Here is a 278352-nt window from a genome sequence, read left to right as displayed (position 1 = left end):
TTCTCTATGAGGCCAGGGGTACAGACTGCACTGTAGGTTTCCACCTTCTCTTTCCATATGCATATGGAAATGTGCTCCCAAATGTGTACTCCCAAATGTCCTCTGATATCTATCTGATGTAAATGCATGCTTCAAAAGGCACATTTGGATTGTAAAAGTGCACTCAAACAAAATCAAAGCTCCCCTTGTCTGTTGCATTTTCTATTTAATAGCGGAGAAAAGCTGAAAATAAATTGATCTTCTGAACAATGCTTTGTGGATGACATTGATTGATATTTAAATGTTTATAAGACCATGAAATGAACACCCATGACAGTTCCTGATGCACCTCCTTCATCCTCCAGGAACAATAGATATCCTTTTTTTTTGGTTGTTGGGTTGGGGGTTTTGTGTGTGTGTGAGTTGTTGAATTATTTATTAGCGGGTAAAGGGGGGTGGGTGTCATATACAATGTCCTTTTACTCCTTCAGGATATACCAGAGCATTTTAGTATCTGAGTATGAAATACTGAACATCATTAAGCTTGTTAATTCCTATGTATTCCTAAGAGAGAAACAGATTGATCTGCTTATCAGGTTATGTTTACCTAGTCAATATTTACTTATCCTTACATATAAACATTGATCTTATTAGGTCAATAAATTATCTCAGTTCTAATCCAGTTTCTTGCACGAAGTCCTTTTCTTCCCTGGGGCCCCTTTTTGAGAAATGTCACAGGATATGTAATGCCCATGATGATATTTTTTTTCTCTTTCTCAAGCTGTGGACTTGCATCCATTAAGTTCATTGCAAAGGAGAAACTAAATGTTTTCCAGGTACGGTATGCATTCTCCCACTGTAGTAGCATAAAATGGGTGATGAATTTTTATATTTCTTGCCCCAGGAGAATGAATATGAAACTGTTAATCCAGGAATCAGTACTTCTGCTATTGGAATTTGTCTCATTAGGCACAGCTATATTTGGAACTGTCAAAGTAAAGCATGTCAGGGAAAGATTTTTGTCAAAGAGCAAAAGTGATCAAATAAAAAAGTGGAAGGTACTCTGCCACACAGAGAAGTGAAATGCCAGAAGCAGACTTCAAGGGAAGAGCAGATTTGTGAGTCTCTGAAGTAGTTTGTGTTTTAGTATATGGAGAATTATAGAATTCGGGGGGGACATCTTCAACTAGATCAGGTTGCTCAGAGCCCCGTCCAACCTGACCTGGAACGTTTCCAGGGATGGGGCATCTACCACCTCTCTGTGTAAAAAATTTCTTCCTTCTATCTAGTTAAAATCTTCCCTCTTTTAGTTTAAAGCCATACCCCTTGTCCTATCGCAACAGGCCCTGCTAAAAATTTTGTCCCCATCTTTCCTGTAGGCCCCCTTTAAGTACTGAAAGGCAACAATAAGGAACAGGAGTAAATCTTTGGTGGATAGCAAAATGATGATGATGATGATGATGATGATGATGATGATGATGGACATTTCTGACCAGTTCCAGTCTTACAAAAAAAGCTGTTTATGTCTGTAAAGAGCAATTCCAGATTTTCTTATGGCTGCCCAATTTCTAGCGCATCAAGGGTGTGAGAATGTGGAGAGCCATATACCATATCTGCCTGTGGTCACTAACAAAACGTGTAGGTGGGGAGGAAGATGAGTTATTGTGGTGGGAAAAGGATATTTGCCTTCCTAGTGTGAAAAGTGACTTGAGAAGATGGCAATGTCTGGATGGATGGAAGTAGACACCCAGCACTGCTGCATCACCCATGCTCTGAACTGAGCAAACAAGAGGGTCAGCCTGAAAGACGTCTTGGTATATGAATATTTTCCTATGCATAAGGTCATTTGCTCAAGAGATCATGTGGCTTAAGTGCTATTCTCAATCAACACATGAGAGTCCTTTTTTTTTTTCTTAATTCAGAATTTAGGAACTAAACCCAAAGGATCTGGGGTGTGGTTCTGAGCTACTTTGAGAGCTTTGTTCTCTAATTTCTTGGCAGAAATTGGGTTAAGAATTCACCCCACTCCTGTGCTTGGAAACACTGACACCGCATTTCAGGCTGCTGTGATTTCACACATCTGGGAACTGAGGCACAGAAAGAGGAAAAGTGTAATTTTCATGAAGACATCAAGAAGGCTTGAAGCCAAGGCACAGTAATTACCTACACCTCAACCAAAAAGAACATTAAGCAAAAGATAGACAACTATTACTTTCTTGCATATAAAATCAATTGACAGCTCTTTGACTGAAAACCTGAATGTAAGCGCACTGCCAACTTAGTAGCAAGATCTATTAAAACCCCACATCACACCTTTTCTTCTTTCCCACACGTTAGTCAATCACGCTCGCCTCTCAGTTCCCTCATACCAGCCCTGCTTGTCTGCCTGCAAATAGAAAGAAGCTTCAAAACTCAGACTGCTGTTGTGAATATCCATCTACACTGTTAAAAGGCAGTCCTCTCTCTTCTTTTTCAGGTCAGAGGCAAATTGATGTTGACTTTCTTTGATTTTCTTAGTCTAGACTGTGCTTGAACCAACCTGAAATTAATTGATTTTCCTGTTCAAAGGTTTACTTACGTCCCATAAAAAAGCCCAACATTGTGCCCAATCCTGACAGTAGCTACTGCTCTGCCTATCCATTTCCATCCTTGCCTGCATGCACAGATCTCACTGGGGCAGATGGAGTATGTTCTCTGTTGGGAGAAGAGACGTCTCTGTAGCAATCACAGAATACCATCTGGGCACCCTTATGAATAGCTTGGATCTCAATATAATTTTCTAAACATTATTCAAACACCAATCCGGAAAATGTCATGCCCCTCCAATGCCTTGGTCAGTTCGCCTAGCACTTAGGGAAAGCCCTCACTGATTCCTGTGAGCCCCACTGGATCAGTAAGAAAAGATGTGGAGATGGAGGTTCTCCCCAGCCAGAGTGATCTCAAACAGTTCCCTCAGGAAATTACTGATTATGTCCATGGCTATGGTTTTATATGACTTGTGACAACAAAGTCGGTGTCATGCTAATGTACATATTAAGTAACACAAAACAATTTTATAAGTTTTAGTATGGTCTAAAACAAGTTCATGAGAAGACCATTGATACCGCTCAATGTTTACTTAACTCCAAAGTAAGAGGCAAATAGTCCTATTTCTTGCCCTGCAAGCACTAACAGGATTCATGAGTTAAGGAAAAAAATAACGACAAGAATGACTCAGGTTTTTGGACCTGCATACCTCTCCCGGGGGTCCTGGGCTCACCAGACTGCCTCCACACTGCCAGCAGCTCATAGCTGACACACGGACCATCAGCCAGCATCAGCGTCATCCCAGATTCTGTACATTAGATGACTGCCTGGTATATTTTGTACAACTTAATCTTATTCCTCATCTTCCCTTTCATTCCTGAAGTGTCCCAAGCTGTCCGTCCACTCCAGGCCAGTTGCTCAGTGAGCACCGGGTGAGGCACAGGGATATGTGGGTCTCCTGTGTTCCCCGTACAGCCAGAGTATGCATACTGATCAAATGCTGTGATCAAGGCAGGGTTGGATTTTTTTTTGAGATATAAGTTAGATGCACTTATGCTAACTTTCCCAATTCGTGGAGATGAAGTAACAAAATCCCTAATTAAAAAAACAATTACAAAGACTTTTTTTTTTTTTCTAAAGGCAGGGTTTAGGATCATGAAACACATAAGCACTTTCCGTTCTAGATGCCTCCTTTGATTTCCTTGGATCACATTTATAATAATGCACTTGAAGAGATGAAAAGAAGACTGAATACAGCCTGCTCCCCTGCTGCTGTTGTGGGAGGATGGAGGAAAAGGGTGAGGAATAGTCATCTGGGCATCTGGTTCCCACACTCCTCTGTCCCCCAAAAGTGCCAGCCACAAAAGCCAGACTTAAGGACTACCAGGGCATTGCTGTCCCCCGGAATATTCCCAGCTTCCAAACCTCCCCAAAACTGGGCATCAGCCCTGACGTTTGACAGTGGAGCTAATTAGAAGTAGCTAGTTTGCTTGTCCCTCTGAATAGAGTCTCTCTTCAAACTTGGTTCCTTCTCAGCCTGAAGACTTCTCATGGCAGTAAGTGCCACAGCTCACTCAAACTCTGCAAAAATCTTTCACCTGTTGTTTTTAAATTGCCTCTTATCCTGATGCTAAAAGCTGTAAAAAAGTTCTGTCTTCCCTAGACCAGTGAGGATCTCATAGATCCTTACATTTCTCCCTTTCTAATCTCCTTTCCAAGAGAAACAATTGCAATCATCCGTTTCTCGTTATGGCTCCTCTAAACTTGGCTACTAGCCAGCGAGTCCACAGCCTAATTACCTCTAGCATATCATTACCTATAGCGTAGTGCAAAGAGGAGCAGGTGTATTCTGCACTCACTAGGTCTTTTTCAGTCTTCACTTACTGGTGTCCCAGAAAATTTCTGGGGATACCTGAAATACCTGTTTTTCTTTTTAGCAATGACCATAAGCAGATCTCTCAGGAGTCACTATTCTTCAAGATGTATTTATTCCCTCATATTAAAGACATCGTGGAGAGGATAGGGAAGATGTCTGGAAGTCTTAGACACGCTTCAGCAGTAAGTCTGTAGTAGAGAGTGGTCTCAGCCTGTGTAGGCAATCTGACTCAGGCTGGAGGAGGTAAGGAAAAGAACTCCCACTCTGCCTTCACTGGTCTCAGTTGGCACCTTGGTCCCCTTCCTCCACCCATTCACCCTGGTTTGGGTCAGGCTATTTGCACAGCCCAAGTAGAGCTGTGGGCAGCCTTTGCAGTGCAGATGGCTCTTACCTCAGATGTTCTGTTGATAAGGCAGTTTTTGAACACCAAATTGCACATTAATGCCAGTTAATGAGTGTTCTTTTTACAGGCAAAGCAAACCTTTTCCTTCTATACTAAGCAGAGAACAGGAGGAGGTAGCCTTTCGGGTATTAAATTGCCTGAGAGCATCAGCACAGAGCAGCTTGAGGAACAGCCACAGAATCTTAAATTACTGTTACCAGGCTTTTCCTCACCCCACAGGAGCTCAGGTTTCTTTCCTCACCAATGCTTTTTCTTCCCAGGAGAGCAGGGGCTGCAGTGCCTGTCCTTGGGGAGCAGCAATTACCTTCTGCAGAGCAAGGGGCAGCAGCACGAGGCACCTTCAAATGCAGCAGAGCCTGCCCCATCTACATGGTCTGCAGACAAAATGGTCCAGACAGGCTCCTCTGCATTGCACGATGAGCCCAAAGGAGAGCTGGGGGATCCCGAGGGAGCTCTCTGCCCCCCTGGTTTGCTCTCTGTGGAGGGACAGACTTGGGTTTCTACCAGTGACCTTGAGGAAATCTCTCTGTTTGTGCTCAGCTGAGTTCAGACTAACTGCTTCTAACTTCTTGTGGAAATGTTTCAGGACAAACCATGCTTTCAACTTTGTTGAGGATTAAAAAAAAAAAAAAAAGAAAAAACAGGAAGAAAATCCTGACCATGCTTTTCTCTCTTTTTTTCAGGTTTTTTACTGAAACAATGTCTGCTGGCTCTCAACAGCTTTTTGTTTTATGGAGGCAGCTAGACAACCGCAAACATAGCGAAATCCATGTTTGGTGCCAGGTAAGAGGCAGTTGCTGTCATGTGTAAGTGCAGGGGAGCAGAAATAGAAGGGTTTCCCCCAGGCAGAAAAGATAAATGGGTACTACGTTCACTTTGCAGTGAGTATGTGACGGTCTGTACTGGCGAACATTGCAGCTGTTTTGCTTGGTATAGATTCGTGTAGTGAGAACACTGGAAGTGTAAGGAGCAAATTTGTTATTTGCATTTCTAAATAAATTTTTCATTAAGAGCCTGAATGCAAACATGCTCAGGCCAATAGAAAGACTGTCACCCTTTTCAGAGAGTTTTGGTTTGAGTTCTTGACCTGGCTTCCTTCCCTGAGTTTGGGATGCATTTCCCAGAGGGAATGATATAGTTTAAGTGTATTCAGGCAAGGAGTAAAGGTAATAATGAGGATGTCAGCTACAAGGGGGAATAACTGCTGTTCAGAGGAAGTCTTAACAAAAATTAAAAAAAAAAAATAAAAATCAGTCAATGTTATTCATCACCAAAAATAAAGATGGGAAGGTGGTTTGGGCAGTGTTAGGTTAATGGCTGGACTTGATCTTAAATGTCCCTTGCAACCTAGACAATTCTGTGATTCTATGTCTAAGAGCAGACTCAACACTTTATTCCGTCTGAATATCAATTTAGATCCACCAAAGACTGATCAGATTTGCTTTGCTCAGCTGGAGATTTTTGTAGACCTAAGCCTGCGATAATTTAAAAAACTTCAAGAGTAAAAGGTGCTGGAAAGAATCCTGATCGCCCAGACAAATCCTGAGCAGAAGCAGGCTCCTAATTACTGAAGCTGCATCTCGTGGTGGCTGAGAAGGGTCAGTTCTCCTGGGTCACTTGGAGGGGAAATGCTGGCCACTGCTTATGTAGCGATAGGACAAGGGGCAATGGCTTTAAACTAGAGCAGGGCAGGTTTACATTAGACATTAGGAAGTTCTTTACAATGAGGGTGGTGAAACACTGGAACAGGTTGCCCAGAGAGGTGGTGGAGGCCCCATCCCTGGAGACATTCAAGGCCAGGCTGGATGAGGCTCTGAGCAACCTGATCTAGTTGAAGATGCCCCTGCTCATTGCAGGGGGGTTGGACTAGATGGCCTTTAAAGGTCCCTTCCAACCCAACACACTCCATGATTCTAGGTTGGCCAGTTTCTCTTTCCTCTGCTACCAAACATGGGGATGGTGCTCTTTGTCCATTTCAATAGATTCATCCCAACAAAACCATATGCCTCTCTGTCTTTGAAACTATGAAATATCCAACAGGTGATGCTACAGACTAACACCTGATATTTTAGGTGTCAGAGCAATAAGAATAACAATATAGGTAGATGCAGATCTGACTTGCTTTGAATCTCTTGTGAAACGTGGAGAAACAGCTGTAAACCTAACAATGATAGATCCCCCAAATCTTTGTGTAGAAAGTTCCTGCAGGACCAGTGCCTCAGAGAGCAACTCAGCTCCCTCCTTGAAAATTCACTGGACAAAATGTCAATATCTATTTTTATTATATTTTTAACAATAAAAGCAGAAGTTAAATAGGATATTTTGTCAAGCGTTTTTAAGATATAAGAAAACATATTTCATACACTTTGAACTGAAAACAACTTTAGTTCATTGAAATATTTTGCAGAAACACTTTTCCATATTTTGATCAGCTCTATTTATAACTGTGCTGAAGACCATCTCTACCACCATCAACTGGTGTGTTTATAGCCATCTGGATCACAGGCTACTCATGTTTTTCAGATGCTTATTGCATCTATTGATGATTTGTTAACCCTTTATAAACAGCAGGTACACATTGTACAACAGCCACAAAGGGGAATCAGGTGTTCAGCCCTGACCTCCCCACCTCTGTCCACACGCTCCTGGGTATCACAAGCACTTCAGCTTTATTTAATTTAATTTAATTTTAAAATCTTACATCTGAGGGGTTAAAATCATCAGCCTTCTGGGGTTTACTCCTTGACTCAAGCAAATAAATGAATTTTTCATATTCAGAGAGCAGCTTCATTAATTGGAAGAGGTGGGTAAGCAGAGGGGCCCATTGGTAATTCACGCTGTAATAGGGGAACCAAACGCAGAACTCTCTCCTGCTCTGCTCCCAAGGCACTGGCAGAAAAAGCGGTGGCCATGGTTGCCCTTGCAGTGGGCCTCCTGCACAGTGCAATTAGAGCAGCTGATTGTATCCTGTGGTTAAAGAAAGCTCCTGGGGGATGACATATTGCTGTTTGATTGGAAGAGCACTCAATTGTCTAATGAAGCTGTTACCCTCTATTTAGCCAGAGATGAGAAAAGGAAATCTTTATGTATCACTCCTATGTAACAAAAAAAAAAGCTAATTAGAGAAGTCAAGACCCTCAGGGGTAAAATAAAACCACCACAAAACAAGGCAACGGTGGCAGTGAGTAAAAGTGAGCAGAAGTCTTGGCTCAGCTCTGCCAGCTGCTCTGCTTACCCAGCTCAGAGGCTCACACGCAGCCTGTGCCTCACTTTACCCTATCCACCAAGAGAAGGTGCTTCCCCATTTTTGAGGGGTATTGATACTTTCATTTTCATCTTCCATATCAGAAGCATCCCCTTACCACCAGAAAGGGCCTTGGCATATGTTTACTGGTATTGTGACAAGATCATCAGGTGAATTAACAAGCTTGATGCCTCATTTAACCTAATTTTTCGTCAAACTGTAACCCTCACCTCCACTCCTGAATTCACTAGTATTCACATGGACTTTGGACTGACCCAGAAACAGGCCCTTGGCTTTGTCAGGAGCAATGGCCTTTGCTTTGAAACCCTTGGACACATATCAGGTGCTCCAAGAAAATACAGGGCTCCTCCATATTACCGGGATGACCTTGCATGGTGTTTCTCTTCCTATTAACATCCCAGGATGACACTGTCATTTTTCTTGTATGGATTAGTTTGAAACTTTTCTTTGGATCATTAGAGCTGAGTGATGAGTTTGTACTCATGGGAAAGTTCATTTCGCAGTCACTGAATGCTTGCAGCCAATGGTCCCTGCTACAGTGATAAATGGATGCTTAAAATAAAGAACTTCCCAAGACAGGCATTCATCCAACAGCGAAGCCTCCATTTTACCCACGGAGACTAAGTTTTATGAAATATTTTTAACCTCCCCCTGAGGATCAACCACACTGCAGTTATATTAATTTCATACCTGCAACATACAATAATATTTTACTTTTGAACAGGAAATGAGAGGGAACAGGGTTTTATAGGGGATGACTATCGAAGTGGGCAACAGGAAAGACTGGCTGATGGTTATGCTCAGCGCTGTGGGAGGTTGTGTGATACCCAGGGGTTGTGCTTGCCAAGGACCAGCCAACTTGCCCTGAGACGCTGGGCAAGACCATCCAAACCTCTCTATTCCTTTCAAAAATGTCCATTATCTATGCTTTCCTTTCTCCTCTCCAGAATATCCCACCTGACATTTTATTTGCCTTCTCCCTGCTATCCGTCCAACTTTTCTTTAAAACCACTGACCCAGTTCTTTGATTTTAATTCCAAAGAGTTTAATTGCATCCTGTATTTACTCTGAACGCTATGTCCCCACACCATCCTCACCAACACCTGAGAAGTTTAATCTGCTTTAATGTGTAACTTGGGATGTTCAAGCTTTACACACTTGCCTGCGTGTGTCCTCTCTAACCTACAGAAGGGTGGGTGCAAATACCCAGTATGGCTCATCCAAACCTTTGTAGGTTGTCTGCAGTGTAAACAGAGACGTGAACCGTGATTTCTTGAGCTCCAGATTCATCACCCTCTCCAAGAGGCTCCCCTGGACTCTCCCCTGGACTCCACTGCCAGTCTGTCATCCCTTCTGCTGAATATCCATGTGCTTTTCTCTTGCGTTTTGGCTCAAAAGGGGATATCTCAATAGCAGTCTTAGCACAGATCTTTGTTTTCTGCTTAGGATTTCATGCCCCTGTGTCTTCCTGCTAGGCTGCACCAAGGCCAGATTTCTTACTGTGAAAGCAGGGCACAGCTTACTATGCCAGCCCTTATCTTCATAAGGATTTCACATTGGAAATTTTGCTCACTAGATCCCAGATGTTCCCCATCTCCAGCACGGTTCATGAGACCTAACTCATTTTATGGAATTAGGTCTGCATTTGCCTCTGGTTACATCGCTTGAGCTCCAGATGGCAAAGATACCTACAAGTCAGCCTTCTAACCTAATTCCCTCTATGGCCTTTGAAATAGCTGCTAGCAACACCAGAGCTGTGCAGTCCCTCAAGATAAATATTCTCTCTTCCTAGTAATAGTCCAGGGAAAGACCTACTTAACCCATCTCCCCGTTGTCAGAAAATTGCTTTCTATTTTCTGGTGAATCATGCGGCTCGTTTTTCCTTTCCAGTAGTCACACAGACTTTGCTGCTGTTCACCTGCCAGCCAGCAGCTCCCACGATTACTGCCAGCGGCCAGACCAGGCAGCAGTGGCAGCAGGCAGAAAATCGGTGTGAAGGAGTCAGGAGCCTGATTGCATAGTTTGGATCAAACCAGCACTAACTAAGCTGGCAATGAGTCAGGTAACGGACATGCTTAAATTGAGGAAATAGCTCAGCTTGCGATAAAAGCTTGGGGACCTGGTGCCTATGCTCAGCTTTGCTATTTCCTTCCCACATGACCACTGCAACACATTTAACAGCTCTGTGCCTCAGTTTACTCCTTAGACAAAATCCCAGTGATGCTTCACATCTTTGGAGAGGGCACTGGGACCTAGGAATGAAAAACCTGAGAAAGCATTGATTATTCATTTTCTGTAATTTTCTTATTTGGTTTCCTCATCCTGTCTTTTGGTCAAGAGATCAGGCAAACACATAAACAGTTTCAGTGGCAATTTTGGTACAACGGATGTTTCAGGGAGAGGTCACTTCAGTCCTGCCAACACCTTTTTGAACTAAGAGGGTCAGCAGGACCCAGCTTCCCTGGAGGAGAAAGGAGAGGAACGCCTGAACTTCTAACTAGCTGGACTTATCTCTTGCTGTTTCTCGTGCGGACTAATTAATCTAACTGCGGGCTCTGCATTCCAGCAAGCGGCTCTATCGCGTTTCCACAGGAGTGGTGGAGCAGAAACCCTGCACAGCTCTGGGAGGGCTGCAGTGAGACAGCACAGCACCCCTGGGGTGGAGGGAGCTTTGCCAGAGAACTGCCGGTGAGGATCCACCCCTCTGGATTTGGAGGCTTGAGGACAGAGTTGGCTGGGAGGGGAGCGCAGAGCACTTTGATACATATCATCTTTGCCATCGCAGTCAGCCATCTGTTCTGAGTTTATTAAAAGTGATGTACTCTGCTGGGAGGATCAGGAAGCATCTGCTAGTGCATTTACATTCAAATCCTCACAGCAATCCCATCCGTCCTCCTTTTTTAATTAATCAAACCCACTTTTTGGTGAAACCACATAGATAAACGCTTCCTCTGTAAATGGGAGCACATATTATGCTAATGCCATTAAATAGCTAATACACAGAAAAACAATTTAGTGCAAGTAGCAGCATCTATCTCAGGATTTAAGAAAGCCGTTCTGACGGAGATCATTCCTGTTTACAGGGATCACGATCTAAACCTGGCTTATGCGGCAGCGCAGTTTTGCTGCTGCAGAATTGCTAATCAGCTGCCTCGGGCAAGAGTGAGCCCTGAAGGGATGAACCGAAGCACAGGCACTTTGGGAGCCCGTCTGCAAGGGCTGGAGGATGCTGAGGGGCCCAAGCGTCCCCCAGCAGGGCAGTGGCCCAGGGATTTTGGAGGCAGATGCCACAGAGCAAGTGTAAATCCTGTTTGGCTGGGGAGAGAGCAAGGGGGATGCTCTACCCGCATGGCATCGCTGCTTCGCGTTAGCACGGTTGCTTTGAAAAGGCGAAGAGCTGGAGATGCTTCTCAGCACAGCCAGATTCTCTGAAGGGTGGGAAGGAAAAAGGCGGTGCCATGGTTGCTGGTCTGTCTGCTTGGCATGGGGTGCCTGCAGATGGTGACCACCCCTGCTGGAGCTGCTGCCTGCACCAGTTATCTCCGTGGTACCATTTAGGCGTGCAGTGCTGCATGCAGTCACCTCTCTGGGTTTCCCCAGCAAGTTCTAAGCTGGGCTGCAGTGGCAGCCAAGGCACCACCAGCCAGGGTACAGTGTGCTCTGCTCAACGGATGGGAATCCCTGTTGCAGATCACTCTTAGCTCTTGGTACAATAAAACTCTCCTAGGAGCTCAGGATCTCAGCATCCTCCTGTCCAGAGGGGCATGTCCTGTCGATGGGGAAAGGTGCCTGAATAAAATGCAGTGGGAGCTGTTGGCAGAGGCCGCCACAAGACAAGACTGCAGTAGTGGTTGGTGGGTCTCCAGGGACTGTCAGCATCCCCTTTCATCCAGACAGCAGGAAGAAGAAAGTCTCTTGTAGGTGCCAGTCTGTGCCCAGGGATCATGCCTGGTTCACTTGTGGCATGGTGGATCTTCCAAATTAACTCTGAGACACTGGTGGCCAGCCTGTGCTTTTCTTGGGCGCCTCAAACAGCTCCAGCTTTTCCTAGAGAAGACATCAAATGCCCAGCACTTCACCAGTGGCTCCAGCCCCCTCTTCCCATGATGTGGGGGGACATGGCCAACCTCCAGCCTGGGGTTTGAGGAACCATCCAGAGCTGCTCTGCCCATCACATCTTTCTCTCCAGGCTGTGGGTCATGGTGCCAAGAATTTGTCCGCAGCCAGTCTCCGTAATGCCTTTGTAGCCAGGCCCTCCAAGCCGGTGGGGGGGCTTTGCTGTGCAGAGGGAGGGATTGACCTTCTCCACTGCCCTACAGAAGGGATCAATAATGTCGATGGCAGCAGGGAAGGCGCTGAAAAAGCGGCGGTGCTTGATGGTGAGAAGAGCAGTCCTTGGGGCTGTGGGATTGAATTGACGCTCATGATATAATCATCTCATTTCTCACTCACGTGGAGCATAAGGGGCAGAGGGGATGTCTGTGTGCTGGGGAGCTATGGCCATGTCCCTCCACACAGCTATCATTAATAGACAGCTAATACACAAATTAAATATAAACCTTTTACTCTTCAGCGTGCTGCTCCTTGTCTTCTTAGTTTTGACATGTTCTCCAGGCCTTTTTTAGACACAACTAGTTATTTTCCAAATCCTCTCTTAGTGTTACAGACACTAACATTGGCTGAAACATCTAGAAAATACAAAGTGCAGTTGATCCTACCCTTCCCCAAATGCTCCGCTTCTGGCAGGCCTGGATTTCACCATGAAACACTTGCTTCTGTGGCAAAGCCCTTCTCCCGTGTCAGAGGCTGTATGTTTGCAATTCTGGCCCTTGCCTTCCATTAGCAAACAAGGGAGTCGCAGCCACCTAAGCCAGAGCACTTTGCGAGCCCTCGGGGAGCCATAACTCAGCTTTTTCTTTCTATTATTGAGGCTGAGTATTTTTTAACTTACACTCTTTAATTGCAAATGGTGGTTGTGAATTTGTAAGGCTGCAGTCCAGAGACTGGGCAAATGGCTTTGAGTAACTACTGGTTGATTGCCTGGTAGTAACTATGGAGCAAATAAATATGTGCATGAAGTGATATTTAGCAATTACAAGGCTGGAAATGGAATTAGTGACAAACAGCATGATTTAAAGAGTGATGGGTCTTGTCAGGCTCAGACCGGCCAGCAGAGATGTGCTGATAAGGACAACCGTCAGGCACCTTCCTCGGTGCATCTCCAGAAGGGACTCGCTCCCCGCAGCACATTTTGAGTGAATAAAGACACAAAGATGATCAGAGGCTGGAGCACCTCTCCTATGAGGACAGGCTGAGAGAGCTGGGGCTGTTCAGCCTGGAGAAGAGAAGGCTCTGGGGAGATCTTATTGTGGCCTTTCAGTACCTAAAGGGGGCTACAGGAAAGATGGGGGCAGACTTTCAGCAGGGTCTGTTGCGATAGGACAAGGGGTAATGGTTTTAAACTAAAAGTTGGAAGATTTAGACTAGATATAAGGAAGAATTTTTTTACACTGAGGGTGGTGAGACACTGGCCCGGGTTGCCCAGAGAGGTGGGAGATGCCCCATCCCTGGAAACATTCCAGGTCAGGTTGGACGGGGCTCTGAGCAACCTGATCTAGTTGAAGATGTCCCTGCTCATGGCAGGGGGTTGGACTAGATGGGCTTTAAAGGTCCCTTCCAACCCAAACCATTCTATAGTTCTATGATAAATTGTTCTGTGAGCAGCAGAGTTAACAAAACCTGCTTTTTCTAGTCCCCTCTAACAGCCCCACCATGGGGTCTTGACTCCAGAGTCTTTGTCACTGAGGATGTCAGTGGTCCAAATGCTTCTACCAAACGGCTAATGCTGCCACCGCATTAGCCCATGCAGCACCAAGGAGCTGTGAGAGCCAGCCCTTCAGAGGCACCGATGTCTGTCTTACCCCTGGGCTTCTGCAGCTGAAGGAGACTCAGAAATGTGCTGGGTGACACCCCGGTGCTAGGAATCTTCCCAAATGAGTTTTCTAATGTTGCGATTTGTGGGAACCGTGTTTTTAGTCTTGAACTGAAACCTCCGCTGAAGTAAAACTTGCTGGGTTTCACCCAAGCCTTGTCCAGTAGGTAAAGCCAGGAATGCAGATTTTCTCAGTATAACCTCACTGCAAACTGAATTCCAGTCAGTGTTTTCAACCAGAGCCGCCAGAGTCAGCCTGGGGACAAACAGTCACAGTTTCAGGCAGGCAGTTCACAGCCTGCTCTGCAGAGAACTACCTCACTGGCTTTAATGCCGTCTCCCACTCTTTAACTAGAGATCTTCAACTTCTAGTGCTACAGGATTTGGGGAATATCAGCTCTGCATTCACCCTATCCTCCATCTTCATGATTTTGTGAATCCCACTCATATCCTCCCTAGCCTTCTTTTCTCTAAACCAAAGGGTCCCAACCTTTATGCTTCTCTTCCTGCCTCTTTCAGATGCTCCATCCCACACATTGATTCAGGTGCTTGTGATGGTTTAGGATATTTTTCCCCCAGCTGCATTACCCGCTTTATCTCCACTGAAGATCACCTGCCAGCACCTTGTCCATTCACCAGCTCTGTGAGGTTCCTCTGAAGCTAGAATTGGCATGACATTTGACTACCCAAAACAGCGTAGTTATCACCTGCAAACCTGTTTTGCAACCCATGGCTGTTTCACCTTCTGTCATACCTGCGTGCACCTTCTTTGGGGACTTGTTTCAGCCTTTCTTCATCAGCTCTTTAACAATATTTTTGCAGCTGTTTGCCAGGCAGCTCTGTAGACCTGGGCAAAACAAAACCATTGAGGGAAGCAGAGCGGCTCCAGAAGAGCTGTGCACTGCAGGGATTTGCCCCTTCTCCATGAAGTGCTGAGCTCTGAGTGAGAGCACAAGCAGAGGGGCATGTTCAGAGTCCACGATCCCTTTAAAGCCCTCTACCCGACCCGTAGGTGACTTTTAACATGTATCTATTTCTATAGACCTCTGAAGTTATTAGGGAAGAAATAAAATCCAAGTTTTTCAGGCAAAACCTGCCTGTATTTGAGGGGGTAGTTGCAGTGTCCGTCTGTGGATGCCACTGATGTCCATCTGTGACTGCCTGGGCAGCTGCTGGGCACCCGCTTTTGCTTTTTCCCCCCAGTCATGACACAACCTGTCATGGGAAAAGGCAGGAGAAGTGTCTTTAGCTTGCTGTGCTTACTGAAAGCTAAACTTCCATTTCTTACAAACAAAGCACATCTGCTGGAGCTGAAACCTTCCTTCAAAGGCTGCGAGAAGATTAAGTGCCGCAGAAGAAAAAAAAACAACAGCTTTTTCTGTAACAGGAACATTCTTGTAGAACAGGAGAGCTCAAAGCCGAGAGCTGGTGCCTGCTTCACCTTCCAATTAATGACCTCTGAATAATTAGCAGAATAATCTTTTTAGAAATGCTCCAGTAGCAGTGCCCCTGATTGTCAGATAAACAACCTCCTGGAGGGGGGAAAAAGCTGGCAGTGATGAACAACTGGTTGAGGGAGCAGCAAGGTTACGGGCAGTCATTAAGCTGAGAGAACATTCATCAGCCCATTCAAAGGGTCCAACAAGTCAGAGCCATTTCACAGGGCAGGCTAATTGAAGAAAATTATTTATTAGGAGAGTGAACAGAGATCATCACACTCTGAAGTCTGGTGTTAACACCCACTGTGGTTTCAGTCTTGCAAATAGTAAAACAATTGGTTTCCCTTGACAGTCATTTACTATTAAATCCTGGGTACGTCGTCCTCCCCCCAAGATTTAGCATCTGTGTGGGAATTTATCAGGGGCACACCTTCTGTGCCCTCTTCCTCGCACCCATCACCTCTTTCCCTCTCATTTTGGTGCCAATTATTACCCTTCCAGAAGAATTTGTTTCAGGATTGTAAACTAAAAAGATGCCCTGTGGTACTGGGCAGGACTAAGGTTGTGTGGCTTTGAAAATGATTTCTAATACAATAATTCTTCAAACGATGTCTGAAAGAAAAAGGTGAAAGAAGTACCATGTTATTGCAGCTGAGGACTGAGAGAGTATTGAATTTTTACTGCCTGTGCACCTGTGGTGTGTGAACAAATTTTGAGAAAATACTATGTGATGCAGTTGTGAGGATCAGAGAAAGGTGAAAGATTCACTCCAATATTCTTCTCGTTTCCAGCTCAATTGTTTTCATAGGTAGTTTAAACCCATTTCTTTTTTTTTTTTTTTTTTGCAATACCTGGGCAGTATCCATTCATTCCTAGTTTGTTGCTGCTGTTTCCCTTGAACCTTCTTTGTGGATCCCTATGTAGTTGTGCATTTATTTCCCTTTTGGCTTCCAGTACTTTGCTCTTCTCCTTGCTCAATTTTGCCTTGAGGATTTCATAACACTTTTCTTAGTCATCAAGACAATTTTGAATTATAAGTCTGTCTTCCAAATGTCTTGCAAGGTCTAACAACTTGGCTTTATTCAGGCATCTTATAGCTGCCCTCCCTTCCCCATCATCCACTGTTCTTTCACACACTGGTCAGACATGGGCTGAGCACACAACCCCCGGCTCTTACAGTGCTTTGGCCCACCTTTTACTCTTGCAGTTTATCAGGTAGCTGGGCCCTTTTCTCACAGTGAAGTCTAGACCATGTTTCTCTAGTGCACACCTGAGCATGTTCTCTAGGAAAGTGTCCAAACTCGTCTTAGAATTAAGTCCGTTTCCCTTGACCACTAGACCAAAGAGGAAAAAATGAAACGCATTGACACAGTTTACTCTTGACAAATCCCTGCAGTGTGTTTCATATCAACTGACTAACCTGTGGATGATTACAAATTTAGGGTTTCATAATTTGTTCCGGCAATCTTTCCAAGAATTAAAGTTAGGCAGATGATTGATTTAAATTCCTTGGCTTTCCCTTCCAGGCAGATACTTAGCGCTCCCTTGCTATTCCTCTTCTGTCCCTCTTATTCCCCAGCTACTCAAAAGCAATTGCTAATAGCTCGGAAATGGCTTTGGATGGTTTCTTAAGCCCTTGCAGATGAATTTTGTCCGGTTCTGCAGGCTGGAACCCATCTCGCTAATCTAAATATTCTTTAAGCTCTTCTTTCCTTATTCCGCTCCGTGGCTCCAATCCTCTTGTTATATGTTTCAATTGTGTTCAACACCTGGTTATAATCAACCTTTCTAGGAAGTCTGAAGCAGAAAATGACAGTGGATGTTTCAGCCGCTGCTGGATCATTATCTCTCCAGAACACAACCTCCTCCTCCTTTTTCTTTGTAGGAGCTTCTCTGAATTTATACATCCATTCATCAGGAAACCTGCATATTTTTTGCAAGATGCCTCTTATATCCAGACCCTGCGCCTCTGATCACAAAGCTGGATGCACCTCTTGGGAGGAAAGCAGAGAGCTGGGCAGGCGCGTTAGCAACCTTTCTGAAGCATATGTCTGAAATCTGTACCAAAAGCCTTTGTTCATAAAAAATCACCCAAACAACCATAGAAACAGCTTCTGAAACTTGCATCCCAATCACTCTTTTTGCTGTAAAGTTTAAGCATTAAGAGCTTTGAGGCTCAGTGGCTCAAGTGCAGCGTTGTTACAACCTCATGGAATTAAATACAGCTATACCAGTAATAAATTCAGCCTAGTAGCTTTGCTTTTGTTTTTCTCTAATAAGATACTCGGAGCAGGGTCTTTTCATCGTACTTCCACTTTCATTATTTTTTCATTGCATATACGGTAAATATCAACTAACAGAAAGGACCATGTAACTAAATCTTTTCCTTTATGAGTATTTGTGAAATTAACTGGGGGAGTGCAAAGAACACATAGCTACTTTATTGGTTTTCAAACACAAAGTCACTTGATTTGAGCCATGTTTTGCAGTTTGTACAGACTCTAGCTGGGCATGTTTGCCCAACAAGCCTTTCAAATTTAATAGGTACCCTACACTTATGGTCAAGCAAACACACAAAATGATTTTGAGAAACTAGGGCAAAAATCACCTTGAAGAGTAACTAGTTTGACGCACGTATCCTAACCTATGTTTGATCAAACATTATCTACCACAACCAAAGCCTATTACAACAATTTATTGCTGCGAAGCTCCTTCCCAGTTGACAAGCAAGCAGAGAAGAAGGTCTCCTGATGTTTTAAACAAGCCGGTGCCTGGGAACGCTTGTGCCTCCTGGCTCACAGGTGGGTGGTAGGTGGCATGGTTGGAGGTGTGCCAGCACCAAAACTATGCTCTGGGAGACAAACTGTGTTCCTCCACGTGCCTTCCCGAGGAATGGTTAAAACAGGGCTACCCACCATTAAATTTATTTCACCCTGAGAAGTTTAGATGATGAGAGCTGCCCTCAGATCCTGGGATACACTGCATTGACCTCCACACTCTTATGCAAGACTTGCTGCATGCAAGGCTATAACTAAGGCTACTGCTATTGCATCAAATCTCCCTTCAGTGTGGTGCGGCTGCTCTGCAGAGGACACTCACGCTTTGTTCTTCAGCAGATGTTCTGTAACTATATCTGGCTACAGCCTTCCCTGAACCATGCTGGGCATTGCAGGTGATACACCAGCAACAATAAGGAATAATGCGTTTCAAAAAGCATATCTTAATTAACTTTTTAATGTGCATTTTCCCTAGCACCAGCCTCATTAGATCTGTGTGTGTGAAATATTTATTCAGCCAGGTATTATATTGCTAATCATGAAGACCGGCTTGTTGCCTGGATACCTCACCCAAGCCACAATGTCACGACTAACAAATGCAGAACTAAAAAACAAGTCACCCCTTAATCTTCAAGATTATCTCACTGTGCTGATCCCTGCACTGCAGGAAACTGTATTTCTTGAGCAACACAGAATAAGCTCTTCCTTATGTATTCAGGTCATATTTTAAATTTATTATTCTGAAATTGTCCTTTTTAATTTCTTTAAAGTTTGAAAAGTCTATTTGTCTCCTGTACTTTCTGAAATGGAACAAGTTCTCACACATAAGTGGTGTCACGCAGTATTACTTAGGCCTTTGCACTCACACACAGCTGAGCAGTTCGCACAAGCTCTCCACAAAACCAAGAGCTTATATGCCAGTCTCCTTGTCTCATGGCTGGGGAAACTGAGAGAGATCCAACCAAACTGGGCCTCCATTGACCCTATTTCTACACTCAGATTCACCAATTTTTAGCCACTCTATTGGCTAAATGTGAGTGGCATTAAAAAAAAAAAAGTCGGCTAAACAAGGGGACACAGACTACTGGGCTGCAACTATGCCATCCTTTCTTAGAGGTGCCTTTGGAGGACAAACCCCATATCATCCCGTCTGTGCTGCCCCAGGGACAGGCTATTAAATTGCCAAATTCAACATGGCACTGGAGGGTCCTTTATGCACCTCCCCTTTTCTTACTAGCTTCAATGAATTTGGACATACATTTTTCAGCAAGGTGTTTTCCCTGAAAAAAGTTTTCCAACTTCAGCAGGGGGAATGACAGGAATACCACAAGGGACAAGGAGATGTTGTCAATGCACCACTTAAATACCCTTTAGATTTATGCAGTACTTATAGAATCATAGAATTATAGAATGGTTCGGGTTAGAAGGGACCTTAAAGATCATCTAGTTCTGTTGACCAGGCCTGATCTCAACTGAGAGAAAACTACACTGCCAGTCCAACTCATGTTTTCCTGTTTCTCCCTGCCATTCCCCTTCACAGATGTGTGAAATTTTGTGGAAGCCATCAGGCCGTAATGGACCTATTGTTTACAGCTGTTACCGTCATTTCTCCATAATTATGTACTGCGGACAGTGATGACCTTCCTCTACCCTCTGGGTATTTTCCACGAATATGCACTTGAGTGTCCAGGTGAGATCAGATCACTGCCAGGGTTGCTCTTTTGGAAGACTTAGCTAAGGGATAATATAGCCACTAATGGCCAGTAATCTTCAAATTAGAGCATGTTGCTCTAGAAAGCAGCTATTTCGGGCAAAGGGCTGAGGACAAATTTCCTAGTGTGACTTTTGATGGAGCCAGAGATGAAGGAGTTTTTCTGGCACAAATAAAAACTCACACTCTGGATGGGGAAGGCCAGTGTTCAGTCTTCAGGATGTAGGAAGCGAAATTTTTGTGTAGCATTGTCTGCCTGACTCCTTGATGCTTTGGAGGAGCAAAAGCTTTATTCACCCAGCCCAAGTGTACGGGTTGGATGTGCACAAAACACACCCGGGGTTTGTGTGGGCAGCCCAGCGCTTCTGAGCTCTTGCAGGGCTCAAGAGGGAAGGTGTCCCCAGCTGCACCTCATGCCGGGGGAGCGGGTCTGTAAGAGCACGACTTGGCTCCTGCTCCTTGCAGGTGAGAGATGAATCATAGAATCACAGATTCATAGAATCATTTTGGTTGGAAAAGACCTTTAAGATCATCAAGCCCAACTGTTAACCTAGCACTGCCAAGTCCACCATGAAACCATGTCCCTCAGAACCATGTCTACATGTCTTTTAAATACCTCCAGGGGTGGCTGGGGGACCAGACCCTGCAGCCTTTACCCCTGCCTGTCTTTCCAGCCATGCTCTTCATGCTGACAGGAGCCAGGCGCCCATTCAAGCAGGACCAAGCTCAGCTTAGGAATGGTCATTCAAGCTGACATGCTAAGAAGAGCAGGACAAGTCATTTGTTGACTTCAAAGAAGAACTGTGTGGAAGAATAGAAAAGAGGCCATAACAACTTTTTCTCAGCAGCTGACGAGGGAATTCTCAAAGTGTTAGACAAACCCCACCTCAGGAAAGCCAGTTATAATTTGCAAACGTAAACCGACCCTTGGGTGGAGGCTCTAAGCTTCCCTGTGTAACCAACAGTGAATAATAACATCTCCTCAGTGCTTCCCCTGACTCAGCTACCAATTTACTGTATGAGGCTGGGTGAGTAACTTAATTTCCCTTTATTTGTACCTATAGCTAGGACCCTACAGGGCCTATGAATAAATGGATATGTCAATACACAGACATATATCCCCTACATGTCCATATAATACAGTTTAATATCTGAATTTTTAAAGTAATAGGATTCAATCCTTCATAATGAATAAAACACGGGGCTGTGTCAGTGCTCAGTGTCCTTGCAAGAACAGAGGTGCCCTAATGCTTAATTCATATTTGCGCAATAAACTGAAGGCAGAGGCTGAAAGACATGAAATGCTGAAGACTTTGTTGAAGGTTGTATGCAGAGGGGCTTTGTGGTGGCTATGTCCCCACAGCTCAGCTGCTGGAGGATTCCAGGCACCCCTTTGCATGGCTCCCCCTGGCCTGGAGCAGGGGCGGGGGCTCTGCCTTGAGCCCCCACGGGAGCCAGGAGCCCCAGGAGCAGCACCACCAGCAGATGAGAGTTTGGGGGAATGTGGGTGACCCCCTCCCACTGCTGTCCCCCACCGCAATGCAAAGGGTCTTCTCGCTGCAGGCACAGAAATGCAGAGCGAACCCCACCAGTGGCTGATCAAACCCTGATTTCGACAAGGCAAAACCCGCTCCTGACGAAACTTGGCTGCATGCTGAATTAGCTGCGGCCCTGGAGCGATGTTTAGAAGGACACAGCAAATGGGAGTGCGCTTAATTAAAGTTGACAGTCATAATGGCACTGCCTGTAATAGTATCAGGAGATTATCGGTTGCAGGCCAGTGCTACAGGCTGGGTGATGTCCCTGCCAAGGTGTGACCCTTATGCCAGCTCTGTGAGGCCAGATCTTCATTTCTGCTCTTTAATGCTGAACACCTCATGTTGATAGGGAAGTGAAAACAGCTTTTTCCCTCCTGGTCTCCATCTCCAGCTGCAATCTCTACCACGCAAACAGAGATTATTGAGAAATCCGTGTTAGGGTTTATCTAACTGATCTTTAATACAATAACAAGTAAACGAATGAAGGTTAGAGGAAAGAGCTTAGGAGGGAAGAGAAGGGATGTATCTTCCCCTTTTATGATTAACTGGTTGAGCATTTTTATATTTACTTGTTTAACCTATATCCAGGTATAAAGCAATGGGGCACGTGTTGTCAAGTTAGCGTATTACCTTTGTGATAGGAGATCACCAGGGAAAGCAGCACCATGACGTGTGCTGGGAGGCTGCATGGGCACAGCACCTGGCCTGGCCCAGGGCGTCCTACCGGCACAGCGTCCCCTCTTTGAGACAACGCTTCAAGACCTCAGCTGTCACACACCGTATTTTCCCCCTGAAGCCAGTACTTACTCACACCACCACTCTCGGTCTGGCTCTGTAATTTGCTTCCAAGCAATCAATGACTTGTGTCGAACACTGCTCTTCTGGCTTGGCAGAGAAGTCAAGTGTAACTACTGCTTTTTACAGAAGTTGAGGGCAGCTCCCCTTCAATTTATTTTGTTTCTACTCCTTTTTCTCAAAAAGCTCCAGGATCTTAATTAGAGCAACATTTCCCAGTGGAACGAGAACTCTCTGATTGAGTAGCATAATGAGGTGCACAAATTAACAGTGACATCGACTCGTGCCTCTAGTCAATACCTTGATATCTTATCCATTGAAGTAAGTACATTTTAACATTGCTCCCAGCGGAATTTGGTACATGTGTGTGCTGCAGCCAGAGGACCCAGCCAGATGGGTTCAAACCCTGCCCAAGGAAGGTGGGAATTCAAGTGAGAAAGGAGAGATTCAAGAGATTTCAAAAAAGATGTTCATAGCTTTCAAGCTGGGCTTAGCACTTCCTTGGAAATGCAACATGGTTCCTGCAAACACAGGAGGTCTGGGTTTTTTTCGTGGTGTTTGGGATTCCCAAATCAAATGACTTATGATGTGGTAGGAAAAAAATCTAGAGTTACAAGAGCTAGCAGAAGAGTCTGGGTAGCAAACAGTATCAGCTGAAGGCTAAAACCAAATCGCAGCCTAAGCAAAGGGCTGGAAATAGGCTGCTCAAAGACCTGGGGAGGAAAACACGGATCTTTCCCACCTCAGACTCTGCATATTTTCCATGTCTGTGCATCCTGACAATACAGGTGAAGCTGCAGGCACAAACTCTGGAGAAGCCAAAAGCCTGCTAGGGAAAAGGTCCAAATATTGGAACACTGCTTTATTGGAAACAACAGGTAAAGGTGAATACGCCTGACTTCAGACTTGGTCAAAGCATCAGAATAAGCTTCTTCCTGGCACAGCAGGCAATTGTTGTATTTGGAGATTAAATCATACATACAAGAAAAATCAGTCCATTCTGGTACAGATATTAGCTAGTTGAATGAATATATTGTTGATAATATTCTAAGATTATCTGAAGAGTTTTAGGAGGTCTATGGGATTCAAAAGACCCTTAAAACTCTCATCCCCCTTTTACATCCTCATCCAGATACGACCAATGCAAGTGCCTCTGAGTTTGTTAAAGGGCTCTGAAAGAGAAGTTGTGCATACTGCACGCTGCTGGGTACTTTCAATAGTGCAGTATACATCTAAAATGCTGTAACTGAGAGCATTTCTCAACTCTCATCCGTGGGGACATGCCCTAACCCATTCCACCTTCCTGTTTGGAAACCCCAAAGCCAGAGCCAGAAGGGAGCCCTGGTCCTTGTGGCAGAAAAGAAAAACAAGATCAGGCAGGAGACCTTTCCAGGATCAGGCAGGAAAGAGAGCCCCTGGGCAGAGGGCTTGTTAGGAAGGGACCAGGAACTGTCAGTGAGAAACCTCTGTCCTGTGGTTTGGACTCACTGGTGGCGTGGGTAGCAGAGCACTGGGTATACTGGCAAAGCAGGGGGGATGGCAGAGAAATGATCAGTTCCATCCTCAGTTCCTCCCCTAAAAGGAACAACATGAAATTAAAAAAGCCATTTTTCCAAACTTTCTGAATATTACATTATTCAAATGTCACAGCAGCAGGAATTCACCACATCATTAGCATGCAGGTACCACACTCCTCTTTGACAGCTGGGGAACCTGGTGCAGACAGGTTAATGCAGCTTAAAACACATTAATTTTTAAAAATCAGTCTTGATTCTGGGTGCCACCATTTCTGGACTCTGTGGCCAGGGCTTGTTATGCCTGATGCTAAGCAGAGCCAAACAGTCACCAACCTGGGGGAGATGAGCAGGAACCTCCACTGCTCGGTAATGCTGATACTCAAGCCGTGCACTTTGGTTGGACGCTACAAATTAGCAAATTATCGTCATCTGTTTTCCCCAACAGCTTGGGCAATGAGCCGCGCAGCTCTTATCTTGGACACGTTGCTGCAGAAGTGTAATTTCTTTGGGGTGTTTTTCCTATGAGAGTTCCAGCAGCTAAGACGTGAACAGTTGTTTAAAATAGTTTAAAATACTCAGGGAAGGGCTAAGTCACAGTCACAGCTGCTCACATCCAGATCTCTGATGTTTTAGGGGATGCTGGCACATTAGCCAGAGCACGATTTTCAAGGCCTGCCTGAAGTCTTATACAACACAGGCACATGGAGGGCCACATTTTCATTCGTCTCTGTAGCAGTGTCAATTTGGTGAGGTGACATTGCAGGGCGGGCATGGGACCTGACGCATGGCAGACCTAGAGTGCTCGTTAATGTGGGGAGTTTGAGTGTTTCAGACAAGCTGCCAATCACTCAGGTCCCTTCGAAACCATGCTAGGGTCACTGCCCTCTGCCCCAGATGTGGCCGAGCTATTATCAGTAAGTTACTAATGAGCTCATGCTTATGGCGGTGAGTTTTCTTCTTTGCTTTAGCATTCCAGGTCTTACTTCTTAAGGTCAAAAGTGGATCCCTAGCCATACAAAGCAATGCATTAGTTTTAGGGTCCCCTGGGAGCACAGACGGCTGGCTGTACCCTTTACCCACACCCTCCTACTTCCTCTACTCCCCCACTGTGCGACAGCTTCCAAAGGTCTGCCAGAAGCAAGTACTTAATGAGATACGTGCGATGGGGGACAGGTAGCACCTGACACTGGGGCATGGCAGACAGGGAAGGGAGTGGAGCACGTATCACTTCTGCTAGTGGTGATGTGCTGCAGCCTTTCGTGCTAGGAGGCCCCAAGGCAGCTAGTTCAACCAGCCCTGCTGAACGTGGGCAGCTCGCTACCGCTGGCTGAGGAATGATGCAGCCACGTGGGACCCTGCCAAACGGCTCCATGGCTGCATCTGCCTTGTAGGCAGTGTGGGAGGCAGGATCCTGGCAGGGAGCAGCGAGCAGCAGGCAGCCCGGGGCTCTTCAGCTTTGCGCATCTACAAGACCTTTTCCACCTCTGGCTGGGCAGACTGTCATAGAATCATAGAATCATAGAATTGCCTAAGTTGGAAGGGACTTTTCAGATCACCCAGTTCAACCATCAACCTAACTCTGACAAAAACCATCACTAAGTTGTATCTCTAAGCACTACATCTACCCGTCTTTTAAATACCTCCAGGGATGGTGCCTCAACCACTTCCCTGTCCTCTTGCTCTGATTTGCAAAAAGATGATGGTGCAAGCACAGAAATGCAGAGAGGGGACAGACCCCTGCTCTGGGTTTGGGGGTTGTTTCTTTGGTCTTTCTGTCTGTTGGCTTTGGGGTACAGGGAAAAGAGCACTTCCAGCCTGATCAGATGCCTTGGCCTGGGGAGTCCAAGACTTCTCCAGGGCTGGTCCAGTGGCAAAGTGGCAAACTGCTGGACCCAGGCCACAGCTGTGAGCTGCCATGTGGACAGGTGACCATGTGACTTAAGCCTTTACACCCACAGCTCACCACCAACTGCTCCACCTTGTTGTCAAGCTATTACGTTAGATGTCACAGCAGTGAAGGCAGAAATCACTCTAGGTTGGGCTTAAACTCAAGGACTTGGGCTTTTCCCAACTTTAGGCCAGACATAAAAGAGAGAGGACTAGCGCACAGAAGGAAGCTGCCCCCACCATTGGTTCCAAAACATACTCAGACTGGCATGCATCCATGTTATGTGGACTTTCAATCCAAGCGCTGGCGGATTTGTGAAAGAGAGTGTCCCTTTGACTTTCCCATGTACCCACATCAGCTCTACAGTGCTCCTTCATGCCCCTGCAAAACCAGAAGGTCGCTGAGAAACATGGACCTCTTCCTGCAAGACCTGGGTGCCGGACACCCTGCTGCAGCTCCGTCTCAAGGCAGGTCTGCTTCGCTGCCTGCTCCAGGGGCTTGCATGGACACCTCCAGATACACCCTGCCAGTGGTTCCAGCACGGTGAACTGTATCCAACAGCAGTTTGCTGCCACCAGCTTCTTCATCCACCAACTTGTGGAAGCGGAGTGTGATCACCACACAGCCAGGAAAGGCTGCAGTGCCTCTCAGTCACAGCTCTTGCTCTCGCAGATTTGGAAGGTGTAAGATGCTTTCTCCACATGCATGGCTTGACTCATATATTATTCACATTCAGACTTGCAGTTCCCTGCTAATCTGCACCCTTCACACTGCTCTGTGACAGTGTGCCACCGGAAACACCCCTTCCCCTCACACTATTTGCTTCCCAAGTAACCCAAGGCCTACCCTCTCTATTTTTAATTCATTACAAGGATCTGAACTCAGATCACTGTACACTGAGATGCCGAAACCGGTGGCCACAGGCAGCTGTGGGTGCTCAGAGAGCCACAGAAGGCAGGGGCACCCTCCTGCCACTGGGCAGGGTGGGAGTTCCGCTCCCTGCTTTCCCGTGTTTTCAGGGCTGCCTGGTGAGCCAGGAGCAGGGAGGCCATGAGTCACCCAGCTGGTACGAGCACGTGGGCGGCAAATTTTGCAGCACATCATGGCTAGAGGATTAAGGCATGTGGCAACATGTACGTGACTGCTGTTCAGTCAGAGCCACTGCTGGAGCTCAGCACCAAGGGGAAGCCCGTGCAAACCTCCTCCAGCAGACCTGCCGCTCTCTTTACCTGTCACTGTGATCCATGGCCCGTAAGATTGGCTTTCAAAGAGGGCAAGTGGTTAGTACTGACTGAATAACTCCTTCCCATTTCAGTTATTTAGATGAAAATATGATCATCTAGCATAAGGCTGCTTTTGCCACCACTGGTGTCTCTGCAGTAGTGGTGGAGATCACTTCGGCAGAGCTGTCACAGATATACATGGGGCAGATGGCCGCTCGAGACCTCGGGGGTCTGCACCCTCTGCTCAGCCATGCAACCGGGCAGATGTCTGTTTGGCAGGACTTCGCACAGTGCCAGGGCCCATGTTAGCATCCATTTGGTATAAGAGGAGCTTTATTAAGTCAGCCCAGAGGTCTGTGTAGCTCATTGTGCTGTCCCCAATACCATCCGGGCAGGAGACACCACAGCCAGGCAGGAGGATGTCCTCTGCGTGCACTGGCCATGGGACACTGGTCTGCAGAGCCTGAGGCAGTGCCAGCTCTCCCTGAACAAAAGCAAAGCCCCAGCCAGCAGCCCAAACCAGGTGCTCAGGGAAATACCTAAGGCTGGATGGTCACTGCATGCCTCCAGTGATCAGCAGCACAGAGGCTTCCTGTGCCAGAGATGACATCTTTTGGTTTAAGAGCCTTTGGTGGGTTTTTCTTCCAAGAATGAGTTTAATCAAATTTTGAAGCCATTTAAGCTTTCAGCATCCCTAACATCCTGAGGAAAGGAGTTCCACAATTAGCTCTGAGCCTCCCGTGGCCAGGATCGTTATGTTTCTGGGTGAGAACAAAAAGGGGAGGCAGGGACCTGGGACTGGGTTGCTGGTTTGGAGAGGCAGGGTTCAGGCTAAGCAGTACGATGGTTGGGGCTAAAGGATTCAAGGTTCAGGATTAGATGGGACAGTTAAAGGAATCTTGGAGCAGTAGCTTTTAAAAAAGAAATTTTGTAGGTCCCCCAAACTAGCTTGGGCAAGCCATGCCTATTCAGGACAACCCATCTGTCAGCATTAAATGGAGCACTTTAGAATTAATTTGAAAACAGAATAGATAGTAGCAATCAGCAATAACATGTGCTTGACAGTCCTTCAGAAGGATATTAGATCTCAGCTTCTCAGGAAAGCAGTGCTCTGGAATACCAGCTGCCACCGTCTCACCCTTCAGAGAGAGCACAAGAGAAATCTGATCTCTTTGGAAACGTATATTAGTCTCATGCTAATAAAGTATTCAGGGAAAAATATCTTTTACTGGGAAATTCTGCATCAAGGTGCCTATTAAAAGCATAGAAAGACATGTCCGTTCTCTGCCTCATTTGTACTGTTCTCAGGTTCTGCAGTACAGAAGACAGTTAATTTTCCAGGTAAGGAACATGATTAAAATAATGACAGGTAGGAGACGTTCGCTGATTTCTTTCGGCATCATGAGGGAATAAAGTTGAAATAGTCTGTTGAACAGATTTAGGAGATGGTCCATGTCCTTAAATGTCTACAGTGTGCTGAGGCAAAAGTGAGAGACAGGTGATGCTATTAGCCAGGGATGAACTCAACCTTCCTGGGTCCAGAGCATGCAGCTCAACTTTGGCCTTGAGATCACTGTCCCTCTTCAAAACCTGTTACTCAGACCTAGTTGCTTCCTCAGAACTGCTGACCTGCTGCTTCTTCAGGCGAAGGAGCATGCAGTACCGGTTTTGCAACCAGGCACACCCCACTTTCTTGTGTGCAGTCAACTGGACAGACACACACCACTGAATCTTCTAAACTTCCTTCTTGACCACTGATCCAGACTGAAAAATACAGGATCTGAAGAATCTTCAGCACACGTTACCATCTTCTCCTACGCCCTAAGTAATTCCTTCAGTTATTTAAATTACAATTGCTCTTGTTTTTTTGAAGAAGATCAGATTTTTCTTCCGAGTTTGTCTGTCCTACTTGACCCCATGCGGACAATGACCAGAGGCTGGATGAATGTAGGAATTAATTTCTGACAGAGTCAGTCCCACTTCCTCCTGCAATGTGATATTTTACCATACCGGGGTTTCCAGCCCGTCAGGGGAATAATTTTAATGAAAAGGCATTGACATTTCAGAAAGAAGTTGTTTCTTTGCATTTGACGTGTAGACATAATTTCCTTTTAAGAGACCGTACAGCCAGGGGCTGGAGTTGAAGGAGAAGTGAAGGGGAAGCGTTCTTCCCGGGTCTGGTGCCACACTTCTGTAACAGGGCTGAGGACACCCAGCTGTCCTCTCACCTACACAGCCAGCGGATGGTGCTCAAAGAGAGCCAGGATGGGGTCCAAGCAGCCCTGGAGCCATCCCTCCTTTAAACCCCATGGTTTATAATCACAGGCACCCAGTGAGATCAACTGCTGTAGCGGACACCAGGACACCGTCCCTTTGCCATGACTGGGGTGGGGGGTGGCTGCAGGACTGTCCCACCGCTCACTTCCCAGCCCGCGTCCTGCAGGGCTCTGAGCTCACCTCCCATCCACCCGACGCTGGGAACTGCTGGCCCACCTATCTCCCCTTTACACCCACGCTCGGCCATGAGCGCAGCAGGGCACTGATCGTCGAGATGTCCCCTTGCACAGCGTGCTAATTAGCTTACACGTTCTTTACATGCAGGAGAGCAGAGGCTGGGGGGACATGGCTCATATTGGGAAAGTAGCCATTGTGGTGTCAGAAGATTAGAAAGAACTATTTTGCCCAAACTCTTCTTTCCAATAAAAACATGCTAGGACACACCAGACATTCACGCAGGATATCTGTGCTAGGCAGAGTAAGAATCAAATCTGAGCAGCTACGTTATCCTGGCTTCTTTAAATGCAGCACTGGTAAATAAAAGCACTCTGGATTTATGAGCTTTGTAAAACCATCTTCAGGACGGTGCAAGAGATCGACACTGTCTCTGTTGGGGTTGTTCTTGTTAATCGGCATAAGTCTGGAAAACTAAGATGTTCATTTGTGAAAGAGGGGATCATAAGGGGGCTCTGTAAAGGCTACGGTCTCGGGGATTATTTTATTATTTTATTTTATTATTATTTTTACAAGCTGCAGCCCTTATGAAACCAGAGACGACCGCTCAGCTCTCCAGCCCATGCTGGGCCAGGTCACTTTGCTCACCCTGGGCAAGGAGCCAGCTCTAATACCTTTATATTCTTTCTCTCCTTCTGACATTAAAATATGGAATTAATTTACTTGACTGTGAATATTTAAATCTTTGTGCAGCCAGAATGGTCATTTCCAAAAGATCTCAGGTTCCGCACTAAACAGTAATTTCAATTGCTATTTAAACCTATGTGGAAAATAAAAAAAAATGTGCTGAGCAAGCTGTAAAACCTTTGAAACTTGGAAGAAAACACTTTTTCCAGTCTCCTAGCTGGCAGACCATTGCTGTTTTGCAGTGCTTGCTGTGGTGGCACAGACAGCTCAGGACAGCGAGGCACCTGGAGTCTATGCCTGGGCTTCAGCCTTTGGAAAACACACACTGAAACCCATAAATTTTCAAGGAGACAGCTGCTAGAAAAAAAACCAAAACATGAGGATGTAGCTTACACGAGTGGCCAGGGCCTATGGTACTGCAGTTGTACCCGAGGTCAGGCAGTTTGACCTCGGTCAAACAGGACCTTGACAGGACCAAACAGTGACCCATTTGAGCTTACACCTTGGCTTCTGCTCCAACTGAAGAGGACATGGAAAGATTTTTGTTGCATGGTCACTGGAGACATGGGGTACAGGAAAAATGGGTAGCTGTGGATGGATACCTGTGGATAGGCACCTATGGATGGGTACCTATGGGTGACTTTCCCTAGAGCTACAGGTGAGACACTCTCCTACCTCTTTCCTCTTAGCCTGCAATAGCATTTTCTTCACCTTTCTTCACTCAGTGCCATCCCAAAGAAGCTTTAATGCCGAGCCAACTTTGACTATCTTATTAGTCACTATATTTGAAGAAACAGCCTGTGCTAAGGCACTAAACCGTCAAGATCTAAGGAGAAAAAAATGTTACAAGCAGTAGCAGTTGGTAATGCAAGCACCTAAATTTCCTGTCTGTGTCTTGACAAAGCTGCAGATTGAGTCATGTTTCCTGACATGCTAATAAAAAGGTTCGGAGTGTGGGAAAGGGGGAACGGGTGGTGTTTGTTCCTGCAGAGGAAAAACAGAGAAGCACCTTGGAGTCCACAGAATTTTCCAAGCCCGTTCCTCTTTGCTTATTTAAGAGCTTTATTTTTTTTTTAATAAAAGCGAGTTTACAGAGATAGGAAGACAATAAAAGGCAGTGCCATTTCCTGCCGTATTAGTGCTGGATAAAGGTGACAGGCTGAACAAAATCATCCCGTCCTTATGATTTTCCTTGTTTGATTGCTTACAAATAAACCAGTTTAATAAAGGCTCTGAGATACAAATGCCACATGGCCATATTGACAGGAGCGAGGGCAAGGAGAACACAATAATCATGTTAGCTCTATCCCTCAGATTAATTAGCTAGATAAAATACGCATTTACCTCATTCTCCACAGAAAAACATCATTTAGTGACCGGCCGTTTAGGCAAGCATGCTACTGTTCAAAGCCAGATCTGGCTGATAACTAGGTGGAAAAGATGAGAGTCGCAGCTCCATGAAGAACGGGCTCCTCCTCCCCTCCGCAGCAGCCCACCATGGCGAGGCCTGCTCCCGCTCCCCCTAAGTCTGTTTCCCGAGGACTCAGCACACCCGTATTTAAGGAAGTCCTGCACTGGGGATGTTTTATGGCTGTGGTTTCACTGTAACCCACCAAACTTTAGCTTCAGTGGAGGTCACAGCTGGAGGAGGCAGCCTAGACCCCATTCTGCCCGCTGCTGCCTCGGCTGCCCCTCAGAACACCACGTCTTAAACACAAACTTGGGTCTTACTTAGTGAGAATTGTGACACAGTTCAAACCAAACAAGGTCTGTCTTTATTCTGTGACAAACTGTGGTTTTCAGGCCGTAAGAAATCATTGAACTGATGCTACACCAGCTCGGTGGGAAGAAAAGGACATATCAAACCCCAACCTCAGCTCAGATGTCATTATATGACACCAGGTTTCTTTTTTAATACCATGGCATTAATTGCTGAAATCATGGCAACACTGCCATAACTTTTTCACGGTCAAGCATTGAGAATTAATTTTTCATAAACGTAAATCCTTGCAGCAGGGAATGGTTCAACTTGGACTTAACATGATAATGCCAAAATCTCAAAAAAATTCCTTCACTCAGAAGATGCCTTGAAATATCTGAAGCGCTAAGAAAAGTGCAGCCTTCCTGAGGGATCACCAGATGACGTGTGAGGAAGAGTGCTGCTCAGAAGCACCTTAGGTTTCAACACCTCCATATGTCTTGAGGTTGGCACCAGGTCCCTGGGGTTACTTTGGCAGCTGTGATTGCTGATGGGTTTCCTCTTCCTGGTGCAGGCATCTGGTGCTCCTCTCACCTCTGGAGTTACAGGTAAAATACGTGCCTTAAATTGCCCCTACCTCAAAGTTGTGCAGGATCCTAAACTCTACATTCCCAGTAGCTAGTTCAAGAGGCACCTGCCCGTCACGGAGCTGCTGAGGTGTGCGCCCACCACCCACTGCTCCGGCAGCACTGACAGTGGGTGGGTGCACCCTCTCATCCCACCAAACCCACGGTGCTGGAGGTGGGCAAAGCCAGGGCAAGGCCATGTTTGCCCAGACGCAGCCGCGACGGGCCTTGTGGCTGGCTCTGCTCACAGCCCAACCAGGCTGGGAGGGCACAGCCCCTGCCGAGGCAGCAGCTGCACCACTTGCTTTTATTAAATGCTCTCGTTGCATAATTGATCTCTGCGTGAACCCTTGGGAAGCAGCAGATGCTGGAAGTTCAAACCGATGCTTTCAATAACCTTGGATTTGTGATAAATAGTCATGTATAACTAACTGATACAGGTGATCACACAGCTCCACTTTATGCCTATGGAAATGTCTGTCCAGGCTGCAAAGCCGGGGACGCAGTCCTTGCACAACCCTTATTTCCCTCCCTGACCTCCGCAGGCAGAGGCAGGATTTTTATCCTGTAAACAGTTCCCAGCTGTGCCCAGCCCTGGTGTGTCTTCAGCCCCCAGGTCCAGCAGCAGAGGCAACATCAACCCCATGGCCTCCACAGGCAGCTCTGCTTCCGTTTCCAACTTGTAAGCAGAAGCTTGGACAACTTCCCCTACTGCTATCCTGCAAAAATGCCATGTGCAATCAGACCCCCTCCGGTGGCCACGCACACCACAGATGAACCAGCGTGTCTTAGAATCACAGAATGGTTTGGGTTGGAAGGGACCTTAAAGACCATCTAGTTCCAACCCCCCTCTGTTGGCAGGCACACCTCCCACTAGACCAGGTTGCTCCAAGCCCAACCCATCTTTGTCCTTGATCTCCTACCACAGCCGTTCCCACTCCCGTGACCACCAGGATATTGCATTTCCAATGCCGGACTGTCTGCCCGGGGTCTGGCAGCAGCCTGGGGAAACCAGCCTCCACAGGGCCACGGCCACACACTTGCAAAACGAGGCACCTTCCACCATCAGCATGACTCTCCGAAGAAGCAGAAGCGCAGATGTGGTGCTGCAAAAGCAAAGCCTTCCTTGCTTTCCTGAAGTAAAGGCTGCAGAAGTTCATATCCGAACATCTTGTGGCCAGCTGACTGTCCCATAAAGGTCAAAGTCATGGCCCAGTAAGTTAGCACAGTGCTAAAGAATCAAGGCTTTCCAAACCAAAAACACAGACTCCTTCCTTCAGGGGCATAAATATGTATTTAGGAGATCCCGCTTGGGAAGGTGTCAATCCCCGTATTCAGTTGGCAGAAACTGGTAGGAAATGGAAGCTGAGCCGGCTTTATTGTATGGGGAGGCTGAACATCAGCATGAACAGCTGGGGAAATACGAATTTCTGTTCTTTGTTTCATCTGCTGCGTCTGTGCAGCCTCCCAAGCTCTCACAGCGGAGGGGAGCTGGAAGGCTCCCTCCCAGCTTGCCAGGGATGCTGCAATGGAGACAGCACGCTGGCGGGCAGGGATCTCCTCCAGCACCTACCTGTTTGGGCAAAAACCTGGCATTTCCCATCTCTCAGCCAGCAGAATACGTTTTCTAATTACAAATTAATTGTGAATCATTATGTTTTCTTGCCACTAAAGATATCAATGCAAACTCTTTCAACAAGCTTCTTAATTTTTTAAAATGAGCAATTTAGGACTTAATTATTGCTTGAGTTTACATAGAAATAATTATTCTCTATTCCAGGTTGCTGTGAAACACTAGCGTTAAGGTGATATTTTCTTTATAAACTTTTGGGAAAACATGCCAAGTACATGAGCACAAGACTGGAGAAAGTCTTGCCTTTGACAATGATCCTCTTCACTATGAATGCTATATTCCTATCAAAGATGATTATCAAACACATCTGCTTGATTTTGCAGAACATCTGGAGCCCATCCACTTGCTGCCACAGAGGTCAGGTTCCGGATTATTTGTGTCGTCCTCCAGTTTCTCTTCAACAAATGTGGACTCAAAATACACTTTGCCTGATTTGAACTGAACAAGCAAACATGAGAAGCTGTACATGAACAAGCAAACATGAGAAGCTGTACATGCAACATCTGTCTGAAAAGAGTTAAATTCCAGCACAGGAAAGGTCAATTTTAGCCAAGACACCCATCCATGCTTCCAATTCCTTCACTAGAGAAGCCTTAGTCATGGCACAAAAAGGTCATTCCTCCCTTCTATTATCTTTTCTTTTCTCACAAGAACTCTCATACGTGAGATTTAACCTGTCAGACTTTTAACTATGTCATTAGAAAGTTTATTAATCATAAATCAGCAGCTTTTTGGTTTTTCCTCCCAAACTTGAACAAGAGTTTTTGTGCTCCCTGCCCAAGGTTTTTCCTCACCTTCCTTCACTTATGCCCCGGATCTCTTCAACACTCCACGATTCCCGCAGCTCCTCGAGCTGCCTGCGGCACTGGGTACTTTCTCTGAAGAGCTTGCCCGGGCTCCTTGGTGCACAAGCATTTAATTCAAGCCATATTGGCAGGAAGAAACATCAGGCAGGGAGAGCTCGGAAGATTATTCCACTCTTGTGGAATTCAGCGGTGGGGTCGGGTTCTGCCAGGAGCCCAACACGCACTGTAAAATAGAGATTAAATTCATGAGCACATATCTGAAAGGAAACTGTATGTCTAAGAGGATTATTTATATGAGAACATGTACACAGATGCCTGCTAGAATAATGCAGGTAATTTTGGGAGCTACTATTAATTTCTCGTAATTTCTGGTTGGCTGACATTTGCCCGCCTGTTTCCAAGTCAAGGCTTTCTAAACTCAAGCCATAGGGCAAGACGGTAACATACAGAGGAAAGCAATTGAAATTGTAATGAATTCTCTGCATTATTCATAAAAATTGCCTTACAATTTCATGGCTAAATACCTAGCAACACATTCACAGGCAAATCTTACAACCAGGCTGCAATCGGTCAGCAAAGAAGGGAAGCAAAGAAATCCATTCTCTGTGATAAAGCAACATCTGTCTCATCTAAAACGAGGAGAAATTAGTAAGTTAATTACTGTGCAAGTCTGATTTCCCCCTTGTTCATGTTATCTGCCATCAAGGAATAAAGTCACTACCCTCGTACAGGGTCTTGGTGTACACGCGGCTGACCTAGCACAGTCAATAAGGCAGATGGCAGATATCAGCAAACCAAGGTGGCGAAGAAGAGTTTGTTGCCACGCAGGGGCTGGTGAGTATTCACACACAGCCCCCTTTCGTAGAAACCCAAATCTGGCACCGAGGACATCTGCCTAACTGATCGTGTACCAAGGTGACCAGCATCTGAAAGAAATAGGCCTTTTCTAGGCTGCAAAAAGTCAGCGAAAGGGTAGCTTTGCTCTTGCTACACATCCCACCTCCCTCCACCCGGGCAGCTCCCACCCTCGCCTGCGGTCGGCCCGCTGCCGGCCATCCCGGGGGACATCTCCTCTCACCGCCTTCCATGAAAGGCGGCATAGTGCACTCGGTCCTGCTGTGGACCACAGCACGTAAATGGAGTGTAAATGGGGAGGGGGGAAATGAATATTAAATATAAATAAATAATCTCATGCTCCCCATCAACCCTCTCTTCCTCGTTTTTCATATTTTTTTATTCTTTCAAGGTGCACGCTTGGTACCTGCAGCAGTTTCACTCCTAGCAGGAAAGAAATGAAAAAGGACTTTTCTTCAGCCACACAATAGCCTATTGTGCTCTCAAGACAGCGGGATACTGCAGCTGGGAGACAGATATTCCTATTTTCCGCGAGCTGTTACTATGGGCATTTATTCCCGGTGCTAGGCTACAGAGCATGGAAAAATAGGCTCAGCATTTGTAAAATATTTTTTAAAAACCCTAAATTGCTACGCTGGTGTCCCGAAGTCGGGGTAGTTTAACTGCCCTGTAGCACGATAGTCGCTCAAGAATAGACTTGGCGCTTGGAATATTCTCCCGCCACTGAGGATAGAGGCTAGCACAAGCTTCTTCGTGGCTCCGCAGCTATCTGTTCAGTATGGCAACCTCCTGACACCATCAGGAGCTGCTTGTCGAAATGGTGTGTCCCCATGTCACCTTTGACCCGTAGCTGTGGCACACTCTGCAGATCCCTACAGATGACACCAGAGCCCAACGTTGCTGATCTGAGACGGGAAGCGTATCTTACCCTTCAACTCAAAAACTGACATTTATATTCAGATAGACGCCATCACACGGTCCTGCGTGCCCTTGCACTGCGTCACGTGCAGCTTATTAAAATGAGTTATGGGGACAAAACTCCAGTGTGTTTAAACACAAGCTTTAAGGAGCAGTTCTTTGTATTTGTTGTATAGCTCTGAAACAGTTTAACACCCTAATAAAGGCTTTTCATACTCCTCTGTGTTTTAAAGAGAGTTTAAAGGTGTTTACATACGGTAGTACAGCCTTTAGTGGTACCGTGGCATTTGTTTCCTCTCCTCACTGAACAGCCCTTTGTCTGGCAAGGAATTGCGACTATCAGCTGCCTGCTTCCAGGTTTTTTTTACTAGGGGAAAACACAGCGATTCACAGTTTGGTTGTTAACATTGCACCTTTTAAAAATCAGAATATAATCAGGTACTCAAACAGCCGTGCCTTTCTTTTACAAGCATTAAAAAAAAAAAGGAAAATAGATGGTAGAGATGGGAACTGAAGTTGCAACAAGAAAAGTATGTTATACATCATTGCACGGACAAGGAATAAAACCAGAAACGTCTTAGCAACACACATGAGGCTGATGCTATTCAGTGCCCTGCGCTAAGGATGTTATTCTCAACTCTAAGACATCCCAGGGGTCACCATCAGCTAAGCCCAAACTGATACTGGAACGCAAGAGCCTAGTTCAAAGGCAAAAGTCAGCTGGAATCTCCCAGTGCTCACCCCTGAAAAATTTCTAGCATAAAATCTGGAAGAACTGAAGAGTACGAATCTATGATAAAGGGTTCCAGAAGCACTGTAGTGGCTTTAGTAAGTTATCAGGAAAAAAAAGTGTCTGTGGATTCCAAGAGGTGATCTCTACAAAAGGAAATACCCAAAAGGAAGGACAAGAGAAAAACACGGGCAGAAAGGAATCAAGAATAGATGTGCAGTTGGTGCGACGTCAGCAAAGCTGTAAGAGGTATATACCACCAGGGATGTTCCCCAAAATTGTCACAGTATACTGGAGTACAAAAAGATCCAGTGGTTGGAAGGTTTTACGTGAAAAAAAACGCATACGTATAGAAAAAGATTGTACAGAGGACCTTACCTGATCTCCTCCTATAGCAATCAGCTCTCCCCAGGGTTCAGAAGTGGCTTTAATATCAGAATTGAAAACAAAAGAGGTAACAGGAATTAGTCAAAGCACAGCAAATGTGACAGAGGGCAGGGACACAGCTTACAGTAAATGCTCTCTTTTATTAGTTAGTTCATCAAAGCATTTCAGTTTTCTCTGGGAGATCTGACTCAGAGCAGCAATACAGTCATTTGCCTACTGTAACATTTCCATAGGAGTTGGCGTGACAGACTTGGGTCACGGGACTAATGCTTGGGGTCTTCAAGCCGCGTGGAAACCGGACTGTGTTCTGAAGAGCAGGAGTGACAAAATTGCTTGTAGCCACCTTCTCCTTACTCTGCTTTGAGCACCACACAAGAAAACACAAAATTTCGTAGGGAAATAAAGTGACCTTGTAGTATTATGTACTGAGAATTCATAATCGCTGAATGCCGCGGTCTAACAATAGAACCATTACAGTACATTTGGTATTATGGGGTTCACGATAATTATTTGATGAGGTTTGTTAATAGTACATTTGGTACGCGTTTAGACATGAGAATTTTTTGATGTTTTGATTGATTTTGTATAGAAATAGTTTTAATGAAGTACCCAAAGCTTTAGAAAATAAATATTTCGATGAATATCAGATCTGATTAAGACACGTATAATGAGAGAGGTATAAGAAAATGCAGTTAAAATATATAAATTTTAAGTGCAAAAAGAAACACCATTATTTCTAAAGAATTCAAACCTTTTTTTCCTCAAAACCAGCTCTCTCTTCCTCTAATAAAGCTAAAATACCAGCCTTTAAATAGGCAGTGCCACTATTCAGCTGGTAGGCAAGATACATCTATTGCACTAGAGGTACATAAGCGAAGAATGCATAATATTTTATTTTTAAACTTATTTACAGAAAGATATTGCACCAATCCATTGTCCTTTTTCAGTTTAACATGTTAAGGAAAAACCTATTATTTACAAAGTTAAAAACAGAAGTGCAAAAGTAGACTGAAAGAAACCAGAAAGAATAAAGTTTATTTAAATTGCTAAGTACAGTTTATTACCTGACTATAGCCCACATCCAGTATGATCCAAAATAGTTTGTATCATATATATCTATAATTTCAGAAATCCTTGCATGTCTCTGTAGGTACAACCCTTTCCTTTTACACTAATCACCAGAAGGTTTACATAAAATGTAAAGGCTAATCATAGCTTAACTTAATAGCTTTATTTCTCCAGGAAAGTGATGCTCCTTTAGGTAAACTGAGAAAGCTACAGAGTATTATACACGTATTTGAAAAGTAGTGATAAATCAAGAATGATGGTTTTCATTCTTCCTAAAAACCACGAGGGAAAGTTTGTTGATATTTCAGAACTGATGATTCTAAAGACACCGCCGGTCCAAATTGCATTAGCGCAGCGCATGGTCCCGTCTCGGTCTATCTGCCACTGGGACTCTCATGATGCATTTCTGGGGTGTAGGTGAGTAGAACAATCATGACCCAGAGATGAAGCAATGCCTGGGAAAAGAAAAGAAAGAATTAACTTCTCAGCACTGACAACCGCCTTTCAGAGCAGCTGTGAAAATGAGAGCTCTCAATGAGAGCTAATAACACCTAGTATTGTAAAAATATTTTGATTAAATATATTTTATATTATTCAGATACTCCTAAAAAAAAGAATTCCTATTTGCAGAATGAACTGCTGAGTCAGATTCCACAGAAGCCATTTGCAGAAAACTGAAGATTTTACACAAACAGCAGAACTAAATCTGTAGGAAACCAGGCTGCTTTATACCCTCTGGCTTTGCTTTCCCTCCGTGCCCCAGTAACTCCAGCTGTTCTCTCTGATATCCATCTCCCAGCCAGAACTGTGTGATCTGCCTCGAGTGACTGGTAAGTCACTATTCCTGTGCCGAGGGGCTGATACCAGACTGTAAAACATCTGAGTTCCATTTTCCTTACCACAGGCACTGGTTTGAGGCACTTTTATGAACTTTTTAGGAATGCTAATTCTCATTTGAATTTGGCTGAAGCTATCCAATTAGAATAGAAGCTGCTGAGGGTGCAACAAGGGCGATAACTGACAGAACACACAAACCACATTTCCTTAAAAAAAATAATATTCAAGTTATAATAGTTATAGTGAAGGTTCAGGTTGAAAAAGGGTAACTGCCACTGACTGCCCGATGTACAGCTCCTATGCAACCATCATTGAGCTTCACTTCAGATAGCAGCTTAGGTGGCAGAAGTCTTCAGTGTTTGGGTACAAAGCATTTTATTCATATATTGAAAAATCTAAGTCACGAACAGGAAGAGAGAGAGAGGTTAGGAATTAAATATCCCTGTTCCTTCTGGTACTGAATAGGCTGGAAGAAGCAATTGCAGGGGGGAACCACCATTTCCTTTATTCACCTGTGTCTGTGTGCTTTATATCCTGAAAGAGTAACAGCTGTTCCTGGAAACTCTGTTCAGAAGAATCATTTTGCCTTCTCAAGGAACATTTTTGTCTTTCATTTCAAAGACTCAAAGGCTCAACCAGTGGAATATTTTCAAGCGAGGAGACTGCAAACCTGCCTTACCACAGGTCACTTAAACTGACAGACATCTGCCCTCCAGTGGAAAACGGAGGAAATTAATTTTTATCAATTGCAAGCCTCGATAGATAATCTCATCTGGTAAGGATGGGCAACTTTCTGCTATTTGTTTAAAGTCTAGCAAGAAAAACTTTTCTTGCTACTTTTTCAGCTACTAGAGAAGTGTGATTATTAGTCACTGAATGAAAAGTGAAGTGCCAAATATTAAAAAAAGCTATAACATGTCATTTCCTAAATGCAGTTGCACGCAGGTGTGGTGGGTTAACCTTGGCAACAGGTCGCTATCATTCTGTATTTTAGTACTTTTACAGTCTTTTAAACGGTAGTTACATAAACACCTTTAGGACTGCTATACTAAGAATGCCTGGGGAAAACTGAAAACTGCCAAGCAACGCAACTCCAAAATGCTGCTATGTAAGTACTCTTTAGTCTGCTATACAAAAAAATACATCGAGTTTTTGAAGTTAATTATATAGCCTTTTGAACATCAAACATCTTGCAATTTAAATAGTATTCTATCATCGGCTATAGAAATGTTGCATTAAACTTCCTACTTTAAAGAAAGCTTACTCACCATGTAAATGATTACAAAGACCCTTGCTATGGGATAGCGCCTTAGAAAGATTCCCAGCCGAATGCTACACAAGAGAAAACCAAAGTGCACGAGTTAGCACCGAGCAATAAATTCCTGTCATTCCAATCACCACAAACTCATGAACATCAGCTGACTAGTTATACACACGGCTGCGTTTCTGATTGAATTTTACTTCACGTTCTCAAGACAGTAAATGAAGTGAGAAAATTCAGAATTCAGACCATAAAACATATTCTCCTAAGTTTTTCCGTTACATCCTAGACGCAGAGTGAAAAAGAGCTAAGACTCAAGAGTTGTACGGGTTTTTTAAAACTCACAAATACGCTATCCAGTTGTCAAATTTCATTACTTTGAGGAGCTGTCATGAATCTTTCAAAAAGATTTCAGCAACTAAAACTTTGGATTCCCCTTGAAAAAACTGATAGATCACTACCATTCTTATATTTCATTAGTTTACTAGGTTTTCCAAGTTTCCTGCTACAGTGCTACAAAGCATACTGCATTCAATGTGCACTCAGTAACATCTGTTAAAAAACCCCACATGCGCACTGAAGTGAGTATGATACTGCCAAATGAAGTTTAGTATTAAAACATCACATGTAATAGGTCCCACTCGTGGAAATCCTGATTATTCTTTCACAATGAACCTGACGTACCATGGAATCATAAAGGACTTTCTACGAAGGTATCTTGCTTTCGAAGCACTAATATGTATTACCAAATTTTGTTTTCTATTGGTATTTCATTCAAGTTTTGGAACACATCTTTGTTGTCAATATTGACAATTAACTTAACTGCTCAGAAAAGGGATCAAAGCAAGTCTTTTGCTGCACCCAGAATGATTTTTGTTTACTAATTCCTTGAACAGATTATCTTTCAACCTATCTATCAGAACCCAGAAGCTTGTCTTCATGACGATGCCTAAACAGGACTAAAAGAATACATACGATATTCCCCCGCTAATACACTCTTACAGAGTTTATCACAGACATAGTCAAAACCTCTGAAAGCAAAAAAGGTAGAAGGTGGTAATGATAAAGGTTAGGGGGTTTTGTACACAGTTTAGTCATTCTCTTGTATCCAAATCTACAAAAACGTTGTGTAAATAATTGACTATAATTTGCAAAAGCCCAAAGGATATTAATAGCATAGGAAAGCACAAGTCAACTAGGTGAATATTTAGTAATTTGTACTGTACTTTAGCTTTATTATTTTTTACTTTTACCTTCATAGAAGCAATTCAAAACAGAAGGTGTGCCACCTGAAACTGCAAAAGGATTCCAGCAATTACAAAACACGTTCCCTTACGACACTCTTACCTAAACTGATCTATACTACTGGCAGCTTTGCGAACTCTCCCATACATTCCTGCCATGTTAGTATCCATGTCACTGAACAGGACAGGAACATTACGCATACGAGCACCTATTTGAAGGGAAAAAAGCAATAAACCTCATTAGTCTAAAATCAGCTAAGTAGTTGTTTAAATAAAACAATTCGTAGTGTATAACAAAGATAAAAACAACATAAAAATAGTGATTAACCTGATTTAGTGCCGTTTTGCTGGGGGCAGAGGAGTGTGTTTTGAGGGTAAGATTCTTGATAACCTTACAATCAAGTCAAACGTTTCTTCAATTTAGTATATTTTTTAAATTTATTTTGCTTTACTAGATGGACATCTTGATAGTCAGTTCTATCATATAATAATAATTCTATTATTAGGTGTATAAAATGATGGGTTTGATACTGCCACAGTTAAAACTTCGATAGCATTTCTGATACTAATTCATATATTCCCAAAATTTCTACTTTAAATTTTTACTATGTATCAACTAAAAAAAAAAAGATTCTCAGATAACGTTACCTTTGTACTACTAAACTTAAGCTTACTGAAGTTACTTAAAAACAAGCCAAAAGGAAATCTATTTCAAATTTGCTAGTTCTCCTGACTTATTTCTTTAAAAGTCTTTCATTAGCAGAGAAACAAGAGTCTGGACCGTCATTTTTCAACTCTTAGTAATTTTAAAGTTACTTTCCATATATACACAATTACAAACTTTGACTTTGAAAAGTAGTATCTCAAACCCACGGATTGACTGCTGAGGTTCTCCTAGGGATACAGGATGATCGCTACACAGTACAGACAAACCAACCTCAGCAGAACCACCATATTTTAAGCTGCTTTTCAAGAAAAACAGAAAGCAATGAGGAAATTGATTTCATCGGATCATTGATTCTGATCAACTCTCAAAAGGATGTATCCCATTCTTGCTCACTTCCCAAACCCTTCTTACAAGGGAATACTTCTATCCTGCTTCTGACATTCAATTTAAACCTCAAAAGACAGATTTACTTGCACCTGTGACAGGATTTGTAAATATGATCCAATAGTGCCATAGTATTGAAAATTAAAGATGAAATTGGCTTTATTAAGTTCACTATAAGTAATTTGCACACAAGAAGGAGCTTCTACTTAACTATTTTTTATGATACTGGCTGCTGTTGACAAGGTCTCTGGCATAAGTTGCATATTTTCAGGATTTTGTTTTTTCCTTATAAACTCAGACTATCAGGTAAAGGCATTAGGAAATACAAAAGCCTGAACTGCAGGAGGACAGAGTTTTAAGTATCATACGTCCTTATTTACCTTCAGCACTGTCAATGCCTGCCATATTAATGGAAGGTCCATTAGTACTAGTGCCTTGGATAGCCTTCAGCTGTTGCTCAAGTCGTTCCAGTTGATAGACAAGTGAGTTTTTCTCTGTGCTCAGGTTCTCTAACATGGTTTGCTTCTGTATTAGTGTTTCTGTCAGCTGATGAAGCCGATTTTCTAATTCTGTCTGACTACTACTACTTAGAGCCTTGTTTGTGAGCTAAAAAACAAAGCAAAGAAAAAAATCAGAATAAGTTCAAAGCCTGACCAACTAACATATTACAAAACTCTAAAAATCTAAGCCCTCCAAGAACCAAGTTACTCCATCACAGCATTTTTCAGGATAATACTATCAAAACAATGACCAATGAGGGCAATACAGAAGAAACTTGATTTGGACAGTTGCTAAAACAAGATTTTTCCTGACACAAGAAACCCTGTGTAAAAATGTATTCCTACGTTTTCCACCTTTAATCAGATGAACCTTTCTCTATAATCATAAGTTTGATCACAAAAATCAATGCTACGCCTCAGAGCTGAGTTTAAACAGTAGAAATGACAGTAGCAAGATAATCCAGTCTGGCTATCATACTTGCAACTTCACAAAACAAGTATGCAAAACGTTTTCAAGCGAGGGAGGAAAAACTCAGTAAAAACGAGGAAAATCTGACGCCATTCTACAGGAAAGCTTGAATGAAAGTGGTGAAAATGCAGGATACATTGCAGATGAATTGAGGAGCACTGAGGCAGAAAACATGATTATACTAGCAAACAGAAACTGCACGGACAGCAAATGAAGACATGGGTCATGTCACCCGATTTGCAGAAAATATTTAAAGCAAATGGGAATCTCCAGATTGCTGTACGTGCAATAGCTCATCTGTTCACTGGTCTCGGATTTCAGCCACTTGTAGCATCATATACCACAAAGATGTAGCTTCAAATGATGAAAAAATAGGATCAGCAGAAACCAGGGCAGTGAGATATTAAAAATACAAATTATATGCAATGCACCAGGGCAGGTAATCCTGAAGCCAGTATTACCACAAGAATCATCAGCTGACAGGCTCAAGAAATTTGTACTGCAACAAAACAACTTACAAATCCTCTGATGCTGTAACTGTACAGCCGACCATAGTCGACTGTAGACTATCAATTTCTCTACATATAGAGTACTTTTCTTTATGCTAAAATAATTTACAGAAAACGAGGCCTGTGCCTTTATGCTGCCCAAAGAGACTGCGGGGCCTGACAAGTATCAGAAGGTTCCAAAACGGATTAGATTGACTCAAGGAAAACAGGTCGATAAATACACTGGTGGGATTTAGCAGGGACTTAAACACTAATGTCCCTAATTCAATTGCTGATGCTGAGCGAGGACAAGGGACTGAAGAAAGCAGCCAGACTCATATACTGGCCCCATTGCCACTGTCCAAAACAGAACAGTGGGCTAGATGGATCACTGAGTCTGTAGGACGTTACTTATGTTCTTATGCCCAGTTAAAGGGATCTTTGTAGAAATCTTGATGACCTCATCAAGCGCCAATGACTTTTTTCAGTTTTCAAAAAGAAGAGTGTTGATCCGGCACCACTCCATCATATCTAGTTGGGACACAGGTTGATTTCAACCCCCCCCCCCCGCCAAAGACAAAAGCACATACAATTATGAATTAGGCCACTTACTACTTCATGGTTCCCTTGTACTCCCTCCACTCAAAACTCTACTCTGTACCGAAAACAAGTACATAGTACTTAGTAGAGCCTTTATGTTGCTTTTGTACAGTTAATTCAAATTAATAGTTCTCATCACTGTTTTCATTACTGAAGGTGATAAAGTTATTTTTTATACACACAGAGTACCTGATTTCTGAGCTTCTGAATTTCTTCCTCTCTGTCTTTTATTCTGCTTTGCAAAGTATTCTTTGTTCGATACAATTCTTCTTCGGTATAATGGAGTTCCTATGAAATGTATTACAATCACAAAAGATTTTATACATATATGTATTTTGAGAGACATCCTCTTATCTAGAGTTTCACAGTAGAACACAGAAAGGCAATATGCTGCAATCAAATAAAAACTGAAATTTAATTTTAGTTAAGTGCCTGGCTAGGATGGGGAAAAAAAAATAAGAGAGCCTATCACAAAGACACAACTCAAAAGACTTATCAAATTCTTTTGTGGAGACCGACCTAATATAAATATTAATTCAGACTTGTTTACTAAGAGTCACACAATTTCACTGGGACCATGATTTATCTTCCTTATACTCTCACCGTTTATTATATCGCTACCTTGAAACGATGGCAATAATGTAACTCAAACAACTAGGAAATACTTTGGAGGGGAATCTGTATCCCTAAAGTAAACTGTCAATCTGAGATACCTTTTTTAAAGTGTTTAAAACCCCCCGGTATATCTATCTGTAATTCTGTATGACATAGATCTTCCTTTAAAGTTTAGGATAAATTAACATAACAAAAAGGGGAAGGAATATTAGTAAGGGACAATTCACTGAATAGCAAATCTAACCATAAATTTTGTTATTCCCATGATTTAGTGGCTATTTTAACTCCAACTTAAAGACCTGTTGTGCTTCTCCTTGAAATTAAGACAGTCTTCAAATCACTGTATCACTTCAGCTGTCAGTTGCTACAGAAAACAGATAATCCTATTCTCCCTTCAAACCATCAGATTTAAAAGAAATAACACCCCTACTAATTTTCCATCTTCAGTCTCAGAAACCTCATGGCAACAGTTAAAGGAACTCCCAGACTGGACAGACTATAATTGTATTAAGTATCAATACACACAATTACTTTAAAAGCACATGTAAACGTGTGTCATCCAAAGGAATACTTCAGTTTCCGTAATAACTGATAATGCCTTTTTTTTCTTAGTTCACCTCATTTTTTCTATATGTAGTGTTGACTTAAAATATACCCCTCAGAAGGGCAGGAGTAACAAAATACAATCCACCATCTGCTTTAATGTAATAAACATCAGCTATCCATCACGAGCAGACCTCGACTTCTGCCTTTTAATTAGTTCAAGCTGCTAGCATCTCATTAAAATGTAAATTCTGGAAGGACAGATAATCCTATAAGATAAATTGTTCCTAGCAGATACAGTGTACTCTCCTGCTCTCCTCATTATTCATTCTCTTTACATGAGTTTTTTCTTACAGAGAAGTTTTTTAATAGGGTGCAAAGCATTTGTCTGATTCTACTGAATAGTAGGTTTGTTCACGTGGAATATGAGCTTGCCTTTTTCCCTCCCTCTTTTTAGCATAAAACTGCTTAAATCAAGAGGGAGTTTGCTTAAAAGGATGAAATAATCTGACAAAATTCATTAATATAATTTTTTTCAGCAATTTGTCTTAAGGAGCAGTTGGGAAGTAACAACATTTGGATTCAGAACTGAGTAACAAGTGGATCAAAAGAAAATAATCTATGAATTGGTACTACAATAGCATTGTTTTACAAGCTAAATCTTATGTAGTAATTGAGCACAGGAAGTTCCACAGTAACCATTTTTAGCATTTGAGTTTTTTGATATAAGTAACAATTACAAATGTTACTATATCCCCATTGTTCGATTGTTGCCCCGCTGAATAAAATTTAAGATGATGATCAATTTTGTGCACTCCCTAGGGTCATGTTTATTCTTTAATAAAATAGTGAGATCTCTGTTTACCAGGAGCATCCAGAAGGCCCTGAAAATTGCTTAATACTGGTTGCGCTTTCTTTGTCCCAGTGACATTCATTAAGCTTTTGGGTATTTCTTTGGAATACTAGACACAAAAAAAAACCCCAAATACTGTATAAGCTACTCTCTTATTAAGCCAAATGCTTCACTGATGACACAACACGAGGCTTAAAATAAGGCCTTTCAGCTTTCAAGAATTCCTTACCTGTTTTTGCCGTTCTAGTTCAGCTTCTGCCTCTTGTTTGGCCATTTTATGTGCTGCTATTTGTTCTTGTAGGTCTTGAAGCTGCTCTCTCACTGACTCAGCTTCACTTACCTGCTGAGTCTCCATATCCTGAAACGAACAGAAACGTTACCATCTCACTAACATTCACACAGTACTGCAATCTGTCACAGGTGACAGCAAAACAAAGTTATATCTGCAATATTGCTTCAAAAGAAAATGAATTGTAAAATCAATTGTATAGAATAAGTGGCATTTGGTCATCTTAGAAAAAAATATTTTTTACTAATGTAGTAACAGAAGAAATGCATTTTGTGAACATGAAAGGCCTCCAATTTTTCCCTTCTACTGTCTACAGGCTAAAACTGTGTAAAGTAGACTTGCGTGCAACTGCTGGGTTGAGCCAATTATGCCAGCAGACGACTTGGATTACAGTTGCTTCAAGGATTAGTAGCCCTTGCAGAAAGAGATATAGGTGATCTCTGGAGAAATCATCACGCTTGTTTGGAAAGAAATGCTTCCCTCAAAAGGAGCACACAGTAGTGAGGGAAGAGAGAAGTGCTATCTATAGTATTCCTCCCACATGACCTGAAGTGGTGAGAGAGGGTATGGAAAGAAATCGGGTATCAATAAGCACTTGCCTCACCTTGAGCAAAAGTTGGCTTATTTTAAAACTAGGTCAAATAAACACTAGAAGCAACAGCCCTAAAGTATACCAGAAAACAGTCCTTTGTGCATGGTTAACTACAAATACATGTGTACATAATCATAGCTACCTGCAGCTCTGTTCTCATCTGTTGTATTTGTCCCATTAGTTTCTGTATTTCTTCTCTCTGAGTGTCTCGCTCATGTCTCAGTTCTTCTAGTTCCATTGTGCTCGCAGTATTGCTATCCAGGCCTTCAATACCAGAGCCTTCTTTTAAGCTGTTTATTAACTTTTCTTTAGACTGAAATAATTAAATCAACATGTTATTTATTGCAGCATTTAACAAGTGCTCAACTACAATACACCAAAATGACTTTGCTTTAAAATTCAAATGTAGACATACAGTAAAAGAACTGCTGTATTTGTTCTTTTAGCCAAGTTACTAATTAATGAAATGAAATTTGAAGTGAAAATACTTCCCTACTGATAATTTTTCTGACTTCCTGTATGCCATGAGACCACATTTACTGAAAATCCATGTTATCTGAGGAAAAGTACAGCTTTTCTCTTTAGAAGTGCCTGGAATGTCAAACATGTCCTAGATAACAATTTTGACTTTCTAGATACCATAAGAGAGAAGACAGACACTAACAGAGACTAAACCCAAAACTGACTCCCTTTCATTCCATCCTTTCTCCTGCCAACAAACCCAAATAAGAGCCAAATACAGCAACAACTCTCCTGGGAAAGAGGATGAACCATTTTATTCAGAGTCAACCAAATGTCAGCTCGGCATTGACTTCTGATCTCATGTTTCTCACATTTATCAAGACGATTTAAAACCTGTCCTTAGATATCAGACTAAATTAATAACTCTAAACAGACACCTTTATCTTCAACGTTTTGCTAACTTTTATAAACAAGACTGACCACTTTTGGAGTTGGTATAGTTGACAACTTAAGTAGCACAGAATTCTGCACAAAATACCTAATTTTGCCATTGTTTATATAATGCTGATCACATGCAACCTTTCAGGATATATAAAAATATTTCCTTTGGTTTACACATAAGAAGCCATTATATGCGACGCTTCGGCCCCAAGTAGAATAGAGCAATATTCTTGACTCAAGAATACTGGGTGTGGAACAAATAATAGGTAACATCTATTTACCTGTCTGCCTAAGATTGGACTCTTAGATACAGAACACACTGATGGATGTTGCACAGTTAAGTGCAACGGTTCACCTGGATTTTTCTTTAAGTTCAGGACCTGAACTTCCATTTCAGTCACTTAAGTCAATCTGTAAACTTAAATTTACACAATGCAGACTGGTAGCTCTTCTGTACAGGTATCATTATACATATGCCCCAAAATATATTACAGGTCACATGAAAAAAAAAAACACAAATTAGATTATTTGAAGGACAACACTGTAGAAAAAGGTAAGTGTCCAAATCAAGGTGAATTTCTTTACAAAACTGCTTACTTGGAGTATGCGAGTAGCTTTCTGTTTATAGTCTGCCAGTTCCTGTTTTGCAGATTCTAGGTGGTTTTTAGTTACTTTGACTTGCTGCTGAAGCTCATCAGCTCTCCTCTTTTCATCTAAATACTTTCTTTCTGCCACAGTTATCCCTTCTGCCAAGTTCTGACGTTCTGCTTCCATTTTACTTAGACGAGCTGCAAACTCATTCTATTAGCAATAAAGAAACAACACTTTGTGTTTAAACACAATCTCAACTTTAACCTAGAAAGGAAAAAAGAAAGTTTAAAAGCAACCACACATGACACAACACCTCTTATCTACCACCTCCAACTTAAAGTTGCATTAGCGCCATGTGCAAAGAAATCTTGCTTGCTTAAGCAAGTGCTAGTGTCAGTAAAAATAGGCATTTCTTTCCCTCACCAGAAATAGTGAGGGAATAACAATCTTCCTATTTTTACATTTGGTAAACAAAAAGCAAGCTTTCCCCTCCAAAATTTTTATCAAATGTAGTCTGCCATATTTTGATGTAAAAAAACCCAAACCAGACTCTGATAAAGATTTTCAAAGACGCTACTATACATAACAAAGGCTAAGCCAAGTGTGGAAAGCAGTCTCTAGCAATGATGTACTCACATATTTACCACACAAGTTATGTCCAGCTTAATGTTCTTAAGTTTATATATTCAAATTGTGTAACAATCTGTTGTGTAAGAACATAGTATGGAAAATTAAATTGATTACTAATTTAGTTTGAAAACATGTTTACATGCTAAAGTTAGCATGAAAAAAACCAGTAAAAATTATCAGCATTGATCCTCAAAAACTTTTAATCACAAAGCTTTCAAAATAACATATAAAAAGTAAATTAGCATCATGAGGATGCAGCAGACAGCACATCCTCCCAAGCACTCAGTACCCTGCACGGCAACTGAAGTCAACGAGAAGAGAGCAGTTGGAACCTCACAGATTTGATCTCAAAGGCAGTCTGAAACTCTTCCTTACTCTTCATGTCTAACCTGCATTTGTTTGTAACTTTCTTGCTCTCGCTTGAGTGCGGAGTCTGCATCACGCAGCCTTTCTTGAAGAGTTTGAAGGGCTTGATTTTGCAAACTGCTCCCTTCACTGTGGTCCTGTATTATCCTGAAAGAGCGACATATATATTAATTTAAAAGAAGAAATCTAGTGTGAATTTCATGTAGTAATAGGACTACCTGGTTTTCAGACCAGCTTTGAAAATTTACCCAGTAAACTACTAAACATGGTGTGAGGGCTGGAGTTAGTGACTCGCATCTCCTCCCTGACCTATATTCTGGAGTATCCAATTGCCAATTCATATCCCAGCACTGAGGTAAGTCAGAGAAGTCTTCATATTTGTGGATAAGCAAATGTATTTTTCAAGACAAAAACATTTTTCTTGAGATCTTCAGCTTCAGGTGTCTGACACAAACACAAATACTTTATACAAAATGGATTTCAATAATGAGGTGACAACTGCTCCTATTTTTGCCCTCTTCCCACTGCCAGCTATGATATAACGGGCTGAGAGCAAACTTTAATCCTCGTATTTCAAATCTTGATACAATCCCTTTCCCCATTAATTTATTCATTTTTATTCTTAAAGAGACTAAATTATCTACCTTAAATTTTCCGACTTATTACTATTTGCAGAATTATGAAGTATGGAATTATGAAGTACCGTGATTTTTCACTCTGCAATGCTTCCAAAGCTTCTTTCCGAGCACTTAAGAGCTGATCAGCTTCTTGCAACCGTACTTTCAGCACAGCTAGCTGTGAATCCTTGGCACCAACAGCTTCTGTCAGATCATCAACTCGAGCTCGAAGTTCTCTAACCATCCTGTCGCTCTTTGAATGGTCGACGTTCCACTTCTCAACCCTTTCCCGGGATTTGTTCAATTCTACAAAATGAGAAGTTTCTTTGAAGTTTATAAATGCAGATATTGCAAGGCCTTGTAAATGGTCAGGATACACACATCACATTTCTTAAAGAAAGGAATTAAATACAACCAAGTTGAAGTAACGCTTACAAGTTTACAAGCTACCAAGAAGTAACAAATGCCAGACTGGCTGCAGAGCACAACCCATAAAAATGTGCAGGTGATTTCAAAACAGGCATTTCATTCTGTGTCACACTGCACTTGACAAATTTTACCTGCCCCACCCCTTGCAATGATCTACTGTCAAATACCCCTGTGCAAACAAGCCTCTGGAAACCTCTGCATAAAGCACCTAGTTCAAGACAATGTGACAATAAGCTCAACCTAACAGTAGAAAAACACACCAGTGTTGAAATAATGCCTGAATATTTACAGAGGCTTCTGTTTTTAATCAAACATCACATATTAAACTCCAATGGAAATTACAATTCTCTAGCTCATCTGATTACTTTGAAAAAAACGTGGTCCCTCAGTTGTATGCCTAACAGCAGGAGTTTGCTCAAGGTTTTATCACTTAAGTGTTTAATTTATACTCATATTTTTTATATTTGTTACTTCATTTGGCTTTGAAAAAGCTAGTCATACAAAAACACTAAAAATTTTTACTGTTAGTTTCTAGACATCAGAGATTACAGCCTAGAGCCAGAAAGTAGTCAGACTTTGAAGTATTATTATTTTATTTGTATAAATGTAATGTATTATATTTGAAGTATTATTAATTTAAAAATAGGTATTTTGCAATAGCCATTAAAATACAGGAACAGTATTTTAATACTGATAAGATTTTCCAGCGCTGTTTTAATATGATGTAAGTTTTGGAACTAACTTGATTGCACCATTTTAATCAACATTTGTGTTATCTTTGTAGTTGAACAAGCCTTTTAGGTTTTTTTCCAGCTCATTATTCTGAAACCAAGAATCATTTTGCTTGACAAATCATACATGGAAATTTAACTAGAAAGATTTTATTATGAATAGAAACACTAACATAGAAATAGCATTGTTTTCTAGTTCACTAGCATTTTAATAATACGTTACAGTTGAGCTTCCAAACCACAGTACCTTCTTGTGTTTCTTTGGACCTCTGAATTAATGAAGCCATTTCTTGATTTAAAGATTGAACTTCATTCCGCAGCAGCTGATTCTCCAGACGAAGATTGGATAGCTCATGTGATTTGCAATCATCATTAGCTGAAAGGCTGGGATTAGTTACTGGACTTAGTGATGTATCCTTCACACCATCACCTTGTGTTCCCAGTCCAGAATCTGAACTGTCTGGAGTTTCTGTACAGAGAGATGCAAGTTAAAACTAACACATGCATTTGTAAGTTGCCTTGATGTAAACAGCAATTCCGTGTTCTGCATCAGCGGTTAAATGAATAAATAAATAACAACAGCTTATTGAAATGGAATATGGAGCTGCTTCTCCCAAGGGACTTCCACAAAATAGGACTATTATATAGCATACATGCATCATTTTTGTTAATCCTGCAAGACAAGATGTGGAAGTTATAAAATTTCTTATTACATTAATGTCAAACTCACAATTTTCAAAACCTGAATACTTTTTTATGACTATGTTGCCCAGAGATGTCTTCAGAAGATGAGACAGCAACAGAAGAGATTAAATATACATAGTAACTAACTAAGGGAATTTTCAGTACAAGTTCATTCTAGTTTTCCATTACGATTTTGATTTCGAGGATGTAAATTTTATTTAAAAAAAAAATCTCTTCAGGTGGCTATACTTATTTTGATATCAAACCTAGACATGTAACTCAGCCACGTAGCTACATATTTTAGTTATCTTTATGTAAAAAAGCCTTTTAAGAATTATTTCAAAGATCAAAACATGATCTTACTGATAATTCTGTATTAACAATTCTCTCAAAATATTTTTTCAAAAGCACTTGAGAAATCAAGCTGCAGTGATTTGAAGCAGGAGCATGATCTTTCCTTTCTCTAATGAAAAAATATAAAGTAGATATACTCTGTCAAACTGTTAAAAGCTTTCTGCCAATACAAACTCAAATTCTGTAGATTATAGAAACCAAAATAGAGGGGTTTATTTTTCTTTTCTAAAATCTTAGAACCTCGGTGAGAACAGTAAGGGAACTCCTGGCAGTATTCTGAACCTGCAAGGAAGGAGGAACCAACAGCCTTTCCCCATCATGCACAAACACACACTGGGTGTCCTGGATTGATGCTGTGAAATTGACACATCCACTGTAACAGATTTCAGCGGGCAGATAGTTGGAAGCTTTGAAGCAGTATTAACATAGAACAACATAGCACGCAATAAGCAAACAAGCAGGCAATCCACAAACATTACTTCTGAATTTACTGTCCCAGATGAGTAACTGCTGAAAATCCAGGGGGACAGACTGCAACTAATTGCAAACAAGACTGCAGTTTAGCTGTTACAACGTTCTTTACTCCACCTTGTGATCACCAACCAACCTGGCTCCACCTTCCTTGTTACCACTGCAACAGCCCCTATCACCCTGAGCCCAGGGAGCAGACTATTAATTCTGAACACCACCATACCGACAAGTAGTGGCAGCAACAAGATTTCTTCCACATTTTCTCAAACCCCCTTCCTATTTAAGCAGTTCTAACGAGTGCCGTTTCCTTCCTTTTGATTCACTTACACAATTTCCAAATCAACAGACAATTTATCCTCAATCTGTCGTCCAGAAAAATCAATATATAAATGAAGCTAACAAAGCAATAAATTAGCCATTTATAACACATATTACATTATACCCATGGCAATGTACAAAGAATAATGTTAATTTTTTTGTCTATAGCTAATGTATCATAAGCTACTTCAACAGATGCTATACAGAACATTTAAATCACACAGACGTATCTATACAATCAACTTTGAAACCAGTGTGCTCAAACTCTATGTTGTAATTGCATGTTTCCTCATCTGGCAGTTCCACAATGCAAACTCCTCTCAAAAATCTTCAGAAGAAAATTCAACAGACCACATTGAGCAAAACAACTATGTTTCTCAAGCACCAATCAGCAAGGTGATATAGCCAGGTCTAACATATTTGAATTATTATTAGGAGTAGTAATAAATCTTACTGAAAAGTTACAGACACAGAAATACAAAAATATTCACATCTTTGGAAATGATCCTTTTTATGTCTTAAACTTTTCAGCATACTTAATGTACTAAGTAAAAAACTGGCATTTACGATGCTTTACACACTCAAAGTTCTGAACAAACAATGAAGTACTCTAACAACATTATTTGGAAATAATATAACCATTTGCTTCAACTTCAGAGAATAAAAAGCAGCAGTCTGTAGCACAGCAACAGCAAGGAGTGAGTATAGATCGGACAGCCTGACAGAGAACACAAGTTCCTGACACTTCCCAGACACACTGTCCTTTGCATTGACTTGAGAATAGCCCCAACTTTTGACCATGTGGCCTGGAGGTTCTTTCAGGCGTCCCCATTTAGACTGCAGTAATGACCTACTTCTGCCAAATCCAAACGCTTTATCTATCCAGCTCTCTCACGCCTGTAGCTCTACAACAGCCTGTCTTCACATACAAACTCCCACTTCACAGGACCAGCGGGTTTGACAGCATACCCCTCTTCCATGGTGGAACAGAGAAAACCTCACATCACCTCAGCCAGTACACTGGACAACAGCCAACACCAGCTACCAGCCAGTGAAAGTCACTCACTCTCCTACGTGGCAACAACAGGTAAGGGCCCCTGAGTGATCAAACAAATGCAGCAGTGCCTGTGCTTCCAAGCGGGGATGTATGGGGACTGAGGCAAGGTTAGGTCATAGCTCAGGGAGGTCAAGATGAGCAGCAGCAATGAGGTAGATCAAGAACATAAAAGATTTAGGTATTAATTACACAGTTTGTCAAATTAGCATGGTATCTAAGTGATGAAAAAACGTTAAAGACCCTGCTGTACTCCACACATTTGACATACTACTACCACTAAATGTTTCGTGAAGTGACAGTAAATCCATTACCTAGCCTTACCCTAAACACACTTGAGTTTTAAATATCTCTAGGTTCAATACTAGTTAACTACCATTGCCTTGGCTCCTGATGGAATTATCTTCAGTAGTTTTTGCACTCTGTGTACTTGTAGACACAGAACTAATGCTTGAAGTCCGAGAGTGATTTTGAAGAACAGGTGCCTTGCTCTTCTCTTTTTTAGAGTCCATCCTTCCATTAGGCTCTTTCTCCGAACTGTTGAGAAAATCAAAGAGCAGCTCATCATCAGGTTCCGACTTTTTTCTTCTGACAAAATGTGAGGCAGCTCTGGGTGTGGAAACACTTTCTACGGGAGAAGAGACGTCTGAAGATGTCCTACGTGCTGGTTTAACATTTGCTGTTCCTGCCAGGATTGTGGCCTTCTGATGTTTAATATTTTCAGCTGCTGAGGAGATGTAGGCTGCTTTGGATGATGTCTGATACTTGAGTTCTCCAGTATGCTGACGCAATTCAGAATATTCATTAGCAGAGTCCAAATTCTTATGATCATAAGCTGCACTGCTTGTTGTGTCTTTTTTGCTCAGAGCCGATGCAGCTCCTTGATCAACTCTGTTGAGTAGATCCTCTGCCTTTCCAGCGAGATCAGCAAGCCAAGACATGATGGATGCCTGTTGACAAACTCTAAAAAATTAAAATTTCAGGACCATATGCTGCAAAAGACATAGAATGATTACAAATCAGACTGGTGTTGGTAAGGGAAGATGTATGGGTTACCTAAACAACTGTTGTGGTAATCTATTAGTGCTGTAATTATTTTAACATTTTTCTGCTGCTCACTTGGTATTTCACTGTTTTGGTAACTGATGGAAACAAACCAAATCAGTTTCTGCAGAAAGCAGACAAAACCAAGGCTTAGCTATCAGACCAGCACATCTGTTTCTGGCATCTGCACCTGCTGCAGAGCATCCAGCCTGATAGCCAATCTGGAACAATAACAGAAAATAAAATTTACTTGCACCTGACAAAACCAAACTCTGTTGGAGGAGGAGAAGTGGCCAGATGATTATTACAGCAATTGGTAACGACACAGCCTTAGATGTTTGGCCTACAGATTCATAATCTGGGTCAGACGAACTTCTCGCAGCAAACTTTGCAGCCTTCCATGACACCAACACGGGGGACAGGAGCAGGCCTTCACTTCCACCCAGGGCCTGCGAGACCACACAGGCGACGCGTCACACCCCAGCTCCTAGGAAGGGCCCCTTCAACCCAGGGCAAGCTTGTGGAGGGTCCCTTGGCCCAGCACACCTCCAGGCAAGGCCTGGCGACGCTCCGGGTGGCCTCAGCCCCCCCACCCCCTCCCTCCCTCTGCACGGCTGCCTGTCCCTCAGCCCTACCCGGCAGCCCTCAGGAGCGGCGGAGGCCTCGGTACAGCCCGACCCTCACCTCCTCCCAGCGGGGGAGACCCCCTTACCGAGGACGGGGAGTCGTGAGGGGGCGAAAGTCACTGGCGAGGCCCCGGACCGGGCTCGGCGGCGCTACCCCATCTTCCGGCAGACGTGGCCGCGCTTCCGGGACGTGACGCGCAGGCGCGGGGGGAGACGTGTGACGTAGCACGTCGCATCAAGCCCCGCGTCCCGGTGGGAGGGGTGGGGCGGGGCAGAGCGGGGCGGTAATGGCGGCCTCTGAGGAGACCGGCCCTTCGTGATTCCTGCACTTCTGCCTTGGGATGGCAGGAGGAGCTGCAGCCCTGTAGGGAGAGAGGGGGCGAGAAAGGTCTTCGGCGTGGCTGTTAGAAACAGGCAAGCGCGACGGTCTCCGTCTTTGCTAGCGTCGAAGGCTGGTAGTGTGTAAAATGGCGGCTTGGCCTGACAGAAGCTTTCTGGGCAGAGGCAGGTTTGGGCCCCTCGCAACAAAAAAAGGCATTGAGGTGTCAGAGTGTGTCCAGAGAAGGGCAGTGAAGCTGGTGAGGGGTCTGGAGCACAAGTCTTACGAGGAGCGGCTGAGGGAGATGGGGTTGTTCAGCCTGGAGAAGAGAAGGCTGAAGAGAGACCTTATTGCTCTCTACAGCTCCCTGAAAGGAGGGTGTAGCCGGAGGGGGTCAGTCTCTTCTCCCAAGTAACAGGCGACAGGACAAGAGGAAACGGCCTCAAGTTGCGCCAGGGGAGGTTTAGGTTGGCTATTAGGAAAAATTTCTTCACCAAAAGGGTTATCAAACATTGGAACAGGCTGCCCAGGGAAAGTGGAATCACCATCCCTAGAGGTATTTAAAAGACAGGTAGATCTGGTGCTTAGGGATATAGTTTAGTGGTGTTTTTGTCAGTGTTGTGTTGATGGTTGTACTCAATGATCTTAAAGGTCCCTTACAACCTAGGCAGTTCAATGATTTTATGATTTTAAATGGCGGATGAGCCGTTTGGGGTACCCCTGTCTCGCTCCAGACTCGGGAAGTCCTTCTTGTCTCTGTTGCCTGGGTTGGGATGTTAGACCATCATACAGGCCCACTGGAAAAAAACACCTCAGCCTTGATACTGCCAATAAATGACAGGAATTTCAACAAGAAGAAACTACATGGGGCACTTAAGTTCTGTTCCCCACAACTTGGGGAAGATGTGAAGGGAATGACCTGCTGATCCTCAAGGGTAACTGTAAGATACCAAGGAACATGGGTATAAACATCTATGATATAAACACCACACACACACACCCCCCAAGCAAATGCAAATAACTAAAGGCATCCTTTTAACTTGGATTCACAAAACTTCTATCAGAACCTTTAATGTCCAGGCTCACACTCATCCTGTTGCAACAGTCCTTCCCCTACGTTTGTCCTGTATGGTAACATTAATACCACCTTGTTTCTGCTGAAAATACTTGAGTGGTGCTGTGCAAGCAAAGGTGACTCTTACTTAGGTAACAGGTAAATATGCTGAGGTTGTCTTTCCTTCTTTTTCAGATTAAGATCATGACTAGTCTTAGAAGAGACATTAGTTGAGGTTAACATAAGGGCTTAGGGACTCCTTTATAACAGAATATCCTGGGACTGGTAAAGAAAAAAATTAAAGCCCCGATTTTTTCAGTCTTAGGTTTCCCTTCCACAAAAGCACTCACGATTTTCTGAGGCCATTTCCTTTTTCAAAGCCCCATGATTTAGAGGTTTGTATGACAAAAGAAGGGCACTTGGCCCCGCTGAAACCAAGGGGCTTAGCATAAAGAACGTGCTCAGCAGTCTTTTTGGATAGATTTGCACTATTAGGCAAGTTCTGCCTCCACCCAAAGAAGAAAAAAAAGACTTTAAAAATTACTTTTGTTAAGTGAAAACTACTAACATCCTGCAAGGAATAAAATTCTGCTTCAACAGTGAGTGATACTTTTGAATATTTATTAGCATTAATTAGATAAAATGAATATTCAGGAGGAAGGAAGGATTCTAGCTTTTCTGACAGATGAACAGGAGACTTTTACTGTGGCTTTGTGTGTATGGGGGTTGAAGTAAACAGCAAGTAACTTTTAGCTAATTCCAGAACAGCTTTTATAGTAGGGTGAGAAGAAAAGAATAATTTTGTTGTGACGTTGTTTCATCTGTCTTGAAGTTACTGTCCTCATTAGCTGAAAGGGGAAGTGGAGCCCAGACATCTGTTTTGCATATTAAGCACATGATGGTGAGTGAAAAAGAAAAACAACTTTTTGTGGAAGGCTATCTTGCAACTTGTTATCTGAGAGGTCATCTAAGGCAAAGGTTGGAAGGGGTGGTTTCAGGAATATGGCTCATGTCACATGCAAAAGAATAAGAATGGATTTTCTTTCACAATTGTTCCCGTCCTAAAAGCAAATATATAATACGGCAAATTCCCTTGACAAAACGAAATTCACATTTACTTACTCTTAACAAGTAAGTCTACTCTGACTTAGAGATAGTATTTTCAGTAATTTTCAGTCACTGTTTCAAGTCAAAACCTTTTGGTTGATGTCAGATTTATATGTGAGATCTCAAGATGCCTCTCATATTCTTGTCCGTATCCATTTTACTATTTAGACTCTCTCTCAGATGGGGTGTTTGAATGAAGACTTGACAAGCATTGTTTAGAGGGACTCCCACACTGTGGATGTCCCCATACTTGTCACTGCAACTCCTTTCTCATCATCTGTGACTCAGTGTCCCAAACCCTTTCAAGCTTTATGGCTGTTTTCTCTCTTCTATAAATGCTTATTCTTAGGAAGGATAGTTGTTAAAGTGTATATAATATTAGGTTAGGGGGCTTTGTTGTTCTTTCTCCCATCATCTCTCTGTTTGTTTCCTCAAACAATCTTCTATACCAACACATTGCAACTAACCAGTATTCAGATACTTTCTCCACACAGAACTTCTACTCGTGCCTGAGGCACCAGCAAGAATGTGAATGAAGACAATGCTTACAGCTTCTGCCACTTCACATCCTCCTCTGTCGAGGACCTCTTCTCCTCCTGAGTTTCTGATTATAATGCTGAATGCATGGTTGGTGTCTTACATCCACATTTCCCTAGAGCTCTAGATGTCATCTTGTCAGATCACACCTTACAAGTATTCTCTGGATAAATTCACAAGTATGCTGAATGTTGTTATCAGGTAGGCTCCTTTGGTTCACTGAAGTTTCCTTACATCTTATTATGGTAATCCTTTCCCTATGGGGAACCCACAAGGCTTGGGAAGAGCTCTTATGTAGGACAAAGACTCCAAAATGTTTGTCTACAGATATGAATTATTATTGGGCCTCATTAGGACCTAAACCCAGGGAGGAGACATCAGCCCTGCTGCCTACTCAGAATGTACTCACAGCACTAGTACTAGGATGAGTTAATAGAAAATCCATCTTGCCTCATGACAGATTAAGCAACACATTGGAAATAATAAACCAAATGAATTCACAACCTTCAACTTCTACATCATGTGACTCAGCTGTGCATAATCATAATTTCAATTAATGTGAATATATCACCTTTTCAGATACTAAGGAAAAAAGAGTTCAGGACCCTACAGAAGTCCAGAAATAGGTAGGGTAACTCCTTTTCACATAATATTTAAAACCCTAACAACCAATGCCACCGGTGTGGGATGGGAAGCTCATCTAGACCACTCAAGTTAATCATAACATCCTAGAGCTAAAGATATTTGCAGTATGTGGCGGGATTGTTTTTAAGTGTTATAGTATCGTCTGTTCAGATTTCAACAGGCAATGGCACAACTAATTTTCATGTAAACCAATAAGAAAGAGGAGGGGTTTTTTAAGAGACTGTATTAATTACAAGTTAATTCTAGTTTTATTCCACTTTGGTCTTCAAAACACATTACAAATCCCCTCAGTGGAAAATTCACATGCTATTGTGAATGTTTGAAGTATTAGATCATTGAAGACCAAAGTGACGTGAACAGATCTATCACCAAAGAAACAAGAAGGGCCAAAGCCAATGCCCTAGGTTATTTCTGTTTTTTACACAGAGAATACAGACAAAGCATATTTCAATAAAATACCTAATTGCATCACTGTATCTAATAAGCTTTTATCTGCATTAGTTAGAGTCTGAAAACTTTTTTAGGAAATATACCCACAGTAGAGATACATAAGCAGCAAGTGGAATTCAACACACATTTTAACACGTCCTATTCCACTCTGCAGCTATTGCATGGTGCTTGTTTGACTGGATCATCTTAGAGATGCAGTCTAGTTTAGATTAATAAATGTTTGAAAATAATTGTCTTTTGTTCAATATTACATAGGCAGCCTCCTAGGACCATGTACGAACTGCCCACAGCCTGAGAATTACTGGTTCTTGCAGATGACATAGTTATTTACCTTGAAGTAAATTCCATGGCAGCCCTCTTCCCCTGTTAATGCAAAATCTTAAAAACTGGGATCCCATATTGATAAAGGGACTGGGTGGGAGTGGAGGTAACCTAATCCTGTAAGTCCTGTATAGATTTTATATTGAACTCTTGGTTGATAGAATTGTTCCGTAAAAGCAGTCATGCTTTATGTGTAACCTGGAAAACACATTTATTCCCTCTGAGTGCTCTGATAAAATGTAGTAACTCTATTACAATTTTTACCCATATTTAGTATCTCCCAGTATGGTGAATAATCTTTGCAATAGCCTGATTTTCAAGAAGACATAAAGTTTACATCAACACTATTCAAGTTTGTTCCATTTACATTTTCACTATTCCTGATAGTCTCAAAAAATAATGTTTTCATTTACAAAATTAGAAAAAAAAATTAAGCAGAAAGTTTAATGTTTTTGAGCCTGAATAATATAGAGAAATCTAGAGTAGTGGTATCTCTTTCCTTGGTGCTTCTTTGACGTCTGTATTTTTTTTAGTCCAATAATTGATATTCTCAGGGTGCAAGGATTTACAGGTTGGCAGGAAAGAAAGGGGAAGGAAAGAGAACTTGTTGTGTGTTTTGCTGACCTATTTATAACATCCCTTATGTCTGCTGTATTGACAGCTGCTTCCAAGCATCCTGTAACTGCTAGGCTGTGGTGAGAATATTGAATTCTGTCACAAGGGGAATACAGCTTCATTAACTACCACTGAAGACTTTACAGGTGCCTTTCCAGTTTACAGGTGCCCTCCCCAGAGTCCAGGCTCTGATCTGGTATGCTACAGGGGCTGCTACATAATTCGAAAGGTTCTGGGTGCAACCATGAAAAGTAAAAGATTCCTATCTAGCTGTAGATGAAAAATTAGACTCTTTGTACAAAGCCTTTAAATCCCTATTCATAGTCAAAGTAGAAATGATTTTTACCAAGAATTTCCACACATTATTTTTTTCCTATTATAGCTCTCATTGTAAGATTTAAATAACAAAGCTAGAAAATATCTGCCATACTATATCACAGCAAGATCAAATAACTTCCTCAAAATTCATAGCAAGAAAACAAATGGGGCTTTAGTTTTTATTTTTTTAATGAAAAAAGAGGCACTTTTGCAGTTGTCAAAATTATTTCTTTTTAAAAATTACCATTTTCTACCTTGAGCAGGTTCCCAGGTTTTTCATTGTTCAGGAAGGGAAATTGTTAGCTAGCAGAGGCAAAACAGATTGTTTTCCTCATCACACAACTTGTACTTAGAAAGTTAATGATTCTCTTTTCTGAGTATATTGAAACAGGGCTTTAGCAGTTGTTTTCTATACTAAAATGTGCTGAAGAACATAAAAATTGCAAAACATAGCAAACAAAAAAAAAAAAAAGGGTTGGTTTGTCATCTTAAATCAGCCTTTTTTTGCTTATGTGTCATGATATATCATTACACAATTACATGTCTGGACTAAAGTCTTTGTTTTATGCAGTATATTGAAAATATACCAAATATCAAGGATTGGAAAATTACGTCATTTTCACTGGATGAGCTGCCATTTAAACTATTATTTCATTCTCAACATTCAGTATGTGGCCTCCTGCCATTCATCACTTAAATGCATCACTGAATAAAATGGCATGAACTTGCCCCGTAAGTTTGTATGACTGTTGTGTGTGACTTTGCAGAGAAACTGGTTACTTTAGGACAAGCTAAGGTGAAAAGCTGCAGCTCTGTGTTATCTGCCTGTGTCCCCACATGTACTCCCTGGTAAATGATGGTACCTAACCTCTGCCCTTAGCTACCTTGCATGGCCTCACCTACACTCCCAAGTAAGCCTACGTTCACTCAAGCTGTCACATTACCCGTGATACTTGGTTCACACCTACAGCCTCTGAGGCAAGTGGTTTTACTATCTTCACGTTCCAGATGGGGAACTGAGGTATAGCAAGGAGGAACTAACAAGAAAGTCCTTTCCCACACCTGAACAGAGCAAAGCAGGTTTGGTCTGGTCAAAATGTACAAATGTTGGGGATGGATCATGCTCAGTACTAACGAACTTTTTAGAGAATTTTAATCGCCAGCCTTCAACTGGGTTTTCTGCTGGGTTTTCAAGGCATGTACCTTGTCCAGATGTGACTGCCCTCTCACAAATACAGAAAAAAGTCATGGTCATGATTTGAACATAATTCCTCTCAGTTATGTTGGTGCAGCTGTGCCAGTCAAAGCATAAATCCCTCTCTGAAAGTCGCCAGCTGCAGGTGATGAGCTAAGGTGTAAGAACAGGACAGGAGACACTTCTCAGCTATATTCTCCCTGGGATTTTGACTTCGGGATTTCCAGAGGAGGTGTCTTTGCATGAAAAGTAAGAGATTCCTATCTAGCTGTAGATGAAAAATTAGACTCTCTGTACAAAGCCTTTTTGCCTTCAAGTATTTTTTCTTTCAATTTCTTTAATAGCATTTTTCAAGGCATACAGCAGCTCAGCTAGAGAATTTGTAAACAGAGGCACAATTCTGGTTCTTTTTGCCCAAACACCAACCTTTGGTTTTCCTCAATATCCCTGAATGATTTATAAACTGAAAATGATTAGAAAGCAAATCTTCCATAAACACCTAGCATGGAAACCATTAGGGTAAAATGATAGGGAGACTTTTAAAAGAGCTCCATTTTAACATGAAATGATGGAAATTCTTAATTCTAGCTAGTGGCTGTAGCTGTGGGTACATGAGTACATGCAAGGTGCAGGGGTACAATGCAATGGACCCAGGCTGGAACACACAGCTGACTCACGGCTCAGGTATTTGAAGTTATAGCACTGCTCATTTACCCCCGGAAAGGTTGCTCTGTCTCCACTGTTACATCCTCACTTTTACATCAAAATGAGATACACAAAGTTAGGCTGTGATTGTATTCCTTCTCCCACAGCATAAATCAGCTGTATTATGCACACACACACATTCTTCCAATCTTCCTGTTGTTACTGCTTTCCTTTTCTTTCATTACTCCTATTTCTTTCTTTTCCTGTAATAAATCACAATGAAACTTTCCCTGCGGTGTCCACACTATGTTATTTCCTTTCTCCTTACTGTCTTATTTTCTTTCTCTCTGACAGAGCTGGCATATTATTCTTCTAATGAGAAACAAAGCCAGCCCTCCAGACGCTGACAAAATTATCAGAGTTAGGAGATCAGAAGTGCCTAGTGACATTTAAAAAATAGCAAGTTCGAGAATACAAAGTCTGGAGAGTAAAATGACATTTGAGCATTTGGGGGTTTAATTGCATTCAGCCATATGCCTTTTTTCATGCATTTTCATGTATTTGTTGAAAAGGACTCAAGATACTAAAGAGTAGTTTTCTAAAAGGGTAGAGGTCTACAGCTACCAAGAGGATGCAATTTGATGTAAAGAATGAAAGACCAATGGCATTTCTCTTGTTTCTTTTTTGATACTTACAGAAGCTTGATAAGGCAAAATATTTGAGGGAAACTGTTTGCAAACAGGCATTTTTCAATAAAAAGATTTAAAGTAATTGAGCCATTTTGCTGTTCACCTCTATTATACCTGGCTCCTCTTGCTAATACTAATTTCATATTGAAGATGTTTCTCTTTCTTCTTTCTTTCAGTAAGGATAGATGTTTTCCCTTTTTGGCAGCAGAACTACAGAAGACAAGTTTAAAAGGTCTTATTTGTCCTGAAGGCACATAAGTTTGCATGCAGCATGTCTCCAGGAGGAGTTTTTAATAAGAAACTTTTATCTTCTGCGTACATGCTCTCCCTTCTGCAGGTGAAAACTCAGCAGGTCTCATGCAATATAACTGCCCAAGATCTTCCTAACTGCTCTTGGCTGAAGTGGCCCATATGGGCTACGAGAAGTTTTGAAAAGGAGGGTAACAGATACGAGCCTGACATAAAATTCAACAGGCTGCCAGCACAAAAGGCAAGCACAGCTGGCGATGTGAGTGCTGGGTGGAAGGTCTTCACTGAACCTGTTTCCTGGTTTAACTGTGAATTACTTGGATTAATCCTGGAGCTGTAAATGTGTAGATTGACTGGGCTAGCCTGGATCTAATATGGAAGAAAGTGTATTTTAATGAACAGAGAGAGGAAAGAGCATTCTTTACCTGACAGTGGCAATGGGTAATTCAACTGTTTGGAATCCGAGTGCAGATATCCACAATGATACTGCAAACATATCACAGACGTTAATTGTGTGCAGGAAAAAAGTCATTATCAGGGGGATGCATGCAGTGAGGTTTAGGAAGTATGTCAGTCAGATATGAGGATTCCCACGATTGCCTGAGATGAAGAAAAAAGACAACACAAGTCAAGTTCAGAGAATCCTATTCTGGGTGTATGCACTTCATAATTGGCATTTGTTTTCACAGTTTTCAGTGGATATTTTATAGGTATGAAAAACTGGTGAACTAGATTTGCAATAAATAACATCATTAAGCTGGCCATTACCTCTTCCACAATTTTTTAAATACGTTCCCCATTGCGTAGTCACACAGGTTGTTTGGAAGCGACTGAATGCAAGCACGTGTTTGTAGTCTTTTAACCTTTAAACTTCTTCCCCTTTTCCCTCCTCCCTGCTTGTTTTCTCTGGTACACATTGTGCTTCCCTTGAATTTCCTGATCATACGGATATTTCAGGCTATCACCTCACACGTACTTTATTCTACTTCAAACCCTTGTTTTTTCCATACAATTCAACGTTTGGCTACAAAGGTAGAAAGGTGTCATCTGCAGAAAAGATGCACAAGGGGATAGGAGTCATTTTCATGTAGGATAAAAAGTTAACCCTGAACTGAGTGCATTTAGCTTTTCTGATGAGCTTTTTCTCAGCTCTCTGTGCAAGCGAACGTTCAAGGAAGCATTTCCCGGTTTGAAGCTGATCCTGTTCTCCATGTGTATGTAGTGACCAGACTGTCTTGCACTTAAACTTTCTGGCAGACTTATTCAGACTTTCCCAGATGCAAATGTAAAACCATTATATGCAGACAGATGCTAGATCAGGATATCTCTAAACTCTGTCTTCTTCAACATATGTGCGTCTATGTGTGGTCCTGTTCCCCTGCGTTTGACACAGGGTAGAAGTATATGCCCCAGATTCTTTGCACCAAATTTATACTCCACCATAAAAGAAAATTACCAGGGGCATTTTAGTCATATCTTTACTCTGACGTTGAATGTCTGTGCTGTGCGTGCTCCTTTTGTAATTATGCAGAAATCAGTGCCTTACTTCTCCTGGCATGCTTTCATACCCTTGCTGCTTTATTTATTTTTTAGAACAGAAATGGACACAAAGCCTCATAGACTAAACCTCAGCTCCTCCTTCCCAGGCAGAGCTCTGTCTGGAGAATCGACCTCATAGAAATATTACATTTCCTGGGAGATTGTCGTCTTTCCCCAAAAAGTCAATAGGAGAAACAAACAACAGAAAAGATCTAACTTCTTTTAGTCTTGGAAGAAACTTCCAAGTTTTTGTATGGCCAGTGGTTTAGAACCTTCTCATTAAAAAATGGTTTCCTCTCTGTAATCTACAAGTACTTGTTGCATTTTAACACTGTTATTTCTTGTTCTGTTTTCTGGAAACATGAGAATATTTTTACCTTCCTCTTGCAGCAATCTGTTACGTGTCATGTTAGAGGTCTCTCCTGGATCTTTGCTTGTCTATACTAAATTGCCCCAGGTCTTTCAGTCTTTTCTCATAAGTGATCTTTCTGCAATCTCTAATTGCACTTTTTGACACTACAGTTCATTCAGTTATTTATTGGCATGATATAGACAAAACTTAACTAGGAACAACTAAGTGCTGAGGAGTTCTGCGTGTACTGAGGCTCTGATCTGCAAACCTTTCCCCAAAATTGGAGCATTTATGCTAATGAATAAAATGAATGTATATAAAAATATATGTATAGTATATAGATATTCTATCTCAAGATATGGATATCTAGATTTTTCTCTCTAAAAATATATATAACAGGAACAAGTTGATCATGTGCTCTCACTCTTCTCACCTTTCTCTCCCTTTCTCTAAAAAGGGTCATCGTGTTCACTGTTTTTCTCTTTCAAGACTTTCCCCTCTACTTGGCCACCTATTTCCAAGAAAAATATAGGAACCCACTGTCTTGAACACTGTCAAATGTAGTTAAATCTGTCAGAATGGTTGAAGAAAGCATGTGTGAAGCTGTAGGGATAAGGTGTTTCCTCACTCCCTCTCAAAATGTATGTGTATATATTCCCCTAGTGATGTAAATGAAGTAAACCTCTGAATCCCTCTTGCTCCCAGACTCACTTAATCTCAGTTTATCCCCATGATGATATGCCTGCCATTAACTCTCTTTCTTTCAGAATTAAGGTGACTTCATGTAAGTTTCTTCTGTTTTTCCTCCCAAAATAAAGATGAACATTGTTTTTTCCTTTAATCACTTGATAGCTAAGATGACCCCCCTTGTTAATCTAGTAGTTTTGCTAAAATGAGAACTAAATCTTCCCTCTTTTCAAACGTATGGGATAACCGTGTCTGATGTTTGCCTTTACAAGGCAGCTAGTCATGCATCATTGCTAGTCTGACAAATCTAATCTCATTGCTGGTGAAGATGTTGAAAGACCAGGCTCAGCACATTGTTTCATTTGCCATAAATCTCTCCCACTCTTTACCTTACATAATTGCTCTTTTTTTTTACCCAGAATTTCTTATTTTGTTTTGCTAATAGTTATCAAGTTAGTGCAACTACAAGGAATTAGCATTTGTTAAAATGTTTAAACTAGGTCAAGGAAGCTTAAAATTACACGAATATCTGCAGTCTAGGACTGATGTTAAGCAATCATTTAAATTTGGATTAAGAATCCAGCATTTAATAGCACTTGTTGATATTGTAGAAGCAGTTCATTGGGTCTGGGGGCAGCTGGCCGTGCTGCCTGGGTACAGAGTTGCTCAGGAAAATCTTTTTAAGCCCTAAAGAGGAGATGGAAGAGAAGAAATTGCCTTTTATCTCACCTACTCAAGCATTGTGTTGGTATTATGCAAACATACTAAGGGATTTATATGGCAAAGCACTTTAAAGCCTAAAATGTCCTGAAACAAGTGACTGCATGAACAAACCTGTAGTTGCGTGGCTGAATAAGCATCGGGGTATCCCAGTAACAGTACATTAATCAGCTCTGGATCCAACACAACTCATGTGGTCTTTGCCCCCTGCATTCTTAAACATTGTTACTGAATCAAATAATTAAAAAATTCACCTTTAATGAATAAAATAATTTTCTCTTTTTTTATTTTCCGGATTCATCCACATGGGAAATATTTATGGATTTGTTCTATCTTTCCCTTTGAAAATGTTCAATAACATTTGGTGACAATTTTTCAAAGAAGTAGGAAACATTTTTAAAAAAAATTCCCTACAGAACTGTTAAAGTCTTACGGGAGTGATGTGGTTCATTAGCTGGTTTTTGATCTAATAGTCACCTGATTTGCATTCAGTTACTATACCAGTGTATAACCTCTGCATCTTGCTCCCTGGTACATGCCCTAAGTGAGCTCAATTCATGATTCCAGTCCATTTTTTCTCAGCTAAAAAAGTCCTGGATTCATTTAAAAAAAAAGTCTTGGTCCATTCAGATGCTGTTAAAGGAGAAATGCACGTGCAGCCCAGAATGACTTCATGTACATTTTTATAAATATCTTTCCTGGCAAGCAAAACCAATGACTTTTCAGTCCAAATTTCGTCAGCTGTAAGGTTAGTGGCATGGTACCATAAATACCTGTGTTAAAACATCTCCAGAGTTCAGCCAGAAATCTGGAAAACCTCTTCTGGGGAAACCTGTGCTTTTTGCAGAAACCAGAACCATTGCTGCCATGCCAGCAATGTTGGAGGTGAGAGAGGATTCTCTCAGAGCACTCTTAGCAAAACAGAATCGGAACTAAACTACCCATGCTTACTGTACGGCAGCCTTGCGGTTTGTAGGACTTGCCATCCTTGGTTGGTAAAATCTCACTGGTAAGAAAGAACCCACCTTATCTGCAGCTTTTAAGTTTCACATTTGGGTTTGGGGTTTTTTTGTTCGCATTTGGTCAACACTTTCAGAGTTTGCTCTGAGCGTCTTAGTCCTCATTTGTCGCGTGTGGCTTTGGTGGGTTGGTGGAACTGCATTCAAGAGCGTCGGAGTTTTGTTATGAGACCTGTGGGCGACGGCTACTTCTCCTTTTTATTGCTGTCAGAGCAAGGAGCAAAAGGTTTCATAAATGCATCATGTTTTAACCTACTTATGTGCTTTTCTCTTTTTAAAAAGGTTGTATATGTGTTTGCTTACATAGCCTTAAAATGTGTGTTTGTGTGATTGACGGAGCATTATTTCTTTCATTTCTTTTCTTCCATGCTAGCAGTGGCCGCAAGGATCCTGCTGGATTCCTGCTGCAGGAGATCTAGCCGCTTCTGTTTGAGACTCCTCACCGCTGTTACCTTAGCGATCTCTCTGCTGACTTCAGCCCACGTCCCCAGCAACGCCATTCATCTTTCCTTTACACAAACTTCCCTCCCGGTTGAGGAAGGCTTGCTCCCTTTCTAACACCAGCAGAGAAGTAATCGCATTCAGTAGTAAAAGTCTGAATATTACTTGAGTGCTTTTAGTACCTGTCTGATACACTTAACCGAGACACGGGATTCCTGTAGGGCTCTTCCCATCCATTATTTTTCACAATGAGGAACATCCTGCTGCTGTTTACTGAATGTAGAATTTCGGGACAGGTTATTTGGAAATGGTATTATTAGGCTTTTTAGCAGTGACAGCTGACAATAAGCGTGCTTACCTCATGTAGCCCAGCTATGACAAATAATAGGAAAAGCACCTTTGGACTTGGATGACAGGTAAGTGATACTCTTAACTGATACCAGGTAACTTTTAGGGCAGGAGGATAATACTCAAAACATAAGCATAACCCACGTGGTCGCTAAGCTCAGATTAAATTGAGGGGAAAGGATGGTTTAGGGCTTGTTTTTTTCCTGTTGGATAATCAACACGACGGTCTCTGTCAGTTCAAAAAGGTCATCCCTGAATCAGCCGGAATTCTAACAGCTTGCCAGTGTCAGGACACACGCTGGGTTACCAAGGCCGCCGGCCTCGAGGGAAGTACTGATGATGAACACGTAATGACCTTTTACATTTATGATCATGAGCGAAGCCGAGATGGTGCAAATAACGCAAATGCCAAACTCAGAGCAACACTATGACTTTCTGCAGATGATCAAAACCATGGTTGGTAACAAAATGCAAATTTTGGGGTTTTTTTAACTTATAGGGGTTTTTTAACTTATAGCCAGCATGCAAGGGGGAACCCGGTGTGCTCCTTTCTGTCAGGTTCATCAGGGAAAGAGCACGTACCTCTGCTTTTCCAACAAGATCTCTTCTTTTCTTTCTCTCATTAAAAATGGGGAGGAGTTTCTCAGCCTGTTTCCCGGCCGGGCTCCCGGCCCACGCGAGGCGTGCTCCACGCCGGCACTCGTGACGGAGCCGCCTACGGGGCACCGGGGGACTACGACTCCCGGCGTGCTTTGCGCGCGACCCCCCGCCGCCCTTTGAACGCGGGGGAGCGCCGGGATTGCTGGGACACGTAGTGCCGGTCGGGTGGGTGTCTGGCCCCGCCTCTGCCCGGCCGCCATTGGCCGAGGCCGGTCTCCGCCCACCGCGGCCGGCGGTCGCCTGCCTCTGCACGGCGCCTGCCGCAATCACAGCGGCCGCGGCGGCGACACCTCCGCCGGCAGCGCGGTAAGGGCCCGCCGGGGTCGCGCTGTCCTGGGAGGGTTCTGTCAGAGCTGGCTGGCGGCAGCCGGGAGGACGAGGCGGAGGCAGGGGGAGCCGTGAGGAGCGGGGGGGGAGTGTGGTGAGGGAAGCCGTGAGGGGGGCGGGTATGGTGAGAGAAGCCGTCGGTGGGGAGAGTGTCGTGAGGGAAATCGCGAGGGCGGGGGTGCTTTGAGGAAAGCCGTGAGGGGGATCCGTTATGGGGATGTGCTGTCAGGGGGTGCCGGCCCGCTCCGCTCCCCGGCGGCTGAGCTGCCCGGGGGTAGGGGCGAGGGGCTCCGCCGGCTGCAGGGGAGAGGTCGAGGGGCGCTGGTTTCCCTCACCAGCTCCGGGCGCTGCTGAGCCCCCAGCGCTCTGCCGGCCCCCTCCCCGTTTCGGGGCCCGACGTTAGTCAGCGCTGGGGCCGACAGGGGCCCACGGTTGGGTCGGTTTGCAGACCCCCCACCCTCGGCCTTGTGCCGCCGGGAGAGGGGTCGGTCTGCCCGCCGTTCTCCTGTGCGTTCTCGCCGCGGAGCGCCCGGCCGCATCGTCGGTGCTGCCCTTAATAATAAGGGGTTTGGCACAATTGTCCCCCCGCCCCTGTCACGGGGCCCTTCTGGCTCGGGAGCTGTATTTGAGCTCGCCCTTGTGGAAGGGCTTCAGCGGGGAGAGGAGCTCAAGCGGCTCGTTCAGAGGGGCATTGCTGGCCCAGGAGAAGAGGGAGAGTGGAGGGGAGGCGGTGGCAGCAGCGCAGGTTTAGTCCCCGGATAGCACGTTTTTAACGGGGGAAGAGGATGGAGTCAGAATTTATGGGTTTTCTGCAAAGAGCTGACGATGCCTGAAAGGTACTGCACTGTGTCTGGTTATTTATAGCTGGTGGACAACCTTGCCATAACAAGAAAGTATGCTTGGGGTTAGTAGCACCACTAGTTCCAATTTAGGATGGGACAACACTGCGTTGGGGTCTAAATTTGGGGGTTAAAACAAAGGTTGCAATGAAGATCTGAAATGCTCAGATAAACCATGGTAAAAGACGTGGAATGTGGGACTCAGAGGCTTTCTGCATAATCACTTCTCCAGAATTTCATTCTGTCCATGCTCTAAAAATTTCTGTTTGTTGAGCAGAAATGCTAACCCTCATCTGACCTAATCCTCGATCCTGTCCTGAATCGTGCGAGGTAATAAAGTTATTTATGCAGTGTTGCAGTAGCTGCTTTTTCTACCATCAGAAGGTGATTGTGGAGACTTTGTGTATTTGTAGACAGATCTGAAAGTAAATATCAGAAGCAGTTTTACTGAAGCCTTAAGATCTACCAAATTTGAATCTGGGCTTTTTGAAGTGCATGTAAAAAAAAAAAAAAATAAGCCCCCCTAAAACAGGTCTATTAGATTGCCTCCATCCTAGGATGCATAAGGAGTGATTTTTATTTTTATTATTTTTTCCCTGGTAAATGGTGCCATCTCTCTGCTGCTGAGAAAGAGGAATCTGCAAACAATAGAATGAACCTGATTTTAAATGACTTCTAAATACCTTTTTTTAACACTTAAAAAGGTGTAAAAACCATTCTGAGTTAACATAATTACAAGTTTTGTTTTTACAGTAAAAGTGACTTATACTTCTTCAGTAGCTATACTAAACTATTTTACTACAAGTTCTAGTCAAATTAAGCTGATTCATAAAATGGTTACTAGTAGACTTTGTAAAGAACTGCTTTGCAACAGAGACCATAATCTCCCTGAAAATGTACCTTATCAGAGTTTACAGTGATATCTCTCTACCACTCTACAAGTGGACAAGAAAATCAGACTAATTCCACAGGGGCTTAATCATGGGTTTAGGTGCTTCAGTTTGCGTGGCAGCCAGCACAACATGTAGGCAGAACATTGCTGACAGAGAACTGCAGACATTAGTTTCCTGTGAGGAGCACTATCGTGAGTCACATATTTTGTGGAAATCAGCCTCTAAATATTACAGCGACAGGCAATATGCAAGCACTGTATGGGAAAAGAAATTGTGACTTGATTCTGAAAACTAGAAGACTAGTGGTCATAAAAAGGGAAGCTGAAAAGAGAGATTTCCCAGAAAAAAATGGAGTGATCAGCTGATTATCTTAAGGCTGTTATTTTCACCGAAGACTACTGTTAACTTATTTCACATGAAGGGAAAATGGATATATGGTTTCTGTTTATATAGGTCTGGGAGGCTTTGCTTGAGCTATATTCGGAGTTTAAGCTACCAAAGTGTCAACATCACTCTAAACACTAGTGGAAAATGCTTTGATCAACTCAAACCCCTTTCTTTAGGGTGGTATCCTGCTGTTCTAAGGCTTTTGATCTTAGTGGACGGTTTTCCCAAAGAAAAGTTGTGAACTCAGGGCGCTGTTGACCAGAAGAATTGTTCTAGCAGCAACCGTCCGCTTCCAGATGTGGTCTTTCTTCAGCATCCCTCTCTTATCAAGTCAGAGATGTGTGCTAGCCCATGGGAAGCAGTCAAGGTACCTCTGTCAGGCAAAACAGGATTTAAGGGCTGAGTGAATTGTTCTGGCAAGAGCCACCCAGTTTTGGCCATGCTTCTTCCAGGGCTGTGCAAACTGCGCAGCACCTTACCTTTGTGTGTACGTGCTGTGGTTCTGCGCTTGTAGATCTGATGCTGTACCCACTATGTCTGTGAAATGTGCCTTTTTCCTTATGTGCTTTCCAAAGCAAAGTTAACTAACTCTTTTACCAGCAAGACCAGGCAGAGCTGATAAAATCATCTCCTATTTTTTGCCGTCAAGCAAAGATCTAAAATGATCTTGTAGTGAATTTTCGGTTCTTCTTTGTAGTCTCACTGAGCATGCATTTATGATCTCATGTGACAGATCTTTGATTCCTTGCTTTCAGAAAAAGGCTTTTTATGGCTCTCTGGTAAGGTGGTCAGCTGAGCCGGTTTCTCTTCTAATATGACCTGAAGATGCAGTATGTGACGGGAACTTTCTCTTCTCAACCGCAGGTCAAGAACTCATTCAAGACAACCCAGAACACAATCTTTTAAATTGCCTGCCTGAGCAGTGAAAGGCTTTCTTTAAAACAAGGAGAAATACGGGAGGCTTTTTTGTTTGTTTGTTTTTGTTTGGGTTTGTGGGTTTTTTTCAGTAGTTGGAAACAAGCAATGAAAGACCTATTCCCAATGCACCTATGTTTCACAGTTAAACCTGTTTTAAATGTTGCTCAGAGAACCTTGGAGAGCTCAGCATTAATTAATCATGGCTTATTAGTGCATTGTGGTATGTCTGGGTTTTTCCCCCCTTCTTTCTGGTGTTAATTTGATTTAATTATAATATAGGAAAAAACAGATAAGTGGGATTATATGTCATTAATTAGTATAAAAGATGAGTTTTTTTCTATTTGGAAGAACCCATGACAAAACATATGTGTTTTTATAATACAATGCAAATGTTTCTTGGTGTTTGTTTGGTTTGTTTTTTTTTCCTTGGGCCTTCTGCATCATTCACAACTCTGTCACCGCAGAGGGGAGAAATCTGATGATCTGAATACCCACGTACCACATGGGAGGCTTCTGAATTCCTCATGAAGGGCCTGCCTGAGAGGCTTGATAACTTAAGTCTTTGTTCCTGATCTGGCCCTGAGCTTTCCTGTTGTGGGCCTGTTTGCAGGCAGAATGCAGGGCTGGCATCTGGCATACCTGCGTCCCACACAGCACAGCCCCGAGCAGAGGTACCGGCTGGGGTCCAGAGAGCTATAGATCTGTGTTCCGATACTCTGGTGCATAAATTCGTCAGGAAAGACAGTCCCATCAAACTGTTTTCAATTCAGGACTTAGCACTCCATAGCGTACTTTTTTCTGAAGCTGCTTTAGTCTCCATTGTGCGGTATATCAGTAACTGACAGACGGTGGGCAGTGACTGTTTCCATGTGATGGATGTCTGTCTACTAGGATCTGCCTTGAAATTAGCCATCATGTTATGTGACCCAGTGAACTGCTGGCAGCAACACGGCTTCTATTGGTATGTCCTGAATTCGAATTAATTATTTACATCTCAAAAGAGCTAAGCATCATGTGAAAGGATCTCCAGACCTTCAGCAATCATTTGAACCATTTATTTTCTCTGTGTATTTTTCATGTAAACGTAAGTAATGTTTTTTGTTGGAGAAAGGGAAAGTTGTGCTTTAATGAACATGGAAAAAAGCTTCTTCTCATGAAACAGATTCTGAGCTCTGAGGGATCTGTTTGCATGAAATTCATCTTTATAAAGTCAAACTCAGTTAAGATTTCTAAGCAGATCTTCTAAAACATACTGATTTTTCTTTTCTTGTCTAATATTTCAGGAGTTAGATATACCTGCAACTGAATATTGGGAATGAATAGGCTTGTTGGCCCATGGCGTATTGTCATACTTTACGAAAGTTTTAAATAACTTGGTCTGAATCTTAGTAGTGCTGTAGGCAACAAAATAGGCAGTTTCTGTGGATACTGTAAACACAGTGTATCTTCAGTGCAGTTGTTAGTGTGTTACTTGTCTTAATCATCTGAAGAAGTGACGAGATAGACATGGTAGAGTTGCCGTACAAAGCCACGTGTCACTGTTTGGTGACAACAATGACAAGAATTTACAATTCCAGCTCAACATGAGAGATTACAACTGTCTATCAAACTGCAGAAAATTCTGCTTATTCCTTCATATCGGCTTAACTGCTGAAGTAGCTATTAATTCAACAAACCCCAAATTGTTAAATTAACATGTACTGTTCTTGCTCCCAAATCTCATAGTTGCAGGCAGTTACAGGAGTGGCTTATGCCTGAAAGATAAGTTTCCTAGATTCAAAGTGTCATAGCACTTAACGTTTGGTTCTGCCTTTTCCTTTCTGTTCTGGAGTTTTTTTGTGTGGTAACAGCTCTTCCTGTGGGAACTGATATGCTAACGTGACTTTCTTTACTTTGTGCTACCTCCATTAGAATGAAAAAAAAAAAAAAACCATCCAAAAATATATGCAGTATATTTTTCACACTGCTGCCAGCAAGACTTAAATCTCAGTGACCAGTAGATCCCGTCTTGGAAAGACCCATACCACACGTTAGGTTAGCAGTCTTCACTATGCGCAGCTGGTTCGGGGCGGAGCTGGCCGCTTCTCTGTTTCAGCCTCATTTGAGTGGCTGCAGATGGATGGTTTTGGCTGGTGGGAATTGAAGCTGACTTGGATACTGTTTGTTTATTTGGTTTAGTGGTAGCTTTGATATTGTGTTTTGTGACCAAGTTGTATGGCTTGGGAGTTTCCAGCTTTTATTCCAGAGAAAACCATGCTAAAGTAGGCTATCTCTTACTGCAACACATCTTGCCTCCAGAATCTCTTTTTTTCTAAGTAGGCCAGTGTAAAATCCTATCTCTCAGTGCATGAAGAAGTATGTAATTTTTGTGCATGTGCCAAAAGCATGCAGTTCTTCAAGGGTTTGCTTTATGAGGACACATTGGATGCAGCAGACATGAGATGGTGACCAGTATACATACACGCCCCACCCCCATAAAAAAAAAAAACACAAAAGTAAACCTTCAATTTGATATGGACAGATTGTTTGCTTTTATAGCAAACACTTTATCAGACAGTCAGGGTGCCCAGGAAGTTCACTAGTGGGGACACTACTTCTAGTGCTCTCAAGAAAGTAGAAAGAGCCATTTCTGCATGGGCTCAAACTGCCTCTCTGGCTCTGCTCTGAATTTGCCGTCCACAGGCTCAGACCCAATTCTTTTGCTGTGCACCTGGTGCAAACACTTAACCATTGTGCAAAACAGACGAAAATGCTACTCTTTCATGTGGTACTGGTTCACACTAGCATAACAGGTTGCACAAATAGCATGAGGCTCTCGCAGTCTGCACTTCCCCCCAGCCCCAGCAGTTAGGGCTGTATCTGGTGCAGAACAGCGACACGGCCTCTCTCCACCGTCTCTGGCTTTGTGGGCACAGAGAGCTTTTGTGACACTCTGACCTTCCAAGTCCCAAGCAATTCTCCACGTCCATGCATCCTTGTGCCTACATCACCCGGGATTTGACTCAGTAATAATGGGCTAATTGCCAGTGAGTGGAAACCAGTGAATTACATAAGCAGAGACCAAGAGAACAGTATTAATCTGAAAATTTTTTATCTGTGAAATACTTGATAGTGAGGCTTGCTCTGTATTTGAGGCATATTCATTACCAGCTATTATAAAGCAAAACAACCAGAGGGAGCTGAAAGACTTGGTTGTCCTATTCAGAATTGCTTTCAGTCAGATTTGAAAGCTGACAGAAAACTCTTATAACTATAAGCAGCTTGGTGCTAAAGGAAGATATGACCAGAAATTGTACTGTGGGTTGAATGGTCTGTAAAAACACAAAAAATCCCCACAAGCAAGAAAAGGTTATGGTTGTGGTACTACTGATGTTTGTGTTTGTTTTATTTTGACTGATGTCCTCTGATCTGCTTCTCTCAAACTTCTTCACTAGGTTTTTTTCTTTTTTTTCTTTTCATCCCATTTGTGGAGTAAATAAAGAAGAGAGATGATATGGAAAGTAGTTGTGCTGCTGGGCTGTGCTCTGGGCATCAGCACATTCCCCATGGAAGAACCTGAAGATGGAGGCAAGCACTGGGTGGTGATTGTCGCAGGTTCAAACGGCTGGTACAACTATCGACACCAGGTAAGGACCACTGGTCTCACATGCTGATGCTGGCCAAACTCCAGAAAATGCCTGCTCTGGGACTCGCGGGGAGATGATAGCTGCCTAGACTAGTTCAGCCCTTCTGTCATTTGGGCAAGTGGTACTACTTCTAGGCTTCCAGGAGTGTGTGAAGTTTTCAAAACAAATAGCAAGAAGATTCACTCACAGCCTGGTCTTAGTTCTTGTCATTCTCACCCTGAGAATTCCCCTCCACTGCTCCTTTTACTATTTGAATTTTTTTTTTTTTTTGCTTACAACTTTGTCCATCCAGTTTTTCATCTTTTGAAAACCTGTTGTTAGCAGGAGGAGCAGTATTCTTCCTCTAATCACCTTTCTGCATCCTGGGAGACGTATCATTTTGTTTAAGTATCCTATTACTAGGCTAGAGGGTCTAACCCCAACTTGCACTTGAACAAATGATACCTTGAATTAAACCTCGTTTTGAGACATATTTCACTACATTTGTTTTCCTCTTTTCCTTATGGTATGAAAAACCTCTCTTTCTTTTCTCCAGTTAAATCTGTGAAGGCTCCAAATGCACAGTATCTTGTTGTGGGGTGGGGGACATGCAGAAGGGGGGTCTTTTTAACCTGAATCAGCTTGCTCACTGTGTTCGACAGCATGGCCTCGGAGTTGTGTTGGCACAACAAGCATACAGTGCACCGAGGTGCAGAGATCAGAGTGAAGGGAAAGAAGAGGAGAAAAGGGAACAGGAACTCCCGAGTTTGACACTGCTGTCAAAGCCAGTGTGTTGTGGAATTGTGGTCTGAGCGTGAGTGTCAGGATGCACAGGACTAAATTTAAGTGATTTAACTCTGATTAAGTTCAAGACTTATAATCAGCAGTCAGGAGACCACGACAGTTTTTCCTTTTGGGGAATTCTTGGGCAGTCCCTTAAACAGCTTAATCTGCACTTAAACACAGTCTTTCCTCTGTACTTGTAACTACCTCTTGCTTTCCTGCAGAACACGGTCCACTTAATTCTAATTTCTGTATATTTATAAATGTTAGAAAATTAGTTTACTAGACTATTGTTGCTTAATGTGAACTTGAACAGAGATTGAAACACTAGTGTACAAAACCAACATTTTAAAAGTTAAACTGTATTAAATGGACTGGGTACTTACATCAAGCTGATTTGCTAGGCACTGAAATTTTTAAAGCATTTATTATTTTTAATGTAATTGCCTGTAAAATCTAGAGAGGCTTAATCCTCTCTGTTTGTGTTAATTGAGGAAGAAATGAGCGTTCTATGTGTTGGGCACACTGGGTTTTATGTATGTTTCCCCTCCCTCTCAGTTCACAATCAGTTTGTAACTTTCAGCACAGTGATGAGCTTAAAAATAAATGAACCAGACTGACAAGCTTGTTGCATCTGAAGAACCACCTGTTACTGGCAAATACTAGCTCAACACTGACAAACTGGTTTTAGGGATTTTGCCATCGCCTGATAATCATAGTTGGAATATTACAGTCTTAATATAAACTATTCCTATTTAAAATTAAGTCTTAAAAAAAAAAAGATACTTTTAAAGTTGAAATTGGAAAACAATTATAAAAATACTAGGGGTGTACTTGATCATGGCCCGCCCTGGGGTGTCTAAATGTAATTACTGAGTTGTGCTCTGGTTGTTGCTATTGCTGTCTAACCAGTCTCGCTGGCTCCCTTCCACTCTAGGAGGAGTTAATACCGCAACATTCATTGTCTAAATAAAACTATATTTTTGAAGCTGTGGCTCATGAGAATTCCTTTTCTACAGTTGCCCAAGCATAGAAGTTTTTAACCTTTCTGTCAGTGAGACGGCAATGGCAAGTATATCTGCCAGGTGTAATGGAGTTATGAAGAACGCGAGATGCATATTTGCCTATTTGTTTCCAACAATAATTCTTTTGAACATGCCCGTTTCACAGGAGCAAATTAACTTTTGAGTGTGGTCATGGTTTGCACACAGTTACTAAGTAATTGCTTTTCAAGCTCAGAAAAATGAAAATGGGATTTCTTTAAGCACCTTCATTTTGAAGGTAACATGAACTAATAATGCAAAATACCTGCAGTGCCAAAGTGTTCTGAATTTCAGTGCCAGAAATTTCTGTATTTTGACTTCTACCACTTGCTTCAGGCACAGTATTAACATTTGGAATAATAACAAAAAAAGAAAATTAGAACAGCACTAATAAGCCTATCAAAGTTATGAAATCAGCATCGTAAGATAAGAGTCTGTGTGAAGGATCCTTCAGAATGGGGCTGAGCTCCTACTTACCTGTCCTGGGCAAGATACCGTGCCTCTAACTCGTTACAAAAAGAAATCAGTTCCCACAAGATACAGTGCGTCAGCAGCCTGTGCTGTCTTGCCTCACAGCCTTCTGTGGCCAGCCCTAAGGGCCTGGCAGGGGTGAGCACCCGTGGTGGGAGGGCATACTGGGAGACAGACCCAGCAGGTAGTCCTAGAAAATCCACTCTCTGTGCCATGAAGTGTAATCCAGAGAAGGGCGCCTTGGGTACCAGAAAACGGGGGAAACTCGTTCCCAGCAAAACTGGCTGAACCACAGGCTTTTAGGAGAGTTATACGGAAGAGGAGAGTTACTACAGAAATCTCAGGAGTTTATAACAGATTTTTGGAAACATTATGCAGACTGATCACCGTGTCTTTGTGTGTGTTAGTATGCCATACTTTCCAGAGGTGGAAGCAAAAGCACTGTAAGTAATTAGATTATTTGCTCAAGTCACTTGCAGTGGAGCCAGGAATAGGACTTGGACTTCCAGTTCTGTGCTTCATCCATCATGAAAGTCATTCCGTAGTGAACATGCGCAGAGGCACATGTTATTTTTCAGTAGAATAATACCTATACTGTCAGAAAGTGAAGCATTGTGCCAGGATTGTGGAGTTGTGTAATTTTTTGCTTTCCAAGGGAGAAACTGTAGAAGAAAATATATTGTACCCAATTAATTAGTTTTCCTTCTGCCATCACCTTTCTTCCTCAGAACTTCTCTGTTCTGGCCTGTCTACAAGTGAATTAGTACATATGAACGTTCCTGTAAGCAGTTACTCAATGTGACACTATTTTATTACCGGACTGGTTGCTATTCCCTACATGCAACTAAGCACTCATAATATCCCTCTGTAATTTGAGACCTCAGCTGACACATCTCTGAGTTTCAGTTGCTAAGTTCAGCTGCTCAGGGTACAGTTAATACACGATATTGTATGTTTGTATTACATTTATATTTTATGAGCTCCAGTTGTTTTGCATGCTGCCTACACACAACAGTCAAAACTCTGTTGCCTTCCGCAATAGTTACCTGATAGCAGGGTGTGTTCAGCTGACTAAACAACCATAAACAGAGGAGAATATTGCACCTTCAAAAATATCTCTTAATTCCATACATGAAAATTTGTGGGGAAAATAGTCCATCATTGTATGCTGTACAGACCCCCTGAACAGTAAGTTTGTAAAGACTGTGCCCTCCTTGTAAATGCTGATTTTGCACCTGTAACCTCAAGGAATCTGAAACTTCTTCTGAAACTTGTGATTCAGCTGTCACTGGTCAGGATCCACTGTCAGTGGTGCAAGCCTCATGTGTAGACAAGATAAGGAAAAAACCACTGTTTGCACTTATCTGTGAGTGAGATTTACACCTTGTAGGCACTTGTTGCGTCTGTGGTGGCTGAACTGAGACTTCCCTAATCAGGGTGATCTAAACTTGTCTTAAACATTTATCTTATCAAGTTCCTAAAATGAATTTTAAGTGTTTTGAATAGCATACATCCCAATGTCATAGGTTTACCATCATTGCAAAGCTAGCTTGTACATCACCTTATGCTTGTGGCTTCTCAGTTCTTTGGTGGTTTTATGCATAACTCAGTGTTTTTGATTAGAGTTGCTTGGGCTGTGTGGAAGGACAATCGATGTGCTCCTCTCTGCTCCTCAACAGTTATTCTGACTTCTCTATGGCGGCTTTCTTATTACCAGAGTGGCTGCTATTCCCTAAATGCAACTAAGCATTTATAATACATACCAGAAAGGGTACTCCCCCATTCCTTGGGAAAGCGGCTCAGCTCTCTACTATGCAAAGAGCTGGATGATACATCTCTGGAAAGCTGAGTGACATACCTGAGCAAATACAGCACTAAATGCTACTGGGCAATTTAGAGAATGAGCCGACAAACTAGTTTTCCTTAAAAGAAACAGAATCTTGTATATACTTCTACCTCTCCTGAGGCAGAAGTGTGTATGTATATACATATATATACACACACACACGGACCAATATGTTCTGGATACTCCAATAGACATAGTCAATGGAAAAGCCTGATGTGAAACACAGTCTTAATTGAGGAGAAGATCAGCTGAAAGAATCTGGCAAAATTAAAATGCTGAAAATAAAAAAAATTTGAATTTGCATGCATGGGTCCGTTTTCAGTTGTTGTTTTTAGTCTTATACTTACTGAGCTTTATGGGCCAGGGACTGTATTTATCCTGGGTTTTGCACACCACTAACCAGAGCAGTATCTTATTCCAGGACAGTCCTAAATTCTCCAGTCTTGCAAGTAACAGACATTAAGGATGCCTTGGCTGTTTGTCTTCAATTAACATTTCCTTACTGTGCGTACAAAATTATAACTGAAGCTATGGGAAAACTGTATTAAGAACTTAGGAAAGGTTAAGAGTTTTTGGCTGACTCACTGATATATGTTTAAGCAGGGGAGTGAAACATTCAGGCATTTCAGATGTATTCTTCTACCATGCTTATATATTAGAGTTCACTCTTTTTTAGGCTGTGGCGTTTCACTGTACCTGTAGTGGGAACAGTGCCGCTTTGCAATGAAGCTGACAGTTCATTACACATGCTTATTAGCCATGAACCTAGCAGTCATAAGATTGGAAGTAACCAATTTCACAGAAGTCCAGGCTTTTCCCTTTAGGCAGTATTTATGCATGTGTCATAAAATAACTTGATTTTTCCAAACACACCCCCCCCCAAGTAGACTACTTAAAGACTGTGTCACTCAAATGCTTGAACAGCTGTATGGCAGAGGAAAGTTTGGGTGTTTTGGGTTTTTTTCCTTTTAGAATTTTCCCCAAATGCACATTTTGTGAAACAAAATGCCCATTCCAGGAAAATGGGGGAATTGCACCTCTGATCTCCATGCTTTCAAAATCTAGGTGTTAAATATTTAAGCAGATTTAAGCATAGATATTCCACAGAAATTTGCTGATGTAGCAACAGGTTTAGACTAACCTAGGGATGAAAGGTCTGAACTATGCCATTAACAGTGTCCGTTTTGGAGCTGGCATGTGAGGTCCGTTGTGCAGTAGCAGCTGTGCAGCTGTACCTTCTCTTCTATTCTTCTGTTCAGGACAGCTGCTACACACCCCAAATTGTGGCCACAAAAGTGTGATTTGCATGTAGTGACAATTTATCCAGTAAACGTTTATAGCATTCATTTCACATACTAAACCAACAAGAATAATACCGCCAAGAGATCTAGAACAATATTAGCTGTCTCCTTTAGGGTGATTTACAGGTAACGGCTATGCCAGAAATATTTCTGGAAGAAACAAGGCTCAAACAGCAGTATTTGAGAGGCAGTTACACATCAACAGGAAATACTCTACATTTACATACGCCTCCCTACTCTAGCAGCAGACTATTTCTCTTCTGGTTTTAGAAAAACATAAATCTCTATATGTGTAGGGGAGGGAACATATGACCAACATCAAAGGTGGCCAGTCAGGTCAGCTAATTCTATGCAAAAAAACCCCAACCGTTTACTCAGAACTGTCCTGCTGTAGCCAATGGAGTTTTAGCGGCAAAACATATTTTTGCTGCTCTACCCTATGTTGGTGTTACCATTATGCTACCAGCTGGTACAGTTCCTTTAGCAAAAGCATCAAAAGGCTGGGACAATCCCCAAGCAGTTAAGGTTGAGGGGAATTGATTACATTGATCTGTTTCCCTCCACACTAGGGAATTAATCCCATTTAAATTTACCACCAGTGTCTGCTTTATTAAGTAAGTCGGGACATAGCGAGCAGTCAGTCAATGAATCAGAAGGAAGGAGAGTGGAGTCAGAAAAAGCTGACAATATGCATTTGCAAAGCTTAACTAATTTTGGGTACTTTGAATTAAAAACACCTCTGAAGTCCCTACGGGCCAGTTGCATGTCTGTGGGAGCACAGACACTTGCTGGTTGAGTATGTTGATAGTACATTACTATAGCATGCCAAAGCATTTCTGTGTGTTGCCAGCCTGTAGCTGTTTCTGGCAGCGTAACAGAAGTGTATTATGTCTGGAAAGTGAGAGGAGATCTGTGATCTACTCATCAATCAGTGTGGAGATGCCCTGATTACTGATTTCTTCTACTTTTGCTTGCGTTGCTTCTGAAAATCAAAGACATGTTTAGTCAAACCTGCACTCTGCTGTTTCATATTATACGTGATGCCTTTATAACTCTGTTTAACCTCTACCTTTTGCCTTGTTGAGGCAGCAGATGGTATAATGACATACAAGGAAATGGAAAACTATAAGCAGTGAAGACTGTCTGGCATAGGCGGAAGAGAATGTCGGCTGACCTGTGGAGTAGGAAATGGAGCTGCTTTAGTTAGTAAGGACAAGTTCAGGGTTAGCCACGGGAAGAGATTTTGCTGTGGGAGAGTTCATTAGCATTGAATGTGCCTCACCCTGGCCAGAATCATGCACAGCTACCCTCACTTTTCAGCTTCAGCCACACTTAGAAGACCAAGGATTATAAAGTGACAGGATTTTACAGTGTCCTTTCACTTAAACTAGTCAAAATCACTAGTACTCCTAAATCATGGGAACTTACGTATGTCTGTTTAAACCACTTCAGTTTGGTTTACAAACCAGAAAATTAGATTAGCTCAATAGAAGTAAGCTTTAAAGCTTGCTTTTTGCCTGCATTTGGAGTGTGCATTTGCTAGGTGAGACTTCTTCCATTAAATCTGCACAGCTTTTCTAGCATGTTGTAGGTTGTAGTTGTAGAGTTTAGGAATGATTGTTGATATCCCATTAGGTCATTCACAGACTGCAGCTCTAAAAGAAGAGAGTTATTTGGGATGGGGTTACTATGAATTTGGTGTTCTGATAGAGGTTTGCATTTACTGTAATATCACTTTGATGAGTGTTGTTATTTCTGTGTCACGGGAAGATGATTCTGTAAAGAAAATCTGCTTATTCATATCCTGTACAAGTCAGGAAAAGAGCCTGAATAGAAATTCTGCAATTCTGTTTTCCAGTGAAATCTGTTTTCTTGCTCTGAAGTTGCTTCAGTGTTACTCTACAAGAAATACATAATTGAAAAGGAAATTTTCCTTAACCAAAATTTTCATCTAGTAAAACAAAATTTAATAAAATCTTTGCAGACATGAGATTGGTAAACCATACTTGCTTAAGCCAAGGACAGTCTGATGCTTAGTCATGCAGGCTTGGTACAGAACTAGTTGAAATTGGTGGGAATCCAACTCTTCTCTTTTACTTGGCACACTTCGGATTTGTCTGTCAGTGCACAAGGGTTTCATTTAGATTTTCTCACAGAACATTGCTGAGAACCTTTTGTTAAATTTTGTTACCTGTACCAAGTCTGAAGCAACTTCTGGTTTCTGTTTAAATAAGAAATCAAAATAGGTAAATGAGAGAGAGATTTTAATCATAGTCTCCATTATTAACGCAACTCTGCCTAGTTAGAGAAAGACATTGAGTTTTGGTTTAACCTGTGCATTTCAGCCCTCAGTCTTTTATATTTGAATGCAGTTTCTTTTGAATAATAGCCTGCTCTTAGGCCTGCGAAGCTATTTTTCTTCTGGTCTCAAAGATTCTGGTCTTTGTTAAAGCCAGTAATGAAAATTTGCTTAATTTCAGGCAGACGTGTGCCATGCGTACCAGATTGTACACCGAAATGGAATTCCAGATGAACAGATCATTGTCATGATGTATGATGACATTGCTGATAATGACGAGTAAGTGATGAACATGCGCTAATCACAAACTATATGGTTACTACAAACATGCCATAGTCACCCATGTGTTTTGAATTTGTAGTAGTTTTATAAGAAAAGCTTTTAAAACCACCTGTGATATGCATAGAGATGTTTTATCCATCAGCTCAATAATTCTCCTTTGAAATGTGCTCACGAGCTTTCTAAGCCTTACTGCGCAACTCAGCATCAGTTGTGGGACTGAGGACTGCAGAGCTTCACTGTTACGAGAGTAAGTGATCTTAACTCCCAGGCGTAACAGTTTGCAGCAGATAAATAGCCTAAAACCACAAAAATAGGGAAGCTTTGTGTATGACTTGCAGGGCTTTTTTGAAAGGACATCCTCAGATTAATTCCCCGAATGTACATTCAACAAAGAAGCGCACATGTCCCATTCTTGGAGACTGTCTAGAGCGTATCATTGCTTTCTGTATGCTATTTTCTATATTGCTTTCTAATTCTGAGACAGCTTCAGCAAAAATCAGTGGACTTCAGCTGCACGGCAGCACTGGAAGCAAAAAGGGAAAGGGGACTTAGGGCAAGACTGAAAGTAGAGAGATGATAGTGTAAGAGACCACCCGCCTACATCTTCAGATTAATTGACATGATCTGAGATGGGATATTTGAAGGACACCTGAGGCAAACATGTAACTGTCTGAAGTGAAAAGGCCTTTTTATTCTGAGATCACTTGACACATGGTGCAATACCCATTACTCTCTCTCTCAGGCAAGCTGGCCAGGGAGGACAGTTTAAATGGTTTCCTAGTTGTTCTGTGGTCATTGTGTGGTACGTGGCTAATTACTCATATTTATTTTCCGTTTAACTTTCAGAAATCCAACAAAAGGCATTGTCATCAATAGACCTAATGGCACAGATGTGTATGCTGGAGTGCCCAAGGACTATACAAAGGAGGTAGGAATGAAACACCATTCCCCAGGGAAGGTTCAGTATTAGCCACTGTTCTGCACAAATCCTTTCAGCCTGTAGCTTACACTCCAAAATGCACATAGGATAAAGCCTCCAGCTTATTCACTTGCAATCTTTGGCATGAAGTTTGGTGTTCATAAGATGAATATAAACAACAGATGCTTTGAAGTGAAGCAGCGGTCATAAAAGTAAACCTTTACATTGTTTCTGTGCTGGCACACGACATAAAAGGAGGAAAAGTCTTGCATTCATAAATGTAACTCAATCTGAAGAACAGCTGTGTAAGACTAATTGTTTCATTAAATCAGAACAGTAATCCAATCACTTGGTGATTTCGTGATTCAGTGTCCGAGGGAGTCACCAGTGGCTAATACATTATATAATGACAGACTGAAAAGGATGGCCAGCTAAACTTGCCATCCATGCATGGATTCTGACTTTCAGAAGCCTTTCGAAATGAAGATTTTGTTGTTGTTTTTATGATCAGATTTAACTTTAATCCTCTTAAATCCTTAGGATGTTACTCCAAAGAACTTCCTTGCTGTTCTCAGAGGAGATGCGGAAGCAGTGAAGGGTGTGGGATCAGGAAAAGTATTGAAAAGGTAAAAGAAGAGGGTAAATTAGAGCAACTTGAGAATCCAGCAAGGCTATTGATGGTAATGCCAGGTAATTCACATTAGAAATACAAAGATTCTGGCTTCTCAAACTATCCAGCACCAAGAAGCAACTGCTGATATTTGGCTGGTATGGAGCCCAGTACAGATGAAGGTATAAGAACTTTAGAGGACAGTATCAACTGTATTAAGGTATTTGTTATTTAGACTATTGTCTTTTCAAGAGTTGCTATCCAAAGAGAGTTTTATTAAGGTTTGGAGACGCCTAGGAAGGGTTTGCTAAGGCTTGGCTTAAGGCACACAAACAGTTGTATTGGTCACCTGAGGTGGCGAGACTTAGCAGTCAGTGGCAGAGGGACAGAGATACCTTAAACAGCTCATCAGCTGAAAGAATGGCATGTCTAATCCCAGCCATGGTCTGTGGCAGATGTAAGGTTATTGAGGCCTTGAATGTAATGAAATGGAATTATAGTTTAATGCAAAAAAAAAAAAAAATCTTTGCAATTGAAAAAGTAGCATAAGCAATTAGCCTTGTAATTGATGTATTATGCTAAGGTATTTGTAAACTACATTACACAGATGATTGTAAGTTTGGCAGTATTCTAATATATGAACAATAATAAATTGTAGACTGGCTAAGTAGAATGCAAGATCTCTAAGTAATGGGTGTAGTTTATAAAGGCTTATATAATTTAGGTGATTCAAGAATAAAAGCAATATATTTGAGGGCCTAATTAGAAGACCTCTTGGAAAGATACCTGGTGTCAGTCATTCATCTTGCTTTCACAGAGTTTGAGATATGAAAGCATGATGGTGTGCTGTATTTCTGACTCAGTACCGCTAGTAAAGAGTTATATTGTGCTATATTTGTCTATGTACAGTATATCCTGTAAAACCTTTAAGAATTTAAATTTGATCATTTGGAAGAACTAATGTAGTTAAGGAAAAATTGTGTAAGTGCCTATCTTCATCTGACAGTATAATTTTAGAGACAAAGCAATGAAACAGAGGACAAGAATCCTGCCCGGGCATTGGGGAGAATTAAAAAAATGAAGGAACAGTAGTTGAATAAACTGTTGCTCTCAATTGTTTAAACTTCATCCCGAAAAGCTGAGAAAGAACATGATATACCCAAGGCATACAGGCAAGACGTTACTAAATTGCTGCACAGTTACGAGAGTGTTCTCTTCTAGTAGCTGGAATGAGTCAAGAGGTGACTATAAAGCATTTTTCATTTTAAGAAAAGTACTTCAGAGCACACCTCACCTGTGAAAGCTTGATGTTGTAAGTCAAATAAGGGAGTGGCTCTGCAGAGGGCCAAAGATTGTTAGCTGTTCAGGAAGACAATTTGAACCCACATATAAAAGTCTTATTTGCATTTCACCTTGGTTGAATTTTTTGCACTTAGGCTCAAGAGTGGGAGCCAGAAAAGTGACGGCCAGCCCTTCTTTGTTGGGCGCTGTTGTGTGAATTTCCAAGTGGCCTGACTTCTGCTACTGGGTGGGACAAGAACTCAGTTATCCTCTGCCCAAAAGGCATCCAGATTGTCTTCCAGGTTGTTCCCTAACCAGCAGGCAGACAACGTCCCCTTGAGCTATTGCTGTCATACTTCTTTGCAGTCAGGAAAGAGCAAGAGCAAATACATATTTCTGTACCACTGATAGAGAGGAGGGTTTGGGGGTCTCCTTCCAATCTGTTCACGTTATTTTAATTGTCCCTGAACACAGTGTAAAAACAAAAGCTCTTTGCAGATCTGTCTGTTAGGGCAAGACTTTAATATCACCCAAACATGATCTGCCTGATTTAGAGCGCAATAGAAATGTACAGGAAACAGCGTACTGCACAGACGTGAGGGAATCAAAGCCTGTGAGCACGCAGTGCTCAACCAACTGCAGAGCCGCTTAGTCCAAACGCCAGTCTAGCCTAACAGGTGAGTTTGTACGCACATCAGTTCTTCATGGAGATGTAGGCTGACACTGGTTTGGCTAAGTATAGCCATACAGATCACAACAAAGTAGTACATGTTTTTATGGTTTATCCCCGTGTTCCTGGGGCCTCAGTATAACTTAGTTATAAAAGCATTCCTTTTTTACCAGATGGCTACAAATGACCACAATATAACAGATTCTTCAGATAGGCATTAAAAACCAATTGTGCTCCCGCCTGTACCCAACGTACCAGCCCCCACCTGACCAGCAATTAGTTTACAGTTTGAAACGTGAAGTGTAATTGCCGTATTCCCCATGCTTGAGGGACTAGCCGGTATCCCTGTTTTTATGCCTTTTGCAGACACTCATCTCCTTTCATAAGCACCCAAAGCAGTATGCTTTGGGAGGAAAAAAATATTACCAAGAAAAGGAGATGTGTCAGCTGTATTATTTTCAAATATTGACATGTCTTGGCATTGAGAAGCAGATGATTGTTGTTGTAATGAAGATTAGGTTGGAGAGGCTAGAAAGAATTTGTTTGCAATTTTTTCCATTTCAGTGGTCCCAAGGATCATGTGTTTGTTTATTTCACTGACCATGGAGCTCCAGGACTTCTGGCTTTTCCTGATGATGATGTAAGCATTTTGGGGGATTACTTTGTCATAAAAACCATACTTTTAGTGACATACTAAAATAATAAATAAAAAATATAAAAGATGAAAATATTCAATGCACTGCCATATTGAAGGGGGAGGCAGAAAAGGAGCAATAATCTCCTCATCCCCCCAGTTTGGATTTTTTTCCAGTTTGAATCTGAAGCATTCAAGTCGAGATTAAGTTCTGTCATTTAGTATTTCATTGGGCTTTGGTGGTCCCGACTGTTTCACACAGGTATGACTTGCCTTTCTGGTGTACTGTACATATCATCTGGGACAATTACTCAGCTTTTCCAGAGCAGTAAATACTAGAACATTGTATTTCAGAAGGGCAAAGCACTGGCTAGATTTAATGGGAAACAGTAAACGTATTCACAGTAGTTAGTATTTATTCCTATTAAGCGAATTGTATGTCTACTGAACATAAGTGGGTTTAATATAAACCTTCTTATTTTGCAGCTTCACGTGAAGGACTTGAATAAGACTATTTGGTACATGTATCATCACAAAAAATACCGGCAGGTAAACAAACATATCAGAAGTTTTGAGATTAAAAGAGCAGCTGTCATGGGAGAGAGAGATTCATTTTGGGAGTCTGAAGCAGGAGGGAGCTGTTGCTACGCAATGAAATTTGGATTAGGATTTTGCACTTAAAAGGATTGATCCTCTGCAGATTTTATCTGCATTTTTAGTTCACTGTATATTTGCAGTCAATGTTGGGATGTAGTACTGCCTTTTGATAACGGTATATGTTTTGACCAACCACGGAGAAACAACATCCGTAACTACCACACCCTCAAAATACGGACCTGACTTGTTCTTCCTGTGCTTTTTTCACTTCAGACTGCACTGTTACTGCAGGAAGTTTGTATAGACCTCGTGTTTCTCTTATAGTCACTAATGTAGTTTAAGAGACTGTACCTCTTGTCAGAAAATTCTGTGCGTTTATTTCATCGCAAGTGGTTTTAAGCAGAAAAATTACTATTTAGAACATTTGAGTAGCTTGCCTTATCTAAAGCAACTTTCTGTGGTAGTCTGTCTAATGTTGTTGGCTGTACTTAGGAGCACCTGTGTGGCCCTTGGTTCTAGAAGTACTACATTCAATGGCAGCACATTGCTGTGCGTGAAGAGTGATTGTGTATTTCATTTGTGCTTTGTACATGAGGCAGTAGGTCCCCGTGGGTTCTGTAGAGATTACTAGCATCTTTTCGTTGTATGTTTTCCTTTTCCATGTAGTTTAGTACCCAAAAATGAAAGTTGATCTCTTTGCTTTTGTGTTTTAATTTCTAGCTTTATGGATAGCTTCAGTTTCAGGGATAGCAGGACAGGCCAACTAGCTACAGCTGAAAAGCACTGACGGACTTTTCTCCATTTCCTCATGGAATTTCTTAAGGTCTCTGATTTATTTCATAGATGGTGTTTTACATTGAAGCATGCGAGTCTGGATCTATGATGAATCATTTGGCTGATAATATCAACGGTGAGCAATCAGTTAACTTACTGGACTTAAGTGTCACAGCTTGTCACAGACAGGACCTAAACAGATACTGTGTCAAGAACAGGTTCAAGGCACTTTTATGTCTGGTTTTAGCAGGGAAGCACAAGAATCAGAGAAAGTAGTATTTTCCATTTATGGAAAGTTCCTTTTAAAGAATTAATGGAGTGTTATGAAGACTTAACAAGGCTTTCAGTTTCTTGCAAATGAGAAGTTGAAAGAGGATTTCTTTTCAGGAACTATGTGGCTGCCGTTAACTGGTAGCAGTTAAGTTACACTGCCATTTCTTAGCCTGCTAAGAGCAGGTGTGAAGTTCCTGCCCTCAGTTTCATTGAGTAGCAAAGGCACTGGAGACATCATTGCCAGGCAGTTTTGCTACACTCATTTGCACAATAGGCCAGGAAGCGGAACTCAGATTTTTCAGGGTTTCTAAGCTCTCTGCTGCAGAGCTGTGAGCTCAGCCTCAATTAGGAGGAGGAATCACAATCTTTTGAAGTTCCTGTTCCATGGCAGGGAGACCGACTGCTCTGGCTTTGTTGTAGTTTTGAAGCTGTGATTCCAGGGAAGACCACCAACCTGCTTATCCGTGGCTCCCTGGGTCTTTGGCCCTGGAGTATGCTGCCTGGCACCCACCTAGATTGCTTACGGCCCTATCAAGGCTTTACACAAAGTGCACACAGAATGTTTCATATTGAAGATTGTTCAAAATAAATGCTCAGTGAATCAGCATTTTCCCAAGCTTGTTCTATTAGAAATTTCCAGTCCAGGGACTCTCTGGTTTTACCACCAGCTCTGCCACAGACTTACAAAGGCGGAACATTGACGATTTATGTATTGCACTACAAATCTGTCTTTGTCAGCCTTCAATGGCAAACTTACAAAACTTAACTGGTTACTCAGTAAGCATTTTAAGGGGTGCCAAGAGCAGCACTTTACTACACAGACAAGATTTAAGACTTTTTTTGGGGCTTTTGCACTTCAGGTACATTGTGAGTAGAAACAACACTATAGCTATATAAAAGCATGCCTAACGCTTTTTCATTTTGAAACCTGGACTTTCTTTCGGTTACACAAGTATGCTATGAGTTGACTTTGTCAAAAAGTCAAAATAGCTTTTGTCTTAATAATACCTGTAAAGACGCGTTTACAGTTCTACTGTGTTAGAGATGACTTACTGGGAATGCTGTGCTTGGGGCAGATGTTGTAGAGGTTTGGTTTGCTTTTCTCTCAGTGCAGAGCAGTATTCAAGCAAGGATATTACTTAGAAGGTGGCATTTTCTGGAAGAAAAGATGATTTATCTGATTTACTCCAAGTTTGGAAAGAGGTCCTCATTATTGTAATAAAGAAAATGAACATTAATGGTTGTTGGTGCATAGTCTTGTCAGGCAGTTCTTTGAATAGTAGATTTTCCCCAAGAAATTTATATTCTTCTTTAAGCACCCGAGACCACACGTTTGGCAGCAAGGAAGGAGGTTTTAGCACTGAGTCTGACCAAACAGAGTGGTTAACTGGCTTCTTTCCTTCCTGCTATTTAGAAGTAAATGACTGAAAGCCAGAATACTTGGGCAAATATATCATGTGCAGCGAAGTACTAAATCATGTGGGGGTTTAAATATAAGAAAAAAAATTACTTTCCGTTTGTCTACAGTTTATGCAACAACAGCCGCCAATCCCAGAGAGTCATCCTATGCATGTTACTATGATGATGAAAGGCAGACCTATCTTGGGGACTGGTACAGTGTGAATTGGATGGAAGATTCCGATATGGTAAGTTACTTAGCTCATCTAAGTTTCAGCATGAAAGAAATCACTAGGCTTTTTAAAAATAGCTCTTTTACAGGGTTTATGAAAATCTTTATTATATCAGACTAAAATCAACAAATTGAGTTGGTAAAAGTATTTATCTACTGTTCAGAACCATATATAATCTTTATTTGTTTGGGCAACTAAATTTATTTATTAAAGTTTCAGAAACATACTCTTTTGCTATTTATAAGATTAGAAGCTGTCTAGCTTCTAGTGTCAAATTCACATAATCTTGATTTACTAATCTGAGACCTCATCTGCAAATTCGTTAAACAAATTGGGCGGTTCAGTAAGTTCTTCCTCTGGTTCAGGGATCCTTAAATACTGAACTGTGGCTAACCCATTTGTTAGCATAATGGAAAACAGTATTAATGAAACACATCTGGGATTTGTGTGCTCGCCCACTCCCTTCTTGCCCATTTGCTGGGAGATAAGGAGATCAGTAAAAGCAATTTGAGAACAAGCTGTCAAACCTTCATTTAATTTTTTACTTTTATGTCTTTTAAAGGTTGTATAGCTCTTGCACTATGTTTCTGCTACATATTGTCAGCTAAGACCTTTTCCAGGTTTCTTTGCGTTTTTAGAATAGCTGAATGTAAATATCTGTGACCACATGGAAGTTTCTTCATGCAGGAGGATCTAAGAAAAGAAACACTCCACAAGCAGTTTCAGCTTGTGAAGAAACGCACCAACACCAGCCACGTGATGCAGTATGGGAACAGAGTATGTATTTGAGTGGGCTTCCTAGTCAGGTATATCTTTAAAGCCTTTTATGCCTTATACTTTTCATCCCTAAAAAATAAAACAACACAACACTAAACTGGAAAGTTTGATTTAGAAAATGAAACTCTTCATATTTCAGAAGACCACTTAGGATTTAAAAGACAATGATCCTGATGCTAAAGGATTTACAGCCTTGTATTATGCTTTAATAAAAGGAGTCAGGGTACGAGTTGTCCTCAAAGCTGTGCCAGTTATTAACACTTCAATCAAGTATAAGAAGGGTATTTATCACTTCCGGGCATATTACAAATATTAATGAATTGTTAAGTACATTGATCCCTTGAAAGGGAAGAGCTGAGAGGTGATGTATCATTTGTAGTAGTCCCATTATTCAACGTGTTAATAGAAATGCAAATTAAATATTTGTTAAAAAAAAGCAGTCAGGTTACTTAACCTGATGGTCTTTTTTCCCCTCACAGTGAGTTTTGGAAATAAAAGGTCCCTGATTTTTGGCAGCCTTGACCTTGTATTAAAAAGCTCAACATGTGCATGCACACACACTTACAACCCTATGATCTCCTTTATTTTCTCTAATAAAGCAAGTTTAGAGAGTTAGGTTTGCGTGGCAAACCAAAGACAGACTACCTGCTGGAGTGATTGACAGTTTCCATTTGTTTCCTTTGTAACCTTCAGAGCATCTCCTCCATGAAAGTGATGCAGTTTCAGGGCATGGGGAAGAAATCTGTCCCCATTTCTCTGCCACCTGTAGAACACTATGACCTGACTCCTAGTCCTGATGTACCTCTTGCAATCATGAAACGAAAGCTGATGGCTACCAATGACATTCGCGAGGCTAAGAAGATTGCTGCAGAGATGAAAACACACCTGGAGGTAAGCAAAAAAAAAAAGTTCAAACTATACATTGGGTCAAATTGAGAGATTGCTTCCAGTTTTTGAAAATTGCAACGAAATTCTGACTGATGGTTTACTCCTCCTTTATAATTCAGCCACCTGTTCCACGAGGCACATTCAGTAGTGATTATCTAGGCAAGTGTAAGCACATGTAAAAGTTAGTCTCACAGCTTCTACTGTCAGGAAATTCCTCATCTGCGTCCAAAGGAATTCTTGCTGGGAAGTCTCCCAGTCAAATAGCTCCTGCAGAATGGTAGCCAGTATTGCTGCTGTCAGTCTTCTGGCAGAACACCAGGACAGTGAGTGATTTTGGGTGCCAGGAGTCTGTCTCTCTAGTTTTCATTGGTGTGTTGAGACAGGTCCAAAAGACTGGGCTAAAAATAAATGGCAAATTGGGTTCTTTAAAGAGCCCAAGAGTTGAGGGAGGTTTAGAGAAAGAAATTTAATTCAAAGTCTTCAAATTAGCTTTAGAAAAAGCATGTTTTAAGTTCTTGTTGTTCTGTGTGCAGGTGAAAGAATTTATCCAAGAATCCATGCGAAAGATCATCACTTTAGTAACAGGATCAAAAGACCAGACCAACCAAATTCTGTCAGACAGAATGACCATCAGCAATTATGATTGCTACCAGTCAGCGGTGAACCACTTCAAAGCTCATTGCTTCAACTGGCACTTGCCCTTGGTAAGTCAAGCATTAGATATAACCTCATACACGTACCAGTAAGACAAGTCTAGTAGTCCTAAGCAGGTCTGCAAAATCAGCTTTTATTGAAAAGCTAGCTTGGGGGCAGTCTTACAGCTTAGTTTTGGAGAGCGTGAGTAACGTTTTTGGAAGCAGGAAACCACTTCCACTACGCCTGTAGATAAGCAAGGAGATTACTAAAAACGAAACTACAAATAATCCTTACCTTTTACTAGTTAGTGCTGTCCCTTCATCAGCTCCCTCCCCAGAAATCCTAATATTACAGAAGTCATGCTGTATTTCTGCTTGAAGCATCTCTACTAGCAAAACAGAGAAGCAGCACCACCGCTGTGAATTCGTAACCCTCGTACGTTCACATTTCTACATTACGACTGTCTGTTGCATAGCTCCTTGCAGTGGCCTAGCTGCTACACCCATGGTCTTGTTCAATTCTTGAGAGTGACTTTTTAGTTTAGGGGTTTTATTACTGTCTAGTCTTCCTAGGATCCCAGTTGAGGATCAAATCCTGTTTTTCTAACCATTGTTTAGACAAGAATAAGAGAGGTCAGTTTCTGTTCCTGAAAACCCAGTCCTGATGTCAGGCAAGGTTACCTAAGCAGACAGTGGTGTGTGGTAGGATGAGTCAACAGCAAATAAATTTATTTTAGCAGAAAGCAGTGGGCTTATGTGGCAGTTAGTCAAGCTTTAAGCACTGCATACAAATCAAAAGCAGATGCACTCCTTCAGTTGGAGCTTCTAATCAACCAGGCTGTTAGGAGGCCACATTGCTCTGTTAAACTTTTAGTTCCTCGTTAGTGTTTTTTTGTTTGTTTTTTTGTGGGTGTTTTTGAATGAAGTTGGTTAGATAGGTGAGCCTTGGCTAAGGCGGCATTGTGCAGCAACAGCTGAATTTACCTAATGAAGTTCAGAGAGCAAAGTACACAGAAGATCCATTAAACCTAGTACTACGTTGTCAAGACCAGCAAATAAACACACCTCTGAATTACTTCCATAATTTAGTTTGGATAAACCATGCCTGCTCTCCATCGTTGATGTTATTAACAATGCTTGTTTATTTCAGTATGAGTATGCACTGAGACAGCTGTACGCCCTGGTCAACGTTTGTGAAGGAGGATACCCCATAGACAGGTAATGAGTTCCCAGGCCCACTGTGGCTAGAAAAGTGGAAGCTAATAGGCAGATGAAGCATGACAAAGCTGCTCACTTCTTCTGCTCCGTTGACTATTTTGTCAGTAAAGTTATGACTCTAAAGTTACGAATGCTAATTTTGGAAAACACATCATTATTAGTTCCCTCCCACTCATAATGATCCAGTTCCCCAGTAACCCTTTAATTTCCTTGTTGGAAGACCCTCAGGGGAAATTATAGCCAGTTGGAGGATCCCACTGCACTGCATGGCTGGTGTGTTTTACAGGACATGGGTGTTGTCCTGTAGTTCCTGTATGATCGTACACTGAAGCCGGGTTGGGAACTGGCATATTTTCTCCTCTGCCCCCTCAGCTGCTGGCTCAGGGAGAGAGGAAAGCAGAGGGTAGGGAATGGGAGGATGGACTGGTAGTTTAGGCAGCGTGCACACACGACCCAGAAGGTGAAGAACTGCTGCCCCCACTCCTGGTGGCATCCCGCTGCAGTCAGTTTGGGAAACAGTTTGAGAGCAGACACCTGAAGCACTTCTCATCATGATTGTTCTCTGTTGCAGAATATGCCTGGCCATGGATCAAGTGTGCCTTGGGTATTGATGGAAACAACAGTCCTTAATATAACCCTTACTACCAGTGATAACTTTTTGTAACTGTAATAATCCAGACTTTACATGCATGCCAACATGAAGAGAGTCATCCGCTGTACTGGGACTGTGCTGGGAGCTGAGGCTCCTGACCATGAGCAGCAAAGCACTTGCCAGTGCTGTCCCCTGCACCCCCACCTGCTGACAGCCTGCTGGTTTCACAGAGGCATTTTGGCAACCACCTGGAGCTTTCAAGATGGATGATTTGTTTCAAAGCACGGGGCTTTTAAGAATCTCTGGGTGAACACTACAAGCCACCTATATCTATCAGTGATTGCTAAGTCTATGTTAAATTTAAACATTAAGTCATTAATCCTGGAAAAAAAGTTATACTATTGCTAACTATTAGCTTTTTAAAAGAGGTTAATGAATTCCACTACAGTGACTAATTTGCAGATTGATTGAAGAGTGAAGAAACCAAAGCTTGTTCTTTAAGTTTTAAGTCCTTAACAGTTTAAAGAAGTGAGTTGCATTCAAGAACTATCAGATGTGAACAGCACAGTTAAACTGTGAACAGTAGCAGTCTTTGTGGGTAGAAAACACTGTTTCCCAAAGAAAAACACAAATATCTAATGCTGTAAATTTAGCAGTAGTATGCTACAATGAAGTGTATATACACACAAACCTGTGGTAAGTCACAGAGTACAAGAACTGCCTGTGAATAAAAATAAAGTTGACGGTTTCATCAGCCCACAGGGCAATACAGTGTTATACATCTTGTGTCTTTGAATGAGAGCTAATTAATTTTATGACATTGCATTAAAAGGTTATCTATCCCTATAAGCCTTTTATAAAGTAGGTCATCTCAAAAAATAAAACCGCCAAATCCAAAACAAACCAAACAAGAACCAAAAAGTACAAAACCAAAAACCAAAAGCCCAAAATCACATCCAAAGGCACCACTCCTTAGAGGTGACTCAGTAAATTACAAGCAGGGGAACAAATTAGAGGTTATGAGGTGATTTAAAATAGCTTCCGGTTGTTCATACCTTTTTACGTGTAGAGACAGGGTACAGCAGCGCTTCAGGGTTCTTTCCAGAGTAGGAATATGCAAAATGACCTCATCTCCATGGGAAAAGGCAAAACTTTGGAGAAAGCCAAGCCTGCGTCTGCAGGATGGAGAGAGTTCTGAGTAGCTCCACTCGGGGGTTGTAGGGTACCCAGCTGAAATTACATTTATAGAAGGAAGAGCCAGATAAAGGTGGGAGCATTAGTGCTTTCAGCTGTCTGCTGAGTGAGTGAAGGAGAGAAATCCCCAGGGAACATCTAGTGTCGTGATGGAAGGGATAAGGTAAAAACTATGTGGAACTTGGCTTTACTGAATTAAGAAATGAAAGTTTACACCATGGGAGTTCTTGCAACTTCAGATATTTGATGCTTTTCGGTTGCTTCTTGTTTCTTTTCAGCTGTAAAGCTGGGGTTTTTTTAGCAGAAATCTAAAAATAAGAGAGTAGGAAATTCTTGTGTGCCCAAGTGTGTTGCAGGTGTTCCCCAGACGGCAGGAGGAAGGGTTGCCCACACACTTTCAGGCAGCCTGGCTGCTGTCGTTGGAAGAGTGTACCAGGAACCCCGAGTCACTTTGCAAGAACGGGGAAAATAACTCTTTCAAAGCCCTGTTTGAATATATACATTATATCTGCTAAGTTTTACACAGCTCTGCTTTTAGAATTGTTCTCTGCCCTAGAAATCCAGGCTGCTTCTCAGGCACTTAGCATCATCAATTCATAGTTTTAGCACTTTTCTTCACCCCTTAAAAGTACTCATTTTCTTCTGAAATAATCAGAAGAGGCTTTGGGTCTTTTGGATTTTCATATCTAGAATGCAGAGGGGAAAAAAGCTTTCCGGATTCTTCACAGATGGCATCACTTCACAGCCAAAAGTCTCCAGCCATACTAAGTAGGCCTCAAAAAGTAATTACCAGATGAAAGATCAGCTGCTAGCACATGTTTTTATTTTCCACATTACTGACACCCAGGTGGCTCTTGTACCCCATTAACGTCAAGTGCCCTGGGCCTCTTGCAGACCCTTGTAGCTCTGAGGATGCAAAGCTGAAATGTGGGAGTGGGGTTTTGTTCTGTCCGTTTTCCTCCTGCAAGAGTGATTTCTGGAGCTTCACCATCCTGAATGCTACCTGTGGCCATGTTACCCCTTCCCCGATGAGCTGAAATGAAGGAGAGGGGCCATCTGAAGGTGTCACTGCAGCCACAGCCCCATCTGAGATACAGCAGGTTCTTATCTGTGCTCCTCAAAATGCATTAATTTGCTATTGAATTTCCAGTTAGTATCCAGAGACCCGTTTCCTTTGCAGTCACTCGGGGAACAGCCCCGCAGAAGAAAAGAAACCACCAACCTTCACCTGCACTGATCGACGAATTTGTTTTAAGGCCTCCGAATAGCAGCGCACAGGCTTAGTGCCTGCATGGCAGGCTGTTTATTTTGGGATGGTAAGAGAAGTATTTCAGGATTGTGCAAGGTCAGTCTTATGCCAGAGTGTCTTGTGGTGCATTGGGCAAGTGGAGACGCCCTCACTCTTCCTGCAGGCACGCGGCTGCCCAGGCTGCCATTCCTAGAATGCCGGGGAGCGGGAATAACTTCTGCAAAATACATAAAACTGTCAGGTTCCCAGTCAATCGTCATCAGTGGGCAGAACAGGGCAAAGTTGAGGCCGTGTTACTTACAAAAACCTTCCCTGAGCAGAATAGTGGTGTTTATCTGTGAGCGCTGGGAAGAGTGCCATCCGCACCAGACATCTCTTCCTGTCCTCCTCCTCCTCGCTATTGTTAGAAACAGGAGTTCAAGGCCCTGTTCCCAGCCGTTCTGTGCCAAATCCGCTGTGTGTTTCCACCCGACATCCTGCTCCTCACGGCAGCTCGCCGCCCTTCCCTTGAGAGGGCCCGGCGGGCAGCAGGCACGATCCGCCTCCATAGGGCACTGTATGCTGACTATTTCTAATGCAAATAATCTAAATAATGCAAATTTACATGGACACAGTTTTATTGGGAGCGCGTGTACCTGTCCTCCCATCCCTACTAGCCATAAAGCAGAAGGCAGTTCACCTAGAGTTGGAGATAATGTGCTTTTTTAGAGATTTCAGTAAGTAGTAGTATTTCAGCTCTGTCTAAAGCAAGTTGTGTCCTCTCTCACGAGGACGGCGTACGGTCGGTGCTGAGGCGCTGTGCCCAGCTCGGGGCAGGAGGCTGGAGGCCTGTTGTGCCTGTGCTCAGCCTCTGCCCCCAGGGAGCAGGGATGGAGGAGCAACAGAAGGACAGGAAGCTGAAGCCCTGACAGAGCAGCATTTCATGCCAAGAGCTCAGGCAGTTCTGAATCGGAGGCTGCTTCCTTCCCAGGGACACGATACCTGGAAAGAGACGGGAGACCAACAGAAATAGTCCAATTCTGTAATCCCATGCACAGCGGGCAGAGCTGGCCAGTGTCCCCCAGTAGCAACATCTATCCAAGGGGGGCTCTGGTGGGACAGGCAGGGCCTTTGCACCAGCTGGGCAGGAGGAAAACAAATTGAAAGGCTGGAACAGGGCCCCAGTGAGGCTGTGGGGTCTCCAAGACTGAAAGGAGGAGGCCCTGAGCAACCCCAGGAGACAGCCCTGCTTTGAGAGGGCTTAGACCAGCCACCTCCAGGGTTCCCTGCCAGCCTCAGTCACTCCACAAGCCTGTGGAAAAAAGCCAGTCTTGTGCCGGGTTTCAAAGTACAGGTGGTGACTGATACATGATGATGCCCAAAAGCTCTTGAATTCTTCCAGGAAAACTGCCTTTGATTTCAATGGCTTTTATTTCAGGTTATGTGTGACCTGCCAGTGTAATTATGTCAGTGAATTATTGACAGATCCCATCACTGGGTGCAAAGCGGCATTAAACCAGCTCTGTGCACAAAGCACCCGCTCGGGCTTTTGTTTTTTCTTTGCAGAAGTTGCCAGGTTCAGCAGGTCTCCCTCTTCCTCTCTCTCACTCTGGGATCCTTTCCTTGTGAGTACATGAGTGACTGTTGCACAACATTTCTCTGCAAAGGAGTGTTTGAGGAGGCCTGGACGGGATTGCACAACCCTACTTGGTCAAAGTCTCCTGAAACACTCTTGTCTGGTGATGGGTCATGTGAGGGCCAGAGCATGAGTCACAGCGTGACCATCTTGACTAACCAGGAGAGGCCACAGATCACCAGACTGGACGGCTTCTTCCTCGCCTGGGCTGCAGCATGAGGAAACCCCATGGCAAAATGGATAAAATCCCACAGAGCATTTAAAACCACCCGTTTCATTCCCACATTTGATTTTTTTTTTTCTCACCACATGAAATGTCAGGTACTAGCCCAAAGTGTCACAGGACCCCGGGCTCCAGATGAAGGGACAGGCTGCACCTCTGCAGCAGCCTCCACGCTGGGGACTCAGAGCTGTGCCAGGGTCACCAAAACAGCAGCACGTTTGTTCCAGACGGGCTGTTCCTGCATCACCCTGGGCTGCATGACCCATAGGGCTGGAGCCCCTCTGCTGTGAGGACAGGCTGAGAGGGTTGGGGGTGTTCAGCCTGGAGAAGAGAAGGCTCCGGGAAGATCTTAGAGCCCCTTCCAGTCCCTAAAGGGGGCTTATAAGAAAGTTGGGGAGGGACTCTCTACCAGGGAGTGTAGTGATTCTGTGAGGGGTAACAGTTTTAAACCGAAAGAGGGGAGATTTGGATTAGATATTAGGACATGGGGGTGGTGAGCCCCTGGCCCAGGTTGCCCAGAGAAGCTGTGGCTGCCCCATCCCTGGAGGTGTTCAAGGCCAGGCTGGACGGGGCTTTGAGCAACCTGGTCTGGTGGGAGGTGTCCCTGCCCAGGGCAGGGGGTGGCACTGGATGATCTTTAAGGTCCCTTCCAACCCAAACCATTCTATGGTTCTATGACCCCAGCGTAGGCAGAGCCTGGGTCCCACCACAGAGCTGTGAGTCCAGAGAGGCGGCAGCCATCTCCATCCTGGGTCCTCCAGGACCCCCTCATTTTTGTCATCTCCCACCTCGTGTTCCCTGACAAGGGACAGCTGTGTTCAGGTCCTGGAGGAGCCCCTGTGCCCCAGAGATGTATGCTAAGCAACGTGACCAAAAAGGCCGGGTGCCCCAGGGCCTTTGAGCAAGCCCTGCTCTGCACCGAGCCCCAGCAGAGGGATTTCCTTCTGGGCGGTTGCCACCAGGCACGGGAACTCGCATTACTCTCAATAATCTCTGAGTTTGGGAGAGCTATGGCAACCTTTGCAAATCAAATCAGAGCTTTGCAGTTTTTATGCCAGAGGAAAATGTCGCACGTGCAATTTGAGAGCCTTTGTAAAAGCTGACAGAAGTTCAGCTGGCACTCAACGCATTTTGGAAACTGGGACCTGCAGGTCTGATTTTGTGACTAGGCTTTGGCAAATTTTAGTCTGAGGCCATTTGGACTGCAGTGATTTAGCGCTGTCACGGTTTCCATGTGCTCCACTGACCAACCGTACAAGCCGCAGTTCCCCTTGCCCCCAGGTCCAGCTGCTGACTCAGATGAACCAGGACACTGCGAGGGGCCGGAGCGCTCCACTTCCATCTGTTGCTTGTCCCTGGCCGGTGCAAAGTCCGGTTGCTCTCCGGATGTATCCAGAAGATCAGTACTAGCTTCCTTCCTTGCGTGTTTCTACTTTAGTCTTATCCTCATCAGATTACTGTAGGCTCATTAACTGTAAGTGTTACAGTATAAAGATAACCTGATCAGCCCAAGGACTTTGGCAGACATATACATCTTTGCTCCTAGGGCTTAAAATAACTTGCAGGAGCCACGGCAGAACTAAGCTGCTGGTGAGACCTCCCCCACCACAACTCTGGGTCTGGTGCTGGGGACCCACCGTCCCACCGTACATGGACCCCGTGCAGTGTGATACCTGTGCGCAGGGCAGGTTGTGGGAGGTGAGGTGGGTACATGGCTCAGAGTCCTACCAAGAAGGGTGAGGAGGCCAGTGGGAGGTGGGGCAGAGATCTAGTCTGGGCCCTGGTTTGGGTGGAGAAGGGAGGCAAGAAGCAGGTGAGGGACTTCTTTGGGACGAGTGGGTGCAAAATGGAGGATTTGGAGAGCGTGTGTCTTGGGGGTGGGTTTGAGAAGAAAGGAAGGTTCGTAATTGATGCTGCCCAGAGGTTGGATCCTCCTGCTGCCACAGCCCCAGGAGTGACAGCCGAGATTGTCCCCGGTATGGCCAACATGGAGCAGATCGGCCCTCAGGACATAAGGATATCAGTGGTGAGACCTACAGTGGAAACAGGACAACCTGCCCCTGTGCTGTGTGTCAGGGATTTGCTGGCAGTGCTTCCACCAGACAGGGATGGTGGTGGGCTGAGGAGCCGGGCAGGGTGAGGACATGCTGCCTCACAGCCGGAGTGCCCAGGGGACCCTGTACCCAGCTCCCCGGTGAGGGCCTGTGCTGAGCCATCAATGCTTGACATCCAGGGCAGGGCAGCAGAAGAGTGAGAGCTGATGTCCCTGTGGCAGCCTGCAGGATGGACGCGAGGAAGCTGCTGTTGGGGAAGCGAGGCCAGCAGCTCCCAGGGGGCCATGGGGGCTCCCTGGGTGCCTGTCCCACTGCTACAGCGGAGATCACCGGGGGCAGCCCCAGTCCCAGGCATCAGGCACCTCCCTGGGGATGGGGACAGGCAGATCGGTGCTGGAAACCTGTACCTCAGGTTTGGTCGTGGCATCCTGAGTGCCACCCTGAGAGCAGCCCCTGCTCCCAGCAGGAGCGCGCTGCTCTGCAGGAGGCTAACGGCAGTGCGAGGGAGGGTCCTGCTCTGGCATCCCGCGGGTGAGCTGCCCGGGGGCAAGGCGGAGGTGCTGACAGCTGCATGTGAGCAGAAATAACCCTGAGTTTTGGACTCAGCTCGGTGCCGGTGTCACACACTGCAAGCTCTGCACATGATGTCCTCGAAACCAAGAGTGCTGTTATTCACTGTTCCTCATTCTTGGTTGTTTTCCCTTCCTGAGGAGCCGTGCGTGCAGCCCAGGCTGGCGGAGGCACAGCACTGGTTTGCTTTCCATATGCAGGTTTGGCCAGTGCACGCTACAGCCGGGACACGTAGATGTGGACATTTCCAGCCCCAGCGACTGAGAGAGTGACCGGCTACACGCAATACCATTTTGCCTCTGGAGGTTCAGAAGTAAGGCAGGGACTTTGGGCAACTCGGCCCAACGTGTCGCAATTCTTTTTTGAATGTTAGTGGGAGGAAACAACAGCATCTTTGAGCAAAACCCATAGTAAACCACCCTTTCTTTCTAATCAGAGCTTTGCGAGGCCTGATCCCAAGTTTGTGCGGCTGCAGAGGAGGTTGCTTGCTTCCTGCACACGGACAATCCGGTCTCTCGTGTTCGTAGCGGGAATCTTGCCTGAATGAAGGCGCTCAGAAGACATGGATCTGTCTTGCAATTAAGGCTCACGGTACCGTTCTGAAAAATTGTTTTCAAATTTAATGAAAAAGCATTTTTGCGTTGGTTCAATCTGTTCCGTGGGAATTTAGGTTTGCAGGGAAATTTAAGTCTGCGATGGCTGAATGACTGAAAGCACAGGTAGAAAGGAGAATTAGCAAGTTCTGTCTGCAGCAGCCTGAATTTATTAAAGTAATAACTTGTGGGACTTGTAGGTACAAAAACACTGGGGAAAATGGCATCCAGGTAAAAAGGGACAGGTATTTAATTCCAGCTCTTTTTGACTTTCAAATTTTAATCTGGTTTGCTACACTGGGCAAATCATTAAATTCTTTACAAACGCTTATTTTAAAATAATTGCACCATATCACACATGGAAATAAATATACAATTAACCAGACACTATCATACAACCACTGTGATTAAAACTGCTGTACATGTAAAACTGATGGTGAAGGCTTTCAATCTTCAAGAAAAATACATTGATGAAAATGCTACCTGATTTCAGTGTCAAGTAGACGGCAGGAAAGGTATTCTTAGTGAATGCACAGGATCATCTGGCATGGTCTGGAATTACGTGGATTTCAAAGGCAGTGACACGTTGTAGACAGTGAGACAGAGATGGAGTTCTGCGACGGGTGGCAGCCCTACGCCACTGAGTCCATCAGACGAGACGCGGTTTACTCAAACCGGGTGAACAGATGCTGTAAGGCATAAACGCACTCTTACCTTCAAACAGACTGAGGTGTGTGCAGACCTTTCACAGGCCTCGTGCACAGAGGTGATCCGCACCTGCCATCATTTACTACGGAGTAAATGTCCGCTTTTCCGCAAGATCTCTGGATTTTTCTCCACTGTCTGTTCACATTCTGCGATGTTGGCTGGTTGCCAGCGGGAGGTTCTGACGTTCGATACTTCAAGTTTTCCAGAGGATGAATGTTCTCCTGAATGCTCCTTTTATTCCTGCAAATGAACTCTGCTGAGAAATGCCCTGAATTCAGACAGCATCTACAACTAGCACATCTGCCTTATGTCAAAGGCCACGCTCCAGAGACCTTCTGAGGTCTGCAGATACCAGAATATCTCACGAGATAAACTATCCAGCCCTTCCAGGATGACAGCAAACACAACAGAAGAGCATCAAGTCCCTTAGAGAAAGTCTGACTCTTTGACAATTGGGACTGGTGGTGTTCTATGGTCTATTGGTTTATAAATAAAATGAAAATCTTTCTTGGTTTCACTCTTCAGCAGGGAGGCCTTGATGTGGTGAGGAAGGGCAGCTTTGTCCAGCTGCAGCCACTGGTCATCAACATAAACAAAGAGTCCATAGTCCTTGGGATGGGAGACTTCAAACTTTTCAGCACACTGCTGGCTCAGCTGCTCAGCCGTGGTGTCGTTCCGGGAAGCAAGTGTCCTTGACTGAGCACCGATTTCCAGAAAAGAGACAGAGATGAAATCCTGAAGAGAAACATGGGGATAGATCTTGCAGTTAACACAGTGACTTAGGACCGAAGGAGGTAGAATTCAGCCCCAAACCTCTAGCTGCCTAGAGCTCCTAAACGCTACCAAATGTCCTCCAATCATTCTCCAATGCCCAAGTTATTCCCTCCTTTCTCCCCACTGATGAACAAGCTCTGAATCAGCACATACTTAAACACTTAACCAAATAATTAGCCCTGTAAAGACATGTAAGTGAAAGCTTATTTCTGATTTGGTGAATATCCTAAGTGAGCAGTTCTGCAACAGTTCCTGCGCCCACCTTTCTACAGCTCCTGAAGAAACAGGAAGCAAAGAAGTAACAGACCAGAATAACAAGCCAAAAACCCCAGAGACCTGGCCTGAAAAAACCCTGCTTCACAGAAATGGGAAAGGGCTGGCAGTGCAGTGACCCTTGTAACTCCACCATCACCCAAACAGCACCCTGAGAGCGTGTCCTCCAAACTTCTTTCCATCAGTAAGGAAATATAAGAACTTGTTACGCTAAGGAGGCTGATTTACTTGTACCCTGTTCCAGGCAGTAACGGCTGTTGGGACAACTTTCCTCTTGCCAAACTCATGAGGAACAGAATCTAGAGAGCTCTTGGTCACGGTGGAACCTGCATGTTTAATTTTTAATCTGTGAAGCTCAAAAAAATTCCCCACTATTTTGGTCAGAAAATACTCAGGTTCTCCAGCAGAAGTGAGATTTGCTGAATATGTGGACTGTCAAACTGCGTTTATGGAGGGTCCCTGCAGATGATTAAGGCAGCCAGAGGGATGTGCAGGGGCACGCTGAACACATCAGCAGGCTGTTTACCTCTGCCAGGATGGGCTCGCATGTCCCTGATACTACCCCTCATTCAAAGGAATGGAAAGCAGCTCTTACGCTGCTGGAGGTGGTGGGAATCTTCTAGGGAAATGTGGCATTTGCTCGCTCAGCTATTATGCTGCATGGTAGGTACTTGCTATGAGCTACTGCCAGGGCAGCACGTGGGGCTGGATGGGTATTTGATGTATCCCATCCACCATTCGCAAGTTCTGAGATCATCAGGCACTGTTTTGACTGCAATATGAGAAATATATTCAACTCCATGCTTTCAAGGGGCTATATGGACTCTGTCCCCTCCCTGGCTTTCCCCTCGGCATTCACAATTTTCAGTTTTGCAATGCGAAGGCTTTACAGAACGTGAGACGTGGCCTTTGCTGCCTCCCTGTGGGTGACAATTTGATCACAGGACATGGAGCTGGCAGGGCATTCTGCCTGCCTGGTGCTGCATCCAGCCTCACCATGGCTGGAGGCCAGAGCACCCATCCCTCCTGGCACCCTCTCCCACTGGTGCATGGGGAGTTCTTTGCCGGGCCATACACAGCATGGGCTTCAAAGCTAACCAGATGTTGTTGGGTCTTCCCTGCTGCCGGACAGGAGAAGCCAGGCTCTGGAAGATGCTTGTCTGACTGGCCGTTGGGATGTCTCAGGTCTTCCTACAGCTTTATGCACCTAGGAACCGCCCCTGCATCGCCTGCTCACATCTCCTCAGCTTAGCCCAGGACTTCCCCAGGCCCAAAGGACATGTTGAAGAGGGACTCCCTGCCTCCCCGCTGCAGCGCTCCACATGTGAAGGCTCCTAGCACACCACCTTTGAGAATGAACAACAAAATCACTCTGCAGTCATATTTAAAATTATATCATTATGAGGGTACTTCAAGACTTCAAAATACATTTTGTAAGTAATACATACTTCAAATGAGGTGGGTTTTGTTAAGATTTGGAAATCTTGTGCTCTTGTTTTTAACGGTGATTCGGTTTAATTTTGTTTTAAAATAATTATCATATTAAAAATTAGTAAGTATGGAGAGAGCACGTTCATCTTCCAGGCTTTTTCCCCAGAAAGCAATGACAGCTACCTGCACTGATGAGCGGGAAGCCCGGGCCTTGTTCAGTGTCCTCCGTCGCTCCCAGCGGTGAATGGAGTCTTGCACCTCCACACTCAGCTGCCGTGTGACGGTGATTTTGTCGTAGTTCTTGATATGCTCCAGGGCCCCATAGGTGGTGGTTAAATAATAGGAACCTGTGAAAGGAGAAGGCCTTGTATCAACATCACGCCAGCATGGGCCATTCATTTCTACGTCTGTGCAGTGGCAGCCGTCTAACACTCACACTGTCTGAGCCCCGCTACTGGTGTTAACCCAAGAGAAATGAGACCTAATGACCACACTGTCCTCCTCCTGCTTCACAACGTGGTCACTGCCCAGACTGCTGAGGCTGTAGATGCCCTCAGAGGAAACACAGACTGAAGGGAAACTACTACAAAAGCTGCTTTCACAAACAAACCCAAACCAATGCCTTTGAGCACACATGGCTTATTCTTTGGGGCATGGCCACCTTTTTGTTGTGTTTAACAGGGCCAATGCAACAGGTCTGTAATTTGGGCTCCTGCGCAGTTCCCATAATGCCAGGAAATAGTAACGATCCTAGTGTACTCTGTAGGAAAGGTACATGGCCTGGATTCAGCCCCTCCAACTCTGGCTACATTGCTGAAACATTTAGAGGCCGAGTCCCCATTGAAGGATGTCTCAGACCTGCATGGACAGGTTATCCTCCACTGCCTCCATCTCTTGAGTAGACAGGGAGCCCAGTTGTTTGGCCGAGAGTAATTCCTGGACTTGGATAAATCTTGGTAAAGCAGAGAAACAGGGGATAAAGCAGTAAAAGCCCACAGCCAGTACTTTTCCCTCAGAAACTCCCTGGCTGCTGCGGTGGCTGCGTCAGGTAATAAATAACCAACTGCAGCAGCCAGGGAAGCAGCTGGACTGTGATAAGAACAGGCTTCACCAACAGAGATGAAGATAAGCCCTGATAAGAGGACAGAGTTGAGTATGAGGAAGCTGCTGCTTGGGTTGTGGGGCAGCCCCGTGCCAGGGCATGGCCCCAGTGCCAGGCTGATTAAAAGTGCTCATTTTCCCATCTGCCTCCTGGGGTCAGCTCTGCTGAGGAGTGAGAGGCTGGGACCACGGTCTCCTCTGAAGAGAGGGAAGGAGTCAGCCCCCAGAGCTGCCCCAGCAGCAGCGGGGATGGGGATGGGTCCCCTGGGCCTCCGGGCAGGAGCATGCCTGGCCTGAAGTGGGGCGAGGGACCAGACCTCGTCCCCATGGGTCCACCACCCCGGCCCTTGCGTGATCCCCTCACCCGGGGTGCTGGGAAGACAGGCAGAAATAAAAATTGCCCATCAGCTGGGTGGAGCTCCCTGTTTTTAATAAGTTTTATAATAACTGCAGTTGCCTCTAGATGGCACTTCCACATCACCCAAACCTCGCACCGGCCCATAGCCCTTCCTGAGGCTCTGATGAGCTCCACAGTCATTGTGGCTGGTTGCGTGCATGGTGGCTAAGACAGCATTTTATTTAAGAGCAGTATTTTTAGAGCACTATTAAAGTTTGGTGTAGTAGAGGACAGACCAAGACAAGACATTGCCGTTTGACTTTCCGTACTTGGGTGGATCTGATGAGGAATGTCCCATAACTATGGAGGTCTGCATACACCAAAACCGCTCTCTCTTTCTTTACTGCTTCCCACAAAATGCTGCTAAGAACAGGCTAACAAGCCTGCAAGTGCCACTTTTCCCCTGTTAAATATAGTTACTACCTCCCTCATCTGTCATTCATTATTTCTCCTGCTCTGGCAGACTCAGGGGTGCCCATGATGGGACCCACAACCTGGTGTATCCCTTTCCTCAGAATCGAGGGAGGAAGATCTCCCAGTCCCCCATGACAGGAATTGATTCAATCTTTTTTAAGAATTAATTTTTCTTCCACTTTCTAGTATCTTCATTTCCACACAGTCATTCCCCATCATCTGTCCTTGCCTTTGCCCCAGTAATCAACATCAATGTTATAAAATTCAAAGTAAATTTTCAATTTGGAGGCCAGATTTAAATGATTTTTTATATTGACCTGACTGAATTTTACAGTTTTCTCACTTCTGCTTTCCTTTTTTTCCCTTTTATTTCTGTGCGTGAATCACCTTTTGCCATTTAACTTTGAAAGGCCTAACTCAAATTGACTTTTGCCAGCTCCCATGTTAGCCCTGTGCTTCGTGATCTCAGAGCTATCTTCACTGAGATGTTCTTTTTCCCCATCCCCTCTATCTGCAGTTATTCCCAGTCTCCTTTCTGAAGTGGTTATTCAGCCAGTTTCATCTGGAACTCCCTCACAGAATTTTGACTGGAGTACACCTTTCACACAGTCTTGGCATCGTTGACTCAAGAGAACTTCCAGCCAGCTTTGCCTTCAATAGCCTGAACTCCCCAACCCCACTGACTTCAGTAACCAGCCTGGTAGTGTGCCCTGTTGAAATGACAAGCCTGTGGGCAGTTTAGTCACCAAAACCAGCTTAGTTATGTCATCAAAACGTTCTGCTTAGGATAACATTTTTTTCTGCTAACAGATCTTTTCAGCAGGAAAATTAGCTTGTGCAGAAACTAATACGATCATGTTGCTACCGCTCATTCTGTTAGTACTTACTTTTGCCCACCTCTGCACTGCGCTGAGATGACATGCTCTTAGTTACAGACTTACACCACCATTTAATATAAGTAAAATTAGTCTGCTGTTGTTCATCCAGGACTCCTTTCTAGAACCTCAGTACTTACCAAAAAAAAGTCTAAACTAAACCCTATTTTATTGGTTTAGTAACTACTCGGTGAAAAATGATCTGTGTTCCTAATTCAGGAGTGCGCAACCCCTTTGCTGTTCCCAAGCTATATTTAAGAAACTAAAGGCCCACAGTTCCCTGAGGTATTTATTTTTCTAATAGCAGAAGTCTTTATTCACTTCCAAACCCAATATTCCTCTCTAACCCAACTTTCTTTTTTCTGCTTTGCTATGATACTCAGCCAGAGAACATTCTCAAAGGGGCCACTCAAATTTAAGAGTAGAGTGACCATCAGAATGATGTATGGCCCCAGGCATACAATGAAGTTTCAGAAATGTGGTCTTTTCTCATTGGAATAAATAAAAGTCTCTTCACAATGGATTGCAGCAGCAGTTTAATTTTAGGCAAAGACCTTTTAACTTTTCAGCCTTTGGGCCAAGGAGCACTAGATGTCTCTGTTTAGGTTACTAATCCAGCAACTCAGTTCTCGTTGATGCTGGGCCCTTTCCTTTCTACCTGGTGTCTAAGGGCACTGCACTGCTAAAAACAGTTAAAGTGTTTTAGAGCCTCAGGTTTGAAAAGCTTGGCCAAAGCTTATCCACAAAGCCTACACAGAGCCTTGCTGCCCCACTGTCACAAACACTGAAGTGAGGTAAATAGTGATTTCTAAAGTGAATATCCCACGAGCAAACACTGTACTCTACCTTCACCTAGCTGCAGAGCAGGGTCCATGAGCTCCATCATATACTCCACATTCAGAAGGACTTCAGTCAAGTTGCTGCGGGCCAACACATACATGAGCACGGGGAGGAAGTCATCTGCACCGTACGGCTTCCCTGAGCAAAGAGAAACACAGAGTGGTCCAAATAAACTTGCCATAAAGACACATTCCCCCATAACAGTCACAGCTTCTCACCCAGCACGTCCTTTGCAGACTTTAGCTTACCTTACCTGAAGAGTTAAAGCTCAAAAGCACCAGCAAAGAAAAAATGCTGAAAAAGGGAAAGGTAGTTCACTTAAAAAGTAAATAAACTTGCTTCAAGCCCAAAATATGAGATGAAGATTTTTTAGTGAGCACCATTTCTGCCATTCTTTATTAACTGGCGAAAGAGAAGCTCAAAATTCATGGATCACAGATAAGTGACAATCCCTGAAGAGTGCAGAGGCTGCCAGCTTGGCCCTCTGATTTGACACTGCCATCAAGACTGCAGTTCAGGTCTGTGGTATTAGCAGCAAAATTGTCTACATGTGTTAGGGGTATTTGTTCTCTTAGGTTTGCTCTATGTGGGACTAAAAAGCAGAAAACGGAATTTGAGACAGTGGTTTTTAGGACTAAGGACTTCCGTGTTTATGTTCCTTCAGAAGGCAAAACATTGCACTACATGTTCCTAATTAAAACAGTCTCCCAAGAGCTAGGATCTAAGAGGAAGCATCTTTCCAGCCATGGTGTCTAGCTAAGAAAACAAAAACTCTTTCACATTGGGCTTAGACCCAATGGTGTGCAGCAGGTGTTACAGAACAGATCCTCATGGGCTCAAGATTTCCTGTGTTTAAAACATTCATATCAACAAAGCCAACAAAGTAATCTTATATGTAAGAGTTCTTTGGGATCGCTGAGGACAAAAAAGCATACATGTTAGCAGTTATCATTATAAATAATTACTACTTAAAATAGAATCCAAACTCAAGCTTTGCTGCATAAACCTCAAAGAACACAAGCATAACTTTTCTTATTTGAAAGATGGTTTCGCTTTCCACCAATGTGTCATAAATTCATCACGGACAACCCATAATAACAAGTTGCTTAATAGGCCTATCTTCCCAACACTCAGAGTTGACCACACCTCTGAATGAAAGCCCACATTGCCTTCATTATGAAGGTCCTCCCTCAGACCACGGGCAGTTTTCTTCACCTGAGCACTTGGATGTGTTGGCTTCGTGGGCCATGTGTGTCTCACTTGAGAACCATTTGCCTGACCTCAAAGAATACAAGCTAACCTTGATGTAGCTTCAGTGAAATTATGCCCTAGCCATTTTTGGCCCATAGTCCACATACCCTTCCATGGTAGGGAATAAATTCCTGTTTCTCAAATGTTCCCACTGACTTATTTCAAATCTTTGCCATGAGTCACCTTTCCTTTTTTGTCATTCATAGCTGACACAGATTCTCCACTGGCAAAGAAAGATATTCTCCTCAAGCCTCAAGTAAACATGAGATTAGCCACTGATTAAAATAAAAATTGTGGCTTTAAAATAAACCCAGTAATACAGCAAGTGAACAGAGAGCTGATCCAGTTAAAAAAGTTTTGGGGCACGAGAGATTGTCGGGGCTGTAATTCAGTCCATTTCTAACAGAATCTGCACATGCCACAACATAGACGATGTATTTAATGAAAGCTGGGTTAACGCTTTCAATTCTGTTTGCTTTATTATGGCTGCCTTTAGTTAAATGACACAGCCTTAGGTCTTCAACCAAACTATAAAAGGACTGTATTGTTTCATTAACATCTGGATGGACATTTTGTTTGTCTGTTGTTGCCTTGGCTTATGTCTCTGTGAAAGCTTCAGCTCTGTGAAGCATCCAATTCATTACTGTTGTATATATTACCTTAATGCAAGCAGCTTAGTATTACAGCTATTTAATATTATCTAGCAAAAAAAGATGACACAATTGAGACATGAAAATGTACTAGAAAAACTGCCCAGAAAAAAGCCCTATTCTCCTTTTGACCTGAGTAAATCAGACGACAACAGAGTTAGTTCTGTATAAAACTAGTGTAAAGGAAGATGAAGTACCAAACAGTTTGCTAGGCTCATTTTTTCCCCTTCTTTAAAAACTTTTTTTTATGATGTAGTAGTCACTGCCCGTAGCATGAATTGAGTACTTCTGATTTCCTGAAGGCCAAGGGATTTACAGTGCAACACCATTAGCAGATTTTTTTCTTCCCTGCCACTTCTTTTTCATGACCAATCCATGTCGTGTCTGTCCAAGAAAAGTTGCTACTTCAGAACATGAATTCCTATTCACTGGAAAAAAAAATGCTGTTTCTTCTTTTTTATAAAACGTTACTGGAAGAGATCACCAGCCAGCCAACAGACTGACTAACCAATGCAGAGTGGAAACACAACTTGGAACTAAACAATTCCATGTGCCCAGCCATCAACTTCTAGCGTCAACCGAAATGAAAGTTAGAGGACACTTTTCAAGAACTCCTACAGAATCTATTTCTTTTTTATTGTCTGAGAAGCAGGCACCGAGTCAATTATTTTTCATTGCTCTCTATCTCATTTCTATAAGCTGATTTAGCTACTCTGCCCACCAGCCCTTGTTATAAACCTTTCTCAACTTTAAGATTTTATAGAAATGTTGTTGGACTCCCAGCTGTTTATACGGCTTAAATACAAAAATCTGATATGCAGTTTCTTTTTGATTAATAAACTCAGAGTAGGGATGTCTGACTGCAATAATGAAAAGAGTTCTCATTCTCCATATGCTGTATGCTTGTAACCTGCATAAATGACTAGACATCATTTTAATCTACTTGTGGCAGTATGAAGCCTGATTCTTAAATACCCACGTCTGTACATAAAACTGAAGTCAGCAGGAGCTGTAGGTGTCAACAGGAGAAAAGCAAAGCTAATCATCAAGGATCTAGCTCTGACTCCATGTGTTGCCACAAACTTCCAGTGCTGCCTAGGGCACCTCAGGCATGGTATATTGTGCCTACTCCTTGAAGGCATCGCAACACCTTCTCTCCACTGACTGCCCATGGAGCCAAGGATAGGTGCCTGAGGGGACAGGACTCTGAACCTCCCCTTGTTCTCCTGGCCTTGGATGTCACAGCAGGCACAGGGACTAGCTTAGGCATGTACAGCCGGCAGACCAAGCATGGCCCTGAGATGCCTTGTACCTCAGTCCACCCATGGGGATAACAGGTGCTGTCAGCAACTCTGGACTGTATGTCCAGAAGCAGGAGGCACAAAGATACATGAAACAATGCCTGTAAACCAAGACACATGAGAGGTTGGTGCTGCTCAGCATCCTGCAACCCACCTGCTCCCTGCGCCATGAAAGGCACCAGGGCACTAACCAGCGTCCATGTTCTCCCCAGGCTGCTGCCTCCTCAGCTCCACTTTCAGTCTGGGCCAGAGCCAAGCTCCCAGACCTGCATGTCTAGCTCCATCTGTGGTCTCTCACAGAGGGGTATGTTTGCAGCTGACAGAGTTAACTCTAGCTTTGGTCCTGACAGTGGTCTCAGTGACACTGGGACTAAGCTTGCTTGTTCAAGGTGGTGTTGCCCTACTCCGGATACGACTTGCTTGCTTTATTTCCTCCTCTTCCCTGCAGGATCAGGAAACATTTATTTCATAAATATCTATAAGAAGCTTAAAATAAGCCTTCTCTTCTGCCACATACTCATCCTATTATGTTTATAGCAAAGCAAGTACAACATCAGCTCCTGGCTGGCATGCAGTGCCTGAATAGAATGGGTATTAATTAAATACATGATTTAAAACAACTGGAATTCTGCCCAAGCCTCCATAAAGAAATTACAGGCTATTTTAACACATTCATGCATTTCTTTTCCCTCCATGTACATTCTGACAATCAGCAGACAGTGATGACGCTCTGCACCTTGCTCTTATATTTTACAAACACTGGCATGATGTCTAGCAGCAGGTCTCCAGGTAATATGAATTTTAGCCTTAGTTTATAGCTGGGAAACCTGAGATACAGAAAGTTTAACTGAGATTATTTCAAGATCATAAGAAAAGATTGTGACCATCCTTCCAGTCACTAGCATTTGGCTCTATCTTGTCTATCCCATAATACTTCAGCAAGGTTCAATTTATGGTAGAGCTGAATTAAGAGACCTAATACATACAGGCAGCATGATTCCATTTCAAAAACATGTTTTACAGATCAGAGGAATTCGTTCCCCTTGAAAAATTTGAATGGCTCTTTAATTCATATGTAGAAATTGGGCTAGCCAGGAAAAAGATATAATCTCTAGTCCATCAGCCTTCATTAATAGTAACTTAAGTACAGATATCCTCTTCCTAAAGATAACAAAGCAAAACTGTTATGTATAGCTTTATTTTCCTTCTCAGAAGTGAGATGTGATAATGAACAGTGTGGTGGGATTTCTCTGATTTAGTTTCAGGAGCTTCTAGCATCTGTTCTACACTGGTGGCCGAGGTATTTGAGACCAGTTTCCTTTTCACAAGCTCAGCTATCCCGCTGAAGGCACACTGCTCCTTGTCCATGCCTTTGTCAACTGCAGAGCCATACAGGAATGCATCAGGGCAACTAATGTCCAGCTGCTCAATTCTATAGGGGATCACAAACTTCATCCTAAAAGCTAGGGAAGAGAAAGATTCCAATGGCGTATAGATCCAATCTCTCCTCTTTTTCATCCTATCTTTTACTCTTTTTCCAAAAGCAGACTATGATTAGCCATGCAAAACTATACAATAGAAATTATTAAATCAGATGTTTTAGGGCTAGTTACCTAGCCAGCTCAATATGCAATTCAAATATACTCCAAAAATTAAGCTTCATAACCTTAGGCAGTCCACAAGTTAAAAATGTTGCAGTAAGAAAATTGTTCCTCTGTTCATTCTTCTTGAATCTCCTTAGAAATCGGTCTTCCCATCTTTCAAACTCCCAACTTAAGCTTTAAAGCCTTTCTGTGCCTGATCTTCCCTGCTTATGGACTGACCAAGCTTGGCCTGTTTGCCTCACACAGTATTTCTTCATAAACCAATGCCTACTGCTCCTCTATTTTTGCTTTTCCATCAGTTCTCTTCCACAGAGCAGCAGCTTCCAGGTAGCACAAGGCCAGGAACTCAAGGCTCACCGTTGCCAGTATGCACCACACATATTGCAAATCCGTGTCTCGTTTATCACTCCACAAGTGTCACCTGTGTTTTTGACAGAGCGAAAAGCAGAGATTCTCATTCTACTCCTACCACACAATATGCCTTTGACATTTTGTTTGAGTAAAGGTATTTCTGAAAGATGAATAATAAGCAGATTCTCCTACATAAGATTACAGCGCTTCTATATAAATCAGCTATGCGCCCAGCTCTCCCTGTGGGTATTGGGGCATGCCTTCCAAACGTAGGAGTGGCCAGAGAGCTGGGAGCTTACAGCTTCCCATGAGTCCTGCCTCTTTTTCTAGTGCACAGAAGAAAAAATGCCAGCCAGTTTGTGAGCGATGGGTTGGGTTTCCAAATTCTTCTTTTTGTATTCTTTTAATGCATATTATTCTTACTAACTCCTCCTACTATTTTTAGCAGGTTACATATTTTTAGATTGTAGGTTACATTCTTGGAGGCATATGTTGCTGTGATTTAAGTTTGCACAGAACTTGGAAAAGCTCGGTGAGACACTGCAATGCTATCTTAATTGTCCCTTTGGGGAGGATTCACTTACTAATACCACTGCCTACACTGTAGTGTGAACATCTGAACCAGTACTCCTAAACTCCTTTCATAGCCAGTGATGAACTAATCAATATCATCAGTGGAGTTTGTCATGAGTCATCTCACCCTAAAGCAGACACCTACGTTGAGCCAGATGAATCAACAGAACTCCATCGACTAAGTCCCCATTCTCTATAATGAGAAGCTAGACATGTTACCCATCTGTGACCACCTACATGTAGCTGTAGATGAGTTCTACTTCAACATAGATCTATGTCTTGTAGTTGTCCTCATGTAGTTGTCTGTTGGGAGAAAGGTGTATTGAGAAAGACTGTAAACTTGCCTTCCTGATTCCTTGTGATGAATCAGATCCACAAGTTGATTGCCTTCAACTTGAGGAAGAAATGTTAGTTTAAGCCAGCTGAGGATCTGACACACTGAGTTCATAGTCTAAGTATCATGAGGTTCAACCACATCCAACTTTTCAGGCAGATTTTTTCATGTAGTACGAATTGCAATTAAACTACAGAATTCCTCCTTTCTTAAAATGGCCTGATATACGTGGAATTGCAGTGCAAAGATGGGCATTACCACAGGCACAGATGTTCTGGAGTAAGCTTATCCCTAGTTTTAAAGAAAACTTGGTACCTGTTGGGACACCCTGGCCAAACCTGGCCTGCTGTACACAGGTCTCAAAATGTATAAAAAAATTGTGTTTTCATATGGGTCTGAAAAAAGAAGTATGCTTGATTTGGTGGTATTTACACTTTGCTTTGAGATATGAAACCATATTCTCGGGTCAGCTCAGCTCAGCTCATCCTACGGTCAGCCTAAAGTGAGTAAAGACCTGGCCTGAGCTGCTAAATTGCAAATTAAACCAGACAACATAAGTAGTTATCACGTTACCAAACAGATAATTTTTCTGTCAGAGGCAGACTGACTTTGGTCCTGCCGTAGAGGGAATGATTACTTTTATGTTCCACCTGCTCTGATCTTGGAAGAGGAGGGAACTCTCTAATTCAGCAGTGAGTAAAAGGAACTAAAAGAAAAACAGACTATTGCACAGGAAGCCGAGCATGGCCTCTGCTCTTCCTGTGCGAAGAGCACTGCGCTGCCTCAGGGCTGGCTCAAAAAGCAAAAGGGGCCCTGGGCCAATGCTCTCGAGATGGCTGAAAATCCACCTACCCGCTGGAAATCTGGCTGAGCAGCCGGCAGCACACTCTTCTGCATGCCGCCAGCTGGGAATTCCCTGTCAGTAAAACAGTTCAGTTTGCTGAACCTTTGTCTTTGCCGGGTGGAAAAATCAAAGTGATGTGGGGTCAGTTCATGCTGCTGGAGAGGTTTCACGCATTTCACTTCAAAGTGGGCCTACAGGATGTTTCACTCAATTTCTTTCCATGTCCACCATCTTCTGGGAGTTTAACTATAGCTTTTCCCTCCCCTTAAACTCTTTTTCTGGTCTGAATTCATTGGGGTACATTTCCTTCATGGCAGGCCAGTTTCCTTCCGATCAGGCTCTGATATGCACCACTGATCATACAGACTGCAGAGAGAACTGGACACACTGGGGTAAAGTCATCTTCCGACCTAGCCCCGCTTGCAGTGGTGCTCAACATGAGAAAACAGCTGAGCCAGCCAAAATGGAGCGCTTTGGTTAGCAGAGCAAACCACAATGAAATCCTGATTTCACGAGAGTCAGAGCCAACCTTTCAAAACAAGTAGGGTTTTTTGAATTATTTCCCTGACCCCTAATTTCTGTCACATAAAATGACACAACGGTATTTCCTGCAACAGAGAAATTCCAGCCCTGAGCGAACCGAAGTGTGACAGATATGTAATGTAACACCAGCATCAGAAGGAGACTGTGTGTCCTACGTGGGTTTTAATGAGGCATGCGAGTCTTTGATCTATACCAAATTTGCTCTCAAACTTAACACAACTGTTTTAACAATGTTACAGCAAATTCCCCTACGCATGTCCAAATCTTCTCATAGTAGAATCATAGAATCATAGAGCGGTTTAGGTTGGAAGGGACCTTAAAGATCATCTAGTTCCACCCCCTCTGCCCCGGACAGGGACACCTCCCACTAGACCAGGATGCTGAAAGCCCCATCCAGCCTGGCCTTGAACTCCTCCAGGGATGGAGCAGCCACAACTTTCCCGCACAACCTGTTTCAGTGCCTCGCCACCCTCACAGTGAAAAATTTCTTACCGATATCTAACCCAAATCTACCCTCTTCCACTTGGAAGCCATTGCCCCTCACCCTATCACTACATGCCCTTGTAAAAAGTTCCTCTCCAGCTTTCCTGTAGGCCCCCTTCAGATACTGGAAAGCTGCTATAAGGTCTTCCCGGAGCCTTCTTATCTCCAGATTGAACAACCCCAGCTCTCTCAGTCTTGATGACAGTCGGAGGTCCTATCCACCCTGCAGCTTAGGCTTAGCCCTGGGGTGGCTTCTTGCTCTGCTGTTAATGTGTCTAGATTGGTCATTGAACCTTGATGCATACTGTCCAAGGGATGACCCTGAAGTGAGGCTCAGAAGGGACACAACAATTTCTGTATGAGTGCTCCAAGGCCGTTGTCAGCATAAAATAAAGCAGAACAGCTAAAAGCACCTTTGGAGATTGTGAGCTCTTAAACAACCGCAGGTTTTTGCAAATTAATATCTGGCTTCTCTCCAAATTTATGCATGGCTCGTCATCAGCTCCCCAGTATGCAAAGGAAGCCCTTAAACTGGCAGGGCAGATCCCTGGAGGAAGGGGCTTCCTGGTCTATCTGCAAAAACGCATCCAGTCTGCAGGCCAAGGACTTAACGAGCATTTAGTGGTTGGCCTGAGGCCTAAGTTATATTTATACTCAGAGCACATACTTCCTCACACTGAAGAAGTGTAGGAGTGGCTTTTGGAATTTTCTGGATCATTAGGAATTAGTAACAAACAGTACTAGCATTTTGCTAGTACTCAATTTAAGCAAAACTCAATTTAAGCAGAACACCTCAATTTAAGCAAAACTTTGTAAAGGTCAAATCAAGAGACTTTTCCCAAAAACCCATTCCTAGAATTTACTGCTAAGCTGCTACAAGCTGGGACAGAGCTCTGAGGATTTATGGAGAGCTGTGCAAAAAGGACATTACCCATAAAACACTCATGGACATCTGTTTTTTGGAGCTATGGAGCTTAAAGTTAACCAGGTACCTTTTATACTCATTATTAGTGCAGAGAACTTCACAGTCACTAGCCAGCCCATTCTGAACACAACCTGTGGACAGCTGACACCAAACACACCGGCCATCACTGTTACCTGCAATCTGAATATTACCACATCAACTGTATCATAAACCCTGTTCCCTTTGATACACGGAGAAGGAGCAGGGAGGGATACCATTTCAGTAGGAGCGCTGTACCTGGGTTTCCCTGAGCCATGGAGTCATAGATGAGTTTGCAGGACTTCAGCAAGATGGCAATCTTCTTTTCTGGGGAGTAGGCCTTGTGCATGGTTGTGAACTTGTGAAGGATCTTTTCCAGCACAAAGGTTTCAGGCACACTGGTCGTGACGCCCAGGTCAGTGGTAGTTGTGTTTTGTATCACAAGTTGGTTCTCTTTTAGCTGCTGTAAAGATCCGTCTTCGTTGTGGATTTCTTTTAAGTAAGAATCAATGGCTTCTTTTAAAGGTTTCAGGACACATTTGTACAAAGCCGTCTCAGCAATCACTTCTGCATAGAGAAGGGAGAACGCAACAGTCTGTGATAAATACTCAACACAGTAGTACAGGTGCAAGTAAAACTGCTCAGAAAGCATGTGGCTGGTTATTCATGCACTACTGCATAGCTGTGAGCAGGAAACAGAAATTACACCCCAGAAAGTAAACCTTTCACTACCAACAGCCTCCAGAAGTCCTGGATAGGCTTGAGATGAACACCAATTGTGGAGCCGTAGGAGAGCTCCTGCTGCCAGCAGCCCCTGCTGTCTTTGCCCGACTCCGGGCTGAGCAGCATGGCACTGTCAGGCAGCAGGAAAGCCAACTCTGGGAAGAGATGAGGAACCTCACCTAACTGTGCTTCTTTTCACAGCCCTGCCCTTACAGATGCCCAGGTGGGATTCATCTCATGTCCCTTCTGACACCTCCCTCTAATCTATTTGAGATATTCACTCTGGGACAAAATCCATTGCACCCTCAAAGCGCCCCTTTCTCCTCAGGGACTGAAAAGGGGCTGTAGCCACCCACTCAGAGGCAGACACCAACATCTGGGCAGAAGTTTCTCACCCTTACTGCTCAAGTGACTCTAACTTACTGATACTTAAGCCACCTCTTACGCCACCTGTGGATGAGGAAATAAGTCTCTGTGGGTTGAGCATTAAAGGAAGCATGAGAGACTGTGAGAAAGTCTGTCATCTGACTCCTGGAAACCAGAGGGACTGCAAAGAATCCTCTTGCCACCCCTTCACCAAGGCAAAAAGGTCACCAGCAAAAGAGTTCATCTGCTCGGTCAGTGAGGAACGAAACGGAGGGTAGTAACATTTATGTATGCAAAATGCAAGTATTTCAAAGAATCCAGAGGATCAGTCAGCCTGAAGCAGGACAAATTCAAATGGTAAATCCTCCATGGTGGGAATCCCTGTCCTCCCCAGGAGAAGACAGTCCTCCCCAGGCTGACTAGGCCATATCATCCTGTTCAGGAACTGCCAGTGAACAGGGCTAGATCTAACCAGGCGTGTCTGTGTGAAGGTGGGGGGATCCTTGCACACATGCAGTTCTGCCAAGCAGAACAGGACACTTCTTTCTGCCTCCTCTTCACCTTCCCTAATCAAGATTCGAGACAGAGGTCTCTGTGCTGACACCCCCCTCTGCCTTGGGGACAAAAATTGCAGGTGTTAGATGAGGTGCATGAGAAGTGAAGCTCTAGCTCCCTTCTCCTGGCTATGGCAAGGGACTGGCAGCAGGTCTGTTCTGCTGGGGACACCACAGGATCGTTTGAAGCCTTTGCTGGGTGAGAAAGAAGTCACCAGGGCCTGCTGAGACTGACAGCTGAGTGCCTCTGGGTCCTGGCACACCACTTAACTGGGTCCCACCTAATACTGGAGCTGCAGGAACCCCTGGAATCCCTGGTCACTTCTGTGTTTGGCCATGTTCTGTCTTGGGGGTCTTCCAGCCCCCAGTTTGCTTTAAGCCAGCTTAGGGAATCTCATAAATAGCTCTGCACTGATTCTCGGGTCCTCAAGAAACAGTTTTAAGTCAAAAGAACATGTGAGTGCATGCATGCACTCTTTTTCTGGCTGTACAGCTTTGACTGGGATAAAAAAATCCTATAGCTGCTTGTATATTCCCTCATGAATGTACATTAAACAGACCAGTCCATTTCTTAGCAAGGGGGGAAGTAGCACATTACGCTCTCACAGAATATGGAATAAGAAGCAACAAAACACCCCTATACAGCCAAAAATATTATTTTTCCTCCCCATAGGCAAACTGTGTGTGGGGTAAAGACAGGTGCATGCTGCATTTGGGAGCCAGCAGTGGCCTTGCAGCAGGCAGCTCTCCTGCGCCTCTGAGCTCTGAGGAGCACAGAGCGGGATCAAGTGGTTCCTCCAACCTGCCACTCAAAACCATCGTAGTCTTGTACCTCCTCATGAGACAGTGATCAGCCCCCGATCTGGCTGCCACACGCAGGGAGTTTTCCATCCTCACTGCAGAGCGTGGGGCAGCGGACGTGGAAGACCACAGGGAACACGTCTGTGCAGGGGGAAGCTGGCCTTTTGTGCTTCCAGTAAGCACAGTTCCGTGTGTGTGCCTATGCGTACACACATACACGCACACATACACACGTATATGTATGTGTGTATATGCATATAAACATACATATATGTCTCTCCCACACACAAAAACATGCATTTCTTCAGCTTAAACTCTTCCTTCTAAAACATTTTTGTGCAACACCCCCTCATTGGTCTCCCAGGTTTTAGAGCTGCTCCTCCAAGTGCTGGCAACCACAGAGTAGACTTCAACATGCACCCCTCAGCTTTTAGGAGATGGTTTATAATTCTGTAAAGCAGAACCTGTGTCTGCATAATCCTGTCTCCCTCCTCACCTTCCCCAATCCTGCCCGAGGATGAGTAAAGCAGTCACCTACCTAACTGTTCCTCGGTGTAGGAGGCTGGGTCTATCAGAGATTTCAACTCGGTGCTCTGCACTAAGTAACTCTTCAGCTGCGTCATCATCATCCGGATTTCTTGTAGCATCTCTGTGCTGGAGCTCTGCTTTGCCATCATCTCTAAACTGTACACTCTGTAGTCCCGCACCAGGTTGCCAAAGTATGAATCCTTGTCCTGTGCCAGCTCCACTATCTTCTTCTGCAGCTTCCTGTCACTAGACAAAAAGACTGTGAAGACATTGGACAGGCTCACAAAGGACAGCCTGTTCTTGGCCTTATCCAAGATCATGGAGCGTGTCTTTTTACCGGACGAACTACTCAGCATCTCCAGGTCATCCTCTGTGCTGCTGGTGGAGTAGGAGTCTGGCTCGGACGCTGATGCCTGAGCCACGGCGCTGCTTCCTGGGCCCTCCAGGGAGGAGCGTGAACCTTTCAGTTCAGCTGAGGTGACAGATTTGTGGCCGTGTCCTTGTTCAGTCTTGGTATGTGTGCAAGTGGCACCACCTACCACTGTAGCTGAGCTGCTCTTGCACAAAGCCGTGGCCGTGGCTGTCTCTGCCACTGTTGTTGGCTTTGAGCTGTGGATCCTCGGTACCTGGGAAAGCCTCTTCCTTCTTGGTGGTGGGACAGGAGGTGACTTTCCTTTCTTAATGGCATTGCTTTGTATCTCAGGCATGTCCTCCTTCTTCTCTACAGGTTCGGGCTTTGCCTCCTGAAACCACGATACAGCCCTTTCGGGAACCTCCCCAGGCATTTCTACAGCGTTTGTGCACAGCAACCCTTTATCTCTGCTCTCTGTACTTGTGTCTTGTTTTTCTTCTGTCCGTTCCCCTTTCAGTGTTTCACAACTTCCAAGCTTACCCACACGGCTCTCCACCAAGGTCCTCTCACACAGCCGCCTCCGCGGGGGAACAGAGGGCTGGGAGCCCTTCTTGGTGCTCACTGCCGAGGGCTCGTTGCCTGAGCAGCTCTGCTTCCCTTCTTCTTCTTTATTGTCACCGCCTTCAATTTTCATTTCCCTGATGCTCTTTCCTAGTGGCTGAAGAAGCAGCTCATTTTCTTCACAGGCAGTCAGGGGATCCTGCAGGAGCTTCAGAGAAGATTTCTGGACGAGGGCGTGAGAAGGTGGAGGTGGAGGGGGCCGGCGGGGAGACCTCCTTTCAGCGAGCATGGTGGCAGGGGGGAGATCGGTGCTCACAGCATGGCTTTTAGGAGGAGGTATGTCTAGAGGAAAAGGATTACTGCACTCTTCTATAAAAATAGGATTCACGAACCACAGCCTGTCATTTCCTATTGACAGCTCAATTTCACATGAGCAGTGGTTTGTGCTACTTGCAAAACACTGGGTAGATCTTAAACTGTCTCCCTGGGCAGTGCTGAAAGCACAGTCTTTTGCAGGGTGGGATAACTCCGCACCTCCTCTTCTGTGGTTTAAGGAGGAATCCCAGAAATCTGTCAAAAAAAAAAAAAAAAGAAAGAAAAGAAGAATGAAAAACAGCTCTGAGAAAATTTTAGCTGCTAATGGTATGTATAAGTCCTACTTTTTGTTATAAGAAATGGTATATAAGCTTTCACACCTCTGCACAAAACACTGTGAAGAAAGGGTTGCCTGTTTTATGTGTGTGAGATACTTCAAACCAGGGGACAAGCTCAGAAGCTTCACCAGAAACCTCTTTCGTGCCAATTTTAGAATACTCATCTAGTGAAAACTGTTAAAGCCATACAGCCTATTCAGTGTGAGCAGGTAGGTACAAGTAACAAATATGAATGAGTGTGAAAAAGGGTCTATGGCTTGTTCAGTGATTGCTGATTCCAAATGCAAATAGCTGAGGATACCTGAGGTGAGGCTGTGAGGACCCCAGCGAGTCCTGACCATGGGAAGGTGCAGGGCTGAGATACACAGCCTGGATCCGACATGCACCGGGACCACAAGTGACATCAGATGAAGATGGGGCAGAGTCTGTTCTACACAGAGGTCTGATCCTGCTTTGCAGTACAACCAGTCCAGAAACATAGGATTTTAAATACCTTCCACAGATTAAAATTACCGTTAACGTCTATAGCTCTGGATGACCATTATCCATAGCCATGCCCACTCTGGTTTGCCTTGAGACTACCTCCCCACAGATGTAGAAGAGGAAAGATCGTGCAAAAGACTGTGTACACAGGAAGGTTGTATCCTGAAGGACTAAAGAATAGTTAAGTATTTCAGTGCCATTGCCTGCGACTGGAAAAGGAAGATGGTGTTTCAGATGCAAGTAGTCATTTCTGTATGTCACAAACCTCTTATTAGAATTTATTTTGAAGTAACTTGTTTAAAACAAAAAACAAAAGAAACCAAATACAGAATGTTTGTACACCTTTTGAACAGACTCAGTATCATATTTAACCATTTTCCCTTCCCCCAGAGGTGAGTTCTTGTACCTGCTTGCCTTACCAGTCTGATTGTTTTTAATTGCTCAGATGCTAATCCAGGGTCCACTGCTGGAAGCACCGGGAAACAGAAGCTCCTGCAAAACCTGTATGTTCTGCCCCCAGATTTAGGGACAAGGGGTAGATGGGAAATCGTGGAAACACAGGGATGCAGATAAATAAATCCTTTCAGCATGCTTGGTCCCTGGACACAGAGCTGACGCTGACGGCACACTCTTCTGGGTGGATTTACAGAGGATGCGAATGGGGCTGCCACACAGCTCCTACGCCCTGCCCTGTGCTTGATGTCAAGTGTGTCTCACTGCAAAAACATCATGTGCTGGGCCCAAGAGGGGACAGATAGGGCTGCATAAGGGTGGGATGACCGTCAGTGCTGAGCAGACGGTACAACTCTCAGGACGGTGCCTTCAGCTGTGCCTTGCCAGGGCCCCGTTCTCCTGCCGGCTGCACCAGCGTAGCCCCCAGCCCATGGTGGGGAAAGGGGCACAGCACTGAGCTGGCCAGAGCCCTGGGCAGGGTCTGCCCATGCCTCTTCCTGAAAATCAGCACCCCAGAAAAGCTCAAAGGGACTTCCAGTTGGGAAGGAACTCAGACCAAAGGAACTCTTCAAATAAAGCCAATGCAGAACTCGGGGGTGTAACACATGCAGATAATATCTCTCCCTTGCCCACTGTGTCCCCAAAGACAGGCCACTTCTTCCCGTTTTGCTCCCCGGTGCAGCCGTGACTTTTGATGGCTTCCTACTTGCAGCCAGCTCCACACCGTTGCTGGAAAAGCCACGTTCTTTCTGCCTCCGCCATGACCTGCCCTCTGCAGGGCTCTGCCTTTCCCCCTTGGTGCCCTGAGCCCACTGCTGGTCTTGCCTCCCTTGGCCAGTGATGTGGTCCCCTGGGCCACGGAGACTATCCCCATCCCTCCAGCAGGTGCAAGTGCTGCAGGCTGGGCAGGACGGGCAAGGCTGACTCCTCGCTGCCCCTCTGCTCCCTCTAACCAAGCACTTCTAGAACATCACCACAGAGTAAGCCAAGCACAGGTGAACTAAAAGACTGTCCATTCCCATCAGGATACAATCGCCGATGTTGCGTCTCGCAGCCTAGGCTAGTGTCCATGGCTAATTCAACTCCATAAGCATGTCACCATGATTTCCCAGGGAGGCTGAGGTTAGAGCAGCTTTATTCTCTGATTTCCTACCACAAGAGGGAGGAGAACATAGAAGCTTAAAATAAAAGTGTTGCTAGAAACAGCAGCACTCTCAACAACCAAATTCAGGAATAGATGGGCAGATGCAGTTGCACGTAACAGCATCATGCGAACAACTCCCTCATGTCTGAGACCATCTGGGGCACAATTTCCTTTAAACGCTCCAACTCTACTGGGTATCAGCAAATGCAAGACAGTGGAAGTTGCTTGTCTAAGTCAGAACATAATGCTGTGGAGTCTCACGGGCTGAGGCAATGGTGAGTAAATCAATCTACAAAAGGGAAGTTGGTTATTTTTCTCAGTAGTGGTCAGGATAAGACACTGTGATGAAAATGCAATACTCCACTCAGACTGTGACGGACCAGATGAGGTGGGCCTACCAAGGGTTACACAGCTGCTTCAGAGAGGGTGTTTCCCAGCCAAGCCACACTGTCCCATAGAGCAGGAAAGGCAGTTTAATCATCTCCCATTGCTGTCCTTCCCTTAGCTTACGCTGTGTGAGGGATAATTAGGCACTTCTTTGAGACTTTGGCACCTCTGTGATGGTACGTGCTCTTTGTGAAGTACAGTCACATTAATTGCCCTGCTAAAATGCCTTCTGTACCAGCCTCTAGTACCTCAGGACTAGAGGGCCTGCAGTACGTCCTCTTTGACAACATACATAACAGCCAGATCCTTTGTGGAACAATCTAGCTTGCAGGTAGACATCTTCTACCCCCTCAAAAAACATAATGCTTTGAAACAAATAAAAAGCAACATACCAGAATTTCAAACAATTTTATCTTTCCTTTGGGAGTGCCACTTCGGGCAGCACTTATTGCTTGGGTATCCGTTTGTACCCCTGAAACTTTGTTCCAGGAAGCAGTAAGCAGTATCACTCGTTACTTCAGCTTGTTTGGCTTTAGTGAGATAGCACGGCACTCCAAGAAGCTAGCATTATTTCCCAGGAAATCTTTATACAACAGCAGGCTTTCTTCTGTTGTCAGAAACTTTCCTGGCATGCGATGTAGCGTGACAAACCTGCAAGCATCACCACTTTTATGACCACCAGTGTACAGAGAGAAGGAAGAAGACTACAATCAACATTGCTTTGGTGCTTGTGCTTCAGTTAATCCTTCCTTTCAGAAGTTGCTGGAGGATGTTGCCTAGGTCAGGATCTCCTCTGCTGGCTCAAATTAGACCACAGGTTGGACAATCATGACACACTTCTTCCATTTTTTAATTTTTACACTTGTTATAATAAAATTAATAATAAGTTTGCAACTTGCTATCTCAAGTTGCAAAGTACCTTTCTTTAAAGCATAAGTGCTGGCTGGACACCCATACTCAAGGATGCTTTGACGGATTGGTGTATCTTCAAAATAGAGGATGCTGAAAGTGTTAGAGGCAATTCCGATGGTTGAATTCAACAAAACTGCTTGAAGTGAAACCAGTGGGGTTGGCCATGTCTTCTGGGAGGTATAACACAGAAGATCCAAAAATAGATCTGTAAAGCCCCAGGGTGCTCTAGTGAATATCTCAAAGTGAGCTAACTCTTCACTTCCACCATTGTTTGGCTGTTTTCAACAGCTGAGGGAAAACTGAAAATAGCAAGGGAGTGGCTAACTGTTAATAGCTGTCTCGAGTGGAGTGTGTTAAATGGGAAGGAATAAGAAGGAGACATACTTTAGTTAACAGAACTGCATTTCCCAACTCTGTAACTTTATACATCTGATCTAAAATTTGCTCATTTGGTGCTGTCACTAAAAATAACATTCCTTTTCGTGTCTGATTAGCGTGAGGCGAGAGAATATGCTGGGACACTACACGTTTCTCTACCAACTAGAAATCCTGCAAGAGGAAGCAGAAATATCAGAATTTAGAAATATCACACCCCCATCAGCACTGCCGCCACACATCAGAGGGGAAACTGCAAAGGTGTTTTCCTCCTTTCACATGCCTCAGATGCCAAATACTTCCAATGCGTGTAAGCTATCCTGAGAGGCTGTGCCACCCTTCAGCTGTTGAAAGCCCCAGCCTCCAGGTGAAGGTTTACGTCCAAAGGGGCAAGAGGCCTTTTTTCCAGTGTGCTTCTATAAACATAAAGATCATAAACATCTTCTCTCATGCATTCAGGCCTCTCCAGCTATTCTGAAGACAACGGTTCATCTATCCTCCAGTTGTACTATGTCTGTGCGAGGCACCATGGTTCTCACAAGTCTGAGTGAAACTCTGGCTGCTCTGAGGGACTTACCTATCCCCAGACTAGAGATAATTTCAAGGTCTTGAAAGTTTTTGGCTTCTAATATTGCTTGTGGCAGCTTCAGGGTGAAGGGCAGCAAATCCCTGTAAAAAGAAACACAGTGAAAAACCAACAAAAGAACAAACCCCACAACTGTTAGGAACTTCAGATTTTACTGTTGGTTTTAGCGGTTGAATTGGCTCACAATTTCAGCCCTGTTCTGCAAAGTCCTGAATGTTGTCAAGGGAAGATCTTGCGGCCAGTAAGGCATCGTGGACATTGTACTGGCCTGGGTTGCTCTGATTTCATAGAATCATAGAATCATAGAATGGTTTGGGTTGGAAGGGACCTTAAAGACCATCTAGTTCCACCCCCCTGCCATGGGCAGGAACATCTTCCACCAGACCAGGTTGTTCAAAGCCCCGTCCAGCCTGGCCTTGAACACCTCCAGGGATGGGGCAGCCACAGCTTCTCTGGGCAACCTGGGCCAGTGTCTCACCACCCTCACAGTAAAGAATTTCACAAGAGATCACCAGCTCCTGTGGTGATGCTTCATACCATTCCATGGGCTTAATCACTGTGCCTTGGCTTCCTCCTCCAAAACCAGAAGGAACGCCTCTCACCTCAGGGGAAGCCACACGGGTTGAAATACCTTCCCATGAAAAGTGAGGTGTTGCGAATGGTAATTATTGTAAATAGAAAAGCCGTTCTTTCTGGTGTGGAGGGGATCTGCAGTCCTTTTTCTTTCTGTTTACCCTTCTGTCCCCACCCTGCTTCCTCTTTTAAAAATCAGTGTAAGGCACGGGGACACAGCGAGACACAACGGGGTTAGAGAAGACGGTAGCTCCTGGGTGAAGAGACAAACGATGAACTGCTGCATGGCACCGTGAAAACACACATATCCCCCTATTCTCTGCTCTCAGACTTCTGACTGAGAAGACTTCTGACTGGTTTCTGGAAAGATGCTATATTTTTACTGAAAAAAAGATACAGTTTCTCAGAGGATGTTAGTTAGGTTTCACTGAAAGACACCTTAACTCTCAAATAATTTACCAGAGCTCTTGGGCTGGTGGTGAACTGTTTGGGTTTGCCTCTTGCCCACCAACAATTCACTAAACCTGTTCCTACCTCAATTCCCATTCTAACAAGGACTAGAAAAGCCAGCAAGTCCCTAAAAGGAAGCAAAGAATGGCGCACGGTCATTTTACACATTAAAAAGTTTAACAAAATGTTCTGCAAGCCACAGGAAATTATTTTAGAAAAAGCTGTCCTTGTGAGTAGGTGGTCTCTGCTACACAAACGCACCCCAAAAATGCATGTGACTGCAGACCTAGGGAGGACCAATCTGTTGACAGATGAATGCTGCGGGGGGGGCTATTTTTGCCCATATTAACAGATATATATCTTACTGATGCACAGTGTACTCCATGGGTTCTCTGCACCACTGAGCACTCTGTTGTCACATTGTTTGTCATAATGTGATCCCAGTAGTATTTTTTTTCATGGCAGATATTAGGCTTTAAAGAGGAAGAGGGTCCATGGACCTTCTGCTTGCTTTGTTTGTTACTGTTACGTGCACAAGCAGTTCCCTTCTATTTTTTTTTTACTAGAAAAATACACCTAAAAATCAGGAAACATCAAGACATTAATAAAAAAAAGAAGTCTGATTTTATTCATGGTGCAGCAGCTTGCAGACAAGCCACCAAGTCACCTGTTACCTACAGGTGTTATTTTTGTGATCGAAGATAATCTAGCCAGGCCAAACTTTCTTTTGAAAAGAGCCTGTCAGTCCTGATAGCTGTTTACAGCTATTTATAGTTGACTTTTTACTACAGCCCTGAGAACAGGCCTCTCCACTCACCATCACAGAGCTCCTCCAAGCTGACAGCAAATGGCAGGTCAGTGCCTAAGCAGCTTTTTTATTACCCCCTTCTCTCAGAAAATTATTCCCTGTTTACCTTGTCTTTTGACGGCAACCTGAGAAATCACATGAACCACCCAAATGTGTATTTAACACTCAGAAGTAAGATCCATAGCAGGAACTAAAAGAAAAGCTTTCCTTTCTGAGACTATTTCTTAAGCCATGGAAAGCTCTTTCTTAAGCGTGGGAGCTTTTCGTTAAGCTTCAGGAAAGCAGAAGCGAGCAGATTTTCCCTCCCACCAGCCATTTGACTAGAAATGCCCAATTCTTGGTTGCATTTGGGCTCTTCTTTGCTCCTTTGGTAAGACAGAAATCTTTATATGGGGCCAGGGATTAATTTATACCCATTCTATTGGGTCTGTACACATCTAGATGGCATCTTTTCATGGATGGGGGTGAGACAGAGCGTGGTCCCTTGCGTGTGGGTAGGAGTCTTGGCCCAGCAGTGTTGAACTCGGCTGGCTGCAGAAGCAGCCCCAAAATAGCGAATAATACTGGCTGGGTAAGCTGCAGCACACTGTATCTTACCATAGATAGACCATTCCTGCTGCGTGACCTAACCAAGTCCCTAGCACGACTGCCTTGTAAACATATCCTGAATCTGCTTTCCCCTCTTAAATGGAAATAACTACTTTAAGAGTCATCTAAGTTTCTACAGGGAAGGTCAAAAGTTTACATCCAACTCAGAACAAGGCTGCAGCAGGAATGGGGTGAGGAGGTTGCAGAGGTATTGCTGCAGTGTGCTCGGCACAAACACACAGATTGGAGGAGACTGCAAACACACAGGTTTAATTACACAGAGGGACTCATCAGCTGCTGATCAAACCTTGCGCTAATGAAAACGACCTTACAGGTCTTTCCCATCTCTGTGCCCACTACATTTGGTATTTCTGAACTGAGCAAACCAACAAGGTCTGTTCTTTATCACTGTATTTTATTTTTAAATTTTGGCTAAGGAACAGAAATTGTTTCAGGACTACTCCCCATGACAGATTCCCTGTAGGTGACTAAGTGCAGTCTCCCACAGGCAACAGTCCGCTAGCAAGCTTGCTAAGTCACTGCCAGGTGTTTGTGGATGCTTAAAGCTGCTTTTAATAAGAGATGGTTGATGCAGGACTTTTTTCTCCTCCCCGCCCTGCTACCCCCAGTCCTGTGCCTTGGTCCTTTGTGGGTGCAGCCCTAAGGACCTTCCTCAGACAAAGCTTCCAGCTTCAGGGACAGCTGTGGTTATGGTGTGTCTGGCTAGAAACTGTGTGATCTGGCCTCATCACAGATGCTAGCATCTGAAATACCTCCTGGTCTGGCAGGTTAGAGGAAACCAGAGGAAACATTGGAGGCTGTGCTGTGACTGGGTACCGGGAAAAGACAGTCCAGTGGGGAGTGCAAAGCGACCCCCCGCCATGGCAGCAATGAATCTAACTCACCTACTGACGCAGTAGAAGGCAACCAGTTTGAAGACATCCTCAAATACAAGGATGGATCCTTCCAGGTATAGGACTGATGAAAAACAAACAAACAAACAAACAAACAAACAAACTAGTCAGCAACTGTTTTCTTTAAGCTGTATGGTAAAGAAAAGCTGGTGGGTTTGTCTCACACATATCTTGTGTTCTGTGATTGTCCAGTATTTGCATGGACTAATATGAAGAAGCATAAAGAAATGTCTTCAGACGGCCAAATGCAATGAGAATTCTTCAGGGAAACACAAGAAGAAATGTCTCAGCCTGGCCTTCTGAATGGTTAGCTCAAGATATCAGAATGTTGTGACAGTAATAGAAACAATGGGAAGAAAACAACCCCAGGTGACAGCCAAAGGGTTCATTACAAGCCCATCTGTCTCTAAGGATGTGCAGATCCACAATACATATGGGGCTGACCGTGTGACTCTCCATGCTGGAATCTGGTTTGGTCTGGATGGACAAAGTGCTTTGAAATAAAAAAAATAGAAATTACTACTTCATTAGTATGTGTGTGGGCTCTGACCTGGGTCACGCAGGTGGTGTGAGCACAGCCTATTTGTATCTCCCCTGTCTTCTCCCCCCCGTTGTGTTACACAGCAACGGCACTTTCCTTTAAGTGGCAAAATACAATCTACACCACATTGCAGAGTTCTTCAAGATGACCTCCTTTGTAACAGCATGCTATGGCATGGTGTAGCCCAAACCTCACATGTTATTAGAGAGTTTTTGGCTGCTAAGCTAGAAAAAATTCACCAGCCAGTGGAGAAAATTTCACATTGACTGTTAAACCAAGGCAGAGAGAAAGAGGTGGAGCCACAGGAGAGAAGTGTCCATCTTTGCTTCTGCTTTACAGTCTCACAAATTGTCTGTGCCCATATGTACACAACACACAAACACAGAGACTGAGAGATTCAAGGAAATCTGCAGCAGTTTCTCAAAAATGCCCACTTACTGGTGCTGGAGAACTGGAGCCCCAGAGCTGCACCGTTCCTGCCACAGGAGCATACCAGGAGTCCTTGGGGAGCAGCAGCAGCTCAAAACCTCATAGCAGCACCCGCAGCTACTCTGCATCTTTCTTCACTCTGTTTTCCAGGCCACAGTTCATAGCCATGAGAATCACAGAATCATCTAGGTTGGAAGGGATCTTTAAGATCATCGCATCCAACCATCAACTAACACCAACAAAACCACCACTGAACCATGTCCCTAAGCACCATGTCTACCCATCTTTCAGCTATCGTGATTCAGCTGCCTTGGTCTGCCATGACTCACAGCCCTGTGAAACCTCTCCACCTCCTTGCCCTGCCTGCTTGGTTCTTAGTTCTCCTGCCAAGGAGGGCCTCCAGCACCTGCAGGAGGGAGACATCCGCCTGGTTCTCCTCTCCCCCGGCTCCAGGTTCTGGCTCTTGTTCTCCAGCCATCAGAGAATCCCTCTGGAAGGAAATGCTCAAGCTTGTCTCTCGTTTGGCGTCACCGTTCGTTTCCCAAACAAGGCATTTCCTACTTTTACTTCTCCCTTTGTCCTTGCCCAGGCCCTGCAGCTTGCTATTTTGGGCTGAATACACCAATGTAGGCATTTTTTGAAGAGGTAGAGGCCATGTAATTCTCAGAAGTCACTGCTAACGTCAATTTGTGTTAGATCAGCACAGACAGATCAACCTCAGTGTGTGCACTGATACCAGACTGCAACGTGGAATTCAAAACATACTTTAAGCAAAACAATCCCTTTCCCTTACTTTTCTCCCACAACTGGAAAAATAAGTGTTCGTCAAGTTTTTTCTTTTTCCTTATTAAGAATGATGTTTCAGTCAGGGACATTCATTAAACATCTACCACAAACAATTTCTAGAGTTTGAAATCTATCTGCTTCACAGCTCTGACACAGGAAACAAAAACAAAGACAAAACCCAGTGCTGTTCCAGAGAATGAACCAAACCCCAAGAGCCTGAACTCACTCGAATCTCCAGCACTTTATTAAAGTCCTTTGTGTGGAAGATGGTTTTAAGGACTTTTTTTCTGTTAAGAACCACATGTTCACTTTGGCACCCCAAGTTGCAGGTGTACGTAAGAGAGCTTGCGGCACCTGTACATGTTTACAGACATGAGCAGATCGCCTGGATTGGGACTAATGATTGTTTCTGTGCCAGGAAGCTCTGACATTTGGGGCCTTGAATTTTAGACAAAAGAATATTAGTCCAAGCCCCTCAGCATCAGGAGTATCCACCTAGAAGTGCCTTGTCACTGTACAGTACTCCTCCTCTCCTTCCATGCGTAGTTAAATAGCATGAAACACCACAAATACTAGGAATTATATAGCTAAAGCAGTCTAGGTACAAAAGCTGCTGGAGCTTAAGGACAGGAATTTTCAGCAGGTGGGATACAGAAACTGGCCTGTCCCTGGTCTGCTCTGAGAGGTCACAGAAGGTAACAAAATCAAGTGTATTTGTCAGAAGGCTGGAATTCATCAGAGACCCACAGCTCTGCTGGGAGATTTTTGGGTGGCCTGCAAATAAGTAAGAATAGAAAACCGCTGCTTTAGATGGATGGTTACCCAAGGTACTAGCACCATCAGGACCAACACTCTGCCCAAAATTTATTCTGAACCGCGACAGTGTCAACGAGCCCACGCAGGGCTGCTGTGGCCACTGGGACCTGCTCCAAGCACAGCATCCATGGGGAAAGCCTTGCAGTCTTCTGTGGGGAAGGTCTTCTCTGGGAGAAACTAACACTTTTTCCTTAACCTGTTTTTATCCACACACCTGCTGACTGCCAGCAGGCATCACCAATAAGCAGTGCCTCCCGACTGCTTTGCCGTGGCAGATGATGAGTACGGTATAGGAACATCTCTTGTGGGAATGGCTGTCATTCGCTTGTGGAGACCATTAAGCTGCATGTTTCTGATTCTTGGAAAGATGCAGAAAACAGCGAGTTTGTACAGCTAAAAGGGCTCTGCTGACTTTTGGGGACAACGTACCTCTCCCCCAGTGCCATCGCTGCCCGCAAGGCACCCTGGTCTGAGAAGACGGTCAGGAAGAGGTGCTTTTCTCTGTCTGTGGATGTGCTGTGGGCAGCTGGGGACATTTCACTGACAGGAGCACTGCTGCTCAAGGAGGGATCATGATGTTGCCATTTATAGGAACTCATGACTTTTGCAAAAGCTCCAAGGAGACACTTTTCGGCCAGACCGCTGTAATCCTGCTGAAAACCACAGAGACAGAATTCACCTTTCTTGGGCTCATAAAACTATACCCACAGCACCTGCAGAGCAAGGAAGTCTCTACACTTCACCAGAACAGTGGCAGGATGTCAAGAGTATGACCAAAAGCAACATCAAAAGTAGGCTGGGTTCTGTGAGCCAAATGTATTGGCACAGCATATTGAGTTTTACCTGATATTTAGAAGCCCACAGAAAAAAGTCACCTTCAGGAAATCAAAGGGGAAATGTGTAGATCAATGGGCAATTTTAAGCGTCTGAAACAAAGATATCAGAATTAATTGAAAAATCTTTTATGGGTGATGGCAGCATTAGCAATACAAATTAGTGGTTCACTGTTGACCATACTGCGGTTTGTGTCTTTTGTGCAACTCAATAAGTGAACAGGACATGGCCAGGTTATGAACTGCTATAAATATTTATGATTGCCTGATCCTTCCCTTTACTACCCCAACATGCTCTGTAGAGTGTCATCTTCAGGCACTGACTGGAATCTATCTTCATGTTTCCCTTAGTCTTTAGATCTCCCCATCATTTCTCTATCCAGATACTGATGTTTTTGAGTCACGTTGTCCCTGGGCATTCTGCCTTCCTTTCCTCTTTGATTTTTCCCTGCAGAATTGTATTTGCTAGTCCTGTTATTCTGGTCACATGGACAAACCACCCCAATTTCCATCTTCTTACTCCTTACAGATGCTCACGGGACCCAATTACTTCAGCTTCTTCTTCTCTAATGGCACTGTTAGTCCTATTCACTGTTTTTGATATCTGTATAATCCTTCAGAGGTATCTGAATTCAAAGGTATGAATCCCTTATTCTGCAGCAGTTGTGTTGACAGAGGACTACTGAGAACACAACCATCCTCAGAAGTCCTGCTTGGATGTGCCTGAGATGCTCTTATCTTTCCAGATTCTGGCAAACTGTGAGATTTGTCATCATGGGAGTGATTCCACATTTCTATTTTTATTTTAAGATTTAAGATTATAACTCCACAGTCTCCTAACCAGACCTCTCATTGATCTTCCCCTTCTTTGATATGTCTCTGTCTTGATACCAGAGTTGCCATGACCTTGCTTGCGCTGACCTTTGCAGTAGACAGCACTGCCCAGCTTTGCTGCTGTTTTGCTACCCTCAGCCCTTTCCTCATCTCGCTATGAAGACGGGATCACTCCAAGGCAGAGGTTACTAACTTCCAGACGCCGACATTCCTAGCTGTTGGATGGCCCAGGTTATCAGTTTTCTGCCCTTGGGGAATGAGCCCTGGGTATCATAATAGATGTCTGCAGTGACTACTGTAACCCCTGTTGCGCTTGTCATACCTGCCATGCTTTAGAGAGATGCGTGAGAGAGTGATGCAATTCCTTCAGGTTATTGCTCCAGTTCCCTGAGCACGTGCAAAACTCCTTCTGGCCCCTACTCGTGCACTAGGCTGGTGGTGGCATTAAGAGAAAGAGTTTTAGCTGGATAGAGGGAAATTTAGATTCCTCGGTAGAAGTCCTTAGGGTGTTTACAGTGTCTTTCTGCAACAGCTCTGTTTGAAAGTTCCTAGTATCTGTCCCTGACATTATTGTATTATTTTTTGATGACTTTCTGGACAGTCTGTACGACCTTCAAGTGCTATGTTGTAAAACACTTGTCATTGTTTACTTGCTTTCTCTTCTCAAGGCCTTTTTATTTCTTCTGTAATCTGCTGCCTCTGCCTCTTCCATCTGCTGCCTAAGCTTCCTTTTTGGTTGCACAGTTCTAGACTGTCTTGGGCAACCCAGGTCTGTTTTGTCTTTCTTGTGTTTCCTAGTGATTCTTTCATGAAACTGTCAGTTGTTTCTATTTTTTCCCCTCATCAAGGAAGGGCAGACACTTCCCTGGTTTGGACTTCTGCCAGACTCTTCTGTTGTGCATCCAACTCATGCTCTCTCACAGGATTTCAATTTTATGGCTTCCTACAGAGTTTAATCTTTCTGGCCATGATGAAAAAAAAATCACTGCTGGTGGCAGTTCCTGGGAAATGGAAACTAATGAATTATGAAAGCGATAAAGTGTTAATGAGCTTGGGTCTAGAGCGTAAGAGAAATCTATTTTTAAGCTATGTTTTTCACAAAATATAATTATATTGTGCAGAACTAAATTAATGCCATTAAAGAAGATGCAAAACACAGGCTTTTGCACTCTTCCCAGGCTGGGGTTGAGTAGAGGGGACACTCGGTAGAGTTGACTGTTTCCCTGTGCGCTGTATGAGTATTCTAGTGCTTAGAAAAAGGACCTGTCCTTAGATCTAACAGCCACAGGGGTCTTGACCGCTCCGCAGTACTTTGGCTCATCCACATTCACCCAAGCAGATGGGCAGCACGTTGGTGTCCACTTAGATTTTATGCCTTTAATTCAGCACAAAATCCTGCTGCTGCCTGGTCTCCTTGCCTCTGCTGCAGAATGCTCGAGCAGAAACGTGTCGCAGTCACTTCGCTGCTCTGTTTCCTCCTTATTGTGATTAGCGTTTCAGCAGGGGTTGAGAGGGTGGCTCTCACGGAAACTTCAAGCACAGCTAAACCAGCTAAAAGTGCCGCAGCTTCTCAGTGCTTTCCTTACAGGTATCCATGTGAACAGTCCTGGCAGGCCCGTGGGCACTGCCAGCCACTTCAGGGGTCAAGACCAGAGCACAGGCTGGCGAATGGCTGCTTGGTTTCAAAGCACTTGCCTTCTTTGTCAGATCCTCCCCCAGCATCTCCTTTTCAGTGCTCGAATGAAAACCTTAAAGTCTGTGGAAATTCCATACCTGGCTTGCGCTTTCTTCAGCCAGAGGCTGGGGAGATCCAGAACATCTTCCCAAGACCAGATAGCAACATGCAACATGAAATTTAGCTAGATTTTCAGATGTAGCCACACAGAGTGTGTTTTCTTGCTCTCACACAGCAGGGATGAGAGGGAAAATGTGGTCCTTCTGAAGTGTCGAGGACTGAGAGGGCTCCCAAAGACACCAAGGGGAGCAGGGTGTCACGTTCGATTGCTGTGGTCCCTGCTGTAACCAGTTGAGCACTATGGGATCATCGCTGGAGAAGTCACATTTTCACAGGTAATTAAATTCAGCATCCACCCAAACATCACCATGGCAGTACAAGATTTATGCTGCCCAGCACGGTGATTCAAACCATCAGGGCTCAGGGCTATGGCTGACAAGACAAACTGAATATAGATACTTGGAAGTTGCTCTCAGAAGGCAAATTTCTTTGGTAAAACTTTGTGAAGTAAACAAAGCTTTCAGATATATAAAGGGTCTCCCCTGTGCCTCATGTAAAGGGAAACGATGCTATGATTTGAAATTCTGGGGATTTAGTTCTTAGCAACAATTTTCAGGTCATATAGATAATCTTGAGAATCAATCTCTATGTGAAAAATACGTTATCGTACAGATGTATTTCATTAAGAACCATTTTTTTCCATTTACTTTGGATAAAAGGTTATTTCTCCGGCTCTGACATACATCATGAAATACCACAGAGTTGAGGTTAATCATATAGAAAAAGGAAGTTTTCTGAGCATTTAAAGGGAAGCCATACACTACCCAGAACCACATTCTGCATGAGAGACTTCCAGGAAGAAAGACCATACTTTCCAAAGGTGAGTGATGAAAGGGACTAACCCACTCTGACTAACCCACTCTGAAATGGCAGAGGTCAACATGGTGGACAATAAAAGGAAAAAATGATATTTCTGCTTCAAGAGCTGCAATCCCATCTATTAGCCAACCTGGCAGAAGAAGGTCTTCTGATTCCCACTCTTCCGAGTGGGACACATTGCAGTCTCACTGACTTTGAAGGTCCTACTCAAAGGTAAAAGTATGAGGTCCTTACCACCCTCATTTTACTTTGAGCAATATCTTATTTACCTCATTTACAAGTCTAAATTCTTGTTTATTAAGCTCTTTAAGATCCTCAGATAGCAAACACTGTCCAAGGGCAAAAATTATAATTTGTTAGAGTTTAGCCACTGAGACAAGGGCACTGGTATTATGGGTACTGATTTAGAGTAGCTGTTTTAAAACCAGTAAGCTTTTTGGGTTATGTTCAAGGTACTAAGCAGAGTAGGGTAAGGCAATATTATCCTAGAAGAGCACACATCGTCTCTAGCGCTGATTACACACAGATTTTGCATTATGCCTCTTGGGAGTGAAAAATAAAGCAAAAAAAGCCAAAGCAAGGATTAACAAAGCTAAGAAGACCCTGAGGCCTTCTTTCCAACAGGCTTTCCCTACAATCCTGTCCATTTAAAGCCTAAAGTAAAAATGAAAACGTTTGCATGGAGAGGGGGGAGGCAACTCTTCAGGAGGAGAGTTTAAAAAAAAAAAAAAAAGAAAAAACCAAACCGCTATAAGCAACCAGAATGTTTCCAAAACAACCTGTAAACCACACAGAAACCTGGCACTGTTACATCTTGAAAAAGCAGCTGCACAAGTACCTTAGTTTTTAAAAGTGTTTTATATTTTAAAATAAGCAGGGTGTCAAAGCAATGTGGAACTCAGCTCAAACGAGCGGGACTTGGTGAGACTTTCTGCTTTCCTTGTGCACGCCTGCATTTAGAAGAGAAATGATGAACTTGCACAACAGGTTATAAAATGTGTCCTCATACCATGTTTTACAATATCCCCCAGGCCCTTGGTTGCTGTTCTTGCCAAACCAAGACGCTGGGCTCCTACTTCAGAGTAGCCTCCTGAGTGGGAACTCCTTGACACTAACTCAATTTTCAGTGTTAATAACAATGGGGATAATATAGGACTCATCCTTGCCAGGCGGACTAACCTTGGGAAGACGTCTAGGTTAGTCATCCTTAGGGAACTAGAAATCATTCAGTCTCTCTCTCCAATCAAACCACAGACGGTAGGCCAGACAATGATAATGTCTCCTGTGTCCTTCCAACAGCCCACGCAGAGATGGCCTTTGGCCTTGCATTGCCTGTGGAGGCAGATGAGGTCCAGCAGAAAACAGCAGCACAACAGCACTCCTTGAGCTGGAGTCCAGGGCTGGGGCAGAGCTGCCCAGTTCTCTCACGCCGTGGGACAGACTTGCTCAACAGTAGGTTTTTCATGGCAAGAAGCTGCGTAGGTGACGGTAGACTTTTCTCGCTAATGAGAAACATTGAACAGGGGAAATTAGCCCCTGCTGAGCCCTGGGTGATGCAGGCAGATTGTTATCTGCGTCTGAGCAAGGCTAATCTGAAGATAACTGGGGTAGCTCTACAGCTTCAGAGCTGTTGCACAGACACACCATCGGCAGCAACAGGAACCGCTTTAAGAGATAACACTTGTCTGTCTACTCTCCTTAACGGCAAGGTGTCTACCGCACCAAACAGGAGTCACTTACCATGGGAAAATAGGATAGTAGCCTGCATGCCCAGAGGCCTCCTTATATGCAATTAAACTGCTTAAAATCTGAAGCTTAAGGTTAATTACATATTGAGCTTCTCCAGCCTCCCCTGCTAAAAACACAAAAACTTCTATTCATCGACTGGCTAATCCTTGAAAAACGTAGTCTTGGACAAGTTCTGCTGCTGAAACGTATGATTTGCTTAATTGAGATGGAATTAAGGAAATCAGCCATTTTTGGCAAGAGAAGGGAAGAGGGATCTTCTCTCCCAAGGGCTTCGATAACTCTGTTGTTATTTTTTCCAGCACATTTCTTTTTTTCAGGCTATTCAGGCCCCGAGCTGACAACAGTTTCTTACTTTGCCACAGTCACACACTCCATCACGCAACAATAAAGGAAAACATTCCTCTGAAGTAAACTAGAAAAATTGGCTTCCCTCACAGTGCGGCAGCAGAGTTGCCTGACAGCGTATACAGAAAGCATACAAAAAAAAATTGAATAGTGTTGGTACCTCAGTACTGAACAAAGTCAAGTGCTCGGCGTGCAAAGGACCTCTCTGCAGCCCTGGCTTGTTCAGGGCTGGTGGGGCACAGCTGTCCAAGCCCGTTCATCAACCCGCGCCTCAGCTCTTTGTAAAATGGGCACAACAACACTGACTTCCTTGGCAAAATTAAGTAGAGCTCCCTGAGCCATATATTCTTAGGTCCGTTCCTCTCTGCAGGTGCATGCAGCTGCCATGCCCTGCCTTGTGTGCCACAGCCCCACACAGCAAGGAGGGAAAGGGGCAGCTCTTCAGCATGGTGCCAGCCACGCTCTGCCTCAAGGAGGCTGGCTGCAATTAGGGCAGTTTGGCTGATGTTCTGCACCGACCTCCCACCCATCCCGATGATCCTCGACCCCTGCCTACAGCCTCCTTTCCTTGCACCGCAGGACAGCTCTGCTGGGGTCCTGCCACTATGGGCAGTCCGCTTTCGGCTTTGCTCAGAGCATCTCGGAGGCTCACGCAGTCATCCAGCGCTACAGGATGTGACCGTCCTCAGCTGCCTTCTGCAACTCTCCACCCTGTTCCCAGACCTCTGTCATCAGCCTGCCACCCACCCTTCCCACAGCCACCAGCCACCCCTCCACCCCATATCACATTGTTCTCCTTTCCAGCCTTTATTTCACATAACCCAGTGCACAGTAGCACCCCTAAGGAGGCATTACCCCACCACATTGCCCTGCTTTCTTTCACGTCCCCACATCCATGCTGCTCACCCCTTTCCAGCCATTACCTGCATGAGGTGGAGGAAGGCGGGGGCCAGAGGGGCATGAGAGCATGGACACATGTGGCCAGCAGACGAGGGATGGTGAGAGCGCTTATCATGATAGCAGTCTCAGCACAAAGTTACAGCCTGAACTCACCTAAAACCTGGCTCCTGCCTCTCTAAGGGACAGTGCCCACACCCTTTCCCATCTACTTTACTTGTGCTCGTGAGGCTGCTGTACCCTGACTACTAGCTACTGGCACCACTGATGTTTTTGCCTTCTGTATATATATTCAGTAAAATCCTATTCTATAGTATTCCTGAAGTTGAAGACGCTTGATGACCTTTCTGGCTGGTAGATAAGTCTCCAGGGCATTTCATGAGGTGGTTGTCATGGCAGTCCCCTCTTTGCTTTATCGCTGAATAGCAGCATGGGCTACCAAAAAAAATATAAATAACTTGATCTTTTCACTCTGTAATGTCAGAGTTAGCCTCTCACCTATTCGGAGGAAATCAGAGCTATAAATAGCTCTGCTACCCTGCGTTTCATGCCTTAGTTTACAGTATGAAGAATTCTTCTTTCCGGTGTTGAAAGCTGCAGGGTTTCCACTCAAGGAGGCCAACCATTTCGGTTAAAGTGACCATTTAAAAAGAATTATGGTATCATTACAGTGATAACAGAAGTAGCTGAATGTGCTTATTGATGGGCCCTTCTGCCTGCCCTCTGACAAGCCAGAGGTTGTCTCCAGAGGTTTGACTTGGGAAGGACAGGATGCACATTTACTCCTTGGGTCGGCCTACTCCAACTGAAAAGTCCCTTTAGCACCTGTGCAAAACCAGTCCAGGAGCCTTGCAGTGCTATTAACTCCTCATGCTGGAGTCTATCTCAGCCTGCAGCAAGCTTAGCTCTGCAGTATGCCAAAGGGCATGTAATTGCATCTATAGGGCATTACTGGGCCTTTTCAAGCACGCTGAGGTACCTCATATGGGTTAATTCAACTGCACTAAGTGCACAAATGTGCACTAAGCAGACCGAGCACATTCTCTCCTTTTCCCTCTACACAAGGTATCTACCAAAGAAAGGAAATTTTGGGGGAGATGACAGGTGAGAGACTAATCCAGGAAATATTTATGGTTTATTTATCCTTTTTCACCACCAACCCTCTGTAAATCTTAGCAGTATTTATCCCAGAACCTGGGTCTTAAGAGAATGGGAACTGCTTTTGCTGCTCTTATGAGACATCCCTTCTGAGAACTGCCGTCTGCCCTGAGCTTGCCCACAGACTGATTCAGTCTCGCCAGCTGGTTGCCTCTCGTGGGATCACTCAGGCTGGCAGGGACCCAAGGAGGCCTCTACCCCAAGCCCCTGCTCGAAGAAGGGGCAGCCATGAGGTCAAACCAAGTTGCTCAAGGCTTCATCCAGCCCCATCTTGAAAACCCCCTGTGAAAATCTGCAAGTGCTACCCAAAACAATGGCTTCATCTTAGAAGTCAGTATCGTGAATACCAGCACACACTTCAGTTCATTTACTTCAGCTACGAAGTGAAAGATCCCATATTTCTGACCTTGGTCAGTATCACAGATTTCCACCTTTTCCACCTCCATTCCAGTTTAGAAGGGACCCAAAGTAAACGCAATTAACATTAATTTTAAAAATGGGAGGTTGTCTTCCTATAGTTTGTTTTTCTATATCTTGTGTTTTCTGAGTCTTTTAGAAATTTTAAGGTTACATCTTTCACTTTTTCTCTGCAGTTGTGAGGCTTATTTCTCTTTCTGGGGGGAAAAAAAAAAAATGTCTGTCTATCTTCAGTCTACTTCCTGATTCCAGCAGGCAGGGTGTTAGCAAAAAGACTTGCAAAACCAAGGAAGCTATTGCAAGAGCTGCCAACACTTCCACAAAAATATTCATATCACAACTGGCCACTCTCATTAAAGGAGCTAAATTTCCAGTAGGCTGGGAGGACTCAGCTATCCTCCCATTTTTTCCCATGACCTCATTCGTGTGGTACTTCAATGCAATTCATGTGGGAAAACACCGCCTGACCGTGCTGAGCCATGTTAGCAACAAGGACTTCGGTCTCTGAATTTGTTAATCCAGCCTCAACAACGTGTATAAAAAGAAATGTTAACAAAGTAAAACAAGGAAGTCTGCCAGAATGGACTGTATCTGGCCCTAGTGGCCAGAGTGCCAGCAGGCAAGTCCATTATCAGCATCTGAAGTTGTTTGAGTCAACAAGGAATATCTACTGAGTTGTTCCTGGTCAATCTGCCTCCTCTTCCCTGCCTTGTGCTCACTTGGTGAGTGCCCTCAAGTAGCGCTCGGACCTGCTGACCCATCACCTGACCTCTGCCATCGGGCCAGGTGTGCTCGCAGACCTCACCTCAGGCTGTCTGGGCTGTAAAGACCAGGGCTTTCAGCAGCTTTGTTTAGCACTAAGCCTGCAAAGATGAACAAAGTCCATCCCCCTGTTACTCAAAAGCCCCTCTGTAAACATGCTGCTGCCTGATTACTGTTGTTTAATTATTTTCTGTTACTGCTACAGGACGGTCAGAATGACTGCACATGCCCTTTTTATCCTATGCAAATGGCATTAGTCTATAATAAATAACTTTTCCACCATATGAGCTTGGGAAGGAGGAATGGAAGTGTGGAAATGGCTCAAGTAACTTGGTAATGATGAACAAAATTGGATTTGAGAGTTAAGCTTGCTTTCACAGCGTTAGACTGCACCTCTTTGGGATTATTAAGGCAAGAAAGTAGATAATGAAACCTTAGCCCTTAAATAATCTCTTCCCTTTTCTGATTTATTTCACCCTTCCTAAAATCCAGTGTGCAAAGGGACACCTTTTCTTGTCTAAATTACTGATTTGACTCCTCAGCAAGGCCTGTGTTCCTGCTGCCTCTAGACCTGGTGTAACTTTTCTTTCTGTCCTGACGGACACAGCTCAGTGGGTGGTGGATGTACAAAGCGGTCAGGTCCTCAAGAATTTTCACGGCAAACAGATTTCCTTTGGTAAAAGCAGTTAGAGAATTAAACAGGCAGGTAAACTGCTGCCATGTGTTTTACTTGAGTTGTGGTCTTCTCCTGAATCCCTACTGTCTGTCTCAAACATTTTGTACCAGGCTCCAGCCTGCACTTCCTGAGCTTGGTCTAACTTTAAGAGAAGCCAAATAAGGTGACCAGGGCAGGACACTAGATTTCTTTATCAACATCCTTTTTTGCTACGAGACCTGCAACCTTGCAGCAATACTCAGTGATTTCTCTTGAACTGCTTTTGAGGGCAGTAATTGCCTGTATCTTTTCTGTCAAGATATATTGTGGGTCCCTACCACAAGCCCATATGAGATAACCTGAAGTACAGCTGCTGTCCATAAACCAGAAATTGAGTATAATCTACCGTGTCCAATGGCACTATGTCTCATCTTTCAAAGGTGGTATTTATTCGTGATCTGGACATTTTTGTATTACTTGGAGATAATTTATTTTGTCTTTCCTATTTGATTGTGTTAAGGTTATTTCAAGACCTCCTTTATGCTCCAGCTCATTCAGTGTTTGTCTCTAGAGAAGCCAGGACAGAGCAGGCAAAGTTTTAATTTAAATCTCAGAGTTTTCATGTAATAAATGACATAACCACACTACAGACAAGGCTTTACTACAAACCCCTCCTTCAGCTGTGCACTCAGTGATTTTGGGGGCTCAACTCAGCCTTGGCCCAGTGCATTGGAAGAGATGCTTCTGAACAGCTAGCTATGCCTGGTGGCAGATTGTCCCACGCAGGTATGGTCTAAACACAGGGACAGCAACTCCAGAACATGGGCTCATGTGAACAGCCTCAGGAAATTAAACTACCAAGTGAGCAAAGCCAGTCACAGCGATGCGGGAGGCATGACTACAAGCGCAGGCATCTCTGGCAGGATCCGTGGCCTTAGGAGATGAGCCTGAGGAGTTCAGCACTGACTTGGCAAATCAATTCCGAATTCTGAAAACATGAATAATATGTTCTTCTTTATTCTGTGCAATTGCAGATACTTCTCCTGTTTAACGTCATTTTGCATATTTGGAAAGGAATCACATCCTCTTTTTTTGGCACGGAAGAGTTTGGAAAACAATTACTACACATTGCACAACAAAGCATACGTGCAAGACTCCTGAGAAGTATATGGTCAACTCAAGTGTTTCAAGAAATCAAATTAATTTCAGCTATAATTCACAAGATTTCCCAGGAAAAAAAAGGAAGCATTACACTCAGTATATGGTACTACAGCGTTCTTCTATTAAAAGACTTTACCCCTGTGGCAGGTGTCTTCATAACTACTTGTGAAAGTAAAAGCTACTGTCACTACCTGCACCAAGTGGTCTACCATACTCAGATGTTTCTTTCAAGCTCTCAGTATATGTTACTTCAAACACGCACATTTACTTTAAATAACTGATTCTTTTCTTTTTAATACTGCTGCAATGTCACTGCTGTCAGTGGAATGACTTCTGACTGTGTACACCTAAAGGGGAAGGAGAATACACCTGAGGTTTCAACCAGTTTGCTGAGAAGAGCCAAGGGTAGGAGTCATCTGAGCAAATGCCGCTCAGTTCTTGAGGTATGCGAGGTTAGGGCTCCATTTTGGGATGAAGCAGAAGTCAGGGACAACTCTCAGAACCAAAAGTGCACAAAGTAGCTGAGATTTCAGCAGCACTTGAGAGAGGAGCTTTGGAGAGGTATCTCCCAACACTGCATGTCTAAACGGAAGAAATCTTGTAACAAGCCTTCTCTCTGAAAGATTTCCACTGTTCTGAGTAAGAAGTAAGGGATCCTTCAGGCCGAGAAGGAAAATCACAGAGATCCAAGGCTCTGAAAGTTGCCTGGTTTCTCAACTTTCTGATGAACAATGTAGTATCTGCTGTTGGGTTTCTACCATACCTGCTGCTGTGACCAGGCTTTAGCCCTCCTGTCTCTGGAGAAATTATGACCAAAGATGAAGAACGAGAAGAAAATTTTTTAAATCCAATCTCTTCATTCTCCTGTTTTATGATTCTAAGGGCTACTTCAGTGACTAGGTGAAAAATCCCCAGGAAAAAATGGAAAGAAGTTTCATTTCTTGACCCCCTTACCTAGTGAGTTCTTTGGGGATTTCCATTTTAAAAAAAAAATCACAATTAAATTCAGTCTTCCCCTCAGAAAACTATACTTCCCTAAATATTTCATCAAACATCAACAAAGCAGATCTGGTATGGGGAAAAGAAAGAGAAAAGAAATGATCCACCATTATTTGGCAGTGCAATGCTAAGAAGTTTTTTGTACTTCATTGATTGAGCCATCTATATATGGATCTCAGGGGCTGGGCAGCAACCTCCATACTGCCATTATGGTACTGCGGAAAACCTCTTCATACATTATTTGAAAAGTAGGACGGGATTAGAACGGCTTTATACAAACAGCTGAGCAGTAAAACTTGCTGCTTAAAGCTGCATACGGTAAAAGTAAGAGATGGATATCACTGTAGAGATGGCACAGAGCCATCACGTCACCTCTAAGGATAGCGCATCCTTCTTTGTGCCACTTGTGAAGCTGAGATTGCACTGAGTCCTCATGAGAAGGACAAGAAGCAGCTGGCAAGGTGCTCCAAAATAGTACGCTGGGATGGGTTGCAACTTGAATTTTAACTGGAAGGGAGGATCTCCATAAAATCTGAACTATGTACATCAAGGCAAATTCAGTTTTCAGTTTACATCTGAATGCATCAAGTCTGTGGAGTCTAATGAGCTGAACCAAGGTAACAGGGAGAACTTGTTCCCACTTCTTCAAACGCTTTAGGAAGAGTCAGAAAGGGACAAACAGCTCTCTGTGGGGCAGATTGCACAGATCATTGTTTATCTGTCAACTTAGAAAAGAAATATTAGGAGCAGGCCAGCAAAACCAAAGCTGCCTGGACCCAGTAGAGCTGGAAAGGGGGATTCTTGAATGGCAGGGGAATTACAGCTGCTCCTTTTGAAGGGCACTGGAAGGGCACCAGCTCAGCTCCACCTTCATGCAGACTCAAAGAGCAGGAAGCTGTCAGGAGGATTCACCTCCCTGTTTGCGATGTTCCGCGGGGAGGAGGCATCCTTTTAGCAAGCACAGAACTAAAGAGGGACTTTCTGAAGTTAAAGACTAGATGCCTGGAAAAATCCTGCCAGTCTACAGTGTTCCTCAGGCCACGCAGCTGGCATCCTCTACACACTCTCAGGAAATTTAACACCAAACTTTGGGCAGACTTGCATTCCACAGCGAGACAACATCTCTGGTCTGCAGTTACTCACCATGGGCGCTCAGAGGTTTGACACTGACGCTTACAGAATACCAGGGAAGACTGAAGGGCACTTCATTAAGCTAAGGCAATCCAGACGTACCAGGGTACTTAGAAGGAAGCTCGGATTCCAGTTTTAATTCTTTTAAAGCATTCATACAACATATAATTTTATTTCCCAAAAAAGTTTAGAAAGCGGGTGGAGCAACACAGAGACAATAAATCAAAGCTAATATATTAAGTTACTTCGAGACACAGATTTACCACCTCCCCTTGTGCCAAGTATATTCCTTTGGCTTTCCTAACAGGAATAAATTTGATTTCATCTAAACTCAACAGGCAGGCTATTTACCCTAAATGAGAAGAAGGAAAAGCATGACCATTCCCGTGCCCAGTGTGTTCCTGTCAAAACGGTGTGGGATGGAGAACTGAGGGGCTTTCTACAGCTCAACGCTGACAGAACTCAAGGTGCCTATCCACCATAGGAATACACCAGCCTCACGGCGGCTGGGATCTCTGCACATGTGATGGCAGTTCTCCTGCTTTTTGAAAGAGAGATAATTTTTAATTACCCTCTTCCACTTACTTTGCGACTTGTATGAAAATGGTGGAAACTGTTTTAATTCTTATTCCTACCAGAATGCTGAACGCACACTTTGCATTAAGTTAGTGATAAATTAGAAACAGCAAGCAAGTTTGAAAAACTTGGCACAAAAGTCTTTCTAGCTGGGCTATTTCACAGTGAAATTTTTGTACTACATTTTACTTTGCCTGTCCTCAAAGAAAGAAATCAGATTTTATGGCACAGGACACAAGTCAAGAAGTAACATTTCTATAAATGACATTTTTAGGATGGCAGGATTCAATTTAACTTTTATCCAAAGGAAAACTTGAATCATCAAAAACCAGTGTCCAACCATGCAAAACCTAAGCCCTAGGTCAACTTCAAATAACTCAATAAAGAAAAAAGTTTCCCCATCCTGCAGCTAACCCCTTGCCCTTGTCTTCTTAATCTGGGCGCCTGAAGTTGTGGCAAAAGGCTTGCTTTCCCTGCCTCCGTGCAGGAGCACTGAAGATGTGGGGCATCTCTGCAATTGTGTGCTCCGAGGAGCACACAGATGAGAGATCAAAATCTCCTGGAGGTACCTGGCAGCCACACAAGCAGCCTGTGGGCTGCACTTGAGATTAGAGCAGACTGAGAGATTCACTTGTCCCTCTGGCGGGGGGAGAAATAAGTCACCGGCCCCCACAGCATTCTCTTGGAGAAGCTGGCGAATCATGGCATAGACAAGGGTACTCTTCACTGGGTAAAAAACTGGCTGGATGGCCATGCCCAGAGGGTTGTGATTAATGGGGTGAAATCCTCTTGGTGGCCGGTCACCAGTGGTGTCCCTCAGGGCTCAGTTTTGGGGCCAGTTTTGTTTATACCTTTATCAATGATCTGGATGAGGGGATTGAGTGCACCCTCAGTAAGTTTGCAGATGACACCAAACTAGGTGGGAGTGTTGATCTGCTTGAGGGTAGGAAGGCCCTACAGAGGGACCTGGACAGGCTGGATCAATAGACCAAGGCCAATTGTATGAAGTTTAATAAGGCCAAGTGCCGGGTCCTGCATTTTGGTCACAACAACCCCAAGCAACGCTACAGGCTTGGGGAAGAGTGGCTGGAAAGCTGCCCAGCAGAAAAGGACCTGGGGGTGATGGTGGATGGCCAGCTTAACATGAGCCAGCAGTGTGCCCAGGTGGCCAAGGTGGCCAACAGCATTCTGGCTTCTATCAGGAATGGCGTGGCCAGCAGGAGTAGGGAAGTGATCGTGCCTCTGTCCTCGGCACTGGTGAGGCCTCACCTCGAGTACTGTGTTCAGTTCTGGGCCCCTCTGTACAAGAGGGACATTAAAGTGTTGGAGCGTGTCCAGAGGAGAGCTACCAGGCTGGTGAGGGGTCTGGAGACCAGGTCATATGAGGAGAGGCTGAGGGAGCTGGGCATGTTTAGCTTGGAGAAGAGGAGGCTGAGGGGAGGCCTCATTGCCCTCTACAACTACCTGAAAGGAGGTTGGAGAGAGGTGGGTGTTGGCCTCTTCTCCCAGGTGAATAATGACAGGACCAGAGGAAATGGTCTGAAGCTGCAGCAAGGGAGGTTTAGATTAGACATTAGGAAGAATGACTTTACTGAAAGAGTGGTCAGGCACTGGAACAGCCTGCCCAGGGAGGCGGCTGCGTCACCATCCCTAGAGGTGTTTAAGAAATGTCTAGATGTGGCACTTCAGGGCATGCTCTAGTGGCAGAGATTGTAGGGGTTGGGGTTTTTTTTCTGTGTGTGTATGGTTGGACTCGATGATCTCAAAGGTCCTTTCCAACCATGAAGGTTCTATGATTCTATGACTTCCACCTGCTAAAAGGCAGCTCCTCTCGCTTGATCAAAGCACTGGCCTGCTCATCTGGAGGTGCTTTATTTTCCTGTTGCGAGTCTGTAAACGATAACACAAGGTGCAGAACCACAGGGGAGCTGAGGTAAAGCAGCTGCAGGAAATATTAACTGAACTACACCATAAAAGCAAGATCTGCTGCCGGTCACAAGAGGAACCTGCTCATTGCAAGTGAGATTACATAAATACTGGTGATCACAAGAGGATTCAGTACAATAATCAGAGCAAGACCAAAAAATGTAAAGAACTTACTTGATTTTTCTTCTTTAATATTGTACTCCAGCACACCAGGTGCCTCGTTCTGCATTGGCAGGCGGACTGCAAGGACCATGTTGTTCACATTAGCCTCTTTCCTAACCAAGAATATCTGAAAAAGGAGAAAGGAATCAGGAGCTTAGCTACTTTATGTGAGCTTCTGAACTTTATTTTAGGTCATTGGCGATTAAGTTTTTTATCAGTACAATTCACCTTTAAATGATCTTATTTTAGCTTTGTTCCACTTGGTTGAACTTTACATGACAAAAATAATGAATAAAGGGCCATTTTATCTGTCTGAAATTCAGAGCTGTGAAGGAATGAGCAAAATTTCTGTCCATCACTGATGTCCCACTTAAGCCTAAAAGGCAAACTATTTCCCTAACTGAAGAGTATAAAGCTGCGTTCACAATTTGTCAAGTGACACTCCTCACATTAAGTGCCCTAAACCACAGACAATTCACCCTAGAATGTCCCAGCCTGAGTCTAAAACACAAGAGTCACTTGTACATCGAGAGGGAAAGGATTCAAGTGCCCACGAGCGGAACATAACGCCAAAGGCTCTGATGGCCACAGTGTGTCACGGCAGAGTTTCTTCATGGGACCGGAAGATCATTCAGGCAGGCAGGGACCCCAGGAGGGCTTCTGTCCAACCCCCTGGGCAAAACCATGAGGCCAGAACAGGTTGCTCAGGGCTTCATCCATACAGGTCTGGAGAACGTCCAAGGACAGAGGCTGCACAACCTCTCCAGACAACCTGTCTCACCACTTGCTGTCCTCACAGGGAGAAAGTGTTTCCCCGTACCCAATCCGAACCCCTCTGGTTTCAATGTACACCTGTCACCTCTTGTTCTCCCACCATGCAGTGCTGAGCAGAGCCCAGCTCCATCTTCTCCATGACCTCCCTGTAGCAACCAGGTGGCTGCTGCACAGTCCCCGCAAAGTTGTCTCTCCTGGTTGAACAAACCCTGGTCCTACAGCCTCTCCTCAGTAGGTCTGTGCCCAGCTGGCTGCCCAACGTCCCTGTAGGGCCTTTTCTGCAGAGCTGCCCAGCCAGGTTCTGCCAGCCCAGATCCCTGCTGGAGGCTCTGCCTTCCCTGGGGCAACACTTTGCATTTGTCCTTGTTGAATTTTGGCAGGTTCCCGCCAGTCCTGTTCCCCCAGCTTGGCAGCACTGACTTCAAGTGTATTGACTGCTCCCAAAATCACAGTGGAGATGTGGTTGGAAGGAACTCTGGAGATCACCTAGTCCAACTGCAATGCTCAAAGATGGATCGACTACAGCAAGTCACTCAGGATTGTGTCTTGTCCGGGTTTTATTACCTCCAAGGATGTAGGCTCTACAGCCTCTTGGGCACCTTTTCCAATGTTCAATCATCCTGACAATAAAAAAGCTATTCTTAATGTTTAAACAGAATTTCCTGTGTTTCAGCCTATGCCCACTGCACCTCATCATTTCACTGAATACCACTGAGAATTGTCTGGCTCAGTCTTTTGTACTCCCTCAGGTATTCATACACACAGATAAGAGGTCCCTGAGTCTTTAATTGGAGCCAGTGGAACCACTGTAGCCATTGGTTCCCACCAATGGGACCAGTGATATTAAAAAAAAAAAAAAAAAAAAGAAGAAGAAAGAGGAAAGGGGAAAAAAGAAAGAGGAAAGAAAAAAGAAAATAGAAAAAAAAGCTGTGAAGAAGAAAGAAAAAAAGAAAAGAGAAAAAATAATAAGAGAGAAAAGAAAAAAAAAAATCTCATTCTTTGTATTGTATGAGCTCCTAAGTGTATTTCTAATTAAAGCTCATTGTCAAGAATATTTTTAGGTTGTACCTTGAAGCTGCAGATACAAAGACAAAGCAATCTTCACCTTTAACTGTTCTTTGATAGCACGTTTTGGCAGGAGAGAGTCAAGGTATTTTTATAAAAACTGAATTAAAAATTTGGGCTAATTTTGGAGTCTGGATATTAATATTAGAAAGCATAAGTTGATAAAGTGATTAATCAACTATAATGCAGTGGAAATCTATCAAGAAAACATTAATTTCTTGGACAGAGAAATTTAAAAAAAAGCTTATCTAGAAGCCAGGACCTTTCTCTGCATGAGTCTCTGTCATAAGGGCATCTTCTGTCATTTTGAAGCACTGATGCTAAACACACAGCTTTGGGACAGCTTTGCAACCTCGCACAGTGCCATCGTCTTGGCCTCTGCCATTCATAAGAAATTGAGCCCCGCGGGTTCAGGTCCACCAGCAGTGCAGAGAAAATCCAAATAAAGGCATGGCAAACAGGTGCATGCCCAAAACAGGCCTATTTCTAATGCAGGGCAGCCCCCACCTTCTACATCACAGAAAGCACCTGCAGGTAGGGAAAAGCCACAGAGGCTTTCCCTTCACCATGTCCTACCACCCATGTGACAGCACGGTCCCTCTAACCCACCTGAGAGACTACTGTGACCTTGGACCTCAGACAGCACTATCTCACCTTGCATCCGTCCAGTTCCATGGCAGGGGGGTTGTAACTAGATGATCTTTAAGGTCCCTTCTGACCTAAATCATTCTATGATTCTATAAGTGCTTCATCTGAAACTAAATTTAAGCAATGAGAGAAGTGAAACCTGGAAAGGAATCACTTCTGTTTTCCTGATCAGCACGCCTGGTTGCCATGGCTCCAAAGGATAAAATTGGACCATGGCTGTTCAGAGGAGAGGGAGGTGGGTTTTCTGAGCTACGCCTAACCCTACTGCCTGAGTCAGGACCGGTACGCAAGCCAGTCTCTGCCATTTTCACCGGTGGTGGGAAAGGTGCGGTGCTGGTTCAACTTCAGGTCAGCTCAGAGTGAGAGCCTGCCCTTGCCGTGGGACTCTCCTGACGCATCAGCTCTTCTCCTGCCTGCTTCAAGCTGCAGCTGAGGACCGTGCCTGAGGACAGTGTGAGCAGGAGGAACAGTGGCAAGATTTACTCCTGAAGCCACCCGGAGGTGGGGGACGGCCCTGGCTGCAGGGAGTGATTAGTGACCGAGGGGGCTCAGGGCCATACGCGGCCGTATCAGAGACAGTCACTCAGGCTTCCTTTTGTTTTCCCAGAAAAACAAAGACAATAATCTGTGCAATGTCTAGTTCAGGGTGAGGCACAGTCCAGGTTGGTCAGGTCCCATGGGAGGCTGTCACTTGGCTTGGCTGTGCCAGCTTTTAGCACTGGGATAAACTGACTCGGACAACGGACAGGTCCAGACCTCTGCAGAGCAGGAGCGAGTGAATTTTCCTTGTGCCCCAGCATCATTTGCACCTGCCCTTCCCAGACAGACTCAACCAGGACGTCCACTCCCTGCCTTGCCTCACCTCAGAGACCTGGGAATGGGGACCTCTATGTCCTACAGAGCTGTTTTCCTTAAGCAAGCTTAATTTTCTAATACTCAACTTATGGGGACCAGATGGCAATTATTGTAACAAAAACTACTCCCATCAACTCCCAGAATTTAAGGGCCTTTTGTTCAGGGTTTTTTTTATTGCTCTGAATTAGGATAGTCAACATACCTATGGGTATGGTGGCGAATGGGAAGGCATCTCCATGAATCTACACACTAAGTAAATAAAACCAGAGACAAGATTTCTTGCTTCCCCAGAGCCATTATACCTGTATTGCACCGCTGTGAGTGGTTAAAGCATCAAAAGGTAATGAAAACAGAGAGCATGGCCTGCTAAATATTTTTGCTTCCACTTGAAAAGCAGCGCTGCTCTCCTAACCAGCTCCACCAAGGACAGGAAATGTGGTTGTCTGAACCGAAACCGCTTTGGACTTACCCCTGCTGTTTCTTTGCCAAGTATTGCCTCAGCCCTTTCCTGATTCATGTTCAGCTGAAGCCAGACGGGACAGGTCTTGATGAGTTTATCCAGGATGCTGATCCCTGGAAGCGGGAGGCAGTTTTGCAGGGCAGTGGCCTGACAGAGATGTGTCTCTTCTCCCTCTTCGCTGGTATCTCCAGCTGGGCTGAAACACAGCAAGGGAGGTCCCTCGTAAGTGGAACAGCAAATGGAAAATTTGGGGGGAGTAACGACTGTCAATGCCAAGACACAGGCACACAGAGGCACTGACATGCATCCGGCACGACCCAGCAAGTCCTGCAGGATGAGGCTCAAAGGACACAGACGTAGCGAACCTTTTCCCCGCACCAAGAAAGGGGAATGGGAGGGAGCAGGGGAAACGTGTGGAGAAACACCAGAGGGACCTTCAGGAGGGAGGAAATGTAGACTTGGTGTCCCTCTTTTTTCCTGCCTTCTAGTGGGAGGTGTCCCAGCGCAGGGGGTTGGAACTAGATGACCTTTAAGGTCCCTTCCAACCCAAACCATTTTATGATTCTATGGTGATTCTATGATTTGTCATTTTGGCCGGTCCTAAAGAAGCTCCAAAAAGATGCATGGGAGATGCTGAGTGACAAAAGAGGGACCATCCTGTGGCACCACATGTCAGCAATGCCCAGTCACACCGTATATCTCAGAGCTTATTCTCAGCTGCACAAGATGTAAGAATACTGAAAGTACACTGTTGAGAATATTAAAGATCTGGGACACATTCTCTTTTAGATGCCTGTTCTGATCAGAGACACAAAGAACTAATTCTATTTATTTTTAGCCCCTGCAGTCTAATGGCAGACTGGTATGAAACACTGGTTTCCAGCTATGGCACTGATTCAACGAAGTATTTATACACGTGCTTAGCACTGCAGTCGGTGGAAATACTTGTGCTGAAAGGTCTGGTCTTAAGAGCTCTACTGGATAAGGCTACATGCTCACGGATAGAGGCTTGTCATTCATTGGATTGATTTTAAGAGTAAAGAAAATGTAGGAGAACATACACAAAACACTATGTTTTTCTGTATCGGTTTTGCTCCTTAGCTGTCAAGAGATGAAAAGAGCAGGACTCTCACTTTTGATTTGGCGTGATTTCAAGTCTTTCTCTTTTTCCTTTTATTTTTAATGATACAGATCTTGTAGTAGTACATTTCAATAAGGTCAGACTTAAGCTACTAAAAGAGATTCCCTTTAAAGGCCTAACCAAACACAGACTGCTTATCCCAAAAGTTAGTTTTTAGAAAAATAACCTTTTAAATCCCAAAACCAACAGTGCAATTTTATTTTTAGCAGCTTTTTCATTTTCAACCCTACAGGGACAACTTCCTTAGAAAATACACATTCCTCTGCAATCCCAGTTGCTGATTCAGGATATTAATCCACAGAATCTTGATTTTAATCAATCCATTTTCGAGATCATAGCCAAAACAGTTAAGAATGAGAACTCTGCTTAAAAAAGCAAATAGAAATACGTGAAACACATTCTCTTCACTTGTGATAAAAGCCCAGCTTGTCACACAGGTGAGGAAGTTTCTTTCAGATGCAATAGCATATGATTTTCATCTGTATCATTTGAACATATACAGTAAAACAGTGGAAGACAGCTTTTGGAATTTAACCCAATTCACCTCTCAGTTTCTTTCTTTACATTAGAAACCAAAATAAATGCCTAGTAACCATGTGAAAGGAAAGCATGTGTTGGACGGCAACATTCATACTCGGTAACAGGAAAGAAGTAATGAGCTGAAGGAAAAAAAAAAAAGGTGAGTTATAATGAAATATTCCATACCACTGTTAGCAAAAGCTGCTCCTCAAATTAGTCACACCAGCATGAATCTGATCTTGCCAATGATGTGTGAAACCCAGACCAAAAGGAGGCCAATGCTGATAATGTCTTGCTGTGGCACCAGAAGGTGACATGCATTCTGATAGCTCCAGTGATGCTGAACTTCGTTACCCATTAATTATGTGAGCTGAAAAGGGCCAGCAAAGAATTGATGCTCAAGAATCCCATTGCCTGGGGGGAAATGGGGGATATCAACAAAGGCAAGGAAGTAATAAAAAGCAGCGTGCGCCTGGTGAGCACCAGGGACGTAGTGGCACTGGCACAGTGTTCCCCATGGGGGATCCCAGGCTTGATGCAGGCAGAGGCACCCAGCCCTCTGCTCCCCCCAACAGGCACGTCATCTGGATGGAGCCCTGCTCCCAGCAGCAATGTGGGTTTGGCGACAACAGACTGGTGAAGAAAAATAACAGAACTGACTTTCCAAAGCACAAGGCTGCATGTAGGGCCCATTATCCAAGTTTTGGAGAATGGATGAAAAACAGAAAATTATTTCGAACTTGGACATACAAGATAAAAAAGGAAGAGTCTGAAAATACTCGTCTTAATGGAAACAGCTCACAATTTGAGCATGTGGGGTTTGTCAGTGCAGATAATTAAGAGCAGTGGATGAGGCTTTTTGGCAGAACGGGAATGCAGCCTTTTGGGATGAGAATCCTGGGGTGGGGTACGCTCCCCTCAAACGCCAGCCTGGCCCAGAAAGCACTAAGGAGGCTCTTTTACCTGTGCAGAGGGAAGAAAGGACAGTGAAGCGAAAGGGGAGGCTTTGATAAAAAGAAAAGTCAAGAAGAGTCATTAACGGGATCATATTAAACCAGGGGAATGGTAAGCTAGATGATTCTTTGACAGTGAGGTCTAACAGATAAGTTCCCAAAAGAAGGGGAAAGAGGACTGCATTGCCCAAATCTCTTAAAATGCCCTCTTCAGAGCAGTAGCGAACACTGTATGGAGTCAAATCCTGGTCTGGCTAAGAAATGGGAGTGAATGACCTAACAGACCTTTTCCAGCTGTAATGCTGTGACCCGCGACACACCAGTTGACGCAATTACGGCACGGATGCTTGACTTCTTTCCTGGGCACAGCTGTCACAAAGATCCAGATGCCAGGCTGCAGAAGTGCTTAATCCAGCAATTTAATCTGGCTCCGCGGTGGCTCTGTCGCTGCACGGAGAGGAGGGAGCCCAGGCAGCTCCCAGGTTCTTGCTGTGCTGCCAAATGAAGGGATTTGCAGGGCCGCCGTGGTGAGCAGTGGCCTTTGCTGTTGCCCTTGCTCAGAATTCAGGCATCAGATGATTTCTAAGCTCAGAGTTTTCAGAAATAACATGCCGTTTGGCTAACTCTCTCCTCCTCCTCCCACAGTCCTGCAAAACCCTTTGGCTGATGCAGGCAGGTGCTGATTTTTTGTTAGGTGTGATACAAAGCTGAAAAGCTGGCCCTAAAGCTGCCTGCTTTTCAGGTTTTTTATTGAGTTCTTACTTTTAAATTCTGCTGCCGCTCCGCTAAACTGAACTCAGTTGTGATGGGGGGAGCTGGGTGTTACATACTGATTGGCAGCAGAGATTAATGAATTGCACAGTGATTACATTCACACACCTGCCCCAGTTTGGCAGAAAGTACCAGGCTGCTTGGTTGGAAGTAATAATAACGACAATGGTGATTTGAATTACTGCACAGTGACTGTACGCTGAAGCAATGACAGCACCACGACTCATTGCTTTAGAAACCAAGATCCACACTTGCCAGCTGAATATTCCCAGGAATCATCAGAACTTCAAGGGGATATAATCCACTGAATTTCATGCAGGTGCACACCCCTTTTGCAAGTGACTTTAGAAATATTGCTGCAAACTTGCTGGCACTAAGGGCTTTCCTGGCTGTAATATAAAGGACTGGTGACTCCGAACTTTCCCAAGGCCGCTGAGAGGCAGGGACTGTGTGTGACAGCAGCAGGGGCTGCCGGATGAGCTGGGACAGGGTTTCCAACCATGTCAGGCCCCATTGTCCTCATCACTCACACACATTTGCAGCTTCTGCCTGTAGCCTGAGCAGATCTGAGAAGACGCATCAGGTGTTATTAAATCCGAATCTTGAATCAGAAACCAAATGGTCTGTAGGCACTGATAAGTAAAGACTGAGGGCCTCAATGATGTTTAAATAGACCAGGTGTAAGAATTAGGAGCTAGTTAATTATCACTATATTTTATTGTTTTTATTTCTCCCCTTGAATACTAGAAGACATCAAGAGAGTGCAAGACCAAGGATTTGCTGTGCTGTCCTCAAGGAAAGAGATACTCTGGTATATTTGTATTTGCAGCAGCGCAGGCACCATAGGTCTTAAAATGTGTGCCAGCTGGCTTGCTACTGAGGGAGAAAGATGGAGAAGTAGCCATAAACTCCATGCACCAGGTGAAGAACAACTTTTTGCATCAAAACTATCTGGTTCCTGAAGGGATACTGTTCAGAACAAGCCAGGCTGTGTCTGAAACTCACATGTAGAAACCTTTCAAGCACAGCAACACAGTTTACAAGGAGCACATGAAGCAGCAGGAAAAGACAGAAGCTCCCAAAGCCGACACGCCAGTCCCAGTGGAAGTAGATGGACAATGCTGGTAATTCCTGTGGTTAAAAGACACGAGTTGGGAGCACAGGGCTTTGTGGAGATGGGTCAGATGATGGTGCTGAGATTAAAAGACTGACAGAAAACTCACAGCCCTGTTTTACATCCCATGTCACTGGGTTGGACTCAGTTGCAGGGCTCTGTGCCTCTGGTGACAGAGGCAGATCTTGGTATCCCTTTCTTCCATAGATACCTTCGTGCATGAAGTTCTGAACCCAGCACGCTGGAAGAGGAATGATCAGTTACATGAGTAGCAGCAAAAGAACGGCAAGAAGGTTTCATCAGTTAGACCCTTGCTACATACATAGCTACCTGTGCTTTCCCTGGTTTGATATCACTTACGATTAGATAGATTCATTAAAAATCCTTGTTCAGACACATGTGAATTCATGTGCTGTTACTTTCAGTTCACTGGGAGAGAAGTTACACAGTGCCCCAGCTAGAGAACATCAAGCCTCATTTTGCTCCCATCTTAGATGTGGTCACTTCTCAATGCCTTCTCGTTATTCTCGTAAGCCAGTCCATCTTTGCTCACTTGATCAGTTCAGATCAAACTAATTCAAGAGGGAGGAGAAAGATCTGTTTACTTTCTGGACCTGGCTTGGGTCACCTTGTTGGATTCTCAGCTGGTGGAACTGAGGCACTGCACCCAACCTAGCTACAGGGAGAGCTCCATCATCTGTACAAGTTTTGAGTCATATCATCATAAAACAGAGTATTAGGAAAATGGGAAGGCAGCAGTGACACATGGAAAAACCCATAGCACAACAGCTAATTTTGTGCACCAAATGTTAGCACTGCCTCACGGAAAATTCAGGCTTTAATAAATGCTTTTTCATAGTAAAGCCAACAGATCTGACAAAAATAAAACCAACAAACAGTAAAAAAACACCACAGTGAAAAACGCAAAAAGCAGAAAGAGAAGAAAGTTCTTGAGATCTTCAGAGATCACACCCGGCTGATTGCCACCCTTTCGTTAGAAATACAAACAAATTTCTTGTTGCCTGATATGCAAAAAAAAGGGAAAAGGTGTAGGCAGTTAAGCAAGCCACACGAGCTTCCTGCACTGTAAGGTCCTCAGATGTACAGAAAAATTGGATAATGAAGTGACATGACAGGCTCAGCGTGTCTCATGAGGCGGGCTTGCCTGATCAGTAGTCCTTCCTACCTTGCAGAACACTTGTGTTACTGGTCCACCTTGGTGACAAACGCATAGCTCAGGAAGTTGTGCTTCTCAAACTGTGGTCTGCGGACAACCTGTGGTTGGCAGAGCACTTCCTCTTGCTCACTGCTCTCCTTGTTCCCACTCTAGCTTTTATGTCTGCCACTTCGTCCGTTCGGTCTTTGATCTACAGCTGGCGCTCTCCATGTCCAGGCCTTTCTGCTCAGCTTGGAAAGCACCATAATAGCCAAGGCAGCAGCTGTTCCAGATGCCAAAAGGTAAGGCAAACCAAGGATCTCCTAAATACCCTGACACCCCACAGCTCAGCAAATCTCTCTGTTCCCCACCTATTCAACTTTCTGTTATAGGTACCCTCAATTTCAGCAGTGAAGTTTTGCACTCTGCAACTGAAGGCTCACTTCCCTGAGCTTTTCTGTAACTGCCAGGGATTTCCAAACTGCCCGCCTCTGGGAAGGTTAGCAGGGGTTTGCACACACAGACTGCAGGTACCCGCCTCTCCCCAGCTGTACCCTGCCTGCACGTCTTCACAAGTATTTGCCAAAGCGGAGCAAGTCATCGCTCATCCTGGGAGCTCCACTCATGGGCACAGAGGGATCAGGGGTGGGACAACTCATCTGTCCTTAAATCAGTCACCAGCTCCCCAAGTCCTCACCTCCCTGGTCACAGAAACCAACAGAGGAAATCACAAAAATGAGCAAGTGCTATTATACTTCTTGAGGGGAAGGGTGTAATGGCCACTTGTGCAGGTGGAAGAATGTTAATTCATGTGTCGATCTATTAAGTAATAAGCAGCCACAAAGTTTTCTGCTCACATATGACACCAGATTGCTGTCTTACACAGTACGGGGATCAGTTTAAAGGTCTGATAGACAACTATCGTGCTGAAGTAACTGTGTGAACTACTGCTGCCTGCAGAGCACAGTGAGGATAGCTGAGCTGGCTTTAAGGATTTAGCTGAGCCACAGGAGCAGGCTCTATGCAAAAACATGGTGCTCGCTGGCAGAATGGGAGCTGCCATGACCAGGTTTAAAGCTAACAACTGTATTTTTCCTCATTACTGCCATGATGCAAAGGACACGACCTCAGCTTATCTGGACTCTGAACTGAGCAGAATCTTGCCCCCGTTTAAACGTCAGGAGAAGACGACTTGCTGGATGGGAGCTACTGATATTGGGAGGGACATGTAACCACTGCCACTCATCAGAGAGCAAACCCGGTGATTAAGACTAATGATGTTCTGTAACGGCATGAGGAGCAGGGCCAAGTCGCTCAGGAGTGGAGAAGGAGGGGGTGCTTGCAGTGCTTCCCGTAAACCACCCAACCACAGCAGCTGTGTTACCTGACCGGGTTTCTGCTCCAGTCGCTCAGAGCGGGCTCCCATTGCAGGGGTGCCTATCTCAGCTGTTGGGGTCAGCTCTCAGCTCCTCTAGAAGAGCTGCTCTTCCTCCTAAGTTAATCAAGCTTAGTTGTAAGTGCCTACAGTGAAGCAGTGGCAATACCCCTGTCAAAGCCTCTTGTTTGACTCCGTCAACAATCTTTCAGCGCAAGAGTGCTCTCAAGGAGCAGGGAGGTGCAACTAAATCACAGAATGGTTTGGGTTGGAAGGGACCTTAAAGATCATCTAGTTCCAGCCCCCCTGCCCTGGGCAGGGACACCTCCCACCAGACCAGGCTGCTCAAAGCCCCGTCCAACCTGGTCTTGAACACCTCCAGGGATGGGGCAGCCACAGCTTCTCTGGGCAACCTGGGCCAGTGCCTCACCACCCTCACAGTAAAGAATTTATTCCTAATATCTAACATAAATCTTTCTTCTTTCAGCTTAAAACCATTACCCCTGGTCCTATCGCTACACTCCCTGATAGAGTCCCTCTCCATCTTTTCTGTAGGCCCCTTTGAAAGGCTGCTGTAAGTTGCTAGCTTCGCTATGTCTCCTAGATTCATTAGGTCTGCTCCTCCATTTACATACGCAAAGGTGTATATATCTTATAAGGAATTGCATATGCGTAAAAACCCCAAACAAAATACAAGGTAATTCATATTACTGCTAGTACCAGGTCAGCTCGAGTAACAAACAAGCCTCCTCACACTCACAGCTATGACACGGGCAGAAACAAGATAAAAACAAACGCCAAAAATTCCCTGAAGGAAGAGGCCTTCTTTCAAAGCCTTTTTTTTTTTTTTTTCCTTCCCTTCAGTCTAGCTGTTCCCTGCATTCGTTAATGCAGAAGGTATATGCTGCCTGTGGCCCCACAGTGGACTGAGGGTACAACAGCCTATTAATGTGACATGGCTTGTATTCACCCCACAAATTATACAGCTATCTTCATGTAACCTTGCACATATATATTTTGCATTCAACAATTTGTCTCAAAATATCTTATCAACTCTCTCTTTTTACTCAGTCAAAACATACTTTTGCAAGTCAAAACCACTTTGCAAGTTTTATTAGCCTACTCCCTCACTAACAACAGACAGTTGTGGTGTTAAAGATAAGCCCTTCTCCCCTGTACTCAGAGGTTTTCAGGTCATTTGTCCTTTTGCCTATTACAAACCCAAATTATTCCCTTAGGAATTTCAGCATATCAACAAAACTAAAGATTTTTCTTTGTGTGCAGGCAATGAAGGATAATTTACATTTCTGCAAGGCCCTTTCATGCAAAGAAGAGAGCTTCTGAAACGAGGCCTAGCCAGGATTCATTTCTGGCAAGGTCAGAGGAGCCAAGGAAAGCACGTTTTCCTTAACAAAAAGCTGCAAAAGTATTTGTTGTATAATTCGACTTCGACTTCTCTGGAAAGGCTTGTGAGGTGCAGGAACCAGAAGCAAACGTTTGGAAGAAGAGAGGCGATTTCCTAAGCTGTAAGAACATGAGGAAGCCACAGACCTTCCTCACCTTCTGGTGTCAGGGCACTAGCAGGGCCCAGCAGAGCCACCAGCTGGACAGAAGATGGCTGGGTTTGTTCCGTGCCTCTGAAAAACACCTGAGGTGTCGGAAGCCCAGAGCAGCCCTGTTTTCACCGCAAGACCAGAGCTATTGAGGTTCTGCCCTTTCCCAGCTCATCTGGCCAGGAAGGAAGACAGGAATGAAAACCCCGGGAACGCTTTTCTATATTGTACTCACTTAACAAAGAGGGGAAAGGGAAATGGAAAATACAGGGGAGGGAGAAATTCCCAAATTCATTAAGAATATACTGTAGTTTTGCTTAAATAACGCCATTCTGTTTCAAACCCTATATATTAAAAATTATTTGAAGCTGCATGACATGTCAGAGCCAAAACCCTGGTCAAAATACGAAGAGAAATGTCAGACTAGTTATAAAAAGCAATGGCTTTTCTCACCCTGTGAGTGAATTTAGTGTAGACATACGAGACACACAAGATACGAGGCGCTAACCACACAGACTAGCATAAAGATGAGCCGTCTTCCCCTCTTCTAAGAAATACCTGCAAACACTTATCTCTGTCATGACTTGCAACTAGAAATGGCCATTTTGCCAAGGCAAATAAATCCATTGAACTTTCATCCTGTGGTATCTTAAGGAGCAGAGCACTGGCCTTCAAAGGTCCCTCCTCTCCTTAAGGCACCACACAAAGGGTCTTCCAACCAGTCATTCAGTCACTGATCTGCAGACTTACTTACACACGAGTATTCATATTTTGGATAAGATTTCCTCCCAATGTCAGTGTGAACATGTTTCAATACATAGTGCTCTCAGTAAAAAAAAATAATCATCTAAATCTTTGAACCTATTCTTTGTCTGCCATCTTTAATCCCTACTCCAGCAATTTCATACTCCTCATATTTAATTTTGATAAGGCATTGGAGAAATGTGTTTATTAGGGTAGGATCCCTGCCTGCATTCACACTGAGGCACAGTTAGAAGAAAAAGGCTTTTTGGGGTATTTTAGGGATATGGAAAGGTGGTGAAAGGCACGGTCCCCCACCACAAGGATCAGAAAGGTGTTCTAGTTTGCTGGGCTAAGTTGAATGACCTACCCTGTGGGTGAGCATGGCCCTCATCATCCTGTGCTGGTGGGACAGCCTGCGGCCAAAGGACTGATTAGCAGAGCAGTGTCAGAAACTGCTGAAATGTCCCTGTGGTGGCTGGGAGCTCAGCACGCGACTACAAAACCTGCCAAGCAGCAAGGCAAGTCTGTCAGCTCCCGCAGACTCAGTCAAACCATTGCTGGGACCTCAAGCTTGTTCATTTAGCAGTGCTTCTGGCCAGTTGGTCACCAGGACTCTGACATAAATAAATCATGACCAAAGGCCGTGGGTTCACAGCAGTTTAAGACAATCCGTAACATGACTGCCTTGGTCATGTCCTCCCCAAAACATCACTGCTGCACCCACACCCACCTGCAGGCTGCCCTTGCTCGTCTGACCTGGGGCAATCTGACTGAGGGGATGAGAGGGTGGAAGAAGGTTTGTGCTGGACACAGCTCTCTGACCTGGCCCCCTGCTCGGCTTGGTGAGGCACAAACAAATATTTGACTTGGATTCAGCCCACTGCCACCAGTCACCCTGAATTACTCCCTGGAACTGCTTCTCCACCAATAAGACCAGAGATCCTCATGGGTGCACAGGTTCCAAAATGGAACGCAACAATTAAACATCTCAAGTTCAGCAGGGTGAATCCAGGCTGGAGCTAGATAGTTAGGTCTAATAGCAAAGGGAGATGACAGAAAGCCAGGGACCAACCCCTATCACCCATCCCTATCACAGGCTGCTCTTCACAGGGCCCCTCAGGCAATCTCTGCCATGGTTTCCCAGCCCAGAGGACCCATCCCTGCTGGCAGAGTAACACAGTCACTTTCCCTTTGGGCTGGAAAGTTTACTAATGAGATTCAGTCTAAAACTAACTAACTTTTAATCCTTAGAAAGGATTAGAATGGGAGTTCAGTACAGAATTACACCCAAATGTCCTGAGTTACATATTTGTCTCTGGACAGACAGGAAAGTTGTCCAAAGCCAAGCTCTTTCCTGTCTGCTGATCCAGCAGGAGAAGCTCTGAGCTTTGCCTGGTTTCTGTTTTTGTGGGGGGTATCAGGAATGACAAATTCCTTGGAGAGAACTGAAGGGAGAGAAAAAAAAAAAAAAAAAAAGAAGAGAGAGAGAGAAAAGACAGAAAAATTTCATCTTGGCAGGCAAGATTAAAGGTTGGGTCAGGTCCCAGGCTGTCATTTAGCCAATATGTGGGACAACCTTCTTTTGCCTAGAAGTCTGCTAGCAATTTGCAGCATTGCAGGTAGCCAGCAGAGCTGTCAGTCTCCAGACTCTGCGATTTTTTGGTCTCTCTGTTTCCTTGGTGAATTTTCCCAAGCAGCAGAAAATTTAATCCAGTTCACAAAGGGCTGCAGCCCCTTCCAGCTCTGCCCAACAACTGCTTTTACAGGACCGAGGCTTCCAAAGACACTTTCTTCAGAGGGCAAGAGGAGGGGTATACCTGAGCTGCGTGGATTCCCTATATTTGGCAAGCTTTTCCCAGCATCCAAAAGGTTGTACGTATTCAGTTGGTTTCCACAAAGCACTTGAATTTCTCCAACAATTCATTAGCCTCACGAAAGCAAATACAAAGTACTAATTAACATGGTCAGGAGATAATTTCAAGCAGTAAGACAGGTCTTTCAGCCCTACGAGGAACAGTGTTGATCCTCAGACCCCAACTAGTCACCTAGAGCAAATTCCAGCAGCCCCAGTCCTTGCAGGACCAGATCTGGGCCGGAATTGCAGCCCTGCCTCGGAGGAGAACTCTCAGGGTGCAGTTTCATGCTCCTCCCAACCCAGGGCAATGGCAGGATGCTGCTGAAAGGGCAGTCCCCTGACCCCGCTTGCACGCACCCCCAGCACTTCACTTTTGCTGCTTCTCCTGCTTCAGTTGTAGAGGCTGCGTAAACACTGAGGAAGCTGGTTCAAGCTCCGTAATCCAGCAGGGAACTCATCCACCCGAAAGCCTTTCTGAGAACTGGATTCTGCTCCTGGCATCACCCCAAACCTAAAGGATGGTCTGGGGCAAGGCCAGGGTTTAAGGGTCCAAGGGACTGGGCTACAAAGTAAGCGATTATAATCAAAATCAGCTCCGTGAGCTTGTACCTCAGTTTCCCTTCCTACAGTGACAGTAGTAGATATCTGCCTTCATCTGGTTGTTGAGAGGCTTAATATTCATGAAACACCCAGAGGTCCTCTCACACATGCAAGGGCTTTATATTCATCGTACAATGACATTACGATTAGTGAAAACACCTTGTCCCTTTTAAAAGTATCAGTAATGCAGAAAGCAGAAATCCTTTACTCAAACATAAATTCCCTGCTTAGCAGAAAGGTGATGGAAAGTCTGGGAAAGGCACACAGATACGCATGTATATATTCATCTATTCAAAAAGAGCTGCATTCCCTAGCACTCCCTGGCTCGCGTGCATCTAGTAGAATATCTGTTTAGGAAAATGTGACCAGCATAACCAGCTATGCAATGCTCACATCTGCTAATCCTTTGCTGTGCAAGTAATCATCTTCACTTCCATAAAGATTTATACTATTTTGGGTGCAGGCGAAGAGGAGCTAAGTGCTCCAAACCTCTTGCAGCTGAAATCTTGAGGGAAGTATTGCTTTAACATTCCCACTCAAGCAGGGTATATTGACGCAGGGATCTCGTTTCTGGAGGTGGGTAGAATGACTTTAGGTAGCTCACAGAGGTACAAAATGGCCAGAGGAAAGGCTTGTGGCTACAATATTTACCATATTGGGTGATGTTTGTAGCTTTATTATATTTGCACAGCTTAAATAGCACTGCTTGCTTGACCACAGCTGTTTTTGCAGTGCTGTTTTATCATGTAAATTCACACACACACACCACCCAAAGTTCACAGTTAAAAAACACAAGCTGAAGGCTTGCCTTGCCTCTCTGAGATGTAAGCACCTGACAACCTGGGATGGATTCTGAACTCAGCCCCTCTCCGACTCCGGACCGACACCAGCATGCGGCTCCAGCTCAGCCATGTGCGTATTTGCGTTTGGAGGATTTGTGTTGGGAGGATGGTGTTGGCACAGGTGTTCCTACATTGTAAGAGCAGATTGTGGATGCCAGAATGGTGAAGGGAGAGTGGGGTGCCGAGGGTCTTCGCAGAAAATACAGCGTACACACAACCCCACACCACTCCACAGCAGATGGGGTGCAACCATCGCATGAGGACAACACTTCTCTACCCGGCATTCCCCTACAGCTAGTAATTCTAGTAGACTGACCTAGTTTTGAACAAGTCCTACAGCTCTAATAACATAGTCAGTAATCCAGGCCATGGCCACCAAGGGGTGTAAGGGCATTGCCTCCCCTCACTCAGCACAACCTGGAGAAGAAACCACCTTCATTAAATCTCTTATGTACCACCTGCACTCAAATTTTAAGAAAGTTATTTTCTCATACAGGCAGGTAGGCTGGAATGGTATTGGAATATTAATGTTTGAAGGTTTTTAGCATTATAAAATACCTAACAAGCATTTCAGACCCCTCCAGCTGAGACATAATGATCAGTAAATATTCACAGTGGCAAAAAAAACATTTATCTGTCCACATACAACCCCCACTAAAAGTCTGCAGAAATGTATCTGAGGATACAAAAGATTGGCAGAATTTTGATCTCTCCATCCTCAAATTAAAACTCCTATAGGAGTAAATTATTTCTCCTAAAATAGACATAATTGACCAACAGAATTTCTCCTATAGAACTTGCAACACTGAGAAACTGTTGTAAGGATCTTCTCTGAACAGAACAGTGGTTTTCAAGCCTTCTCCTCTAAACATCAGTATTATCACAGCACTACAATCACTAGAGAAACATAAGAATTGATTAACTGACATTTGTCAAGAGTTTTTAAAGTGGCAAAAGCAAGATGATACTGGTGCGAAGGATTAATCCCTAACTGCTTCCACTGGTTACTGAAGGCCTTAAAGCTACTCTTCTTCCATTCTTGTTTTCTCAGTTTTGACCCATAACTATTCAGAAAGATAAATCTGAAGTCTTTTTTGGTAGTGTGAATACTTCAAACCTACAGAATGTTATGGTTGGGTTTTCTTGGTGGTTTTGTTTTTTGTTTTTTTTTTTTTTTTTTTTTTTAAATGACCAAACATTTCCGGTCTGTAACTATTCCTGCTTTAATTCCTCAGAAGTCCCTTCCATGTAAGGCCCGAGATCAGCACAGTAATCTATGATCTAGTTGCTGCTCTGAACACCAGGGCTGCCAAGACCAGGTCCATCCCAGCACATCCCACCTCCTTTGACTGTAGGACCACTCTGTACCGATGATAATATGGCAACCTCTCCTCGGTCTTTCAGAGAACATGTGTTTTCCTCTGGTTCTTTCAAATTCTAAATCACATAATGACTTCTTAAATATCTACATTGTCATTCATTTGTGATTCCTCAAATGCCCTCAACAAAGGGCAACCTAAACAACCACAAACGTAAACACACGCCCTTCCCTGCAAAGGGAGGGATACCTCTGCGATACAGTTGGGAAAGCGTGATAGTCTTCCAGCACATCTCAGGGCTTTTGATGGCCACACCTACCCTCTACTCACAGATCCATCTGCATTAGAATTTGGTCAGTCATTCCAAACAGCTGCCTCTTCTTTCTAATTACGCTTCCAAAGAACTGTTTCTTTCTATTCCCAAGCGCAAAACCCCTCCTCCCTTCCAAAACTATAACGGCTAAAGGTCTGTGATATTTTGTCCTAGTTTCACTAAGACACTCTGATTTCTGTGCTCTCTAGCAATCAAAACAGGCAGGCAAGCATTTAAAACTCTGAGAAGTGAAGCTTGCTGCAGCTTCTTTTTCTAATAGATTGGGTGTAGGTATTGCCTAAAAGTCAAATACCTGTTTATTTTTCAGGTCATTTTAAATACCCTGAGTCTCACAAGCCTATTGTTGATCCCAGAGAAGCTGTCTGTATTTACTGATGGATGAGTTAAAATATAGTCCTACTATCATTTCGAAAAATGCTGTAAAATAGATAATCTCTGAGGTATCTGCACTATGTACGCATAGTTTGATAAGGGACAGAGCGAGCCCAGATTTGTGCCAAGCAACCCTCATAGCTACTCTCCAGAATACGCTGTTTTACGTGTATACCCGCACGCACAGAGCAAGAGAGACGCATGCACACACGTGTGTGCATTTTTCAGCCCATGCTGCCTCTAGGTTGGAAAGTCAACAACACAAACCAGCACATAGCCATTTAGGACAGGAAGTGAAAATACTATATTTAGCTGAAACTGTAGTAGAAAGGAGTTGAGCAGAATATTGCTTACATTCGTGCCCCCATTCCTGTGAACGCTGGCATGAGACTGTCTGCAATGAGGAGGAGTTTTCTACTCAAGGGCAACATTCCCAGTGTGGTCTGCCCTCTGGCAAGGGACAGTTGTCCTCTGTGCTACCACCGGTATCGCTGCAATAACGTGCTCAAAGCATCCGCTAAGTTTGGCAAGTGCTCACTGAGAAGCCCTGGAAAGATCACATGGTAAGTCGGTGCGGTTGCAAACATGCTTTTCTGTTAAATGAATTTCAGAAGATTTTTATATCCCTTCTCTGGATGCACCAAATATACACATCTTTGGAGAGCACCTCCTTCATGGTATCTTTACAGTAATATCCCGATCTTGGTGCAATGCACCTTGAGCACAGACATTTCCTTCCTGGGAAGCACCACCCCCCAGGACTGGAAAGTCTACCCCTTATCAGAGCTTGACAGACGGCAGAGAGATTTGATGACACTGATCTGTTTCCAGTTGCCTAAACACTTAAACACCACATCTCACATGTTCTGGGTTGAGGTTTTCTTTGAGCAGTAGTTTGCATTGGGTCCAAGATCTCCTGAGGCCAACAGGACTTGTTCCACTGATTCAAATAAGCTTACATTAAGTCCTTTACAGAGGATGGCTCCTGAGGAGTTTTTAAAAAATTGTTTTCTCATTTCAAATCTGCAACTGTTGATATTAGATTTATTTACCCCACTGCAGAGACAGATAGGTAGCCTGGACAGAGGAGTCACGTGATAAGAAAGTTTTTGTGGCCAGCAAGTATCTAAAAGCTCCCATTCCAGCAGAAGTCATGGGTTTGATAGGATGCTTACCAAAGCAGTTCTCTGGTCTGCTCTACATAGGAGATAAGACAAGACAATTCAAAACAGTCCCTTTTGAAGCTAAAATCTGTGAACCTATGAGAGTTATTCAGTTCTCAGATTCCTGCAGTTCTTGACCTCTTTACATTTACATTCATTGCATGGAATCTGTCAACTTGATGGTGGTTTTTGTGCGAAGAAGTCACGTCACTGAGAAGAAGCACAATCATTACTTCATGAGGCAGCCTGGCGCCCCAGATACGAGAACCACGGTAATCCATCCCAGGTACCTGAACCAGCCACTATCCCAAAGGACTATTTAATATTTGCCTATTATGTCTCAGTCTTAGCTCCCGTCTGCTCTCCTCATCAACCCCTCCACACATTTGCCAGATGTTGGAATGAAGGCATATACCTTTTCATGAAACTGTGGTCACCAAGCTCGATCAGCTTGCATTTCTCCAGATGTTTTGTGATCTCACCACTTATTAACGTTCTCTAGGTCAGAATTACTGCTTAAATTTCCTTGTTTCTCTCCCAAACCATTTTGGAAGAATTTGATTAGACTGATTTCTATCCAGCCCTTAGCTACACTTCTCCCCACATTCCTCTCTGAGCAGCTGCTAATTCTGGAGGCAGATTTCTCCCCAGTGTCCTTCTGCCCTTTCAGAGGTGTAAGTCAGCAAAACCTCCTTATTTGTTTGTTACATGCAGAATAGACCCTTCAGTCATGACTAGGAATGGATATATGGATACTTTCCAAGTTGCTAGGGTACTTTTATGACAATTTGCACTGTCATAGTTTCTGTGCATGTGATTAAGCTTTCACATTTAATTAATAACCTGAAGACTATGGTGAATGAAGGTGCAAACTCAGCAATTGCTCATGCAATTTTTGTGCACAGAATTTTAAAATCAAATCCAAATTCTCCATCGGCAGCTTGCCTTATGTTACCACCACTTTTGAAAGCTACCAACTTTGTCTACACATACGTTGTGAAATTGGTGCCAAATTCAAAGTGACCGTAACAGCAAATTAGCTAAACATCACTTAGACACACCTCTAATTCTGTAATGTGTTGGGGCCACAAGGTATATATGCTGAAGTGCAGTTTTGACGGTCTTGAGCAATATTGTGGCATGTAAACAGAGAGAGTTAAAACAGATTTTTTTAAATACCTAAGTTATTTTTTATGAGTGTGAGACAGATTGAAAATAAAGACAATTGGTTAATGAAATAAAAGGCCATTCTATAAATTGTTCAGATGCTTATAAACTTACAAAGAAGGCATGCATCATGCCCATTCCTGCTTCAATATTCCTGCGACCACTTGATTTACAGTCCAAATCTAGGGTCTATGGTTTGTTTGCTTTCTCCTGCAACTCTAAACTGAAAGCAAACCTTTGCAAGCATGTGCCTCCTTTCAGAAAAGCTGAGGAAGAGATAAACGGTATAAATTTTTCAGTTTCTCAGTACTTGGCATCTTAACTATCACAAATGCAGGGAACATCTGCAAAGTGCAAATTCTTTGGATTACCGCCTACTAAGTTCCTCTTGCTGCTCTACAGGGATTGGATTCTTTCATTTTTTCCTTATGGCTACGTGATCTTTGTCCCTTGGTGTTTAACATTAAGTGGAACTGAGGAATTGTACCTTGGAACAGGAGCGTCATTTTTTCCACTTAATGTAAACAACTGCACAAGGCAAAAGCGCAAAAGCAGTGACAGCTGTAATGCAGCGTTCTCCCTCCGTCTCCCGCACTCCATGCACATAATTCAGGAACATTGCTATGGTGAAACTATAGCTATTGTGCCTGTCAGCAGCAATTTTATCCCCTTTTTGACTGAGTGTGCTCCAAGTCAAAGGGGACTGACTTGCAGTGACTGAAAATGCAAGTATCCCATATCTATCCACCTTGTACTGCACCCATCACACAGAAATCTGGGAGCTTTTATTCATGGGAAACCAGCTAAGCGCATCAGACAGATAAGAAGCACTCTTAACATCTGGTATTATGTGTTTTTCCAAGAAGGGAGGGTGACCGAAGGTTTCAGTAGCTATGTCATTTTCCCCTGATTGTTTTCAACAGGAAACAGAAATGCTCAGCTTCAGCATGGGCTTTATGATACAACACCGAGCCTTGGGCAGACTCCAGCCTGATCTTGGAATCACAGCAGCTCACTGTCCTCCCAATCGAAACCCATTTTCTCTCCCACTGTGTTTTCTTGGAGCTGGATTCTGCAAGGTGCGGTGTCTGTTTGGCCAGGTGCAAGGAAAGCCTGGAGTCTTTTCCTAACAGAAAGCACATCTGAAGTCTCCTGGGAGCCTGTGGACAGTCCGTGTGTACCTTAGTGTGCTGGAGCTGGGGAGACCATCAGCTCATTGGGACGAGCCCTTAGCCGCTTCTCAGCATTTCAGCAGAAACAAAGCAAGCCTCCCAGAAAAGATTTGTCCCGTTTCCAAAAACACAGAACTCCCTTAGTCTGTCCTTTGCCCTAAACTGCAGCTTGGAATTCGTCCTCCTCCTTCCCTAAATAGCTAAGATTCAAGCTAAACAAAGGTACTGCGGTTTATTTTCAGCTAGAACTTGTTAGTTAAAGGAAATACTGTACATTACGGTACAATCATGCCACACGATTGTGATTGTGTAGCTGATAACTAGGCAGCCGGCTCACAAATGCAGCCAAGAGCTCTTTTGTTAAGTAGGAAAAGGAAAGCGACAGTTATTAAAAATGAGCAGTCACTAAAGATTCAAGACTTACCCTGAGTCATCCCTGGCTCCCTTGTCTCCCGCTGATGTTTTCATCATTACAGCAAACTTCAAGACACTTTCTGTTTCACAGTGGCTTTAGAGTTCCTTGGTAAAGAAAACGATTCCTTTCCATCGCTGAGCAGAACCTCCACATCCTTAGGTTTTGTACTGAAGATGATATTTCAAGGGGCGGCAGGGGGAGGATGTTTAAAACCAGCTTCAGGCTCAGTAGTATCGGAGGGCAGAGGACTAAACAAGCGCTGAAATGAAAGCAAACTACCAAGAAGGTCTGATTTTAGCCTCTCTTATTTCTACTTCCTGTATTTATATGAACAGGGGATTTCAGGAAGAGGCAGTCTTTGGTGGTCAAGGGTGTGTGTGTGTGTGTGTGTGTGTGGGGGGGGGTGTTATAAAGCCATATTTAGTAGCGAAGGCAGGTTAACCTTATTAGAAAGAAGGGCCTGAGACTGTCAGCTTATTTGTTTTTCTAACTTAAGTAAGTTTGGGGGGAAATTGTTTACAGACTACAGGTATATCAGGAGGCAACAGAGCATGGTGAACTTTGTAAAGGATTTTATAAGGCAGCAAGGCAGTAAGTCTCTGACTGCAAATTCCTGAAGCATGTGTATTTCTATTGCTTGAGTAACTGGAACCAGATGGAGCTTGGAAACCTTTATATTTACACAGGACCTGAGCAAATGAAATGTCTAACACTGTCAGAGGACAGCTTTGCGAAAAAAAATAATAATTCCCAGTTAAAGGAAAAGCTAAGGATAAAGTTGTAAGACTGCTGGTAAATGGACAGCTATTCGTGCTGTGAAGCTCCAGTTTGTCCCAGAGCACATTTGACCAGGAGTTACTGAAGCAGTCGAGTAGTGTTTGCTGTACTGGAAACCCGACTGAATACAGACCAGCTGTGGAGGCTGGGGACTGACAGATGTGCCGTTAGACTGGGCTGGTGGCAGCCCTATTTGGCAGCCCTATCGTTCCGGAAATATTTGATGTTAGGAGAATACATAATGGGAAAAGTAAGGCAGAAGTATGAAGCAGAGGCAGAGAAAATTGTGAAAGGGAAAGGGAGACAAAGGTAACTTTTTGGTCCTTTTATCTTTAGAAGGAATTTCCCAGCTTTCTAAGAGTAAACAGACTGTGCCGTACAGCCCACAACAGAAATACAAATCCCAGGCAGCCGCCAGTGCACTGGGCACAAGGGAAACCAGACCTCAGTGCAGGAGACAGAGCCAATTCTGCTGGCACTAAGCTAGGGAGAATCAGAGGGACCTTTGTGGCCATCAGCTCACACCTGTGTAACACAAGACAAACTTTTCCCAGAGGTTTTTGGATCAAGCCTGTAACTTCTGTTAACATTAGAAAATTTATCTTTTTGCTTTTAAAAGGATTTCTCTTAGAAAGTCAAAGTCTGACTGAGAGGCTGTGTGATGGAAAATTCACTACCCTTCTATGTAAGGTATCTCAGTGCTTAATTCTTGATATTATTTAAGTTCGCACTTGATTTTTTGCCTTGACTTTTCTAGTTTTAAATTTTCAGCTACTGTATCTCATAATGCTCTTTCCTACTAAATTAAGGAGCAATTTGCTCCAACTCATGTAGTCATTTTCAGACCATGATGAACTCACTCAATGAAGAATTTAGCCCTCTTAGACAAACTGGTTGGCTGAGATTTACTCATCCCTTGCTGCAAGGTTGTCAGCTCCAAATCCTTCTGTTGGTTCTAGGCACAGAGGTCCAAGAAAAAAAAAAAAAAGCTCTAGATTTGCACAGTAGCTGGGCACCTTTGAAACGCACCTGGGGTACTGGCAGAACAACAGTCTCCTGGATGCATCACACAAACTCAGCTCTGTCCCACGTTTTCATTTCCCTCCACTGCAATTCAAGGAGGATCAGGCTGACTCAGAGTTTACCCTTCTTGTGCTGGAAAATAAGTTTGCTAAGATAAAAAGCTGTCGAGGTGTGCTGTTCTGCATGGACTTGCCCCAGATGGGGGAAACCTGTGTCCACACAAATATGCAGCATCCTAGGCAAAGACCTAAGATTTTGCAAATGCAGAGCATCAGTTTTCAGAGTGTTGGGCATTTCTGAAGATGTTGTTAGGGAAGAAGAAACAAAAGGACTAGAACTATTAAAAAGACTCAAGACAAAAATGGAAAAAATAGAGACGAGAAAACTCCAGTACTGTGGTGCTATTTCAGTTTCATGTGATTTGAGAGAAGCTTTTTTTGGGGTTTTTTTTTTTGTGAAATCTTTCACACTATTAGCAATTTAAAGAATGCAGTTTCAGAAATCTGAAGTTTTGAAATTAGTTTTGTTAAACATATTGACCAAACTTCATGAAAAAAATCTCACATTTTTCTGCAAAATATTTAGTATGTCTGCAACACAGTTAAGTATTTCTGCAAAATATTTAAAATATGAAAACGAAGGCAAATTTAAACACGAAAAACTTTGTCCAAGCCTTGCTAGTTGTTTTTTTAAGCCAGAGATTTGACAGGTTTCAAAAGTGACAATGTGTTCTAGTATCAGGCTTTGGAAGTAAACAATTATACAAAAGCTAAATAACAAAATAATATCCAATCACTACAAAATGTCGCTTCTCTCTGATAGATCCAAGCCGAACGGGGGAATTCTTGTCTGTTCTAGGACTGATTCACCCTTTCCATCTTAAGCCACAGCATGTTGCAGCCCTTTTTTGTATTTTTATGCAGCTGAGTTGGAAAGGTTTAAAAATGGCTTATGGGGGAAGCCCTTAAGTACAATGAGCACTTTGGCTATAATAAAGTGCTTTAGCATATGCACAGATTATATGACAGTTTTGCCTTCCATGCAGTCAGAAGCAGCTGCATCAATAATATGGCATATGATAAGAGCCCGTAGGAATCGTCATGCCTATTGTGTCACTAATCCATAGATTACGTGCCTTTTAGAGAGCCTATTACGTAACAGGTCATGGGGGGTCATCATGTCAAACCTATGGGGGATTAAAAGAAGAGGTACTTTCCAGATTCAGATATTGATTTTTAGCAGTTAATTCTGTGCGTAAGAAGGAATATTTTCCTTTCCCCATCTTAGAAAAAGTTAGCCTAGCATACACCAAAGAATGAACCCTTACACAAAAGTCAAAGAATGCAGGATATCCCTTTTCTCCACTTCACTCGGGCTCTTCTGCAGATGCACAAAACCCACAGTGGATAATGACAGGTTTATACGGCAACAGGGATTGCAAAAGCATGCACTGTGGTTAAGAAAAATAAGATCAAGCTTTGTTTTAAATTGCATCTCCTGGTAGTAAACTGGCTAGGAGTATTCACGAGAAGACTCTCATCTAATGAAATTGTTAATATGCCAGCACATAAGACAAAATTAACTCTTAGCTCCTCTTTTTCCAAGAAATTAAATTTAATTTCCAAGAATTTAAAAGCTTTTTGCCAGCCCAGAACAGACATCATACCAGAAGTCATCACAGACCCTGAGGTGGACCACAGGGATGTTGGAAAGGGGCAATCAAGAATAAGAGGAATTATTCCTTCTCTCCACAGTATCTCCAGAGCCCAGGTAATTGGCAAAGGAAAGTAGTACTGTGTGGCTTTTGGACCTTGCTTCCATCCCCTCTAGTCACCATCCAGCATTCCAGTGTGAACCTGCTGGATACCACTACACCATGGGACAAAGCAGCCAAAATACTGTTAATCAGGGTATTTCTGAGACTGACATAATTGCTTCTGGATTGGGGCCTCAGTACAGCGAACTGTCCCCAGCAAACCACACATTTCTAGTCCCAAAAGAGCCAATTGTATGTTTCAGAATTGCTGCGTATCAAAGTGATACGCTTAACTCACCCCAAATAATGGCTTGATCCAGGTGATACTCCCTGGAAGAGAGGCAAATGTGGGCCTTCCGTCATTCAGTTCATCAGGGTCCAGATTTCACCAAGAAAGGGCAGGCACATATCCTAGTTGAGTCCTGAAATTTTAGATTTTCAACAATAAATATGAGAATGTTTCACATGTTCTCATTATCTGAGAATAAAACCAGCAACCGCTCTAATTGTTTATATAATTTATTGATAGTGTACATATTTTTATATAGTGCATTACAATACTGACTGCTATAATCTTTTATAAATGCTGAGTTAACTATTTTTTAAAATTTTCACAACAAAAATAATCAAGTATCATGCCAACATTTTGTAACAAATTATCACATTAAATCCATGTGGATTTCATGACATATTTATCTGTACAAAGGACCCCATATCACAGAGCATTCACAGTGCATAAGGTCACAGTCATTGAAAAAATAAATAACAAGATAAATAGATTTCTGTTATTTACAGTTTACAAACCCATCCCTTTCCGTTTTCAAAGTAAGCAGTTCTAGAAAGTTTTAATTATATTTAAAGAGGTATTGCACCTCCGAAGGGTGCACTTCAAATGCCTGCAAGTAGGAAACATAGGGAATTTTAAAAGGTTCAGAAGTTATTTCAGTGATCATAAACGGTTTCAAACACTTTCTTGCAACGGAGGAGATAGTGAGAGCCAAATTCTACTCTGTTCCACTGATAGAAATTTGTGCCAACTACCAGGACGTTAATGAGCACTGGCACCACTCCCAAGAACGTGAAGGTAAGAATTTGGTCATGAATTTGCTGCAGAGTTTCAGCCATTTGAAACGTAGATGCTGCTGGGGAAGTAGATTTACTAGTGCGTTCTTTGCATACACAACTGGTATATGAATGAAGGCCATAATCTTGCTGTAAAAACCCTCTGAAAGGAAGCATCTCAGTTAGTATTATTCCTTCTAGAGATTATACCTGTCTGGTTTTGATATACTCTGATACCTTTAGATTTTGTCACAATTCCCTATTGCTATAAATCAACCTTTATATTTGTCTTTCAAGTTTACCAAGATCATCTCAGTGATAAAATGGCAATGATCGCTTACATTCTTTGTGCAAGTAAAAAAAATAAAAATAAATGGAATTAAATTCAAACTGGCAATTCTTGTAAGAAAATATCCAAATGGCATTAGTTTCCCATAATTATTCATTTTTTCAGAGAGTGCACTGTATGTCAAAAGTACGGCAGCAAGCAGAAACAACCTGATGTACAAATTGCCAGAATCACCACACATCTCAGCCGGTGGAGAAGGAGCCACACGTATCTCACTTTTCAGGACAGGGATGTATAGGATTTCACTGCTTTCTCTGGGGACAAAACAGCGGGACACCACACAGAGGGAAACAGGAGAAAAAGTGTACGCTCAAGTTATTCAAAAAGAGGTTTTTAAACATGTACACAGCAGGTCAGAAACTGGAATGCGTATGTCAGTTGAACGACATTCTTCTCTTCAGCAGGACATTGATCACTTGCATACAGAGTTTTCAGAATAGTTCAAGGGAATAATAAAGGGTGTGATGGAACAAAATGCTGTCATTTACCTGCGTAACCATCATATAAATCTCACCACCCAACAAAATGAAAAATCTGGAGTTCAAACTCAAAGATATAGAAAGGAAATTGTGTAGTAAATACATGAGTTGCAGAGATTTTCTTCTGAGTGCTTAAACACAAATAACAGAGATCTGCGGCTTACAATGACAGAACATTATGCTCGAAGGTGACGCATTTCAATTAGGAAGATTCTTTGGTTTCACCTGGCTTTCAGTGTTATTTTAGTGTCTGTTTCCTATTACATTAGGTCTGATCTTTCCTTGGCATGAATAATCAGGCAGCATTTACACATCTTAAAGCACTCTACCAAAAACATCTAACTGTAGGACACAAATAAATGGCATTACAACTGCAAGAAATCCAAGAAAGGAAGACAACAAAATACATGAGGGATTTGTGCAACTAGACCAAACACATAATAGAAACAAGCGTGTGTAATTAAAGCACAGTCACAAAGGAAATCAAAGACGCAATAGAATCTTCTCAATAATTGCTAAGTATTAGAGTGGTAAAGACCTTTTCCATTTGTTTACATGTTGACAGAAACTAATTATATGTTTCTTACAGCTGCAGCAAGCATATAAAAATAAAATAAAATTGGCACGCCAATGACTGAGCCAGGAGAAAGATGGTTGACTATGCTGTACCTGTTGGGAAGACTTAAGGTGTTCTTCTAGGCTAGACTTCAGCCCAGAGAGCAGCCCTTAGATCACCAAATAGTCATTAAGATAACCACCACTGTAGCTTTTTAGATTTAGACATGTAGATTCTGAGCCTGAAATCTTTACTCAGGCAACACTTTATAATGCAGTACAATTTTTATGCCAAATAAAGAGAATCAAACACTGCTGAACTCAATGAAAACACTCCTGCTCGCACAGACAGGATCGCACCCCGTGGGTCTATGTGGGACTGTGCTACTGCAGTGGAACCGCAGTGGAAAAGAGCTGCTAAAAGCTCTCCTTGGCCAGCTGTAATTCAGTTTTGATCCTGCTTGTACACCAGGGCAGATGCACAATTTTGATGTCTGAGACAAGGAACCAGTTCTCTTATTTACAAGAGTGCAAATCCAAAGTGGCATCAGCAGAGCAGAAGCCCACAGATTCTGGCCAAACCTTTTAATTTGAGAAAGAAATAAAATCTTTAGACTGCAAAACCAAAAAAATACTAAAAGATCTGAATACAATAGAAAACCCAGAAACCATGCTCCGCTGTCATCTTAGGACAGAATCCAGCAAGGCACTTGGATATATGCTTAGCTTTAAGCATGGAATCAATCCTACTGAAGTTAAGCTTTGCTGGATATGGGATATCTTTTTCTGAGTTGTATTACTTTTTGGTGTTGGTATGCTGGCAATTTTCAGATCACAGTAACAGTTTTCTCTCTCATATCCACCAGCTTTCTTTTCACTCTTGAGCTGAACATTAACTTCCACAACATTGTGACATACATTCCAGACTCAGCCAGCTAACTTTTGCGATAGTTAGTACAACAAAACGGCTATAAAATTTTACAGACACAATCCCAACAGCTGCAATACGGAACTGTACTAATTGCAGGGAGCCAAGCACAAATCACTTTTTTTTTTTTTTTTTTTGACTGGAAAATGGCAAAATTTGTAGTGGTCTCCTGACCACAAGAGCAAATTATTTGATGTTTTATACACGTGAAAGGCACTAGTCCGCTATTACCTGGCAACAGCCTCCTGAATTACTGATACATTCTGATGTGGGTTTATCTGACACACAACAATTTGTCAATCAGATCAAATCTTCAGTTTATCTGCATGGCTTGATCTATAACTGCCATCTACCTTTATTTTAGCTTATGGATAACGACTACATAGGGCCTCTTTAAACTACTTCATATGATTATGTGTCATCAGGCCCTGATACAGCATCTAATAATTCTTTGGCAAACAATACATCCCTGGTCATGTGGTGGTGTCAGAGAATCCTACTAATGTTATTTATAATGGTAAGCGTGGCATGATACCCGTCTCATAGCAGAAGACGCATGAGACCACCTCATGAAATGCAGCATTAGAATTCAGTATACATTGTCCTGAAGTGGGTCTATGTTTTAGGGAGGGCTACAGATGACAGGACCAGCCATGCGATTTAAGGTCAGTATTACCTTCTGAGACTGTCTCTTGCTACAACAGAACACTCTGCTTTTCTGGAACAGGTGATACTCAATTTAGGCAGAATAATTCTAAATGATGTCTGGAGGATTCATGGCATTAGCAAACAATTTCATGCATATTTGGACATAATTGCTACAGAACAAATTGGTGCCCCTAGTCTTCTAAAGTTGCCTGGCTCAGAAATATGAAGGTACAGTACACTTTGCTAGGTCTGGCACTGTGAACATTGATGCCCTCATCACTGTCAACTCAGCTGATCACTGGGCATACCAAACTAGATTTTGGAACTACTCTTCTTTAGTGTAAAGACATCTGAGCCGCGTGAACTGCACACAGAAGAGCAGATGTTTGCTTGGAGACAGCTGGTTCTCCAAGCCCACCCAACAGCAGAACATAGGAAAAAAAAAAAACATTTACTCAGCCTCTCTCTCTGCTCCTTTCAGCCTCATATCTAACCATCACGAGGTTTTCTGCAGCAAACTGTCCTCCTGAAAGATAGCAGGGAAGAGAGTAAGACTAGAGAGGGATGCTTCTACAGCAGCGCAGCAGTATGCTGCATCTTCACAGCCTTTCTGCAACAGAAGACTCAAAGACGAACGTGAATTCCATCTCCCCAGCTCTACACTGCAGCAAAAATGTCCTGAATGCCTGTAAATGGGGTCACCGGCATAGTTGAGATCAGATGTGTTTACTGTCATGCTTGCCTATTCAGTAAAGCATTTTAATAATGCTGTATTTGTTGCCATCTTTAGGACTGGCTAGTTTAACTACATAACTGCTTAATTACGGCGAAAAACCCTACATGGATGCTAATACTGACATTTGTAACAAAGTGTTAACCAAATAACAAATACATTGCTCTTTTTTCCTTAGGGTTACATTGAAAGGATCCAATTGCTAAAAAAATTCAACAGCAGAATACACTCCTTAATTTGTATCAAATAATTTTTAAAACAGCCTTAACTGTAAACACATTGCCTAGTGTAAACAGTATTCTGCATGTGAGCTGGCTAAAGAGAATTATTTGTCATATATGTCAAAATAAGGAACTTTCTGATTTAGTGCTTATTTGCTAAGGTTTGATAGTATGTTCTCATTGACACAATAACGGGATTTTTTATATATAGTCTTAAGTGCAAAATATTAATATATTTAAAAATGCATCAACTGTTAGTTGATAATTTGTTTTGGTTTATAAACATTAAAAAATTAAAAAAATCTATGTATAAAGTTAACTGTGCTTTCTTTAGAAACTTCATGTGATCATTCACATACAACTTTAAAATATTTTTAAAGTTTAGTAGCAATTCAAAATACGCTGTCTCAGTGATTTGCAATCACGAGACTGCTACAATGTGGAATGTTACCCATTATTGTTAATACTCTGGGCCAGATCTTGCTGTCAATTACATCCAGAGTAATTCCTGATACCAGATTTATGCTGGTGGAAAGGATATCAAAACTTGGCTTCTACTGGGAGTTTAAAAGTATATCATGCTTCAACACTTGCATGCAATCAAATCAAGGACCACATTCTTTTTGGCGGACTTGCTTTTGTCTAGGTGTTTCTTATCTGCACTGCTCAGTGGCAGACACTCATCTTCCTTAAACTTCTGGGAATAAATAAAAAAATGGAGAAGAATACACCAGCTTCTTGACTGATGAAATAAGCTTCTTTCCCCCACCAATCAAACCAAATCATAATCAGGGTGGGTTTTGTTGTCAGAAAGTCTGGATTATGTTCAGATACTACTCTCAGCTGATAACAATAACGGATCGTTACCAAGCACCCAGTTATATTTATTTGTTTAGTTTCATCTAAATTTACACAATGGGCTTACAAGGGCCAATGCAAAGTTTTTCTTGTGGTGTAATATTCCACAAATGTTAGTTTATATTTATGTATACAGCATTCCTCATTAGTGGTAAAACGTATTTTTCAAGTATGAATTTCTGCATGTAATTCTTGTCTTCAATATGCAGATACTCTGGCTTTTAGTGTGCATCATCACAAGTGATACAACATACAACCATTTCCTCTTCTTCCTCTGCCACATTGTTCATGTTGATTGAAAAGAGTGATAAATATTCAACACTGCCATCAAAAACTGTCAGTGTAGTTCCTCTATAAGCAGAGCACTTGAAGGGGGAAATGATGTCCTCAACAGTGCATGCCGTGATATGTGCCTCGGACTTTCTGGTCCTGTAGTTGAGATATTTTGACTGAGCCAAGAAAAGTTCTGAACTTGCCTCTTATTCTTCCATGGAAAGTAAATGTCCAAACCAAAAGAACTATAAAGATTTTTCTCCCATCCTCTTGCTAACCTCGGTGGTGCTGGTTGATTGTCTGCAAAAGGAGAATGAAAACCACAACAGAATGTCCCACAAATGGGTCATTTTAGAGTTCTGCATAAGATCCACACAGCTTTATCACTGAGCAGCAATATCCAAAGAGGAGGAAAATGCTTTGGTTGCCTCGAGCTAGCACGTTAAAAGAAAGGTATGCTTTCCTTCCACACAGGTAAAAGTGCTTGTTAGCTGATGAAGCAGGAACGACACTCAAATTACTGATGGAAAGAAGGTAGAAATGTGAAATGCCTCCTGTCATTTACAGCACGTGTAATCAGAAGAATTTCAGTCTCTCTACTTGTTGTGGATTAAAGTTCTTCTCGGCACATAGGGAAGTTGACAAAGGTGAAGACATTAAACTCTATCAATATAGAGAAACACAGGAAAACAGCATAAAGAAACAACACGTAGATGCCTAATTTCCTGTCAAGTTTCCACTTATTTACATGGATTCCAAACACCTGCAAGCAAACAAAGTATTAGTTAATTGAGCCCCAAAGGAGACTTTTGGAAACAACCGTTTATAAGCTAAAAATTAGTGTCTTTTGAATTAAGAGATCCTGAATGAAGATAAAAATACATTCCCAGTGTTTTATAGATCAAGAAGGTAACATATGTTTTTCTGATCAAGAAAAAGAATGTAAAAGCCCAAACAAAGAACCCCAACTCTGGCCTGACTCTCAGTTGTCCTAAGATCCTTTCACAAAATATTAAATGAACCCACCTTAAGGCCCCTTCACACCTTCTTCATGGAACTGAGAAACAGGCCCTGAGGTGCCCAGTTTTAGTCTGTGGTGTATTTTCAGTGCATGGGTCACATTCTAGTCAGGCAGCACTCATTCATTGATTGAGTATGAGCTAAAGGAATGTGCTGAACTACATGAATGTCTCTCCCTCCAGTGTTCCCCTACAGATCTTTTACATCCCAGTACTACACCAACATCTAACGTTGATTCTTTCAACAGCTTCAGAAGAGGTGCTTTGCTTTCATGTTTTGCTCAGCTTCAGAACTAAGGGGAGTTAGAAGTTACAGGTAGCAAAGCAACGAAGTCCTCATGAAGACATCTATTTTCAGTGGTGTTGCACGCCTCTGAATTATTATTTGTTTTGCTCAAAACTCTCCACTGAGTTTCGCTGGGAGGGTCTGCGTGAATCAGGGTATCCAGCAGAACAAATGAAACAATAATAGATGCTTCGAACTCAGGTGATATGGTTTCTGCTATGAAAAGACTCTTCAGAAAAGCATGAAGAGCTAGCATAACAACACATCTGCATAATCCTCCCACTTTTTTCCAAAGTGCTGATTACCAATATGCATGCAGCAACAGCAAATACAAACATCTACAAAACATCTCTGTTGTTTCACAGGCACTGTGCAGCGTGGCAGATCCAGGGATAAGAAAAGAAAAGAACAGGCCCCCACAGCTTGTATACCAAATGCACGAGGAAGTTAGTGGCAGAGTGAACAGCCCTGGTTGTTCTATCACTTAAGTCATGCACAGGTGATGTGGAGCTTTGTAAGATCTAGTCATGCAACAGTGAACCCTTCAGTGATGATCCCCTCCTCTACAGAGCCCCTACAGAGCCTCCACAGGCAATCAGTGAAAGACGTTAGTATAAGTGGATATTTTATACCTTTGGGATTTGATTCTTCCCACAGAGGGTTCCCTGGGAGTCAGCAGGATCAGACCTTAAGTACCAGCAAAATTGATTTTTGAAACAGAATTATTGTTTCACCTTAACAAGTCATGTGTCACAAGGGTAAGTGTCTGACACTGAGTGACATTTAGCTACCCAAAGTCCTGAGGTTCACAGTCCTCACAGAGCAGTCATCAAGGGGTTTGGCTACAGCACTTGATTAGTCCAGGCTGGTTTTGGAAATCAGAGACAAGGGCAAAGAGTGATGAAGCATACCTGGGACTTGTCCCAGCATAAAGTAGAGACAGGCCTGGGGTATGCAGCTGGACACAGGCGCAAAGTATTATTGGATCCCACAGTTTCAACACTGCCACTGAAATCAATGGGACCTACACGTATCCAGCATCTCTTGTACCAAATGTCAGATTTCAGTCCTCACTGAGGACAACGGCAGCTCTTCAACTCATGGTACTGCTAGAAGATTGATACTTTACAAGAATCAATGCTTTGGGGATAATAAGTATTTCCATTTTGTCCTTCTATAACATGTAAATAGCTAGTAAGTATTTTGCAATTGGAATACTTGGAGACACTCAAATACTTACAGTAAGTGCCACTGATCCTAGCAAAAGTGCAACTGAATAGACCAGTCCTTTGCTGTTTATCTTAACCTGCGGGAATTAAGACAGAGAAGAGACCTTTAAAATGCTCAGCATATAATAACTGTGCTTTGGAGATCAGAGATCAATTTACTCATTTATGGTCCACCTTCTGTTTTGAATAGTGACTGACTTACACATTTTAAACTATGCAAATCCATGTCAGATTTATCATAATGAAGAACGGGAAGATTAAGGAATCAAAACAAATGTATACGTAATTCCACCTCCATTAAAAAAACCTAAATCAGCATTTTATGTTAAAAGATCCTCAGTAGAGAAAGAGATACGCTGTTATTCTCATCTTACAGACAAAAATACTAACGTACAGGGAGACAAACAGGTGTGCCTGAAGCTGTGCAGTGAGAAAATGACAGAACCATGAAGAGATATCCATGGCGCTATTTTTCTGCTATACAGTATAATATACTCCAGTTGACAAACTGGGAATTAATTCAGCTTGTGGAAGGAGAATTGCTTCCTCAACTCCTGGTTCCTTGGCAAAGAAATAACACCTTATTTAGCAATCAGTAACATGCTCAGCAGGTTGTTGGTTTGTTTTTTTAATTTTTATTTGCATGCTTTCTTTTAAAGATTTTTTTTTTAACTAGACTAAAAGAACAAATTAAAGATTTGCCAAGTATACGTACAGTTGATCCAGAATCAATCGCCATGGTCTGTAAACCCCATGGAACGCCAAGGCCCACGAGAATGTCAAAGACATTGCTCCCTATCGTGTTGGATACTGCCATGTCACCGAGGCCTGCAGAGGAAAAAAAACAACCTCTTGGGTAAATACAAAGTACAGGACCATTACTCTGTGTAGTAGATGAAACTAAAGGGAAATGATCCACATTCATCCAAGTCCCCTTGGACTGGCCATAGTATCTGAGGTAGGGAGACAATTTCCATAATCTTTGCATGACTTCTGAAAAAAGTGTGCAAAAACTGCTCGCTCCATCTACATCTTCCTTGTGCCTTGGAGAGCCTTTACTGGGTGCGTGGTATCCGTTCAGCACCCAAGTTCAATGCCGATTAAAAAAACCAAGTCTTGTTCTAAGCAGTCTGCAGCCACAGGGAACCTGGAGATTATGTACTGGATTTAGCCTGTGGACACGTGGCCTTTATCTCATGTGAATGGTGAAAAGTGATCCTGAGAAGAACCCAACCAGATGGTAGCCAAAGCTATTAAGCCCTTCTGTGGGGCTTAATCAGCAATGATTTCACTTCAGGAACAATAAAATGGTACAGGAAAAGAAAAAAAGAGTGAATAGTGGTGAAGTCGCTAAGCATTGCTCAAAATCTGCTCCTAATGCTCGTCACTGTCTGGCATCTCATTCTGCAGCCACGTCAATGGATGCGAGGAAGACAGAATTCTTCTCTGTCCCTGCTGATTTCCCTTACGCAGTGGCCTAACTATCGAATCAATTCCACAAAGTGAATATGGAATGAAGAGGAACTCTGACGTAAATGGGACACATCCCACAAATACTTTGAGATCACACAGAGTAGAGACAGACGCTACCACACCATAAGTACAGTATCTTCTTGCAGGAAGCTGTTGAGAGAAAGGTTATGCTTTGGATTCCTATTATGGTAGCGTCCATCTCTACTTTTTAGCTATTTGTCTGCAATCTGTCAGTAAACATCTCTCTTGAATCCAAGTAGTGCAAAGTCCCTGTATTGGCTTTCAGAGAATGGGGCTGCTTTTTGCTAAGCTAGTGCTTACCTTCACTTTCAGAGGAAACAATCCCTACAGTGGTTTTGCCTAGTGCTAAAGAAGAATTAAACTAAAGCAGCAGTCTGTTCATTTAAAAATATAACATGTTTTCCTTCTGTTCTTGCAAAAATCTATTCACTTTAATACTACTTATGGACAAGTAATTTAGTAGGAAGATGGTTCCATAAGAATCCTAAATACTTTCTTGTGACATTTTCCTGCACACAACAAATACAACCTGGAAAATGAAGTATTTTATTTAAAATATATAGTCCTTTTCAATCAAGCAACATTTAACATCACTACGATCTCAAACTACAAAGGTGGGGCTTTTGAGTACTTAATTTATCACTTCAAAACCCTTGTTGTTTGCCCAGTGATGTGTGCTGCAGATCTCGTTATCTGGAAAAAAAAGACTGTGGGAATTGGAATAGTGAAAAAGAATACAATTAGGACTTTTTCTTAATCTACCGCAATACAGCAGATCACACTGTCAGGTTTAATGTTTTTCAACAACAGGAAGGGATGCAGCTACAGGTATTTCTCAAGTAAAAAAGGAAATGTAAGGAGCCTTAATTAAAACTTAAAGATACGTGGGAAAGCCTTTGACAATTTCAATTGGAAAGCTGATGAGGACATAGCTGACATTTATCTAAAACCCCTTCCAGTGTGGCTATTCATATGTCTCAACGGGAAAGAGGTCTGCATTTGCATGAGAAGTATGCCTGGAGCAACATCACTTCTGCCAGATCCTCTCAAACCACTTTATTTCCCTGCGTAAACCCTTTCCAGTGTGGCTATTCATATGTCTCAACGGGAAAGAGGTCTGCATTTGGATGAGAAGTATGCCTGGAGCAACATTACTTCTGCCAGGTCCTCTCAAACCACTTTATTTCCCTGCGTTGGAGAGGTCTTCTAGAAATCAGCACAAGTTTTACACAGACAAGTGCTGGTCAGTATATATTCTCTGATGTAGTTTGTAATAGCTGATATTCCACTTTTGTCTACTATTATCTTTTTACCCCGACTGATACATACCATACATGGGATAGCTGAGTGTCGAATGACCTTCTAGGATGCTAGGGTGTGCCCAGTACCAATAAACAAAAGATAAAAGGACAGGGATAATTTTTTTGATTCACAATAATTAGCAAAGTGTTTTGGCTTTTAATGAGGCTCTGAAACAGTAAAAATAAAAGAAAAAAAAAAAAGAATAAAATTGCACTGAGCATTTGTGTGTATGAAGGAAGCAAATCACAGAGCACGTATGTAGGATTGCATTTATGATTCAGCAGATGCAGTACCTTGTCTTGCCACTATTAAGCTGGCCATGCAGTCTGGGACGCTGGTTCCTGCAGCTAGGAAAGTAATGCCCATGATCACGTCCGGTATCCCAAGGGTGTATCCAATCACAGTCACCTGAACAGTGAGGAAGAGAGATGAACTTATCATATTCAGAAAGTCTCCTCGTTCCAATACAGTTGTGGCATACTCTTAACTTTGATTTCTGGTGTGGATGCTGACGGGATTAGACTCAGGATACTTATCCATTTCTGCAAATTAAATAATTGTGGAATAACCAGCCCAAAACCAATCCTGTGAAAACGAAAAGTACTTTGCGTCATATTATTCAACATTTATGAGCAAACAAAAAGTTCCATTTTCTGTACTTCTAACAGGACATACTGATCTTTTAAGAAGGAGCACAGACAGAATGCAACCTGTGGTCTGGGTTTTTTTTATTCCCAACAATGGCAAGATTCTCACTGGTTCTATTCTCAAAAGGACTGCAACCAATTTATATTGTGATATAGGGGCAGAGATCTAAAGAACTTATTTTATCCTGACACATGAAGAAGGAATCAGTTTCTTGCATGACTCCTGATACAATCCCAAAGTGAGCAAGTCTGGTTATACTGTCCCCTGAGAGTCCAGATGCAGCTTTAAAAGAGCTTAGGGACTGGCTGAAGCTTGTAGCAGAGCTCTTGGAAAGGAGAGGGAACTGTATTTAGCTGCCACGTCCAAAAAAGGCTGAAAAAGCATCAAGAAAACAGGCTGAACAGGCAGCTGAAAAGAAAATAGCCTTGTGAGAGTGAGAAGATTGAATAAGGGACAGACAGCTGCCTCCTTGCCGAGACCGCTAAGGGTACATGTCTTTAAGGGTCCGTGTTGTTTTCTTTAAATAGTTTGCCAGTCTCTTACATGAGGAAAATTGGACCCTTCGCCAAAGAAAAGGTGTATTTTAGGAACCCGCTCACAAACCTTATTCTCAGGGGCAAGCTGTGACTCAGAAATAGGAGTGGGCATGATTCTCCTGCTGCAAATGCTAACAGGGCATGAAGGTCCGGCTGCCTCTTAAAATAAGCTGTGCTGCAGCCTTCATGAGCACATCTCTCATTCCTGAAGAGGATACCTACAAATGGAGCCAAGGTACAGAGGCGTGGCCTTGCAAAGGACATATGGCATGAAATGAACGTGTGGATTTGGCACTATTATGCCAGGCAGACTGAGTGGCTGGCATATGAATTTCTCCAACACAGTCTACGTTAAGAGAAAAGAGGATTACTTTACAATGCAAAACTTATATAGAAAGTTGCAAAAAGCATATAGAAAACACAATCTTCCATGAGAGTTAACATAAATATAAAGCAGTTTACAAATGCCTGACAGATTTGAGGAAGGTAGACATGTTCTCCACCCAAAAAAGATTTTGCAGGTAAGAAACTCATGAACAAAAATTCTTCCATATGCATGACTAGAAGTGTGTCATATATACACTATAGGAGTGTATATATGTGAGACAATATATATATTCCGATATGAAATCAGCTGAAGATTTCTTAACTTTATTTTCCTTTAAAAGGAAAAATGGGCATATAAATTCTTTAGCAGCACATCCTACCAATTTTACAGTTATAGGAATATATAACTTTTTAGTTTTCCATCTTTTAGTGCAGAAAAAGTAATCTTTCAATACTTCAAAAGTATGGCTTATTTTTCCATCACAGAAACTATTTCAGGAACTTTCTTATCCATGCATCTTCTCTGACTGAAAATGTAAACTTGAGAAACCGAAAAAGGGTAAGAAAGAAAAAATAGGAACTTATTCAAATCTTCAAGTAAGCGTGCTCCTGAGCTGACAACAATTTACAGATCTACACCTGATACACTACTCCTCACAGATCTAGGGCAAATGGAAACATACCAGCAATCATAATACTCTTCACTAAGAGGGATTCTCTTGCATTATTCTTGAGGTGTTTTTTTACCACTTCTGAGTCTTCAAATTTGGCCATCCATCTGCTTTTTATGCATGTTTTAGTATCAGACCCTGTAGCCAAATTTCTAAAGGTGTCTCAGCTGCTGAACGTTAAACATTTTCATTTAAACTCCCTTTTACTAGTAGAATGTGATGTCCACTTTCTCTTGAAAATCAAACTGGAATCTTTCTGTACTGTATTGGGCCCTATACAGTAAAGGCTCATTTATTTGTGCAGGAAAGAGCAACAGAAAGCTACAATTATAATAATTGGAGTATGAGCTGAAGGGACTGCACTACAATTACATGCCTGCCTTTAACAAATACACAAAAGATGTATTATCTATTTTGAGAAGCACATTTCGCTCAGTATGGAAAGTCCTGCTGCATGCACTTACCATCCACACCATGAAGTAGGAGAACAAGGCAATCCAGAGAGTGGATAAGATGAATGTCAGCATAAAAAACCTCTCCCAGCGTGGTTTGCTGCAGTTTGGAATGGTGCAAAAGAGCACAAATATCAACGGCCACGTCAAAAGCCATTTAACTTTGTTCATTTTTCCATCTGCAGGACAAAGAAAGGAAAGAACCAGTTTTGCTTTGCCATCGCTATCCCAGGCCCAGTTACACCTCTCTGAACACAGCATATGATCCCAGAAGATCCCAGAAGGATGTCTGCAGCTCATTTACTGTTTGGTGCAGCTCATTTTCCAGTGTACCTTTCATCTTTACTTGCTCTTGTCACTCTCAGTCAAGTTCTGCATGCACATCCAGAATCCTACAGTTAAGCCTGCCAAGGTCTAGGTAAATGCATGAAAAAGTTACAATGATTTAAAAGCATGGCTGCTTTTAAAACCAAAACTAACGGTCAGGTTTGTTGCTCTTTTCAAATACCTGTATTACTATTAATCCAAAATTTTAAAAAAACAAACCCAAACAACCAAAAAACCCGCACACCCCTCAGCTTTTAAAAAGGAAGATGGAAATCCTTGCAGTGAAAATAACCTCTACCTTCTACGCAGCAACAGAAAATACTTTCACAGAAAACAAAAGCACAGACCCAACCTATGAACATGACAAGCTTGTTTCACATGCCTCACTGTGGTCACTTGGGCAGAACTTTAAACTGGTACTTGCAAGATCTAGACTTGTTAACTCTCTCCAACTGCATACAGCACCACCTTGAGAGGGTCTCTTATCCACTAAAAAAAGGAAACTGAAGGTATTGACTTCCTTCGTACAGCTCTCCAAAATCAACTGGTGAGAAATACCAGAGAACTGTCATTACCAAAGACAAGTACACACCTTCTAATTTTTTAAAAATCTGCACACGAATCTCAATACACAAAAGAGAATTTTTTATAATTGGGCCATAAATAAATGGGTCACTTACATTTATATGTTTCATGAGGTATCCTGCAAGTAGGATAACAAATTTTTTTATCAGGCTAAATCAGAGTGTCATAGCCAACAGCATGGTGGGTTTTGTTCTGGTTTTCTTTACATTGTTTCAGAATCATACTAGTAAGGATTTCCATCGTTAACTGATTATCATGTGGAAGAGATCTAATAAAATATGCCACTTTAAATAAAATGGTTGATTGCATTGAAGAAAATTATCAGATACATCTTCCAGTGAAGTTATTTAGATACATTAAAAAGGACTAGTAATCATCAGTGAAAACTCCTATCAATTTCACCAGGAATTTTCTTTCAGCAAAGACATTGGGATTTGTTTAACAGAAGTTTTTATCAGTGAATTTAATTAGATTGAAATCTGTCCTCTGGACCAATGTGCACCAGATGCAATGAAATTAAATATGTTTAAAAATTAATAATATTTTTGTAATTTATGAGGCTACTTACTAGTGTAATTTAACTTGGTGACTCCAAACGCAAGTCTTTATTCATTTACTTTGGTATGTATTCTAGTGCTACATTGTCTTGCAGAAGTTATGAATCAGCTCCTTCACCTGAGATTTCCTTGTGAATTCCGAGATGCCATCAACCCACCAGGAAATCTTAGCCTAAGCTTGGCTTTTTATTCCCGTTTAGCTTGTGCCTGTGGAACTTCTAACACATAAAACTACTGAAGTCTCCTAGGGTCAATTCTAATTCTTAAATTTTATGCATCATTTGGGGATCTACTACAGATTTTACAGGAAAGTCCTTTTCCCTCTGGTTACACATACTGCTGTACAGATTTTTTAAACAGTTATCTTCTATCTGTTCTGTCCAGAAAATGACACTTCTTAGGTCACATCTCACTTTAATTCTCTTAACAAGGCTGCAGATGTCCTATGGTAATTTATACCTCCTGTTCAATTTGTTACAGCGTGGATCATTAAAAGACTCCTGCGAGTTAATCTGTACTCTTTGTCTACCCAAGTTGCTAAACTTGGTTCACAGTCAAACAAGTCAGCGCGGCCTAAGCCAGTAATTTCCTCAGTGCAGAATTCCAAGTGCAGGGTGAGTGGGCGACTGCTTGAAATGAAAAAATTATGGATCTGATTCTGATCTGCTGTAGGTGTCATCTGACTGACTTCGGTGCTGCTACTGAATCTCCTGCGTGACACAGGAGATTCAGTCCCATTTCTTTTTTCAATAACATGAATAAAAGAAACAAAAATGCCTGGAGAACAAATAGAGAATAAATAGAATATGTATCTTGTCAGGGATCCTGTCTAGTGCCCTGAATTATTTAAACAAATGCTTAACTCTGAGAATTCACAGCGCCTTACCACTGGCATTGCTACACTTGCTCAGTTCCAGGAAAACCGAAACATTAGTGGAGGAGGACGAGCCTTTCCCTCATCTTCGCTCAAGTTTGAATGGATGTATGTCAGATTAAAATTCCTGGCCCTATTAGTGGTGCTGCTTTATCCACACAACGTCATGAATCAGAACTGCTTTTTACAGCTAGATCGTTTGTGGAAGTTACACTTACATTTGTTACAAGGCAACCAGGCTTGAGACTTTGGGGAAAAAAATCTGGGTTTTGCTGGGTTAATAGAGAAGCAGAACGGACATTTGCAGTTAGCCTGGAATAGTTCTGAGCCACCATGGCCAAAGCAGCCTACTTCACACACTTGTCTTTTATGTCAGGGTTTGCCAGCTTTTATAAACTTCTATATAAAGCCTTAAATATATCTGGCATTGGTTCTGCCTCCAGCCATTTTCTTCAGATCCTCCTATGCTGGGTCATAGAACTTGTGTGACACCCAGTGCCAAAGAAGTCTACTCTTATGCTGTAACTTGGTAGTTAAGTAAAAATTTCCTAAGTTTAGCAGCAACCTCAATAAAGTGAGACTTCATTCCCTCAGGAACCAGAAGACTTCATTCATTTCACCTGAGTTAGATGAACACACAAACAATATACCGTTTGAAATATATATTTTTGTAGTTATTTATTTTGAAATTACTTCTTGTGCTGCTCTGTTGCTTTGGTTTTGACCACCCCCTCTAAAATAATCATTAAAATGATTTAGTGATAAATTAGTTAAATTGGGGTATGCTTTTAGTTCATGACAAATTGTGTTATGATTGCTGCTTAGCTCACTAGTACATATGCAAGGAAGAAAATTATCATCCTCATTAAGGCTATTATTCAATACATAGCTGTTCTGCAAAAACAAGAGAAAACCAGTCCCAATTCAAGGCCTTAGCTCAGTTGTTTTAATAGCAGTACTGGCCACTCCTGTGAGCCCTGGCTCTGAAGGCCCCTGCAGCAACCCACATAGCTGAGGAAAGGTGGATTTTTTTTGTTGCACCTCCCACAACAATAATGAAAGAATATTGCCTTATTACAGAAAGCAACACCGGTCTATATTCTCTTTACTTCACTCTGCTGTAAAAGATGAGGGGTTTTGCATGAAGTTCTTTTCCTACCTATACATCCATTTTTTGGTTTCTCCAAATATCTGGAAGCCAAGCATGCCAGGTATTTCAGAGAGTTATCATTACAGAAAAGCCTGATTACAATGTTTCTGAAAATGAAGCAGCAGCCCTTTTCAATACATTTTTGGGCTTGTCATCTTTCCAGATGTTATGCTCGCAATCATTACTTTCACATACATATAATGTCCTGGTGAACAAAGTCAACACCACACACCACAGCACTGAGAGGAAAGGAATATTTCCTTAAGGCACTAAAGGAAGCTCCTTTTTACAGGAAAAATACTGTCATAGAATGGTTTGGGTTGGAAGGGACCTTAAAAATCATCCAGTGCCAACCCCTGCCCTGGGCAGGGACACCTCCCACCAGACCAGGCTGCTCAAAGCCCCATCCAGCCTGGCCTTGAACACCTCCAGGGATGGGGCAGCCACAGCTTCTCTGGGCAACCTGGGCCAGGTGCCTCACCATCCTCACAGTGAAAAATTTCTTACTGGTACCTAATCTGTATCTTCCAGTTTGAAGTCATTACCCCTCGACCCTTATAAAAAGTCCCTCTCCAGCTTTCTTGTAGGCCCCCTTCAGATACTGGAAGGCCGCTATAAGGTCCTATTCACAACATTCACACAGAGTTGAGAGGAGCTCAGTACGAAAGTGTGAAACTACATTTCTGTTTTCATTCAGATCAGGAGTGTACCCTTGAAGTAAATCCCCTGGATTGTCCCCATTTACTGAGTTTTGGTTTGCAATTTACTGTATTTTAGTTTGCAACATGGAGCAGCTTTGCATCACACCAACGAGATTCCCTTCGTATAAACCTGAACCAGAGGCACAAACTTAGAATTGTTCCAAATAATAATGGGCATTTAGTCCGTGGGACCACACTAGAGCTAATCTGAAACAGAACTTCCAAACATAGATGGTGCAGACAGCCTACATATCCTAGTCAATAAGCTGCACAGAAAACACTTTTGCTGAGCTTAGACAGACTGGAGTCTGGAACTACACCGTCAGGAGTCAGATCTAAGCTGCTGTAGCCAGTTCAATTTGATCACTTTTCCACTTACGTCTTCTCTTCAAAAGTGTGGTAGTCAAGCCTAGACCACCGTTCCACACCTTCGCTACTTCAGCACATGCCTAAACCTTCACAAGTGAAAAAAGCATGTCCTTACACAAGGCAATTAGTAGCTGACTGATCTAAAAAAAATTATAACATCCCAGAAAAGCATGAATCTAATTGCCACACAGGATTTTCATAACGGTATTGTTATAAATTCATATAAATCTCTAATTTAAAGTAACTTGAAAAATGGGAAAAGTTTTCTCTAATTTAAGCCTATTTGCTAAATGAGAAAGGCTTCCTGGAGTTTACTATTGATTTCTGGTTTTGTGGGATTTTGCTTTTGACAATGGTAAACTAAGAAGAAAATAAGGCACGTTCAGGCTGGCCTAGAAAGATTATTGTTGGCTATTTACTTGGTGCTCCACTTCACAATTTTTAAATTCCTTTTTTATCTTTTTAAATATCTCTACCATTTTTTATTTGAAAAAAAACAAAACAAAACTCTCAACTGTTTTTCCCCCAGTAAAACGTGATTTTTACATCACCTGTCCCCTTGGTCCTAATTAGGCTTTATATTTACACCCACATATCATTAGCAATATTAATTCAAATCTCGACCTGAAAATGTGTACCAGTAACATACACACCCCCACACTGGGAGCTTTGTAATAATCCAGACAGCAAGTAAATTTCTCTAGAAAGTGCTCTCGTTCATTAGAGTTGAGACTGATTGTAAAACTTTAATATATGTAAATTAGCCAATCTGAAAGCCTAATTCATTTCTGAACATGTGTGATATCCAAAGCGCAACAGAGGAATGTAAATTTTTGTCCCAAGTATGGGACTCAACATAGAAACAACTGAAATAGATATCACAAACTACAGCCATTGTGAATTTTCCATCAGAATTATTTTCCACTGAAAAATATCTTTGTTGCAAAATAATAAATTTCTGAGAAGATGGCTTCAATTTGCAGTTAGGAAAATTAACAGAACAGCTGCCTCTTCACCTTCTTGGAAAATCCTTATTGATTTCAGCTCTGCGACTTTCCCTGGGAACTGTGGAGGCAAGAGACTCTCTGTGTTACCACACCAGAGACAGGCTACGTAGTGTGGAAAAGGGCATCCAAGAAAGCCCAACTTTTGTCAGCCTTCCAAGTGGGATGAAAACATTCTTATTGCAATTCTCCTGCAACAGAGCTTTGGAAACATTTTTTTTTTTCCCCAGTGGAAAATACCAAGGTTTTACTTCTCATCCACATCCAAAACAGGCTATTTTCCAAACTACTAACACTTTTCTCGGAAATTCCATTTTCCAGAATACAAGTTCCAGATTCCAGACTATGAGATCTGTCCAAAACAACCCAGATTTCTATTTTCAGCCTGTGCCTTTACCACACTTTGCATATTCAGATTTATGCTAATAATTTTCTCTTAAAGACACATTTTTGGTACAGTGGGAACTGGTCTGGAAAAAAGAATCTGCTCCAGTATGCAGAAACAAACTTTCCTCTCAGAGTTACTATAGGTTTACACAAGACAATATTCAACAAAAATAAAATGCAACGGAGCAGAGGTTCTCCCCATATCTTTTTTGGCCTGGATGGATTTTGGCATGGTTTATTGTGTATGTTTTAACCTTACTGTCTACTTTATCGGTGGTTTTATTTAAACAGAGAACTGGGATTTACAGACTTGCTCAAAAGTCCCTCTTGACACTTTCAGAGATAAGTGATGAGTTAACTACATTAAATCCTTGCCCACTTCTCTTCCAATTTATCCTGTGTATCCTTCTCCAAGGTAGAGCACACTCGTTGCTCTTCTAGAGCACAATTTCCAGTTCAGTTTTCTACAAAAAGGAATCTGGTTCATGAGCTCCAACAACACGATGCAAATCAAAGTGCAGTGCAGTCAGATGCACCTCAGAAGCATGCTTGTGTTCTGAAATAAAATTCTAAGGTAAATGTGCTATTACACAGGCAGTGGCAAGAAGAAGCTCCTCCAAAAAAGCATTTCAAAATACTACAGTTAGGTCTTGCTCTGAACTACTTCTTGGAAGAACTTCTCTCTTACAACATCAAAGCAGCTGTGCAAACTAGCTCTCTTTCTAACTCAGCCACCTAAGTCATGTTTCCAAACTTTGGCAAAAAGTTTGGAAATAATGCAGGTCAAAAAGAGAGTCTGAGGAACAACTACATAGAGGAATCAAAATTCACAATAAATCTTATTTCAAATACATTAGGAACAGGAAGTCTGATGTGTCCACTGGTAATCAAAGTGTAAAAGAGCACTGAGAGAAGACAGGGGCATTGCAGAGAAGCTAAAAGAACTCTCTGCATCAGTGTTTGCAGAGACAGAAACTTAAAGAGATCTCCACATGGAACCCTTTTCTGTCTCTAGCTCAACCTTGAGGACATACAACTCCATAGGGAATACAACAAAAAGCTACAGCATGCTGAGTGTCCAAGTGAAGTACATGGGTTTGCTTTGTTCACTGTGTTTCCCAGTAAAAGACGACATCAAATGAAGCTAGTAGGAGCCAGGTTCAAAGCAAGTAAAAGGAGACAGTTCTTCACACAACCATGAAACTCCTTCCCAAAGGATGATGTGGGTGTCAAATGATTGCAAAGATTCAATGCGAATTAGGTTAATGAAGAAGAAATACATTAAGGATTTTTAAATACTCGGACATTACACCCAGTCCGGAAAGTTCCTTGAGCTGCAAATAGCTGAAGGTCAACTTGTCCTGTCTCATTCTTCTCCAGGCTTCTTCATAAAGTCATGGTTGGAGTCAGAATATTGGGCGAAACAAACATTTGGTTTGACCAAGTACAAGCGTTTTTTATGATTTCAGTAGATGCTGTTAATTCCTTTTCGCTTCTATCCTACATGTTGTCTTCGTATTTTGGATCCATACAAAAAAGGGGAGGATTGCTAATCTCCTTTATTGCCATCTCATTTTAGCTCTGGGAATTATTATTCCTATTTTAGCTAACACCCATCACGACTTACATAAAGCATCTGTGGTCCAAATCCTGTAAGAGGAGGAGTTCTTCATTTCTGTGAAATCAGCAGGAGCTGAGAACGCTGAGTATTTTAAAGGATCCTGGACATGTGACAGTGAATGGGATTTAAGCATCCATTAAAAGCTGCACAGAAGTGCTTTTCTGAGTCTGGGCTCTAGAAGACTACTGAGCTATGCAAGGGGGTTTACACATCATTTTATTGTCAACATATGCCTGCTCAGTTTCATCCTGCTTTATTCTCATCTGGTTTGGGGTTTTTTAAAGTTTAAGACCTGTTTCCAAACAACTGTAGAGTAATCAAATTTTAAAGCATCAAATAAGCCTTTCTCTTGGATGATAATCATCATGACCTAAAGGTTAGGTCAAGAAACAAAAATCCTCTTTTAAAGAGAGTGTTTCTTCCCACACAGAAACTAAAGGCAAAGGCTGGTTTGTATGATAACATATGTAGTTTCCATAAAAATTACATGTGGCCTCCTCTTTCAAGATTGGCCTAAACCACACCCTGGTGGTGAATCTCTTTGGATGTCTGACATAGGGGATCTAGGCTGGATGCTGTAGTTTGCGACTGTTTTCATGATATTTTTTTTTTGTTTTTTCTGTTTCTGTGTGCTAAAGCCATTTATTAAAAGTCATTTATTGCTGAGCACTGCCATTGACAGAGGATAAAAGACAACAATAAGCAAAACTCAGAGACGGCAAATGATTACTGGGAATCACTCAGAGATTATGTAGTGCTTTAAACTTCACTTACATTTATTTCTGTTTCAGAAAAAACTTGTACTTGCAAAAGGATCTAGAATACACATTTTGATGGTGGAAAGTCAAACCCCAAACTAGGCTAAAAAAGGTGACTGTAGAACAGCAGAAGAAAAGGTCTGGACCAATTCATAGCCATTTATGTTGCAGCTCTTAAAATACCAGAGTGAATTTTCTACTTAGCGCACTGTACGCAGTAGACTTGGAAAGTCCTATTGAAAAGTGAAAGCCTATTCTTCATAGAGCTCTTTATAGTACTGAAAGAATACATGAACTTCTGATCTTTAGAAAATGTATGTGCCTTATTCTTGGCCTGAAAATATATCAAAAGTAAAACAGAGGGGATTCTGGGAAACTGTCTGCAAGCTACCTTTTGCCTAAAGCCAGTTTTAAATGTCAGGATTTTTTTAGGCTACTGATTGTGCCACAGTACTTAAACACCAACAAAACATGATGCTGGTTTCTTTACATTTTTTCCAAAGTTATTAAAGTGGTACTTCTGAAAGCAAAAATAAAAGAATTCTCCCTCAGAATATGAGTTGAGCAATGACAATCCAACCAACAGATAAACATCTCCAGACAACAGAGGAGTAACAAAACCTGAAGACAACAATGAGGACTTTAAACAATCACTTTACCACTTTTGCGCAAACTCTTTGAATTCATGTTGAACTTTTGCTCCATTCCAGTACGAACTGTATCATCAGTGGTTTCAATTTGGCCTGTTGCACCTCAATTATCTTTAAAGACTTTCTCAAAAATGCAGAAAAACTGCATTTAAAAAAGGCCAATGGCACAACTAATAACTCCCTCCTTAATTCAAAGCATTTCATCTGTTGTGAAGGTCACACACTCCGGAAGCTCTACTCCAAAATTTATTTTTTATTCATAAAGAAGTTGTCTGAGTCTTGAACAAACCCAAATACAAAAGTTTGGTTTCCAGGTAATGTCTGCCACATTTGAAGTTTCCTGCATTGTCCTGGAATGTAAGAAGAAAGCATGACTGCGCTGCCCCCATTAAAACTTGAATCCAAAAACTTGTTAGAAACAACTGACTTCAAAAAAAAATCTTCTTTGCCAACACGTGCATTGAATCCTGCATTGTTAAGATGGTTGGGGAGATATTTTTGCTCTTTAGAAGTTGTTTATTACTGCTACTGTTATTATTGTTATTATTACCAACATGTTCATGCGCACAAGTATATTGCTGACTTGGATCACTTGGTTTTGATAAAACCATTTTTTTCGTTATCTCATCGGTTATCAAGAGCCCATCTAATGGGCCTGTCTCCAGTGAATCACTTTGTTTCCACTCTTCCCTCTGATGAAAGCCCGTAACTGCTGACTGCAAGAACCTCCTGTAAGAGCACACAGTACAGTAACATATGAAAATATATGGTTTTATCCAGTCTTCACATAGTACGCTTCAATATTTGTTCAGTCGCAAATATCTCTTCTAAAATGATAGCAACTGAAGCAATGGGATTTCTAAGAAACTAGAATTATATATAACATGGAAAATTCTTTCTTCTTTCTCACTGCATATGATATTCATTTACGCCAAGTAAGAACTGTGTGACAGATGACTACTGACTACATGTCTGTGAGGGGTGATCTAATCTCTGCTATCTAATCTCCAAAGCATCTGGGGGAGAGTCAACCTGCAATGTGCTGAGGGCACTAACATAATAAGGTCAGTTAAATATAGCTGTTCACACCAAAGAGTTTCCAAAAAATTTCAGAAGATGAATATTATTACATACTGCTATTCTAAAAATTCTAAACACTGTCAAAGATATTAAACACTCTTTCTGCCCCTAAACCTTTATTCCTCTTCATCCAAGAAGCCTCCCCTACAGTCACTACATCAAGTTGTTATATATTTATACACATTTATATACGTGTATATATATACGTTATATATATACACACACACATATATAACAACATATATTGTTATACATTTATATATGGCCCAGCAATTTCCAGCAGGGCATTATTAACTGTTGACTTCAAAATTACTAGCAGCGCAGTGCTTATCGGGTTGGTCTGACATGTTTTTTAACATCAACCTGCTTTACTTGCTTTCCCTCCACCAGCACAAACCAGCACTTTACCATTATTGCGCATGATGGCTGGAAAACACTTCCCTAAGATCTGCTTTTAGTCACGTATCCTCCAGCCCAGTTTTATCGTCGTCAGATCCAGCCTTTAGACAGTCAAATCAATCCCCATCGTCCCCTCCCCCCATGTGTAGTCTTTTCTTACAAGACAGTGTTTGGCATTTTAATTATCTTCTGTTTCCTTACCTAAAAACCCGGAAAGTAAGCCTTACCTGGCAATGAAAAGGGAGATAGATTGTCCTGTTCGTTTTCCTCCTCTTGGTTCACCGCAGGGATGTTCCCGTTTTCAATATTTTCATGTCTCCCATTCTGAAGTGGCTTGCTCGAGCCATTGGCAGACTGGATTAACCGCTGACGCTGCACAGTGTCAAAGAAAAAACTGACATAGTTTGGAAAATATTGACTTTGTTAAATTTGAGTTCTGCTGTCTGTCCAGCCCCAGTCACATAAGCCATGATGCTTCCCCACAAAGCCTTCCTTCCAGTCAGCAACAAACAAATCTACCTGTGGCCTACCTGCCTTCATCAGGCCTTCCACCCCAAAATTACTGGCAGGAGTCTTTCAAGCCATGATGGAGAAAGTTCTCACATCTGTTCTTCCACATCGTGTTTTAATGAGCGTGGTTATTCTGAAGCACTTCTCACTCAACAGTTCCCACTCAAACCAGCAATAGCACCATAATCCAGTGGTAACCCTCAAGACATTTCCGCACTATCAGAGTTGGTTTATGAATGACTCATTACCCAGGATCTCTCCTACTCAGGTGCAACTCCTTTCCCTCCTTCTCATCCCCATTCCTTGAGGTAAATGTAAAGGTCTTATAATTTCAAAAGCAAGATTAACTCCTGTTGCCCTTCTCCAAGTATATGATTTCATGAAGCTCATAACTGCCCCTGCAGACATGTATAAGACAGTTCTAATATGCCGTACAACAATTACAGGGATAGGTTTTAAACATCAGTGTATATACCCATTAATACACTGGAGAACATGAGACGTAACAGTAATTTCCTACTTTTATTAAAAAAAATTAATATTTTTAGTTTGTTAGATAAGATAATGCAGGGTCAATAAGTGTTCTCTTTTTCATGACAAATTGTTGCAACTTCCTAAAAGGTGCTCTGAAATGCCTTGAAAAATAAAGTAACTGCACAACACGAAAAAAATCTGAAACTAGTATTAACACACTGTAATTAAAAAGAGAGAAAACTGATATCTGAATACTTTGCAAAACTTTGGCAGTGAGAATACATAAGAACATAGATCCAAAACGCTCTGGTTTAGAGAATGCTTTTTGCAGATGTTGAACTAGCAAGCATCAGCTCTCTCTGCACATACCCATTAAGAAAGAAATTTTTTCTGATCAATAAATCGCTTTCAAAGTGGAACTTTTACAGAGTCAACTGCTGCCATGTGCCCTATCTGACCTTCTGCTCTTGACTGTACGCCACCAAGCTGACTTCCTAATAAACACCATTTTACTGTTAAATTGGACAGCTGTTAAAAATATATTAGTGCGGCTTTCTTTCATTGGGGTATTCACAATACTGTGTAGACACATAAACTGTGTTATGATGTTCAAATTCTAGGAACTTGATAAAGCTTGTATTTCCTAAACTACTGAAATTAATTTATTTGTCAAAGTAAAAACCTCTCATATTTGACATTGTAGGGAGCAAAGGATAAAATCCTGCCTTCATAGAAGCCAAGGCTGGCAGGCCAAAGATTTCACCTCAAGCTCAGAACAGTGTCACTTGGCCGATCCTGTCACTTTAGCTGTAGGACACAAAACAAGCAAAATATGGCGGTGACAATATATGAAGAGTTAACTGAAACTGTCCAGGGCAACTTCACCTCATGAAAATACTTTAGTCATTTTCATTTTGAGCTGAGGACTACTCCAAAGACTGAAGAGGTAGGCAAATATCTGATGTGATCCTGATGGGCTGCTAATATAAGAGCAGTTTTGGTTGCCCTGTCCATTATCCTTTCTTAGCTTGACCTATTTTGAAATGATCAAACCCAATTCTTCTTATTATTCTTCTTGGATAAAATCCAAATGTGCATACATAAACACTGAAACATCTTCTGGCAGGGAGATAAGGGAGTCCTTCCTTGGTGACTGCCCTCCCATTAAGACAGGCAGCACCACCAACTGGGAATCCATCTTCAAATCTGCTGTGACATAGCAGCTAGAGAAAGACATAGCTCCAGCCCATCCTTAGAAATGTGGGAGAATCTGAATTCCAGAATCACTATAAGCACAGCTCTTTGGCAACCCCTCTGCCTCACAGTCATTTATTAATTGGTTTTGTTAATGAACCTACCTCATTAATGATGAGTCGGCTTGCCATCCGCATTCTGGTGCGTGGTCCAAACCTATTTGTAATCATAATCCGTAATCCAGCTTCAGGAAACCGGTATTTGGGGGGACTGGAGCAGATGATCTCATCCACCATCACAACACTGTTTCTGCCATACTGCTGCATCCCCTTCACTAATGATCACAATGGACAGAGTTAGCTGTGGAACTGACCTTACCATGCTTCCCATCACCCAGAGTCATTCTTTTCAGGCTCAGGTGGGGGTAAATATTCATCTGAGTGCTTGAATTTACGAGTGACTTTCCTGTAATATTTCTGCAGCCTGGTAAACCTACTCATCAGTCATGCATTTGTTTAGATCACATGCCGAAAATGGCTTTCACTCTGCTAAGGTAGCCACCAACCCACTCTCAGGTGAGTGGAAGCAGCTTTTACCCAGCTGTTCATTCTGGAGTACCAGTTTTATTTCTTTATGTCCCACTACAGTTTTGTAAGCCTTCCCTTTAAAGCACTTGCACTGTGGCAGTGTAGACAGAGCTCCTGAAACCTCTAACCATTGGATCAAGGAGCTGCACATCCGGAAGTCCCTAACGTTGTGCACACTCCTTTTGGAAATCTTCACTTTACCTTCAGAGAATATTATCAATATCTCCAACAAGACAAGATTTGAAACGATGAAAAACAATTGTCAGGAACAAATGTCTATTGTAAGTAAGCCTTTGTTAATATAAAGGAACTTGTACCAAGGTTAGGAGTTTTCTTCTACAGTGTTAAGAACACAGAGAGACAAAATTACATTGGGAATCAACACAAATACAGGCAAAGACTTTAAGAGCTCAACAACAAACCAATATTCTCACAAATGCTACAGACTACACATAGCAAGCAGAGCAAGGCTCAGCAGACAGGAGACATACCCATGTGGTGTTAGAAAGCAGGGCAGGAAATATGCATATGACTGTAATAAGTATTAATTATCACATGTAATAATACATATGGGGAAAAAAACCCAATAAAATTATTTGCTGCTTGTTTTCTGCTTTGCTTAGCTTGGCTTCACCCTCCCAGTCCCCTTTTGCATTAAGTTACTTACATTAAGAAGAGGAAGAGAATTTAGGAGGTAGAAGTGGAAGAAAATTATTAGTACATGGTTCCAGTCAGGAAGCAAAGGAAATCTAAGAAAGCATTCAACTCAAACAAAGGAATTAAAATGGACCTGTTCTACACACACATAAATCTATAGTGCAATTTTTTTTGCATTGATACTGTGTTGAAATATTTTTGAAATATTTTCAGGAAGAAGACTGGATCCATGCGTGCAATGTAACTCTCATCATGCAAAAAAGGCTTTGGTAACATCTTCTAACAGATCTGAAGTTGAAGAAATATAATCTGACATTATCACACAACAAGAAAAACCTAGCAAGCCTGTAAATCACCAGTAAACAGCTATATTTTTATCCTTTAGCATTTGAGTGTCTTGCTTTGTTTCACTACAATGAATTTGTAATGAGTACACTGGGGTCACCTGAAGTGTCATAAAGGGATCTTCGGTTTCGCAAAGAAATATGCCTTATTCAAAGAACCCACTCTGTAGTCTTGTCTTGCAACTTAATATCTCTAACCAAGAATAGAACTCTAGTAATTTTGCATTTGGTAAACATAAAAGAGCAATTGTCCTCCCCCTGCCCCGACATCTGAAACAAATTAACCTTGCTGAGTACTGCAGTTGATGGTGCAAGTAAGGAGCACATCCATTCCAATGACTCTTACGGTTGGAGCGTAGCAGCTTTTCTGTGAAACAATATATTACCAGAAAAGCTTCCTAGAAACCAGTCCTCCCAGAAGAGGCTACCTAGGAACCAACCCTAGAGAAGAGGACTCAACCACAGTAGCTTAATATTTGCTTCGGTTAGACAAAGAAAAAGAAGCGTTTGACAGCAACCCTGGTAAGGCAAAAAGGCCAGATATCTTTTTACAGTCTCATAGATTAACTGCTCTCAACTGAGTTTCTCCAGTGAAATCTCCAAAGAGCTATCTTACACTGTGATGCAAAAGAAGGAAGCACTGCAGTCACTCTGGAATTGTTTCTAAGAGCACTAAGGAGACAGTAACCAAACATACTGAGCTTTGATGAAATACCATGATAAAAGACTCAGCGCTGATGTAGAATACATCACTGTAAATATATATATATAACTAACTGCAGCTGTTTTAACTTACTGCAGCACATTGCTCTTATACTTTCATAACAGCTCTTCAGTCTCACTCCCTATGCCCACGAACATACACACCTTGGCCCCATATGGCACAAACATGGTCCACCTAAAAATCGCAGAAGGGCTTTTCATAAATGTGAGACAGAGAAAAGAGTTTTTTGCTTCTACTTTGTGATATTCCATAGAAAAATATCTTCTGAGAATGGCTTTTCCTTTTAACAAACTACCTGAACTACCTGCTCACTGCAAAAGGTCATCACCAACGACCCTGTCAAAATCAACAGAAAGCTCCTTGCTGACTTCAGCTGACTCCTGATCAGACCCTCAGAAACCCACTTTTTTCAAGTTTCTGGTTTTAGGCAGGAATCGAACCATGCCACCTGGTGGAAATATGGGTCAACATAATAAAAGCCACGGGCAGTGAGCCACATGTTTTTACTTTTAAAATAGGAGCATTCTTCACAAAGAACAAATATTTTGCCTTTACCTCTGTGTGTAGAACTTGTCCTTGAAATTGAATTATGGCGAAAAGCTCTTCTTTTTCTCTCTGAAACTTCAGTAATGGAAGCTTTTATATTGTACCATTTGAAGCTCTTAAAAGTAATAAAACTTAGAAGCATAAGAGAGAGCTGTGCAGCAGGTGAACCCCCCCCCCCGCCCTTTTATCTGCACCTTGAGCAACAGACTAACCATCCCTGGTAGGAAGAAAGTTCTTCACCCAAAGCAACTGTTCTTTTTTGGGAAGTAACCAGACTTTCCTCCTGTGGAAAACCAGACTAAGGTTAGACCTACACCTTAGTGAAGCCAAGGGAGGTTTTTTGGTGGATCCTGAAACTTGCTAAACACTGGCTGGAGGTGAGGCAGAGTCCAGCTCTAGTTCTCTCACTGCTACTACCAGCGCTCCTGTTTCTGAAAGCTGCTGCTGGAGAAGGTGCAGCTCAGCTTGTGAAGCCAGCCAAGTGTCAACTAACAGCGAGCCACTGATAGGTCATGGCATATTTTGACTCAACAGGAGGCAGATGCAACAGGCAGCCATGTGATGGTTTTCTAGGGCACCTTCCTGACACATAAAGCACCCATCTACAAAGCAGTTAGGCTAACACTGCCACCCTCCTCTCCCACTGCTCACGTCAAACCCTGTCACCTCCTGAATCTGTTCTTCGTCTCCTCCCTCATCCCAGGTAGGTTTGCCTGTGATAATAGCTACACTTTCACACTTTGAACAATGGTCCCTCCAACACAGCGCATATTTGTGTAATGGGTGCCAGAAAAGGCAAAGGGGATCTGACTGAAACTGCAGTCACAGTGCATCTTCGAGGGAAAACAGAGAAAAAAATCTGCTGTGGACAGATGCTAGTAGAGACACCATTCTCAAGACTCCAGGTTTTTATTAGCTTTCTTGCTCCTTTTCCTAAAAGATCTGCATGTTCTTCACAAGCATTAAATAACCTTCACATTTCCTGAAAAGGAAACAGGTGGACAGGCAAGCACTCTGTGCTATCGTCCCTTCACCACAGTGCCTAGACAGGAGAGCATGCAGGGAGATGACATCAGAATGCAAGAAATACCTCAGAAGTAAAAACCACTAACATCTGTGTTCTTTCACTGGATCACCCATTTCCTGTGTCCCCACTTGAATACATAAGTAACGTAAGCCCTGGGAGATACCCTCTGAACCTTGCATGTACGTACCTCCGCATCCAAGTGACAGACTTCACTATATCATAGTCAACGTTCACAAAAATTCATTGTAAAATGAGATCAAAGTATTTCAAAGACATCTTCATTTAGTTATGCTACAATGTCCTGTGTGAAGTAATTTTAAATCTCTATTAAACTATGTCTAAACACCATATCTCAGAGACCAGAGTATCCATGTGCTGTCATTGCATAAACCTGTAATAAGTGACAGTATCTACCTTGAAGAGATCCCAGCCTAAACACTAAGAGCAGAAAAGAGCGGGCTTCTCTGAGTCTGCTCTAAATTCCTGTTTGCCACTATTTGTTATCACACGAGTACCTTTCCAAATGCTACCTACATTGCTGCCGAGCTCAGTCTCCCACAATGGGAGATCTTTGGAAAGAACAAAGCAAGGAGACCTCGCTCATTAAGAGCGGCCCAAGAGCTCACTAGATTATATGGTTTGCGCTTTGAAGGTAGGAATGCTTTTGCTCTACAGAGAAAAGAGGGAACGAAAGAGAAGAAGGTAAGATAATAATAAAAACAGGCTTACAAAAAAGCCAAAAATACCCAGGTATATTTTCTTACCTGCAGTACCAGAAGCTGGGTATCATCTTCTTCCCCTTTATGACAAAGACACAGACAGCAAAGAACCTGCATTTCTCAATTTTACATATGTGCTTGGCAAAGTATGCAGAGCTATTTAGGAATGTCAAAGCCAGTCTTCTGAGGATCTGAACTCAACACGTAATCCCTCTTGCCCACTGATCTGCCCATGTCCTTTCCTTCAACACCCAAGTCTCAGCTTCTAGTTCCAATCTAATTTTTGAAGTGAAAATTACCTTCTTCCTGGCAAAAAAAAAAATATTTCTTTCACAGTGTTGTAGCTTGTCATTGAACAGGAGATCAAAAGGGAGCAAAATTGCCAATGTGCAAAGCAGCTTGTTTTCAAAATATCAAAAAAAATTTTTGATTGTTTTGTTTTTTCATCTGGCAGTCTGACTGCTGAACTGTCAAGTAAACCCAATAAAAATTCCTGCTTACGATTGAACAGTAACACTGTTTTGATGGCATTAAAGAAATAGGATATCCTGTGAACTACTTTTTTTCCAAGTCCTGTCTGCTCAGCCTTACCTTTCCATAGTAATGGAATGGACGGGTCATCACAACTAGAGGTATAACATTTATTACCATCTTCCAGCTCATTGTTGACTGTGTCACCATTTCCTACATTCTTGCTTTTAAGGCTGAAGAAATTTTGCATCCTCACATTGTACCTGAAAGTGCAAAGGAAAGGTTTGAAAAAGTTGGATTGTCGCATTTCCTCGTCAAACTTTTAAGCATCTGAGAACAACTTATGCAGGCAAGCAGTAAAGCCTAGATGCGTGTTCTCTGACAACTAATAGGAAGTCAAGAGAAAGGACCATCCAATTCAGTGGCAAGCTGATAGGAAAGCAAGGGCTGCACCTATCTCTCATGAGATACAGCAAATTGCAAAAAGACACTAGAGCAGCTTTAGTGAAGGCAAAACACTGGAGCTGTGGATTTTAGAGCCAGGACATTCAATATACAACCGCTTCTTTCCTCCTGCATCAGCTCGCAGTTCACCTCACTGTTTCTCTCAGTACTGTGTTCCCCATGGCAGGTGCTCGAGCATTTCTGGGACTGCTGACCATACCCTTCTAAAGAAAGAACGCGTCTATTTTAGCACTAGGGTGTGATCCAAGAGGGCTATCAATGAACTCTCTTAAGACCTGATGTAGGAGAAAACAGAGGGTGAAGTTCCACAAAAGGTAATTTGTGAGGGGAGGGCACCAAGAGACAAGTCTAAGCAACTTATGGGAATGGACTCATGGACCCTAGAAGTAAAAGTTGGACCTCTGACTCTCCTGTCAGAGGCAGTGACACTACAGAAGGATGTCGACATACAATCTGGTATGAGATGGTCTGAAGATCAGTACATGCTTAGTAGTCTAACGTCCCTTGACTTTGTTCTCCAGAGATTACAAAATATGTGTAATAACTGACATGCTGTGTGCTTACAATCCAGAGTACCTAGTGGACTTTTTCATGTATCTCTCTATAAATGACTTTCAACTATTTCTGAAATCTACTTTACCCTCAGCGCACTATGAGAAGGATGCACAAAAATATTTGCTGTTGACTGAGCACAAACCTAGAGCGAAACTGATTAACCATTAAAAAAGCAAGGGATCTTACACAGCAACGTCACTGGCTGTGTTGTCCTTGGCAGGCAGGCCGAGGACAAAACCACACCAAAGGAACGACAGTCAATTAACACCTAAAAGGGCATATGGAGAAGAAATGCACTTACTTCATGATAAGTATGTAGAATGAATACATAATGATGAGTACAAGGCTTTCCCACCTCAAAGAGACAAAAAAAAAGTATTAAAAGGCCATTCAAACAGCTGCATGTTTTACAGGTTTTATGTAGGAGTGTGCATTAAACATCTAGTACAAGTCACGTTTGTGTACACAGAATTCACATCATTAAGATTAGATGGTGTCTCAGCAGAATGTTCCAATAAACATGCAAATAAAATGTAATGCATATATTTCAGAAATGTGCTATGCAGACTGAAACCACAGCTACCCTCTGAGGATCATAATGCCTTTTGTCATTTCAGGGCCAAAGCACAGGCCAGGCACTTTGAGAGGACTCTTTTAGAAGATGCTTATCACTGGGGTCTCACTTTGGACTGTTCTCTGGGACACTCAACACCCCCATAAATGTTAACAGCCAGAATCAGAGCAGAACTTTGGTTCTGCACATGTGAGTCTTCGGGCCTTACAGAATAGCCTATTTACTTCATTAATGTTTCCAGGTTCTTAAATTTTCTTTTAGTTTTCCCTGGTCCTCACAAAAAAATATAACGAAAGATAGGATTCCCTAGGTATCAAATTCAGCTCATCCTCCCAGTGTGTATGAATGAAAGCTAATTAGACTGCAACTCCATTTAGTGATCAGTCTCATGGCAAATACAGGACTGCAGGGAATAGTTCACACAACTTACCACTCTATTTTCTCATCATATATAAACTAGAAGAAGGAGGAAAAAAAGAAAAGAGAAACACATAAATTGACAATTTCTCTGATCTATCTTGAAAAGCAGACAAATTTATTGAATAAGTATCAGTCATATCTAGCCAGAAGTTACTCAAGTTTTGACCTTTTCTAACCAGAACTTTCACTGTACGGACTGTCCCCCTCACAAGCGGAAACCTTGTGAACAAGGCTTGGATCCCCCTCAGTGATTGTTATAAATACTATTTTTTAAAACAGTGTGAGCATGTGAAAGACAGACAGATATGCACACACGTACCCACACGCTGTGCTGTGTAAACGACAGCAAAGCCATGTATTCTGAAGAGACCAAACTCAGTCTTTTTAATAGCTAGACTAGTTTTAGCTGCCATTTTACTTCTGCTCTTAGGCCAAGCGGTTATACGTGTTTTACTCCACCCTGGGTAACACCTGTAACTAAATGGGCAGCTCGCGATCCGTATTTATTACAAAACAAAGGGAATTCTTCTCCTCCTTGCCACCAGACATGGTAAATGTGTACATTCAGGAACTACTACACTGCTCTAGCGATATCTCACCTGTGCTCTGTTTAGAAAAATTTACCCAGAGTCTGTGAAAAATTACTGCATAGAAGAAACAGCCACCTTCCCTAGTTAAAACAGAGGTGCAGCTAAAAATTTTTCACCTCCACAATGAGCAGTCCCCTAGGTCAGAAGAGAGTGCTACTGTGAAGGAGTAGCCTGCTCATTTGCAGAACTTTACAGACTGCAGGTAAAAAATGAATGGACATTGGTGGCTGTGATGGACACATATTCTGTGGGGCTGCAGGAAGTTCTTCTATTTGGGACATATTGTGGATCTGAGCCCTCACTTCCAGATGTCACTAGAACTAGCTAGGAAAATAATTGTTTACCAGTGTGTATCAATGGCTAGAAGGCTGGTCCTCCAGAAATTCAAGCAACGAAACACATTTGATAAGACAACTACTTACAACAATAAGTATGATGACAGATATTGTGTAGTACACAGAGTCCCGGAAGACAGCCCATTGGGTGAGACAAACCACCTGCAAAATATTACACCTTCAGCCACAAAAATATGCAATTTTAAAGACAAAACAAAGGACTCTATCTTGCAAACACTTGACTGTGTGAGCAGAATTATTATTAGCAACGATTCTGGAACCAATTGCAGTTTTATGCTAACAGGAAGACATATCAGTCTGTTAGACAATGCATCTATAATAACCACAGTAATAAAAATCATATAGAAATTTCCATTAATGAAACACATTTCTTACTAATGATATTTTAATTGGTCATGATTTCAATTATAAAGTACAATTCATTGTACTGCAGCAAACCAGCGGCTCCCACTTCATTATATTTGTAGATATATCGGACTTAATACCTGAAAAAAATATGATAAACAGTCTAACCATCTACTGAGTAGATGAGGCAAATCTCATGCTTGTGTCCCAAATTCTTTGATTGTCATCAGTACCAAGAAGGATTAGCAGATGCCACTGATGAGTTGACTGTGAACGCAGTATTGTATGAAGAGGAACCAGTTTCCTCTGTATGCTACGTGTTCAGAGTGCTGAAAATACAGCTGAACTTTTTGGAAACATTTGCTATTTCTAAAGCATTTGTAAATTCTTTCTAACATTTGACATTTTTCACAACGCCAGCTCATTATTTTTTTTACTAGTACTCCCTTTTTTTTTTTTAATATTTGCTTATGGAAACCCCTAAATCATAAGCGAATGAACTCCATAAAGATAAGTATCTTACGAACCTGTCCTGCAAATATTCCACAGACACCAACAATGCAGAGGATGTTGAAAACTGCTGAACCGACAATGGTCCCTACTCCTACATCTCCATGAGTGATAAATACACCTGCAGAGGGAGCAAAGCATGCATTATCATCTCTGTCACTTCATAGTAGGTCACAGACAATTACATAAAACGTGTACTACCTGAGAACAAGAAATTGTTTAAAAGTTTAACCAAAACATGTTTCATAATAAATGCTCACTTCTCCATGGAATAGAGAATGTGCTTTTAGTCTAGCTAGCAGCTCCTCATTTTTGACTTAACATCTTTACGCATATATTTTTATTAAAACTAAATTATTTCTTAGCTAGTTAGTTCAACAGGAAGTCCTGTATTTCACAGCTTCATTGTTAGTGGTGCAGTAATCCGTTCAAATGAGTAGAAAATGTCTCCAGTCATATCAGGAGCATGAAATTTATTTCAAACAGTATAATAAAGCACAGAAAACTCTCTCCCAGGTGTTTAATATTGAGTGTTTTCTTCCTTGCAATGTCTCATGGGAGTAAGAGATTCTTCCCTCAAAAAAATGGCAGCCTCTTTGGGTGCTGTAATGTGTGTCTTCTGACTCGAACAGACAACAGGATTCAGAATTAACCTGTTCAAGTACCAACTTTAAGATTTCCCTTAGTACTAAACCCACCTATGCCTCAGATCTACCTGTAACATAATTGTATCAGAATGACAAAAATTAATGGCTGGAGTGGACCTCCAGGGCATATCTAATGTAATCTTCAGCGCTGAGCAGAACCAGAGATAAAACGCACTACAGAGCTGTATCTACTTGTAATTTAAATCTTTAGCTAAAGGAGCCTTTAAAGGCTTACACTCACTGCTTTTTAGTAAGTTGGACGTGAGGTTATAGTGCATTTCTTTACACTGTATTTCCCTAAAGTTTGTAAAAATGACAGTCGGGATAGTAGCAAAAAAGCCTACTAAGGATTTACTAAAGACTACATCCTGGGTTGCACCAAAAGAAGTGTGGCCAGTCAGTTGAGGGAGATGATTCTCCACTTTCATGAGACCCTCACCTGGAGTACTGTGTCCAGCTCTGCAGCCCTCAGCACAAGAAGGACATGGACCTTTTGGAGCAGGTGCAAAGGAGGCCACAGAGATGATCAGAGCACCTCTCCTATGAGGACAGGCTGAGAGAGCTGGGGTTGTTCAGCCTGCAGAAGTGAAGGCTCTAGGGAGACCTTATTGTGGCCTTTCAGTATTTAAAGGGGGCCTACAGGAAAGATGGGGACAGACTTTTTAGCAGGGCCTGTTGGGATAGGACAAGCGGTAACGGCTTTAAACTAAAGAGGGTAGATTTAGACTACATATAGGGAAGAAATTTTTTACACTGAGGGCGGTCAAACACCGGCCCAGGTTGCCCAGAGAGGTGGGAGATGCCCCATCCCTAGAAACATTCCAGGTCAGGTTGGACGGGGCTCTGAGCAACCTGATCTAGTTGAAGATGTCCCTGCTCATGGCAGGGTTGTTGGATTAGATGACCCTTTGAAGGTCCCTTCCAACCCAAACTACTCTAAGATTCTGTAATTCTATGAAATTTGCTGTTTTCCTCCTTCTCTATCAGAGTAATCCTGTGTCCTTTTTTCTCTTAATAGGTACTGTTGTTGCCATTTAGAGCTCCTCTCTACAATAATCTTTAATATTTCAGAGATGACTTCAAATAATTCTCTAAGTAATGTACACCATGTCTGTCTGGCTTTAACAGATCTGACTTACCTATACGTTAATTTGTTCTTTTCCCATGTTCCCTGTTCTCCTACTTCCTTACTAAAATTAATTCCCTTTATTTGTGACGAAAGAAGCCAAAGAGGCATCAAGTATCTCAAATTCTTTCTCAGGGGACTGCAATAAATCTCTTCTTTGACTTCCTATGTTCAGAATCAGCCATTCCTCTCTGTGTTTTGAGAGGAGATTCACAGTTTCATGAGATATTTTGAGTAGTTAATTATACCATGAACCACAGACTCGCTGACAGCTGCAATTGCTGATTATAAATTGACAGAAGAATGGTAGCACTTTTGGATACCTCTGCTTGATCTGCTGCTGATTTCTTAACAGCAGATCTCATAAAAGCTAGTGTGTGGGCTCCGTACCTATAACAGATGCAAACAGTTCTGGAGTGGAGCTCCCTGCTGCCATGAATGTGGCTCCAGCAACATCTTCACTCAAATGTAGTTTCTGGAAGAAAAGCATCGATAATTTCAGCACTGCTACTGTATTTACATTGCACTGTTCTACAGTTGCAAAGACAGAATCTCTTCATTTTCTAGCTGCAGTGCTGTTAAAGGATGAACAGTCACTACAATACAAAATCAGACACTGCCTTTTGAGAAGGCAAATATACTTAGGGCCAGTAAAATGTTTACACCCTGACTCAGTGAAGTGTCAGATAAAACTGCCTACTTATATATATAACTGAATAGCCAACTGTGGCTTACATGTAGCCGATTAGAGAAAAGATCTCTGCAGATTCAAAAAGATTGTATACATCTCAAATTGTTTTCATTAATTTACTTTTGGAACTCTAAATACACTCATTCAAGAATTAAGGGCAATTCTTGGGGCTTCTAAAACTTGAAAATAAAAATCCATAAGAGAAAAATATAACCTCTGTGAATAAATCTTACAAACCGCAGGCCTGATTCTGGCTTCACTTTACAACTGTGTTAAACAAAAGTGAGTCCGCTGACACAGACAAAATTAGTCCAATTAGACACAGAGAGGCCTGTGTACTGCAGACAGATCTATTTTTATGACAGTGTCTCTTAAGCTTTAATAGGATATAGATAACTTCTGAGTTCTCAGACCAGCAGAAACATGTGTAGCTCCACAAGCCGGCTGCAATTTAATACTGTCTGAAGATCTTTCCCTTGAACTATAAAGAAGGTTTTATGGAGGAGCTTTTTCCTTTTTGAGAGTCTCTAGACCCATCTCTAGTACCTTATTTTTCTTCCAAGGATAGGAAAGCGATTAGTGACAGAAGGACCAGCACAGAAATCCTGTATTTTTCTGGCACTATGCCACACTTTGAGCTGATGAAAATGGCATCCTACAGAAAACTTGACAAAACATAAAACAAGCCCTTTCTGTACCGTTTATCTATTACCAGCCATACTGTCGCAGGAGCTCAAACTTAAGTGTGCTATCTGAATTCTTCTTAGCTGTTTTAATGTTCAGCAGAACATGAGACAAGAGGCGAAGATTTTATGAAGGATCAGTGACAACTTAAATGGTACAACCCAACTGGTACAACTTAAACACAGTGTATGAGGTGCATGCTGAAGACAGAACGTGTGAAAAGGGAAAGAAAAGATCCCTACTGAGTGCTTTACTATTTTTGGCCAACCCCCTTGTTCTTCTATTGATAAGTCTAAGTATAAAGCTCTGAGTAACACTAATAGGAATTTAGTACATATATCCATAGGAAAATAGACTTTTTAACTAGCTACAGGAGTTTTTCAGAAAACGGTCACACACATTTTTGTTAAAAAGCAAAGGACGTGAGATTTTCATTTTGCCCCCAAAAAGGAATTAGAATCTAGTTTTGTATTTTGTACTCATTTTATAGTAGTTCAACAAAGCCTTACCTAGCACATATTTACATGCCAAGTATATATTCTACCCTGTCCTGATCAGCTCACTTAATCTGAATCCTACATGTAATTTTGCAACATCTTCTCAACAACTGTGTAAAGGAATTGACATTTATTTACTATTTTTTTGTATACAAAATAAGTATTCTCATTCCATAAAAAAACCAAGGTACGTACTTTTCTCATGCATTCTCCTTTTTCTCTACTTTATGCTAGGACACTTACTTTCACCTTGCTGATACAGAGGTAGATGTGCAATAAAACTTGCATAGCCAACACATTAATTTATCTATGTATGATTTCTTTTCATAAGTGACTTTTAAAACTAGGAGTATAACAACAAACCCAACTCATCCATATGTCATATCCATCCTAGCTACATGCTTCAGGTATTTGAGAGTGGGTTTTGCCATCTGATCCCATCAAATCTTTCATTTTTCCCTCGAGTGTGGCCAGGGGAACCAACGTGGTGAGACTACAGGTTCATTTTTTGATGGAAAGCTCAAATCATTTGAAAAGGAGGCCAAGAGGTTGACAGGAATGAACTCCAAACAACGACGGCACAAAGTATCTGATTCTATAACACTCTCTAAATAAATTTCCAAAAGAGGAATAAAGTTCTTTAACATACCTCACAAATTTTCTCTAAGGATGGAACAAAGAAGTCATCACATACTATAGCCAAAGCATAGAACATATAAAGAGCCTGTAAAGAAAATAAATTCAGGAAACGCTTCAGATTTTTCCTGTGCTTGAAAAGAGGAAAGAAGGTAATATTATATTTATTCAGAGTAGTGGAAATATATAGCTTCATTTTTTATTCCATTCCAAATAAAAATCCCTCTGCTGATCAATTTATGGCATAAAACCAAGATTCTTGAATATAAGATTAAGTTCAGGACAAGAATGTCTGCCAGACCCTAGAACAGGAAAGGTACCACAGTTTGACAGAATAGGGTGCCACGACAGACTTCATATAAAAGAAAGTAACAGGCAAGGCTTACAAAGTCACGTAGTCGTCATCTATATTTTCAATTAATTATCGGACCAAGTAATTAAATAGAAAGTAACACCACGTTGATTAACAATACTCAAGAAATAATGACACCTGTAAATAAGCAGACCCTGACCATGGCTCACCGCACCAAATCTCTCCTGAGTGATGCTGGTTCGCTGCACACATGCAATTCTCCCACTGTTTTATGTGCCTTTCTGTGCTGTGCTCCTGCAGTGGGCCTAATCCTGCTGTTGTCCATCAAACACAACTCCTTTTTTAATTTACTTTCCCTGAGCTGGGAATCAAAAGCTGGAGCCCCCCAGTCTTACTTGATTTGGTTTTTTCTACAATAAAATATAAAACTCCCCATGACACTTTCTGTATTTCTTCAGTGTTGGGTTTTTTAAATTACAATTCTATCTTTTGCATAGAGGCACAACAGGAAAGAAAGAGAATCAAGAATCTTCTACATCATGCTTGATGTTATCCTGTTTATACAAGGTGAAACAGAAACAAATACAAGTCTGTGATCCATGGGGCCAGGATTTTATCTCCAAGAGGATGAATGCATAAGCACTGCAAATTCAGACTTGCATCGTTTTCTCAAATAAATCATAGACTAATGGAATCATTTAGGTTGGAAAAGACCCTTAAGATCATCGAGTCAAACTGTTAACCAAGTCCACCACTAAACCACGTCCCAAGATGTTACCTTTTGAGCATTTGTACCCATATAAACATATTAGAAATACTGAAATCAAAGTATTAAAAACACACTGATACATACAGAGGTCTATTTAGTAAGGCCACTAAGATAATTAACATCTTACAAGACAAACAAAATGAAGCACAGTAGAGGAAAACTTACAGCAATGATATGAAGCAGAACTCCTCCTTGCTGCCGTTCTTTATTTGTAAATATATCTTCAGGAAATTCATTAATGGCTGAAAGAGAAATATACATTTTTTAAAAAAAAAAATTTACAGCTTCTCTAAATGGAAGACTGAAAAATAAGAATGCATCTGTAGAAAGAAATGACCAAACATGAATGTATCTTCGAATTTATACATGATAGCTTGCCGCCTCGGAACCTTTTTTCTGCTCTGTAGAAAAAACAGAGAACTGATACTTAGCTGTTATTGATTATCATCATTCCAGCGAATTAAACCAACCTCTAAGAGTTTCATGTTCTTAATGCCTTATTTTTACTATTGTCTCCTCTGTGTCTCTAAATATACATCCAAAGTGACAGGCACAAAAATTCATGCTGAAATAATATTCCTGGCTTTAAGTGTGCCTTGCCTGAAAACTTATGCAATGGTTGCAACCTCCCATCAGGTTCTTAACTTTAAGCTTTTATAGGGCTCCACAGTTTTGCAAATCATTTCACAAAGATTAAAGTGATTCCAAGTACTTTCTCCAGAAAGTGTACTATCTAAATCTGGCAAAGGAAGGAATGAGACAGAAATGGTAGGTGGACGATAGGAATGTGCAAAGACATGAGTTTTGGGATTATTTCTGGGTGACAGCGAAGTTGTGTGGAGCTCAGTTAAAGGATCTATGTTCCACACAAAGGCAACAGAGTCAAAAAAAGATTCCAGAGGGTGGAGACAAAGACAGCAACTAAATCAAAAGCCTGAAGAAATATATGAGATAAAAACCATCCAGATTGACAAGACAGGCGGGGATAGAGACCTACAGCCTCAAACAGGAGCCTCTGAAGTTTAAGGGTGATAATTATTTCTGCCACTGGAATCCAAATGCACCGAAGCCATCAAATTATTATTCAGAAAGAGATGTTCCTTTACGCAAAGGGTTGTAGATGTCAGTTGACAAGATAAGTTCCAGAAGGTTCTTATGAACTTACTATAATATACTGAAACTCAGGGAAGGAAACAGAGAGAATATAAGATCAACTTCCCCATAGTCAAGTCTGCCAGTTTAAGAAATGCTTAACAGCACAATACATTATATTTATGCTGCTCCATTTTCAGTTTTAATGGCGTATTTGCTCAATCTCTCAATATAATTCTGCAAACAATAACCAAGAACTTGAGGTATGGTTGATGGCTTTAGCTCCTAGATTTCAAACACTCTAAACTAGCCATATCTTCAGGAAATGTTGCACTGTAACTCTTTGAAGTTACACTTTTTACAATGTCTTAAATTTGCATTACCTATAATCACCAAACATACTCGAAAATCTTAGCTGCAGTGAGAGGATAATCTGCTTTCAAAGACCTGAATGACTTCTTATCTCCTCAGTCTGAGTTTTATATAAATACAAAAACGACTCTTCTCATCCATACTACACACACCTACACATGTTGCACGTCTAGCTTGACAAAAACCTGAACGGTGTCTCCATGCAAAGCTGAAGATTCCATAGCTCTGTTTTTCCCTTAGTGCCCTCTACCATAAATATATTATTTTTGAATTAATACACTGGCAAGCAGGTAGTGTTTAAAGCCTTATATACAGAAATCATACCTTCCCTCTGAAAGTCACAGTTACCATTTTATGAAATCTCTCTAAATCCTCCAACCTAATATTTGAAAGCCACTATAGTTTTGTTTAAAAATACTAATGGTCTGTAAAATACTTAGCATAAAATAAAAGTTCATCAACAATGACTGACTGCAATTCCTTTCCTGATTTTCATTAGGCTTTTCTATGAGACCTGTTCTTACTGTTTGATTCTAACTGGAACCGATATCAGCACTTGGTATGTTGAAGAGACCTTTTTCAAGATATAGGTGCATCTTTTCTCTTAAATCTCAGACAACAAAAACTACATAAATCTATATTAAATTTTGCTTAGGTACTCCTGAATGGGATTTCCTACACCGAGGTTCTATTCCTGGTCCTCCTTCTGTAATCACTAGGAAAAATTCAAGCAATAGCGGATATAAATATACAAATACATCAGAACAATAGCACAATTGGACACAATCACTCATTGAATTGTGGAACATCATTCAGGGGGGTGCAGAGCACTTCAGTGCCTCAAGACCATCAGCACACCCGTGTTTAGCAGGACTAGCTTCAAGAAAGTGGGTCTGGGTTGGTACAAACTCCACAGTCTTCAAGGGTTGTGATTTGCACTGTGAAGAGATTTGTGACCTTTTGAAACTGGCTGAGAAAATAGCATTGCTATACAAACGCAAACCACACTGTAAATAAAAGACATTTGCCTACTGAGCCCAACAAATTCAAGTACTTCTAAAATCAAAATATGTGAATAAAACATCTTCCTTTCTATTTGGTTTTCATCACTGTTACCCTCAAACAAGGAAAAGGATAGTGGAAATATCCATAAGCTGGTTGCACTGTAGTTTTGAGACACCGTGTGTTTAGAGTTGACACTGTGCAGGATAATCCGCAAACTGTCGGTCAAGATGCAGCAACCTGCAATGCTTTTATCTACAGATCATAGAATGGTTCGGATTGGAAGGGAACTTAAAGAACATTTAGTTCCAACCCCCCCTGCCATGGGCAGGGACTCCTCCCACTAGACCAGGCTGCTCAAAGCCTTATCCAGCCTAAGCCTTTTAAGATGCCAGGAGAACCTTCTATGCATGCAACAGCCAAGCAGGCTCCCTGTAGTAATATACTGCTATATATAGTAGTATATAATATAGTAAAATACAGTAATATCATTCTCCCCATGTAACAATCAGGGAGGAATACACTTCTAGAATATACTGGAATACCATCAAATTTAAGAACTTCTTGTCAGCTACGCTAGCTGCCAAACACAAAATTTCTCAGAGGACTTATTCCCTACCACATGAAATAAAGGATGTCAAAAAATTAATCACCACCCAAAGCATGTGGTTTTAAATAAATTCTCCCCTTTAACAATTAATATTAACTAAAATGATGAATAACTAAAAAGCATTAAGGAGACTTCTTTAGGAGAAAAGACCAGAGGTACAGCTGCTGGCATCTTACACAATATGGTTGTTCTTGCGTCACTGGCTAAAATACCATGCCCACAGGGACGTAGTCAGGACACGGATAATATTTTTCTTATCGCATCCCCCATTTGTCCTCTTGTCTCCTCCATCCAAGCCGTGGCTGTGAGAATACTCATATTCCAGCAAGCCACCAGGAGAGCCGAGACCAGAGCCCTGGCCTGAGTCTCTAGCAATGACAAGGTGACCCTGCACATGGGGTACATCCTTTCACATGCTCTGATGCAAAGCTTCGCAGCTCCCATCCCAGGTGCTTGCGTCAGGAGCACCACCCCCTTACTGCCACCATATGGCTGAGGAAACAAGCCCCTGGCCCAGAACGTGGCGAAATAGATGTGTCATCTGCCGACCTATTACCTACCTGATAATTTCATTCAGTTGACAGTAAAATATTTCACAGAATAACATTAAAAATGCTTAAGTCAGTATAAACTGAAGTTTCAAGAAGCATGAATAAAAATCCCGTTCTAATCTTTCCAATGTAACTTTACTTATTCGAAGTTAATAGTAGATAGGAAATCAGAAGACCAGAAGATGTCAACAGTAAGAGCCAGAAGACAGAAGCCAGGCATCTGATCACCAAGCAAAAGCAAAACAGCTTCCCTGCAAACCATCTATTGCTTCATATAGGGTCTGGTCATATAGTATTTGTAATAAATAACTACTTGTAATAAAGATCTGCTTGCCTCACAGAGGTAATTTTTAATTAATTAACATGAAGACAGCTTTTCTCAAAGATAATGCTCCTCTCTACACAGAACTTGCAGCACGCAATCATTCTCACATACAGACACTACAAAATCTTTAAAAGTCAGGGAAATGAAGCAAGGTTCTGGAGCTTGATAAGTAAGATTTCTTCCTTAATGAAATGGCCACCTGATAGTGGGTTCCAAGTTAAAGCTGGGAGTTTTTCAGTATTTTGCTGTCTTTATGGCTTTATTACTCAGATAATCATAGGTTTTGTATAATTGTCATCTACAAAATCTGTAAACCTTATCGACATGCACTGTTCTTTATTTACTCGCTGTATGGTGGTTTTAATACGTTAAACAGATTTGTTTTTCTTACCTACTGCTATGATAACCTGGTTGCTCAGGAAGAGGCTGTTTGGATTCCCTCGGCTCCTAGCTTAGGCCTGGGAATCAACATCACTTAACTGAGGGGGACAGTGGTATTCCCTCATCTTTATGAGCTGACAGGGGACACGACATTATCACGGAGTTTGAGAAAGCACGGTCTGCCCTCGTGGTACAATCCGACGTGTGTGCGCAGCAGGGCACCGCTCTGCTTCACACAGAGATATTTTCTCATCTGTGGGAGACAGAGCTCTCTGGCAGCCCGAGTGGGAGCTACATCTCCTCAGTTTCTACTGAAAAAGAGACAGAACAGATGGAAGAAGATGAAATGAAGAGCAGTACATCTAATGGGGCTAACCTTTGCCAAAAAAAGGAGGGGAACATATACCAATCATCTTTAAATCAGCTAGAAACACAGAAATATTTATCCTGCTGGTACTGTTGCAAACCCATGGCTCCTGCAGCTCATCTTATCAAGCACAGATTTTTTTTTTGAGGGGGAAGGGAAGGCACCAAGAAAGCCAAGTCTACCTTGGAATTGGCATCCTTCTGCAGCTCGTTCCCTCTCCCCAGTCATGAAATGTGCGGGGAAACAAAAGCAGCTTATCCAGGCACGACTTGCAAGGGACACCACCACCTTTTTCCCCCCGAGAAATGGAAACAAAAAAATCGCCCATTATGCCAGGGCAGAAAGGATGATTCACTTTTGATAAAAAGCTCTGGCTGAGCTGTCTGTGGCTAAAGAGCTACACAAGGCATGCAAACAGCGTGCCTCAGAACAGAATATAAGAGCAGCTGCACAGCTTAAGCCGTCTGCATGGCTCTGGAGCGAAGATCTGGCATGTAGCAACTGGGGTAACCCCAGCTTGCCCAGTGACACCTGCCCGGACTTAGGCTGTTACCGGATTACTCCTGGGTACCATCAGAGCATTGTTCCCATATGCCCTATCCATACTGTGACAGGCAGGCCGCCAAGGAAGTTAAGTTTCAAAATCTCCTAAGCCTGACAGAACATCTCAACAACCACGTGGATCTCTGGTTTTATAACCTGCCTCAACATGTGATTTCTTCACCTTATCAGCAGTTGATTTACTCATGGAGGCAACAAACACGCCAGCTCTTACTTAATACCTGCTAAGCATTCAAGTCTGTTACAATTTCTCCTTACAGGGAGAAGGGAGCTGCAGCTGTTTGAAAGGACACGCGATGGGCTCCACTCTGCTTCTGCAGGAAGGGGGTTAGACAAACGATGTACACAGAAGCCCACTTCTCCTTTTAATGCTTGCATGTCGTTCCCCTGCCCTTGTCTCCTCTGTCCCTTCAGGGCACGTTACATCTACAGACCACGACACCTACCCCTTTGCCCTGGCATTCAGGGGTTGTTGATCATCAGACTCACCGAGGGCAGAGGTATATGGGGAAGAAGGACAATGACAGAATCACATACTTCCACTTTTACCCCCTCTATAATCCTATTCACAGGCCAACTTGAATATTTCAAATTTGCGTAATTTGTTTAAGCACTGCAAGTAGCTTTAGGCACCTCTCCACTTAGTGTATTTCTGTTTATATGCAATTTCTTTCTCAGATTGCAGAGCCTCATCTTCCTAAGGCCTAGTGTTGCGTTCATGCACATTTATTTGTGCCTCAGTGACAGCAAACAAACTCTTCGCTGTGTGATGGAATGAGCTTCTTCATACCTGTCAAGCAAATGCCTGCATTGTTACCTGGTGTCAGCAGTAAAATGTCAACAGTTTGTGCACCAGGAGTTGAACTTCAAACAGCCTTCACGGCACTGCAACTTGCACTAGTTTATAACTCTGTAGTAATATAATCTGTCAGAAGACTTGAGTGAAAGTCAGAAAATCATCACTTCTATCAGCCACATCTTGCTGAATGCAGGGGTCCTGTATGAGCCGAGTTGCAATGAATGGGATAAGAATGTCTTAGAATCACCCTTGCCTTCAAAATGTTTGGTGCTTTGGCCCATACTGTTCTTCAAAATCAGTGCACCGGGAAGATTTTTCCAGGAGGTGGTTAGCCACTCTGAAAGCATCCTGATGGCCATGGGAGAAATTCCTCCCATATTCTCCTTATTATCAATGTCAAGAGGGTTGGTTCCCTGTCACGCTTCACGTCTTCACTCAGGTGCTGAAGTGGTGACAGCCTCAGAAGTGACTGTGGTGAGCTCAGTGCAGCCAAACAGACACAGAGGTGTCTTGGGGAATGGCATAATACACTCCTCTCATCCTCTCACACAGCCTGTGCACTGCCACTTTTGTGTGCTTTGGAAAAGAGCAGGGTCGCTTTTGCTCATAGAAAAGTATCGACCTGTTTTGGTTATGTATTCCAGTGTTAACAGTGGAAAAAAAAGTCAACCCAAAGACCACATTATCCCAGTGAAACTAGTTTAGTTATATATAAAATGTGTCATGTGAAAGTCCTTTTTAACACTGCTTCCCAAATTAGATATAATAAATTTTAACAGTCATTAGAAAATCATAAATGTGCCATAGTATATTAAAGCTGTATTTCTTACTGAATTACAGAAAGTCTGAATTCATGGAAAAAAAAATAAATCACACAAATATCAAATTTTAAAATAACCCTTTCTACCACCACAAGCTAACATGCCCTTAACTCTGAATTGTCAGCGGACAAAAATGGTATATTTAGCAAGTGCTTTCATACGTGACAGTTGGTAAATTGACAATCTTGCAAGGACCAAAAAAAGAACAATTAACTGATAATCCTGGGTGCCACCCAGAAAAAATAAGAATTGCTAAGCTTTAAGCTCCCATACCCATTAGATAGCTGTTACCAGTTTTCTGTAGCAGGATGACATGTGGATTTTCCCTCATTCAGTTCAGCTTCTGCTGGATGACAATCAAGGCACCAGCATTAAAGCAAATCCGGAACAGGCAATTCAAAGAAACACACAGGTTTACTTGAAAAATTCTGCAAGGAAACTCCTTTAGAGACTACTCTTTAGTAAATTGGTTTCATGGATTATACCACCTGGACAGCATCAGAGCATCCAAATGAAGTGCAATGAAATGATGTGAAATACCACCGAACTTCTCTGAGAGACATCTGTGCATCCGCGTAACGCCATGTGATGCCAAAGATCAAGCTTTCTATTTCCAGGCAAAGTACCATATGGCAGAAGGCACGGTAAGCAACCTCCTCCATAGCCCTCACCTCACAAACAGTAGAATTATGAGCAAATTTTATCTCCGTGGTATACTAACTCAATTTGCATTGCACAACCAAAAGAGGACTGCCAAATGCGATTATCTGTGCAATGGTAAGTGGCAGCTTACGAAGCAAATAACTGACTCAACTCTAAACTATTAAATCCATTTAATATATGTAAAGGACGGTATATTAATGAAATAGCTTTCAAAACTCTTCTTCCCTCAGTACGAAATTGTGAAAATATCTATACAAGACTGGATTACCTACAACAAAAAGTAACGTTACTACCTTATTAAACCCTGGACTTATATTTAGTTTCTTTTCTCTTTTATAAAAACCAAAAGTATTTGCACTCACTAAAGCGATGTCAAACAATCAAATAAAAATATATTAACAATTACATGCCAATGAGAAGAAAATTGAAAGGCATGATGAAATCTCATCTCGCAGTCAAGGGAGTCAGTAATGACCTACGGATGCACAAGTACTGCAACATGGGGATGCACCAGCATATCAGAGTGCAGCATTTCACGTGTACTAGGCCTTCTGTTAATGGTTTAAAATGTCCTCAAGATGACTCTAAAAGGACCCCAAGGTTTGGGATCATGGATTATTTCTTTTCTCCCTAGCCTCCAGCTGATACACTCTCTAGAAACTGCCTTTAAAGAGCTAGAGATCAAGAACTTCATGATGAGTTTTCTTTTCTTTCTGGCAACAGTTAGTTATTTCCCATTATCTTCTCACATGGATAGCTCTTGCCCGATGTCTTCATACAGCTGTATCTCAACTTTATTATCACCTCAGATTCCTAAACTAGATACTAAAAACTTTTTCACCTCCTCCCCTCATTTACTTACTGTTTCGTTCTCCCTCAGTTGTGCTTACACTACTCTGAGCCACAGCTGCCAAAGCAGTTCAAACACTAGCAGGGTCTAGCACTGGTGTGGCTTACTCAGATCTGTCATTTCCCAGTTTAGGGGGATTAATGTGTTTCATCCTCCACTCAGGACTGAATAATCATTGTGGAACAACGTGAACAGGTTTAAATTGTATTACCTCATGACTGGTCTGTGAATTAACCACAGACATCAGTCACCAGTAAAAACTGTTGTCTTCTACATGGAATTTCTCTCTGGTTTCTCACTTTGAGCTTCATACATTCGACCTCCCCTCTCCCCTTCACCTTTCTCTCATTTTTTGTTTCCTGAAAGTTGATGGCTTCTATGGCAAACAGCCTCCTGTTTCATTTGAGGGAGGGAGCACTTTGGCTATGCAAGGTTTTCGACTCAAGTTGGCTGTGTCCTTTTTAAATACAGATAGAACGCGATGTTCCTGGCAAGATGACTAGCTGATAGGAAAGAAGACGCCCATGACATCTGCAAGTGGATTTCACTACAAATCTATTAATAAACTGTACATCCAGGGAAAAGGACAGTCAGATTTCAACACCAGAGGGCTTTGAAAACCAACCAGGCAAGCTGCAGCACTTACTGAAAAGGTTATGAAAAGTCTAATATAATTCTAAGACACTGGGGACTAGCAACCCTCTTTGAAACAACACACTCCATTTGGCTCAAAAGAAGGACGCTTTTACAGAAGGCGGGTTATAACTCCCCACTTTTGTTACTGAATATGCATTGGAGCTGCTTTTCTATATACTGTTGCTGTATTGTGCCTAATCAGCAGCTCAACAATGAGAGTAGACCACTACCTCCCCCTTTGTTCCCAAAATGACTCTTTCAGCAGGTGTACAAAGAACAACCACCACAGAAGTTCTCCTTGACAGATTTCCCTACACTACAGAATTTCATTGCTAGAAGAATCTCTTTTCTGTGCTACGTGAATATGCAAGCAAGACGGACTGGTGACGTGAACCTCGCCTAAGGCTGAAGTCTCCCTTCCTCTCTGAACATCTGAAGTGCTCATTTGGCAGGTGTCACCCTTTTCAAGACTGGGATGCATTATCATTCCATTGATGCCACATAACAATGGGATCAAAACTGCCCTTCAAAGACAAAAAAGCTGGCTACCAGTGACAGAACTAACATGAAAGACTATCGCATTTATGAATGGATATAGATGGAGTGGCAGGAAAAAACAATTTTCCTTAGAAAATATCACTGATAATTTTTAATGAATATCTCTGCTTGCAAACTGACTACAAAAGTATTTTTCCACACAGCCAAGTTCCTTCTTCCTAGCCTTCTTCAGTGAATAAAATAGGGTGTTACTACTTCCTTGTACCTATTGGAGATAGACCTCAAATGACATAGAATATGAGGCTATTTCCCGCCTGGTACATCCTCAGTAAACGTGACAACCACAGTCAAACTGCAAAATGACCGGCAAAATTTGACTTGATCAAAGCCAGACCACAGATTAAGTTTGAGCTGCTGGCAGCTAGCAAAGCTACCAGGTTACTTGAAAACAGAACAGATTACATGTAGAAAACAATGAGAAGGAAGAAAGAAGCAACCACAAGAGCTGCCAAAGCAGCTATCTTTCAGAATAGAAGTGCACTTTAAATGAAACCGTGCTATTGTGCCTTCAGCACAGTTAATGCGTAATAATAGGCTTTTGAATCCCTTCTAGTTCAGCGAAAGCTGCAGTATGGCTTATTTAAAAGCAGCTGTATTGGCACACGCCATTCTTTTTCCCCAACTGCATGGAAAACGAAGTGAAATTCAATAGTTAAAATGTAAGTATTTTTACTGTTTTTCTGATACCAAATCCAAGTAGGGATTTTAACAATCCAGGAAAATTGTGTTACTCACCAAGTTGAAACAGCACAAAAACTATAGGTGATAACTCTTACCAGGCTAAGATTACCTTAAATTAAATAAACTGCTTTTCTAGAAAGAAACAGGCACAAGGTAGCAGAGCAACAGCAGACTAAGTCAGGCCTACAGAGACCAAAAAGATAAAGGCATAAAATAAAGTCAGACATGGGTATTGTTTGAACTTTCTTTACTTAGAAGTTCTTCTTTCTGGATATAGGAAGAAAATACTGGAAGGCAGCAGTATAAAGACCTACTCAAACACTTATTCTACCCCCTGACAATTCAGGATTGTTTCCAACAGTATGCAAAGAGTTTTCCTGTGCTTTGTCCAAAAAGCTCCATCAATCAAGAGGGAACGGGTAAAATACAAAGACAAAATAATAAGGCAGAGGAAGTCCCTCAAGGCTGTCCATTAGGTGACCTTTGTGGGGCCAGATTTCCCAAGACGGTTCAGCACAGGCAAGCCAAGGTTTTCAAGGAACTCAGCTCACTACGGACACCATGCCCAGCCCTTACCAAAATCAGGCTGTTGATGCCACAAGCTGAGATCAGTTTATTAATTCTCTGAATTTTGCTTTTATTTTGGAAGGAAGCTGAATTCTGAAAAATCGTTTCAAGTTGCACATCATAAGCTCTCAAAAAAAGTATTAAAAAACACTGGAACTATAGTGAAGCCAGGTTTTGGAGTCGAGTATTCAGGATAATTTTTTGTTCCATGTACCCCTTGATGCTTTGAGAAAACTCATTTTCATATGGACAAACAGAAGCGCAACAGTTTCTCCCTGTGAGCCATGCTCATGTGGTCTAGCCAATTCTCAGTATTTCCTTGCAAACCACGTGGTAATTGGTTTTTACTTTTCCTGAAGCTAAGGTCCTGGAATCATGCAACTGTGCAAGAACATCATCTTTGACTTAAAACAAAAAATCTGCTTCTAGCCTTTGTGTTTGTGGAAGAGGGCCCAAGCCCAAAAATCTAAAAAGACTTATGAAACCCAGAAGACAAACAAAAAAGAGACCCAGGCCTGTTTATCTTCTAAATAAACATGGCAATTTTGCAGGGCAGGGTTTATGCTTTCTGAGCACATAGGATTACCAGCATTACTCCTTAGTTCACATGCTTTAGCTCAAAGTCACAAATACATGCACATTCCAGCATGTGGTTTCTGCCCGATGATATAAAATGGTGCCAACATATTTCTTATACCATAGGCTAAAGCCTACTTCACGTTTTCCACACAACTAATCCTATCTAACACAACCAACCCTCCAGCTTCTATGTCATGATTCATTTACTAGATAAATAATTTTTCAAATGGCAGATTTGGCTATTTTTCCCCAGACAATATCCCTCGGGGCATTTTCTCCTTACTCTAGAAATTCAATAAGGAGCTGTAAATACTACTGAAGTACTTCAGTTATCTCTTTTCAGTCCTAGCCTCTACTACGTACTTCAGCAGCCTCACATTTGATATGAAATCTGGTAAGTAAAAACTGGCTTCTTAAAAGATTCGGAGACTTCCACATATTTAGCAGCATCTTAAACAGCACTTGAGACTTGAGGGAGGGAAAGTTATCTTGTTCCTAAGTGCACAGTAATTATTTCAGAATAAAAGTGATCTTAATCCAGAACAGAGTCCACTGCTAGAAGGTAAAAAGATAAAAAGTACAATAATTCCACAATCCAAATCTATGGTCCTTCTCACACTGTCCTTGTCCACATGAAATCCTAGTCCATGATTATTTAGCATCTGTAAATGAATATTGCCAACTAACATAAAGGAGAGACATAATCTTCCCTTTGAGCAGCGCACACATGAAGCCGAGTACAAGAATTGAAATTAGCAAAAGGAAAGAAAGAGGGGAAAAAAGGTACAATGATTTAGTGATGTCACAACCCAATCATTAAAGATTAGTACAGGATCTTTTTAGACTTTAGAAGTTAAGTGTAGAAGAATGTATAATTTAATACAACACACGTCTCTAGTCTAGCCAGGTCAGCTACCAATAATAGGGGAAGTACCGTCACACAAGCTTCAGCACATACGGTAGAAGCTCTGCCGGAAGCCTGGATATAGAGGTCATAGGTGGAGCTTCTGCTTCACTGCTGCTGGTACCACACCACTTAAATTCAGGTATTTCTCCATTACTGCAAAAATACTTGAACTGTAAGTTTGGAGTGTTGCTTTCTAAAAACAAGAATCACGCTGTCACAGCCCTGCATGCATGAACACTGTCTGAAACCAACTTGGAGAACAACACTTCCCATGCCAGAGCAGCTATCAGAACTTAAAGAGTGCTAGCAGGTTTTATTTTATTTCCAAACTTCATTGGCTGACCAGCAAATTGATGGAAGTGGTACCTAGAGTTCTCTCCAGCTTATTCTGCACTGGTTTACTATTGCATGTGTACAGGTCATGGGGTAACCCTCAGCAGAAAATCCCACATCAGAAATGCATTTGTACCCGATGGACATCTGCACTTGGCTCATCAGGCACCAAACCACATTGTCTGGCCTTAAGAGGCAAGAAAGGTAACACTTATCTGCAGTCTCAGAAAGACGCCCATGGGAAACAATCACTGTCTATAAATATCGCTGAGGTAATCGTATAAATGAAGACAGGGAATTATGGAGAGTCTCAGAACATGGTAGGAAAAGAATCAATGTCTGAAAGCTAAGGAAGGTGAAAAAAATCAGTTAAATACATGCACTAAGTTCTTAACAAGAGAAGAAATGGGAAAATTGCATACTCATATCAAAGAGTAGCAAGCATTTAAGACAGATATATTATAAAGCATTTTCTGAGATACACAGCAAATTAAAAAATCTCTAGCAGCACCATGTAACATATTCTCAAGAAGCATCGCACCAAGATGGTGTCCAGCAGAATCCGTGTAGTTAGATACCACTGATTCAAGCGATCTTTTTTAGTCTGGTCTGAACAAGGCTAGACTCCAGTGTTACCCACATCACGCTTTACAGTGCCACTCAATGCAGCAGGACCACACAAAATATAACCAGCTGCAAAACCTGCAGAATGCTCTCACAACTGTCCAATATAGTAATAATACCATATTACTCTTCTTTCTTCTTAATAATCTTCTATTATCTCATTGCATCAGGTGGTGCAAAAACTGCTTTGGCTCTCCTACCACTTGGTTAGATGAATTGAAGAGGAAAACCCACCTTCCTAATGTATATTAGAAATACATAGAAAATATTTTTTTTTCTGTTTATATTCTCTCTACATGTATTTATTTAGGTTTGCCTCAAAATGATAGGCAAAAAAACCAACCTGCCACGCAGAAATAAGGTGCATGCTTGTATTCCTGCTGTGCACCAGAAAACAGAGCCCGAATCATAGTAAGAAATCTGATGGAATATGGCAGCAGGAACAGAAGGGTGCTGAAAGACCAGTGTGGTCACAAGAACAAGAAATGTGGATTAGGACAGCGAGTACTCAAAGACAGCAGAGCCCCACCACAAACTTCATCTGCTTTCAGGTGATGTAAGGAGAGTAGAGCAGGAGTCATGGCTTTAAACTGCTGATCTGATCCATCATCTCTCACCTGCCCAGAGACCCAGACCTGACACTTCAAAAGTTATTTATAAGCCCATTTTGGATTACTAGATCTATTAACTTATAGTGTCACTGTGTCAAGTAAGACCAATCTCTTTCACAGTCAGAGGGAAGACTAAAGGTATGAAAAAGCCTCATACTGTTTGTACCTCCCTGAATGGAGCTGATGAATGCAGCAAGCTGACTGACCTGGCTGTGTGTTTCCATTTACTTGAATTCAAGAATTCACAAACCAGTTACAAACACCAAGGGACGTTACCAGATGAGTACCATTTTTCTAGTCTGTTGTTCTGTGAAAATGCTTCTTCTGTCACCTTGCAATCATCAAATACCAGGCATAAAATGTTGTATCTGCTTTGTGAAACAGTAAGGCCTGGTAAACCTTTCTTGCTTAATAATGGCTTATACCTTTTAAAATCCTTAAATTGAGCATGGCACTACTTCAATCCGAGCTGGCTAGGCTGTCAGAAAGCACTAGTTACAGCTCACATTAGCACATCTCATCAGCCACTAACACAATCACTCTGCAGTCATTTAATCACTGTGTGAAGCTCGAGTTATTTTCCAGTGCACTTGCTCTCACCTATGTTAAACTAATCCAAGCTAGATCGTTCAAGTTAATTTTGCAGTGAAGACACAGGCTGAACGAGAGAACGTGGTTTTCCCAGCTGCACGGTGTAGTTAATGCCACAGTTTGGAATGATACGTACCGGTTTGATTTCCAGCAGTTGTTCCATCCACTAGACAAATCTCTTCCCATTCTTACTGTGAAAGCAGATATTGTGGTTTAATACAAGACCGGGCAGTTGACCAAGTAACAGCTTGTTTTTTTCAGTTTGGGATTTTTTTTTTCCTAAATTTAACAGTTGGGAGATTTTGTAATGTGTCTGCAGATGAATCAACAGCTTAAATGGCTCAGTGAGCAAAATAATTGTATGGAATTTTTTTTTTTTTCAACATGGGGATTTTAACATATTTGCACTTGGCAGACATAACAAATTTGAGTAAAACTCATTTCATTTCAATTTCGGTTCTCTCCAACTCTCATTTCTTAACCAGATTTCCGCTGAAAGGCTAATATTGAAATTAAGAAGCACAGCTCTACAAAAGTTAATGGAGCTCTGCTGATTTACATCAGCTTGAGATTCCAGCCCACGTGTTTTTCTTTAATTAGAAAGGTTAAGAGGCATAAACAGTGCAAACACTGTAAGTGCACGATGTTGTTCTCACATATGAGTTTAGAACTAGACAAAAGAATTCTGAAATTAAAAAAAAATAATGTGTGGATGGTGCATTTCAACAGAGACCGAAGTAAAGTTTTCATGGCTTTTCGTAACAACTACAAGGCACAAATCAAGGACCTGGATTCCGTAAACAGGCCAAATGCTGTGTCCCTGTAAAGTCATCAGCACAAATCCAGCCCACCAGTTACAGATGTTACTATTAATATTGGTCCCATTTCCACTTCTTGTTTTTTGAGTCAGGCACTTATTTAAGTACTCTAATAAAGCTTCTGTAATGATCTTATCTAAAAAAAAAAAAAAGTCACCATGCAAAGACATACTTGCCTTTAAAGTTTATTTCACTAAAGACAGTTCAATCTGTAACTAAACAGCAAAACCATTCTACTAGACAACAGTACTATTTACGCTGAGGAATAATTATAAGGAATTATCACTGGTAGGCAAATCAAAGTCCTACATATTGAGAAACATATGTTGATATTCTAGCCGTTAATTATCATGAATGGCACTGATGCCCTTTTCCAACGGATTCACACCACTAAGGTTAACAGAAGTCCAGTTCACACAGCTACTGTAAAAACAGCACAGGCAAAATAAAGGCGAGCTAGCAGACAGGCTCTGCTAAATGTTCGGAACCACCAGGTACTGCTTTCTACACAACCAATGGGGAAAAGTACTGAGACGTCCACGTCAGACCAGGCTCCTTACTCCGGTTTGTAATCTAGGCACTGTGGGCACTACATTCTGCTAACTGCGCAGTGAGACAGTGGTAGCCCTGGATAGACATGGTCTGAATTACTCAGGCACTCTTAAAATGTGATGCCGAAAGAGCTCCCACATCCAAGACAAATTCCTTGGAGAATGCAATCAGAATACAACCCCTTAAGGGAGTAAGGATAACATCCATGTATTAGAGAATTCCATCCATATAACAGTAACATACTCTGATAACATCCCAAGCTAAGCTTTATCCATTTTACTTCAAGGGATGCTGTGGCAGTTAGGAATGTCACTGCTATACTGAAAAAAACTCAATTATTTGTGGAAATACTTGGAACATGGGAGATCATCAGAGGACTCAAGGACACAAGTGGTGGTGCACGCTGGAAGCCACCTGCCCTGGTTTTCAGATGAGGCACAGCAGACTTAAGACTGGGCTGTGAATGATGAAAATTTAAGGAAATGACAGATTCTGACACATACAGTAATAACTGTAGACCTTAACAAATACCAGCAATACATAGTAATGACAGAGAAGGCTGCAGCCACAGAGGAGTGATGGAGTGCTGTCCACAGGGCTCCCCTGCCACCACATCAAGTGGGAAGAAATTTGTCTGAAAATCAAAAGTAGGCACAGCTCCTGAGAAAAGGAGGATGGCACAGCTGTGCCAGCAGGCTGAGGAGGTGGCACTGGCGGCTGGAAGAAGCTGAAGGGGGGTGGCAATTGTCTAAAATTAACATTTAAAGAAGGAACAGTGTACCCATGAATAACTGACATGAACAATCACAAGATGAGTTGAATCTTTTCTACTAATAAGTACAGCCACATAAAGGCCACCAGAATACTGACTAACCTTCAGCAAATAAACCACTCTGAAAAGTAGTGACAGCAACTAGATAGAGGATACAGAATAACACTGATGACCACAGGGAAAAAAAAGTACATACAAAGATTTTACAAAGTCACATTTCACCACACATTTCATATGCAATCAAGTATTTCATTTTCCCTCAAAAAAACCCCACCCCACCTGGCATAGCTCTGGGTTAAGGGATACAGACTGCAGAAGGGAATTGTCTGGAGGAGATTCCACAAAGCCAGTTTACGTGCATTTGGCTTAAATGCCAGCTGCACTTCTAGTAAGCCTTTAAACGCTACCATACTGACATCCCAGAGACATGAAACTGAGATCACAGGCCTGTATACGTTAAAAAAAAAAATAAAGTAGTAGCCTAATCTTGCAAGCAATTTCCTACAGTTCAAATCCAATGAAGTAGAGCTGCAAATCAGTTCACAGAAAAGTCATGCCATCATGATGGCATGTTCCCTTGTTAGGAGAAGCTGAAGAGTGGATTATCTTGACAGCATTCTTAACATTCATTATTACATATACACTGTAAAGGGTACATACATAATAATACAACTAAGCACAATAGTTAATGTCATAAAAACAAAAAGAAATAATAGACAGCACTACACAGGATGAAGAGATTACTGATAGAGAAATTGCTATGGGAGTAAAAAGTCTTAAGGAAAAATAGCATGTAATGGGGAAGAAATCAAAGACTTTTTACGAAAACACAAAGAGCTAAGAAAGAGAGGACTGAAACAAGTGCAGAGCACACGAAGTACAGAAAATAAAATGAGTAGGAAATTACACAAAACATGCACAGTAAGGAATAACTACCGAGACGCAAAATGATGTACCATTTTTGACTCAACATTCAGGGACGTGCTAATGAGACACGAGAACATCCAGGAAGAAGTGCCTGAAGGTTCAAGATCTAAGAACAGAAAAATGTGTGAGAAGCAGGCACAGATAAACATACTTGGAAATTACCATCAGAGAAGTTATAATTGAATGCAACAGAGTAGAGCTGAAGATGTTATAAAGAAGAGAACGCAACAGGAGGAAGAAACATGTATCACAACAAAAGAAAAATAAAATGAGGCCAGGGAAACTATGAGCAAAGCAGAAGACATCTGATAGAACACAACACCAAAGAAGACAAAAGCAGGGAAGAAACAGAGGTAGCGACAGTTGTCTGAGAGGAAGGGTACAGACAGATCAAAAACTGTCCCAGTGATCTCCCTAAGGAGGAGATGGACACACAAACAAATGGCCATTGCCCCGTATATTTAGGAGTGAACCTGTGGGAACCACAGATGTTCAAAACAAAAACAGTCAAACTGTAATTCCCAAAGAATCCACGAAAATAAAAAACATATAAAGAGCCGGATTGAACTCCTTCAGTCAGGTAAATCTTGCAGTTCAGGGCAGGTAATCTGCAAGACTTCAATAATTTGCAATACTGAATTCTAAAACAGTAAAATAAACCCAGCAATATTTACTTAAGCCCAATTATTTTCATCATAGCTTTTCCCTGAAAAAAGACTGCACGTTTTGGCCCAACTCAATATCATTTTTCTTTAGATTCAAGAATCTTTTCTCTGCCAAAATCTAAATTACTTTTTGGCTGACATTTGAACAGTATTAATTAATAAGCTATAACAGTTGGGCTACTATTCTACTCGCAACCCAGGCAATACCCTGACACATGACCTTGAATAAACCACTTGGATTCAGATCATCTGTTTCCCTTCTCACCATTTCATCTCTTCTGATGACTGGGATACAAAAAGGTTTTACAACTGAAGATTTGGTAAATAATAGTATCTATGCTAAATGGTAAACTAAAACACTACTTTCCTTGTTATCAGACATAAACATACCACTAAGAATAAAGAATACAATTTCAAGACATCTACTGAGACGCAGGAGACCTGGATCATTTAGACACTTGGTAGTTGGACTTGCTATTACTTCAATCTTTGTATTTGTAAAAGCTTAGTTAACAGTATGACGGACACGAACTAGCTGTGGCTTTCTAATTTGGATGTATGTGTCTATATACACTTGTGTGTGTGTGTATTATTTTGGTGATTTTGCTAGAAATATTTCAGACTTTAGTGATATCAAATATAATGGTCTCAAGATTTTGCCTCTTTCTTAAATACAAGTTCAGCGAAGGAAAAAAATACACTGTAAATGTGAATACATGTTGTGTGGAGGCGCAAAATAGCCACTGTAGTCTAAGAGAAAATGATTGTAGACAATGCTGTTTCACGCTTCGAAGTGTTAAATGCTACAAACTCTGAGACTACCCGATCACGTTAGCATCTGCCTTTCCACTAGCAAAAGGAATCACTGAATTGCAGCAGCAAAAACAATACTGCTTTTTATAAGGTGAGATGAAGCAGACTGACCACACTGAGCAAAAAATGGAGTTGAATGAACTGGAAGCATCCTCTTGTACTTGCACTTCCCTGACTTGCACAACCAGGTAAAACAGCACATTAGCTCAGGTTTGAAACACCAGTGCTACCATATATAAGTAAACACCCACTTAACTCAATCCACTAATACATCTTCCTTCTCCCATTCCACCATATAAATTATAGAACCCTCCCGAACAAAGGAAAATAGAATTTCATCAGCTGAGATCAAATTAAGTTCAACGTAAAATAACTTGCACTCTTTACCTTTTATTAAAACATAAAGCAAGCAATATAATGGGTTACCAGAGACATATTAGAAGACAGTGCTGTTCTGCAAGCCATACTTAAAAGCAACTACATACTAAAATAAGAAAGGAAGAACCCAGAATTAGGGGCAGTGTATAAATTTCTAAAGATCATCAAATACTACTTTCTAAGTTCTAACTATTAGAAATCTTGCAATCATGTTTATAAAGAAACAGCCCCTAGATTCCATCATAACACTGATTCAAATAAAACTTGGGGGGGGGGGGGGGGGAGGAGCAGGCAGAAGGTATTCAGAGTGGGAGTTTTAAGACCTGAATGTGCTATATGAGTGTTTGTTCCAGTTCTGTCACAAAGGAGAACGAACTAGGTGACTCCAAATTTTTTCTTCCAGCCCTAAGTTTCCCTGACTGGAGACTTATTCAAGTGCGGGTGCCCCAAACACAGTCTAAGCATCTTGATCAGAGATGTCTATTTCTGAGTAATTATCCAACCTGACCGTTTGCTGTCAGCTTCCCATTTCCACCTTGCCAACACGCTCACCTCAGCCTTCCTCTCTCTTTGCACCAAACTTGCTGTCAGCCCTTTTTAAATTGTGTTTCTAATCCACAGCCTTCCTGTCCCAGGCCCAGTACTCGCTGGACCTTCTGCCATCTCAGTCATTTTCCTACAATTTATTTTAGGCCCTAATCTTGGGAAGCACCTTAAAGCATGGGTAACACATGCTTTCTCAAATAAGAATAGACATTAACACTTTCCTTACATTCTTCCTCGTCTTTTCAATATAAATCTCTCTTCTATATTACAATATAGCCCTAAATAATTCCCCCTTCTCCTATTCCCATCTTTTAAGTTCTCAAAACCAGTTATTTTAAGGTAACTCTAGTCACAACAGGATACAGAGGGCTGAGATAAACAGCTTTTATCCCCTACAATGAAAGGAAGCAATTAAGAAGCCAGAAGCATCATTCTTGGTCTTACAAAACCACAGCACTAAAGAGGAAATACTTAGTAGGAAAAGAATGAAGATGCCAGTTTTCAAAGATGACTGAACGATTTAGTCCTATTTTGATTTTATTGACATTGTGTATCCAAATCCTTTAATCAGCTGTGAAAATTTCAGCTAGGAATTTCAGATTTCATGATACTAGAGGGAAAATGTCTAAAATTCTGGTTTCTGTGTGCAGTGTTATATAAGACATACTTACTGGATCTAACAAGAAATTCCATTAAGACTCTACCTTGAATGTCTGCGAGTAAAATAAACAACTTAAACATTTCTAATATGCCAATTACCTTAGAATCCAATTGCAAATGTTATGTAAAACAGAATAATTATCTCCAGCTGAAAAACTGCTATATTGATAGACTGTGAGTTCAGCTCCTAGCTGAAATGTACATGTTCAGCTCCTATGTAAAGAATGAAAGAGACTTCCAAAATGTTTGTGGGTTGATCCATTTCTTCCTCAAAAAAGGAGTGAAGGGAAGGGAAAAGGGAAGGGAAAAGGGAAGGGAAAAGGGAAGGGAAAAGGGAAGGGAAAAGGGAAGGGAAAAGGGAAGGGAAAAGGGAAGGGAAAAGGGAAGGGAAAAGGGAAGGGAAAAGGGAAGGGAAAAGGGAAGGGAAAAGGGAAGGGAAAAGGGAAGGGAAAAGGGAAGGGAAAAGGGAAGGGAAAAGGGAAGGGAAAAGGGAAGGGAAAAGGGAAGGGAAAAGGGAAGGGAAAAGGACAATAAAAAGAATCCTGGAAAACTTTTCCAGTCATAAAGGGTGCGATTAGTACTACCTGGCTGTGTATGATACACTTTTTTCTGAGGTTTCTACGGCTTTCTGGTACAAGGCCAAAGGCAGACCTTCCAGTACTTTCTAGGTGCTTAGGAGAAGAAATAATTTCTATTAATAGATAATGTACGTGAACTTTAAAATATATATTCAAACCAAATATACCAATTACAAAACACAGCAGTCAAACTGAATGGTAAGAAATCTGTTCTTTCAAAAATTTCAACCTGATAACTACTCTTCAAGAATAATCTCTAATATAAGAATCAAGGCTCAAGATGAGTCCTTACTGCTTGTACTATTCCCTTTTGAGAGAATCTGGAATAAACAAATAAAGTGCCAATACACAGTTTACCTTCCCAAGAAAGCATTAACTTGCTAGGAATAAGAATTGCAAAGTTTATGTATTACAGCACCACCTGGCGTGGCTTGCCATGGATACAGGTTGTAAGTGGACAAAACCTACCAGGTCATCTAATTGACCTGTCAACCAGTGCAGGGTTCATCACTATCACATACCTTTGATGCTTTTCATTTTTTTTTTCATTTGAAATTATTTGTTTTGGAAGACATAATTCATATCTAATCACATTTCTGAACAATATTTGATGCAGAAGTGGCTCATAAAATTCCACTTACAAGACTGAGAGTTCAGTTTTAATTAACAAATACGCTGTCGGTAAACCCCACGACTTCCCACTTCATGATGACTGCCAAGCAAGCAAGAAAACATGCCACTGTCTTATTAGAAATTTAATTTTATTAAAGTTTTTCAAGCAGAAAAATGGGAAATATCAATGTGAAAACATAAGGTGGATTAGCAAAGATCAAGATACAAAGCAGCATGGCCCCTCAAACCCCATGAGAGAAGGTCTTTCTACCAGGTGTTGAAGGGGCATTCTGCTGATATTACATACAGGACTCCACAGCCCGCTTAACTGCACTGTGCTCAGCTGTTCACATGCTTAGCTGCTTGGCAAATTCTTAGAGAGAAATTAATTCTTTCATTATTATATCAATATTAGGATAGACAGCCTTAGCAAAGCATGGCTGGAACACTGTAAAATGCCTATGTATCTGTGTCACAGGCACCTTATGCATTGCTTTATAAAGCGTTCTGTTTCCCCCTACCTTTCTCTGCTAAAAAAGACAAGTTACTGTATGACACATATAATCCAAAAAGCAAAAGGCCTTATTTATCTCTTGTGCTGTCATAAATGAAGAATAATTGCAGGAAATCCATTAGAATGTGAACTGGTATAGATTAGCAGAAAATCTGCCCCAAAAGCCTCTACACCATCAGCCAGACCTTTCTCTTGCCAGAGACAAGAAATGAGTTGATGTGCTCAGCTACACCAATTCTCTTTAATGCGCAGATATTAGAGTGCTTGTAGTTATTTTTTGTCCAGGGTACTGGCAGGGAGGTGCATCTCTGGCTAGGTACAGAACAAGATAGCATCTGTCTAGTCACACAGAAGTTCTGACATTTAGAACGGAATACAGAAATTTTATTTAATCCTGCCAAATTCTGGTCTCTAAATATTCTGTAAAACTGATTATTGTGTACACGGAAACCCACTGTCCTCCATTCTGCAAAGAGAAGAGCATTCTTGACAACAAATCACCATGCAACTTTCAGGAATAAGCTGGCATATCTCACTACCAACTGGCGTATCTCGCTATAAATGTGTCCAACAGAAAAGGTGAAACTAACAGCGAAGGACAGACATAGACGCTTTCTAAAATGCTCTATAATAATATTATCTACATTCTTGTTTATGTCACTCATGAGTTTGAATAAAGGCCAAGCAACTTGCAGGCAGGCCGTTCTTTACAATCAAAAGCTTGCTAAGTTTCTAATTACCTCTCAAATTCTGCCAGACACTTTTGGCAATTTTAAAATAGTTATTTTTGTGATTGCAATGCCATTACAAAAAGGAATCTGATAAGCTAAATCATTTACGTAAGTTCTGAGTCGGTATGCAAAAGGCTTGTGCACACACATCACCCATTGTCCCATGATAACCCCCTAAAAACAGACTGAGTATTAACACTGTCACTCAAGCTGAAACAGCCTAAAGGAACCAGTAAATTTCCTTTATTAGATTTTTAATTTTCAAGATCCGTAACCCAAAAGACACCACCTGCCAAGTTGTTCTGAAATACAGCAGGGTATGTTTCAGTGGAAGAAAAAGCATGAATGTTAGTCACAAATCCACATAATGTTCAAGTGGTAATTGAAAATTCATTTTGCTGTTTGCTTATCCCCTTCATTTCTCATTTTATGTGTGTGTAAGTCATTAAAGTTTCCCTGAGGACCAGTCTATGCTTATTTTTTCAGCGTCTTTTCTTTGAGGTTGAAAGCATGCATCGCCAGAACATCATCAACTGCCAGCAATTAAATTAGGTAAAACAATATCATGCAATTTTGAAAATAATTTTCAAAGAAACTACTCCCTCTGCAAGAAAATTAAGTGAGCAAAATATCTGTAACCCCTTGTCAGTATCCTGAAAAACTAATTAGGTCTATGCTTTTGATAAAGTAAGCTGACAAGAACCTTTCACCTCTTCTGTAAGATCCAATTTGCCTTAGAAATTTCTAATTTCTCTTCTGGTGTGTCACATGTGATTCATCCAAATACAAAGAAAAAGAGAAAAAAAAAAGAGAAAAGGAAAGATCAAGTGCTTTTGGACTTGTACTAATGAATAATGTATATCGTTATTCCACCCATAGTATAAATTTCCTAAATCTAAACTTTCATGCCTAACAGTTTATCAAACATACATTTAAAGTTACCGTTAAAATAACTCGAGGATGCTTTTTTACCAAAAGTAATACAAACTGCCAGAAAAGTGGTTTAAATGGTGACCTCCATTCTACTTCGCTATCGCCAGAACCTAAACATTTACCTAATAATACCAAGGGCGTGCAAAAATAGGTTTAGAGAAGTCTCATGGTCCTTGGGAACTGCTGAACGTAGAAGGTGTCCAGCTCGCTGTGCTTTGCCTACTTATTTAAGGTGATTTATAGGAAACATTTTGGTGACTCTCAGCACACAGGGATCTTGGAAAAATACCTTCCAACTTACCCACCACTACTTTTGATGTTCAAAGGAAGAAAGCAAACCATTTAGTCTTTCATTAGAATTACATTCTTCATTTGTGCGTGGTGCTGCTTCAGGAAGGCCAAAATCTTTAAACAAAAAGATCAACTGGAACTGGCCCTAAGTCCAAGAATCTGAACATTCGCAGTCCCCAAAAATGAAGAGGTAGAGTGCCCTTTTTCTCAGTTACTCTTAAATTTAATTTCAGCGCGTTTTTCCCACTTCCTAAGAACCAAGTCAAAAACTAAACTAAAATAAAAAAAGACAAAACATCAAGCGGTGATCATCTTTCACACGTTGAGCAAGATATTTTTTTTAACATCCAGTTTCTCCCTGCTAACGGCTACTCGTCCAAAGAGCAACCAGTGTGATTTCTTTTAAATGGTCCCCTTGATAGGGGCTCAGTTCTGAAGTGCTCTCCCAGCGTTCAAATCAGAAATGCGATATTGTTTGTCCCCTGTATATTTCACATCAAGTTCTCAAACACATGCAAAGTGTTTGAGAAACAAACAACCTAGCATAAGTTTCTATCACAGCAAATGCTTTTTCCTCTTTTCCAATCGGTTTTCATAGATATGCACATTTTGAAGCTAGAAAGCGCCTTTCTGACCAGGTATCTTCATCTTCCATTTAACCTACTGCAGGATAGGTTATGCCAAGAAACCCCACATAATCATTTCTTTATTAATCCACTCTGGATTTAAAGACAAAACATTATGTCGCTAAGTAATCTTTTTTGAAGCCGGATTACGCTCATTATTAAAACATTCATTTGCTTTTTATTGTGAAATTACCATAGACCTGCTTGTGATTTCCATCTCCTGCTGGATGAAAGTGCCAGTTTTTCCAAAGACTTCAGGACAGTTATACTCGTTTATATCAGGTAAGGATCTCATATCCCAGCCTACAGTTCTGCATCATTACTGCTTGAGACACCATGAGATATAAAGCTGCAAGATTTTTCAAGAACTTATCTAATAAATTATTTCAAATTGCTGATAAGCATATGGGCATTGAGGCATTCAGTTCTGTAACGAGAAAAAAAGATGATGGGCTATTTTGGTCGGGGACGGGTGTTCCTGTGTCCCTGAGTCATAGAGGCAGATACAAGCTTATCTCCAAAAATGTTTGTAAAAAGCAGGTGCTATTCATGGCAGGGGTTCTTGGTGGCTAATGTAGTATAACTACATATTATAGATACAAATGGTATTACATTTTAGTGCTGTGAAATTCCCTTACACTCATATCTTAGTTGCAGACCCATACTTAGACATCACTGTACAAACACAGGTCAATTACCAAACACAGCTAATTAATTCACTTCTTATTTAAGCAAAATAAAAGTTACCCAGGTCAGAGATACAGGAAGCAGGTAACTTTATCTGCATTTTTCTTCATTGTTTCACATGGGAAATTGTTAGGCTTATGTGCTCATACCAGTACTATTACAGCACAAAATGATCACAAGCAAGACTGATGCTATTCCCTGGTATTCTACCCACCTGCTGCAACCGGTTTGGGGAAGGCAACATCCTGCACCGCATCTTTTCAGAGCACCCTGAAAACCCGCCCTGGGCTGGACAAATGTCTCTGATCTGCAGTTCAGATCCAGAGGCTGAGCGCAGCGAAATGGGTGCCGTGCCTAAGGCTGGAAGGAGTCCATGGCTTGCAGCTTCCCTCAAAAGGGAGGGAAGAAGGACTGATGCTTACCACAAGATCCCTGTCGGGCTGCTGGTAACATGCCGAACCCCAGCTGCACCACTCCAGTGTCAGAATTGCAAACCAGTTTATGCTGCTGTGAATCACTGGTGTCAAAAATCAAGAAAACAGCTGAAGCCAAAGGACTCCTATGTCTACTTGGTCATCTCAGGCTAGTGTAGTGGCACTTTTCAAAATACCTTTTTTTTAATAAAAGGTCAAATTCTGCCATCAAACATGCACAGATGAATAATTTTAATAAGGAAAATTAAGCCAAAGGCTACATTATACACCATTAGCAAACTTCTCTATATCAAGGAAAAAAAGAATATTTCAAAAGCGAGGATTTAAAGAGAAAAAAAACCTATATCTGAATTAGCATTTACTCATTACTGATATGCATATGAATCAAAAAGATGCACATACAACAGGTGACTGTTGTGTTTACATGTTCCAGCTGTTTTCCATTTCTGAAAATAACAGTACTGAAGTTGCATGCATGAATGGTATCAGACCCAGGAGGAGGACAGGAGGAATGCATATTGGGAATGAAGGGAAGGATAAAATTTAGAGATAACAGGGAAATGGTCAGATTCAGCAACTCAGCACTTGTATCTACATTGGCGGGGCAGGAGAAGAGATTGAAGAAAAGACCAGGAGAGTGGGAAAAAAAGACGAACCACAGATTTGCTAAGGAATAGGCTTTTCCAAACAGGTTTGGTGGTGTGTATATCCCCACACATTCTTTATTGTTACCTAAAAATAATGTTTAAAAAAAGTATGTTTGTCTAAAAGCCATATGAGATGAAGTCGTAAACTGCCTCTCTCCCAAGATCTCACCAAAGCTGACAGCCTGAGTTAACAAAAGGAAAGTTTCCAATAGGTTTGGAGAAGAGACAGCTTAAGAGCAGCTTGGTTTTGGTGACAGTCAGAGGACAACTCAAAAAGGAAGACAGGAGAGTCACTGCGACAAAGATGGCAGTGAAAGAGTGAAGAGGAAAAAAGAATACCAACAACAGACACCCAAGGAATCCCAAAGGATGACAGCAGTGCCAAATGATTTTGGGGAAAAAATGGAATTAATAGTACTTCAAAATTAAAAAAATAAAATAATCCATATTATGTAGATGTTGTAAGAAGGCCTCATTTAAAAAAGCAATAGGTGCAGAGATCCTGCTCTTCACTCCTCATTCACTGATGCTCTTTCCAGTCTCTTCAGCTGGCTGTACAGGAATTCTCTTTAATTAATTCCTGAATGTTCATTGAGAACTAGGCACTGCTGTGAAGAGACCACACTGAGAAGTACTTATGGGCTAGAGAGAGAAATACCTAAACTTGAACAGCTACAGTGCTTAAACTAGACACTCATGGATTTAAACGAGTTAAGCTTTTTAGTAAGAGTTGAGCATACCTACAGCACTGAAGTCCAGGTTATTCTAAAGATTAAAGATACTTTGCAAAGAGAACACATGTCAAATAGACCAGCATTACTCCTTGTAACTGTTAGAGTCCCAGCATTCTACTAACAATAAAAATCAAGCTGCTTCCTTGCGCAACATGCTTACATACCTCAATTATTACATACGACCAAATAAGTGAGAGCCACAGTGTAGCAAACAGTGGTAAAGCTAGTAATAAGACAACAAAATTAATCTGTAATGTTCCTTAGTTACAAAGCAAGTTTCATCTTAAAGCCTCAACAGCGCCACCACCTTGGCCCTAAACTTTAAGCCATGAAATAAAAATCCACACTAAACCCTGGATGACTGTAGCCAAACAGAGCTTTGATTCAACACAAAATATACCAGATTTCACAGACAATTAACTCCAAGTTCTTTCCAACAGGCATGAGAGAAACAACTGTAGATAGGATATCATCTAATGCTGAAGACACTGTATATAATTGTAACCTCTAGACACACGGAGACCAGCAAGGAGAGTTCTGCCTCAGCTTTAATTCTTTGGGTCCAGTGGCTTTGCTATACTGGATGCCAAGGAAAGCTTCATTCATGAAATTGCGTAGATTTTAAAGATTCTGCTTAGATAGGGAAATCCCTGACCACTGCAATGGAAGAGCCAACTCTTTACACATAATCTGGTCAATAAAGAAAGGAAACTAAGTGGTCCTCAGGTATAATATAGCAATTTTAGTATTTTTCAAAAGAGTCTCTGAAATGCATTGCCATTCCCCAGAAGATAAACAGGTAATACTCAGTGTACCCACCAACAGCAAAACAAAGAGGTGCATCTGACTGACTTTGTTACAACCTATATAGTGTTTTGAGCTGAATTGACAAAGGAACTAATAATCTAATGGCAGTTTTCAGTGACAAAAGGTTGAGTACAAACACATGCAAAAAACTTTTATGCTTGCATTTCTTTATTACACCACTTCAACAAAGCACTTAAATTTGCACACATCAGTAGCTTAAATAATATCTAGAAGCTTTATTGAATTGGGCGCTAAGGCAGTCCTGATGAGTAGAGAAGGCCCATATCTAGAATCAAAAGACAACTCCATGGTAGACTACTTCCCAGACCAACATAATTCTTAAGCTCATTTTCAAAATGGCAATAATGGCCTCAACTAAATCACACATCTGCCTGTTACACATCAACAAACTTTTCATAGAATCATAGGGTTGGAAGGGACCTCTGGAGATCATCCATTCCAACCCCCCTGCCAGAGCAGGGTCACCGAGAGCAGGTTGCACAGGAACGCGTCCAGGTGGGTTTTGAATGTCTCCAGAGATGGGAGACTCCACCACCTCTCTGGGCAGCCTGTTCCAGTGCTCTGCCACCCTCAAAGTAAACAAGTTCCTCCTCATGTTTAGGTGGAACTTCCGATGCTCAAGTTTGTGCCCATTACCTCTTGTCCTGTCACAGGGCACCACTGAAAAGAGCCTGGCCCCATCCTCCTGACACCCACCCTTTAAGTATTTATAAGTGTTGATAAGGTCCCCCCTCAGCCGTCTTTTTTCCAGAGAGAAAAGAGACCCAAATCCCTCAGTCCTCCTTCATAAGAGAGGTGTTCCAGTCCCCTCATCATCTTGGTAGGTCTCTGCTGCACCCTCTCCAGCAGTTCCCTGTCCTTCTTGAACTGGGGAGCCCAGAACTGGACACAGTACTCCAGATGAGGCCTCACCAAGGCAGAGTAGAGGGGGAGGGATGACCTCCCTTGACCTGCTGGCCACACTCTTCTTGATGCACCCCAGGATGCCATTGGCCTTCTTGGCCACAAGGGCACATTGCTGGCTCATGGTCATCCTGTTGTCCACCAGGACTCCCAGGTCTCTTTCAGCTGAGCTGCTATCCAGCAGGTCAGCCCCCAACCTGTACTCGTGCATGGGGTTACTCCTCCCCAGGTGCAGCACCCTACACTTGCCCTTGTTGAATTTCATAAGGTTCCTCTCTGCCCAACTCTCTAGCCTGTCCAGGTCTCTCTGTATGGCGGCACAGCCTTCCGGTGTGTCAGCCACCCCCCCCAGCTTTGTGTCATCATCAAACTTGCTGAGGGTGTACTCTTGTCCCCTCATCCAGGTCACTGATGAGTATATTGAAGAGGACTGGACCCTGTACTGACCCCTGGGGAACACCAGTCATCACTCACCTCCAACTAGACCCTGTGCCCCTAATCACTACCCTCTGAGCTCTGTCTTTCAACCAGTTCTCTATCCACCTTACTCTCCATTCATCTAGCCCACTCTTCCTAAGCTTTCCTATGAGGATGCTGTGGGAGACCATGTCGAACGCCTTGCTTGAGTCAAAGTAGACCACATCCACTGCCCTCCCCTCATCTATCCATCCAGTCATGCCATCATAGAAGGCTATCAGATTAGTCAGACATGATTTCCCCTTGGTGAACCCATGTTGAGTACTTCTGATAGCTTTCTTTTCCTCCACATGCCTTGAGATGACACCCAGAACAAGCTGTTCCACCATCTTTCCAGGGATGGAGGTGAGGCTGACCGGCCTGTAGTTCCCCGGCTCCTCCTTCTTGCCTTTTTTGAAGACTGGAGTGACGTTGGCTTTCCTCCAGTCCTCAGACACCTCTCCTGTTCTCCAGGACCTTTCAAAGATGATGGAGAGTGGCTCAGAAATGACTTCTGCCAGCTCCCTCAGCACTCTCAGGTGAATCCCCATCAGGGCCCATGGACTTGTGAATATCTAATTGATCCCCCACTCGATCCTCCTCAACCCAAGGGAAATCTTCTTCTTTCCCTGTTAATTCCCCTAATGCCTGGGACTCCTGAGGGCTGGGCTGAGCAGTAAAGACCGAAGCAAAGAAGGCATTCAGTAACTCCGCCTTCTCCACATCCTCCATCACAATGGCTCCTGTTTCATTCAACAGTGGGCCCACAACTTCTCTGGTCTTCCTTTTGCTTCCAATATACTTGTAGAAGCCCTTCCTGTTGAGCTTGACATCCCTAGCCAGGTTTAATTCCAAGGCAGCCTTGGCTTTCTTTGTTTCATCCCTGCACGGTCTGGCAGCATTCTTGTAATCCTCCCAAGGGGTCAGTCCCTTTTTCCACTTATTATAGACTTCCTTCTTCCACTTGAGCTTTTTCAGAAGCTCCCTGCTCAACCATGCAGGTCTCCTGCGTCCCTTGGCCAATTTCTTTCTCTTAGGGATGCACCGATCCTGAGCTTGGAGGAAGTGGTCTTTGAATATCAACCAGCTTTCTTGAGCCCCTTTGCCTTCCAGAGTCCTAGCCCATGGGATCTCTCCAAGCAGTTTCTTAAAGAGGTTGAAGTTAGCCCTCCTGAAATCCAGGGTTGTAATTTTACTTCTTGATGTTTTGTGCATAGTACCCATGATCCTGAACTCTATCATTTCATGATCACTATAACCTAGGATGCCCCCAACCTTAATGTCCTCCACCAGTCCCTCTGTGTTTGTGTGTTTTGCTGTTTAATATTCAGAGCTTCCTCATATTGTCATGAAGCTACTGCAAATGGAAAAATTTCATGTCCATGTCATCAGAAAGAAATTATCTGCAAGACTACTCATTTTTTTTTAATGTGGAACAGAAAGTAATTAGACAGTATTATTTATGCCCTTAAAAATTCCTAATTTCTCCAAGACAAGAACAACCTTTCAAAGATCTAGAGACAGAAGAGTAAATGGTGCTTGCAAACTCTATTTACTAAGTATAAGGAAAAAAGAGAGAAGAAAACATCACAGTAACAAGGGGGACAGAAATGCTCTGTTCTACTACCTACCTGGTCACTTGATATACCTGCACTATTGTCTTTATCACACCTGCTGAAAGAATGTTTAACCTTAAAAAAATACATCCCAAGTAAGGAACAGTTCATATTTGCATTGCCTAGAATTAAGGTAGGAATCAAAGGCTCATGACCATCATCCTGGCCTGCACACATATGCTCAAATTTCAAAATACAGTGTTTAACAGATTTACACTCAGTAGAAAGCTGAAGTCATTCTATTTTTTTCAATGTCTCTGGATTTCCACCTCAGAGCAGAAAACGACCCTTAGTCCTGGTTTACCTGGGGCAGGGGAAAGGGGAATTATCTTGTCAGAGGAAGAATCACATATAGGCTCCAATTTTTTGGAAGTCCCAGAATCAGCAAAGCTCTTCTGTGGACACACTATGGGCGTTTCAGTATTGCACAACATGGGGCTGTGTAGGCCCAGGAAGCAGATGAGCCTTCCTAGGTGGTGCTGCGCCAAGGCTCTAACTCCACATGTAATGAAAAAAAAAATTCAGTTTCAGGTGGTGGCAAAGCTGGAGTAAGAAGTTCCTGTCTTGTATCTGCCCTGACACACAATTTTTTCCCTGCTTTTCCCCTCACCACCATCCAAGCTGTGCAGGTACATCTATTCTGAGATGCCTTGAAAGAAGGGCAGTTCTTTACCTAGAGCTTTACAGCACACTAAAGGTAACAGTAAATGGCAGTAATGAGTCAGAAACAAGAAGTCAAAGGTTAGGTCTTTTAAAGTCACTTTTATCACCACAGCCAGCATCTCACAGAAGGAGCTTTAAGATTTCACATACTTCCAGACAATTCCTACCCAGCTGTGCAGCACCAGAAGTAGCAGCCCAACACTACTATTCTTCCCTAAGGCCAGGTTCTGACAGATAGCCTGTACTGGCATACGGGAAGCTGTATACATCCTTTTACTCACCCATACAACCACAGATACTACAAAAAATAAAAGCAGGGTCTGCTACAGATCCCCCTGTCTTCCTTTATGAGGTTAGCTGGGTTGTGTCATATATATGGGGCATAATTGTATAACAGATGTGTGACACCCATGCCTGTGTATGCACTAAACGCGTATTTCAGTAATTGTGTGTACGAGCATCTTGCACTCCCATTTTCTTATGCTATCAGCACTTCTCATGCATATATGACCAGAAAGCACCATATGAACAGAAGCAAAATACCCCCTTTATAAGCTGAAAAATATTATGTTGGGAACAAAATTTCAGCTAGATGCTTTGGCACTGTAAGATAGCACATTTAGTAATCTGTAGCAGCAACAAACAGCGGGTATCATCTTGCTTACAGTACAGTACAGTAGGTACGCTGTTTCAAGAGACATTTGGAAAAGCCTTTGATGGTTCACAATTACAATGCTTTTTAGATCAAAATGTACTCCGCAATTTCTTCTCTTTTAGCATGTGTTCACAGATGACTCAATTTTCTGACACATACTTATTTAATACTTTTACTTAATAGAAAAATCAGTGAGGAAAACAGAAAAATACTGATGATAAGAGTAAGGTACATACTCTTTCAACTCTTCTCTTTCTGCTAGCTCCAAATGTTTGATTTACTGGCTGCCCGTTTCATATCACAGATATTTTGGGTAGGTGTAATTCCTATCTATTTTTAATACAGTACGAATTTAAGAGACGTATTGAAGAAAAATACACGATAAGCTTTTATTTTGGCCAAAAAATAGTTCTAGGTTGAAAGCTTATGGGCTACATGAAGAAGATTCAATGATTTAAACCCACAGCTGGAAAAATGCTTGTATGACACCAAACATCAGCCTGGCCAATCTGTTAGGTACCAGCCCGAGGAGCAAAAATAGTGAAGTAATGGTATGCCAAAGGGGATCAGTAAAATAATCACCCCTCTTTCCTGAGTTTTATCTTCAGTCTCCGTGCCGGATGCAGAGTTGAAAAATAGCTGGCAGTGATAGCACCTAGGATACATGCAAATAATTCCCTTTATACCTATCCCATCCAACTTGCTGGCTGAATCAAGAGGCTAAAGAGTAAGATGCCCCTCTTGCTTGCTGTCTTTCTTGATCAAAAATTAATCTGTCAGTTCCGGGAAACACAAGAAGTGGTAGACTCTGCATGACACAAAGTAGAAATTAAACTCCTTTTACCTATGCTTACCCTTAGGCACACCAGTGCCAGGTTCCTGGCTGCAGCCACCCAATTTCAGCCAGAAGGATGGACCATACTCTCAGCCAGACCACTGACAGTCTTGTCACTTGGGCATGCTTCGGGGAAACACCGCTTTGAATTCACTTAGGCTGCGATGGAAATAATGCAACTCACGAACAATTCCCCAAGCAAGCCTCAACTCCTAGACTGCTACACACTAAATGCAAGCACTGTCGTTTCTCCTTCAGCCACAGCTTTCAGAGAAAATGGCCATAGTTTCCCTATTTTGGGCTAAGCTCAGTGAAATGATATGCTCCAAGCACATCATTATATCATTCCCTGCAGAGGAATGTCTGCCAGTACTGCTGGGACCTGGACAGTGAACACAGGCAATACCCATGGTGCATGCCAGAACCCTGATGGAAAGTCTGGTGCTGCTCGCTCTCATTGCACTTTGTGGATCATGAGATAATAGAAAATTTCAAGCTGGAAGGGACCTCAGGGGGTCTCCAGTCCAACCTCCAGCTGAAAGCAGGGTAAGCTGTGAAATCAGACCAGGTTGCTCAGTGGTTATACAATCACATCTTTAGAAGCCTCCAAGGATGGACACTGGGCAACCTCTCTGAGCAACCTAATCCAATGCTTGGCTTCCCCTCATGGTGAAAAACCTTTGCCTTATATTCTGTCTGAACCTTTCTGGTTTCAGCTTGTGCATAGTCTCAGTCCTTTATGTGCTTACATTTGCTCCTGAGCTCAGTTATCTGTCTATAAAATGGGTCCAACGATCATTCTCTGCCTCTAGGGAGCAGAGAGGTTGTAAGAATAAATTACTTAATATTAATCATTACTGTTAGATCTATTAAATGAGGGAGCTTACATATCAGAATGTCACAGGCCACCTATGTAGAAAAGGTACTTTAAGGTAAGTAATATGTGTCCTAAATAATGTGTACCTTTTAGTACATATATTTCACTGAGCTCTCAGTCTGGAACAATGTCTGCTGACCAGTTACGCAGATGCTACATGATCTACAGAGGGACTTGGAGGGGGGGAAATAAAATAGTTGGAATGAGACCAATAGTTCATGCAAGAAGAAACCTCCAGCTCTGGCTGTAAACTCAGAAGAAATGCAGTGGTGATATAATGTTCACTCCTTAAGATTCAAAGCACCGGTCTATGTTAATCTTGAGCATAATCCAATGTATGCATGGAACGGGTAATAACTAGAAGACAGAATTTGTTTCCTTTTCATACAAGCAATTTTTCTTTTCAATATATTGCTTCACAGTTTGTGAAAGGGCATCCCTCTCCAACAACACTATCAGTTAAAAAATAATAAATTAAATTTTCTTCAAGGTCTCTGTTGGAGAACACTCAAAATTTCTATCTTCAGCAGAGCCTGTTAACAATGTGCTTAAATGCTCTCCTGAATTAGGGACATAATTTGATTACGTATTGCATGAGATCAAGCTGGTGGTTGATTTTAAAATGCTTCCTTAAAACATCCACAGATGTAGAATTATATAATAAAGCTATCTTAGATCATTTAATGAGGTTGCAAAAACATACTAATAGCAATTTGTCACTTGGAAGCTTGTGCTGTTGGACTTACGGCTATTAAGGGAGCTGCCTTAGCAGAGCCCGGGACAGGAAAAAACATCTTTACAAAAAAAATACAACCTTCTAAACATTTTACTTAAGAGCAATTTTGCTTTAATATAGAGTAAACAAAAACACAGTAGGATATGGTATACCATACAGGTTTTATTAGTAATCACTTGAGAGGACCTCTGTTACTCACTAGCATATTCAAACACTGGAAACACTAACAAAATGTTTGCATGACACAAAATACAACTGGGTATTCTGCTCCTGCGTCGGTCACTCAGCAAATGTCCGTGACAGTAGGCATGTGACATACATCAAAGGATCTCTCAATTGGCCACCTTAGTCCTAGGGGTTTTTTAGATAATTATGCCAGAGTAACATGACTTGCTCTTGCAATTTTGTGTCTCAGTTTTTTCCTGAAGAAATCTGTATTTAACAAATGCTCCATACAATTTATGGACATGGCCCAAAAAAGGGTAAAATATAAATACGTGTCCACGAGGGGGAGCTGTAAGTGCAGCTGGAGAGGTACAAATGGCACCACATCAATTTCTTGTGACAGCCCAATTTCCTCATGATTTCCACTCTCTCAGTTCAACTCCCCTAGCCAAAACGAGATCCACGCTACAAAGAGAGCCCCGAGTTTATTACAGTTTATGTTCTCTGGATGGAAGAACCATTGCTATGCATGCCCCAAAATTATGAATTCTGATTACTACCTCGGCTACTCAGCTGTAAGATAGTTTGCAAGTGAGACCAAGAAGCAGTGACACACGTAAAAAGCCTACAGTCCAACCTCATTTTAGTCACATTCCACACAGGAGCTAGTGATAACATACAGTCAGGATATACATTCAGAGTGGCTCAAAAGCAGCCCAGCAGAAAAGGACCTGGGGGTGTTGGTGGACAGCCGGCTGAATATGAGCCAGCAGTGTGCCCAGGTGGCCAAGAAGGCCAACAGCATCCTAGCCTGTATCAGGAATAGTGTGGTGAGCCGGACTAGGGAAGTGATCATCCCCCTGTACTCGGCACTGGTGAGGCCCCACCTCGAGTACTGCGTTCAGTTTTGGGCCCCTCGCTACAAGAGGGACATTGAGGTGTTGGAGCGTGTCCAGAGAAGGGCTACAAGGCTGGTGAGGGGCCTGGAGGACAAACCTTTTGAAGAACGACTGAGGGAGCTGGGGTTGTTTAGCTTGAGAAGAGGAGGCTGAGGGGAGACCTTATCACCCTCTACAGCCACCTGAAAGGAGGTTGTAGAGAGATGGGGGCCGACCTCTTCTCCCTGGTGACAAGTGATAGGACGAGGGGAAACGGGTTCAAGTTACGTCAGGGGAGGTTTAGATTAGATATTAGGAGACATTTTTACACTGAAAGGGTTATTAAACATTGGAATAGGCTGCCCAGGGAGGTGGTGGATTCACCATCCCTGGAGGTGTTTAAAAAAAGGGTAGATGGGGCACTTAGGGACATGGTTTAGAAGAGGCTTTTGTCAGGGTAGGTTAAAGGTTGGACTCGATGATCTTAAAGGTCCCTTCCAACCTCAGCAATTCTATGATTCTATGATTCTATAAAGACTGGGAAATGTCTAAATAGAGAATTTAAAAGTATATAGTATGAACAAGATATACAATGCTGCTACCAACAGACCTTGTATGCATGCTCTGTAGATGAATAAAGAAATCAGTTTAAAAAGCACTCAAAGGTACACGATAGAAGATAATAACCAGTAAGATGATCTATGATAGAGTGTCAGCTTCTGTAGACTTGGGTTTGTGATGAATTGAAGCCTCCAGTACAGGTTTCGGTCACAAGGGAAGAGCGCTAAGCTGCTGCCTGGGGCGGTAAGTGCCAGCAGCAGCAGGGGCTGGGCTGCCTGACAGAAGGAACCTGCGTGACAAATTTGGCGGAGAACAGTGTTTGAGGAGTGAGTCAGCAACACCCGCTTGGTGGGAAAAGTAGATTTGGAGCACTCTTGTATTAACAACACTTAGGGGGTAAATTGCCAGTTCTGGAAGAGCAAGGAGAGAACAAGAGTCCTAAAGTACTCCTAGTGTCCAATATGAGAGCCAGACCCCATGGGAAAGAGTCAGCTGGCGTTCTGACATCATATTCTCCATATGCAGATGGTGACAGTAAGCACAGTATCCCAATTTTAACTTTCCAAACTTCTTTCCTCTACTTCATATAATCAATAAGAAATTAATAATGGAAAGTTCCAGCTACACTACACATCTCACCTCTTATTCTATGAGGCAGAACAGCAACGCTTGCAGCAACGCAAGTGAGACAACTAAACATCCTTCAAAGTCACACATACACAAGTTCTTCCAAAATCATATTTGTAATGGAAGGGTCTCTTAATGAAAAGAATTCACAAAAGCCCAAGACAAAGCAAAGCAAAATGTAAAGTCATGGGCAAAATGTAAAGAAATACAATGCAATAGCAATTTAAGAGAGAAGGTCGTGTTTCTACCATCTTAGATGGCCCTTTACCAACATGCACTTAGAATTGTCTCTGGAGATCGAATTTCTCTCTCTCTGATCGAATAACACTGACTATGAAGGATGCTTGTTTACAAACAGAAAAGTTAGATATACCAAATTCATCCAACCCTCAGTGTGCAAGGTATTTGTGATGCTTGTCCGCACTGAGGATAAACACGGTCTGTGTGACTAAGAGTCTGAATTTTAAATGGTTGATGTCACATGGAAGTTACTCTCATCATGAACAACCAACATGATAGGCATTACAGGGAGCCAGACCCTTAATGCTAAGTGCTCACTATTTTCTGAAGAGCCAAATATTCAGCAGTTCAAAAAAAAAAACCAAAACACACCACTGTTTTTGAATGGGTGAATATTATTTTAAATTTGCAGATACAATAGCTATAGCATAAGATTTGGTATGTCATTTGAAAGGTCTGTCATTTTTGTCATTAAATATTTTCAGAGAGGAGTTATTTCAAACACAATGTTCAATTTGAGAAACAATTTAAGTGTATCTTGAGAACAGGCAACTGCCTAGCGTTGAGCATTCTGTGGTTATGACTGTCTTTCTGCTTGTAGCATTCTGCAGCTTCCATTACTGCAGCACAGCATCTTAGCCTGATGCATGCAACTTCTTTGTACTTTTGAGAGACAGAAAAGTATTTTTAGCTCAAGCTCCATTAAGCAAGGCCTGCAACACAGAGGATTAAATTGGAACCACCAAATTTAGGGCTAAACCAAGACTAATACAGAACTTGAGTAAATAAGTCTGAAGAAATGATGCAGAAAGTCTGCACTAGCAGTTACCTATCCCCGGAGGAAACAGGAATTCAGCATCTCCCTGTTTATCTCACAGGTTCCCCAGGCAATTTCACCTGCGCAGTTACTTTCAGCTGGGGAAAGAGGCAACTAGCTTTTACCTGAGCAACACTACTCTCCACTAACAGGGTAAAACAGCATTAAAATCTGCCAAAGCCCCTAGAGAGGCTCGATCAATTAGGTATGCTCAAAGTACCCCTTACTCGTCTCAGTAAGATTGAATTTAGCACAAGCCACAGTTACTATGGCCATTTTCATTTAAAAAAGTCAAACCTAAATCCTTCAACTTCCAGACTAGCACTCTCACATCTCACTGGTCACTAATTCAAGATATTACCATCTCTGCCTGAAAGAAAAAAAAAGGTACAGATTATAACTATCTCAACTACAGACCTAAAGTTGATTCATGCAGTGCAACAGCTTTGCATCTTTGCACATTTAGTAATAAGCCAGTCCAAAAGGAGGGAGAAAGTGCCGCTAGCAAGGCAAAACACCTCCACCTGCTCCACAAGAACCGCGAACTTCTGAACATGAGTTTTCCTCTACAGTCAGAGACTTTTGCTCTCTGCTGCTTCACCGTCCCCGATCTCAAGAGCTCCTGCGTGCAGCGTCAAAGATTCTGTAGTGAGGGCAACTCACCCAACCTTACCAGAGGCACTTGTCGAAACCCCAGTCTGTGTTCAGAAGTCCTCACCGACTTCGCTGGGAGTGCTGGAGGTATGACTTGGAGTTAGAGACCTACAGCACTCCAGAGGGAAAATACACTTCTTCTAAAACATGGCAGAAAGTTTTCCTTAATTTTTCCCCTACTGTTGAAATGCCAAGATCTCCAGGTACCTAAGGAAGCACTTAGTGAGACTGCCAGACATCTAACTCCAACTGAGATCCATAGAACTCAGAACCTTTACTCCAAAGATTTCACAGAGAATCTGTCTATATGTAAGTATTGAGGCCCTTAAAATCCCACTCTGCATCCCATTTCCCTCTCCTGTTCAAGGGAATTTTCCTTAATGACTTTAATGAGAATGGAATCAATTAGTTTTTAGTAATATAGCCAGTTATTTCACTGTCAGAGAAGCAATTTCTACAGATGGGTACAACTCACACTACAATAATATTTTGCTTTACTAAGCTGACCGTGTCAGTTCCATAGCTTTGGATACACAGAAATAGGTAAGGAAATTAATTTGGGGGGGGGGGGGGGGGGGGGGGGGAGTGCTTTCGGACCACACACAACACCTGCCAATGTCAGCTGGCACTTCTCCACAGGCCAAGGACAACAAACAAAGATTTACAGTTTCTGTTTTACTACCCAAAATCATCTACCATGATGCAAGGTACTTCTATGCAAAAGATAGCACAAGAAGATTGCCTGGAAGTCATTAATTTTCATCATCTCCCTCTCTGAGAGGGAAACACTTCAAGCAATAGCTACTTTGCTTTCCACCAGGCAAATTAGTTTCACTTGTGATGTTTTTCAGATGTATAACCCATGAATTTTAAGCTGGTTGTAAAAGTCCACAGGAACTCAGTTTAGCATCTTCCATCTGTACTGATTTAAACACTCCTCTTGAACAGCAACAATAATAGTTTTGAAATGTCCTTTCCCTTGGCTCCCCTCCTTCCTCCTACTTATCTATATGCTCTCTAATCATTTTGATGACACAGGGATATTCCAGTACTTTAACGATAAAATTGAGCATGTCAATGTTTTGGATATGTAATTAGGGGAGAAAACACCTGACAGCAAACTCTGTGATTTTGTATGATTTAATATCAGAATGGAGTTTCACTTGTTAAGATGACAAATAAGCTTCACAGACTGCTACATAGTCCTGCTGTGAAAGAAAAACGGTTTCACCATAAATTAAGAGAAAACTAATTTTTTTTCTCTTTTATAAGGTGCATTAGTAACACGAATTAACAATAATTCTGAGAATTCTCTGAGAATGCCAAAATAAAGGATATTTCCCTCAGTGGAATTAAGATTTTAATACTTTGCCTTTGATCTGAATTACACAGTATTCTTTAAATCCAAGAGCACAAAATTCCAGACTTCCGTAAATAACCTGGAGCTTGCTAGCACAAATCTGTCAACTGACAAATCCCTCTTCATCTCCTCAAAGGCTTCATTTTTAAAGGTCATTAGATGGTCAGCTCACACACTAGCTTTACAGATCACGTAAATATAATAGACAAAGACATATAAAATCTCCATTCCCCACTGCAAGTAGCAGTGCATCTTAGGAGCATATCAGCCCTGATGTAAATCAGAGAACCCACATGCAGGTTATAATAGCAAGATCCAAGCTTCCACTAGATGTAGCAGTGCAAAGCTGTATCTGCTGTGTAGGGAGAGAAGTCCTACTGATGTAAACAGTGGCTTAGGAAGGGCCAGTGGGGCCACCACACTAAAATACTCCTTTGAAATATAAAAAACCCACAACCCAACACTCAAAAACCTCGATTCCTGCATGAGTCTAAGTCACATTTTACCTGAACACATGCTGAAATATGAATGATGCTTCCTGATGGATGCTCAAGGCATTGGAGATATCTCCATTTGAGAAGATCAACAACTTCAACTCCAGGTTAACTGCATGTCTAATTGTAAAGTTGTGCAAAAATGATGTACTAAATCAGAATGTTTGCTGAACAGAGCCAAGTGAAATCCTGATCAACCATTGATCCACAGTGTGCATACTTAAAAATCTGGCCTTCAAACAGAAGTGAATGCACTGTAGTATGGGGTATTGTAAAAAAATTCCAGTTCTAGACAGCTTTGTCCTGAGGCAAAAATGGTGCCCTGCAGGGACTGCTGCTTGTGTGCTGCAAAACTCCATTCCACAGTCTCTATTTCCAAAAAGTGGATTACAAAGAAAAAAAGGATGTCAATTAAATGAAAAATTAATCCAAACACCCAAAGTAAGTACAAACCTCTAAATCTAGTCATACGTTTAGGCTAACTTTGAGAGAGAGGACAATTTCTGTAATACTGAACTGCAACCATGTTTGTGTGGGTCATTTCACTTCAGCTGAGATGTCACTCCAGCCTGTCCTCAACGCTACATGGGAGGTTTACATTAATCAGCTTTTTCTGAAGTTTAAATTCTAGCATCACATCAATAGCCGTTACATAACATCAAGAAATACGAGTTGTGCTGATTTATGAAAGCCAACCTGGTCCTATTTTCAAATATCTGAATTAACAGATATTTTCCCCCATAAAATTATTTAGCATCATAAAGTTAAATGTTTCAGTACAAATAAATTCATCATGCTCTAAAAAGCCAGAGCTATTTTACAGCTAGCATTAAATTTTGGTAAGCTAAGGGGAGCAGGGGGAAAGAACAAAAAAAACCCAAACCAACAAAAAAAGAGGATTTTAGAGATTTTTATCATCAGTAAATACCTCACAGCAGTATGATTTTTCCTCACAACTTTAATTATGTGTTTCTAACTTCATATATTGGAGACTGCATGTTTTCACAGAAGGGAGAAAACGCACACTTCTTTCCCGAGTTTCTTTCAAAGAAAATCAAATGATCTGAATTATTTTCTCATAAAACATAAACCATACAGCTCAACCGCCAGAAAAAATTTCTATTCTTGTTTTTTGTTATTTTGCAGCGGTAAAGCTGCCTGGCACTCCTAGCAGCATCTGAAGGAACACCCATGGAATTTAAGCCTTTTAAATTCTTCAAAAATCTTTCACCTAACAGAATTTCTCTCCAAAGCAAAAAGAAAAAAAAAAAACGGAGAGAAAATAAAAAAGTCAAACACGTGTCCAGTCAAAGCATGGATGTATTCACATATCACACTTCAGGAAGAATCAAAACATAGTGTAACTCTGGTTAATCTCATAATTGCAAGAGGCTTTTATCCACGGCTGTTAAATAATACGATCCAAGTTGCCTCTCCAAGATTAAGTGTATAAAGTCACTGTGCAATGAAAATAGCAAGTCACGGAAGGGTATGCTACACCATGTACATAAAGAAGGGAAACATCATTTTTAGTAATAACCCTTAGAAAAGAATAACTGTTGTTTCCTTAAGACACAAATATATTTACTAGCAGAATATAAATGCATTCATTGGGAACATAATGACTGTAAACCTTTGAATTTACTCCTGTAAATGCCTAATCTGATAACACAATTTTAAAACAAGCAATCCATTTGTTTATCCCATATTAAAGATAAATTTTACAGGCCGAAAAGGAGGAAAGGTATTTTAGCAAAGGAAAAAAAGAAATAATCAGAGCAATGAACTGAATAATGTGAGGATAAGAAACAGATGCCTCATTGTCAAGCTACAGCACACTTACACTCACTTTGAATCAGAATTTATACTGTGGCAGCTAAGCAGGTGCAAATCTACCACTGGGAAAACCAGGATCATCTTCATTCTCTATGGACAACAAGGCTTATTATTATAAAGATGCTTTTCATGTTCAGAGTCCAATCTAACTGGATAGTATTTGTAGAAGGATAAAGGGATCTAGGTTCCCCACTAGTGTTCAAGTAATTTTTTGCACCCTGGGGAAAAAAAAAAGAGAAAAAAGTATTTTTTGTGGAGTAAAGGAATATGGGGGGGTGGGAGGGGAATCACAAAGGCCAGTCACTGCTGCAGCCACAGCTAGAATTGAGGATTTCCTCGTCTCTGTGCCACGCTGAAACACTGGATCTGGGTCTCTTGTAATAAAGAGCTGTGTATAAGGTTATGATACAGCCCCGTATATTTCATGTCAAGGCACAGAACTACTGATCGCAAACTTCAGCTACTACATTAAAATAGTCATTAAAACAACAGACAGATAGCCATCTGTAACTTACAAAAACAGAAACAAGATTTTGTAAATACTCCAAACAAGATGAAGAAAAAACTCTCTCCACTTAGTACAGTGACTGAACCTCGTTTTCTAAACAAAACAGATGGTAATCTGCTTTTTTATGATAATAATCAAGATGTCAGTTCGGGGTCATATCTGTAGACAGTCCAGAATCACAAGATGTCACCCCCTACCAGAGCCTGAGCACAGCATGATGTCACAGGGCTAAGCACCTTAGCACAGAGGGGCACACAGCCAGGGTTGTCCAACAGAGCCATTTTCCACCCTACACGCTGGACACAGGAGGTCCTCAACTCTTCCACAAGCTACCAGATGTGCTGCCCCTCACAGCTGAAAACCCTTTGGAGAAGGACAGAATTGACCCACAGACCACAGCTGGGTCCCCATCAAAAAGCTTCTGGCAGAGGTGCAATCTCTCCTCCTCAGAGCTGCACACCAGTGCTTGACCTTAAGAGTCCAGTCACGAGTCAATATGGTAAGACCAAAATATTTCGAATCAGTCATCAGATGAAAGAATTTTACTTGTGAAGATGACAATTTAATTCATTAAGAAGCATATAGTATGTGCATCACTATTCCCATCCCTTCTGCAATCTCTTCCCAGAAGAATAGTAACGCTGGTGGCACTTGCATAGCATTCAACCCTGCATGGGCTGGAATAGGGGAGAAAACACCAAATTTTGAAAGTGTCCAACAAAACCAAAAGATTCTGCAAATAAGTTCATGCATTCCACCAAATCTGACCAATTTCAAAAGCCACTGAGCTTATAGAAACATAGTACTTTTTAAGACCCTGAAGTGCTCGTATGATCATGGCAACTGTCCTTTTTTCAAGGTAACATCTCCCCAAATATGCAAATTGGTCTTGTACCTACATCTATGGGTACAAACTGGTGAAACGGTTAAGTGTAGAGAATCTCACAAGTAGTTATTTATCAGAGACTTAATTATTCTTTAGCCAGCCTGCATTTTTTTCTTGAGTCCAGAGTGCAAAATGAATGTTGTGATTGTTTCATAAACAGTCATAAATACTCCTTTCAACATAAGCAATTTGTGCTAGTTTTGCTACCTCCATGATTACATGAAGAGTAATATTATTTCTACTGTCAAAACCCCATAACATATTAAAAAAAAAAAAAAATCAAACTCTTGAGCCGGGTGGGACCAAACTCTGTGCTATACCAAAGATAACACTGAACTAAGTTGACTAGTTTCCCTTTACCAGTCTGTTGTCTTGCAGAGAAAGCAGCCCAGCTCCAAACTCTAATTACCTAAGTAGTACTTACTAAACTTAGTTGCCCTGAATATCCACAGATTAAAGCAGTTCTGGAGATGATCCCAGATAGTCTCTCCAACTAAGAACTCACCCATCAGGTGCTGTTACTAATCAATCCTGGACAACCAAATAACTATAGTAAATCCATACAGAATTAAAAAACATAATTCATTAACTTCAAATCTGATGTACTTGTTCTGGAGTCAAAAGTCAGTTACGGCCAAGACAAAGCCTTGCCACCTCTCAATCAAAGAAAAAAACCCCAAATATTCAAAAACCTTTGAGTCAGGCTCAAGCAGAGGTTTGCTCACACATGAGGAAATATTGCTGAACTCTTCCTTTCTTTCCTCTTTCAGCCTGCAAGCAACAAGAGGTGCTCATTTTATCCCTGGTATGGCAAAGGACTGTCAGTATTTTATACAGTCCCCCTCACACAGTGGTCCCAAAGAAACATTCCTCAGTGGTGGAACCATCACCACAGCAGAGACCTGCAACTTCTCTAGTCACAATTTTTCATCCCCATTCTCTGTGGATAGGAGCTGGCCCACAGATGGGCCAGCCAGACATCTCCTCACCCCCTTGTGGGAGCAACTGAAGAGATGTATATATTCCAAGTTTCCTCCATCAGTCCTTCTCCCTCTAAGTGGAGGAGAAGGAGAAATGGTAATTGCTTTGTAAGGTAGCATTCAGCTACCTGCTATAACTGGCTGCAAAGTGGTAACCACTTTACTTCCTAGGGGCAAGCTGGATACTTCATTTGGCAGCCTCTAGGTATCACAGTAAATCAAAAACATTAAGCATACCGAAGCAGTTCTGGGCATATCCTCGCTCCATTTATGCTAGTAACTAGTCTTGGTGCCCCATGTTAGGCTTTGTAAAAACTTACAGCAGGGGAAAAACCATCTCAACTCTGAAAAGTTACATTTCTCATGAAAAAAGCATAATAAAGGAGTCAAGTCATGATGGTGGGAGCAGCAACAGCTCCAGGCTCAATGAACTTAGTATGGCTACGAGTTATGATTAAGGGGGGAAAAAAACACAGCAACTGATCCTCTCTGCAGACTTTGGGCAAGTCACTTTGTCTTTTTCTGTCTTCTTTTTCCTTTTCCTTGTCCATTTCCATTAGGTGCTCTTAAGGACTGCCACTGCATCACACAACAAGGACTGAAAACACTATAGCTCTATAGTGACCCTCCTCTTCTCCCTCCACCAGCAAAGCCTCTGTGCACAACTGAAACAGGACTAATTAATATGCCAGCTTTGACTTCTTCCCTGTCTAGCCAGTCCTGGCTGGTCGATCTCCTGAGCGTGCCGTGAGGTTCAGAAAAGAATAATTATAGTATTCCAGATAGTTTCTTTCACATACTAATCTGGAAGGGGCTACATAAAAATAACAAGGAAACGCAAATGGACACTGGAAACTCATCTCAAAGTTTCAGTGCAGATAAAGGAAGCAGACAAAGGCTAGCAGCAACAGGGAAGAGGAAGGCCTGTGAAAGGCTTACGAAGGTAAGAAGAAGCCTTACAATTTTAGACAACAGTAGCCAAAGATCCTGCAGAGGGATTTAATGAAGCGTGACATAATCAAAGAATGCAACCTTTATGAAGGCATGAAAAGTATTTAAAGAGAGAAGATTCTCACTGAAGAACTAAACCAGAAACAGCATCTCACCATCCAGCAACAAACCTGTAGGGCAGAACCTCAGCTGCTGAGAACTGTCACGGCTGCAATGACATGGTGGAGTTACAGCAGTGTACACCAACACTGATATGCTCCCAGAAGCCCTAAAGAACAAATGCCTCTCTCTTTGAGAGAGGTCACACGCTGATATTTCATCGACTTTAACCCTACCGTTCTCAGAGTTTAAATGTTGCCCACCATCTGTGAATATTTACACCTTGCTATTCAAAGGTTTAAATACCTGTGTGCAATAGGTCCAGTCATATTACCCTCAACCCACTGAACAAGTGAGTGCATCCTATGCAGGAGAAAAATAGTTCATCACATTTTGGCAATTTCTGAGAATAGTCCAACAAGCAAGAATGTATGGCAACTGAACAGGCAGAGTCTAAATTATCCTCTTGCTCTCTGGAAGGCGCAGTAATAGATATATACAATAAAATTTTGTAACTTCTGAAAAAAATAATTCAATTATGAAGGTTCTTAGAAATTTTAGCAAAACAAAGTTTAAATTCAATTTACTGTAATGAAATTGCACACTGTGCCTAAGTGTATTTTTAAATTGGTCATTTTGACTCTCAGAACAAACACAGATTCAAAGAGAGAGTTGAGACTCAGGAGGGTCCAGTTTTGGTGAAGCTTTCTAAATTGCTTTATACTAGTGACACCATCTAGATATAAGCTCTGAGAAGGTTCTTTGTTGATACCCAATCCATGCTAAAAAAAAAAAAAAAACACCCAACAAACTAAAACATAAATCAAAACGTGTATAATTGTGAATGCTTCCAGTTTTATGTGCCAAACACAAAGCAACCCTTTTGTAACCTAAGTCCTTTTTAGAGACTCCCTTTGCTTTTCTTTCTAGATTCCTTGCCCAACCAAAACCAAACCTCTCACTGCAATTTGATTTTGCATACCTCTTTTATCACTTTCTCTGATTACTACTCCCCGGGGCCTGCCTCCTTGCCCTGCTACTCCCAGGATTCTCGCATGGTTCATTACCCAAATTCAGCCTCCCTCCACTCACATCTTTGTGCCCCTTTCACCTGTCCTCCAATGCCAGGCTCCATGACTGGATAATCTTTCTACCACCCAATTCCAAATCCCAACTTTCCCTATCCCTCTTGCAGCTTCTGGTGACCATTTTCTACCTCCAGGTGCTTTTCAATCTACTTCCCTGCAGCCCAGTTCTGTGCTTGTCCAGTTTTGCCTGAATCCTCCACACTGGTTGTCCAAGTTATGGACTGATGAGACACCGAGAGCACAGAGATGAAATAATGAATGCAGAGCTTTAATATCTATCAAACAATCCAGCACCTCATGAAGACTCTGTCCTGAGCCGACTGCAAGAGTATGGATTAATGATTACAGATTGATTTATAATGCCATTTCAACCTGCTTCCTACAACAGTAAAGTGAGGTGTGGTAACAGTTATGCATGATACAAAGCAGCATTTTCTATCTCAACTGCAGTACATGGTGACATGTCACAGACAATAAGGTAAAAAGCAAGGAGTGAGAGTGAAATTGCCATGGATAAGGATGGGTAAATTTAAACACAGATTTTACACCAACAGCACAATTTTCTGAGTGGAAAATGGAGGAGATTTCCACACAGAAAGGCCAATCTGCATGGTTATACCAGTGAAGAACAGACCTAAATACACATACATTATCCCACGTTAAGTGTGAGACAGTCAGTGATACCATGGAGATCTGCATGCCCAAGTCTCATTAACTTTGATTTTGAAATCCTCAATTCAGGATTTCAAATATGTCCTGAGTGAAATGTAATTCATTTGGTTTCCATACCAGATCACAGGAAAGCTCAGGCTGGATGGAGCCTCAGGAGGTCATATTAGACCAAATTTCTGTTCAAACATCATCTTTGCAGGAGAGCCTGTATCAGGACTGAGGTACCTGGATCTGATTCTTTGTTTTACCACATATTTCCTATTTGACCTCACGTCACCAATTTACACAGCTGCTGTCTGCCTGAGTTGTCTGCAGTCACAGAAATAGAGATGTTGCAGGATAACTACATTAATGTTTGAGAAATGCTTAGTTAATGTGTTTTGAAATATAGGCAGGCATCTAAATATTAGAGCTGGGCTAATACAGGAAACTTTAGATCTCAGTCTACCACTCCAGAGTATCCAACCTGGCTGTTTTGTTCCCTTCAAAGAAAGCAAGGGCCTGTGTCCACAGATGTTAAATTTGGCTGTGAGGCTGCTACTTTTTAGAAATACTGATTTTTATTTCCAGCCTGCTTCTTGATTTCAGACTTAGCTTGTAAAAGTCCTTATCCACAGTGTGCTTCAACTGGACCAAAACTAACTATAAGTCTGAGTCATATGAAATAAAGATTATATCAAGTAACATTTTTATTAGGTTTAAGAAGATACAGTAATATATTAAATAGTATATCTTTTTGTTTATTTGCCCTTGTTTATTACATCTCTACATGGCATTTTAGTCAGACACTTATTTACTGTGTGTTAAACTACTTCCTGCAATGTTGGCACCTAGACCTGGGGAAATGGATAAATTACCCTGGAGTTCGTTTTCTGTTCTCAGCTCTCCAGGGCACGACGCTAGCAGGTTGAGCCAAAGCACAGAGAAATGTTTGTCTCATTTCTTTCTACTATTTTGGATGCCATTATTAATACACTGCTAGAAAATGAACAGCTCAGAGAGAAGGCTGGTTATTTTTTTAAATTCTAGCTTTGAACAAAGCACATTTCCTATACCAGTTCACAAAAAAATAAACAAAACACTTTTCCCAATTAACTTCAATGACATCTACCTGCCAACCCGTTTAATACACACATCAATAAGCTAGGCAAAGAGTGTCAGAACACTAGGTTGAACAACCTAAACCTAGGTGTGAATTCTGATTAGGAGGCCTTGGGAGCCACACAAGAAAAACTTGCCATTAAACGTTTGTCATTTGCCCTCAACTAGTCCGCTAAAAGTGGTTTTAAATTGTCACACGTCTCTCTCTCCCTGGAAACAGAAACCAGCCAAGTGAGATCACAATCAATAAAGTTTACCGCTCAGCATCTACAGGGATAAGAGTGAGTCCAGACACACCGGGGGGGAAGGAGGGCAGGGAACAACCCAAAACCAACCTGAAACAAATAAAACCCCACAAGCATATGACAAGTGGCTAAGAAATAAGCTAAATGCCAGCCAGTTAGTAAGTCTTTCCACTACATAAATTTGTGCATCTGTGCCTATATACACAGACATTCGCTGGACACTGCACCTTTATGTTATGTGAATACCATATGCATGAAGCAACAAAGAAATTGTTTCTTACACCTTTCCTCAATTTTCATTTCCTCTTAGACCAACGCAAGAACAGGATATTTAAGGCTGGTAAATTTCCTCATCTTTGAGAGCATAAGACATTGGAGTAAAGAAACATTTTAAATCAAAATGTATGCACTATCAATAAATAGATCACACAACAACAGCTGCACGTTTTCTATGCATCGAGACAGACAGCAAGTCTGACTAAAAGGCCAAAAGGGAATATTCGCAAATAACACAGTTGTTGTCTGTATTACCTCCATGAGACCATGGTCTTCCTGTGCTAGGTACTGTACAAATGCATAGTAAGAGAACCTGCAGGTCATGCTGAGCTAATCAATTTAGACTGTTCATGAAACAAAGGGTTACAGTTGTTTATTATTATTATCACTGCCTTAAGAGTGGAGGTTTAAGGGACTTATCCCTGCTACAAAATGGAAGTTTGATCTAGGTAAGATCACAAGCACACTGTTTAAAATAAATACATATTATCGCATTGTTTAAAGAGAATTTCCATCAGCACAAAACGATATATTCCACCAGCAACAAAAGTATGTTTAGATCAGTATTTATTACATGAAGTTCATTATCTTATACAATAAGGTGACTACAAGGATTAAGAAAAAAACGAATACGTCAATCCAGCATATTGAGAATGATGCATTTAACTAAGCACTGCATTTGTTAAATAAAATTTATGGAAATCAATGTTTACAATACTGTCTTTACTACAAATATACAAGAAATAGCATTTTCTATCCTTTTGGAAAATTACTTTGAAGAGTCAGTCCTGTCTCCCCTAGTCAGTGAGAACACCGTCATCGATTTTTGTAGAAAAAGTATCAGGCTCTTGCACTCTCTGTGGTATGTTAACAAAACTGTGTAAGACTTTTGAAGTTTCTGTACAATGCATCACATCCTACATGAGTCCCCAAGGTTATAACTAATGGTGTAAAATATACACAGACTTAATGACTTTTGATCGTAACTCAGAACTCAGTTATACACATACTGCTGGGAAACACTTTATTTCACTGTAGAGGACTGATTCTCTCACTGCAAAAACAGAAAGCATTGCTAGAATGCAGCTTTTAATTCTAAAGTGAAAAGGCAGCATGGCTCAGAAAGAAATGCTAACCCCTGCCTTTCCCCCAGCCCACAATTCATCTTTACCCACCGATAACAATGAGAAGAGCACACTTGAACGAAATCCCCAGCTATTTAAAATCAATGTAGCTCATGAACGGTCCACAACTGCCAAACCACTGGACAGAAAACCCCACCGGTTCTTTCAGTTACAAGACACCTCACTGACTAGTGTGAGAAGACTAATGCAAATATATTCCAATACATTTCTAATTCACAGCAAGTAGTTTAAATATTCTCTGTACTGTATACAGGGATTACTTGAAAATATTCACAACTGAAAGGACTCCAGAACAGTTGCTTTAACAGCCTAACACGACCCAGTGGAGTCAGATGGTTAGAAACACCACACTATCCAGTCACCCCAGCTTGTAATTGCTCTGGAAACGTTACTCGGAGTTCTGGAGGACATGGAGTCATGGGAACATTTTGAAACAAGAGGTGAGCCATTGGAGCAGAGAAGCTATAAATCAGACTTGCTGGGCAGATGGCACTGCAAGCTAGCGAGCTGATGGCAGATGGAAGTGAGAGCTTGGATAAGGCAAAAAAAATTGGTTGCAAACTAATGAGATCTGTTAAGATGCTAGAGACAACTACTTTCCCTTTCTGATCGCTCTGCTTTCAGTGAGGGTTGGATCAACCCCTCCTCCACAGACATTTACCCAGAGCTGTAAAGAAAAGGTAAGTTTGGTTTCCCTCAAAGAGGGGTACCCACTGCAGCCATCCAGAGCGTTACTCAATACAAAATAAACATAAGATTCACAATTCAAAAATCCCAGGCTCTCATGAAATTTTTGAAGTCCAGAGCCTTCTACATACCATCTATAAGCCCTCCAGCCTGGCTCCAGGACAACATAAAGACTTGTATCTTTTCATGGCTTCCAGCAAAAGGGGAAGTGTCAAGCCAGGAAGGATCTTTAATGGAAAAAATGCTACTCAACACATTAACTTTGGTGAGGATTTGGTCTTAGTCCAGACTAGAGCTGAGGTTGGCTCAGCGCTCACAAGTGCTCCACCTCCTTTCTGCAGCTGACCCACAGTTCCTTTGCTGCTGTTATGGGACAGATAGCAACTACCCTGCAGTCATAAGGAAGTACAGATAGTATCAGAAAAAGTGTGTAGCACCTCTTAAGATATTCATGAATATCAGTCCTTCTAACCTCCAAATGTTAGAAAAACCTTTCTCCTCTAGTTTTTTATATATATATATATATATACATACACACAGATTTTCCTTTCTTTTGCCAGAGACTCAGGGTTCTTTTAAAAAGCAGCATTGCCAAGACTTCAAAGTTTTTTCTGTTCTGACACAATGGCCCCAGAAGCATTACTAATGTTTCCAGAAGAACACAATCCAAGATTACCTACTTCAGTAAATGAGACAATCTCAGACAGCGCAGATTATGCGAGCTTCTAGTAGATACCAGCTTCTACAGGCTTTAAACATCACTTCTGGAAGCTTACGGAATTTTTCTCCCAAGGTATGTGACCAAGGGTGAACCTTTCTTACCACTGTCTTACAAACTTCTGTGGCTGCAATTTCTGAAAACTGGGGATTTTTTTTTATTTGCATGTATGTAAGAAAAGGAAGTGAAGTGGTAAATAAACTAACTTTGTTGAAAGCCTTTGAGAAAAGGGAAGTAAAGCTGCAGACTTGTGTGGGAAGCTAATAAAGAGGGAGCACAGCAATAGCACTGCAATGACACAAAGGATTAACAGGCTCTCAGCAAGAACTTGCATTTCCCAAGGTATTATGAAGTTCTTGTACCCTAAACACACATAGAAAAATATCCACATAACATAAGAAAACTGCTATAATACCACGTACACACACATGCATTTGTAGGGTCCCCAGTGCTTAAGGCAGATACAGAAATGACATCAGTAAGAAAAAGTACTTCTCATAAAGGAGCTTACAGAGACCACTGTATTCATACAACATACATACATATTAACTATTTGTTCTAAAGATTAGAAAAAAAAAAGAGACCAGAAATAAAGTCCAGTCATTTAAAGTGTTTGACAGCACATTCCTGAGATTTTCATTACATTGGGATAAGCTCATGACTGAAAACTTGCATATTCCATCTGAAAATCCACACTCTCTCACCAATTTTCTATGCAATCTCGATACAACTTTTCCTGGGACTACTTTCCTCAGATGTAGTCAGGCGTTTACACAAGCTACATTCCCATGGAGATGAGCTATTCTACTTGCTCCTTTTTGATAGGTTTTAGGTCACTGTACCTTCTTCTCATTACAGGGCAAATTTCAATCTCTGGCTACCAGACAAGAATGAAAAAAAAAAACAAACAAAAACAACAAACCAAACACCAAAAAAAGAAAAAACCCAAAAAGAAAAAATACCCTCCCAAAAAAAACCCCTAAGCCTACAGAAGTCATTACTGAGCAATATCAATCATGGGTTCTTACAGACCCATTCCTCTCCAACAAACATCAATTTGAGATATTTTCAGATGCTCCCTTCATTTGCAGCTATCTCACATCTTGCAGCATCTAAATCCCCCCTTCATCTGCAGAAGATAGACTGAGATAAGCTGTACATAACTGCAGAATAACAGGAAGTGACTGAAAAATGTTACCATTGCAATCCTGTGACATATTTGATCTGTAAATCTGCGTTCTAACAGAAGAAACACCTTTAAAAAGAAAGGCTAATTCCAGCACTGTGACTAGAAATCATGAATTTAATGCAAGCCTCATCATACTTTTCTTAGAACCTCAGCATCCTGAGGCGTATTTGGGCCTCTCTTGTGGTTACAGAAAAAAGTGCATCTCAACGACCTGAATTTCAGAAAGCCCATCAAAATGACCTGATTGTATTTATTTATTACAATTGTTCTTAAACTAATCTTACAATTTTAGAGGAATGGAGGGAGCTGAGCTATTTATTCTAAACATCTGGAGAAGTCAAAACTGCTCCTAGCATTCCAATTTAACATAAACATATGTTTTCCCTTGGCAGTTTTATCACATCATCGCAAAAAACATTCTCATTCATATTAAATGGAAATCCCCATCAAGAACTTTGCTGGGCATCTTTCTGATCCAGCTTTCTATGATATTGCGGCCTTTGTTTGCTTGGCTCCAAGTGTGCTGACAAGTATGTGTCCAGACATGACCACATTGATGCATCCACATATGTGGAGAAAAATTAAAAAGGAGTGGGAAAGAACAGTATTTTCTGACTAATCATCAGGAATAATTACATGTTTACAAGGTCACTTTTGTCTTCTTTCTTGTTTATGAACAACTTTGACAGACAAATCAACAGCATCATAAGGTTACAGATGCAGACAACTAACCCATAAAGTTCTTAACAGAAGCACAGAGAAGCTCTTGGACATCAAGATGATACAGTTAATGCTTTTGGACCTACATACTTTGTGCGATGTTCTTCCACTCCTCTCAGAAGTGCACAAATACCATAGTTATCTTCAGTCTATACAACAGGTGCCTCTGCATTATAACAAATGGGTAACTGAGGTGGGGAGAAGTAAGTACTGCTCCAAACTCTTCTAGTGCCTGGGGCTGACAGTACCCAAGAACTCATGCTGTCACTGTTTGCGAGAAGGCACAGACTCTGCTGTCATAAAAGAGTTGATCAAAGAGTCATATTTTAAAAAAATAAAAAAAATCTGAACTTTAAATTAATTTGGCTAGTGCCACTGGCAAAATGTCTCGTCTCCCACACACCGTAAACCACAGAGAGGCAAGGAGAGAGAGAAAGGAAATACACACTAGAAAGACAGATGGGAAGATGAAAGCATTGTGGACTAACACTGATGTTAAAATGCGTCATCTACCCCTGCCCTCAATCAATTATTATCGCCTGGCCAAGACAGATATCCTGAAGTAAAGTGGATTCCAGGGTTTCCATATTACTTACCTCATCATCCCCCTCCACACAATATAAATTCCTACTCTAAATACATAGTTTATCATTAAACTAGCAAAACATGATTAAACTTATAATGGTAACAAACACATTGAATACACTGTGCTCAGATGGTATCTCAAACACTGCATGTTTAGCCACCTAGAGTTTCAAAAAGAGTACACCTCTCGTTACCAGTGCAGTATAAACAGCATCAGCTAGACAGCGATAATCATCAAAAGAAACAAAATTAGAGAAATCAAATTGTCAGCACAAGTTTCATAATGACCACAAAACTTTCTTATACCTGAACATTAACTTTTGCCTTTGATAGATAAATTCATGGTATTATATAGCACGATAAACCTTATTTCTACTCAGAACAGTCCTGCTCTTTTTCAGGTTTGACGCTTTTATGGTTCCCCTAACATATCACTGCATGATAGTTCTGTACTGCATGCATAGGTCATGACAGCACCACGCAATACATCTCAAGAGCTCATAAGACATTGCAAAGTTTTCCTGTCTTACCTGGATCTGTACAATTCTTTTCTTCATGTGTCCCATTAGGTGATGCCATCAACCTTCTATTCCTCCATATTTCTGACAAAACGCGTCTGTCTCCAACAGTTGATTCTTGGCCTATATTAAATAGAAAAACGTTATGCCCACTGTCACTAATCTTTTCCTGCATTGTCTTAACTGGGCTTAGCTCAACACTTAGCAGTTCCTACAGATGAAACCAGCCCAGCTATGCTGACATGAGCAACAATCACACTTCCATTTAGTCATTTGCACTTGCACATATTACATTACTGATTTCTTAAAAAATAGAAATGCTTATGGTCATGTTCCAGTTACATTTTGGTTTATTCTGAGTCTAGGGGCTGATCTTTTCAGTGTTTGGTATACTTGATAATATTAATCCCTGCATAACTTGTCAAAGAAAATGGAAAATAACTGCACTGTGAATCCCCACAAATCTGAAGAAAAACAAACTTCTTTAGAAGTCAATGGCGCTTTTGCCTAAACTCGTATTCCAGAAGCATTCTCAAGGGAACTTGCTGAATAGAGTACAGAAGGAGCACTTGTTATGATGCAGGGTATGCTATTATAATAATTAAACGAAGAATAGAACCTCTTAATTAAATCACTTCCATCTGAACCTTATCCATTTCAAATGAACATTATTATAATAAAAAAAATTCTCCGACGGCTGATCTTAGACTTCATATTCAGTCATCATAATGCTTGCGCTTTGTTACAGCGACTCTTGCAAAAAGAAAAAAAAAAGTCTAGCTTGGAAGTTAGTTTGGCTAGAGTATTTGTTAAAATATTCTGACGCCACAATTATAACAGATGGTCAGTGTTTATGGATACAATATACTGTAAATTAGCCAGCTGAAAAAAAAAATACCTGATGCAGCATACCATCAAAAATTAGGTTATGAGGGATTTAGTTGATAACCCAGGAGATTAAACTTTCATTAGTCATGACATTTTTCATGTAAACCTAAAAAAGTTCTGGAAAACTGTCATCTGCAACAAAATAACCCCCTCAAACTACGTAAACTTAACCATACCCCAACTACATGCTTTCACAAACCAGTAAGTTTATGAAAATAAATAGGAGAGAAAAAAAAAGGAATAGGCATGACAAACAGCAGTTCTAAATAAAGAAAGCAACAGTATACTCTCCAAAACCACAATTAAAAAAAATTTGAAAGTTCAAAGATGAGCAGTATGCTAATACGGTCTAAGACACTGAATTCTTATATGGATGCATAGTTGCCATCCTAGCTATATCTCAAACGAGCCAGACAATAATTTGACCACAAAAGCCTTAGAAAGCATGACAAGTTCCACCGGATCTTTTCTTCCCTAAAGCACACACTTTAACTGCATCTTTAATTTAAGCAGATGACCCATCCTAATTCTGCTGAAATCTCATTTTCTTACATTAAACGCGGATGTAAGATCTGGGCTTAGTTTGATTTTGTTCTTAAACCCTCAACGACTGTTGGCAGTCCTACCTAGAGACCCGTGTGCTGTCCCAGCAACCTTAGACTTCGTATCTGAGGGATGCAAAGCGAATTGCAGGAAGAGGGCCTGAAGCTGCACACTTATAGCCCAAACTGTGCCAGCAGGCAGGAAAATAAAACAAACAACCGAATGGGAGTGATGTAGTTAATTATAAATGCATCGGTTTACCAACACGGCACTTGCACAAAGAATGCAACATACTCTCTCTATAAAACATGAGATTAGCACTGTTCCTTGCTTAAAATACAGAATTTTCTGCCGTATCCGCACTACTTTAGGGGGGACTGTAGGGAAAAGATGGCGAAAAGAAGCAGTTGTAGGTGATGGAGGTTTACAGCCCAAGGATAAAAACGAAAGGCGGCCCGAAGTTGCAGAGGGGACCACAAGCGGCTGGAGAGGGTTCAGCTCTGATGCCGCGGCGGAGGGGAAACTACTTCAGGGCCGTTCGCAGGCCGGCAGCTGCCCCGATTCCCGACCCGACGCCCTCCGAGAGGCACGGCGGGCCGTCACCCCGGCGGGCTCGGTGCTGGGCAGCCCCTGGCCACCAGTCGCCCAGCGACGCCGCTGCCTCCTTCCCGCGGGGCTGCGGCCATGCACCTGCCCGGCGCGGGGGGTTTCTCCTCAGGAACCCGCGCTGTTCCCCCCGCCTCGCCCGCCCGCCCCGGTACTTCCACCGAGAAACTCAAAACGGGAACAGCTTGAGCCCGCCAACCCCCGGGGCGGCAGCCCCCCGGGGACCGCTCCAGCCGCCCCGCCGGCGTCCGCCAGTCCCGCCGGCACAGCCACTCACCCAGTCTGGAGAGCAGGCTGGACATGCACCAGACGAAGAAGAGGATGGCGCAGATGAAGCCCAGCTGCTGCAGCAGCATCTCCCGCCTCTTGCGAACTTTCCTCAGCATCAGCAGCATGGTCTTCGGGGGAGCGAGCGGCGTCTCGTCCGGCTCCATCGGAGCGAGCGCGGGCGCCGAGGGGTCGGTGGGAAAGACGGGATCACTCCCGGCGGCTTCCCGCAGACGGCTCCATGCCGGGCGGGCTGCAGCGCGGAGAGAAGCCGATGCCCAGAGCCTCAGGTCGGCGGCGGCGGAGCAGAGGGGCAGGTGGAGGCGGGCGGGGGCGCGGGGAAGACGGCGGCGGCAGACCGGGGGCGGGAGGAGGGGGGCTGAGGCGTCGCTCTCAGGGGCCGGGCCGAGCCCCGCGCCCCACACGCACCATGGCCGGCGGCGGAGGAAGCGGAGCGGCGGCGCCCGGCGCTCCTCTGGCAGCAGCCTCCCCACAGCGTACCGGGAGCTGTGGGTCAGCAGCGAGGGACGGCGGCATCCATGCGGCTCGCCGCCCGCCCGCCCCAGCCAAGTTTAAAGTTTATCCCTTTCCTTCCTCCCTCCCGCCCTCCTTTCCTCCCTCCCGCCTCCGCCAGACGATGGCGGCAGGTGGGCGAAACAGCCGCCGCGGGAGTATCTGGCCTGGGGGCTATTAGCGCGGCGCCGAGCGGCCAGTCAGCCCCGGCGGGCGGCCCAGCCCGGCCCCCTTCTCCCCGCCCCTCTCCCACAACTTTCTGGGTGCTCCTCCGGCACCCATGGCAACGCGCATGTACCCTCGCCTCCCCCGCCTCTTTGGGGGGTGGGGGGGGGCGGAATTAACTGGCTAAATTAATCCTTTCCCCTAAACGGCGCAGGAATTACCCGGTGTTGGTGTTGCGTTTGGTGGGGCTATCGGTGCGTGGAGGGGAACAGGCTGTGGGCAGGGCCGGCGCCACCTGATGCGCGGGAGCTGTTGGGGAGGTGGCGGGCAGGGCAGGGTCGGCGGTACCTGAGGTGCAGGAGCCGTTGGGCAGATGGCGGGCAGGGCCCTCAAGGGCAAGAGCGTCCGTTGGAACGGGGCTGAGGGGGGAGGGCGCTGGGATGCCTCGGTGAGAGGCTAGCCGGGTGTTGATGGCACCTGGGTTCTTCCACCTGTCTCTAGGGGATGCATTTCAGATGGACTTCCATGGGGGGAAATGGCACTTCAAACTAAAATTTGGTATTTATGCTAAGTGATTTCTGTTAGCCATTGAGAACAGCTCTGGGAACTTTCTACAATAGCACAGGCATCGGTTCTGTGTTCCTTCCAGGTATCCAGAAATGCAGTGTGTGTCAGGGAGCACGTGTAGACGACATGGGATTGACTCATCCGATTTTCTTTTCAATGCAGCATTTGGTTTACAATGGAAGGCCTTTCAGGTGATTCCCCCTGAATCTCTCTCCTTGTGCTTCAGAACATATAACACTTCATATCTGGCATTGTTTCTGATGGTGTCATAATTATAATACAAATATCCTAGCCTACAAAAGCAAATCTTCGCAAATAAAATATCACTAATCTTCTGTGTTTTCCCATCTTCATGCAAATGTGGGTTTTTTCTCATGTTTATGAACGATATCCGCCATATTGAGATGCGGCTGCGCAGTGCTCAGGGTGCCCTGGTACACACGGCATGTGAAACCACTCTAGATTTGTGCTGAAGGTTGCCCAGTTGTCTCAGGTGCAAGAGGGGTTAGTCAAACTGGAGAACCAAAGAGAACCAGTTGTGTTAACCTCCTTGCTTGCTTGCTTGCATGCACATAGCTACAGAAATTTCTGTGCCTTAACTGTTCAGGCTCCGGCAGCGCCTAGGCTCTGATGGGCCTTTGACTTTCTGATTTACGTTATAACAGGAAAACAACTGCATGCTAGAAGAACGGCACTAAGGCATGCTCCATTCTCCTCTCTTTATAGCTGCTGAGAGGGGAAAAGTAACTCTGAAAGCTCTTGCCTGCTACAAAAAAGGTAGTAGAGAAGATTACAAGTCAGCTTATGTCCCTTTATTTCTCTCCATGGCCACGTAGGAAATCTCACAGTTGAACCCATAATGATGAAAGCCATCCCTGCCTGAAAGAACTTACAGGCTAATTAGATGCAGAGGCATGGGAAGCTGGATAAAGGCAACTGAAGCTCTTTAGATCAGGACTGTTATTTATAGTGGACTGGTTTTTCATTGAAGACCTTGAAGCTCCAGTAAAGGTGTGGTTGGCCATGTCAGCAGAGATGCCACTGCATAGTTAGATGCCACTGCATGCCCTGTCAGCTCTCATAATGCCTGAGAGCTAATTCTTCACGTGGCTTTTTATCACCTCTTTTTTGAGACTAAAGCCTCCCCTTCCAGTCCCCTTCACAGTGGCAATGTGAACATCAGTCTGCCACCCCCTTGTTCTGTGTTTAATAGGAGTTGCGATGCTGACAAGACTGTAGTTCTCTGTATGAAGGTTTTACCTAGCAATAGAAGGATGGTGACACTGGAAGGGATTCCAGAGATTTGTTTTCAGCATCCACATACCATAAGTTTATAATCATTTTCGCTGATAAGGCAGACCAGGGCCATGGCCTCAGAGAGGCTGTCCTGATGGTTGGGTCTCTCCACACAGCTGACGGAGGTTTCTTCTGATTTTTGTATTTACCAGGTTTATTCTCTTACTTGCT

General features: G+C 42.4%; 4 protein-coding genes across 13 annotated transcripts; 1 reads left to right on the top strand and 3 right to left on the bottom strand.

The window, feature by feature from the left end:
* Positions 1-38675: 38675 nt before the first annotated feature.
* On the bottom strand, positions 38676-57091 carry GOLGA5 (golgin A5). 8 transcript variants are annotated; one of them, XM_063332584.1, is made up of 13 exons: positions 56976-57091; positions 55596-56182; positions 52586-52807; positions 51265-51484; positions 50585-50708; positions 49572-49775; positions 48214-48384; positions 47420-47548; positions 45369-45467; positions 43503-43728; positions 42175-42280; positions 40835-40898; positions 38676-39184 (listed from the first exon to the last, which is right to left on the bottom strand). In XM_063332584.1, the coding sequence occupies exons 2-13, from the start codon at positions 56158-56160 to the stop codon at positions 39104-39106; spliced, it is 2211 nt and encodes a 736-aa protein (XP_063188654.1). In that variant the 5' UTR covers positions 56161-56182; positions 56976-57091; the 3' UTR covers positions 38676-39103. The 8 variants fall into 8 exon arrangements, with proteins under 8 accessions (XP_063188654.1, XP_063188651.1, XP_063188655.1 ...); XM_063332581.1 differs by having other exon boundaries at positions 55596-56211; positions 56976-57085; XM_063332585.1 differs by having other exon boundaries at positions 55596-56211; positions 56948-57077.
* A 33-nt stretch (positions 57092-57124) lies between these two features.
* On the bottom strand, positions 57125-70999 carry LOC134514593 (atherin-like). The gene is made up of 2 exons (XM_063332593.1): positions 70722-70999; positions 57125-57251 (listed from the first exon to the last, which is right to left on the bottom strand). Exons 1-2 carry the CDS (start codon positions 70997-70999, stop codon positions 57125-57127), a joined length of 405 nt encoding a protein of 134 aa, XP_063188663.1.
* LGMN (legumain) lies at positions 70990-98071 on the top strand. 3 transcript variants are annotated; one of them, XM_063332592.1, is made up of 14 exons: positions 70990-71105; positions 77645-77789; positions 85693-85790; positions 86640-86721; positions 87253-87338; positions 89838-89913; positions 90394-90456; positions 91348-91414; positions 93079-93197; positions 93870-93959; positions 94653-94850; positions 95381-95551; positions 96633-96700; positions 97272-98071. In XM_063332592.1, the coding sequence occupies exons 2-14, from the start codon at positions 77652-77654 to the stop codon at positions 97309-97311; spliced, it is 1296 nt and encodes a 431-aa protein (XP_063188662.1). In that variant the 5' UTR covers positions 70990-71105; positions 77645-77651; the 3' UTR covers positions 97312-98071. The 3 variants fall into 3 exon arrangements, with proteins under 3 accessions (XP_063188662.1, XP_063188660.1, XP_063188661.1); XM_063332590.1 differs by having other exon boundaries at positions 71002-71105; positions 77598-77789; XM_063332591.1 differs by lacking the exon at positions 70990-71105 and adding an exon at positions 71837-71962 and having other exon boundaries at positions 77598-77789.
* Positions 98072-102955: 4884 nt separating this feature from the next.
* LOC134514831 (ras and Rab interactor 3-like) lies at positions 102956-276007 on the bottom strand. The gene is made up of 26 exons (XM_063333147.1): positions 275651-276007; positions 273349-273459; positions 218534-218610; positions 217300-217374; positions 215169-215253; positions 213023-213126; positions 212217-212291; positions 211215-211240; positions 210512-210565; positions 209311-209453; positions 204280-204449; positions 202165-202309; positions 191488-191654; positions 189135-189249; positions 186761-186873; positions 186057-186122; positions 184126-184274; positions 155294-155480; positions 151495-151609; positions 132683-132755; positions 129350-129441; positions 123463-124935; positions 120739-121047; positions 111610-111741; positions 108160-108323; positions 102956-106233 (listed from the first exon to the last, which is right to left on the bottom strand). Exons 1-26 carry the CDS (start codon positions 275805-275807, stop codon positions 105925-105927), a joined length of 4686 nt encoding a protein of 1561 aa, XP_063189217.1. The 5' UTR covers positions 275808-276007; the 3' UTR covers positions 102956-105924.
* Between the last annotated feature and the right edge of the window lie 2345 nt (positions 276008-278352).

Source organism: Chroicocephalus ridibundus, chromosome 4, assembly GCF_963924245.1.
Source record: "Chroicocephalus ridibundus chromosome 4, bChrRid1.1, whole genome shotgun sequence".
NCBI classification, from domain to species: Eukaryota; Metazoa; Chordata; class Aves; order Charadriiformes; family Laridae; genus Chroicocephalus; species Chroicocephalus ridibundus.
This window is presented reverse-complemented; position numbering and strand designations above follow the sequence as displayed.

Bases quoted from the DNA above. Each gene is read 5' to 3' on its own strand.
- GOLGA5 (XM_063332584.1), bottom strand. From the start codon at position 56,160: ATGTCTTGGCTTGCTGATCTCGCTGGAAAGGCAGAGGATCTACTCAAC. The intron at 50,709-51,264 runs GTACTTCATAAT...TCGCTCTTTCAG, and splicing joins TTGCAGAGTGAAAAATCACG to GATAATACAGGACCACAGTG. The intron at 48,385-49,571 runs GTAAGCAGTTTT...TAATTATTTCAG, and splicing joins AAGCTACTCGCATACTCCAA to TCTAAAGAAAAGTTAATAAA.
- LOC134514593 (XM_063332593.1), bottom strand. From the start codon at position 70,999: ATGGCGGCCGGGCAGAGGCGGGGCCAGACACCCACCCGACCGGCACTA. The intron at 57,252-70,721 runs GTACGTGCTCTT...CTCTCCCTACAG, and splicing joins ATCTTGTTGGAAAAGCAGAG to GGCTGCAGCTCCTCCTGCCA.
- LGMN (XM_063332592.1), top strand. From the start codon at position 77,652: ATGATATGGAAAGTAGTTGTGCTGCTGGGCTGTGCTCTGGGCATCAGC. The intron at 85,791-86,639 runs GTAAGTGATGAA...TTTAACTTTCAG, and splicing joins GACATTGCTGATAATGACGA to AAATCCAACAAAAGGCATTG. The intron at 90,457-91,347 runs GTAAACAAACAT...TTTATTTCATAG, and splicing joins ATCACAAAAAATACCGGCAG to ATGGTGTTTTACATTGAAGC.
- LOC134514831 (XM_063333147.1), bottom strand. From the start codon at position 275,807: ATGGAGCCGGACGAGACGCCGCTCGCTCCCCCGAAGACCATGCTGCTG. The intron at 211,241-212,216 runs GTAAGTAGTTGT...TCCTTCTTCTAG, and splicing joins CTGTCATCATACTTATTGTT to TTTATATATGATGAGAAAAT. The intron at 202,310-204,279 runs GTAGGTTCATTA...GACACTGTGCAG, and splicing joins GCCGACTCATCATTAATGAG to CGTCAGCGGTTAATCCAGTC.